The sequence below is a fragment of the Idiotropiscis lumnitzeri genome, chromosome 7 (genome assembly GCF_059441095.1).
Source record: "Idiotropiscis lumnitzeri isolate Australia: NSW breed Sydney's pygmy pipehorse chromosome 7, RoL_Ilum_1.0, whole genome shotgun sequence".
NCBI lineage: Eukaryota > Metazoa > Chordata > Actinopteri > Syngnathiformes > Syngnathidae > Idiotropiscis > Idiotropiscis lumnitzeri.
In genome coordinates this window covers 15,492-243,071 of record NC_142397.1, presented here as the reverse complement: position 1 = coordinate 243,071, position 227,580 = coordinate 15,492, and the positions used below count along the sequence as shown (strand labels likewise).

Below are 227,580 nucleotides of genomic sequence, written 5' to 3'. Positions count from 1 at the left end.
GAATCGAGCACAACCAGGAGGAGCCGCCGCGTGATTCTTCGGGGGAGAAAGACCAATGAGAGCGAGCTAAAGTTAACTGCAGGATCCACAGAGCCAATAGAATCAGGACAGGATGCCTTCGTCTTTGTGTCATTTGCATATTGTATAGTGTGAATCACTACTGGGCAACTCGGAAAAAGTTCTGTTCTGTTGGTGGGAAGAGAGGTGTCGAGTTGTATTGAGAGGGATCCGAGACCCAGGCGCACATGGAATCAATAATCTGTGTATTGGGAATAAATCCACTCGTGCGTGAAAATGTCGGCTTCCTGATACCTTTCGATTGCAGAACGAGCGCGCATATTGTCGGATGAGTGAGAGTTGGGTGAAGTCGCAAATTGGAGTCCGATTACTAATTTGCGTTTACATTGGTTTAAAATTAAATTCTAACATTGCTTACTTGCATCGGACACGTCGGTGGAAAAGAAGGAGACTCGTAAGCCAATTTGAATCGTAAATTAGCCGGCTAACGATGTTTAAATCGACCTCTGTCATTAGCATCGCTTTTGTGGCGGTCATGTCATTTTTTTTGGGGGGGGGTGGATTTTGCATGAAGAAGGCCAAAACCGTACCGAAATGTGAGCCGGAGGGCGGGGGGGACTGACTGGCAAAAAAGGGTCGAGTGCCCAGCTCTGCGACTGACGGAGCGGCAAACTAATGTTTGGGAAAGGAAGAGCGCAAGTCTCAACTCTTTGCACACGACTGCTCCTCCAATTTTTTTGCGGTTTTAGAGACACACTCAAAGTAACTGATTGAATTCAAGCAGCAACTCGCAGTGAAGCTCCTCAATGTGCTCAACATTTCGTCACAATCCGTTCAAGGTTCCGTATATTTTCAAAGACTTTTGCTAAGCTTGCCCCCCCCTTTTTTTTTAAGGATTCGATTGGAAATACGAAGAAGCCAGTTCGGAAAAGATGGCCTTTTATTGCTGGGCAAGAAAAGACCTTTTGTTGCTAAGCGACCAGAGGAAGCGGCGCCCCCTGCTGTTTGGTCGCTGCTTCTTCTTCTTCTTCACGGATGCACTTGCAAGAGTTTGAGCTCGTCCAGCAGCTGCTGCTCCTTCTGCATCTTCTCCAGCTGAAACGACAGCAGCGGAATGTCAACACAGCGCAACACCTTTCATACAGATAACACTTTGAATAGGACAACAATTGCGCAAATCTAACTCGGAGCAGAGCTGGACAATCCGTTCCTGAGCCAATTTTTTTTTCTAAAAAGGGTTCGATTAACAAGGCGGATTGTTTTTGAAGATTTCTCAACGCAGAAGGACGTCACCATTCTTCGTCAATTGACTTTGAGAGTTTCTGGTTTCAGGTTCAAGACAACCATTTTGTTTTACAAGATAATTAGCATCAATTTGAACCTGGCGGATCTGATTTGGACGGAGGCTGACCTGGTTCTTCTGCAGAACTGTTCCACACACTTGTTGCTCCTTCAGCTGCTCGATAGCTTTCAGCTTCTGCAAAAAACAACAAACCGGCGAAAACGCCTTCCAAACCAATTGGGTGACAAACATTCACTCGGGTGGAGCCGAGGTAAATGGATCCCCCCCCCCAAAAAAAAGGGGGTCCACTTGCCTCGGTTCTCCATAAGCACAACAATGACACGCAAGAGTAAGAAAAGCATTTGACGCTGTTAAGAAACAGGACTTGACTTGCTGTTGACCTTCTTGACAATCTTGATCTTCTTATCCGTCTCGGGGTCGCCGCAGGTCTCGGTCAATTGGCTGTGGGCGATGGGGGCGGGGTCAGAGGGCAGCTCGGCCTCAGGCTTGCTCTCCTGCGGGGGGGATGACAAAAAGTTGTGGCAAAGGTCAAGCTGGGCACTTGACCCTTTTTTGCCAGTTAGTCCACCCTCCGACCTTATTCATCAAAATTGTCGGTGCCAACCCCGTTACATTTGATGTGACCTGCTTGGCAGCTTTTCGAGCTTCTCGTTTCTTCTGATTCTTCAGTGCCGCTTTAGACAAATTCTTGTCGGAAGGACGCACACTCTGTGGCGCCTCCTCTTCATGCTGACAACACAAACGCGCACACACTCTTGTTTGCTCTTCTTTACATCTCAAACAGCCAGTTGCCAACAGCGCAACGTGCATGCCAGGCCACCAGGTGGCGATGTCACCTGACGTGTTTTGGTGACACGCAAGCCACTTTTTTCACACTCACCAGCTTGGATGTGGGCGCGGCCGGGAGGTGCCTGAGCGCGGGCGGCCTGTAGGCCTGCGCGGGCGCGGCCGGCGCGGCGCCCGGCTGACCGCTCGCCATCTGATGGCGGACGAGCCGCTCGGGGAAGGTTCCGTCCGGGAAGGGTTGCCAGCGGACTTCCCACAGCTCGCTCCCGGCAGGCGTCTCGTGCGCCTGCACCACGCCGCCCGTGTAGTGGCGCACCTGGAAGCCGTTACCCACGCGCAGCCGCGGCGAGCACGTGGCCGTGAGCACATGCTCGCCGTCCGGACACCAACTGAAGTGAGTGGCATCTGCAGCCTGACTTTTGGACACCTGAAGGCGTGCGCGCACACACACACACACACACACACACACAGCCTTTATGTGTGACTATGCACTGTGTGCGTTTGTGCATTTTTGACTGCTTCTTTGTGTGTGTTGTTCCTTTTGACTTTATTTTGCTTCGGTTCAGATTCACACTCAGGTAAATGTGACCCAGATTGTTTGTTTTTTTTTTTGCTCAAATGCCAACTGCATATCATTTTGTTTTTGACAGTCCAAACAGTTTAATTGTGATTTTTTTTTTTTCAAATGCGCCCCGGGTCACGCTCATATGTGGTCCTCAACTCAACTCATTCACTGCCATCGACGAGCATAGACGCCAAAAGGTCTTTTCATTTGACCGAAGCTGGCAGTCAACCCGATTCGCGTGTGATTTTTTTGGGCCAGGCGACCTCAGTCCGAACGGCCAGGTGGCATATAACGGACCTAGACGACATCTAAAGCACAGTGTCAGAGACCAGAACACAGAAACAGATGTCGTCATCCTGCGATTTTGACAAATATTTATCATCTCATCCATAATATTTGGAACCACAGAAAAGTGAGTTTTGAGATCCACGCAATAATCGGTCTGGTAATTCTATTTGTAAACAATGTAGCTTTGTTAAAGGACAATGATTTGACTTGGCTAGAACGGAGGGGAATGAATTTTCTCGTGGTGTGCTGCTCTTCACCTGTTTGTACTTCTTGGCGTCCCAAACTTCCATCTGACCTCGAAGATTGCCGAATCCTGCCAGGACCAGGACGTGACCCTGCGGACTGGACCCGCCCGTCGTTAGATTTTCATCAGGAAGAGGAAGAAGTGAGAGGCGTCAACTGCAATGGCACGGACTGACCTGTAGTAGGCGGCGTTGCGAGGGCCCGTCCCAAAGTCGAAGACGGCGTCACACTTGTGGTTAAAGATGGTGGCCTTGGCCGGCATGAAGCCGTAAACCACGCAGAACTCGCTCGAGTTTGGACTCCAGGCCACGTCGTAGATGGGGCCGTTCTTGGCTGACGGCACAAAAGAAGCACATGCCAAGTCACCGTCTCATCTCGAGCAACAAGTCCTCATCCGATGCGCCGCCCATGACGCAAACACTCGCAGCACGTAGGACCCGTGGTGGGCGGTCAAGACCATCGCTGCTGGCCAAACATAATCCAGAAATCGTGATCATTTTCTTCACCTTGATGTCGTTTTTTATCGAATCAGACTTCAGCTAGCTCGTGTTGCCAGGCAGATTTCTCAAGTAGCACGCGAGATTCGTCCTCGGCCTTCGGATCCAATCGTGCGGGCGTCTTTTCTGTGTGAGGGAACGGGCTCTTGCGCTCGCCAATCAGATGACGAGCTGGTGACAGGAAGGCCTCAGAAGGTGATCAACGCGTCTTGTGATTGGATACTCACTCGTGAGGAAAGTCGGAACTGGCGACTGTTGGAAAATCGAAAATATATTCGTACTTCTTTCACCCACAATGGCCGGAGGAGGAAAAAGTGTGGATTTGATCGCGAGGGCATTTGCAACACGGACGTCCGACACTCACTCAGTTGCGCTGAAGTGTGCGTCTGTATTTTATTTCTACAGCCGTGGTGGTTTTGCACGGCCCGCCGCTGCATACGACTCTATTCATGCCCTGGAGCGGCGTTTAAAAAAAAAAAGATCAATATTCCTTTTGATAGCCCAAAACCATAAATGGATATGAAAGCCGCATGAACAAATGGTTGGAAAAGCGGTTTATCATTCCTCATTCCATCACAAGATGGCGCTTTTCACCATTCCAGTCAAGGAGAGGCGTCCGGTCATCGGAAATCCGATAAACGAGTGGCGGCCGGCCGTGCATTTCACACGTGGGCCTTCTTGAATGAATAGCCGAGGTCACGCCGAGAGCGACGCCTACGCACGACGGACTGAGTGTTGGACCCCGTCGGCGAGCTTCTCTTGACAAAACCGCCTCGCCATCAAATCCACACGTTTCCGTCCTTCGGCCATTTTGGGTTTTTAGTTTTGCAAACGGTTGCCGGCCGAGGTTGTCACAAGCGTTTATCGAATCGCAAAAGGCGTCGGAGGAATGCGAGAAGGCCGCACTGGCATCGACTCGTCATGTGATTGGCAACTGTGAGCGCCCGTTCGCTCGCCTGCATGGAAGAATCCGCCAGACAACACGAGCTCGCCGAATTCTGATTGGACAAAAACTCTCAATTAAAAATGGCTCGGCTTGTGACTTTTGGGGTGCACTTGACGTTCAATCGTTTGTGTTCTTTGACAGCTATCAACTTCCACCGCTGCCATTAGCAAAGCTTTCTGTGCATCATCTTGAGAGGTTTGGCAGGCAGCTTTCTTGGACCTCCTCATCATCCGACACGCCGGCGACGCTCACGTAGCTGCACGTGCGCCGTCTCTCCGCCGACGTGGAGGTAGTGCAGCGTCTGCTCTCCGTAGTACGAAGCGCCGCTCTTGTCCACCTCGGTGCTCGCCGTCACCAGCACGGCCGACGCTGTCGCGAGAAATCGCACACGGCTCACAAATGGCGACTCAAGTGAGTCAAGACGTCCCGCCGGTCTGTCGGCTCCCGAGTCCAAAAGAGCGCCCCCTACCTTTTTTGTTCCACAGCATGTTGACACGGTCAGCCTTGAAGAAGCTTTTGGTGGCCAGGGCGGCGTCGGGTCCCGCCAACTTTGGGTACTGGAAGATGCGCACGAACGACGGCGCACCTTTGCTGCCGGGGACGTACACGCACACCTGACGTGCAAACGCAAACACGCACACACAATCAACCGCGAGGTCACGAAGGCGGCGGCGGGCCGTTTCATTGGTCACCTTGCCGGGATGACTTCCTGGTGAAAGCTCAAAGTTGGCGATTTTCTGCATGTGAAGCTTGTTGGTGATGACGTCTGCCCACAAAGATGCGCTAGCATTAGCATGAGCGGCTAAAGCAACGCTCAAAATAGAGGCCATTTTTTTTTGCACCTCATGAAAACCACAAAGAGCAAAATGAGAATCCCACATTTGGAAGTTTTCCCGACAACGAAAGCTTAGCCAGGCTGAGCCGGACGAACGCACGTTTTCGGTTGCCCGGGTGCCATCAAGGACATCTTGATGCAACTTAAGCTAGCGACCCAAGACAGTCATCATCGCCTCCATGGTGGCGACAAAGAGGCACTTCTGACAAGCAAGCATCCTATCGCCCTCAAATGCGCTCGAGAAATAAAGTTGGGTTGGATTTGGAATGTTTCATTGAAGCCTCGCTTCAGGTGCAAACAATTTCTCCTCAAAACGGGAACAGTTGCTTCTTTAACCAAGTCACAAAAAATATTTCAGTATTCAAACATGATGTCACACCAAAAAAGACAAAAAGGAAAAACAAGCAAAAAGCAGCAGCAGTTTTTGGCGTGTGCGGCTTGACAGGCGTTGGTGCACGTGTGTCGTTACTGAAATCGTTGTCGTCAAAGAAGTGCAGCTCGTTGCTGACGATTCGGACGGCCGTCTTCTCGTCCGCCGACCAGCTGGGACACCTGCGCGAGCGACATGTGCGTCAAGCCGGGCGGGCCGCGGCGCAACGCCGGAGTGGGCGTGGCCAAGCGGCCGCTCACCACGCGTCCGCCTTCTTCTGGAACAAGCCTTTGAGCAGGCGGGCTGTGGGCGTTGCCCAAAGCCTGAGGTTGGCGTCGCCCTGGGCCTCCTCGCCGCTCTCTGAAAACAAAAAGCGCATCTTGCTCAGAGCGCAAATGCGCTTTGGGAATTTGGCTTTTCATTCGTTCATACAAAGAATGCAAATCAAAAACAAGTTTTTGATCCGGGCTGCGGTTGACGACAATTTTTATGAACGAGAAAAGGGGTCAAGTGGCCAGCTGTGTTCGTAACGTCGAAAATCGGCGTTCAAGTTTGTTTCAGCGACTGCCGCAACTCGCTCACGTGGCATCGCTCGTCACGGATCGCCTGCTCAGGTGTGCCCCGCCTCAGAATTGCGACAAGTGGCCAGTACAGCAATGAGTCACGACTGCCCTCGCCAAGGGATTTTCTCAAAAACGTATCGCGAAACGTAAGCTCGGACTGCTCCGTCATCGGGCCATCCGACGTTCTGCTTCAGTTTTTTGCAAAAAAAAAATCATAAATAAAAATAAATAAATAAATAATCTGTCACAATTTATCCCAATCTGGGGGGATCAAACGTTTAGGGATGGTTTTCAATGTTGGCTATTGCAGCACATTTTGGTCTTGATTTTGAGGGCAACTTTCTTTCAACTCTGTATGGAGTGTCAAACCCCCCAAAAGCATTTTTTTTTTCAAAATATTTGCAGTCAAGAAATCGTATGACATCAACACATAAGCCAAAACGGCTATGCTGCATTTATTAACTGGGAATCTCCAGAAACGGAACAACGAATTACTGTGTTAAGTAAAACAAATAAATACAAATCCTGGTGAAAACCAAACCCTGATTAAGCGCAAGAATTATCTTACTGGTGTAGGGCTGCCAGGTGGCCAGGATGTTGGCAAGAGGCGAAAATCGCAGCATGGCCGTCTTGGGGAGCTCCAATGTGGCCACCGAAGATCCATCCAACGTCCGCACCACTGACACGCTGGCAGACAAGAAAGTTCTCTCAAGTACTCTCAAAGTGTCCCAAACTTAGGGGTGCACCCCAAGGTTCTGTGCTGGAACCTGTACATTTTACATTGATGCAAATGTCTTAACCTTCTGTGGTTATCAGAATTGGTTCCGTGGGCTTGTTTGTAACTTGAAACATTCATTAATCTAGCCCATAGTTGTCATTGAAATGAAGGGACTGCAATTAATCCATTCCAGCCCCTAAATGAAGTCAGATTGACCTTTAAAATAACAACAACAACTGATGTAGAGACGGTAAGGCAGAGGGAGTCGCCAGGCAAGCTCCGCCCCTCGCATTAGCGCACAGCATTGTCATTTTGGAGATTTTCGCTTTCTTAAAAGAGAATCAAATTGGATTGGAACAAGTTGATGGTGTTAAAATGTGTTGATTTTGTTAAGTGAAATGAAGCTACAAGAGTTGCCAAATCAAATGTTTTGCTTCTCATCTTATTTTGGAGCAATAAACATCAATTGCACTGATAGCACGTTCATCCGTTAGGAACGCATCATCCTTCGTAGTCTTTGCTATTGGGTGCCGATTTTTAACTAAAACGGACTAAAACCTTTTGGACTTTCTGTCGACTAAAACTCTCACAAATAGGAATGACTAAATGTGATGAAAACTAAAAAGCATTTTAATCCAAAAGATTAAGACTAAATCTAAAATCCCTGCGAAAAACAACACTGATCCCTACTACCCACGTGTCCATTAACCAACCCTGTCTTCTTTTTTTTTTTTTTTTTTTGCTGCCTTGACAGTGATGATGTAATCAAGTGATGGTCCTCTGCTTCAAGAAAGGCAATCGATTGGCTGGCTGGCTGGCTACTTGGTTGAATTCGAATCAGCGCCGGTGAAGCGGCCTATGAACATCACATACTCACACTTTTCCATTGCACCACGCCAATAGCGAGCCATCACGGCTGAATGTCAGGCAGCGGCTCACATGAGGATCCCTGGGTGTCGCACGCACACACATTCAGTCAGTCACATGCTGGGTGATGACATCACTAATGACGTCATTGATGAGACCACCTGGAGAAGGCGACATGCTCCCGGCAGGTAGGGGGACCGCAGCACAGCCACGTGGCGGCCGACTCCCTCACTGAAACAATATATTTACAAATTCAAACGCACAGCATCCATCCTCTATGCTACACATATCGCAATGTTCGGGGTGAAAGTAGAAAAATTAGGGGTGCATAGGAATCACAAATAAACTTGCAATGTAAATGTTTACATTTCCACTTATCATCACATTACTGAGAAATGGGTGGAAGTTTTGAGCAGAAGTTTGTCAGCAATAAAAAAAATACTTTTTTCGCCCGCAAACGACACCAAAAGCAGCATACACCTATATTCATAACGCTGCAGATGACAAAACGCTATCGTGGATAATGCAACTTATTTCGGTTCGAATCGAAAAGTCACCATCCCAACATTGACGTTGGAAAAGGTAAACGAATGCAAAGAAGACAATTAGGACAAAATAACGAACCAGCTAAAAGCGGCACTGGCGGCGCCATGTTATTCACGTGAAGGAAGTAAAACACGCGCAGACCGGAAGTGCGTCAAAGGAGGCTCGTCGCTCACTGCCACGTCAGCGTGGAGCTCAACTTTAGGTACACGTATTCTGTTTCAATTCTAACGTAGATTATGTGCTCCAGCTGATTTTTTTTTTTAAATAAACAAGTTAACATTTATTTAATTCTCCAGCGTTTTTGTGAGTTGGTTGATTGCATGAGGAGGTTAGTAAGACAATTATATTTCCTGACACTTCCTGTTTAAAAATAAAATCCGATGAGTCACTTGTTAAGCGTCAACAAATGACGCACGGAAAATATATTTGTATTAAGTTAAAACAAGAACGGTATTGTGAGGTTAAAATCAACATCAACTCGTATCTTTTCTCCAAATATACCAGGAACGACAGGCAAGAGATTTTATTTTGAAATTGTGTTTCGGAATTGAAGGTGAGCACGTCTGTCTTGCCAACACAAGTGCTGGCTTTTGGTCTTTTTGAGTACGTCGACAGGCTCGAGTCGCTCCCACTTTGGAGAGCGCCTGGGCGAAGAAATAAGCAAGAAAACTCGTCAAGCAGCAGCAAGACTTGAACAACAAGATGGTGGCGAAGCAGAGGATCAGAATGGCCAACGAGAAACACAGCAAGAACATCACACAGAGAGGAAACGTGGCCAAGTCCACGGTGAGTCCAAAATCACGCAACACGTCACGTCACAGTCAAACCACGATCACAAGCGCACAAAAGTAATGCTTTTACGATCAAAAGCTTTTAAAAAAATATCTACTTAATTATCCATTAAAATGTACATTATTTGCATCAACCTAAATTCCTGGTGGTTCAGTTCCTGGTTTGGTCTGCAACATCGGTCAGAAAAATCAGAAAGTTGCTGATCATTGTTCTCCAAAGTAGAAGCTGATGTTTTCAAATGTCTTATTTTGAATGATAATCACTCTAAAATGGTTAGATTTGCTCTTGTTAGACTGATCCGTCCATCCATCCACTATGTGATTGGCTTCTCCTCACGAGGGTCACCGGCCAGCTGGAGCCCATCCCAGCCGTTTTCGGGCAGTAGGCGGGGTCACACCCTGAACTGGTTGCCAGCCAATCGCTGGGCACACAAAGACAAACGACCAGTCACACTCACAACCACACCTTGGGACAATTTAGAGAATCAACCTACCATGCATGTTTTTTGGAATGTGGGAGGAAACCGGAGCACCCACAGAAAAGCCACGCTGGCAGGCACGGGGAAAACATGCAGTTGTCAGACTGAAATCAAGACAATTTGGACTAATTGAGTAGAGGAGCAACAACTAATCGGTTATCAAATTAATTGGCTATTTTGATGGTCGATTAACTTGAAGTCTTTTTATTTATTAAATAATTGCTAGCTGCAGCCCTAAATTGAAGTCATGAACAAGCCGTAAAGTATTGATCGAATAGCACCTGGGATAATGGATGGGTGATCATGGTTCTTCGTTGTTTATTGTGCTAAGTGATTAGCTGTGAAATAATTGATCAAAAGTTACATGCCAACATTTTCCCTCTGAAAAGCAACACATGAGAAATTGGCTCCTGATCAAATGCAGAAAAAAATCCACCTTAGTGGTATTTTGTTGTTTTGTTCCAGATAAGATGAAGAATGTTTTACTGGTGCTTTTTAGGCTGCCACATGTTTCCAAAACTAAATTTAAAGGGATGCTGTCAAAAGTAAGACAAAGACAGAAGCATGGAAACACAACTTTGGCGCCGTCGTTCTGAACTCTTTTTTGATTCCATTATTCCATTAACTAAATAACCTGCGTTAAAGTGTATTACCAAACCTTTTTTTCCATTACTACTTATTAAGCAAGTTTGTTTTTTCTTGCATTGTTTCATTATTTTACAAAACGACAAAAATCACCTGGGCGGGATTGATTTTATTTTATTTTTTTTTTCTCTCAACAATTGTTTTGACACTCAATCTATTTCCAGGTTGGATGGTACAAGCTGATTTTTGCAGATGTCATTCGCCAAAAGTTAATCAGTTGGTCTGTTTTCATGAACGACTACATAAAATCGGGAAATAATTACTATTGGTTGGCTGAAATCGGAGAATTTGGAATTGATTTGTAACAGCGCGGTTGTCGTGACGACACGGTTGTCGCCAACGCTCTTGTTTTTGTTTCCAGAGGAACCTGACGGATGACAAAGGCGTCGGACCGTGGCTGCTCGCGCTCTTTCTCTTCGTCGTCTGTGGATCAGGTAGCTTAGCTTCCCTTCCTTCAGACTTTGCTTTATCGGGACGACTTGCACTGCTAAGGTGGGGGTGGGGTGGGCATTGAGTCATGTTCGGTGGTCTTGTGTGTGGTGCGCTTGGATGAATTGGCAAGCGTCAAGCCACGTGGGATGGCCTTGGCTTCAAATTTGGACCTCAACCTGACCCCGAAAAGTCAACGCAATGCCTGAAAACCTTTTCAGACAAGATTACGATGTTTTTCAAAGCACTTTGGAAGATCTTGAAATGTTTTTCATTGTTTTTGTGCACGCAGCAATCTTCCAGATCATTCAGAGCATCAGAATGGGCATGTAGTGATGACATCATCACCACGTGGCCCACCATGTCATCTGTGGCCGCGACGCAAGCCAACCCGCCGCTGACCCCGCCGATACATTCCTGAACTTTGACCTGCAATCATTCCCGACCGGACCCGCCACGCACACGCATCGACACGTGCGCACCCGTTTGCTGAACGTGTTGCCGCGGACGACCTTCTCACCGTTGTTTACCTGTGTCTAAGCCCCGCCCCCTGCTGATGAGGCCTTATTGGACAGACGGGAGAGGAGGGGGGGATCAAAGTGCACCTGACCACCAACACGAAAAGGAGCGTGCATGCGAGTGTGTCTGAGAGGGAGAAAGAAAGAGAATAAAATTTGATATCCACACCAGCCTGTGCTACGTTTCAAAATCACAGTGAAGCTCCCCAAAAATAATAATAAAATGAAATGATCCCAAAATGATCAGAACCGTTCTGATGCTTCTTCAGAGCTTCCTGAGGAGCCGATCAATTGAATGATGGGGAGCGAGCCAGGAAAAAGGCAGGACACCGGGACTGCTGATGACTTCATCCATCACTCTTACTTCTCTTTGAGAAACAAGTTTCATATCGTGTCCCCGTCCTTTCACTTTCGCCCAATTCTTCTGAAAAGACGACAGTTTTGTCGCTTACAATCACAGAATGTTATTAAATGTCCACTTACAGCCAAAAGGAAAAAATAGAGCGCATCAGATGGAAGTTTCAAATTGAAACTTTTCAAATAGGTCAACATGAAGACGCTACCTGGCGAAGGAAGTCGTCTTCTGCTTTGTACCAGTAGAGGGCGCTAACAGCGTTCATTTAAAGCTTGTCTAGACCAATCGATAAGACTGGGATTAAAGATGTTCAAATAATGAGATCAAAGATTTATAAGAGAGACTCACTAGCAGAGCAACATGAAACTTACTTTTCACTGTTAATCAAGGCTCATATTATTGTATATATACATACACAGATTTTATATATTTATATATATATCTAAACATATATTAGGTGGGGCGGCACAGTGGCCTCACAGTGAGAGACGGCATCGGGCGTGGGTTCGATCCTGGCTCCGGCCATCCTGTGTGGAGTTTGCGTGGGTTTCCTCCGGGTTCTCCGGTTTCCTCCCACATTTCAAAAACATGCATGGCAGGTCGATTGAACACTCGAAATTGCCCCTCGGTATGAGTGTGAGCGCGGATGGTTGTTCGTCTTTGTGTGCCCTGCGATTGGCTAGCAACCAGTTCAGGGTGTTAGCCCCGCCTACTGTCCGAAACTAGCTCCAAATTCTTGGAATTAGCATTTACTTTTAGTTTGGAAAGCGGGATCAAGTGCAATTGGCTGTCGACCAGTTCAGATTGTATCATACGCTCGCGACCTTTGTGACGATAAGTGGTTCAAACGTTTTTTTTTGTAATTTATAGAACAAACCGGTAACTGAATCCAAATTTGGACTATGCGGAAGAATGTTCTGTTTCAGAAGAAAAATATGGAAATTAAAATCTATTTTAACACAATAATCCATTGTTTAGTTGCGGCTCTAATTCAGTGGCATTACGAATCCATTTTATATTCCACAGCTCAGTTATAGGGTATGATGCAATGAGTTTCTTGTTAAAAGTAGACACTTTAAAACTGGCAATAACTTGTCAGCACTGTAAATATGACATTTCCTTTTGAAGAAAGTAATTACAGACTAGAAAAAGCACATTTGAATTATTTTGTCACATTTATGAACATGTAACAGATCTCCAAAGGCCAAAATATTCACATTAATTCTATGCAATTTAACAATAGATCTGTGACGACTCAGATTGAGGCACAACCAGCTGTCCTTTGACTTCATCCTTGACTTGTTAGTGAAATGCTGTCGAGTCGGTCTGGCATAACGGGCCCTCATGTTTTTATCACGTGACGAAAGCACTATTCAACACAAGAGTATGGTCGTACATCGTTAATAATAAACCGGGTTATTACCGTTCCTCTTACTGAGTTGTGGGCGAGTTTCGATCAGAAGAAATCTTGTCGGTTTGCGTCTTTTTCTGTACGCGTGTTGGTGTTCGCCGTGTCTGATTGCTCGTGAAATTCTGCCTCCTCACCAAATGAGTGCGTCGATTCGTCGGCGCCGTTTTACAGTCTTTGCATATGGTGACACTTCTACTTCATTCTTTTTATAAAATTCGAATTTCTTCCATACTTTGCATTTTAAACCTGCCGGAGCGTTGTGAATCTCGTCCGAATCTGCCATGACTGCTCTCATTCAATCGCCAACTATCTGACGTCACATCGACAAGTCTCGCGTGACTTTTGAAAAAGGGATATGCAGTTGTCACAAGCAAGTTTATGAATATTTTCATTCATCCAAGTCATTTAATTGTCTTGGCATTTCACCGATTTAAACCGACGTATCACATTTTAAACGGGCCATTGGCCGGCTCAAGCTATTTTTAAACCGGTTCGTTTTTACTTCTTGGATTTGGATCTTGCAATTTGTTCAAATAACCTTTCTAATTAATATATGACTGTTCATCAATGAGTTTTATTTACGTGAAGACATTGGCCACTGGAGTCACAATCATTAGGAAGCAGATTGAAACTTTGTTTCGGCAAATCTTTGCCAGCGTTTCCATTTTCAAAAACTCACATGGACAACGTTCCGAGGAAATCACAATGTGGGCCTGACTGCGAAGCGACGATTGGAACAGGCCGGCGGGCTTCTCACGTGGTGTTCGGTGCCCATGTTAGTGAGCCCCGCTTTACACAAGGACACGGTTGACATTTTGTGCTTTATTGTAGCTCAAACGTTTGTCAACTCAAAGCGAGACTTAAAAAAAGGAAAAGAAAAAGCTAAGACAATGTAACTACCATGGACATTGGTGTGCACTTGTCATTCATTTCTAATGAAAGTTTCTCAGGCAGCCCAGTTGGTTTCCCAGGCAGCCGGACGTTTCCACGGCAACCAAATGTTTGCCACCTGAGTGCCAAGATAAGGATAGACGTCAAGAATCTGACATCAGCGTGATCAGCGTCACGTTCAGATGGCACCACGTTAGCGTAGCTTGCACGCTAGCAAGCCGTCCGGCACTTCTGTCTGTGCACGGCGCACGGCAAAAAGAGTTGAAATTCATTTGGCAAGTTCAAATCCAAGATGCTCGAGTACTTCAATTGATACTGACATGAAAAAGACGGAAAGGGAAACTTTCAGACCATCGAAACTTCTTGGCTAGCATGTTAGCTAGCAGCCTCCATTGTTGTCATTTGTAAATGAAAATCTTCAAACTTAAAAAAGCAAAACATTTGCGTTTATCCAAATACTCTGAGATGCTCTCAAACAATTCTTGCTTGTGACCAATTTCCACTTTTACATACTCAAATGCTCCTTAAAAAGTGACGTAATTACTCTCAAAAATACCGAAAGTAATCGGAATACTCCGATACGCCAGGATTTCTTCGCTCGTCCTCGTCCTCGTCACATGACGAAAGCGGCTCAGCCGTGGTGCCGGTCCGGGTTCCGGACTCGGATGCTCCAAGAGTCGGCGACCAGGTCGCGGCCGCGGCCGTGGAGGCGGCAGGTGTAGACGCCCTCGTTGAACTCGTTGGCCACGATGCGGAGGTCGCGACCTTTCAGCGCAATGTGTCCCGGGACGGATGCCGCGATGCGCTCGCCGTCTTTGTACCAGCTGAGGACATAAGCGCACGCGTACGTGTCGTCAACGCTAAGCTGGCGATCCACGTGCTGCCGCCGAGGGGGGCCAGATCACAGGTGTCCTTCAGGGGGCGCTATCGGTGCCATAATCTAGCGTGATGCCACGTGGAGACCGGTTACTGTGGTCGATTTCAATCGACGTGCTTTTTTTGAGCGCGTCTCGTTGCTTCCAGAGCATTTTTTTTAAAAGGCATCGATGAAGCAAGGATGGAGGTGGATTTTGGTCTGGTGCACACGTGGGATGTGGTCGCGGCCAAATAGGCAAACGACAAAAATTGCCTCTGAGCGCCACGACCAACTGTGCGTTCGCAGAGAAGAAGAAAGAAGAAGAGACGAAGAAGCCCAGAATAAGTAAGAGCAAGTAAATTGTCCAGCTAATGATTGTTCTAGAATTGAGGTATTGCCCCCCCACCACCCTTTTAATGGTATGCCGAGTAGCAGGCGGGAGGCGCGGTTACATCATGTCAACATAAGGAAATCGGGGCCCGCTTGAACGCACGCTGCGGCCTCACGTCCGCTGACACAAACAAACATCCATCTTCTGTAGCGCTTCTCCTCACGCGGGTCGCGGGGGGTGCTGGAGCCTATCCCAGCTATCTTCGGGCACACCCTGAACTGGTTGCCAGCCAATCGCAGGGCACACAGAGACGAGCAACCATCCGCGCTCACACTCATACCGAGGGGCAATTTCGAGTGTTCCATCGGCCTGCCATGCATATTTTTTTTGGAATGTGGGAGGAAAGCGGAGTACCCGGAGGAAACCCACACAAGCACGGGGAGAACATGCAAACTCCACACAGGATGGCCGGAGCCGGGATCGAACCCACGCCCGATGCCGTCTCTCACTGTGAGGCCATCGTGCCGCCCCTGATACAAACAATGATGCTTAAATAAAACTCTGCCGTTAGCATTTCTTCCGCGGTGGCCTCATGGACGAACGCTTTTTTTTGTGGGGGGGGGCGGGCGCAATTTTTATGAATAAGCCCGGAGGGTCAAGGCCGGAAGGGCGGGGGGACTGACTGGCAAAAAAGGGTCAAGTGCCCAGCTCTGGTTGCTTCAGTATGCCGTGCTCTGTGTTTGTTCTCGTCAACTCAAAGTGCGTTCAAGACTCCGCATGGAGTCGTTTCAAACGATCGAGCCCGACTTGGACACCTGTGAGCTTGATTGCTCCTCGACTGCAATTTTTATATTGTAGCCGAGATGATATCACAGTGATGAAAGGAAAGACATATTTGAATTGGGTACTGTGCGGGTCAGCTGACCTGACTTTGGGTGCCGATCTTGTTTTTGGGTTCTTGGTGCTGCAGCGGAAGCCCACCACCTTCCCACGCAAGACCACCTTCACCCTGACATCGGCAGGCGGAGTTGGAGTGGCGATGGCCTCTGGGGATTCTGAAGGAGTGTGGGAGGGGGGGGTGGCGTTGGTGCGTCGTGAGGACTGCAGGGTGACAGGAGAAGGGGGGGGGGGGGGGGGGACTTACCCGAGCACAAGCGACAGCGCCGCGGGCAGGTCTTCATCATCAGGCGCTTGCTGCGCTCGCACAGGCCCGAGCTCGCCCACCACTCGCACGCCCGCTTCTTGTCCACGCAGCCTGAGCGCACACACGCACGCACGCGTGGTGACTCACAAAACATGCTGGGACCACGTTCACAGACAAGTTCACGAAAAACATAAACGGGCACGCCACGGTATCCACGCTTGTGCGCACACACACGTCAAACATGAACACACACGCCGCAATCACGCACACACCCACACACTCATCAACACTCAAACACAGAGAAACCGCGCTCACACACACGCCACACTCAAAGCCTCTTCACATCAATCCAACGTCGGCCGTCGCGGCCTACTGTCGTGTCGGCCTCGCAGTGGGCACGTCGGACCGGAAAAAAGCCAAAGAACAAACCCCGAAACGACTCCGGACTCTCTGCGCATGCGTGACAAGTAGTACCCCTCCCTGCCATCGGCGTCGCTAGTGACGGTGACGTCGAATAACGGCCGTCGTTCGTGAATAAGAGGGATGACTTTGTTGTTATTTCATCTTTCGAATATGTTAGTTTAGCAAACTGTTCTCTACTTGTTCTTTGCTTGAATTAAAAAAAAAAAAGAGAGCAATGACTTCATCTTAGCGCTCTTCTGTCCAGCCAACCATTAAGACAATAGAGGAAATGTGAAAATGAGCAACATTCATTTAATGATATGCTTTCATTATACTCTTTATTTTAAAGAGTTATGTGTTTAATAATATGCAAACATGTCAATATTGTTATATTTGTCTTTTTTTTTTAATGTCATATGTCACATTTACTGCAATTATATGAATATTTTGTAACTGTCTTAAAGTGTCATTTGCGTGCGGACACTTTACGTTGGTTGTATTGCCCCTTAAGGGTAGAAATAAATGTGGATATCGATGCTGCAAGCGCAACATAAATTCATTTAGTTCTTGAGGGAAAAGTTCAAATTTGTCCGCAAGTTTGTCCGCTTTATTAATTTCCCCGTTCTTGTCCAAAGCAACGAATTCGCTCGCTGACAGCCAATCACAGTGCTCATTTAACCCGACAGCCCAATCCGATTGAACGTGTTGAATCGGACGAACGCGTCCCAACGACGATGTGGCGCGCGACACCGAACAGACGGCGTGTTCTAACTTTGCGACGGCCGATTGGTTTTGAGGCTCAAACAGTCGCGTCGCAGTCACTCACTCGTACAAAACATGCTCCCACCGTCCCGCACGTGCACGCGCGGCTCACGTGCACACAAGCATTGCAGGTCTGACCGTAAAGCCTCCGTATGGCCCAGACGTCATCGCGCCCGACGTCCCTCTGGCCCGTCGTGGTGGCGTTGGGGTGCATGAGGGCGCGCGGGTCGGCCGAGTGCCACAGGCCCAGGGCGTGGCCGATCTCGTGCGCCGCCACCTGGACCAGGTCGTTGAGCCACACACCTGCGCGCGCGTGCACACAAAGGCCAAAAGGTGGGCAAGGTGGCGAAGCGGCACGGCGAAGTTCAGCACGTCACGCTACCTCGTCTCCAGCTGAACCTGGACCTCCCGACGATCCACAACTCGTGCTTGTCGAAGTGGATCTCGCCGCGCGGCGGGAGGAACGCGTGGGCCAGCTCGCCGTTGATGCCGTCGAAACACGGATGGAGAGGCGACGAACCGCAATCCGAGTGATTCATCGCGTAGAAACCTGCCGCACGCGCACACAATTATCCACCCTATCGGCGGGGGGACCGTGCGAGAGCGTGCGTGCGTGATGGTAGGCTACCACACGTGCACGTTCCCGTTTATGGAGCACACGCTACACGTCCTGCCGACGCGCACACGCAAGACACGCGTGAACTTGGCTACACGGTACCGATGGTGATGTCTGCGTCGCGCTGGCGGACTTCGGTGAAGCTGAGCGGCGACACGTCGCTCCACTTGGAGAAGGCCAAACTGAGCGCCTCCCTGGTGGCGTCCGCGCTCAGCGTATCAGGAAACGACTCCAACCTGCTAACACACTCGCATGCACGTGCACGCGCACGCCATTTCACTGGCTATTTGCGGTCAGTATATCTATTATTACAATGTGTGTGTGCGTGTGCGTGCGATCCGGTAGCGGACAGGGGCAAACGGCCAAACGCTGCGATGTGAGGAATGATGCAAACAAAAAAACACATGAATGGACCCCCCCCCAAAAAAAGGAAAAGAAAAACACCGCGGGATGTAAAACACAAGAACTCAAAAACGACGGCAAGAAAGAAATTAAGTTCAGGCCACGACGAAACAGAAGTCTGCCAGTCCGCTCGGGGGAGCCGTAGGACCAGTCCTGTAAGAACAGATCCTCTGAGCGGGATTGCTTGATTAAAAGAAAATGACAACCTTATCTTTCAAAATTTTACAAGAGAGCAGTATAGTTACATGACTTGGGTCCCGTTTGCTTATAAACATTTGTATTATATCAAATTAACGCAAGACATACAGTAAATAAATTGACAGATAGATTTACGAAGGGCGGGGCTGACTCGAAGTTCGCGCAAGACCAGAAAATTGGGAGGATCTGCTCTCACAGTACTGATTCTGCGGTGCCACGTGGTGGCCTGACAGAATTGATTCCGGTTCGCTCCGTCATTGATTTCATTTCTTTTTCTTTTTGAATGTGTACGGTTTTCTTTTTAGGTTTGTAGCATGCGGTCGTTTGACACTGTCGGCCACAATCCGATGGGGAACGTTTGAGTGTGCCAGTATGTGTGCTTCGTGCGCGTGGCCGGCGTCACCTGTACGTTAGGTTCGTGTGCGTCCACTTGAGTCCGAGCGGGTTGATAGCGTAACGCTTGGTCACGTGGTGACGTGATGACGACGCGCTGGTTCCAAACAGCTGCAACATCGCCATCATTCATTATCACAACTTCCTCAGATGGCCGCTAGAGGCCGACATCAGTCATGTCAGTCGCCGAGCGCACCGGCTAACACGCGCACTAACCCACGCGCGCGCGCATTTACACACGCATTAATGTAAAGTCAAACACGTGCAAAGTCACGCGCTCACTTGTACATCCACAGACTCGCGCAACACAAATTCACCTACTCACAAACACTAATTCACTTGATCACACAGGCGCGCACGCAAGCTCACGCACACCCGCGCGCAGTGACAGACGCGTGGACGGCCCACGTTACGCCTCCGACGAAACTCCCGCAAAACACGGACTGACCTGTGAGGTCACCATCAGCGCCAGCAGGAACGGCGGCACCTCCATGACGTCACACAATCGGACACGTGGCGCGCAGCTGTCAGTCAGTCGGAGATTGGCTCATTTCCACGATTTTGAGTTTGAGAGAATCAAGGTTGGGAGGTTCATGCCGTGGGGAGTGTTAGTAACGCCCCCCCATCCCCAAACTTAACTCTTTCACTTCAACTCTTGTCAAATGAGGCCCAGGCTCATCAAGCAACACGCCAGCGTTTCTTACAATCCAACTTTATTTCTATTGCCATTTGACAACAGCCAGAGATGTAACAAAGAACTTTCCATAAGGTGCCAGAGAAATTAGCAGGACTCCTGTTTTGGTGGGAAATTAATCCATTATTTCGCCCGATATATTTATATTTTGAAGCAGACTTTCGCGATTTGTAGGCCGGCGACAAGGTGCATGAGCAATCCGAAAAAAAAAGTCTCACCGATGCGGGCTCCTGACAAACATTTAGCAATATTCGGTGGCTTTCATGTGTCTGAAAAAAAAGCCTTTGTGAGATTCATCTCCACAAATGCAAATACAGTGATCCCTCGCTATATCGCGCTTCACCTATCGTGGCTTTTTTTATAATTTTTTTTTTACAGTGAATCCTGATTGGCTCAGGGGTGTTACTGTTGTGTAGAAGTGAAAAAAGTTAGTTATTTGTAAAAAAAACGTAAATATTGCTATTTCTTAAACACATTTTGGGCCTGAAAAGAGGTTTTATTTTTTGTTTAATTCTGCAGTACAGTATTGCATTGTAAAAAAACGGGAAAAAATAAAGCTGACTGTAATGGTTTAATTGGTACAATGTTATGTTTGCATGTAGTTAGGTTGAGTTTAGCACCCTCGAGCGGTGAAATGTGTAATGTGCATCAGGTCGATTTTAGATGACGTCAGTGTTCAACGCCGAGGAATAACACACGCAGCCGTCTTGTCCCGCGTAAGGCTGTAAGTGACCATTCCTGATAAAATGCCTTAATTCTCCAATCTGAAGTGTTAACAAGCAAAGTTTCGTGTGTTTGAGAAGTCAGATGTTAAGTCCATGTTTAAGACGAGTCGTTTCTGACGTTAGCATGTGTTAGCATCGGATGCTAGCGGACTTTATTTAGCTAATTAGGCCAATTGTGTTAGCTTACCTATGTTGTATTATCTGTCCTAATTGAGAATGCATGTTTTACAAGGTAATATTCACGCTCTAAACAACTTTTGTTGTCATTATTTGTATTTTAGTCCTTACATTTTGACATGGATGTATGCAAGTGTAGCCAGAAAACAATGTTAGATATTTGATACGCTGTATTGATATATTGTATTTTTTTTATTGCAGTTTTACAAACAATATCATGAGATTAATAAAACGTCTCGTCTGTTAGCTGTTTGTCTAGCTGGATAGAGTCATCTCGTGAGGACAGAACACCGACCACTTTGCGGGTTATTTTTGGAACGTATCGCCAGTGATAAATGAGGGGTTACTGCATGTACAGTGACCAGAAACGACATTTGAAACACTTTCATAATGACAAAGTCTTATATAAAAATAACTAGCAGACAGGATCTTCGCATCAAGAAAAAAAAAAAAGCCTTTCCGAGGCCTCAAGATGAGGCGCTTGTCAAATTCTAAGCAGCACACGCTCAGGTGAGGTCCTGAGAGCGCCATCGGTGGACGAAGGTTTTTGCAGTCAATTGATGGAAGTTGTCTCGCCGCCCGCCAATGGGCACAATTGTGCTATCTTAGGCAGTTTATACGGCATGAAAATTGCAACCAATGAGAATATCTCCAACGGTAATTGCAAGTAGTCAAAACTTAGCTTGGAGATGACAGAAGGAGGAGAGCACCCCCCCCCCCTTCCGAGTGGCGTTTGGCTGGGAGTGACTTTCAGTCATCTGAAGGATGAACATTTAATGACCACACACACGCATGTGTGCGCGCGCCTGCATGAAAGGCAGCGTGCTGTGTTTTCGCAGGCGTTTGGTTGCCATGGAGACCAGGAGGCATTTGAAAGCGAGCTCATCGAGCAAGTCTGTGACTTTTCTCACCGGAGTGAGCGACCCGCTCCGACCTCCTCGCCCCCGGTTGACAAACACGGCAAAGTTTTGCTAACGGACGTTCAACGCCAACCTTTAAGAGACCACAAGATGTGCTCGCTCCACGGCACGCAAGCGATGCTGGGAGCCAACGGTTTGGTTGTCACCCCAAAGAAGAAGAAAAAGAGATAAAGACGACATCACCGTCTGCGCCGTTTTTTCTTTAGGTTTTGATTTTCTCATCCAGCTCACAAAAATCAAAACCTAAAAAAACCACAGAGCAGCAGCAGTAACCCGTCGCCGTGCAGAAGATGACATCGTCCTGGAAACAGAAAGGAACACAGACGGGTTACTTTGCACCGGACATTCGACACGGCGGCCCTGCTAGACAAAAAAAAAAGACAAAAATGCTCCATTACGGCTTCACCTGACACTGAGCCCGATCGGGGCGAGCTCAGAACGGCATCGCGTCGTGGAGCTTGCCAATCTCTTTCCAAACAAACAAATCGGCTTAGAAGCCATCAACATTTGCATCCACATTGTGACAAACCAAACCTGCAGATGAATCATCACTTTTTTTTTTTTTTTTTTTCTTTCATCTGATTGGCTGGCAAATGGAAAACCTGATCGGCGGCTGACTCAAATCTTTAAAAAAAAATTCTGTGTTGCTTCGGTAATATCTGCACAAGTGCCGTTTGAGATGGCTCCCATTTGATTTGCACTCATCCCACTTCCAGTTAAAGGTGTCGTCACTTGACATTTTTTTTATGATTATTTCTAGTTTTTTATTTGGGGGAATTTACACTTCTATGACGCCGACATGGTCCGCAACCTTCTCAATAATTTGTTCCGCAACGAATTTGGCTTTAAAGATGCAAAATGAGGAACGTGATCTCCAAGCCCGTCAGCGGACGATGACGACGGAACGCTGACGTTCACGTTCTCATTTGGATTGCAGAACGGGCTCAATCCCGCCGCGCATTTTAGCCAAAATGGATGAATGCGCTTTGAAAGCCACAAAGTCGCCACAGGTCATCGTGGCTTCACTTTGGCTTTGAACAATAACATCAACAAGGACCTTTGGATAAAAAATCAATTGGAATTCAAGTAAACGTGAACATTTGATTTGCCGATGTTTAGTCGTGCGGCTGCGCGCGTTCCGCTTACTAACTGAACGGCACATTTGAATTCCGTTCTGAGTTTCCCAACAGAACCTCGTGAAGCAAAAGTGCCATTCATTTATTAACGTGGACGAGACTGGCCAATTAGAACAAGGGAAGACGCCGGGACGATGTACAGCCAATCGGCTCACGGGATGAAGCCATTTGTACTCTCATTGGTCGATGTTGTTTTGTTTTGGTTCTGGTTGTGCCCGTGGCGAAGTACAAAGCCTCCGGGTAAACTCATCGGTCTTTCCACAATATGGTTGCCGATATGACTGTACAGTAATCCCTCGCTATAACGCGCTTCACCTATCGCGGCCTTTTTTTTATTTTTTTTGTGAATCCTGATTGGTTGTCTAGAAGTGAAACAAGTTAGTTATTTGTAAGAAAACGTTAATATTTATATTCATTAAACACATTTTGGGCCTGAAAAGGTTTTATTTTTTGTTTCATTCTGCAGTACAGTATTGCATGTAAAAAAAAAATAAAGCTGACTACCTCTCGGATTTCACCTATCACGGGTTATTTTTGGAACGTATCCCCCGCGATAAACGAGGGATTACTGTATATAATTTTTTTTTTTCGTTTTTATTCTTTGATGAATACTTCGGAAAACTCCACCAAGCACCGAAGCTGCAAAACGTGAAGCGCTAAGTGGCGAGGGAACACGAGATCTCAAACTGGAGTGAGCCAAGCTTGCATTTAGTTGCAGAAACACCTAATAATGACAAATGAGATCTTAGATGGGAAACCACGCCCCCCGCACACGCCCACTCGCGACCTTTTGGTCAATCTAGCCCATTCTGTCCCCCAAACGATTTGACGTCTTACATCACGGCTCAAAAAGTCAGTGAGGTTTACCTGTTAGGAAGCTTTTATCGATCACATGCTATGACGTAGTATGAACATTTTATCACGTTGGTGTCTTGATTCATTTGCTTCCATGCGTGCAGCCAGGTCGGCATTGCACACGGGGATCTCGCTTTCCAACAAGTCAATAAAACACGCCAACCTGTGACGTCACTTATCCGTCCAGCTCGTCACAATTCCGTTTCGGATGCGGTGAATGAAGACTGCAACTCGCCCTCAAACAGTCGCTTGACGTCGACAAGGTGAACTTGTCAAACGAGCTGCTAGCTAACCCGTCCACCATGACGTCATCGTCGCGGCAGCTTAGCTGCAGTCGAATGCGCGCGCGAGCGCGGAAGTTGGGGGCGGGAGGTTGTGCGAAGACAACGGGAGAAAAAAGTCGAAAATATTTGTTTTGTCCTTGCGCTGCGTGGTTTCTCCCCGCCAACCGTGACGAGGGGACGGTCTCCTCCTCCTTCTCTCTCACTCAAGATGGCGGCCGGCAGTTGAGCGCGGACTTCCGTTTAGAGCGAGCCGCTTGCGCCCTCTGCTGCACCGAAGGACAAACGCCTGCTTTGCCAGGAGAAAGCGAACAAAAAGCGCGCACAACAAAGTCGTCATCAATTGCAGAATTAATTGCAATTTTTTTTATCCACATATATTCGCCGCCCAAAGGTCAGCCCAACATGAAATATTATATACATCTACTGAAATAAAACTTTCATATCCGAAGCTTTGCAAATCCACTGAAATACTCCCTGAAAGTTGCATAGTCAGTAAATGAACTGATGAAGTCTCATTAGTTACAACATGAATAATGAATATTATATCAAGATTGATTCAAACTCCCCCTAAACCAGTGATTCTCAAATCGCGGTACAGATAATGGATGGATGGATGATTTTTGAAAAAAAAAAAAAAAAAAATCAAGTGATTGAACTGGTTCTGTCATCACAAACTGTTTGAAGTTGTGGCACTTGACCAAAAATAACAACAAAAAACAATAACAGCACAATCAGCGTTTAGTGGTGAACAAAACATTTGCAACATTTTATCAGGTGATGCAGTTGCACTTTTAGATCAGACTGGTCCAAATGTCCTTGTGCTCAAACTTCAAGACGGTTCCTTGCGGTCAGACTGGTCCCTTGGACCGACCGTCTCCGTGTCCGTCTGGTGGCCGAGGTTCTGGTCGTCTGCTGAAGACGTCGCCCAGTAGTGCAGCGCCCCAACCGCGTCACGGCGGCCCATGAGCGCCATTCCGGTGAGCTCTGTGAGAAAAGACGCATGTGAGCGTGCGGCGCCCTCGTGTGGCGGCGGCCGGAAGCGCCGATCAGTGGCGACTGACCTCCAACGATGTAGTACCGTTCGGGCGAGAATCGTTTGTGCGCGCGGGCGTTGACAGCGTGTCGGATGAAGCCGCGCTCCAGCAGCTCGGCGGCGTAACGACGAGCCTCGGCGCGCTTGGCCGCGCCCGCCACGTTGCGACGCAACCAGCCGACCGCGTCGCCACCTGAGCGACAAAGAGCAGCGAGCGCGTAGCGGTGGGGACGCGTGCGTGGTTGGCGCTGGCGCGTGTGGCATACCTGTGAAGGCGTCGGGGATGACCACCTTGAGCCACATCCTGTCGCGAACTGCTACGCCCGAATCGGCCCTCATCATGGCCTTGACGACGGTCGCCATGTCGCCGTCCACGCTCAGATGCTCGTCATCACCTGAACGTCATCGTCAAAACGTGGCCGTGACAACGCTTCGAGGGAATGATGTCATTTAGTACCGTAAGGTGGGAGGAGCTTCCCCGTCACAGCAGCTGTGTGGGACACCCAGGAGGCGGGGTCGATTGGTCGCACCGGCTCACCTGTAGGACGACGCGCGCATCAATCCAGGCGTGACTGGCCAACGATTCCTCCTTATCGATTCATTTATTTGTTTATTTGGGCGCGGGTTTGGTCACTGACCTCTTGGCAAGGTGAAAAAGCCGTTCGGCGCCGGCGCCGGCTCCCAAAACCGCAACAACGTCAGCGACAGCAGACTGCACACACGCACACAAGCGTGGGCGCGAAGATATGGAAGATGCTAACCTGCGATGCTAGGTGGCGCTCACGCTTACCCTGACCTCTGGACAGCGTCTCTGAGGACCTGCACGGCCAGCGAGCTGCTCGCCTTCTCCAGGCTCACCTCGTTGACCTGGCGATGACGTCATAGCCTTAGTCTCGCACCACGTGCCAGGTGAAGTAAGTGACGAGGTGGTACATGGCCCACCGTGTGACATCATCGCAGATGAGTTGTTTATGTGGAACAGGTGTGAGGTGTGCGTCACCCGTATCAAGACGTCTCCGCTGCGTACGCGTCCGTCGGCCGCCACGGCGCCGTCCTCCATGATGGATCCGATGTACACGCCGGCACCTTTGTCCTGGCTTTCACCGAGCACGCTGATGCCCAGGAAGTCACGCTTCTCTGTACACACGCGCACGCATGTCGGGAGGAAATGCAGTCATGTGGTACAATGCGCCAAAATCTGACTTCGCCTATGAACAGGGGTGTGCAGACTTTTTCGAGCTACAATATCACTGCAAATATGTATTAGTCGTATGGCGGAGTAGTTCGAGTGGTGTTGCAGTGACGGGAGGAGTGTTGTTCGACTCAGTAGCGCGATTCAATAACTGTGTGACTAATTCGACTGAGTAAGCCATGAGAGGTGCGACCCGCTGCCTGACGCGACTCACTGGCTCGTGTCATAAAAAAAAAAAAAAAAACTAACTCGTGTCATGCGACTCTCGGACTTGTGCGATTCGATGACTTCAGTCGGGTCACATGGCGGATGCGCTCACTCACCCAAGTCCAAAGTGACGCTCACCACGTTGATTGACATTGACGAGCCGCTCACGCTGCTGACCGACTCGCGCTGGTGCGCAAACACACACACGCGCACACGCACACGTCATGTCAGTTGCCACATGTGTCAATCAATACTTGAAGCACGACGCGTATACGTACAGTACGTGGCCTCTCCATTCCTTGTGGATGCCGATTTTGTTGCAGCGTCAACTTGTCCAAACACCGAAAAACACGAATTCACAGCAAAAGACATTCGTCTACGCTCACTGATCCTCGTAAAACACGCAAACGTACTCTCAAGAGTGACCAAGACACACGCGCGCACACTCGCAACGCACCTTCCCAAAAAAGATCCCCGCCGCCTTCTAATCGCTTCAACATCGGCAGCATCTTTTTTTCATACTCAATGTTGCGTGCGCTTGTGGACAATAGTGGCACGCTCACGTGACCGACAGCGCGGCCAATGGGAGCGCAGCGGCCGAGTTCGCGGTTAAGAGCTTTACTGGAGCAGAAGACGCGCGTGCTCGTTGCGCCTGGAGGCGCGTGACACGCACGACACGGCCAACTCGAGCGTTTGCAAACGTCGACCAGAATGAAAGGCCACAGCTCTCTCGCTTTTTTTTCTTTTTTGCACAAAGTGGCCGGCCACTTACGGATGCAAGCGAGCAGGAGGAAGGAGCAGCCGACGCTTCGCGAGCAAGTCGCCGGTATCGGTGTCGGTTGCCTGGGCACCTGCTGATGACGTCACACTTTAAACCACGTATTTTTCAAATAAATTCCTTTGCCTCTCTTTTATTTATCCCTGGCTGTTCTACTTGCATATAAACAAATCTAATTTGAAACTGCACTACCGTCACGTGGGCGCGGCCGCTCCTACGTCACTTCCGCCTATTCCGATCACGTTTCTCCTGTCGAACTTGCGAACAATGTCGAGGTTCCCGTCGCCTGCAAGATTGGTGTGATTTTATTTCATTTTCATGTTTTCCTTTTCTGATTGCCAAAGTAACGGAACATTGACGTGACGTCATCGACAGGCACGCAGAGGACACCGAATTAAAAAAAAAAATCCTTACGAAAAGTAGCAGTAAATGTACTTTATTATTATTATTTAGTAACTCCGAACATACAACCACAACAAACAGGATTACAAAAATATATTGTAAGGCTTGACGTCATCAGCAGGTGTGCAGGCTACCTAAAGACCCCGCCCACATCTACATGGACGTGAGGAACATTATGGGATAGCGGCGGCTCGACTCGCCGCTCAAAGTTGACCGTTGTCTCCTACCTTCAACGCATTCGCTGGCGACGGCGAGTGCTTGTTAAACAGGTGAACTCATCATCTTGTTTGCGCTTTCGTCAAGTCTACGCACAGCCGCCAGCTGGATGCCAGATCTGGGCCAACGCAAAATGGCGGCGGTGGCCTCACGCTGACACGTTGATGTCTCGCAATGAGACGGCGGCGGCGGCATCAGACGAGCGCGGGGGCGGCGCGAGGTGCGCGTTGCGTTGTCCCTGCGTGATGATTTGCTGCAGCGATCGTCGCAGGTTGGGGTGAAGACGGCGCCGGGTCTGCCGGAACACGTCCACGGCCACGCCGCGCATGGCGCCCGCCGACAGGTCCTCGTACAGCGGCACCGTGTACATGCGGGACGTCTGCACGCAAGCGCACACGACAACAAGTCAGCGAGACGCATGCGCGCGCTGTGAGAAGGCTTCACTGACGTGTTTTTGGAGGAAGGCGGTCACTCTGGGCAGGTCGGGCGAGAAAACACTCCTGACCACGAGCTGCAGCCAACGCATTGCGACCTCCGCGTTCAGGCCATCCAACAGCGACGCGTAGCGCGTGCGCATTTGCGACATCACCTCTGAAATGGAAACACAAACTCAGAAAAATGGCAACGCACACGTCACACATGCCCCCCACCCGGCTAGCATGTAGCATGTAGCATGTTGGCACACCGCCTGTCATGTCAAAAGCTAACCCGGCCAGAGGTGGGCAAAACATTTGAACTCGATTGCACAACTGTGAGCCACACCGCGAATTAGCGAATGTGACAGGAGAAGAATTTCTCGTGTAGAATCTAATTTTGGCCACTCGCCTGAGTTGTGTGCGGCCAGCGTGGGTTCAGTTCCCACTCGGTGACGGTGTCGTTGTCTGCTTTGTGACTGGCTGGCGACCAGTTCAGGGTGTAGTGCGCCTTTCGCCCGTCGTCGGCTGGGATCGGCGCCGTACAGGACAAGCGGGGTGGATAATGACAATTTTGGCGAGTCGGTTCATCACACGCACGAGGGCCGATCCGTGGGCCGGACTAAAAGCAACCTCCGGCCTTTGTTGATCAAATCCTTTTTTAAAATTTGTCACCCACCCACGCTCCCGCCCCAAAAATGTTCCACCCGGCTCTGCAGACGGCCATGTTTAGACGAGTGAAGGCACATTTGGGTCGACTTAAGAGTGTTAAGGTAAATACGTGAGCCCAGAATTTGCTGCTCGGCAATAAAATAGACGACATTGTCGGATGTTGGCAGTTGAGGTCAGCGAGTTTCCATAGTAGGTGTTACTCGAACATGGCGCCAATGCGCCGCGCCGCGCCAGCTTCAAAATCAAAGCCTACCAAGGCGCTGATGCGCGCGTGTTGTTTGGTTTGAAGTTGGCCTTTTGGCAGCGACGCCTTCCCAACGGCGCACACCGCGCAAACGTGCTCGAGCATTTTGCCGTTTTTGCGGCATAGCCTAGCCTAGCCTAGCGTACCGTGCGGCAGGGGCGCATGGTCCAGCATGCAGTCCAGAAACAGAACCACCTGGAGTGTGCTCCAATGGGCCACGTCCAAGATGGCGGCCGCCTCCCGCGTGTCACCGGCGCACCCGCCGGTCCACGCGCGGCACAGGTCTCGCACCGGCCCAGTCAAGGCGGCCCCCGCCGACAGGTCCGGCTGGTACGGGGGCGCCCCGCAGCCCGTCAGCCAGCGCTGGAAATCCGCACCTGACAGGGAGCCAAGGGGCGGGGCCGATCACTCGGAGGCATTGGGGGGGGGTCGTCATTTGCAAACGTACCTTCCTTCTGCGCCGCTTCAGGAAAGGTGGCCATGAACAAGTCCAGGAAATCCTGAGCCACCACGCTCTGGAACTTGAACTCACTGATGTAGTCCTGTTGGCGGGAAGGTCTTGGATTGGTGCGTTGGTGCGTTTGTGCGTGCGTGCGTGCGCGTGTGTGCGTGCACCAACCCGCAGGAATCCGTCAAAGCGTCCGACATCCCCGCACAGCGACGACAAGTAGGACACGAAGCAGAAACCTTTCTCGTACGTGAACAGATTCATCAACGTGCTCGGGTTCACGCCTGCTCCAACACAAACGCAGAAAGCACGTTGGCGCGCGTGTGCGTCTACATCATGGTTATCAAATTGCGAGTCTTGCTGCGCTTGTGCGCGTGCGCCACGGTTATTTTGGTCAACGAAAAACCAAAAAGAATTCCGCATTATTGTGAGCAAGTTGATTCCATTTTCAAATGTCATCTTTTGGAGATTTTAAGGAGCAAAACGTGTTCACTTCAAAAGAAAATCGCACTTGACAAATACACCACATTACAAAAAAGTCCAAACTAAAACTAATGAAAAATAACAAATCTCTTCTGAAAACTAATTCAAACGACCTGAATTGGAAAGAAAAAGTCAAAACCAAACAACAACGAAACTAAAAGGATAATAACCGTGGCGCGCGTTTGCCTGCGTAAGGCTCACACACATGCGTGCGTACCGGGTTCCAGTTTGACTTGCAGCCGAGTGACGGGGTTGTCGTCACCGAGCAGGCGCAGCTGCCGGTGCAGGGCGTCCAATCGTACGGCACTTTCCAGACAGGTGAAGGCGGCGCCTGCACAAGACAAGCGGGTCAAGACGGCCACCCCGTTTGCGGGGCGGCGCGGCGCGGCGCTCTACCGTAGGCCCGGGCGGTGATCCTGCGCTGCGCGTAGGTGGCCAGCCCTTCGCTGAGCCACATCCCCTCCCAGGTGGCGTTGGTGACGGCGTTGCCGAACCAGGCGTGAGCGATCTCGTGCACCACGTCGATCAGGAGGAACTCGCCGCTCTCCAGGATGGACGCCGCGATGAAGGTCAGGCACGGATTCTCCATGGCCACCATGGGGAAGGACGGCGGCAGGAAGACCAGGTCGCACCTGGCCGCAGCCCACAATCTGGTCAGAACGGGGAGGCGGGTCTCCGGTCGTGTTGCGGCGCGGCGTCAGGCGAACGAGCACTTGCCACGGTGTGGCTTTGCCCAAGAGGCGGCGCAACGAGCTGTCTGTCGTTTGAACCATTTTGGCGGGCGGAAAATGCGACATGCGTCTGTTTATCTTCCGCGTAGAGCAGGGGTCCTCGAGGGCCGGTGTCCTGCAGGTTTTCCATCTCTCCCTGCTGCAACGCAGCTGATTCAAACGATCAGCTAATCAGCAAGGTCTGCAGAAGCGAGATAACGATCGCTCAGGTGTGTTGCACCAGGGAGAGGTGGAAAACGGGCGGCACAGCGGCCCTCGAGGAACAGGATTGAAGACCCCTGGCGTAGAGCATCTAAATGAAGCTGAATCGAACCGGGCCTTGAGTGAATCGTTCCAAGCCATTCTCCAGGCCTCTTACTTGTTGGCAAGTTCAAAAGGAATTGCTTCAATTATGAGAAAAATCCTAAGCGCCATTATTTGGCTAATTTCCGCTTCTTCGAAAAATAATTGATTTTTGGGTGGAAAACAAGAAAATGACAAATCCAATTCTTTGAAACGCTATAATTGCTTACGTTCCTTTTGGACCAAACGCAAATTTTCAAGTTGGTTGGAATTATAAAAATAAAAAGCGTTGCTTGTTTCAACAAATTTGTGAAACATTTCAATAAACAATTTCCATCAATCTTTAAAGTGCAAATTTCAAACTCAAAACTCTCTCTAATATTTGACATTGGAACATGAATACTCATTTAACAATTGCTTAAATAATACGCACGTGTGTGTGCGTGCGTATATATTAGTGTTGTCATTTTTGAAGGAAACAATCAAAAAATTTCAATGATTGACTGCGATTGATCACATTTTTCAACTCCTATTTTTTGTGAAGCTCGTAACAGGAATTGACTTGAATAATATCTCGGAATTGATGCAAAATCACCAAATATGAAGTCTATTTAATTCTAAAAGCTTTCTTTGATCCTTGCATACGATCGAAAAGGCATTTTTCTTCGAAACGTTTGACAAAACTGCAAAACAAGCAGCGCACTCCAGCGGCGTTGCTTTGCAAGGCCCACCGCTAACTTGAGCACTTTTTACAATTACAATTTGCCAATTTTGAAATCGTGGAGTGTCATAATCGTAAATGAATTCCAATTCATATCTTCAGAGGACGAACTAACCGTCCATCCATCGACGGCGTCTTTTGGCTCGGATTTGACACCGCCAGGCGGCCACAACGGAACGGTGGCATCCATTTGAGATTCGAGTGTTCGGAGTAACCGACATCAATGCCGTTGCGCAAACCATTCCAGTTGGGCATTTTTCTTTCCTCTGCTGCCCGCAAGAATGCTTCTTTCACCGCTTAGTTGTTTGTTGAAAAGTTGCAAAGTGACCCCCGCCGGCAATGTTGAAGCACCAGGACGCAATGTGACCGGTTCTCCCCACCCTGCGTCACGGCGCCACTGACCTCCCCCACAGGTAGCGTCCAAAGAGTTCCTCCGCTGTGGTCAGCCAACGCTCAACGCCGCCCGCTAGCTTCTTGGCGGCGCACGACAGCAGACAAGGCTCGGCCCACACGCGGCTTCTGAAGGGGTGACGAGACGAGGATGACGCGTGACAAAGAGAGGACCAAACGACGGACGGACGGACGGACGGACGCGTACCTGGGGCCCACGTCGGCGTGTCGGAGGTTCCCGGCCACAAGTGCCACCAGGTAGGCGGGCACGGGCGCATCCATGGAGAAGTGAAACACACGATCGGCTTTGGAGTAGCAACTACGGGACGCGCTCATCAGAACGGTCACGTCGTCCGGAACCTGAAACACACAGCGACGCGTTTAACGGGAACGGAATTGTATTTAGTGGGCTTCGAAAGTTCCGGAGCGGCCCCCGCTAGTCGAGACGTTTGGTCCGCAGGACAGTCGTGGTCAGCAACTTTTTCAAACCTTATCAGGCTCCCTCCTTGGCTGCCGATGGAGGCCAAAATAATTGAATCATGTCATATCAGACTGGGCACGCCCCCGACTGCGGTCTGTGTCCCGTTCCGGCCTCGACCCTCCGGCCTTATTCATAAAAATTGTACATTAAGTTGCCTCAAAATAAAAGTGCTACGGGGCACATTTAGCCGTGACTTGTTTGACCAGAATTCAGCATCAGCAGAAGAAGAGCAGAGAAGCCGACAGGAAGAAAAGAGGAGGAAATGTTGCCAACTGTGACTGTGCTCTTTCGAGATCATCATTTGCTTCTCCTTGTTGATTATTCGATTTGGGGGTTCACTTGGAAGCACAGAGCGGCTCGTGTCGGGAGGGGGGTTCACTCACACGAATGGCCGCCGTGTATGTGCTCTTGACAGCCGGAGAGTCGAAGCACGGGAAGAAGGAACGATTGGACACGGAATGACCTTGAGTGAACACCAGAGGGCGATCTTGACCGCACGTCAGCTCCGAGTCCAACCACCACATCTGGAACACGCACACACACGCACAAGCGCAACTTCAAACGTTAATACGCGGCCGTGTGTGCGTGTGCATGCATATACAGTCCATGTATTTAATGCATAATGCACGTGTATACATGGTTCGTCTGCATATTTTACACGTGCGTTTGCAAGTATGCACGTGCACGTGCAGGCGAATGCGTTTCATGCGTGTTCTCACCGCAGGTCCGTCCGTGGCCGCGTACCTGATGGTGACTTGCATGCGCGCCCCAACCGCAACAAGTTCAGGAAGGTCGATTTTGAGGGCACAGCCAAAGTCCGCGAAAGGCTCCAGGCGGAAGGCGAGGCAGGCCGGCTCTCGAGCGGCGCTGTCGCCGCTTGTCTTACAGTCAACAGTGTGCACCACCAGGGACGAGTGCGCGTCCAGCACCAAGGTCCGGAGCCCTGCGACCAGAGGCAGCAGGTCCAGAACCAGCCAGCCGCTCATCTCCTTCAGTGCAAAGTTGATGCGCAGGTCCAAGTGGAAGTGACGCAGACAGAAGTCGGCAAAGTTGGACGCGGACGCCACGTCGGCGGGGGGCCGCCGCCCGGGGTCCCTCGCTGCGGACTCCCCCGGGCAGGTAGATGGAGACTTGCGGCAGCAGCACAGCGAGGCGGACGAGGATGCGGACGCAGACATGGCACATAAACGTCAGCAAACGTGTGGAAGCAAAAGGTCCAAACGCAAGACGATAGACTGAAAGCAGCTTAGCATCGGCATCATTCAAACCAATCAAGAAAGTGTCAAAGTCAAACGAACGCACTACTCGAGTCCACTTCACATGAAATCCAGAACCAGTACCGGAAGTCGACTTGGTCAACGGGCGCTTGTCGTCAGCAACTTGACAGACTTGAGGCTAAGTAGCCATAGCCTCATTAGCTCCGCCACGGGGGGCGCGGGGGTCCAAAGTCCAAATTCAAAGTCAAACAGAAGCAAAACCCGAAACGCACCACCAGAGTCCACTTTACAGCCGAACCTCGGACCAGAACCACAAGCGGAAGTCGATTTGGAGTCTGCAAGATGATTGACAGCATGCTAATTAGCAACATTAGCATGGTGAGCTGCCGATCGTCCGTTCGTCGGCTGCTTTTTTTCACCTCAGCCGGCTTCCACGCACTGCCCGCTGGCCCACATATGCGGTGCGGTCCGGTTCGCACGGCGTGTGTTGCAGTGCCGGTTTGGGGCTTTCGATTCTGCCCTCGGAAGCAAAACAGGAAGCAGAAAAGACACTCGACAAAGTTTGTCATGAACGCGAGGGGGCGCGCGAGAGTACGGCAGGGGGTCAAAGGGCGTCGTTTTGGTAACCCACAATGCGTTCTTTTTTTTTTAATTGCAGGAATTAATACAAATAACTCGGGCGCGATTTAACAATCCAAACTTTGAGAAATAAACATACAAAGAGCCACGGAGCAGTTTACAGAACCCCCCCATCAAAAAAACACTTCAGAGCTCAAATTTTAAAGCAAATTAAGACCCAATGAAAAAAGGTTCTTAGATTTTTTTCTTATTATTCCACAAACTTCCAAAGGCTATACCGTCGTAGGAAATGAATCAAAGTCTTGTTTTCAAATGTCCACACTTTCCTTTCCTGTTATATTCTTATTTTTGTCAGTTGCTTTGAGAAAAAAGATGAAAGCGTGATGTGCTTCAATTTGTTTCCGTTTATGTGCCGTGACTAGTTTTTGTGTTGTTGAGATGCATGTGCACATATTGCACATTGTGTAATTGTATATTTCTGTCAGTTTTTCACCCCAAAATATTCATTCAGCCATGGACGTGTGACGAATATCCATCCATCCATTATCTGCACCGCTTCTCCTCACGAGGGTCGCTGGAGCTTCTTCCAGCTGTCTTCAGGTAGTCGGCGGGTCACACCCTGAATTGGTTGCCAGCCAATCGCAGGGCACACAAAGACAAACAACCATCCGTGCTCGGGGCAATTTCGGGTGTCCAGTCAACCTACCACACATGTTTTTGGAATGTGGGAGGAAACCAGAATACCCGGAGGAAAACCACGCAGGTATGGGGAGAAGATGCAAACTCCACAAAGGAAGGCCGGAGCCCGAACCAAACCCACAAACTCAGCACTGTGAGGCCATCGTGCTAACCGGCCGTCCACCGTGTGGAGATTAATTCATTCTAATTATTATATTGTAAGAATTCTAATGTGTAAAGACATTCACACTTTGGCAACCATGACTGGCGGCCGGCAAACACGTGCGTGCGCCGCACCTCCATTAGGTCGTTTCAAGATGGCTGCCGCAGCTAAGCGTGCGATTGGTGGACGGGTGCAGATTGCCCAACAAACCCAAACAGGAGCATGTCCAGCGTATTGTCTTTTTTATTGTTTATTTACAAACAACAACAAGCTGCTGGGGGGCTGCGGCGTTGCTCACACCCGGGAAGGGTACAACATCTGAGGACATACAAAAAAAAGAAAACGAAAAATGGAAATTAGATGTCGCCAAGCTTGTAGGAAAAGCAGGCAAGCAAGCAGCCGTCTGATGACGCATTTTCTTTTCAGTTCCACCAATGTTTGGCGCGGGAAATTCATGCGAGTGCGGCGATGCGGTCATACCACTCGTATGCGATGTCCGATGGCTTTGGCGGGCAGGTTGCTGGTGAACTTGGCCCTCACCATCCCACTGTTGCCGTGGGCGCGCATCACCTTTCCCCAAATCACACGCGTCTTGTTAGGCTTGCCGCCGGGTGTCACCGTCTTCCTGAGAGAGAAAGAGAGCGAGTCACCCGTCAGTGCACTCCACACCACAAAACTTTTTTTTTTTTTTTGCTTGAAATTTCAGGGTGACTGACAAAGTCCTTCTTCCCATCGTTGGCCTTTCTGTGACTTGGCCACGCCTCCTCAGACATCCTGCAATTGGCCGCCACTTCCTGGCGACGCGGCACATGGCTGACAAGTGTCGCCCTAATTTCTTTGGAAGCCGCTCCAATCACATCCTATTGCACTCTGTTCTTTAGTTTTCGACGCGTGTGCGTGCTCTTATGTGAATGCCGCAACTTTCTATTCCCCGACGGGTCAATGGGTGAAGTCTATATGGCATTTGGCTCAAAAATTGACAATAAAATAAAATCTTTATGAGCCAGGCACTCTTGCAGCGTGTCATCAGCGGAAAGGGCAACTTTTGGGGAGTGGACAAGTAGCTAGGAGGCAAGGAAGGAAGCAAAGAGGGAAGGAGTCTGACTTCTTGGCCTTGTAGACGTAAGCGCATCGTTTGCCCAGGTAGAAGTCGACCTCGTTGCGGCTGTAACATCCTTCCAGCTTGAGCAGCGCCGTGTGCTCACGTTGGTTGCGCAGGCCGCGCTTGTAGCCGGTAAAGATGGCCTTGCTCCACAGCCTGCACGCAAACACACACACAGTCAAAGGCGAAACAAGCTGGGACTTTGTACCTGCCGCACCAGCAGCGCTTTGTCCTCTCTGGTCGCAAGGTGAGCAAACGAACGCCATGGCAACGGCAAGTGCTTGGATCGGTGGCCACGCTTCTATTGTCAACTGGGTTCTTCCACTTGCTGCTTTACTCATTCGCTGCCATTGACGGATATAGACGCCCAAAAGTACATTCATTTGACCTGGGCTGGCAGCGAATGATTAAAAGGGAAGTGGACTCAAAAGGTTTCTTGGCAGCATATACAAGGGTCAGCACGCGGAACAAAAACTACAAGCTAGGCCTCAGCAGTTGTTGGCGTCAGGCCTACTTGTTCTGTCTGAAACGATCACACATCAGAAGCGGTCGCTCTAAGTGAAGTCGGTTGAAGGAAAAGACAACAGGAAAACGCAAACTCCTCGCAACAACTTTCAAAATCAATGCGTTTGTGAGCAATCGCAACACAGCAAATGATATGATTGTCAAGACGAGTGCCTTCGCTTCGGGGGTCTTCGAATCGGATCTTTCAATGACTTTGTGGGAAGCACGTTGGTCAGAGCTTCGCCTAGTGACTTTGTCTTGTTATTGCTGGACAGTTTTTCTATCACTACTTTAACAGTATAAAACAACGTTCATTCAATCGTTTGTGTTTGGATAAAACTGGAACTGGCCTCAACGTCACTATTTAACACACAATCTTAACTTGCTGTTTGAGATATACACACACACACAAACAAACAACATGCCGCATGAATCAAACAAGTGTGTTAAATCTGACACATTCTCTCATTCAGGTAACAAACAAAGCAAAGTGTTGGTGACTATCACCCAAACAAGTTATTTCAATGCACACTCATTGCTTTTGACGGCTGCCATCACATCACCGCGTGTGTGCGGACGAGCTGGGCTGTGCCTAATTGAGGCAATTAATTCAATTTGGAAATAGCATTTACATTAGCATTTTTGAGAGGTTTCTTTTATATCTTACAATGTATTTAAAGTTGACCTCCGCTTTTCACAGGACAGCGCGCAAATAGCGCTAACTGGCATAATATTGACAGCGATTGGTTTTCATTATCGATCTTAAGTTGACAGGTTTGGTCCACTTGGTCATCGAATATCCTCCACGTGGCCCCAGTTTGACATGCCTGGTCCAAGCCAATCAGAGAAGAGATTCTCCAGGTACAAGACATTTTCTTTTGCCCATGGCTGCCAGGATGGCCGAGTGGTCTAAGGCGCCGCGTTCAGGACCCAGTCTCCCCAGGAGGCCTGGGTTCGAATCTCGAATTTCCCCATTGTGGGACTAATAAAGGCATTATTATTATTAAACAGGCCAAGCCCCAATTTCCAGAAAATACTTGCGCAAATACTTTGTGCGTTGTGCTCAAGTTCAAGCAGAGTCAGCATTTTGGACTTGAACCTTCAACCAACATTTTGATCCTAGCAAATCAAGCTCAACGACAAGAATCAACCTTACCTTCCTGGCATCTTCGCTTTTCTTAACAGGAGGGCTCACCTGTGCATGCAGACAAACAGCAAATGAGCAGTGAACTCATTGGACAATAATGACGTCAAACAATAAAACGGCACGTTTGTTGACGTTTCGTTTACTGGAAACTTGAACTTCCAAAAGATGCAAAAGGTTTGCATAGCAGCATTTCTTCCGATCTTTTTTAGTGTCCCGTGTTTCGACAATTAGCTGTGTCGGTTTGAAGCAACGTTCGCGGCTCCAAACTGTCACGAACACACTTGTGAAGAACAAATAAAAAACACAGAAGACGAGAGCTGCTAAACTAATATGCGAACGTTTCACGGACGCGCCGTCTGGCCAAAAAGGCACTTTTCCCCTCGGAACACAGCGAATAGCTCATCCGGGCAGGTAGCCGATGCTAGCACTTTAAAGGCACAATCCGAGCACAATCGGGGCCATCTCAAAGCCCACAAGGAGCAAAATACGCACACGAGGCCAAAATGAGACGACGACGAGGACCGCGCACAAATTGGTCGGATTTAACGAAGACTTTTCAACATTTTGCCAGACATGTTCGGGATTCTTACCTGCTCCGCTAACGCAAATATGGCGAGAAAGAGCGCGCGCAAAGAATGCTGGGGAATTATTGTCGACATTGGTGCCCGGCGGAGCGCCTGCTCAAAAAGAACCAAACGGCTTTTTTTTTTCTTTTTGTAATATATTTTACATCTTGGTTTTCGTCAGACAAAGTTTTGCTAAACACATGATAGATAGATAGATAGATAATAGAGTTCAAATACATGTGAAACATTTAAAGCTGCTTTTGTTGGCTTTGTTTTTTATGACGCTCCAAATTGAAAAAAAAAGTCATATGATAGTTAAAAGTGCTGGAGATGGGAAATTATGTTTGCCAACGTTTTATTTATGAAGCAATTTTCTTGCTGTGTGAAGGAACTAAATATGGATGGATGACAACGCAGTAAAATAAACTCTGCGGCTAATTTATTGATGACAGTTTTTTTTTTTTTTTAATTATTGTTACGTGATTTTTGTTCACAACATACATTGCACTGTAGCTAGAAGTCGAGTTTGCAGACACTGCGTTGGCGCCATATTTTGAGTACATTTTTATATGTAGTTTTGTATTATTCTGCTCTATTGTTTTTGTTGTGGTGTCAGTATGGACCAGTGTCTGCAATAAAGAATATTACTAATACTATAAATATATTTTGGTCCACCCCCGCCCCCCCCCCAAATTAAAAACGAATCAAAATGAATAAAACAATCTGCGCAGCCTTAATTTACACCCAATGTGCGGCCTTGTCACCGTTTTCCTTCGAATGACAACATTTCATGGTCAATTATTTGCTCGTTTTCGTGGCTTTAAAGAGAAATAAAGTCGAATGTTGGTTGTAAACAAACATGCAACCATTTATTTTCCGAGCGGCTTTGTGATAAACAGTCACCCACAATCAAACATATACAAGGATATTTCTTTTTATTTTTTTGACGGCAAGAGACAAGTAAAAATGTGTCAAACACTTTTGAAAAAAAAAGTGTAATTTTCAGACCGCTGCCGTGGTAACCAACGCTTCTTTGCATGTAGCCTGTAAGAATTACGCAACTAGTTTGCAACACGTTAAACGTCACCAAGGGGCGTGCTACACTCTCCATCTCTTTATATACACAACAACACACAATTCGTATTTACACGATAGAAATGTACAGACAGGCAGACGTGTCCCAGAATGCAACAGGGTCCCTGCGCGGTCACGTGACCGGCAAACGGAGCTGTGTGATCACGTGACGTGCGTCCTCAGGTAACTTTGCAAGCGAAAAAGAAAGACAACAAAGGTGCAAAAATGAGACGGGGGCAAAAAAAAAAAAAAGTAAGAATAAGACGACACATCTGCATCGTTACAATAGCATAGTTAGCATTGCACATGTTAGCTAGCGCGCTCTCATTTAGCCAGCAAATCGCACAGGTTTCATTCCACGTATTCACATTAGCTGAGGCGAACAATTTCGATTTTGGACAACACACCGCAAATATGACTACATATCAATTACGACATATTTAACATCCAAACGTCGCCAATTGCTAATATACGGAACAGGATTGCTGCTAAACACAAAGAAAAACGTTCAATATCAGTTTTAAATGTCACGTTGTAATGTGACGAACTTCATTCTACTTGCAGTCCATTTTTGTGTCTTACAAATAAGTAACTATGCCGCTCTTATTACTGCAGAAAAATGTAAACAAAAATAAATAAGCGCAAGTGTTTAAAAATAAATTAAAAAGACTCCACACTTGAACTTAGTTTTACCAAAGGTCAAACTCAAAACTTAAAACGTGGCAGCAAAACACTTCGGTGCTAAGAAGCAAATATGAAACATTAGTGCCGTTATTAGTTAGCAGAAACGAGGTCAAAGACATGACGTCAAACCGATGTTTTCACGCACGTTGTGTACTAGTCACGCACGCGGCGACTACACGCCGAGCGAGGCTCCAGACGTGGGTGACGTCATCGTGGCGGCGGTGACGCCGTGTCTGGGAGGGGCCAAGTGGAGAAGCGCGCTGACGGTGGCGGCCACCTGGGGGAGCCCTTGTTCCTCCAGGATGTGAAGCGGAAGGCACAAGTCACTCTGGACGCACACCCACCCACAAACACACCACATGAAGGAAGGCCAAACAGAAAAACGCAAAGATGGATCAACGCAAGTGAAATGAAGCCAACTGAAATAAAAAAAGAAAAATGGATAAGCAATGTTAACAGGAATGATGGAATCGACCACAATGTCACTCGTAGCGCAAAAGACGCGTTTCACACAGCCCGGCCCCTAATGTGTCGTTGTGGTCGACATCGGTTCGGTTCAGCCTAGATGGGAATAAGGTATGTTTGTTTAATGGCCACCCTTGGATTGACAAAGAAAGCAAGCGAGCATTTGAGACCGAGTGCGAGATGCGCGGCAGCGTGGACCTCTTTCATCCACTCAATACAACTTTATTTATATGGCGCATTTCACCTTTCATTTTTATCAAATAAACATTGTGCCCCCCCCAAAAAAACAGAACCAACTAAAATCAATAAAAATCTAAGCCAGCAATGATGTCAGAAAACAGTAAAACCATGGCTCGTGAGCTCGCCGTTGTCATCGACGTCCAAACGGGGGGAAACGCACACGCACACACACACACACCCGCCCGCTGCCTCAGGTCTGCGGACCGAATGTTGCTGGAGGTGCTAAGCGCCGCCTTTTCTGTTGCCGGTCCTTCCCTATGGAATGACCTCCCATTGAATGTGAAGCAAGCCCCGCCCCCTGCTTTTAAGACACATTTTTATTCTTTAGCTTTGGACTCAACATGAGACAGTCGCTCTTCTTCTGCTCTCTATTGTTTGTGTTTTAATTTGTGTTCTAATTTCGATGAAAAGCGCTTCTGGAAAGCACTTTGTTATAGCTCCAGCTCTTGTGAAATGCGCCATAGAAATAAGGTTGGATTGTGTGCAAGATTAGAAAAAAAAAACAGAACACACTACGTATTAAAAGAACAGGCCACCAACATTTAATCAATACACGCCTTCATAAGGAAAAAAGTCATGAAAGAAATCATTCAATGTCATGTTCGACCTGTTGCCCTCTGGCAGGCGCTACAGATGCATCAAATCAAGGACCAATAGACTGAGAAAGAGTTTCTTTCCGAGAGCCATCTCCATACTGAACTCTCACACACACACGAGACCACCCTAACCTTGCAAAACAGCATTGTGATGTGTTTCTATATGCCCTATTCAGTACTGAAGTCTTATTTATTCATCTAATTTATATATTTGTCTGTATTATTGTTGTATTGCACTGGAGAGGGGAGCCCTCTAATCTCGTTGCACACTTGAGTACAATGACAATAAAGGGATTTCTATTCTATTTCTATTTCTTCATGTTTGTCGCTACGTCGCTAAATTCGGAGTACACTTGCAATCATGGCTCGGCAGTGCTACAAATTCATGACATGCTGCAAAAAGTAAAACAATCCACATTACGATTCAAATATTTACTTTGGGCTCGTTTGCACACCCGTTGCTCAGCTGGCAAACAAGAATAACACCGCGTGCCACTGCCCTCGCGCCTCGCGGCGAGCTAACGGGTTAGCTTTGTCGGCTTCGGCACGGACGGGCGCTTCCAATGCTCGCGAGTGAGCGGTGATGTAGAACGCATTGTGTTGCAAAACGATCGCCTAGATGTACATTTGCTCCTTTTCAACCTGTTTGAGCAATTTTTCTTCATCTTTTTTAAATAGCCGTAACATTCAATATTCGGGACGTAACAAAATACAGTGGGCAGCTGTGTCGCTGCTAATGGGCAAAAAAATAAATCTGTAAACCAAAGAGAGGAAAGACGTTTGAAATTTTACAAACTGTAAATAATCCTTGACGGTGGCCAGCTAAATTGTAATTGTTTTGACAGCAAACTGTCATGGAAAGCCCCCGTCCCGTCTGAGACACCCAAACGAGCACCGACCCATTGTGAACAAAGTTAAACATTCCCTTGATGAAAATGTGGGCTGACACTTGGCAGCACACGGTAAATCCACGAGGCACATGACAGAAACGTGCAGTGCGGATCAGTCACAAGGTCAACAATCAAAATAATCATGCTCGCGGTGGGCCACGTTTTGTTACCTGAGCGACACCCATCCTGCGACACGCCTCCAAGAAGTTCTCCACATTCCTCCGACATTTGGCCATCGTCAGCTTTGGCTGAGGACACATGGGCATACGTGGGACGGTTGGCATGGCGACGGGCGGCGACGGCGGCGCACTCACCACCGCGGGGGAGGGGACATGTATACTGGGAACCGATCGCGGCCGCACGTGATTGGCCAGGTGACACAAGACCACGCCGTCCGTCAGCGCCGCCCCCAGCTCGCTCGGCAACGACACCTTCAGCCGGCCCTCGATGTTCTGACAAAAACAAACGACGCATGAATGATCAGCGACTGGCGTCCGGTCCAATGTTGGTCTCCCGGCGCAAGGCGCAGTCCAATCGTCTTCTTTTTTTTGGACATTTTGCATGACGAGCGCAGACACAATAGGGCGTTTTGCGCCGTTGTGGGATGAAACGCAGCCCGCTCCGGCCAATCAAAGTGACCCTCATTAAGGAATTTCAATTGAGCTGAGGCAGCGGTGTCCAAATCTGTCTGCTGCTGCCTGCATCAAATGCACCAAAATTGTGTGACGCCGCCTGCGCCAAAATCTGGACCTACTTTTATCCAGTCTCAAATGTGCTCCAAGGGCAGACCGTGTCCACAGGAAAGCCCAGCAAGGTGCAACAAGGTCCCAAACACGCTAGACTAAACTTGCTCTGCCACCAAAATGACGATGCGGCTGTCATGGAACGTTGAGCCCTTGAAGGGCAAACAGTCGACGATACCGATGCGAGCGACCAGTCCACTGTACTGTCGGTGTTACGCGGATAAACAAACATTGAGGCCACCTTCCGGAGCTGCTCCACCAGCTGGGTGTCGTGTCCAAATGCGGTGGGCGTCGCCGGCGCTTCCTGCAGGTGCTGAGTGGAGGCGTCGCCTAGAGGACCGGAGGGGGTGGGGGTGGGGCCAAGCACGCAAGTCAACTTCCCATCATTCGCTTGTGGCAGCCACAAACACGAAGCGGCGCTGGCTCACATCTCCTCTTTTCTTCGCGCTGGCTGAGGCGATACAGGAAGCTCTCCGGGCGCACGCCAACGCCGCGACAGGAAGCGGAGTCCCCCAGGCCAGGGTGACCAGGATTGGCTGGAGATGCAAAGTAGGCGGAGTCACGGCATGCCGACAAGCAATGACAACGGCTCCCCGGGGGGCGGTCCAATCTTACCGCTTGGCGAAAGGCCACCTCGCTCTTCGCCCTGCCGACACAACCGCGCACGTTAGCATTAGCATTAGCATTAGGAAACAGACGCGTTTTGCATCAGCCAAGCGTTGCCATTTGATAGCCTCACCCACCTGCAGACCATCACAATGTCGTCCTTGGCCACTCTCGTCTTGCACCATCACACACCACCTCACTTTAACTTGAACCTTGCGTCATCACTCAAACCGATTTTACGCTGCACGTTTGCGCCATGAGTCACGGACAAACAGAAAAGTCATCCGTGCTTTGCGTCTTGCATGGATATGCCCACTCAACAATAAAGTCCAGTTCCACAATGAGTGAACCGATTCATCGATTTACAATCAAAGTCAAGCGTAATTCTTTCTCAACATATACATCTCTTAAACTCTTTGCTTTAGTCTGCGACTCAGGGAAGGCTTTCTCTGACTGGCTGACAAATCTTGCTGGCAAATATCCAAAATTGGGACAAGTCCGTGCATCAATATGAACTTGACGTTGCCCTAAAAAGTCGGACGGAAATTGCACAATAGAACATCATTGGTGAGAAGGTCGAAGGTCAGCCATCAATTCTTTTTTTTTCTGATTTTCTTATGGAGAACTCAAGAGGCTTTTCAAGCGCTCACTGCATTTTTTTTTTTTAGGGGGTCGATTTCACTCAGATGGCAAGCACTTGTCACGTTGAAAATTCAATGAAGGCGTGGACACTTCTTACCATAAACAGGGCGGAGTCATCTGTGTGGGTGGAGCGTCTGAAAGGGTAGATGTTCTACACGCACATGGACGCACACATTTCAATTGCACGGCCAGATTGTGAACACTAGATGATAAGGAGGACGCGGGTGTGGGTGGGTGGAGCTACCTTGCCGTCTGGGTCAGGCTTGTTTGGACTCTACGGACAAAACAAAACGCACGCAAACGGCTCAACTTGCACATTTTGAAAACGACGCTGCAAAATTTCACAAAGCACCACAATAAACTTGAAACAAAAGAAATAGCATAGCGCCTGCAGGTACGAGTTTAACTTGTTTCGTGACCGCACTCCTAACTCAAATATTAAAAAAACAAACAAAAAATAACTATGACCTTTCGGTTTTTTATTATATTTGAGTCCAAGAATACATTTGTCAGCGTCATCGGCTGCCGCTACCTTGGCATCTCTGTGCAGGGGACGCGTCTTGTGTCTCTCCTCGTCGTACTTGAGGGCGGCCAGCTGAGCCTCTCGCCTCATCCTCTCCACGCCCGCGCCTCTCTGAGCGGCATACACGCACAAGGTCAGCTCGAGGTCAGGCGTAGGTCGCGCAGAGGTGGTGACCTCACCTGAAAGTGGCCGCTTGGGGACGCCGGGGCGCCGTCCGCCGCGCTCCTGACAGACGCACAGACACACCGATGACGTCATGTTAAGCACAACTAGCCCACATTCCGACGAGCAAGATGTTGGCATGCGTGTGCACGTGTACCTGTTCTGTCTCTGTCTGGAGTCGTCAGTTCTGGATAGGTTGGCTTTACCTGGAGAAGCCTGAACAAACAGACACATGGAAACTCATTTATTCATTGATTTAAAAAAGAGATAATATAAAATAAACAAAAAAATTGGGCTTTGAACTCATCTCAAATGACCACTTGTGCCACCTACTGGCCAAATTGTGTTAAAGCCAGCACGCAGGCTCATAAACAGGTGCGCAATTTTATGGTGAAACTTTGTCAACCGGGCCTGCATAATATATATTTTTTGGGTTGATGACAACAGTCTGTTTAGATTTGAAACTTCCACTACACGCAACACACACAGGCTACACAATCCACAATGACATGACATATTTAGATGCACACGAGGGCTGAACAATGGATCCGTTTGAGACCGAAATTGCAATCTCAGCCATTGTGATTTCGAGATTGTCAAAGCTGAGGTTTGTGCCCAACGTTAAAAAAAAAAAAGAAAAAAAAGTGTCGCGCTGTCGCCCGTAGTGTCGGAAGTCATTTCTTTCGCCACTGCTTTGAATGCTCGACGCCAAGCTAGCTTGCGCCGCCGCAGCAACGGGCCGCGTCATGCGGACCATCTCCTCCGCGGGGACAAACAAACGACGCCACTAACAAGTAGCGTTTTAAACGAGGAAGCGCTAAGCGTGCTAATTGCTAAGGTGAAATTCAGATTCGACCCAACATAAGTGTTTCGGTGTACAGTGGACTTTTCACACAAGTCTGACTCGAACCGCGTTAGGGCGGAGAGTCGGCAGCTACGAACACAAATCAATACGTATCGAGACAGAAAAGAAGACGTCGTCATCATGGCGGAGAGGTCAAACGTATATCAAATATTTATCATCTCATCAATAGTGTTTGCACCACAGAGTGTTGAGACGTACACAATAATCAGTCTCAAAATGATATTAGGAATCAATTTAGCGTTGCTACGGGACAATGATTTGATTGACCTCATCTGACATGCACAAAGAACATGAAAAATTCTCTTTCATAGACAAAATCTGCATAAATCCAAATATGTTTTTAAAAACTTGAGAAAGAATCACAAAACCTCTTTAGCTTTCATTGTTTTTAACGCTCTAAAGGCATTTTGTGTCATGTTTGGAAATGTCACGAGAAAATCCAAATGATAAAATCTGCCAGATTTTTTTCCTCAAATCGTTCAGCCCAAATGTGCATTCGCCTAAATTCGGCAAAGAAGGACCCGGGAAAGGAAGACTAAAGTCATCGAAAAGTGTGAGCGCGGACAGTTTGCAAGGATATGAAGGCGACGTTTTCAGTCTGTTTGCTTTTTCCGAATCGTTCTCTTGATGCTCCGAAAACAAAATAAGGAGCAGCAGACGCACCGTATTGCTGATGCGTCTCTCGATGTAGGCCATAAACTGCGAGCTGAGGCTGGCCCGCTCTCCCGCTCCTCGCTCGCCTCCCGCCGCGCTCCTCGCCTCCTGCTCCTCGGCGGCGGCGGCCACGTCGTCGATGAAGTCCATCTGCTCCAGCTCCTCATCTGCACACGCACGCAAGCAACGCGACCGTGTGACTTCCTGGCATCGCCTCCCTCCTTGAGACTCAAAGTATGATGGCCCACGCTCACGTGTCCCGTTGGCCAGCAGTGGCGAGCTGGCGACCGCTCGCTTTAACTCTTTTTGGACGCCCAGCACACGAGCGGGAACCTCTGGCAGCTCCTTGTTGAACACACACGCACACGCATCATGATGTCATATGTCTCACGATGGCGTCAATAATCCATCAAGGCCACCGATGGGGATGTCAGAAATCTATTACTCCTCCTGATGGTAACACCCAAAAACGATTAAGTCCACCGGGCCTAAGAAGCTCAACTGGTCGCCAGCCAATCGCAGGGCACACGAAGACAAACTCACAATTTGGTTAAATGAGCATGCCTGTTTTTGGAATGTGGGAGGAAATCGGAGCACCCGGCGAAAAGCCATACAGGCAGGCACGGGGGAAACATGCAAGTCCACACGGGAAGGCCGACGCTCGGATTCAAACCCTCCACCTCTGCGCCATCATTTGGAAGTACTTGTCGCTCAAATTTGATGTACTATTTATTGTGTATTAGTGTGGCGCGTCTAACCTCATTTGCTGACCACCTTTTGTCTCCGCTATCCACACTGTTGAAGCCGGAATCCAAAGCGCCATAGGGACGGCCCGGGTGCAACTCTTCGACGCTAACACACGCACGCACACAGCAGAAAATGAGAGTCGAAAAAAAGAAAGTCCAACGTGAGTGACTGAAAATTGTGTGCGTGTGTGTGATGAAATCAGACCAGGAGCCGACGGTCAAAGTTCGTCTGTCGCAGTCTGGGAGGTCAGGGGTCGTCTTGCTGGCCTCCATGTTGAGGAACTTGAAGATGTGAACTTTGCCCTTGATGCAAATCTACACAACACAAGATTATCGACGACCAATAATAATCAGGACAGCGGTAGGATGTAATCTGCCATATATTGCATTACATTCTTAAATACTATACGACCATATTAGACATGCCGAGTTTTTTTTCGTTTGTTTGTTTTTGAATGAGCATACATTTTTCTAAAACAAATTTGTTCTATTATTTTCTCTGCCATGATGTGAGGGATCCAGCATAAAAGGCAAAACCCTGTCGTGCTTGACAGGGTGGCATTTGAAATGAACGATGGACGGATGAAGAGAGTGTTCGACGGAAGCAAGAGCTCATTTTACCGCCGACGAGGCACTCTAAGCATGAGTAGAAACCTTATGAACATACTTCCAAGACGTTGCACTTTAAAATTCATTCACTGCCAGCCGAGTAAAAAAAACGTGGATCTTTGATGTCTTTAGCCGTAAATGAGTTAATGGGCATATTAGAGGATGGATGTCCCTCTCACAGCAAACTGCTGTGGCAGCCTTGCATGTCATTTACTTCCTTGCCAGCACCACCGAAGAACGTTTGTTTCCCAAAGAAACAAGCTTATTCTGCAAAACTCCAGACGTTATTTTGCGGAAGGCTCGTATAAGCCCGTCGATAGTTTGCGCTGCTAGCGACGAAGCTCTTGCAATTGCGGGCGGACTAACCTGCGCAGGCGGCGTGTGGAGCGGGTTGTTGTCCAGCATCATGGTGTGCAGCTGTGACAGGCGCGTGTAGCACAGCGGGATGGACGTCACCTTGTTGCACGAGAAGTCCAGACGCACCAGCGGCAGCTCGGCCAGCTCTAAAAACACACCGCACGGCCAGTTACGCTGTCACCATAAGCCACGAAAAAAAAAAGAATGCTCGCATTAACTGAAATGCAAATCAAAAGAAATAGAAGGAATCCAGAGTGCAGTTTCTCCTTGGACTGTTGGGGACGCCCGAACCCTAAGGCACAACTTTGGAGAGTCTTCAGACAGAAATAGTGAAGCTTTTGGGATGAGAGGTGAAACGCGCGTACTTGGATGCCGGACAACCGACGCAGACACCTTGACGGGACTTTTTCTTACGGCTCCATGTTGCGAGACTCCAAAATGCAAGATATCGCAAGAGCGCCAGTCTCGACCGACGCAATAGCGGCACAAAATGCATCTTGGGATATTTTCCCTGCCAGGCGACCATTTTGGTTCAAGTGAGCAGATGAGAACAACATGCCGCGATTCTGAGCATTCTTGCTTTCTTTGTCCTTGAAAATGCAGCAGGACTGACGACGCTCGATGAGATCACAAGGACGCACAAAACAACGCCAATTGAGAATGGCCACTTAATTATCGGCAGTGTTTTAAAGCAGGCATCGTGCGGAGCCTTTTCTGTTGCCAGGGTCGGTACGAGATGTGGTCGGGGTACTTTATTTTTAGTAATTCAGAACATACAAACACAACAAACAGGAGGCAACGAAATCAATTCAAAAATACATTCTAACGTGCGACGTCATCAGCAGACGCGAAGGCCACCGAAGGACCACATCGGGTACGAATGAGCTTCCATTAAATGTTCGTGACTGACTTCACGGCTTCCGCCATTTTGTTTTGATACGCTACTTTGGCGCGGTGACAAGATCGCGCCACAAAAATTTAAGGGGAAAAAGACATGATTAAAAGTATCGTTTTATACATCGATGTCGGACTATGAAAAGGAAAATCCATGGATTGACTTTTTTAAACCCAGTCCTAGTGTTAATATCATTCATTTGTATTTTAAATGACCGCTTACGCCGTCTTTGTCTTCCAGCTCTTGCAATTTTACGTCAAGCGCTTTGTTACAGGTGCCGCCGTTGGGAGATACGCTCGACAAATAAAGATGGATTGTATTGTGCAAAGCCCATGGTGGCATAGCCAAAATAAGGAAGCATTCTTCTGAAAAGACAAAAGCAGGCCTTATTTGGAAGGTTCCACAACGCGGCCAGACGTTTCTAGACACATCACAGGGGCGGAGGCTGAAGTGACGGGCGGTACAGTCAGCAAGGTAAATGATTTAAGGGAAAAAAAACAAAAAAAACTGAAACATTAACCATTAAAACTCATTCGCTTCCAGCCAAGTCTGAAAAAAAAATGGATCTTTGACGTCTTTAGGCATCATTGACAGTAAATGAGTTAAATTTGAGAACCAAAAATTCTAAACTTAATCAAACTATTCTAATGTATCTGTGTGAGTACCTGGAGGAAGGGCAACCAGGTGGTTCCTCCTGATGTTCAGGTCTCTTAGCGCCTCCAGCTGGCCAACCTGAGAAGGCAGCGTCCTGATCTCGTTGCAGCTGACATCCTGCAGGGAGGGCACCACTGATCAGCGGTTGGCATCAACACCTTGCTCGCTTGCTGCGGCGGCGGCTACCCACCAGCTCCGTCAGATGCCTCAGTCGGCCCACTTCTTGCGGTAGGGCCGCCAGCTTGTTGTTGCACGCGATCAGAACCTTCAGCGGGAGACTGCACAGCACCACCGGCAGCGCCGACAGCTGGTTGCGACTGATGCGGGCACACAGCGGCAACGAGTAAGAGACAGCGAGGGGCAAGCGTGCGTCTGAGCATTCGCACAAATAAGAGTGTGCGTGTGCGTTCTACCTGAGGTTCAAGTAAGTGAGGGCCTGCAGGTTCATCATGTGATCGGGCAGAGATCTCAAACAATTCTGGTAGACGTTCAAACTCTCCAGAGACACCAGCAGGCACACCTCCACCGGAAGATCCGACAGGCGGTTCCGAGACAAGTCTGAGTGTGCGCGCGCACAATACAAGCACATCAATGATATTATCTTCTTTATTTTACATCATCATGTTCGACTAACAAACTTTGTGGCTGTTTGTTAGAACAGTAAGAGAACGTGTGACTTTTTCTGAAAATAGCATTGCATTGTATGAGCCAACTTTTCGGATGTGCACGTTGACACAGTTGGTGGACAACTGCAGCGTCTTTGTGAAAAAGTCCCCCTTGTGTGATATGACTAGTGAACTTTAAGTTGTCAAAGATTTCCAGACGGACACACAGACTGACGTCCATTTCAGGTGATTTGCAAGTTGCATCGATCCTCTTTGATGTCCAGGTTACACTCGATTTAAATCTAACTTTCACATCGAAACAAAACAGTCATCAATAAATGTTGAATATGTACTTTGGCACCAAGTCAATGAGGAACATTTCGAATGGTTGTTATTGAGCCACTTGAGCTCACGTTTTGAAATGAATGCGGCCCCGGAAACTCGAAAGAGTTCGACAGCGCAGCAAGTTTAATGAGCAGGATGCTAATGCGTTAGCATCACCAAAGTTGGCAAAGTGTCCCCCAAAAGAGTCCCAAATTTGACAAAAAGTTCGCGTTGTCGCTTAAGCGAACGAACAAAGACGAAGACGACATCGACCGAACGAGCGTGTCCGACTTGTGAGCGTTGAATGCCGAATGCCGAAGCAACATGTTGTCGTCATGGCCAGCAGCTCCCAAAGTTCGCTCGCTCGCGCGCAAGCTTCAACCAAAAGTGTTCCGGGGACATTTGGACGACGGCGACGCCCCGGGGGGGGACTCACCTGCCCGGGTGGTATCGGTCAGGTCGTGGTTGGTGGCGCCGCGGGGGAACTCCTTGAGTTTCCTGCCGCTGAGATTCAGACAGCCGGTGGCCGACGCTTCGTCCAGAGCCCGCTCCAGAGAACGGTTCCACGGCACCGGGCCCGCCGCCGCCGGGCCGTTGTGACCGACCACGAGGACACTCCCCGAACCGGCACCGGTGCCGGCGCCTCCAACCGCGAAGCCGAGTCCGGTGTTGTCCGCCGCAGAGCCCAACAACACCGAGGCCGCCATTACACTTCGGTTGGCTGGTTCGTTACTTAGCTCTCTACGCTAATGCTAATGCTAATGCGAACATCCCACCCTAAAGTTTGGCGATGTGCGTGCGCATGCGCAAAAACGCAGGCCAACATAACCGCAGAATCTTTGAGCAAACTTTTGGATTGATTGATTTTCAATAAGAGAAAAAGAAGCTCTCTTGCCGGAAAATGAACAATGTTTGTTGTTAGAGAGCAGAGCTGGAAGTTAAGGTGACCTCCTCACGTTCTCAGTTCTGAAATTTAAAAAAAACAAACCAAAAACGTTTTATTTTCACTTCCTGCGAAATCTTAACAGGGTAGAACGTACAAATGTCAGCGAGCTTCTCTGGAAAGGTCCGTCTTGAAAAGTGTCTTGCAAGTATCACTGCAAATTTTTCCCTCCTTCGGACATTGTGGCTTAAAAAAAGCAAGAATAGATTTCTAATGGTCGCTGGCTAAGGATGTCTGGCGTGGCCCTGCACAATTGATTATCGAATCACAGAAAGCGTTCATGTTCATTGTCATCAACCCGTGATCTGATTGGCTATCGCAACTGTCTATCAAGGCTAAAAACCTCTGAAACAACATGAATACAGCACAAGGCTGCATTATGCCGTTGCTTTCTCAACAGGTGTTGTTGACATATTAAACTTTTAAAAGTTTGTTTGAACACAACTCATGTTTTCGCTCACCTGCATGAGAGTGTCGGACAGTCATGAATCAAGATGGTGACAGGAACTTGGAAGCAAAGCCACATTTGACTTCAGAAGAACGGACGACACCAAATTAAACGACTTTGACCCTTCACAGAGAGGATTTATTGTCACGCGTGTCTCACAAATTACACGCCTGTCAAGAAGTTTCTAATTTGAACTGAACATTCAACCAGTTATTCAAGTAAATTCGTCAATTTTTGTGATCGATTTATTTTTAAGTGTTGCCAACGTCGGAGTAATTTGGCTCCTCTGCTTTCTGCTAAGAAACAGGCCAGACGAGCAGAGTGGAACACCGCCCCCGTGAACGCTCAGCTTTCGTCAAGCAGCGCGTCCGCACTTCATGCCCCCCATAGCGGCCCGTGGCAAGGCCGTCACCGACTGAATCGAGACAACTTGGAGCAGGCACCACAAAACATTGTGCAGCTGAATTTGTCAGCTCCGGAACTCCGCCCCGCTCAAAAATGATGTATGTCGTCTAACGCATTCACTACCAGCCGAGTTTAAAAAAAAAAAAAAAAACACAACACCTTTAGCCGACAATGGCAGGCAGTAAATGAGTTAAACACTCCACAAAAACAATCATTACATTACATAATTAAAGCGGTTTTGATCTTGACCACCAGGGGGCAGTATCGGACGGGCAGCCATATATGCTGCCCATTATGGAGTTGCGGATGCCACCGTGTTAGAGGCAGTCCTTGCTTCTTTGGGGCAGCCAATCACAACAGCGGGGCGTGTTTGGTCTCCAACTCAAACGGGATCCTCGGCGGGGCTTGTTGAAATGCTTCTTTGGTGTCACCAGTCCTGGCAGCATCTCGCCTCGAACGTTGCAAAAAGCGGTCCTTCAGCCTCCTCGCAGCTCTCACTTTTAGGACGGCCATGTTGCGCATCACCGAAACGTGTCACTTCTTAGGAATTTGTTTTGCCAAGACAAGAACCTTATTTTCATCGGACGTGGAAAGAAAAGTGTCCCTGTGGAATTTGATGCTAGAACGTTCGGAACTTGCTAAACATGATTCAAAGCTCGTTTGGTGTCAGGAGCAGCGAGGCAAATCCAAAAAGTCCTTTGCATTCCATTTTCGGGAAGAAAACATTCCGATTGAAGGCCTTTAGCGCCCAGCCTGACTGAAAATGTATCAAAAGGCTTTTGGCCTTTTTCGGACAGTCCCGTTGAGCTCATGTGGAGCAACCCAATGCGCCGTCGTCCATCTTGTCCGGCCTGAGGGCGGGGCCTTGCGCCTTGGCGTCTCTTAGCACGGCCAGCGCGGCACCCGAGAAAGTCTTGAGCACGCCGAGCGACTCCCGCTGCAGCGTCAGCGACTCGTTGACAAACTCCTGCTGGCTCTCCACCAGCAGCTGCAGCGACTGCGCCAGCGTCTCCAGCGAGCGCGACACGGACGCCAGCAGTTGCCGACTGGCGCGCTGCTGCTGCACGCTGTGACACGCCAGCTGCGCCAAGCCCGGCGACGCCGGCAGCGGGTCAGGCGGGGCGTTGCCGGCCGCGCTGCAGGCGTCCGATTCCGGGGAGCGCTTGGGGCGGGTGTGGTGCTGATCGGACGAGGACGGTGCCGGCTGGGAGGAGTCATTGGCGGGGGGGAGGAGCGAAGGCGAGGATGAGGAGGTGACAGCGGGGAAGGTGGCGCTGAAGTGCGGCGGCGAAGTGGGAGATGAATCCGCGTCACCCTCTTTTGAGGTGGTGCTGACGGCGTTGCGGTTGTGTCGGGAGTACGTGTGGACCAGCTTGGGCGGAGCGAAGGCCGACTGCACGGAGAAGGTGGAGTTGTCGTCACAGTCGATGGAAGGTTCTGCAAAAGAGCAAGACCGGGTCACGCAAAATCCATCAATTATTGATTTTTATTCAATCAAATCGATGGGATTCCTATCCCTTCTTTGCATGAATTTGTAATGATTTCAAACTTTTTTTTGACATGTTACAGTCCAAACCAGTGACAGACTCTCATGTTTGGTCCTGTCATTGAATTGAAAAGGTTTCTTTTTTTCGCACGAGCACATAAGCAAACATTCCCCATGTGAGGCGAGGCGACCTCATCAAGATGGTTTTTTTTCTTTCCAATGGAAAGGCTCTCACCCGCATCGTCGTCTGACGAGTGGTCCCCTGCAAGAGCAAAAAAGAAACACAAGCGAGGGAGAGGGGGAAGGGGGCGGGGTCTCCATCAGGGAAGCGTTTCCAACATCCAAAGTGGACGAGTGGCGGCAGCGATGGCGCTTACCGCTCAGCTCCTTGTCGGGCGACGACAGAGGCGAAAAGTCCAAGGAAAGTCCTCCCGGAAGTGAGAGCGAGCTGTTGGTGGCGTCCAGGTTGGAGAAGTAGCCGCCGGCCTTCTTGCTTGCCGTAGCGTTTGACTTGGCGCCTTCGTCATTGTCGTCGTCGTCATCCACGTCGCTGAGAACGTCTGCGAGAATATCACGCGGCTGTTTCAGGACGGCAATCAAACGTCAACACGTCGCGGTTGCCGATCAAAACTATTTTGAAGATAAAAATGGACGGCTGACAGAATATAAAATAGAGAATTGGAATATTCTTCCACTTGTGTACTCGCCTATGAAAGCAGAGCGACATCGCGATCAGCTTTGGAAAACAACGATCAGCATTTTTTGGACAAATCAATGCAGAAACTGAATCAGAATCTTTTTTTTGTTGGCCATTTTCTGCACCGTCAATTTCAAATACAGCGCTTTCAATAAAGGGATGAAAAAAAAGGGGATTGATCAATTAATCAATCAATAAATAAATTGACTGGCTTATCATTTGTTGCAGCCCTCGTTCAGAATGAAGCAATCGCATCTAAACTCACGTCAACCCGCTGGCATCCCGAGAACCCCCCCACCCACTTTGAACTACTTTTTGCACGCACGTGGTGGTGACTCAGGGGCAAAGATGTTTTTTTGCTGCGTTTTCAGTACAGAAGCACTCAAACTTGACATTTATTTCCCCTAGTGCTGCTAACCGCAGCCAATTTTGTTGGACGGCATCTGACCTCCCGTGGGACTCATCAGCAGGATGCCGTGGACCATCTTCTCTACGGAGTCCAGAGACTTCCTCTTCTTCCTCCCCGCCGAGCCGTTGGGAGCACGCAGGAGAGCCATGCGACGCTTGCCATCGCATTTCAGGTCCGCCCATTTCTTCATGATTTGACGCACCTGAGACAGGCACAAAGCACGTTTGACGGATGAGGATGGTGTGGGGAGGGGTGCAGGTTCCTCATGCGGGTGCCACATGAGCGTCATGCTGCCACTTTGGCAGATACAATTTGGTATCGCGTCAAGCACACCCCCGGCCCCTCATCGCAGGTTCCCATTTGTTTTTTGATATTGTTGGTTTTGGGTGTAATTCCACTGCTTACCGCACAATATTTTGTTTTGTTGGCGGAATGCATTTGTCAAAAGTTAAAAACAAGCGAGAAATTAAAAAAATAAGACATGTTCTACAGCCGATTACAAAAGAAACGGAAAAAGGTCAAATACAAGTCCTGATTTTCAATTGGTAGATTTGATGCCATGCACAATATTCTTTGCAGGTCTTGAAAAGTAAGCGAATATGCTGACGAACGCCTCGGCACGTTTGTAACGTAGCTGCCGGTCAACGAGTTCAAAACCAAACGTGACGTGAACCTGTCTGATGATGATGACATCACCTCTCTGTGGTTCTGTCCCAGACCGTTGATCTGATCCGTGATCTCGGCCCACTTTTGTTTCTTGGCCTCTGCTGACACGCCGTGATTAAACTTCCCTGAGGGATGACACAAGGACAAAGAGCGCTCGTTAGTGAGGTGACATCTTTTTCCTCAGGAGCAAATATGCGACGCGCTTCACTGTTATTATTTAATGCCCCTTTCCTGCTTTTTTTGTAAGCTTGCTGTCCATAATTGTCATGTAACACATTCCGTCACATATTGGGGAGGGAAAAAAAAAAGCCGTTTTCATCAAAATTGATGTGGACATGCATAGAAAAATGATTACCATAGTTAGAAAATATTCCAAGAAAGTCACGTCAGGATGGGTATGAGTATTAATCAGGCAACCTCCCGACGTGACTATCATGCAAAATATTGCCAGTTTTCTTCTAATATTTTCGGCCGCACATCCATTTTAGTGACAAATCGCTCCTGTTTTACAGACTACATCGCCGGCCATTGCGCTGCTCATGTCTCTCTTTTTTCCCCAAGGAAGAACATTAAAGTTGCCGGCGGGAGTGACATCAAAATGATAACGCTTGACGACGCCACCCGACATTTTGACACACCAGTGTAGAGCACGCGTGACGTCACGGGGATCACGACGAGCGCTCCAATGTGGCGGCGTACAAAGCATGTCTTCTTTGGAGACTTCATCGGTCGGCTCCGACCTTTTTTCAGGAAATCACATGTCATTAATATTTGCACTTTTATTCCTGACTGATCGAATGCTGGAAAATGTATTTTAAACAGTCTTTTCCCTGAAGTTTGAAACTGTTGTACTACATTAGGACTTCAGGGGAAACTGTATTTTTTCTTTTTTATTTTAAGATGCATCACTCATACAGTTGCACTCGATGACTGGAAAAGGAGGCCGATGAATACAAACAAAAAGTACAGCGCTCAGAAATATTAAGTGCAGAATTTTTTTGAAAGCTCCGATCAACGCCAGCAAAACGGAGGTCTTGACGTACCAGATGGGACAATAAGTGCAAATCCCCGCGTGCGATGGGACTCACTGAGGAGGATGTATCGGTTCCTGCGGACTTCCTGCAGGAGCATCTTTATCTCTGAGAAGGAGAATCTGGGCCGGTTACCGAGACCCTTGGCCCCGCCCGCCTTCAACTCCTCGTCCTCTTCCTGCCAGGAGGTCGCCATGGCCAGCCCGCTCGTCTCCGCCACCGCTCCTTCTCCTTGCACGCACGTACGCCGGCGGCGACCTGTCGGCTTGGCGCTCCTCCGGCTCTTCCCGGTCCTGAGGCGGCACGGCCAGCTCAACGCCGCTGGACAATCAGGTGGCCAAACACGCCAAGTTTGACTCGGATGACGTCAAACATCTCAAGTGTAGACTGCATGTTTACCGGATAAATAAAATGACCCTCACTTCCTCAGCTAATGTGTCAGGTGTCCCCCAAAAATACTAAAAAAAACCAAAAAAAAAACAACATCACCGCATTTTCGACAAAGTCTCTCTATAGCGCAGATTTCACTTATTGCGGATGGCCGAGTTGTAAAACACGCCAAGGTCGGAGATACATTTTTTCAGAGAAAAATACATTCTTACGTCGTTGACACGTTAAAGAAGAAGACAAGATGAACGCTCTACCACGATACCAACGGAAACGCAGAAACGGCCACTTGACCCCATTTGGTCGGTCCATCTGTGAACTGGGCACCGGTTCGTCATAGTCCCCCAGTCCTTCTTCAAAAAAATAATCGTCCGGCGTCTCCGTTCGTATAAAGTACTTCCAGCCTAGCATTTCAACGGTCTGCCAGTTTGAGTTTTTGTCGCACTTTTCCATTGTGCTGCAGAAAGGCAAAAAGAGGGCAGTAAGAGCTAAACTGGTAACATTTATTGATTTTTTTTTTCGCACCAGGGACGCCAAACAATTTGAATTGATTTGCTTTGCTTTCCAAAAGTTCAGAAAGAAAATGGGGAGGACATTAAAAAAAGACCGCATTCTAGCAAATAAGATTCGAGGATTTTCACTCTGAGCAAATGTAACTGGTTAACATTTTTGTTTTCTGACTTAACTTTACCAGACAGTTGTACTGACTTCACGAACGTAAACGTTTTGTACTATTGTTACGATGTCCGGTCACGTTGTCCGTCTCGACCAATCATCAGCGTCCTTGCCGAGCCTTTGTAGGCTAGCAGCCGTACACTCAAACATTAAATCATTTTTGGTGACGCCGCCGTTTCCATGCAGACGTTAATATTTCAACGGTGACGCGCAGACGGAACGAACGTCGAAGCGTCACTATGGAGACGGCCAAATTGTTCGTCCAGGTCGCGTCGCAGGCGAACGCGAAGATGACTGCCATGCTATCCTAGCGGTACGCTAACTCAGTAGCCGCCGACTCAATAAGTGATTGTTTGTGTGTGAGTGAGTGTGAGTGCGTGCGTGCCTGCGAGCGTCAACTTGTAGTAAGGGTGAGTGAGCTGAAGAAACGTGACAAAAGGATGAATGAAAATGTCATGTTTACCGACAAAATGGCGACGTCCTCCGTCCTGCTCGCAAATTGGCCGTAGGACAGAAAGCGTCAACTGCGCATGCGCCGCAACAAGCGCGTTAAAAGCGCAAACGCAACAGTGGCAGCGAATGGCTGCAATCGAAATGCGCACTATATATATATATATATATATATATATATATATATATATATATATATATATATATATATATATATATATATATATACATACATACAAACAGACCAATTATATATAATAAATAAAAGCTACAATAGTAACGAGAATGACAGTTTTTACAAAACACACTGAACTAGTCTTTAAAGATTTCTGAACGTATATTAATTATTTAATTATTGATCCCCATTTTTATTTGTTATTAGATCAAGAGATTTAAAATAATTATCTACCTCAATCAAAAATAATTTAAATAAGGGTGTCTACTTCAGAAATTGATGGATTCATTATGGCATCGCGGTATGATGACGCAAAATCTGCAAGTTTCCGACCAATCAGCAGCTAACAGGTCAGGATTGTAGTGTTTGGGACGTAAGAACGAAAAAATGGCTGCTTCGCGTAGTGGAAAGAGCGGCCTCTTAGAGAAAGTAAGATGGTGTGCTCCTATGTCTTCAATTCATTTTGTTTTTCACGGCCGCCAGCGAAGTTAAATTCGCACTTGTGTCGTCCGGTGGATAGAAACGTCATCATCGTAAGCGAATGGCGACGAGGAAGAATTTACAGGCGGGCAGCTAAGCTAACATGCTAAAGCGGAATCTATTATGGCCATGACGGTTCTTTTCGATCAACTCAATCATTAGAATCGTTCGTTTAATCGATCAACCACCCACACGGCGCGGAGTGACTTAAAATAATAATATTTGTTGCAGTTATTATAATTGGAGTGTTTGTATCAAAAACGTTGCTGCCGTCACGTACGAACGAGAATGGCATTTTGGCCAGGTCGTTCAGTCCACATTTGTTTTCATCCCAAGAAGCAACTGATGGCAATTCAACATCACTTTAATTGTATTGATAAGACAGGCTTGTCAAACGTTTTTCTGGGCTGAAATCAAAGCAAAGAAGAATGCCATTGCCCTGCTGCAGCAGATCAAGGCTCCTCATCCTCATCAGGCCAGCGACTATCAAGTCTATCATTCGCTCTGATTTGGTTTTCCCAGTCTCGTTCGACTGTCTTAACATGACCCAGTGGGCATTTGGTGTCAATTTAACGACAATATGACTTGAGACATTTTGTATGTATTTATTTTTGAATGTATACAGGGACAGTGCATATTAATCAAACAGTTCCCCGTAAATATGCCAGATTATAGCCAATGGCTAATTTGCATCTGTTGTCCCTGTGGCGGGTTGATGTTAGATTCTACAAGAGAAAACATAACATAAATTTAAAATACTGTACAGTTTCAAAAAACACACTAATGGACAGCCATATAAATACCTTGAATGCAACTAAGTATGAGTTAAGTGCTGCAGTGTTCATACATCATACATCAGCTGCATAGTGGGCAGCCATTAGCTTGGAGAAACTAATGCCAGTGAAAGTTTGTCCACGTGGGCAAGAAAGGAGTGCGCGTTTTTTTTTTTTTTAAGTCATGGTCTTTTTTTTAAAGGAGTAATCCACTTGTTTGGAGCAGCAGCAACTTTGTTGGATGAAGATGAATGTTGCGCACATGTGCATGGCGCAGACGTGAGGCGACAAACTCAACGCAACTTGATTTCTGGAGCAATTTCAAAACCCCCATCGCTGCCTACAATTGCCGTACATGGACTAACATCCGCCGTTTGAAGACAGCAAAGCACGTGAATAACGTTAAAAAAGTAAAACATTGCAGAGTCCAAACAAATGTTGCGCTTTTCCAAATGGACATTCTAACGTTTGGTGGGAGGCCATTGCAAACAAGTTCACTTCTCCAACTCGTATGGAAGCTTTACTTAGGATGAATGCGCTTTTGCCAAACGAATCGTCGGCTCGGATAATCGAGTCATCCTCTCCAGTCATTGTTGAACCTGAAATTGATTTCAGCCACTTAACGGTGAATATTGTCTGCTTTTGTATTTTCTTCACAGTCAGTTTGAAGAATTTTTTTTTCTGCTTTGATTCATCAAAACAATTGACGGATGAATCCTTTTTCAAAATCTACAGTTACGTCAAGAGCTGAACAATTTCAGGAAAAGATTTAATTGTGATTTTTTTTCTGACATGTCTGATTTGATTCAATAAAAAAAAAGAAAAGAAAAATCAAGTTTTAGGGCACCATTCCTTGATGTGGTCGCGATGTTTGCTTTAGCAATGACGTCTCGGTTCTGCGTTTCAGTGGAGAATCGATGAGAAGCCGGTGAAGATCGACAAATGGGACGGCGCCGCGGTCAAGAACTCTCTGGATGATGCCGCCAAGCAGGTGCGTGGCCTGCCAATGGGCTACTTGGCACGTAGCGCCAGACGATATGCCGCAGCCATTTGACACTTGCGATATCTTACAGCACTCCACTAAACAAAAAAAGTTGCCATTTGTATTTACGACTTGTTTGCCGTACGAAGGGAGCAACTAGGGCTGAACGATGTATCGTTTTGGGACCGAAATTGCAATCTCGGCCATTGTGATTTCGAGATTGTCAAAGCTGAGGTTTGTGCCCAACGTTAAAAAAAAAAAGAAAAAAAAGTGTCGCGCTGTCGCCCGTAGTGTCGGAAGTCATTTCTTTCGCCACTGCTTTGAATGCTCGACGCCAAGCTAGCTTGCGCCGCCGCAGCAACGGGCCGCGTCATGCGGACCATCTCCTCCGCGGGGACAAACAAACGACGCCACTAACAAGTAGCGTTTTAAACGAGGAAGCGCTAAGCGTGCTAATTGCTAAGGTGAAATTCAGATTCGACCCAACATTAGTGTTTCGGTGTACAGTGGACTTTTCACACCAGTCTGACTCGAACCGCGTTAGGGCGGAGAGTCGGCAGCTACGAACACAAATCAATACGTATCGAGACAGAAAAGAAGACGTCGTCATCATGGCGGAGAGGTCAAACGTATATCAAATATTTATCATCTCATCAATAGTATTTGCACCACAGAGTGTTGAGACGTACACAATAATCAGTCTCAAAATGATATTAGGAATCAATTTAGCGTTGCTACGGGACAATGATTTGATTGACCTCATCTGACATGCACAAAGAATATGAACATTAGTAGCAAATGTCAAACATTTTGGAGTTTAAAAAATGCTTTCTCATATCCACAATTCCGCATGAATCCCAAATATTACTTATTAAAAGAAGTGATGTTTTGCAAAAAGTGGGAGGGGCTTGGTGGACACGGTTCTCAAAGGAAAGAAAAAAGCTGCGGGAGAAAACGAAGGGCAGGGCAGCAGGCCCAGCGGGAAAAAAGTGCAAGTCGTCGTCGGCGCTCTTTTGTCAAAGCGCTAAAATGTCAAGCAAGCGACGTCGCGGTGCGCCGATGGCTTTTTCCCACGACTTGAGTGTGAAATTGTGCCGTGAAGTTGTCACACGTCTTGCTTGAAGCGGACTGAAATTGTGCGACGCCTTTGCGCAGGTGCTGCTGGAGAAGTACGGCTACGAGGAGAACTTTGGTCTAGTGGACGGTCGTCTGCTCATCTGCACGGTGTCGTGCGTCTTCGCCATGGTGGCCCTGGTCTGGGACTACCTGCACCCCTTCCCCCAGTCCAAGCCCGTCCTGGCCTGTTGCGTGGTCTTATATCCTTTCCCGACGGACGCGAGTCGGTCCGTCTTGCGCTGAATCTTGCGCATCAAATTGTTCTCGTTTGTTCGGCCAAGCCAAAGACTTTATTTCTTGCGCCCTACTTCACAGCAAAGATATATGAACGACAGCCCGCAGGAGAGCGAAGGAAAAAAAACCTCTTGAATTTGTGTCGTAAACATCCAAAATACAAATTGTTGTAAGCGTTCGCAACGTTTGGTGGCGCAAGCAAAAAAAAAAAAAGTGGACGGATCATTTCAACATGGCCGACGTTTCACGTCACGTCAACGTGGAGTGCGCTTTGTAAACTGTAAATGTCGATGGATTGGTGTTGAAAACAAGCCCAATCTGTGTGTGTCGTGCACGCCACGCCCACGCCACGCCCACGCCAACGACCTCCGTCTGACTTCTTTGCAATTCAAACGAGCGATCTTCCCGTTAGGGTTTTATGACACCGATACGGATCACATGTGCAGATTATTTTCCGTTTATTTATGGCGGCTGCTCCCAGATAATTGCGTCCAAAAAAATAAGCCATTTTTACAAAAGTGTGAAAAACACACATGGACTTTTTTTGAGCTCAAAATAAAAGTCAAAGACTTGAAGTTCTTTAACAGATCCAAATGATCAAAAAGTCAAATAAAGTAAAAAATACAAATAAAAAATGGAAACTTGATTTCGTCTTTAGTGCATGTTGTGCATCCGTCAAGGAGAAAAAAGTGGGACTCCTCAAATAAGAAATGCGTTGCTCGGTAAATAATATTTGGCACCGAGATCGCGGCCGCAGGGCAAAAAAGGGACAAGTGCCCAGCTCTGATCATTTCTTCTTTTGGGGCTCATGTTTGAGCGCCAGTCTCAAGTCACGTGATGCACATGTGCTCCTTGACGGCGGCCCTCACCTACTTCATCATGATGGCCATCCTGACGCTGTACACGTCGTACAAGGAGAAGAACATCTTCCTGGTGGCGCTCCAGAAGGACCCGACCGGGATGGATCCGGACCACGTTTGGCACCTTTCGTCCTCACTCAAGCGGTAAGCGCCCGCCCGTTGGCCCGCACACGGCCGCCGGATGACAGACCGCTCGCTCGCCGGCAGGTTCGACGACCGGTACACGTTGCGGGTGGCCTTCGGAGGCGGCAAGCGCAAGACGTGGCTGGAGAGTCACATGACCTCGTCGGTGGCGGCGTTCTTTGATCACAACGGCACGCTGGCCATGGACCGGTTTGAGAAGTGCGTGTCGGCGCTTCACGACGCGCTCGCCACTGACAAGAAGAGCAAATAAAAGTGGCGCTTCCGCTTCCTTGACTGCTTTGTGCTCCTTTGTCCGAGCATCCTCGCTCGCTCGCTCGCATCAAACCGTTTGAAGGCGCGCGCTCGCGTTTATCATTGTTGAGAAGCAAAAAGCGCAGCAGCAAATGCTTCCCACCATTTCATTTGTTGTGCAATCTTTTCATGGTCGCCGTCGGAGGAAGCCAAGGCTCCGAGGGGATGCCGAGAGCCGTCTCTCCGGACTGAGCTCTCGCGAAACGGCGAGCTTTGCGACTCGTCTTCAAACACACGTTTGTTTGTTTTTTGTTGCCATTTTCGAGGTTTTGTCTACGAGCGGTCCCATCCGCGTTTTTGACACCCCGAAGTAGAAGGTGCGACGTCAAAGGGATGTGTTGGTGTGTTTGTTACCACGACGACGGGCATTCTGGCGACAGGACGTGACAGTGACGGACACGATGCACATCGGCTGCGGTGAATATTTTCTTTATCATCATCAAAACGACGACGGCATCGAATGAATTCCGATCGAAAGCGCATTTGTCCAACTCGGCCATCTTGAGTCCACCCAGGAAGTGAATAAGAGCGGAAGTGCCCAAGTGCGGTCCTCTCGAGTTTTCCATTTCTTCCGATTCCAAACGATCGGGATCCTTCTCGGAGCCCGCCAACGATCCCGATGGTTTGACTCGGGTGCGTTGGAGGAAGGAGACGCGTAAGGCAGGCCCGAGAGGCGTCTTGGGGATCGCACTCGGGCACCCCAGAGTTGGCGGAAGCGACGGCGTCGACATCCGCTGGTCTACCAGACCTCGCAGCGCCTGCCGGTGTTCATGGCGCTTCCAACGGGGCACCGGAAATGTCGGCTGAACTCGGCCGAGTTGCTGAGCGTGCCGATGACGCGGTAGCGAGGCGGACTGTGCGGGTCGGTCACCAAACCCTCGTGAGCACTTTCTGGTGTCCGGACGGAGCACCACACCTGGAACCCCAAAAAATGAAATCTTACAGAAATGGAACAGGAGCCGCGTCGCCTCGTCCGTCGCCTTGCATCTCACCTGCGCAAAACCAACGAAGAAGAGTTGCTCGTTGGTCAGGTTGACGGCAGGAAGCCTCTTCTCCTCACCGTTCTTGCCGACCCACATCTGGTACGCCTGAAGGCAACCAAAGAAAAGGAGTTCGGAGTGTCGACGCAAGCGAGATCGTCCCGGAGGAGGAAAAGCGTAGCGCCGTGTTGGGCTCGATTTGGCTCAGCTCGCGTTCGGACTCACGTCGTAGGCGGCCTTGAGGCCTCCGTTGTCGGCGATGTTCTCCCCGAGTGTCTGCTTGCCGTTGACGCGCTCCGAGTTGACGGCGTATCGGTCGTACTGCTCCACCATGCACTCGGTCCTCTGGCGGAAGGCTTCCACCGACGAGTTGCGCCACCACGGCTTCAAGTTGCCGTCCTTGTCGTACTCGCGCCCTGCGCGCAGGCGGGCGGCGAAGCGTTAACGCCGCCCGCCGGCTGAATTTGATTCCCGCTCACCTTGGTCGTCGAAGGCGTGCGTCAGCTCGTGGCCCATCACCACCCCGATGCCGCCAAAGTTCAGCGCCCTTTGGTACAAAGACACACGCCAATGTTGTATTTTCTCAAACGGTCGTTGAAGACGTCAAATCTTTCAAATCTCGAGTGGTTGTGCTATTTTTTATTTATTTTTTTTGTCACAAATGGCCGAGCGACTCTTCAAGGGCCTCCGTCACCGGCTTGGCCTGCGGTCACACGAGTCGCAGCGTTCCGGTCTTGGTGAACGGCCGGCCTCCTTCTGCCCCCCGACCTCGGGTTTCATAGCCATGTCCGCGGTGAGTGCCGAGCAAATCGTTGAGTTGGACAATTCACACGGTGAGAGCGATATTTTGCTCTCCCGCGTTTGAGATGGGCCCTTGCGTCTTCAGATTTTATGGTTACCATTTCGTGATCTGGCAGGACCATTGAGGTATGAAATTTTGTCCATCTTGTCCAGCCCGCCGTTATTTCCCGTCACACTGCAGTCAAATGCGAACCACTTTGGATTTTTTTTTTTTTTTGCGCGTATAGGATCTGCATCCGATTTAGGTTGTTTTTTTTTTTTGCTGGCGGCGTGAATGGCTCAATTCCAAATAAAGAATGAAATCGTGTCTTCAAACGAGTTTTTAAAAGTGGACCGAGATGGAACAGCCCGAATGAGCCCATTTTCCACCAGGCCGGTGAAAGATTGGTCGCGTTTGAGCAGCTGAGGAGGGCAAGTCCACATCGCACGTTCGAATTGTTGCAAATGCCGGATGAGTGACAAGCTCCTCACAGATACGAAATGCGTGCAACTGACTTGGGATGGTCGTGGGCGTAGAACGGCGCTTGAAGGATTCCAGCGGGGAAAACGATTCCGTTCTTGGTGGGCATGTAGTACGCGTTGACCGTGGGCGGAGTCATGCTCCACCTGCAACCACACAACACAAACCACACCAGCAGTGTGGCGTTTTTTCCCCCAACCCGACTCGAGAGCGATCAAAGTGCAGTCAACATCTGAGTTTCGTGCGCGATTATGATGTCGACGCGGCCCATATAACAAAGTGACGGCCCGTGCGCCAAAAGCGCTTCGCTGGGTCGGGTGAATTTCAACAAGGTCTTTTCCTCAGCTCGCTTGCATTCGATGTCGACTCGACGGGAGAGACGGCAAGAAATGAAGCCAAACATTTACGAGCGAGCGGCTCGTGCTTTTTGCGGTCAGGATGAGTTCTGAAAGAGAATTCATCGCAACCCCGACAAATGTGTCAAACTTGCTTTGTACGCTGTCAAAGTGTGCGCAAAATGCGATGCGGTGCGAGACCGGTGTGGTGTGCTGTGGTGTCTTCTGACTGGTCTTTGTTGGGGCTTTTTCTGAGTTGGTCGGCCATGACTCTTGAAGAGAAGTTGTAGAAGTTCAACATGTTCTGGAAGAAACTTTCTTCGGAAACGTCGTACTGAAACACACGCACATGAAGCACTTGTTCAAGCGTGGCTCCGCCCACCCGTTTTCCAACAACCAACCGTCTCACATTCTCAGACCATGGAGTGGTCACGTGACGAACGCGCCGCAATCCTATCGTGTTGTGGCATCGTTGACGTTGCGTGTCCGTCGAGTGGAACCACTTTTGCGGCTCCTCACGCGTGTCCTGGCGCGTTTGGGGCAGTTTTGTACAAGCGCTAACATCGTCCGTGTTATTTTGATGATATTTTCATGAATACAAATTTGACCGAGTCGTTGAAAGGCTGGATAATGAGAAAATGCGCACCGTGAAGATGCGACGACCAGAAAGAGAGACGGCTGGCGACCACTCCATGCCCGGCGTGACGGACAAACTCACCCCGTCATAAACGTCATCCAGTTCCTTGTCGTCCATGATGAAGTCGGGGAAACCGATCATGTCGTAGATGGAATCTGCCTAACAACACCGTTGACAGCACACACATCAGCATGCTGGCTGAGCGCGCTCATGCGAGCGTGCGCGCGCGTGTGCGCGCGTGCGACCTTTTCTTTAGCGGCTTGTTTGGTGTCGTCGTCCATCCATTTGAGTCGGTCCAAAGCTCGTTTGAAGGCAGCTCGGATCTCGTTGATCATCTCCTCAGCCTGCGACACACGTGCACATATCAACATGCTTGGGGTCGGGGGGGGGGGGGGGGGGGGTTCCATTTCCAACCCTTCTCTATTTTCTAGCGGCCATGGAAAATCCCCCCCAACCCAAAAAGTCACTCATTATTTCTTCTCTCTCTCTCTCTCTCTATATATATCTATATATATATCTATATATATATTATGATGAGAGAGGGAGGCGTGTGCGAGGGAATATGCTATTTTCGAAATCACCTCGTTTAACGTGAAAGGATTCAATTGATCAACTGTAAATTGTAAATTTCAGAAAGCCGGCTGATTGTCTTTGTTGTTTTTCATAAAAAACGTTTGCAATCCAAACAACAATCGACATGCCAAAGCGGAAGCAAATCTTGTGTGTTTTCTGCGCTCGCTTCGAAGTCAAAGAGTGCAAACGAAGACTTGATTTTCCGATTGCGATCCGTCGATGGAATATGCTCGCCAAAGAATGAGTGACTTTCGGGTGCGAGGCGCGTGCGGTGCCGACTCACGATGTCTTTGCTGTGTTTGTCGAAAGTGGCCTTGACGAAGAGCGCCCCCAGAGCGAAGCCCAGCGTGTCGTCCGTATTGCCGATGCACATCTGCCAGCGCGGCGTGCACGACTGCTTGGCACAAAGCACACAAAAGGTCGAGAGGTCACAAGCGCTCAGGATGGTGGATGCTTTCAAAAAGTGATGCTTCGCATGCCACGACTGCAGTCGATCCAGTCGTTATTTGTCGACTTCAAGTTACGAGAAGTTGAAGATGAACGAGCTCAAGTGCAGAGCTGGGCAGTCCGTTTCGGAGGCGGAACGGACGGCCATTTTTGGGGCGCGGCCATGGCTAACACACAACTAAACAAGGCTGGAGGTGGATTTCAGTGCGGCCCTCGTGCGTGCGACGCGACCGCGAGGCGCTCAAAAATTCTTCTCAACTCCGAACGCGGCAAAAGTACAAAAGTGCGTCCGTACTTGCATTGGGCACGTTCGTGGAGAAGAAGAAGGAGACCAAGAAGACCATAACAAGGTGAGCGCATTTGAATCGTAAATTAGCTCGTTAACGATCTTGAAATAAACGTTAGCATCTCATCGGCGGCGACATCTGCACGCATGCTTTTTTTTAAAAATCTTTTTTCAGGGACCGACAATTTTTGGTCGAGGCCGGACGGGTACCGAGATTGCGGACGGAGGGCGGTGGACTCAAGTGCCCAGCTCCGCTAAAGGGGTTCAAGTTAGCTTGTTTGCTAGTTGCGCGGCGGTTTACCTTCTTGGTGCCGTAGAGACTTTCCAGCAGTTTATCCTGCGCGTTCTCAAAACGTTGATCGAGACCCGACACGCTCTTCTGAACCAACGTCCACATCATATAGTTGTTCAACACACTACACGTGCACACACAGAACATGTGAAAATCTGCTTCAGGTCAGAGGTCAGCAAGCGTTTCCAAAGCAACCAGTTTCATACGCACTGCTGAAACAACACACTGAGTGAATATTCATCGCGGAGTTGACGGCGTCACATCCACCTCGTGCGTGCGTGCGTGTGATGTGTGTTTGCAAGTGCTTCACCTGTGCTCCGTCCTGTTGATGAGTTGGGAGACTTGTTGGAGATATTCCCGCGCGTAAACCACAACAGGTTCGCTGTCGTTGAGTTCCAGCGGCGACAAACACGACGACAGCAAGTCGAGCCAGTCCACGGCCGGAGCCAGCGTCTGCACTCGCACACGCACACGCACACATGGGCGGCGCTTTGATTTGGACAATCCACGTTCTCGTGACTTACTCTGCCGCTGCGTGAACGCTAGTTGGTGGCGCCACCCGCGGGCGGCTTGGGCGACACGCCCGCATCATCATCATCATCGTCACAAACGTTATCATCGTCTTCTTCATCCTCCTCCTCATCACCTTCAGCCCTCATCATTTGTGCGTGCGGTCCCGTAGCAACGGTTGCCGCGGTGACTGGCGAGTTCCCAGCCGCCGCCGCACGAAAAGATGCCAATCCGACGTCACGGCAAACGTTTGAAGGTCGTACCCGCCGGACGCCGCCGAGAGCTCCATAGCGGTCCGACCGCTCTCGTCTTCCCGCTTACGTGGCCAAAATTTCCGATGGAGCTCACCTGAAGCTCGGCGATGGTGACCTTGTGGTAGATCTTCTCCTCGTCTCGCCGCTGGTCCTGCGGAACGGTGATGTTGGCCAGCTGCGTCTCAAAGTCCACAATCTGCCGCATCTGCTCCAGCGCCGACGCCCGCGAGCCCCCCAGCAGGGTGCCCAACTCCACCATGTAGTCCAAGTACGCCTGAAGCACCTGCGGCGGACACGAGCGCAGCTCACCAAAGGCCCCGAAACGCGCGTGCTCTCGTTCTCACTCTCGCTCTCGCGCTCACCTTGCCGTTGGCCGTCTTGTTGAGATAATAGTCCCGGGACGGCAGGAAGAGCCCCGATTGGTCCACCTGCGGGCAAAGAATGAGACCGCAGCCGCGACGCCACAACTCCGCAACACAAGCCCCTTCTTTGGAAGGGGTCCAACCCATCATTTAGACCACGGGTGTCAAACTCCAGGCCCGCGGGCCAGATCTGGGCCACAACCTCATTTTATGTGGCCCGCAAAGACACATTTTCTTCACTTTTCACAACATTCCGATTTGTGACCAATCCCCCCTTTTTCAAATAAACCAAACAATTACGTACCGACTTCTCATTTCCAAACCGTCTTCTAATCTATTTGTCGAGCGTATGCGATCGTACATTTAGATGGGTTCGCCCTCTGACGGAAACCAGAACTACAATGTGGCGACCGTCCACAAAAATGAGTTGGACGTGCCCGATTTAGACAAAGAAGGGACTGATCACCTTCCAAAGTGCCAGATGAATCACCATTGGCAAGGAAGCGTGAGAAGCGGCGGCGGCGGCGGCGGCAACGCACCTGGATGACGTTGCTGTTGGAGTTCTTGGGGTCGGTGCTGACGCCCACACTAAAGAAGGGCTGCGCCCGGTACGGTCCCGACACCACCTTCAGCACCTCCATGAAGTTGTCCTTGTCCCACGCTCCCGTCAGGTTCCACCCCCCCACCTGCACGAAAGCATTGAAAGCGCCGCGTCCGCTCGAACACGCGACGCCGCCGATGCCGGGGGCCGGCGGTTACCCGGACGATGAGGTCCACGAGCGGCTGGGCGCCCAAATCTTGGATCTTCTGCGTGTTGAGGCAGGACAGGTAGTAGGACTGCGTCTTCTTCTCGGCTTCGCTGCTGTCGTTGAAGGTTCCGTTCTCTGAAAGTCAAAAGCGGCCACGCGCTCGCGTGGCGTCAACGCAAATTCGGCCAACTGGACGTGGTGGCGTTTCAAAGACGTTTCAACTTGGATCCAAAAGGCTCGCTTGTTTCCAAATCTCAACTGTGGACTTCCCCTGAGGGGGCGGCAGGCACCGGATTTGTTGCTCATTCTGCCCAAATTGTTTGACGGAGGCGTGGACGAAGCCAATTAACTCAAACGACAACCAACCGACTCGGCGCCCAACAACCCAATCAATCGAACCATCATTGCCATGGCGTCCATCTTGTCTTCTTTTTTTAAAAGCGGTTTGCAAGGCTCAAGATCACTTTTTTCTTTGAGGGCCAATTTTGCTCATCAATGACTTCTTTTTTTTTTCCACTGTTGATCTCAGAGCATGAGAAACTGTCCAGCACAGCTGGCCAATCCGTCCCCGGACGCCCAACAAATTTGAAAAATCAAAGGCCAAAGGTTGATTTTAGTCCGGCCCACAAATCGGCCCTCGTGCGTGTGACGAACCAAAATGTCCTCCGAACGCGTCTTGAGCGCCACTACCACTACTTTTGTGTATGAAGAGACGTGACACAGCAGCGTTCAGGCTAGTATTTCCTTATTGTGACGTCACGTCAAGGGGGGGGGGGCAATACCACAGAAAGAGAGAACAGCGAGGAAGTCAAAGCGTTAACCCACTTTGGTTTGACAAAACACTTCCTACCAAAATAAGCTCAACGGATTTGAATAGAAAATTAGCCAGCTCATGATTGTTTTGGGATTGCGGGATGGATGATTTCTTTCAGCGACATTCATTGGAGCTAACGAGCTGTCTGTTAGCATCCGCCGTAACGTCGTAACGCCAAATTGCCAAATTGCTTTTGCAACCCGGCAACGCCTGTCGAGCTTCGTCGGGCAAATCCACAGTTGAGGTTTTGACGTGAAGCCGTCTTTTGGCTGAAAGGTGAGCCGTCTTGGACGTTGGGCGCCGGGCCTCACCCAGCAGGTGTTTGAGGAGCGCCTGGTTCTGCTCCCAGATGCTGTTGAAGGTGGACCAGCGCGAGCGGCCATCCGGCAGCGGGTTCTTGCGCATCCAGCCGCCGCAGGCGAACTGGTAGAAGTCGCGGCAGGGGTCGACGCTGCGGTCCATGGCCTCCACCATCTGGCTGGCCACTTTCACGCACGCCTCCGTCAGACACAGACCGCCGCCGCCGCCGCCGCTGCCGCCGGTGACTGGACGCCGACACGAGAGGCCGCAGATCAGAGGGAGAGCCGGATGTCGTGCGGAAAGACCGGCCCGGCCCGAGTGGGACGCTCTTTGCCCTCGCCATTCATACAATTCAAAACTGTTTGTAGCAAAGGCCTTTTGGCTTACGAGTACGCAATGAAATGATTCTGCCGCACGAGTAACACAACTTGGCCCAGTGGAAGGCAGTCGTGGGTAAGAAACACTTGTTCTCCAAGCAATGTCGTCACAATTCAGGAGAGGGACGGGCCCTGCCCCCCCTCGCCCGTCGCCCCTCCCTCCGACCCAGAAAAAACAATACTTGAAATCAAACTCGGGAAAAGTCTGACGTGGACTGCTTGAGTCTGAGTCCAGCAAAAGAAGGGGGGAGATTTTCCCCGACAGAAATCAGCAAACGCTGAACCCTGAACACGTAGGAGGCGGCGGGGACAGGTGCCGGGCTGGTCTTTGGTCGCTCGTGCGGTCGCTCACCTGGACCGAAGGCCAGTCCGAGGGCCAGCAGGCAAGCCATCAGGGCCAGCAGGCTGAGAAGCAGCAGGACGCCGAGCAGAAGCTCCATGCCGGTTCTTCTGCCCAGAAAGTCCGTGCTGGGCTTAGTGAAGCCCACCTGATGGGGGACACGCAAAAACCGCGTCAGAACGCCGGCAGCGGCGCACGGCGTCGCGTTCGCTGACCTCCAGTCTGTCGGGAGACGAGGACGCCTCGGCCGCGGCGTCCGATGCGTCGTCCTCTTCCAACGTGGCTCGCTTGTAGTTGGACATCTGCACGGCGACAGAAACGCAATCAGAACGCAACAGAAACGTCCCAAGTTGCCGTACGGACGGCGACGAGCTGCTCCTTCTGTTGTGCCCGTCTTGGCCACCGGGGGCAGCTGCTGGCGTGAGTTGTTCCTTGGAGAGGATCAAGAATGTATGACCGAGTGCTGTTATGTGTCGCAGCATTCTTGAAATATCCATCGCTTAAAGACAACTAGTGCCGCAACAAAGATCTTATTTCGTTCTAGCGTTAGCCTTAGCGTTAGCATTAAGCGAGCAGGCTGAAGGCTTGTTTGAAATACGCAAGGTGTCATCGTCTTCATTTGCGTCGAGTTGCACATTTGCCAAACTGCCGCCAATTTGTGGACGCAAGCCAACAGAGGGCGTTTGGAGCTCAAGTGTGACCTATGACCCCTCACTCAGGTTATCGTGGGATAGTTTGGAAAGTTCGCAATTGTCATTTTTTTCCTGTTTTGATCTGCAATTCAAATTTGCCACGGCAGCAAAACGCCGCTGCCAAAACGCTTGACAAATCAATCCTAAAAAAATGCAAATGACGCCGGCAAATATGGATGAAACGCTTTTTATATTTGCTGCTGCTGATGATGAAGATGATGAAGATGGCGGTGGGGCGGGCGCATCTTGTTTTGTTTTCGGGGAAGTTGGGTGGGCATCCAACGACAGGAAGTTGAGAGCTGCAGACAGGAAACTCAAAAGGGCTGACCCCCCCACACGCGCGCGCACGCACGCCTTACTAAACTAAACAAACACACCCACCTGACGAAATTAACAAAGCAAATAAACTGTCATGAGTGACAGCTGCAGGGTGTGCCCCTCCCACCACACTGACACAGATTTGACTAAACAAACAAAGCAAATAAACGACGTTTGACAACTGCAGGGCGTGCCCCCATTTCCACCCTAGACACACGCACACACGCACTTGGTTGGTCACTCGTCACAATTCCAAAGACAAACGAAAAAAAAACACACCAAAAAACGTTCGGCTGCCAAAAGTCAACGGCTGGTGCTATGACGTCATCACAGAGCTCACAACCCGCGCCCGGAGCGCGCGTTGCTATGGTGACGGTTCGTTGACGTCACCTTCCAGCACTGGTTTTCGCAGGCGCCGCGCGTGACGTCACGCGGCGTCGTGATGAATGACAGCTTGCCTGCTGCTCGGCGGTGGGGGGGCGCCGGGGGTTGGGGGGGGGGGGAGGTGTACTCACAGTGTTGCGGAGGTCCTGCAGGGCGACGCTCATCGTGGAACCGAACCGAGCCGAGCCGGCCGAACACAGAACGTTACCGACGGCAGCTCCGCCGGCCCATCCTCCGCGTGCGTGCGTGCGTGCGTGCGTGCGTGCGTGCGTGCTCGCTCCTCCTCCCGCTCCTCTTGCTCCTCTTCTTCTCTTTGGCTTCTTGTCTTTTGTGTGACGACGGCCACGCCCACCGCGAGCCAGCCTCCTCTTCCTCTCGCAAAATAAAACACACCCCGGCCGGCTGACGTCATGCTGAACGTCACCGCACAGGCCACGCCCACCCGACATCGCTAACACTTCTCCACGCAAATGGCGTTCATAATTTGTTTTGCTTGTCAAGCTGATTTGGACCAAGAGGGGAGCGACACTTTGGATTGGTCGCTGGCCATGATGGAGGACCGGTCGCCTTTTTTTTACCTTTCCTGGTAACGAGTAATTGAACACATGACTATTTCCAGACGAAAAATCGTATGCTGGACTTGTTTCTTTAAAGTCCTTCAATGCAGGGGCGGAGCTACGTGGCCGACCCCCCTCGCCACTCCCCCCCCATGGCCACGCCCTAATCTCAGGGAAAAAATTGAGATTTGTGATTCTTCTGGATGCGGCGTTCTTCGTTTTGCGGCATCATTTACATGTCGACTATATTTTTCGGTTTTGGGTCAAATTGTCGTTTTGGCAAACATTCGGAAGAACCCGTTGACACGAAGGAGTCGACGAACCCGATCTTGAGTGGCGATGCACGGACGTCTTAATTTTTGGATTTGGAATTGTTGCGACCTTTCTCGGCCACCGTAGCGCAACTTTTTAGTACCCGAATTTGGGTTTCAACTGCGTCGAAAAGTTGCAAAAAAAAATCCACGTTTCGAAAATGATTTGAAACTGGGGTAGGAGCAGCCAACCATTTATTTATTTTATTTTATTTTTATTTTTTACAGAGCTTCTGTATCCAAACTGAATGTCGCCAGGAATGACTTCTGATGATTGAAATGTGGCTGCAATTCATCTTTGCTCGTTTGCGTTCAGCTTGTTGCTTGTGTGTCGTTTTCAGGATCAGAGATTTCGCCAGTTAGATTCCCCAAAGTCCAAATTGATGAGCACCCATTTGTCTTTTTGTCATTAGGCCGAATTTGCCGAGCGTCGGCCGACCGCAACGCGCTCGTCCTGAATGACGAGCCTGCAGAAGAACAATCGAGAATGGCAAAAGCGCTTTGCTGCACAAAGCTCGCTCAGCTGGAAGCACTCTGAAGAAGAAAACATTTTCTAGGATTCATCGGCTACTCTCGGCTAAATGGCACATTCAGAAATGTCGGAATGTTTATATTATGGCCGATAAAAATGCAATAAATTGCCGACACGGCACATCCAACTTTGTTTTTGGGCGCTTTTTTTCTTTGCCACCTCTTGGCTGTTGTGTTTCCGTGTTTCGAGTTCCTAAAGAAAGTTCCCCAAATAAATACACGAAAACACCACCTTTGCTCAGGGGCCGTCTCCATGGAAACAGGCCGGATTTAAAGGTCAGCGTGAATTTGGCCACACACGCCAAAGCGGACATTTTGGGTCCAGGTGAGCGCAAGGTGGCGGTTGGTTGATGAATGGAAGCTTGTTGCCATGGAGACGCTATCAACAGGCTGCAGGCTTTCCCCACATGTGACCTCTGCTTTTTATTTTTCTTCATCCGTTATCAGTTCACTCAACCGCCGCGTGTGCGTGTGCGCACGTGCGTGTGCGTGTGCGTAGACAGCTTATTTTAGTTCACGGCAAATATTTTTGTTCAGGGAATAAAATGTTTGTCAAAACATGGCAACGAGCTCATCTTGGAATTCAAAGTCTGTGGACTGGATCAGGAAAATGTCTTTTGTTGAATTTTCAAATCTTGCACACAAGATGAAAAGTCGCACGAAAACTAAACGGCGACCAAAAGTTTGATGAAAAAAACATCAAACCGCCTTGAAAATTAAAAAACAGAATTAGAATTCAAATGGCAAAACTATGTGTGATGGAGGCTGCTGAGTGGCTGCGCTCAATGAGGGGGCGGAGCATCTGTCCAGAAGACGAGAACAAGCTCAAATGTCGTCCAAATGTTTTTATTGCAAGTTAGCATGAAAAAGATGAAAAAGGAAAAAAGGATGAGTCGTCGTCTCAGCAGGACGTGAACGTTTTCCAGAAGAAGTTCTTGCATCCTGCTTTGCGCTCACGAGGGCCCATCGGCGCCGGCGCGGCAAAGCCGACGGACCGCTGCAGCGGCGCCGCGCGCTCCTCGGATCCTTCCGCGGCATTCCGCCACTCGTCCTCCTCCGTCGCCTCGTTCGCCATCTGGAAGAGGTCCCAAAGGAACGCCTCCGCCGCGGAGGGCGGGCCCAGCAGGTCCTGAAAGGGAGGCCGCATCGCCGTCATCAACACCGTTTTTTATTCGTGCATTAGAATGGTTTAGAGGCCTAGGTTGCTCTGAGTCCCGCTCTGCCGCTTTGTCGTACGCCGTACGGTGTCCCACAAGGTTCCGTTTTGGGCCCCTCGCTGTTTTCGTTACACTTGCTGTCCCTCGGTTCAGATCGATGTCCCGCTGAGCAAAAAAGACGCTTTCTCCTTGAGACCACTTTTGTCCCGTCTAGAGGAAATCAAAATTAATTTCCTTCAAGTGACGATGTTCCGTCCCCGTGGCCCTTCTACCCGCTGGCATCTGAGCTAAAGCCAACAGTTGCGAACTTGCGCTTCAAACTGGACAGCCATTTCAAATGAGATGGGCAAATCAGCGCTGTCGTTCGTTGCGGCTTCTTTCGTCTGAGGCAGCGGGCGAAAGTGGAGGAAGGCCTTTCTTTCGAAACCGGAATCCACACCTCGGTTCCATCTCGGCCAGATTACTGTCATGCGCTTGACTTTGAAGTCAGCTCGTCCTCCCTCAAGCGTCTCCAGGTGGTCTAAAATGCTGCCGCTCGCAAGACGGATCACTTCACCCCGATCTTGACCTCCCAGTGCACTTTTGAGTTTGCTTCTTTGGGTCTTGAACTCTTTTCATGGCCTCGTCCAAGCGTACCTCGCCAAGCTCCCCCCCCCCCCCCTTCGCACCCGCCCGCTGCCTCAGGTCTGAGGACCGAATGCTGCTGGAGGCGCCGAGGACTAAGCGCAGCCTATTCTGTTGCCGGTCCTTCCCTATGGAATGACCTTTGACCTCCCATTAAATGTGAGGCAAGCCCCACCCCCTTTCCGTCCACTTTTAAAACCCGTTTGAAGACACATTTTTATTTTTTAGCTTCCGACTCAACGGGACTTTCGCTGTTCTGCTGGTATCTATTGTTGATGTCTTTTCATTTGGGTTCTCATTTCGATGAGGCCATCTAAAAAGCGCTTTGAAATTGTGAAATTGTGAAATTGTGAAATTGGCAAAAGAAATCAAGTTAGATTGTTTTGTTTTGTGATTGTTGTGTTTTGCTGCTGGAACACTGCAAATTTCCTCATTGTGGGACTATTAAAGGACATCTTTATCTTTATCGTTATCTTGGTATCATCTTCATCATCGTCATCATCACTCAGAAGTAATTCAGTGTGCAGGATGTGTGTGACACACACCAACAGCCACTCTTGTGCACACACACATTATCACAAATAGAGAGACACGCACACAATACACAAACAACTCTCACTCGAGTAAATATACACACACATGCACACTCGCACAAGATTTTTAGTCATGTTGTTGTTGTTGACCAAGAAGGCTTCCTGAAAAGTGTGTGCGTGCGCGCGCGTGTGTGTAGCGTGTCCAACCTGTTTGTAGGAGCCAAGTCTTGCGCCGCGTCTGGTGTTGGTGCGCGTGAGCATGGCTGAGGAGGCGCACGCGGTGAGTACGAGCATCAGGAGGCACCAACACGTCTTCATCCTCAGTACGCGAGCGTGTGCGCGTGCGTGTGTGCGCGTGGAAAAGTCACAGTTAGTGTGCAAGGGGTCCATCCCACCACAGCCGCTCTTATAGGGCCATGCTGATGTCACGCACACACGCGCGCGCGCACACACGCACGCACACGCGCACACACTGATGATGCTTCCGCCCCCTGCAAACACTTTAGTTAAATGACCCATCTTCATGCACTTTGCTTTCTTTCCCGCCAGGATGCTCTCTCTCACGCGCACACACGCAAACGCACACATTTCATGAGCTGGCATGCACAAGTGATTCACACACGCACTCAGTGACAAGCGTACACATAAAGACGGAAGCACAGAGCGCTCATACACTCACGCGCACACGCACACGCACACTTTCTGACACGCATCAGATGTATGATATTTAGTTTTGTTTTTTTTTTACTTCGTTTTTATTGATTTATTTATTTGGATATTCAGTTGTGAGTTGTTCTTGTGTTTTTTCCTCCAATGCTTGTTTGCGTTGCGTTTTGATGAGCTGTAGTTTTTTTTTTTTTTACTTGAGCATTTGTCAAGCAAAAGATGAACCAGGCAAAAAAAAGTTTTTCAAGTTTTTGTCTGAATTGATTTGCGGGAATATTTTGAGCCTCACCCTCGATACAAATCAACTTGTCAACAAGTTGCATTATCGCCACGCGACATTTTTTACACCAAGAAATGTTCTGAATTGAGAAAGAGAAATCAATGTTAACATGTGCACCAATGGCTGACATTACAAAAAAGTTAAAAAAAAAAATAATAAAAAATTAAGTTTTCGTTATCCCGCAACCAGACAAGCGCTAGGGTACACTAGGCCACCCCAGGTATCCAACCAAAGTAATTTAATCTAAATCTGATGTGGCATTTCAAAATAAAACGCAGAAGAAATCGCAACTTTTGACCAATGTGGCCGATTTTGAAAAATCGTTAAAAATTAAGTTTTTGATATCCCGCAACCAGACCAGCGCTGGGGCACAATAGGCCACTTGAGGTATCCAACCAAGGTACTTTCGTCCAAATCTGATGTGGCATTTCAAAATAAAAGGCATGAGAAATATGAAAATGTGTCAGTTACACCCGAAAGTTGAGATTTCTTCTGCATTTTATTTTGAAATGCCACATCAGATTTCATTCAAAGTACTTTGGTTGGATACCTGGGGTGGCCTAGTGTACCCTTGCGCTTGTCTGCTTGTGGGATAACGAAAACTTAATTTTTAATGAATTTTCGAAATCGGGTGTAGAGGTCAAATTTTGATATTATTTGGCCTTTTATTTTGAAATACCACATCAAATTACTTTGGTTGGATACCCGGGGCGACCTAATGTGCCCCAGCACTGGTCTGGTTGCGGGATAACGAAATCTTAATTTTGAATTGTTTTTTTTTTAATTTGTTGTAATGTCAGCCATTGGTGCACAGTTTACATTGATTTCTCTTTCTATCTCAATTCAGAACATTTCTTGGTGCAGTTCTGAGTCAGTTTGCATTCCCCCTGGGTGAAAAGACAAGTTTAATAACATTATTTTAAATCCAAACCACTGACGTGCATACTTGACTTTCATAACTTTTATTTTGAAGGTGGCCATCAACGAGCGCTTTCGGCGCGTTACCGTAATGCACCGTGTTGCACAGTATTGAAAATAAGAGTGGCGGCTGGCCTGACTGCAGTCTTTTTTTGTGGGTCGGTCACGTCAACAAATCATCAAAGCAGACAAAAAGAAGACGCAAAATGGCCCACGATCTCTTGCGTCCTCCTTCCTTGTGTCCTTGTCCTCTTTTGTGTGCACGTCACAGACTCAACTTCCTCTGCGTGTTTCCCAGAATGCTGCCGCGTCTTTTGGGGGGGGGGGGTTCAGTTAGTCTGGCTTCATTGTGCGCACGCACGCACCGCGCACGCCGCCCGCTGCGTGTCTGTGCTGCTTTATTAGCTTTGGCCGATGGACACATTCACCTCCAGCGAGGCGTTTGATTGGTCGCTGTGTGACGCTTGCGCAATGACCAATCAGCTCGCATGCTTCGAGTTCTTCAGTTTTTCTCGTGGTTTTGGATTCAATACCTGCGTCAGGTCCTCCAAAAAAGCCCAAACCTGCGAGAGTGGGCATGTGGCGTCACCTTTCCTTTTCATTGTCAACATTTGGGTAGTGAGGACACTTTTTTTTGGGGGGGGGGTCTTCGTCTCCCGTTGTTGTTTCAATAGTTGCTGCACAACTTGGGCTGCTCAGCACTTGTTGTCGTATTTTGCTCTTGGAAAAGCACCAGCCACACCTTCCCGATGGGCGGCAGGTGTGGACTGCTGGCGGGCAGAATGTGGCCTTGCCGACGATGTCCGTTGACAAACAATGTTGGCAATTTGCTCCCAAAAAAAAAAAAAAAAAAGGTCAACATTGCCCACAAGGCTTTCGGCGCAGGAGGCGGTTTCCAAGTTTCCTCTTTCACCATTGCTCAATTTAGCCGAGTGGCGTCCTTTGAAAATGACTGACGAATAAATCCAAAAATAAAAAACGCTGCCCATCAGTTTGAACATCAAACATATTTTTTGCGTCAATTTGCAAAGCATCCGACCTGTTTTTTAGGCTTGCTTTTACACAACATCACAACTTCTTTGGAATTGCCACTGGTCACCACACACACACACACACACACACGCCTACCCGTTCACACACACAAAGTAACGAGTCAACATTTGCACTCTTTAATGTCCATTAAGACTCATTAGAAAAGCACACACACGCTTGTGTCAACATTTGTGCTTCCTCACCGCCATGCAAGACTCATTAGGAAAAACACGCACACACACACCCAAATGCAGCAAAACAGAAAGACCGACAATTTTCTTTCAGGCCCCGCGACAGACGATTGCGTGTGCCAAAGATTGGTCTCTTTATTGGTGTCAGGACAAGAAGACAAAAGACGAGCCGTGACGTGACGTGACGTGACGTGACGTGACGTGACGTGACGTGACGGCTCGCTAACAGGAAGTGAAGCCCTTCCAGTAGAAATTCTTGCATCCGGCCTTGCGCTCGCGGGGGGGCAGCTTGTTGGGCGGCTCCACTCCAACCGAGCGCTCCGCCGTCATCCTGGCCGAGAGGAGATGGGTCGCCCGGCGGGCCGGCCACATCCTCGCCAGCAGCTCCGCCTCCGCCGCGCGCTTGCTCCAATCCTCAAATGACTAAAAAAAACAAAAAAACCCCCAAAAAAACATCCTTACTTAGCGGCCAAATGCTACAAATGTCGTGTGCGAGTGTCCGAGGATTTGAGGCTTTTTTTTTTTAGGAGCAAAAATGTATCATTAGAAGTGATTGATTGTGATTTTTGTCATTGTGGTTTTGAAAATGAACTCATTCGCTGCCATTGATGGATATAGATGTGAAAAAGTCCATTTCATTGACCTGGCCTGATGATTTTTGGAAAGAAAGAAGAAATGTTGGCAGCACTGCGCGTCAGCATTGCTTGGAAATCACAATGTCTGTCAATGAGCTCTTTTCGCAACTTTGGCGAGCCCGTATTACGCCGAGCGAGGGCCGACGTCGACTTGGCGAACAAAATAAGCAACACGGAGCGGGTGGCTTTCGTTTGTCTTGCTTTTGCTTTTTTTTTGTTTTTTTTTTGTACCTGCGAGCGGTCAGCGGTGTCCTGAGCCGCTTGTTGCGGCATCTGGGGGTGGCGCAGCTCCAGATCCAGATCCAGATCCAGGTCCGGGTCCGGGTCCGAGTCCGTGTCCGTGTCAGGCTGCGAAGAAACGGTCAAGCCGCACACCAGCAACCACATGACAAACTGCAGCAGGGAACGGTCGCCTCGGCGCATGGCTGCGCAACACGACAAACAAAAAAGGAAAAGGAATGTGACGTGAAGATTTCCACATTTTTCAAAGTTGCCAACTGCGACCGTGTTTGGACATTTCACTTTTCTCTCCAGTTGTCATTCGGCATTTTCCACCGTTTTGGAATTTAGCAAGGCGAAAAACTGTTCTGGAGGTGAAAAAGTCCGTCATCATCTCGCGTTCGGAATTTGGCTCTTGGCTTTTATTTCTTCTCTTCAGTTCCACCGTTAGTTTGGAATGTTGCCGTCAAACGACGCCCACATTTCTCGTAACGTCAACCTATTAAAAAAAACAAAAAACCCAAAAACTTTCCCGCCGTTGCAAAAAATGGCAGTGAGACGTTCAAGAAAAAAAAGTTTGCCGTTTGAAATTCAACCGTCAGATTTTCAACATGCCAAAAATCACAATTGCATTCCAACTTTTTTCGTTCGACTTCCTCCCCATCTCTCCAACTTTTACGTCTCTCGTTCTTTCTACGTCTCATTTTTGTATTCGCACGCAATTCTCCGGTTACCGTTTGACATTTTTCACCGAAAACGCGCCACCGTCAACAATTCGCTCATGACTTCCAAATGGACAAATTGCATCGGCCAACAAAACGACATCGCCGTAGAAGAAGGAAAAAAGAGAAAGAGCGAAACAAGAATAAAGGACAAGCAACAGGTCAAACGCTCTTGTGCAATGCGCAACTTTGCCAGCAGGGGGGGCACGTGCAGAAGGATGAGAAAGAATGTCAACAGAAGAAGAAGATGAGAATCTGAAAAAAGAAGAAGGGCGAAAAAGAGAACGAGCAAAAGATGAGTCTCGCGTACTCTCTTGTTGCGCTTTTCCACGGCAGCGGTGGTGACGACGGTCCGGTTTGGAGGCTCCGATGCGGACGTCGGGCTTTTTGAAGGCTGAGGCCCCGCCCCCTCAGGTGGCCCGACGTTCCGTCCCATCGACGAGCGGGCGCACGGAGATGCGGGAATGTTCCATTAGAACTGATTGGCCCTGAAAGGCTTGGCAAGCATAAAACAATTAAAGCGCCGCTAACGCATTAGCGCACTTCATTAGCACATTTCCATTAAGGAAGTGCGGCGCTCGCTCACGCCACATTTCAAACGTGACGACGCCTCCGCACTTTCACTTCTGCTCCTTGCTTACCGAGGATTTCAGCGATGATGCCAGACGGAGATCCCTGAAAAGTTGACTGAAGCACAGTAACTAAGTACTTGTACAAGTTTTGATTTCTGGTCTAAGCGTGATTTAAAACACGGCTTTGAAACCCCGAGCCAAGTTTGAAAAGCGAATTTGAAACTCGAACGCTTCTATTCTGAAGCACCCGTCACAGATGCGTCGCGGGACGCCTTCAACGCGTCCACAAAACATTTTGTGGCCTGTTCGGGGTAACTCGCATGCACCACCAAAGTTGGCCACTAGGGCCTTTGTTTGCCGGTCAGTCCTTCGGGCGCGAACTTGGTACCATTCTAACCCTAAAAATTGTCGGGTTCCAACCCCGTAACGCCCCCCCCCCCCTTCTTAAAAAACACGTCGCAAACAGCAGAGGTTTATTTCAAGATCAGAAGAAGATTCGCTTCGTCTGCTCCATCGTCTCCTTCTTTGTCGCCTTCTTCTTCGTCATCTTTTTCTTCTTTCTTCTTGTCCGATGCAAGTAAGTCGTGGCGCTTTTGACACTTTCAGAGACGAGTTTTTGAGATGTACTTTTGACCGCCTCGCGAACACATCACACGTGTACACGAGGGCCGATTCGTGGGCCGGACTAAAAATCAACCCAAATCCTTTTTTTTTTCTTTTTTGGCAAAAGCAATTTTGAGAGCCAAAATAAGCAACCTCAGTTGCGTTGGCTGAATTTGAGTTCAACAAATACGGCGACCCGGTCCGAGCTTAGACGTGAATGAGGTGAATACCAACGTGAGACGACGCTCAGTCTTCCAGTCTTCCGTTCCAACTCGGGCCACAGTGGGACCATCCTTTCCCAGGGACAAAGGACGGATTCCCCAGTGCGGGGACGGGCGACGGCCTGGTCCGCCCTTCCTTCCGTCTTATTGGCCTCACCATCACCATCGTTCGTGACGGTGAGATGAAGCTTCTCGAAGTATTGAAGGCTTTCCACGCAATTGCTTTGAGTCATGTGCGGAAGCCTCAAATGTGGTTCAATCCCTCTCTGGCACCACCAAGTGGACAGAAATGACATGAGCATGCATTTTCTTTTGCAAAGTTTTCGCGACGACGTGAACTTGCCATGCAAAAATGCAGTCGTTGAGTTTGTTCTTGTTTTGGCCAAATCTCAACAGCCCTCTCTCTGTCTTGCGGAAGTCGTCCGTCCCCCAACATTTGAAACATGCTGCGGTGCAATCCCTGCTCAAGAAACCTGGCCTTCGTCAAGATGTGCTGTCCAATTTCCAGGTTGCCTTTCATTTCTAAAATTGTGGAAAAGGTGGCGCAAACGCAGTTACGTTCTTTCATGGAAGTTGTCCAGACAGGTTTCAAGAAAACGCAGAGCAGAGTCCGACTTTTGAATGATATCTTCCTGGCAAACTAATATTTCTATTTCTATCACTATTTATTTGAAAGGGGGATCAAAGCAAAAGCATATTCACAAACATTTTGCGACAGGACGAAAGCCAGAAGCGCTGCAAAAAAACAAAAGGCCGTCTCTTCATATGAAACGGAGACTTTTATTTTATTTGGACTTTTTTTTAATAAAACGGAGACTTGTTCTGACAAGTGTGCCAAGGTGACGTCACAGCCCGAAAGACGTGAACGCCGCCAAACGCTCGCCAATGCGCGTCCATGTCGCCAATGTGGTTAATGTTTGATTGATTGATCCTTTCATAACATCCCCGCTCACTCGCTGCGCACTAATGAACAGTAAAGTAAAGTGTTGACGGTGGCCGGTTGTCACGGCGACCAATTAGCACGCCGTCGTCGCTAAGCAGCCGCTCGCGCAGCGCCGGGCATGATTGGTCGCTGATGACGTCACACTGCGACGGCAAGCTTTTTCCACATTCGGAGAACTCGGCACTCCGCGAACGTGAGGCTGAATGTCGACTTTTGCTTAACGACTTCCAGTCAACACAAGTCAATCACGTATGAATGCCTCCCTCGAGGTCCGACTTTTGCCAGACACAAGCTGGATATTTTTTTGAGGCGACTGGTAAAAAGTGGTCATTTTCGCGCTTGGGGAATAGACGGAAGTGACGTAAGGCTGCCGCGCCAACGTGACAGTAATGCACTTTTTTCTTTTATTATTTAGCGAATCAAAATATGTAAAAACAACAGCCGGGGGTAAAAAATACAATGGCAAAGAAATATATTGGGAAATTACGTGCCTTAAGCGAGACGTCATAAGCAGGCGCGCACGCCACCGATGACATCTCGTACCGACGCCGGTCACCCGCAGTCCGATGCCAACAGCGGGCGGTTTTGTCGTTATACAATACAATATAAAAAGTAAGACTTGTTTACAATCGCAAAAGCCTGAATGACTGGCGATCACCTTCAAGAATCCGCCCTCCCCCATTATTGGCAGTGAAGAAGTCATAAACGTTAACATTCCATGTTATATTTCATGTTTATTATTTTTTTTTCCAATGCATTTTTTTGCTAGTGCTGGGTTTGAGTGTGGAGTAAATGAATTGTTTCAAACGATATGTGGTGCCATCTTCTGATTGAATCAATTTGTTTTTTTGCCAAACTTGCTGAAAGTCTACTTCATGCTAACATAAAATGGGAAATACACTTGACATGCTAACAGTTAGCTTCACAACTCCATTCGTGCATTCAAGTGCCAACTTGATTTGGATACGTTTGTTTCTTGGAATTTGGGTGGCCGCTTGCAATTATTACTCGAACGATTTCCAGAGCAGCGGACCAAAACCCCCCAAAAACTAAGGACCAGGACCGGTGGACTCCATTTTTTGAGCAAAGAACTTCAAAATCTTCCCCTCCAAATGGTCCGTTTCTTTATTTTTCCCGAAGCCACCAGCCCATTTTCCACAGATTTGATGTGTTGAACTCAGGTTCGAGACCGTCTGCCATTTTTGTCACAATTCTAATTGTAGAGTTGGGCGAGTGGAGAGAGACGAACGATTGCCAAGGCAGTTGCTGCATTCGCAATAATTCTCTTGTTTTGAGTGAAGTCAGCAAGGTCAAGTGGCCATTCCAATCAGATGTACCATTTTGGCACTTTGCTGTATTTGGGGCCATCGGATTTGAGATAGGAGTGTTTTGAGTTACGAGTGTGACCGTATTCAACTCATATCTCAAGGCACCACCCCAAATCAGCCGTGTTGTTGTTTTGCGGAAATTGACGGTGTGGTGGCTATTTGATGGTCTCGCTGATGACGGACGCCGTCGCTGGTCTCCATGATGTCGTTTGCGTCACGTGACGTCATCCGCATCCGTGCTGTTGTCTTCGTTAGCCCGAGCGCCACGTCGGCTTCACAGACGCTTGGAGCAAACTCTACAACGACTGATCAAATTTTCTGGCAGGTCCCCGGCTTCGGTTCGAGGCCTGGGTTTGCTGGAAAAAAAGTAGCCGGGTTTCAGGGCAGAGTTTGCATGCGTGTTAGCGTGCGACTGCGCGAGCACCTGAACATGTGACCCGAGTCTAGCGCGGCCAGCCAGTACGAGTACGAGTCGGTGTAGAAATTGCACGTCCCTCTGCCGTGACACTCGATGAAGGGAATCTTGCGGAAGTTCTCCAGACATGATCCGGGCGACGAAAGGGGTTGACCCGAACCCTCCGCCCCGACTCCCGTTTCCTGAACGCCAAGCAAAAATTGGCTCGTCAACGCCTTCTGTGGGTCACCTTCACGCACTCAAGACAATTGCCCCTTCTTGACCAAAGATGTCAAACGCCCGACGGCCATCTGCGCTCTCAGATTGTCCAAGAAGAAGATTTTGCGAGCTGAGGTGGATTTGTCCTGCCAATTACGTCCGAAGCGGGTCAGGTCAACAATCTTAGATCTGAAAGCAACAGTATTTCCGAGCAGAAATCTTGATGCATGCATGTGCGCGTGGAGAAGGATGACGGGTTTGTGGACTGCGACAAGAACGGAATGAAGCCAATCAGAGAAGCGACCTCACTGACCAACGCGAAAGCAGTCGGGAATCAAATCAACGTTTTTGTCGAAACGTGGATTCCGCAGATGGCAGCAAGTATTTTTCAAAGATCAACACTGCGGCCTGCAATTTCCTCGGAAACACTCGGTCATCGTTGGCGCAGCAGACAGACACGGGGAGTGTCTGGACTTCCTGGTTTTTGGTCTTTCTTTCTGCCTTGGAGTACTTTGTTTCCAGATGGCTGATGGAAGCGAACCCTAACGTGTGTGGCGGGCCAACGAATAGCGAAGACGGTGAAAAACTGAAGAGCTAACAGTGGGCGACAGCCTGCGATGTGAATGAGGAGGCGTTCCTAATCAAGCGTCCAGAGAAAACTCACCATGACGAAGGAGAATCCCGACCACAGAGGCTCCCAACCTCGAGGACACTCAGGAAGCAAACGTGTCTGACTGTGGACCGTCATCACGTTGGCTGGCGACTCGCACACTGTGCACCTGAAACACACACACACACACGCACACCCCCACACACACACACACACGCACACGCCTTATAGTGTACGTCACACACATTCTGTATATAAAGCACACAAGCCTTATATGCATTCTGACCGGCTGATGTAATTTTTCAGGAGCGGTCCCGAGATGAAGGGTATGGTGCTGAGCCCTGATTGGTCAGTGGACAGCCAATAGGAGTAATCGTTGCGTGCGGCGTAGCGGCAGGTGCTGTCCGTGTTACAGAAGAGGAACGGCATGGTGGTGAAACGAGGAAGGCAGCTACCCAAAGCTCCTGAACACATGTAGATGAAGGATTGGCTGGGAAAAGTCCAAATGTCGCTTCTGACACATCATTAAATCACGTCCGTTTTGATCCGTCGCAGCAAAAGCATGTTTATGGCAGGGGACCTGATATGAAAATTAGAGAAGCCAGAAAAACTGAAAGTCCCGACAAGGAAATGCTTGAACACACCATAGAATTTTCCCCCCCTTTACATACCGACTTGTAAGTGTGAGGCGGCCACAGAAGCGTGTGGTGTGTTTGCGCAGGGCATCACGTACCCAAATCCTGCCCGTGAGCTCGGTTGTTCCCATTGATGAAGAGCAAAGAGAAGCCGCTGTACACCTTGACGGATCCGGACGGGCATTCCGGCACCAGAACGTTCTGACTGTGTCGGCTGAATAAGAAGCCGTCTTTCTCTGGGCCGTCTACACCCAAACCCGGGGGACCCCGGACCCCCTTTGCACCTGTGGGACCTGGTGGACCCGTCACACCTGCAACATGACATTACATAAAGGCCAGACAGTTCTGATGTGGTCCTGTACCAGCGCAGTTCTTATCATTTCAATTTGTATGACATTGATGTGGTTTTGATATGATTCTGGTGCGGTTCTCTTGTGGGTCGAGTAGTTTTCTAGTGATTTCTGATGTCATTCTGGTGTTGTTCCAATGTGGTTCTAGTCAAGTTGTGCTGTGGTTCTCACTGTTGGAGATCAAGCTCTCAAGAGTTCTTCCATGATTTTCCTTTTGACTGAAACAGATGAACCACAGGAAGACCATTTACTTTTTCTCACCTTGTATTCCAGGATCTCCTCTGTCGCCAGTGTCGCCTTTGAGGCCGGTAAAACCGGGCCCCCCCGTCCATCCAGCGCCCCCTCGATCACCTTTTGGACCTTCAAGTGTCAGAAAGAATCCCAAGTTGCCTTTTTAGGACATCCTGAAGGGGTTCTTTGTCAAAATGCTGAAATAACTCACCTGGATTGCCAGTTCTCCCTGGCGCTCCTGGGGTCCCTGTTTGTCCTGGCAGACCCTGATCTCCAGGAAAACCTTGGTCTCCTGCTAAGACCACCACTTCCATGGACACGTCCTTGCCCCTCTGCCCTGTTGGAGTGGTATTCATCAATATTGTCACAAGTACAAAAATATGACACGGGCAGAATAAGATGTCACACAGTGGTCCTACCTCGTCTCCCTATAGGTCCTGATGGTCCAGTAGTTCCTTTGATGCCTGCGGGCCCATCGTCACCCTTAATGCCTGAAGAAAATAACAAAACCACCAAACGGCACTGCTATCTCACACTCGATGTTCTGAACTAAGCCAGCAAAACATCGTGCTGGTCTTACCGACGGGTCCGGTAACCCCGGTTTCCCCCATAAAGCCTTTGCGTCCTGGTGCTCCCAGTGCTCCATCTCGACCCTGAACACATTCCCGTTCGGATCTTTTAAACACAAACACAAGTGCGTCTGAATTTGAGTTTCTGAGGAGATTGAAAAAAAAATACTGACCGTCATGCCTGACGGGCCAGGATCACCTTGGCAACCAGGGCTTCCTGCGTTACCCGTTGCTCCTTTCAAGCCCTTCTCTCCTTTAAGACCAAAACCCGGGGACCCGGGGGGTCCTCGACACCCTGGTAGGCCTACAAACAAAGTGGAAAATCACAATCATGCAAAAATGATCAATCTACTAACGATTGAATCACCTCTTGGCCCCTGTTCTCCTGGCAGGCCTTTTACGCCTTTCTCTCCTTCAGTGCAGGGTCCCTGGCTGCCACGAAAACCAGGAGGTCCAGGGGACCCAGCTGGACCAGGACAACCTGGATTTCCTTCAGGACCAGAAGGCCCTGGATGACCACAAGGACCAGGAGGTCCCTTTTCTCCAACATATCCTAGAGACAAACAGAATTTATTTTTTTGAAATGAATAAAAAATATATTCCAAACTCACCTGGTGGACCTTGTGTCCCCTCTGCTCCTCTGGTTCCGATTCCAGTTTCTGGAGAAAGAAGACACCTTATGTCGAGTCTGACAGAGACAAATGATCCCCTAAGACAAGGATTGATCTGAGTCCTTTCACCTCCCATGGCTCCTTTCTCTCCAGAAGGTCCTGGAATGCCATCTTGTCCCTGGTTTCCTCTGGGACCAGATGAACCGGGATTTCCAGGAGCCCCCTTGTTACCTGAAATGGAGACACAGTTGTCATGTTTTGTCCATGTCATTGGTTTGATGTTTATACAAAAGCAAACATCCCACTAAAACTGAAGCACCTGTCAGGCCACTAGGTCCTAAAGATCCGCTGACTCCTGGAGGCCCATCACAAGCTTTCTCACCAGGGGAACCTGGAGGACCTGAGACAGAGACAATATTTTCACACGGACTATTCAAGGCGAACCAGAAAAAAAACAACATGATGACTGAATCAAAAGTGAGACCTCTGCATCCAGGTGGTCCAGCATTTCCTTTAGGGCCACAGGGACCAAGATTTCCTGGCGGACCAAAGTCTCCTCTGTCTCCTGGCACCCCCTTTGGACCTGTAGGACCTGCACAAGCTGACTGTCCCTGGTAAAAGGAATAGAAAAGACTGAAGACTTTGTGCCAGAGCCGACACCATGACAATCTTCAGCTCACGAACATTCACTGATAAATATTCATGCTTTTGAGGATGAAATATGTATTTGACTGACAATTTCATTTTGACAATGAAATGAAAAAGTTCACATTTTGTATCCTTTTCCAACTGCTTTATTTGGAAGTCAATTGTATCTCTAAAATGATTGCCTCTTAGCAAAGTAAAATGCTAAACCTTTTCTCCAGGATATCCTTTGGGTCCAGGTCCAGGTAAACTGGGTTCCCCTTTTGCCCCTTTGAGTCCCTCCAGTCCTTCAATTCCATCCAAACCAGGTTCTCCACAGAGCCCCGCAGAGCCTTTTTCACCTTTGCAACCTGGACACAAGATGCAGCCATCCAAAGTCTGTAAAATTCCAGATTGATGATCATGTTGGTCATGAAGTCAGAAAATGACTGACCTGGTTTTCCAAGGTTCCCTGGGTCCCCAACGAGACCGCAAGAACCAGGACGACCAGTCTCTCCATCTCTTCCTGGTTCTCCATGGAGTCCTGACACACAAACACATTTACTGCATTTCTTGAGTCAAATGATCAACTGTGATCATTATCGATGTATTTCATGGCTCATTCAATGATTGTTAGCTGTCTTTGAGCTTGAAGTGTTCACATCCCATCGAGCATGAAACGAAAAAAAAAAAGACTGAACATTCCAAAAAACAAAAAAAAAAAACACCTTGAGGCCCAACTCTTCCTTGTGTGCCACTGGTGCCGTCGAGACCCGGAGGCCCCGGGCTACCTTGATCGCCGTTAGCACCAGTCAGGCCTATAAGTCCTGAGGACAAAGAGACTTGTGAGAAAATACAGATCTGCTCGCACTGCAGCTTGTCAGAACATCACAAGAATATCAAAGAGCATCACAACATGGCTAGCTGCTTGAGAATGTGTGTCAACAGTCTGTGTGGCGATCGTTCCGGATGGCAGGAAGCAACTGATTCACGCCCATCTCACAGCGACAGACAAGATGATCTGAAACTATAACATATAGCCCAAAATGTTCTCTGCGGCTTGTTTTTCTTTTCATCAGTTATCTTCAGTATCAGGGCTAGCGTGGTACTGCAAATCACCGGATTAACAGCCCGAACAGCTAAATTGAGGAAGCACGAATGGCTGCGGGTCTTCAACTTATGTGGTATAATACTTGCGTTGGCTTTTATCTTAAGACAGGTGCAGATGAGGCATTTTTGTTTGCATGCTAACTCTATGCTAACTCATGCGAGCTCACCTGCTCTTGTGAATACGAGACTTCTGGATAAAAAAACAAACAAAAAAAAAAACATCTTTCCTCAGCTTTGTCAATGGTCAGATGACATCCAAGTTTGTTTATGAGTGGTGCCATTCGAGAACACTTTTTTTTTTTTTGCCACCCGGAAGAACCATGGGGAATAGAATAGAATACCAGGCGGTCCTGGATCTCCAGGCTCTCCATACATCTGCACATTGGTCTGTGTTCCTTTTGGTCCCATTTCCCCTCTGCCCCCCTGAGGCCCAGGTGGCCCCTGGGAGCCCGTTGCACCATTCGCACCCTCCTCACCTGAATTAAGAGTCACATGGAAGTGATTTGAAGAAGAACGGACAAAATTATTTTTGATGACTCTATGTCACCTTTTGGTCCAGGAATTCCAGGTTCTCCTCGTTTCCCGAGGTCCCCGGGACTCCCACTGGGTCCTTGGGCACCAGAGTCTCCCCGGTTACCTGACACACAAAAGCAAATATTACTCTGTATTGGAATGGAAAATTGTTGTATCTTATTTCTGTGTGTTCCTGTGGCTTCAATAGGGAATGTTAACCTAAACCAAAACCTTTGCAAAGACAATGACTCAGTCTTTTTCCGATTTATTTAAGCTATTTTCTGTCAGAACGAACCCCGCCCCCCCATAATGGGTTACAGTACGACTTAGTGGGCAAGAATGAGACTCTCCTTCCTACCTGGACTTCCTGGCTGACCAGTAGTCCCGGTCGGCCCCTTTATACCGATGCTTCCCTGCAGACCTGGAGTTCCATCAAACCCCGGGACACCAAATGGTCCTTGCAGCCCAATAGCTCCCATGCCTGGCAGCCCAGGATCGCCTTTCTCACCCTTGAGACCCCGGCCTCCTGCAGAGCAAAACATGCCTCGCACTCAAGAGTTCTCCAAAATCATCTTCTTGATGGATTTTATACCCGAGAAACCAATGACTCCTGTTGGTCCCTGCTGTCCCGCAGGTCCAGGTGCTCCCAGAAGGCAAGGTCCAACGGGGCCAGGTGGTCCGGTAAGCCCATCCAAACCCCTAGAACCTGAACGACATCAAAAATGCATGTGGCCCTCAGTCCACTGAGAGAACAATGGAAGTGTCACAGCATGAAAAAGGCAAACGGCATAGAAGTGAGAAATTACTGTCGCTAGCTAGCTCGTTAGTTGGATTGTTTGTTTACGGTGAGCACCCGTGTTTCGTGGGCTATACGTTCCAAAACTGGTGAAAATCTGTAACGTAGTATGTAAACAAACAAAAAAAAAACATTTAGGAGGGGTTCACTGTAGAGATAGACCAGTCGTTTTTCTCAGGGCCAATAACGATTATTGGTTGTCAATGAGGCTGATAGCCGCTATTTAGAGCCAATATTTGTTTTCAGTAGAAGGGAAAATATTGGCCTCAAAATAAAACAAAAATCAAATCAAACAAACACAAACTTGTCATTTTTATTGAAAAACAACCACTCAGTTTTACAAAATGAGATTTTAACTGACATTTGAAATGAATACTTCTCTGAAGTGAACACGGTTTTAAATTTTGCATTTCTGATTGCTTTTTAATGGATTTAAATTGATGACATAATCGACCGTCATTGATTGTTTAAAAAGGCCCAATATGGGCGTGGCCAATTATCCATCTATCTTTGGTCGACTGTACTACTCTGTCGTCGAAAGCTGAAGATGTCACTTTCTTGCATTTACTCAGAAGCAATGTGAAATTTGTCAACAGACTCACGAATATGGCCTCAGCTCAACGAAGGGCAAGCAAAGAGTCGAGAGTGAAAAAAAGACTTGAAGCATTTGGGCAAAGAAAGCAGATCATCTCAGCTTCAATCTACCTTTGGGACCTGGTGCTCCATCTTGTCCTGCGGAGCCTGGAAGTCCAACAGATCCTTGGGGCCCTTGAGAGCCCGGTGCTCCAACAGAGCCTTCCTCTCCTTGGGGACCCAATTGGCCCTGCTGGCCCGGAAAACCAAAGCCCTCATTGCCCTGTTACGACAAGATCCACACATGATGAGTTGAGAGATCGGGCCTGGAAGTTCTTCCACCCAGTGACTTCAAGTCACCTTGGAGCCGGGTCTTCCCGGTGGCCCCGATGGTCCTGAGCGCCCCTTACTTCCATAACTTGGAACACCTGGAGTGCCTGCCAGCCCCTTGAGACCTGAGACAAGACTTGGATAGGTCACACTTGAGTCCAATCAGGAACCATCACCCTTTCAAAGCACACCTTTGACTCCTGGAAAGCCGAGAGGACCCTGGAAAGTAAATCCTTCTTGTCCTCTTTCTCCCTTCAGACCGACGGATCCATGAGTTCCAGGAGGTCCCATCACACCTGAGCAGCACAACAAGAACACGTTGACTTGATTGGAAATGCGGATGTTCTTTAACAATTATGTTGACGTCGTCTGGGTCCATTTTTAAGTTACCAAATCAAATCTCAGCTTCACCTTCTGATCCAGGATTTCCTGACGATCCCTTCAGTCCTTTCTGGCCGGCATCTCCCGGGCTTCTTGTGATTTTGCCAGGAGAACCTTTTTCTCCTGAAACACACGGTTTTGACTTTTAGATTCAGCCTTTGGTCCTCCAATCACACGTGGCCAGTCGTACCTGGTGGACCAGGATCTCCCGGCTGGCCCAAAACGCCCACGTTCCCTGGTTGTCCTGGGGAGCCAGGAGCACCGACGCCCGGAGGACCCGGTGGCCCCATTTGTCCTGGTGGCCCTCTGGAACCCGTCAAGCCAACAGGACCGCTGAAACCTTTGCTTCCTTGTCTCTGCAGACAAACAATGACATCATGTGATGTGGAGTCCTCACCAGAATCACTTTTAAATCGTCCTTTTAGCACATTTATTCTTCTCGCGCACATTCACAATACACGGTTCATGGATTCACTATTTGCTGATCTTGTTCCCTTTTTTTTTTAAAAACTAATCCTCTTTTATTGACTGGGGCATTCAGGCACCATCTTGGTGCCAAGGTATGATGTTGAAGTGAGTTCAGGAGCTTTGTTTAAATGGAATGTATTTCAAGTGGAAATGAAGCGCCACAACTCGCTTTGTCTCTATTTTAGACAAAGGTAACGCTTTGCCACCACCTTGTGGCATTTATAGACAATTCTAAAAGTAGTGCATTTTCACTTTCAACAATCAAATCCACTCAAGAAGAGGCCTTGCAGATCTTAAAGGGACAGAGGATTGGCCTGAACATTCGGACAAATGCGAAATTGGTGTCAGGGAAACGGCTGCTTAGGGCGCATCATTTTCTGACATGCGGTGACGGCTGCACCATCTGCACAGATGGACTTGGAAAAAAGAGGAAGTCACGCTCACCCTTATGGATTAAAATTGATGAAAGAACAACCGACAAACAATTGAGCTCACGAAAGGCCTCTCTGAACACATTGTGTTCCAATCTTGGCGGGGTCTTATCAAATAAAACTGATCCAGGTTGAGAGAAACTGCATTTCAGCTGCTCATTTGCTCATTCTTTCAGTGAGCCATGGAGAGGCTAATCATTGTGATCTCAAAAACGGTATTCATAACAAAGCCGGTTTTCTTGCAGCCAGATACTCACAGGGTTTCCCTTCAGACCCGGACGTCCTTTCGGTCCTGCACTTCCAGGAAGTCCATCTGTACCCTCAAAGCCCAGCGCTCCGAGGTCTCCTGGATCCCCCAGTTCACCCTTCTGCCCAAACCTCCTCATGATGCCGCGATCCCCCGTTAGACCAGGACGTCCTGGCGGTCCTGGGATGCCAATGAGGCCCTGCAGAGCCAGAGTGGAAGACAAACCTTTTGTCGGCTGCGTAACATTCGGTGGTTCCAAGGATCTAAAAACTTCAAGAGGATTTGGTTCCAATCCAGAAGGAGGCTGAACGGAACTCACCTGTGGGCCAGGTGCTCCAGCAAAACCTTTCGGACCTCTTTCGCCTTTGGACCCGGGAGCGCCAAGTGCACCTGGGCCACCGAGGAACACAACCAAATGTCTTCAATGTGCTCATTAGTCTTTAGAGTAGTACCCTGACTTACGAGGACCTTGCGACTGGCTGGAGACCAGTTCAGGATCTACCCTGCCTCTTGCCCAGCTGTCGGGTTTAAATGCCCCGACGCCTTGTTTAGACTGAAATACCTTTACTGATCTCACCAGGAAAAAAGCAGGCATTGTTGTTCATCCTTACCGGCCGACCGGAAGTGAGAGAGAGAGCCATCTTGCTCCCTTCAGCTCTGAGCACCCTCTCTCTGCTCTCTTCCGCTCCACCTCCTCTTTTATTAGCGCGTGAAGGAGAGTCATAACGAAACTGAAACTAGTACATCATGGCTTACAATGAAAGCAAGGAAATAGAAACTTATTAGACAACAGAAGCAAAAGTGTGTGCGTGCGTGTGCTAAAGCATAAATGTCAGAGTGTGTGTCTGTGTGTGCAAACATTAATGAGTGTATAAAAACATGATTAGAAATACACAAACTGATTACATATCCTCAGCCCATCTTACACCAGCGTCTGCTGGGAAGGGCCGGAATTTTTAAGAAGAGGTTCAAGTGGAATAGGGGCACAATAGTGGTGTCAAATTATCTTCACATTCTGGCCCCAACTTCTATATGACTTTGAACTTACATTCTTTCATTTTGGGATTTCGGCTCTCATGCGCTGAGTCACCGGCGCTTCCGGCACAGACAGCTCCTTGGTATGGTCTTTCGTCAACCGGATGCCGTGTGATGAGCCTGAGGTTTCATCGGTCCTCTGTTTTATTCACTTAACCTGTTTGCATGTGTGGCTATTATCTTCGGGGGCGAGTATTGGGTTGGGCAGGTTAGGGGTTCTTGTTTCTTTGGGTTGCATATTTTTTGCATGAAAAACTGCAGTATAAAAAAAAGTTGGACTGATTTATCTTAGACGTGCAATTACCGAACTTGAGCTTTTTAGGAAGAGGGAAATGATCCCAACCTTTGGAGATTGTGCCTTCTCGACACCCTTCCCTTGTTATTGCTAAGCGAGTCACCAGGAACAGTCCAGGCGGAAGGACACATTGAGACGACTGCGTCATGATATATGAAAACAGTTCCAAACTTGCTCACGGAACAAGTTCAACTCTTAAGTCAAGATATCACTGTATTTTGTGACAATGATGATGAGGATTTTTGGTTTGATTTTTTTTACATTTATTTTAATTTTTTTACCTTTGAGCCCATCTGCACCGGGTTCCCCCGGTTGACCCGGTGTTCCGGGGGGACAGATCAAGCACGGCTCCCCCTTCTGACCTGCCAAGCAAACAATATCCACCTAATGTTGAGTTCTTTCTTTTTAGTTGTCACGTGCGCTCACCTTCCGACCCTTCCCGTCCTCTGGTCCCGGGAGGTCCGCCCAGGCCTTTGCGACCTCGGGCGCCAGGCGGTCCGACAGCACCTTGCAGGAAGTCTGGTCGTGCAAGTTAGAGCGTTTGCATCTTATTTCTACGTCTGTGAAAATTGCTCGGCTAGCTAGCATCTGAGTTGGACCAATTGTTGAAATGCAGTAAACACCGGTACCTCGATTTTCATTCATTCCACGACCGAGCTTGTAACAAATTTCGCGCATATGTTTATTCCATTTCCTCCACTGAAATGCCATTCAAGCAACACGCCGCTGAACAATCATTTTCCTTCATTTGATCCGCCACTCTGCATCGACATGAGCAGTGCAAATATCAATTTGCATTTGATGCCCAGTCTCATAATGATGACATCATAACCTTGTGCCACGCCATTCGGCTCATTTATGAGCACTTGATGTAATCCCCAGAACTGGGCAGTCCGTCCCGGGGGCAGAACGGTAAGGCCCGCAGGATGCGCATTTTTGGGGCGGGTGGTGTTAAACAATGACCAATTTTAAAAAAGGGTTCGAGGCTAGAGGTGGATTTTAGTCCGGCCCTCATGCGTGTGACGTGGTCATCTCAACTTCTACTACTCTGCCAAATGGACAAACGACAAAAATTGCCTCCGAACGTGTCAAAAGCGCCACGACCAACTGTACATACTTACTTGCGTTGGGCACATTCGTGGAGAAGAAAGAAGAAGGAGACAAAACACCGTAATAAGGCATTCAAGTTGCCGCAAATGCTTGTGGGAGTGAGGCCACAGCTTGACATAAATGCAACATTTTATTTTATTTTTTTTAACCAGCTCGGCGCCAGCATTTGTGTTCGACTGACTGACTGATTGTCCCTGCTCTCCTTGACCACCTGAGAGGGCGTCAAAGCACCTTCATCGGCACTTTCCTTTTCTCTACAAATAAATAGAAACTGCAAAAACTGCTCAGATGGGGTACACCAAACACAAAGAGCACCTGGTATTCCTGGTTCTCCTGGTTCTCCCACAGGTCCAGGACCTCCAGGGACCCCGGTACGTCCTGGAGGCCCAATGATGATGGGCCCGGTTTCCCCCGGTTCTCCTTTAGGTCCTGCAAAGCCTGGTGGCCCCTGAGGGCCTGGCTGACCCGTCGGACCCTCCCCTGAAGAGAAGAGTATCGTGAGGATTAACGCTAATGACACATCTTCTGATTGGTTCGCCGCAGGATACCTCGTTCGCCCTGCAGTCCGGGAAAGCCCACAAGTCCTGAAAGGGTCACAGGAGGTGAAGATGATTGGACACACCACCTGGACAAGTCCAAGATTCAACAGATAGCAGCATGAAGGTACCTGGCTCTCCGGGAACTCCTGGAAATCCAGGGGACCCGGGAGTCCCGGCTTGGCCTTTCATCAACGCGTGCTTCCAGAATATCTGGGGAAGAAAAAGCGTCTCAACAGAAATAGCCATGCACCTTTCAGCTACACTCGAAATCCCGACCCGTTCTCCAGGATGGTCCACAAAACCTCACCTCGCCCGGAAGACCAGGGGGACCAGAGTCGCCTTTCTCGCCCTCAACACAAAACAAAATGATGGTGATGAGAAGCTTTCATAACTGCAAATGATCGAAATCCACGAGTGATTGACGCTCATTGATTAAATAACGAGGAGAAGTTCCCATCCCAAAAATTTGGACGAATGAATGAATTTTGATGAATAAATGAATGCTGAAATGCTGAAGGCGATGTGTCATTTTGTACTTACCTGTACTCCATCGATGCCCGGAGGGCCCACAAAGCCACGGGGCCCCGGGTCTCCCTGCACATACAACCAAATGTGTCATTTTGTAATCCGGCACGGCAAACAGTGGCTTGAGTTCCGGTCCTCACCGGTTGGCCCACTTCTCCAGGGATGCCGTCCTTTCCAGCTTTTCCCTGCAAATGACAAGTGAGACGTGGCATACACTACGCGACGCGACGCTATGGCGATACCCTGGCACATCACCATAGCGACAGGAACGCCCAGAGTGGCGGTGGTTGGCTTACCGGAGAGCCGGGCTCCCCTCGCTGGCCCGGCTCGCCTTTTCTTCCCGATCTTCCTGCCGGACCCTGACGAGCATAAACCTCACACAGATAAAAAAAAAAAGACAAGAAAGGAGATGAAAAAGTGAAGAATAGTTGAAAGACTTACAGGGCGTCCAGCGCAACCTTTGTCTCCAACATCACCTGGTTCACCCTGAAACCATCCGAGCAGGTGGACGGACCAACGAATGAGTGAATGAATGGATACATGCATGAAGAGAAGATAATAATAATAATAATAATAATAATAATAATAATCCCATCCCAATAGAAGATCAGACACATAAATGTTTGCAAGAATTCTTGAATGGATGAAGAGATGACAGGATGAATGAACAGCTCTGATGAATGCATAAATAATGACTGGATGAATGCTTGAATGGATGATGAATAAAAGGCGGGCTGGCTCGGTGTTGAATGATTCTGTAATAAATGAATTCATGTGCAGATGGATGAATGACTATGGATAATGGAAGAATTGACCCACAAATGAATGAAGAATGGGTTGCTTAGATCAACAATAATTGAAAGAATGAATACATGAGGATGAGTGGGTGAATTAATGATTATATGGATGAATGAATGGACAAATCAACAAATGAAGAAACAGCTGAATAAATGAATCGCAAAAAGGATGAAATGAAGATTGGACAAAATAATGGATGGATGAAGGGATGAATGCGGAGACGACGACCACGGCAGACCTTGAGTTCTTTGGGCCCCTCTGCGTACAATTTGATTCCTTTTTGTCCCGGGATCCCGACAGGTCCGCGATCTCCCTTGAAGCAGAACCTCCATGACAATCCCGACAACGTAAATTTTGGAAACCCTGACACGGGACGGACCTTGCGGATCCACCCACCTTCAAGCCTTGTGGACCCGGACTGAGTGGACTGGGACCCTCTTGACCCTGACACACAACACACCACACGCATGCTCAGTGTCGCTTTCAAACGTGTGCCTAGCATAGTGATAGCGGCTTGCGCTGCCATTTTCACGACCATAAGGCGCACTTCAAAGTCTTCCATTTTCTACGCAAATGAACAAGGCTCTACTCTACATGCGCTAATGCTAATCGCATGCTAATGTTAACTGTATGTTCCAGTTCATGTTCGTAGTCGTAACTGAGACTGCGGCTTTTTGATTTGGTGCGCCTTCGGGTGGTAAAAATCCGGTATTTTGGATGACGGCCCACCTTCTCTCCCGGCAACCCCGCCAACCCTGGACGTCCCTGTTCAGTAAAAACAACAAAACATTAGCCGACGTCTGATCGGACACCAGAGCCGTTTGGTAGGAGGTTGAGAACAATTGGAAGCGTACGGGAAGTCCAGCAGGTCCTGAAGGTCCCGGGAAGCCCGGAGGACCAGGATCTCCACCCGAGCCCTGCGCCACAAATGACAAGTCGTGTTTTGCTTCTATTCAATGGTCATTGTGCCGCACCTTGTGGTGTGTGTGTGTGCTTCGACCCCTGCGGACGGTGTAATATCGACAAGCGCAAATACTGCAGGCAACTCGTTCCTCAGTAAGCCGCATTAACGGGAGTCGTTCTTCGCAGTGGATAAAGCACATTTGCCTGTGAGTATTGTTATACTGCCCGAATGCAACGTTTCAGGGTCACATGACGTCCACATCGATTCTATTTGTTAGCCCGTGTGCCTATCAAGTCGACCGACTCGGTTGTGTCGGCCACAAAAATTGGTGGAAACCAAAATGCATGCCTCGAAACTTGTTGGTGTTTGCGCATGGCAAGCTTACAGCCGCAAAGTTGCGATAACAATTTGTCATCTCTCACAAGGCGGAACGATACGATTTGACGTCACGCTGTATCACGGCGGCGTCGGGACAACGTGAGCCGCCATGTGACGACAAAGGTGCTCGAGGTAACGCCAACGCAGGTTTCAATTTGTGTATTGAAGTAAATTAACACAGAACAAAACGTATATTTGTCACGACTTGACGTCTTCCGATGAATTGATGTGTGCATGTGAAAGCTAACTTAGCTTCGCATAGCTTCATGCCTGCGAGTGAACGCCGACGTGACGGTGGTGGGAAATGTGAACGAAAAATAAAGAGCAGGCCAGCATTTCACTCTTTCATTTTATTCTAACGAATTGGCTCGTGTGTGTGTGTGTGTGTGGGGGGGGGTGATAATCGATTCGTAAAAGGTTCATTTGTGCTCGCATGAGATAGTGGAGGCTAAGCCGTTGTTGTCAATACACAAAGTGTAATTCTCTTTGGTTTTATTGACTTTGACTCAAACCTTGAACCATCTTTCGGCATATTTTGACTGTTGCGCGATATGAAACCGATTCATGATTATTGTTGACTACCAAAGCACTGCCGAAGGCAAGCGACTTGATTGGTTGTCATCACACAGTGCTCGTATCTCAAGTTTGCACTCGCACGTCAAAGTGAAAAGAACGTCCGACAAACGGCTCGTATCTCGATAAACGCGTCGATTGCCTCACACGGGACGGGGCACCAATGGATCGCGATTGGCAATGATGAATGAATGAATCTACTTTTGGAATCGTTCAAAATTTATTTCTCCCCAGTCACGAGAGACACATTTTTATAACGTGGTTTATTTTCTTTCTGAGTAGATCTGAAACAATTCTTGAAATATTTTCAATCATTATATTGGCAGTAAAAAAAAAACAGTACTTGGACACCGTTAATACCTTCATTGCTGTTGCATAATTACAACATTAAACGTCACAAATAAATGATGTATAATTTCAAATTTAAGACTTGACAAAACCAATCCAAACATGCTCCTTTCTATCCATCTGTGAGTTCCTCTACTTAAAAACTAAATATTTTCACCTCATCTTGGAAAAATATTGTTTTTCCCCGCATCACCTTGTCTCCATCTGGTCCTCGTGATCCTCGTGCGCCTTTGATGCTGGAGGAATCTGGAAAGACGGGCGAGACTCCCTGGAAGGAAGCAAATAATTCCAACGGGAATGCGGAATCATCAGGAAGTCTCGAGTCCAAGCGGAACCTCAAACCTTTTCTCCTCGTGGTCCGGGGGGACCCTGAGAAGACATCACGGACGTTAGCGCGGCGACTTAGCAACGTTAGTCTGCAACACCTTTGGGCAGAAAAACTCACGTGCTGACCGAGCGGTCCTGGAATTCCGGGGAAGCCGGTGAAGCCGGCCGGACCCTGCAAGGACAAGAGATGACGTCACAAGTAGGCGGGCTATTTTTAGAGGGAATTTCCATGGAAATTTTGGCTGTAGAATTTAAACATTGCAAATGTTCAATGACAACTAAAAAAAGAAAAGAAAGATGAGCGCTGACACGGTGGCGAAATTGACGGGATTTCCCAAATAGAAATTGGGAGACGTTTCATGGGAACTGCAAAAATAGAAACACTTTGTTTTGCCTCCAGGTGCAACAATTAATCATGAGGATCAAAAGAAGCGGCGAGGTGACCTTGGTGCCGTTGCATCCTGGGAGTCCCGCTTGGCCCGCCAAGCCTTCGCCGCCCGGAAGTCCCTGAAAAAGCACCAGATGGCAAAACCACAAAGTCACGTCCGTCTCGTCACGTTTCAAGTTCATGTTGGAAAAGTCGCTCGGGTGCTGAATTTACCGGCAGGCCAGGAGGGCCGGGAAAGCCGGAAGGGCCTGGAACACCCTGAACACACACACACACAATGATCACAAGAAGAAGAGAATGTGTGTGCGTGGCTGTACCTGCACGTGTGTTTTGTGTTTTGCGCATTTCTACACGCGTGAGCGTGTGCCATGTTGTGTGCGTGTTGCAGTCACGGGAACACAAGCGCGTGTTGCCCTCCAATGGAAACATCATCATCGTCATCATCATCATCATCATCATCATCATCATCATCATCATCATCATCATCATCATCATCATCATCATCATCATCGTCATCATCATCATCATCATCATCATGGCGATCTTCCTACCCGAGAGCCTTTGAGTCCCACACGTCCCACAAAGCCCTGCTGGCCCTGCGACCACAAGATCCATCATTACCGTATTCATCGTTCGGATTATGATCTGATTTTTTATTACATTAAACACACACACACACACACACACACGCACGCACTGACCTTGAGTCCGTCCAGTCCTTGGCTGCCCTCGTTCCCAGGGTAACCGATGAGTCCAGGCAGCCCGTCGTATCCTCTGTCACCGACCTCCCCCTTGAGCACGGGCGGGTGATGACGCAATATCAGGTCATGTGATTACACGAAACGTCACCACCGGGAAGCCAAAACATCTCTTTCAAGAAAATATTCAGCAACACGCATGACGAGGAGAAAAAGCAACGGTTTAATAGGAAGAGGACAAGATGAATTTTTGTCCGTTTGGCTGACTCGGACGGGGCGACCGAAATACTGACGAGAGCTCACCGACGGAGCCGAGAGTCGCCGGGGGCCTCCCGCCCGTGGGACGTGCCCCAAAATGTTTTGGGTCCGATGCAAAACACAACATGCAACTTTGACATGCATGACATTGCCAGGATGGCCGAGTGGTCTAAGGCTCCGCGTTCAGGACCCGGTCTCCCCAGGAGGCCTGGGTTCGAATCTCGAATTTCCCCATTGTGGGACTAATAAAGGGCAAATTATAATTATTATTATTGCTCGAAATCCGCTCTGAGCGCACGCAGTTTGCAGTTTGCAGTTTGCAGTTTGCAGACACACACTTCAAGCGCTCCAAAAATTCTCCTGTGTCACGTCTTTCGCATAGTTGCTGGTCTAGCTCAAACTGCCGGAGTGTCTTTTGACACACTTGGCTCATAGAGATGATTCCGATTCTGAAACATTTGAAAACAAACTAAAATGATGTCCATACAAAAAAAAAATCATTCAAAAGAAGCAAGGGTGAGAAGACAAAAAACAAAAAAAGCAACATGACTTAAATGCCAGCGTCTAAAAGTGAGTTTGAGGAAGTTGGACTTGAAAGACGCCGTCTCAGCTCCACAGGCAGTCGAGGCGCTCTGACAGAAAATGTTTGAAGGAACGGGCAAAGAAAAAAAAAAAGTAACCAGCATCAATTTGAAATCACTTCAAACACCGACTGAGGTGATGCTAAAATCGGGCTGATGTGGCGCCACCGGGTGGAACTTGTGAGAAGCCGAGCCGCCGCATTCGGAAGCGGCCGGTGACGAGAGAGAACGGGTTCGAACGCGTAGCGGGTGAGTTGCAAAAATCAAAGCTGGACAAAATGAGGCCATGAATCACTGGCAGTCAAAAGGACTGCGCTCGAGGGGAAGCATAGCAACGAGAAATCAAATTGGGCCTAAAAGCAAACCTTGCGGTACACCACAGGTGAGGGGAGAAGTGGCTGAAGAAAGACCGCAAATGTTGGCTCCACATTTCACCGATCCCCAGCCGGCGTTTGCTACGATCACGCCGGCTTCGAGCCCTCCCGGTTTTCAGCCGGCATTCGAGGGTTCCCGTTTAAAAGTTGTCCTTTTCGAAAACTTTTGAAAGTTTTGAAATTGCTCTCAAGTTCTCCAGGTTCGCTTTCTTTCAAACGGGCTGAGTGGACGACGCCACCCAGTGGCGAGCTTTTGCTAAAACGGATTATTGGAAACTTTGGTGGGGACCGAGCCCACCTGGCAACAGCTCCGATAAACACGGAAGCGTCACGGACTTGTAAGGGTTCAAATGGAAATGAACGTCCCTGGCCGGGGTTTTTTTGTTTTTTTTTTGTGGTGAGTGGGCGGGCCGCTCCTGGTCGTGAACTTTAGACGTCAAAGTTTAAAAAACACAAAACGATGAAAATAGAAAAGCAAAAAAAAAAAAAAGAGGAAGCCATTTGAAGTTGCACCACGGCACGCCTGCCTTGGAAGTGAGGAGATGACTCACCTTCTGACCTTTGACCCCGTCGCAATGACACGGCCACTTCCTGCTGCACTCGCACGCCTGCACAAACGACAAACGGCAACAACACATCAGCAACATGTCCGCCGGTCTTGGGCTCGGGTCTCGTATTTGTCTGGATCGCCTCGCTTGTTTTTCTTCTTTTTTTATCTGTGCAAGACATTTCCAAGTCAAGCGGAACCCAAACAAAATGTTTGCGTGCACCGTTTGTTGCTCTGACGCGGTCTTATCTGGGACCCGGTGTGGCGTGTTGCGGTCCCGTCTCAACTTGTGTCCCCATCTAGGCGTCACGTCGTCGCGCTAACACGCGTTTGCGCACATTTGTCTTTCATGTCTTCTCAGTCTCGCCGCCGCCGCCTCGGCGTGTGCGTGCGACAACACACAAAGCCGCCAACGCAACCGTCAAACGTCAACGCAGCCAGAAACATTTGTTCGGGGTCCACTGCGCGCACACGCGAGGTCGGAGAGTTTGAGCTGGACAGGGCCCCGGTGTGCCAAATTCTGATCGCCCCCACCCAAAAAAATAAAGATGCGTGCTGACAATGATTTGGGGTCTTGTCTCCAGCCCAAGCGGTTAAGATGGTCGCCTGCGTGTGCGTGTGCGCGCGCACACACACACACACACGCACACACGCAACCCGTGCTTTGTTAGTGGCATGACAACAAACAGCCCAAGACACATGTTGCAGCCTGCAGACTTACGTTTTTTGTTGTGTCTGACACAGAACTGCTTGGCGTGCGTACGTACGTTTGGGCGTAGCGCAAAGGTCGGCGTGTATTTGTTGAACAGCAGTCCGCAATCAGATTTTGTGAAAGGATTGGAAATGGAAATTGGAAACGGTGGAAGAACTAGGGCCTATTGAAACAAACAAAAAATGGCTGGGCCATGTCGGCCTAAAATGGACCTGCCGTTTAAGAGTCGTCGCGGATTTCCCAATTGCCACCTGCCACCAATTACGCTGCAAACAAGCCACTTACAGGACGCCAAGTGTTTAATTTTGTCAACCCTGCAAATTTCAATGAGCGAAAAAAAAGTCCGAATGTCAAGGTGCTGACTTTGTTTATTGAATGCAATCCATTTGTCTTTTTGCTGTGGCTCGTCTCTGAAATGACTGTCCGCGGCTTTTGTCTACAAGTCACAAGTGACACGCTTTGCTTTCATCAAATTCAAATGGCAACTTAACTTCTTCAATTCATTTCACGTGGGGGAAAAAAGCTCAATTCTTGTGAGGAAACAGAAAGACAGACAGACAGAGAGAGATAGACAACCAAAAGAAGTGGATCGTAAAGTTGTTCGTGGACGTTCGGAGCCCGCACGTGAATGACCTTTTTTTTCTTCCCGATGAAGCAAGCACAAAAAGTGAGCTCAAAAGTCAGGCGTCGAGCGTTGTCTCACCGTGCCTGCGTCTCCCAAAGCTCCGCGGAACATCATCATCATCGTCGGCAGCATCAGCAGCAACGGCGGCGGCGAGAGAGCGCGCGCCCGCGAGACCGATGGAACAAGCATGGAAGCGGTTTCGCTTCGGTTCGCTTCGGTTCGCTTCGGTTGGGTTGGGATCCTCTCCTGGCCCGACTCAGTCCGGCTTGTGAAGGGTCGCAACGACGAGCTGCCGCTGCTGACAGTGGGAGTATGCAGACCCCCCCACCCGCACCCCCCACATCACACGCACACACACACGCACACGCACACAGACGCCATCCCCAACATCCACAGTCGCACTTGTCTCTTCGCACTTCCAAATTCAAAGCTAAACTCAATCACGCTTGATTGTTTTGTTTTATTTTTTTTTTTTATAGATTTTTTTTTGCAAATAAGCAACTTGAAGCGATGATCTTACTTCCGGGCTGTCAAACGAAAACTGGCGCGACGCTTTAAACGAGTCAAAGCGAGTCTTATTTTGAAAGGAAGGAGCGCGCCTACACGCGCGCGCGTGCGCTCCCGCCAGCCGAACCGCGCGCCGAGTCGCCGGAGCCTCTTTTGGACATGACGACAAACGAGTGACGAGCAGCAGCAGCCGCAGCAGCAGTCGTCAAGGTAAGGCCGTCGGATGACATCTGTCACTCATTCTCGTCATGCCTGGTAGATCCCCCCCCCCCTCCCCGTGACGTCATTCGTCGGCTTTGCGCTTGCTCGGTAAAGTGGATTTGCTCTCAAAGGTTTCTTCCCAATTTGATGGACTTTGATTGATTGATTGTCATTCCGCGAAGGTTCTCAGGTGTCAATAGGACTTCAGAACAAGTATCCGACACACTCAAGGAGGATGTTGGGCCACGATTTTGGTCCATGGATTACCAATTTCTAGATAAATATGGATTCATCGTTTTGCACCATTGCTGATTTGAACTTAACCGAACGAACAAAATTAGGTCCGCTTTTGGTGCGGAGCCAACAAGCGGGCCTCACGACTTTTCTGGTGTGACTTCACGCTTAGTTTTTATCCACTAAAACTGGACGTAAGCTCTTCCACGAATGAAGACGGGACTAAAACGAAGATGGCTCCCAGATAAAAAAACAAAACAAAAAAAACCCCAACGCGGCTTGTGTCAGGTGCCTCGTTATACGTGTTGTGCGACACGCGTCATGTGATGTGTGACGCGTGACATGATGTAAAAAAGAAATAAAAAAAAAAAGGACGACAAAAACAAACTGAGCGGTCCCGCGATGGCGCCCTCGCTCGCACTGATGGATATATTACGCGTGTGCAGCATCGCAGGCTCCTCATTGGCTGCTGGAGGACGAGTGGGCGGGGCTTCTCAGGAGCAGCTGACCACGCTCTGCTTGACCTGCGGAAGCAATATGAGACTCAGGTACACAAACGCACAATTACATGCGCTAATGCACAACGTCAGCCTCCGCGTGTTCGGGAGCGGCGGAAACAACGCGTGCGCTCTATTTGCCGTGGTCGACAAACTCGCCAATCAAAGAAATCAAATGGCATCAGAAGTCCTCTCAACAGATACATGCGATTAATTTACGTCACACTTTTCGCTCCTCCGGCCATTGTGGGTGAAAAAAGTACAAATATATTTTCTATTTCCCAACGGTCGCCAGTTCCGACTTTCGGGTGCAGCGCCGCCCCCTCACGAGTGAGTATCCAATCACAAGACGCGTTGATCACCTTCAAGGTGAGGCCTTCCTGTCACCAGCTCGTCATCTGATTGGCGAATGCGCAAGAGCCCGTTCCCTCACACAGAAAAGACGCCCGCACGATTGGATCCGAAGGCCGAGGACGAATCTCGCGTGCTACTTGAGAAATCTGCCTGGCAACACGAGCTAGCTGAAGTCTGATTAGATAAAAACTTACCATGTCATAAAACGACATTAATGTGAAGAAAATGATCGTGATTTCTGGATTATGTTTGGCCAGCAGAGAAGGTCTTGACCGCCCAACACTTTGAATTTGATAAGAGATTTGGTTCAGCAGCTGAAAGCATCCACAAGCTGTCTTGATTCGTCAATACCTCAAATGAGACTTTTTCAAAACTATCACGATATCTGTTCGAGGCGGGTTACGGCTTTTTTTGGTTTCCTAAACCCTGAACGTAGCTGCCGTCGAAAAAATGTCAACGCTGGATGTGTCCTTGAGGCCTCTCAAAGCTTCCCTTCCCTATGCATGATTGTTGGGAAAGTTGTTTTTTTTAATCGACTCAGCGAATTCGCAAACTTTTGAAATCGTTAGGAGGACCTTAATCAAAGGTTTGAAGGAAAAAAAAAAAAAGTTTGGAACTTGGATTGAAAGCATTTCCACTCGGGGCTGACTTGACTTCTGTTGGTAATTTATTCCAGTTTTGTGCAGCATAACGGCTAAATGCTGCTTCGCCGTGTTTACTTTGAGCTCTGGGCTCCACAAACTGACCTGATTCTGCAGACCTCAGAGCCCGACTGGCTTCATATTCAATTTGTATTTCTTCACACAATCGATCAGAACATCATGTTGAAGCGTTTGGAAACTTGGGTGGAACTAAATGGAACAGTCCTAAAATAGTTTCGGTCTTACTTAGAGGAAAGGCGTTCCATTGGAAGTTTTGAATCAGATTGAATGGCCATGACGTGCGGGGTCCCTCAAGGGTCGGTCCTTGGACCGCTTCCGTTCAATCCAAAGAACTGGATGAAGCAAAATTTCCTCAAAACAAGACTGAGGTCACTATTTTTTGGCTATAGAAAAAGAGGGCCGCTGTGAGTAAACACTTGGAGTCACTGTCTTTAAAAAACAAAGTCCAAGTCTGAAATCTTGGCGTGCCGATAGATTCAAACCCAACTTTCGGCACTCACATCAAATCAATCAGTAAAAAAGCCTTTTACCATCTGAAAAACACCCAGACTCCAAGCTGACCACGAGAATTCTCCCCATGCTTTTATCTCCAGTAGACTTGATTATTGCAATGGTCTTCTTACGGTACTCCCTCTAAGCAACCAACATAAAAAGAGAACAGAACACATGACTCCAGCCCTAAAAAGGCTTTCCACCCGAAGTGCTTTGAGTACCGAAGGTCGAAAAGCGCCCGACAAGTGCCAGCCCATTGACCATGAATGTGTAAAGGAAATGCTAATTGAATAGAAATCCAGTAAGGCTCCGAGGAAGCAAAAAAGGTGCGGCGGCCTTTAGCTGCGATGCTGCACACAAATGGAAAAAGTTGCCATCAGAAGTGAAGCCAGCCCCAAGTAGAGATGCTTTTAAAAACATTTAACCTGACTGTGTCCTCAGGTGCTTCCTGATGATCCTGATCTGCACCGCCGTTCTTGGGGTGAGTAGGACGTCTGCGTCCCTCTCCGTGAACACACTCCAAAAAAAAAAACTACCTATCGAGTTGGTTAAGCTCATATTGGTTCCATTAGCCAATAGATTGGTCAGAATTTCAGAATCCAAATCAGAATCAGAATTCCCATTATTGTCATTGTACTCGTTGTACAACAAGATTGGAGAGCTCCCTTCTCCGGTGCAATATAACAAATCATTTAATGAAATAAATCAATTAAATTAATTAAATATTAAATCATTAAAAAATAAATGAAAGTACCTAAATAGAACTCATTATGTTGCAGTTCTACAAGGCAAAGATAGTTGCGAGCGAGAGTTCAGTATGGAGATGGTGCTCGGGAAGAAACTGTTTTTCAGTCTGTTAGTTTTTGTTTTGATGCACCTATTGCGCCTGCCACAGGGCAACGGGTCGAATAGGTGTGAGCTCGGGTGAGTATTGTCTTTGATGGTCTCGTGATCTCAGGTGAGACACAGGGTGGTGTAAATGTCCCGACAGGGAGGGGAGAGGACAGCCGATAATCCTCTGCGCTGTTTTGACCGTCCTCTGGAGCCTCCCTCGGTCTGCCTCAGTGCAGCTGCCGTACCCGGTGGAGACGCAGTAAGTCAGGAGGCTCTCGATGGACAAGTGCTAGAAGGCCAGCAGCAGCTTCTTGTCCATGTTGAATTTCCTGATGACCCTCTTTTGTATGGTTATGTGACTACCCATTTTATTGGTTTAGTCAAACAACCAATAACATTGGCTGCCAAGAGTAGATGAGCTGTATTTGCGTGCAGTGTGTCGTAGAGACATGAAAAAGATGTATATCCATTTAAATGGACATTTAATTGTCCTGAAATTAAATTTGAGGATGAGATGCTTGAATCGTGGATGGATGGATTCATTTATTTGCCGGCAATTTTAATTCATACATTTCATTTAATTAACCAATGAACCTTTGAGGCTAACTAGTGAAGGTGAAACTTGGCAATGTAGTTTTATTGGATTGTGAAGACAAACAGAAGTATCTTAAATTGAACTCTAAAGAGCTCTGGGAGCCAGTAAAGTGTGGCCAAGATTGCAGCATTTTGGAGCAACTGGAGACGCTTGAGAGAGGACAGGCTTGGCTGAGTGGTCTAAGGCGCCGCGTTCAGGACCCAGTCTCCCCAGGAGGCCTGGGTTCGAATCTCCAATTTCCCCATTGTGGGACTAATAAAGGGAATATTATTATTATTATTATTATTATTACTCCAAAGTCAATGCAAAAATGGTTGCCCCTGATGCTATGTCATCAGTCGGCAGATGTGACTGCAAGGTGCAGTGCCGTCGGAGGTGCAAAGGCGCGATACAACCTGACCACTTAGCAAGGAGTACGGCGGACACGCGTGAACCACATCTCGGCTCCATGTGAGCGGACATACTGCACGCATCTCCTTTCGGACACCTGTACCTGCAGCAGCGCACAGAGCAGTGTCTGACTTCCTGATATATGCAGCGCGTCTCGTGAAAGTGACAGCGAGCGGCGGCGGTGATGTTCACATTCCTGCCAATAGAAACGCTTGACTGCAAACTTAGTTGACACAAGGCGGCAGGAATGCAGCCTGCAACACAAACACCGACGCTTGATGGCAATCTGGGACGCTGATAATCTGACAATCTGTCTGCCGGGAGTCGCGCTCTGCTTGCCTTGAACCCGACACGCTACCTTTTGTGTCATGCGTGTCACGCACACATCCACGTCGCCACCGTCATGTCGTCCCTAGGCAACGCATTCACCATCACGCCACCGTCGGCGTGAGGTTGACGTGTCACCTTGTTTTCACGACGCATACGTGTCGTATTGACCAGTGGCGGGCCGTGCATGCCACACGTCGGCCTTCTGTGAAGTCCGACTTGAATAAATGTCCCTCGTAAAACCACCACGGCTGGAGAAAAAAAATACAGACACACACTTTGGCATGACTGAGTGAGTGTTGGACGTCCGTCTTGCAAATGCCCCCGCAATCAAATCCACACTTTTCCCTCCTCCGGCCATTGTGGGTGAAAGAAGTACGAATATATTTTCGATTTTCCAACGGTCGCCAGTTCCGACTTTCGGGTGCAGCGCCGCCCCCTCACGAGTGAGTATCCAATCACAAGACGCGTTGATCACCTTCAAGGTGAGGCCTTCCTGTCACCAGCTCGTCATCTGATTGGCGAATGCGCAAGAGCCCGTTCCCTCACACAGAACAGACGCCCGCACAATTGGATCCGAAGGCCGAGGACGAATCGCGCGTGCTACTTGTGAAATCTGCCTGGCAACACGAGCTAGCTGAATTCTGATTCGATAAAAACTCTCACCACATCATAAAATGACATCAATGCGAAGAATATGATCATGATTTCTTGATTATGTGAGACCAGCAGCAGAGGTCTTGACCGCCCACCACTGCTATTGACCTTGAAGCCATACATGATGTGATATTTCCTGTGATGCCGCCATGATAGGACTCACATCACATCATATTCTCATACTGACAACGATGTCATACAGAATACCGTTATTGACCAAAGACGGACATTCCCGCAGACTGATGTCTGTCAGTCCTTTTGGTGACGATTGACAAATGACGGAACAAACTGCTCAAAATTCATTTTCAGCATTAGATGAGTCAGCGTATAGAAGCAATCAAAACATTATGAATATTAACCCATGACTGACGAACCAACTGACAGACCGACGAACTTTACTGACCAAGTGACGATTACAGTTTGGTTCGGCTTGGCAAAATGACGGCCAGGTCGCCAGGCCGCTGACCGGATGGCAAATGACGGCAACGATGTCATATGAATGATGATGTCATACGTGATGTCATCTTACTGCCACTGATGCGACTTGTCTCCAGGGCGACGACGTGGAGCCGTGCGCTGGGCGAGACTGTTCTGCCTGTCGATGCTTTCCGGCGCAGGGGGCCAGGGTGAGACTCCGCCTCCAATCAAAAACAACCAACCACGGCACATCGTAACAAGAATGAAAGAAGTTAGCCACAATTTCCACATCTTAAGCTATTGACTTCTTTGTTGTCCAGAAGTTAGCCACCCAAGTTCAGAGGTTATCCGGTGATGTCCAGAACTGAAGACAGTGCGTGATTTCAAAACAATCATTTTGCTGAAAATATGGGGGCGGGGCTTCGACCATGAAACATTTTGATGGTTTCGGTCAGAACGGCCCACGGAGGGAAACCGTCACGACAATGCGGCCTGCGACAAACATGACTTGGACACCTTGGACCCTGATTTAAGGTCCAGCTTGAGGCCAAAGAAAGCTGCCTCATATGTGTGTGTGTTTGTTCTCGCACACGCACACACACAGGCACATATACTTGCAATTTTCACATCACCTTATTGTGAGCTGTTTGTGCAGCTGGGGGGGCGCAGACAGACCAAAAACATTACAGCAAAGCGTCTGTCTCACTGATTTCACACATCGATAATTGCAGAGAAAGGTGGAGAGAGCAAAAACTAACAGAGATCAGACCTGTCACATCTCATCACACGCACACGCAGTTTCTGCTGTCACGGGGACCTCCGTCTGTCCTCTTGTGGTCCCATTGGTGCACGTCGTCACATGAATTCTTTTTATGACTGCCATTGTTGCCAATGTTGTGCGTGTGAAGAGGACTTGTCCAACTTTTTGGCTCCGGAGGGAGGGGAGGTGGGGTAGTGGGATGTTCCCTTCTTAATCCTAACACAAATTTAACAACTACCATGAGAACCCCTAAAAATGAAAATGCTTCTGTTTTGAAGACGTCGAAATGTTATACAATACAACACAACTTTATTTATATCGCGCATTTGACAACAGCGGGAGATGTAACAAAGCGCTTTCCAGATGCAGTAATCGAAATTAGCAGGAAATTAGAACACAAATTAAAACACAAAAAATAGATGGGAGAGCGACAGTCTCATGTTGAGTCGAAAGCTAAAGAATAAAAATATGTCTTCAAAGGAGTTTTAAAACTGGACACAGAGGGGGTGGGGCTTGCCTAACTTTTAATGGGAGGTCAAAGGTCATTCCATAGAGAAGGACGGGCAACAGAAAAGGCTGCGCTTAGTCCTCAGCACCTTCAGAAGCATTCGGTCCACAGACCTGACGCAGCGGGCAGGCGAGGGGGGATATACCGGGGCGAGGCCATGAAAAGATTTGAAGACGAACAGAAGTATCTTAAAGTGAAGTCTAAAGTGCACAGGGAGCCGGTTAAGAGTGGCCAAGATAGGACAAGATTGATCCGTCTTCCGAGCTCCAGTTAAAAGATGAGCAGCAGCATTTTGGAGCAACTGGAGACACTTGAGGGAGGACTGGCTGACTCCAAAGTCAAGTGCATGACAGTAATCTAGCCGAGATGGAACCAAGGCATGGATTACTATTTCGAAAGAAAGGGCTTCACTTTATCCAACTTCCGAAGACGAAAGAAGCTGGATAGAACAACAGCACAATCACTGTCCAGTTTAAAAGCCAAGTTTGATACTGTTGGGTTTTGATAAGATGCCAGGGGGCCGAGGTCAACAGGGTTGAAAGTAGAAGTCCCACTAGGGCCGAACACCATCACTTCAGTCTTGTTTTCGGTGAAATTCAAGAAATTAAGTGACATGACATCCAGATTTGGTTTAATGAAGAAAACGTCAGGACTTGCAGCAACGTCAACTTGAACGTGAACGCAAAGAAAAAGCTGTAGTTGAGTCCTCCAAGAGCAGTTCCTCGCTCCGTTTTGTTAATCAGTAACTGCACATTTTGCCTAAAGGGGAACGGTTCCAGTCTCCTGTCCCGCTCGCTTTGGTCCCTCTCCATATCACAAACTCTGGGATGCAGCCTTGGCCGAGGAGGTAGTTCCTCCAGGTAGTACGTGGAAGAAAAAAGTTCAATTGCGCAGATAAAATAGCAAAGTGGGAACAAGTTCTACAAAGGGGAACGAAGCAAAGAAAAGAGAAAGTGAGCCGTTGGTGCTGCTTTAGGTGGCCTGACTCTCGGCAACCTGAGGTGACTCTCAAGGACAAGAAAAGGTTCCAACATTTATATATTCAGGTTGCAAAATTGTATGTCATTTAAAAAATGTGTCCTCCCAACTTTGTCCTCACAAAATACTCATTTGGAGACCACCTGCAGTTTGAAAAGCTGTGCACTTGCACAACTTTGACTCTTTGCTTGGTTTTCTCAGGGATCTCCTGGGTCTCTTGGGCGTCAGGGTCCTCCGGGACCGCCAGGCTTCCCAGGCCCGCAGGGTCCTCCGGGAGAGAAAGGCAGGCGAGGGGCTGAAGGCCCACCAGGACCTCCGGGACCAAAGGGTGACATGGTGAATAAACATAGGGGACACCATCCTGATCCGTCCACAGTAGTTGAAGAGTCATGATGAACAGAAACACCACTTTAACCCCGCCCACACACTTCAATCATTTTTATTCCGCTTAGTAAAACACACATAGTCAAGTATTCCTAAGGGAGCTGTTCTCGCCATTACGAAATAGGAGACTCTCATATCACACATCACTTTGAGGAAACAAACGGAAGGAAACACTGTCAAAGAAAAAGCTTCAGACGTGATCTCACTTTGCTGTTTTGTTCTTTTTTTTCAGGGAGCTGTTGGTGTTCCCGGGTTTCCTGGTTTGGAGGGTGTCCCGGTAGGAAGCGCCATTCCCCCAGGATGTTCATCTTTCCTGGACAATACAACAATCTTTCCCGAATGACCAGTTTTGTTTTGTTTTTCCTTTTGTGTAATCAGGGTCACCCGGGCCCAGTCGGCGGTCCTGGTTTTCCAGGTGTGGACGGATGTAACGGAACAAGAGGAAGACAAGGAGATCCTGGACTACCTGGAGAACAAGGGCCTCGCGGTGAAGCGGTCAGAACTCCAGACTGGTCTACATCACAAACTTCACACATGAACGAGAGTATAACACCTCAACTAGACCACAAGAAACATAAAATCAACCTCTTTGGTAGACATAGAAAAAATATCACCTGATAGAAACCACAACATCCGACTAACACCGCAGCACCTGCAATAGACCATATGAGCAAACCTCGACGACTTCAGCTGATACACAACAGACCGCACCGCAACACCTGACGTAGACTACATGATTAGACGTTGGCCACTCGAGGCCTTGCTTGCGGTTCTTCTTCGGAAGCACAGCTGGCTTTGGTAGTTTCCGTAAGAAAGCCGCAAACATTTTCATTTGCCGCCACCGAGTCATGCGCAGGTCAAGATATGAGGATTTGCTTGATTGGTTGCACGACTGATTGGTTGACTGGCCGGCTGTCTTGCGTCGCAGGGTTTTCAAGGACCAAAGGGATACCCGGGAGAGCCGGTGTTCTTATTTCTCCAGTACCCAGGAGCCCCTGTGAGTGTTCTCCACGTCACACCTCATATATTGAGCATGACCTCATAGTCTTATGTGCTTTCATGGTCCTGGACGCGTAGTTTTTAAAAAAAAATGGAGCTCAATAATCCTGTCTGTAACCTTTTTGCAATCTTTATGTCTGTCAGGGTGACGTGGGCCTCAGGGGATCTCCTGGTTTGCCGGTAAGCTCACCATTTGTGTGTCTGACTTCCTGACTGTCCTTGTGATTTCTTGCTTATCAGACTTCCTGTCCAACACTCTTCTTGTCTGTCTTACCTCCTCTCTGTGTGCAGGGTACACTGGGTCCCAGAGGTTTAACTGGATTCATGGGTCCTGGGGGTCCCGATGGATTAAATGTGAGAAGATTTTCAGAACAAACAATTTCAGTATCCTCATACCAATGAACAATGACAGAGTGTGCGTGTATGTGTGTGTGTGCAAATGTGTACAGGGTCTCCCTGGCCAGCAAGGCTCCAGAGGTCTACCTGTAAGCATTCCCTCTGATGACTTTTGTTTGCACATCTCTTTTTGTTGGGACACACGAGAAAGAGAAGTGTGGAGGAAATAATAAATTATGTGGATGTGCGTTTGTATTTTTGTGTCAGGGCGAACGAGGTCGATCAGTGCTGGGACCGAAAGGAGACGAGGTACAAAGTAGTAACTCACAATTTTCTTTTTTTTTTTGTGTGTGACATGACAGCAAGCGTTAACTGGTGTCATCCTCAGGGGGAACAAGGCTTACAGGGGCCTCCGGGGCCATTTGAGTATGTCGACCCCCCAGAGGACTTTTACATCAAAGGGGAGCAGGTGACTGCGCTTTGGCCTATCACGTGATAGCAGTCATCTTTTCAACCGCTGGATCTTATTGTTGTGTGTTTGGGTCTTTGGTAGGGTCAAGCGGGGCCTAAGGGGGAGTGTGGAGTTCAGGGTCTGCCAGTATGTCCACTCCAGGGTTTTTAATTGCGTCTTTTGACTGAGCTTCATGAGATCTAACTTTAATGGTCTGGAATTTCAGGGTCTGGATGCCTTTCCTGGCATCATGGGAGAGAAGGGGATTGTGGGACTTCCTGGACCAAGGGTGAGGCATCCTTCTTTAGCGATCCTGCTGACTGTGTAGGAGGGAACTTAAGTGTTGGGATGGTGGTTGGATTTTGGTCTGATTTACCACATAGCACGCAATGCGGCTCAACCTGAATTGGACTGGACCATCACCAGAAATGAGAGTTGCGGCTTCACACCCGCACATTGAGCCATTCCATCTATGGAAATGCCGCAGATTAAATTGGCGACCTTAGCATGGTGGTCAACTGGGTCTCGCTGACTTGACACCCTGAATAGTATTTTTTACGCATGTGAATGCTCGTGCATTTTGATTGGCTGCACATTGTGACGCCGTGCAACGGCCATTCAGCATTTCCAACGTTTTCAACAAAACCAGTGGCCGAGGGTTGGCCACTCACGGAACAATTTGCCAAACGTTCCGGTTGGTTTCAGTGGCACTGCCCGGTGTTTGGGTTGGAGGGGGGCCTTAAAGGTTTGCATGTGCAAAATTTGGCGGAAACGTTGAATGGCAAAAACGCTAAATCTCAGCGCAGTTCATTTGGAGCGTTGTGGGAGAGACGGATGCCAATCCAGGAATTAGTCAGTCTCGCTCTTTCTCTCTCTCCTTCTTTTTCTCTCTCTTTTTCTTTCTCTCGTTCTCTCCCTCTCGCAGTATAATTAATAATTGTGTTATACATCAAATATATAATAGCCCGAATATATTTATATACTGCAAAGCAATACATATTCGTCAGATAAGAAAAACAGGCTTTTGGTGTTGCCAAAGAGCGTTCATATCAGCGTCAGCCACAACAGCGGACAACAAAGAGAAATCAAAGCAATTGTGACGTAATCGGCGGGCCGCACACAAGAAGGAGTCATGCATGTCAGTTTGGACAAAGCTCCACTGCGGTTCTTTGCGTGTAGCCAGCTTTGTGTTTTTTTTTGGAGGTTTTTTTTTCATCAGTTTGGAAGGCGGTATTGTACAGGTCGGGCTGATACAGCCAATTGCCGCGGTCTCAGGAGCTGCTCATTCAAACAAAACGAGGCTTTTACATGCTTGCCGGCCGGCTTCTCCAAAGCGATCGGTGGGAAATATCATTTTGGGATGTTCATTTGCCTCTTCCACTGACAACCGACCGAGATAAAACATCTTTAAAAAAGACATTCTGCACCACTTTTAAACATGTTGCCAACAAGGTCTCAATCTGGTCTTCATCTGTAAAATGACGTGAGCACTCGATATTGCACAATCCACTCTTGTTGACCAGAGCAAATCAGGTCCTTTTGTGTCTGTGGTCTTCAGGGACTTCCAGGACACTCCGGTCTACGTGGTTACAATGGAACAAAGGTGAGTAGAACGTGCCCTCTCAATGAATGATGTCGTTTGCATACATTGAGCTAGCAATCGCTTGCTTGATGAAATGACTTGCGCCAACATTTTGTCACTTTCACAGCTTTGCCTCTTATTTGGGGAACTGTGCGAGCCGCAAAGTCTTCTCTTCTTTTCTTCAAAGTGATCTTATGTGATCGTGTTTCATTTCTTTGATTTGACAAGGCGCAATGTGCTTCACATCGTTAAGAATACATTTTAGAAGCAAAAGAATTGAAGACATTTTGAAGCAAAGTTAAGAAATGAAAAGTAGTTCTCAAAAATGACAAAGGATGTACAGCTCAAGAACAAGATTTTGGAAAAAATGATGAAAGACTGTAAAGGGGCCCTGACATGAAAGTGTTTGTAAGTTAGCGTTAGCAAACTCTCTTTCACATCCTCTAAATGAGAGAAATGAGATGTTCCTTTGCAAAACGTATTTCTTGATCACATGTCGCTATTGGCGTTGTGGTGCAAAGTCATTCATAGCGGCTTTTCTTTTGCGTACAAGTTCGTGTGGAACGGGCGAGCCTTGGCCACGCACAACACAATCCGTTGCTTTAATGCTCGGCTAACAGTTGACCTTCCTAGTGGAGATTCGAACTCTAAAAAAGAGAAATTTTGCAAAAAAAAAAAAAAAAAAAGGGTTTTAAGGGCGTTCGTTATTGTTTGATTGAAGTGATCAATTATGGTGAAGGGGACACTCAGGAGTTCCGAAAACTTGTGATTGTATTTCAGGGTGCTGCAGGAAGTTCTGGTCTTCCAGGTCTGATCGGACAAGAGGGTCCAAAGGTTGGTTGGTGATAGGTTCAAACACCCTGTGGTTGCCATGGAGATGAGTCACGCGTGGGGCATATGATAGACATTGTTGCTCTTCCCAGGGCATGATGGGAGACGCTGGTCTCAAAGGACTCCCTCAGGAAATCATCATCACACTTTGGGGTAGACGTCCACACACAAAAATGCACCCATCTATTTTCTTCACATGCGACTCGTTGCACGCAGATACTCATTTGTCTTCAAGGTGACATTGGAGATCCAGGGACTCCAGGATTGATGGGGCCTCCGGGTGATCATGGGTTCATGGGAACGCAAGGGCCCCGAGGACCCCCTGGTAGATCCTCACCAGGTCAGAGCACAGCAGCGCCATCATCACATGACTTTTCATGATAACACGAACCTTACTTGACCGACAAGGTTTTCTGAACTCTGATCAGGCCCAGCAGGTGTGGTGGGAGCAAGAGGGACTCCAGGGACCAGAGGTGACAAAGGAGATCCAGGTCAGGTTTTCACAGATCAAGCATTACCTGGGGAAACTGGAAGACCTGGAAACCCAGGACCCAGAGGAGCAAAAGGACAACCAGGGAGGCCAGGTAAGCTGCTGTCGGTTTGGGACAGAACACTTCCTCTTTCCACTATGCAGGCATTTCATTTCTTCGCTACAGGCTCTTACTGTCTTCCTGGAGTGCCAGGAGAATCTGGAGAACCTGGTGAACAAGGGCCCTCTGGGGCCTCAGGTGATCGCGGATTCAAAGGTCAGTGTTTAGGCTCCAGTGATTGCAGTCATTTGTGTAGAATGTGAGTAAGATGCAACAGAATGTGTTTTGGGGCAGGGCGACAAGGCGAATGCTCCTGCAGTCCTCCATTTTTGCTGAGGGGAACCCCAGGCCCAGTGGGGAAGGCTGGGGTCGTGGGGTATCAAGGGCCCACCGGAGTTCAAGGGGCAAGAGGGGAGAACGGCTGCATGGGAGACACAGGAGTGGCTGGACAACGGGTAAGGAAACGTGGCTCAAACACAGTTTGGTACATGCGTTGGAGCAAGCAGGGTCTTAAATATTATAAAGAAGACTCTCTTTGCCAGGCTTGTTGAACTCCAAGAAACATTCAATATCTGCTATTGATTGACTGAGTGATTGTTTGATTGGTTGACTGGATTGCAGGGCCTCGGTGGTTTACGTGGTGTCAAAGGGTTCAAAGGTCAAAAGGGAGACTTCATTGTGGTGGAAATCAAAGGCAAGTTGACTGACTTTGACGTCCAGGTTGACATAAATCTTGCTATTGAGTCAGGTGAAATTGTTGTTGTTTGTGTGGATGCTGAAGATTGTGAGAAAACGTCTGGGGTAAAGCAAAGTGATTTAACCATGTCTGAGTGTTTCAATGATCAAACCTTTGTTCCCAGGTGAGAAGGGCGAAAGAGGTGAGTCAGGTCTTGGAGGTAGACAAGGTTTCCCTGGGAGAAGAGGACAGGATGGACTACCAGGCCTCCCTGGAAGCCCTGGACCTGAGGTCATTGGCTCTCACTGCTCCAATCACAGAAACATCAAATATTTCCATAAAATGCTATGAACATGTTGAGTCCACAGACCACAGGAATGAAAAGTCTCTCATAGCGTGCTGAGTTTTCGCACTTACGGTTTGTTTTCAGGGAGAAAGTTACTCCGGTTCTCCAGGGGACAGAGGCCTTCCAGGTCTCCCTGGCCCCAGAGGACAAACTGGACCAACTGGCCCCAGGGGAACAGGTGTGGTTGGAGCAATAGGAAAGCTGGGGGATCCAGGACACCCAGGACTTCCGGGTTTCTCTGGCTTCCCTGGCCTGAAAGGTGTTCAAGGTAAAGCTCAATTTGATTGCAAAAATTGTTGGGGAATAGAAAGGCAATACAGCTGATGACTCACCTTTTCATAGGCGAAACACTTCTTTGTATAGCCAGAAACCCTGGAGCCCCAGGGCAGAAAGGGGAGGCTGGAGATACAGGTGAACTCAATCATGATGGTCTACCATCTAGTTTTTTTTGTTCACCTCTATATCTGACTTCCTGTTCAACTGCCCAGGCCTCAGAGGACTTCCTGGTCCTCCTGGTTTCAATGGATTCACAGGACCTGATGGACCTAAAGGGGAAAAAGGACAGACCGGACTTCCTGGACCACCTGGACTCGCAGGTACCACTGCATTTGAACCACACTTTTGTCCAGTATGTATATTAACTGACATCCTGTCTTCCTTTGCAAGGACCGCAAGGTTTTATTGGAGATACTGGAGTGGAAGGACCTGAAGGGTTCAGTTTTGCTGGAGAACCAGGTACAGTCCTGTCTAAAATGGGTGATTTCATAGAAGGCAGAATATTTATTGGATTGAAAGGCTCATGCGTAATATTGATCCCCAATCAGTAAATGGAGATTAAGGAACACATACCCAAACAGACAGACAGGAATCCCTGTTGGATGTCTCCAACCCTCTTCACACATGCAAACTCAAATTTGGAATTCACCACTATGCTCCTTCAGCACTTGTGCATGTTTTTCTCTGTGAACCAGGCTCTCCAGGTGCACAAGGCACTCCTGGACTCAGAGGACCAGCTGGAGAGTCTTATGTGGGAACTTCGGGATCCATTGGCTTTCCGGGGCTAGTGGGCTTTCGGGGACCTAAAGGAGTCCCAGGCCAAGGTGGCAACCAGGGTTTCCAAGGTGAGGGAAGAATCTGACATCCAAATGCAGGCTCTATGGTTTTAGCACATATTCCAGACGTTGCCCACCATAAAGCCACACAAATGCCGTGACCTGAACCAGCCCCTCTGCATGATCATCACAATATCTGACGGTGCTGTCTAGATTTATGGGTACGCACATGAAACACACGTTAGTATTGTTGGAATTTTCTAACTTTAAATGTACCAAAAGTTTACCAAAATAGTTTGAATTAATTATCTGACTCCATTAATGGTTAACCAAACACGACCTTCATTCATCCAACAATTATGCGCGCTCGTTTTTGAGAGAAAGATGACCAGGAAGCCGGCAACTTCACACGGGAGCGGATTTATTCCTAACACGAGATCTAATACAAAGCCTGGGGCTCGGTTCCTACCATTACAGCTCTGCGCGTCCCTGTACCCAACAGAGGACGACCCCCCCCCCCCCCGAGTTGCCCAGGATCAATTATACATTTCAGCAAACAAAACAAAGATAACCTACTATTCTACTATTGGCTATGTGTCATCTGCAGTTAAATTTAGCTTTCTCTTAGTGGACGTCTTCTGCCCGCAGGATGACGTGTCGGCTCGTCCAATCTCACACAGCAGCGCCTTGATGGCGGGAGGCCTGCGTCAGTACCCCCGTTATCAGAAGTGCGGCTCGTCCTGTACAAAAAATATCTGCCACCTACGCATTACACACAGCCTGCCCTGACCTTCCACTGCACATCGAATCAAAGCACAATCAGCAAATATCTTTATTGCATTAAACGGAATACATGTAACTTGTAGTCAATCGTATTAAATCCTTTATAGTCAAATGTATAAAATCCTTTAGTATCCTTTTCCCATGTTCTTGTTGTTTTCAGGGGTGGCAGGTGAGCCCGGTGTTCCAGGGTCAAAGGGCCAGAGAGGACAGGATGGGGCACCGGGCAACAATGGTCCCCCCGGCCCTATCTCTGATCTGTGCGAAGGAGGAAAACCTGGTCCCACAGGCCCTCCCGGTCCACAAGGAGCTACTGGCGCCCTGGGTAAAGTGTGATCTGAAGCAACTTCCTGATGTCATGGCTCTTATTTTTACAGGAGACCCTGCGACGGAAGTCAGGCACAACTGACCAAAATCCTTCCTTTTGCCTTCATGGTTTTGTTAAGGATGTTTTGGGGAGAAAGGTGACGCGGGAGAAGCAGGTTCACCAGGTTATGGTCCCCGTGGCCCTGTAGGCAAACCAGGGTCTCCTGGTTTTCCTGGGTATCCAGGACTTCCAGGCCCTCCTGGTCCCGGTGGAGACTCTGGATTTGCAGGGTGGGACGGAAGGAAAGGTGAGCACCCTCCTGGCAGCATCAACTTTTTCATCAGTAAACTGTTTTTTGCTTTATGATGCAAGAGCCCTTCAAGGAATCTGCATGAGGGGCAACTCAAAGATGTTTCGCACCCATCTAAATTCATATAGCACCAAATGACGTACGTCCTCTCACAATCAGGTTTGAAGGGACCGCTTGGTAAGAACGGTGTCCAAGGGCTGCAAGGATTGATTGGGTTCCCAGGATACCCAGGAAGGACAGGAGAGAGAGGACCTAATGGACAAGATGGCAGGCCAGGATGTCAAGGTCCCAAAGGAGAGAAGGGTACAAACACTTTTACTATTACGCACAAGAAAGCAATCACATTGTTATCAGGGCGTGCAGTGCCCCAAAGTTCATTGATTAGGTGTTTGAATCTGGTTGTTCTCCCTGTCCAGATTTTATCCGAATGCACCGGTTTCCACATCGCAAAATCATTCATTGAAGACTCTAAATTTTGTGAAAAGGAATTTGAATAGTTGATGCCTATATGTGCCCTGACATTGGCTGATGACCAGTCCAGGGTGTACCCTGAAGTCAGCTGGGATAAGCGTTAGCTCATCTGTGAACCAGATGACGAGAAGCAAATTCAGGAAAGGGATGTGTGGATAGACGCATCACACAAAATATTCCTCAATCTGTCCCGTTTTTTTGTTGTGGTCCTGCAGGCTGTAAAGGGTACCCAGGACCGACTGGGGATACGCTGGGTGTCCCCATCAAAGGTGCGAGAGGAAAACCTGGTCCCCCAAGTGTCAACGGTTTCCCTGGTGCACGAGGTCAGACTGAAGTGAAGCATTTAGGCGTAATGGGAATGTTTTGCTACAGCCGAATGGAGGGTTTCCAACGGAGGACTTAGGTTTGTTTAGATTTTTTTTCTCTTTACCGTTTTCTTACCAGGAAAGAAGGGTGCACGAGGCCTTGTGGGCAAGCCTGGGTACCCAGGCACCAATATGCCCCCGGGCATCAGCGGGCCCCCAGGTTCACCAGGGTATTTGGGCAAACCGGGGCTTTCTGGAGGACCTGGGCCTCCTGGACCTTCTGGTTTCCTCGGCTTTCCTGGAGAAACAGGAGACCCAGTAAGATGGGATGAGAACATGTTTATTAAGTAGGAAATCTGGAACACACTCTCCCACCATTGTTGGAATCAAATGTAGGCTGGGGGGCTGGCTTCGGGGTGGGGGTGGGGTTTGGGGTATGGGGGTTGTATGGCTTGCCGACGTCTTGCGCTGAAATACTATGGTGGACTGGCTGTCCTGCATCAAAACGTGGTTGGCGGCCCTTGTGGGCTTGGTGGTTGGGAGACGGGATGCTGGTGACCGTGATGACCGTCATCATTATATCCGTCCCTCCATCGTTGTTATTTTAACCACACTTCTACCGACATGGCTGAATTACAGTTTCTCACCGCTAATTTTGGACCATCGGTAAAAAATGATCCGGCAAGAGAGCGCGAGAGATGTCCATGTGCGGGATTCGTGTCCATCTGAGGAAGAATTGCATTTGTGCGGTCGGCGTATTTAGATGCATGTAGAAGCGTTTCTAAGGGTATCTGTAGTGCATATTTGGAACTGTAACTTGTGCATTTATGTATGTGTGTCTGTATTTTGATTTGCACTTCTTGGTGGCCAATTATGATTGTTTATGGTGAAGGGTTAGGATTCAATTAAGTTTCGACTACTTCCTACTCCTTTTCAGACCGGCAGACGCTGGGTTTCAGTATGGACTATTTCACCTTTACAGTTTTCATTACATTTCTTTTTTTTTTTTTTTCTTTTTGTACTGCATGTTCGAAATGGAGAGTTCAATCAATTATTTAAGTCTGATGAAAACTAGGATTTGATGCACAGGGCTACAAAATACTGATGTTGTCAAACAGGGTGACCAAGGATCCACTGGAGGGCCCGGTGAACATGGTCCACGAGGACGTCCTGGGTCCAAAGGTGGGCTACATCTTCCTGCCACCATGACACAGCTGAGTCAGAGACAGTTGTAAAAATTCTGCTTTTGTGTATCAGGTGATCAAGGTGCATCTCATAGTGGACCTGGTTTTCCTGGGGACAAGGGGCCTCCTGGAGACACTGGACCTCAAGGTGAAGAACACTGAAATCATTTTGATCAACTTGAATCAAAAAACTACAAATCAGACGACTAATTCAATTCTTCACCACCAGGTGCTCCTGGAGCTCAAGGTGATCCTGGAGCATTGGGTTTCATTGGAGAGCCAGGCCAGAGAGGCTCCAAAGGAGATCGGGGACAACCTGGGGACCAAGGATCACCAGGTACAAGGGCCTAGCTTTCAATTCTTCATGTGCTGCTCAGGCTACTCATCACAACCACACGGAGGTCATGCTGCTGTTTCTAAAACGCTTTTCTGTAAACGCAATTCTGTATTCCTGGAAAACAGCAAAACTCAAAACTTGCTCGTCTTTTCATCAGGTGTAATTGGGCCCCCAGGCCCCAGAGGTCGCCCAGGGGTTCCAGGTCTTCCCGGTAACGCGGGTGCTGACGGCCCCCCCGGACCGCACGGCGTCTCGGGTCTCCAAGGTGGGGATTACTATTATTGTTTTTCTTTTGACAGCTGTGTAAATACGCGTTCATACTCAACCCTTGGAATAGGTCCTCCGGGACCACTGGGACTTCATGGGCTGGATGGACTAAAGGGTGTGAAAGGAGACATTGGCACCAGAGGTATGTGGAGCAACGGGACAACCGATGCACCAAAGTCCCTTCATATACAACACATTGAGTATAATGACAATAAAGCGATTTCTGATTCTGACTATGTTCACGTTCTTTCTTACATTTCTTCAGCAACATTTGTCAACTTTTCTTTTCTGCCTCTTCAGGTCTCAGTATTCCAGGTTCCCAAGGTTCTCAAGGTCTTCCGGGAGATAAAGGCCCTCCTGGTCCTCCAGGTCTCCCAGGTTCATCACAACCAGGGCCTCCAGGACCCAAAGGCCCTCCAGGATCTAGAGGTTGGTGATCCAGGTCTCTACTTTTCCAGAACTCTAAGGGCTGATAAAGATGTTGCTTATTTGTGTTCGGGTACTCACTCACTTTTCATTTTCTTGTCTAGGGACACAAGGACAAGTTGGACCTTCGGGTGAATCTGGACCAGACTGTAAAAATCCCCCCTCAGGGATTTCAGGAAATCGTGGTGACCCTGGAACAGATGGAGAGCCAGGTCAGACCAGAAGTGACATTAGTGAAAAGTTAACAGTTGATCTGTGACCTGACATACTCCCTTTCAGGTTATCCCGGCCCCATTGGGCATTCGGGTCCTAACCCTCCTGTACCTGGCGATGATGGGGACAACGGTGACAACGGATGCCCTGGCCCAAAGGGAGACAAAGGACTTCCAGGGCCCAAAGGGCAAGCAGGCATAGGTGGAATTCCAGGGTTTAAAGGTGACTGAGTGTTCATAGTTTTGGGCACAAGCTGCTTTATTCCAGACCTGCCTGAAGCCGTGAGAATCTTATTTTGAAAATCTGTGCAAACAGGTGAGCGAGGTTCTCCCGGTCTGATGGGGATACCTGGGAATCCGGGCCCTCGAGGTTTCCCCGGACCAGCTGGACCTCTGGGGTCTCAGGGCTGTACTGGTCAGGCGGGTCCAAAAGGGGAGATGGGCAGAGTTTTTCCTTGCCCCTCTTACGCTACACCCCCACAGGGCGCTCCAGGCCCCCCTGGGCTACCTGGTGTACCTGGGAGTGCTGGCTATCGGGGAGACAGTGGCCTTGAGGGTCTCAAAGGTAAGGGTCTCTGCTATAACAAGACTGCCGTATAACAGGGTCAGTGTTGGCGTAATGATAACAGTCAATGTGCTACAGGTAAGAAGGGGGAAGCCGGGTGCGTAGGGCACCAAGGCCTTCAGGGGCCACCGGGTCCTGCTGGGGAGCCAGGTCGACGAGGCCAGGAAGGGGAGAGCGGTGAGGTGGGAGCTAAAGGTGAGACTGAAAGTTTACATGTTCACATAAGACTCAGATGAAGGCCGGCCAACCAGCAAGCATCAAGGCTGGACTGTGCACGTGGTTGTACACCTGTTTTCATGAACTAGTCATGCTGCCTTTCCTAATTTGAGTGGCAGTTGAATGGTGTTGCAATGTCACAGATCTAGTGACTTATCAAAAATGACCTTCCGAAACAAAAACAACGATAAAAGACATTTTTAGGTCCAAAGCCACATCCAGTCATACTGATACAGTAGATACGCTATCTCAAAATGTTGTTTGCTGATCGGAACACCCGAGGTCGCAGTTTCTCGCCAGATGTGCGAGAGTCAGTTGGCGACTGGAATTTCCTAGCACTGAACCTATTCAGTCACGTTAGTGGGTGGACGCTGAAAGGTTTTGCTCAGAGAAAGATGCTTGTGACTGATCTGACTTTTTGTGGTCTGTGCGCAGGTGATACTGGTTTGACTGGAGACCGTGGACCTCCTGGACCGTCCAGACCCTTGAAGGCAGGCTTCCTAATGGTCATGCATAGCCAGTCCAAAGTGCCTCCATTGTGTCCAGAGGGGATGCAAACTCTGTGGGTTGGATACAGTCTGTTGTACCTGGAAGGCCAGGAGAAGGCGCACACTCAGGACCTCGGTACTCGTCCAGTCACCCTAGTTTTAGTTCAAGTTTAGCCCATGTGTTCCTTAGCATCTGCACTCACGCTCTCACTCACACAGTTCCCCAAATAAGAGGCATCAAATGTGCTTGCTTCAAGCAGTTTATTTGGCACTCCCAGTCAAATGTTCACCTTAACAAACCACATCATATTGTAGAGCTAAAGTCCATGCGCAAGGGAAAGAGTGACAGATGGGCTAGCTCTTAACTTTTAGCTATAAATAAATAATAAGAGACTCGGGCAACGGCACAGCCAAAAGATGTGGGCCACAAAACTTTGATGTTAGGTAGACGGCCGCAAAATATCATCCTGCGGCTGCAAATGGCCCCCGGGCCGTGAGTCTGAAGCCATTGGCCAAATCTATCATCCAATTTGGAAATCTTGGGACGTTTTATCCCCAACGTCCACGACAATGGATTTGGAATGGACGCTAGCAGATGTGCTTTCAATTCAACTTTGAGGCTTTTTTTTCAATCCGAATGAGTTGAGCTCCTGTTGGCATCCAGCGGCCTCCCACTTTTGGAGGGAGCCAAAGTCTGGAGACAAGAGGCCACTTGGCTGTTCCGTGGCCTTTGGCTTCCAATTTGTATTCCTCCACAAGTAGCAAGTGAATACAATACATCCTATGCGATGACGCCCAAGACTCCGCTTAGTCCTCTGCATTTCCAGCAGCATTTGGAGAGCTGAGGCAGCGGGCGGGTGCATAGGGATGGAGGAGCTCGTAGAGGTATCTTAAAATGAACTCTAAAGTGCACTGGGAGCCAGTGAAGAGAGGCCAAGAATTGGGCGAGGTGATCCGTCTTCTGAGCTCCGGTTAAAAGAAAAGCAGCAGCATTTTGGAGCAACTGGAGACGCTTGATGGAGGACTGGCCGACTCCAAAGTCAAGCGCATGACTGCTAGCTGAGATGGAACGAAGGTGTGGATTACTGTTTTGAAAGAAAGAGCTTCCTTGACTTTTGCCCGCTGCCTAAGATGGAAGAAGCTGGATCAAACAAGAGCACGGATTGGACGATCTCATTTCAAATCATTGTCCAGTTTAGTGGCCAAGTTTGAGACTGTTGGCTTTCGATAAGATGCCAGAGGGAAAAGTTCAACCTAGTTGAGAGTAGAAGGGCCAACGGGACCGAACACCATCACTTCAGTCTTCTTTTCGTTAAAATGTAAGAAATGAAGTGACATCCAGATTTGGAAGTGGCCTCAAGGAGAAAGCGTCTTTTTTGCCCAGCGGGACATCGACTGTCATCCGCATCGCAATGGAAGTAAATTCAGCAGGGACAAAATCTGGCCTCTCTTGTGATTGCTCGACTGTCTTGTGACTTTTGCCACCTCCCAAAGTGGGACGGGCGCGTCCAAACATGTGGCAACCAGTGCCACCATCAACTCATTCGGACGGAAGTCGTCTGCAGTGAAAGCACATGTGGCTCCTTTCACTTGAAGTCGGTGGCGTGGGCCTTTGGAGGAAAAGAGAGGACAATCGCATCCGTGCCGCTGATCATTGTGGCCATGCGCGTGCGTCGTGGACGACGGGACGCTCTGTTTCTTTGCCATGCTGTGTAAGCGTGCTTATTATGTTGCAGGTCAGGCGGGTTCGTGCATGCGCGTCTTCTCCACCATGCCCTTCACCTCGTGCAATATGGGAACGTGCTCCTACGCCGGCCGCAACGACAAATCCTATTGGCTGTCAGCCACAGCCGCCGTGCCCGCCTTGCCCGTGGGCGGAGCCTCCATCGAAGAGCACATCAGCCGCTGCGCTGTTTGTGAGGCGCCCTCCGCTCCCGTGGCCCTGCACAGCCAGACGTCCATCCAGCCGCCCTGCCCCCCCGACTGGACCAGCCTGTGGACTGGCTATTCTTTTCTCATGGTGGGTGACTTTTTGCCTTTTTGCCAAAAAGATGCGTTCATCCGGTAGGAAACAAGATGAAGCGTCCAAATATCAGCGACATCTGATTTCCTGAAAAAAAGTTGAAGTACGAAAATATTGACATTCCCTGCGCGGCGGCACCACCTTGAGCTCTTTATGAAATCAAGTTGAGTGTGCTGTAACACAGCACTGCTCATTTCGGACTAAAACTAAAATCCACCTCCGGCTTTTTTTTTTTTTTTAATTTGTGACCCAGCCAACCCCCCGACCCCAAAAATGGGCGTCCGGAAGGCCGGACCGTTCCACCCCCAGGACGGAGTGCCCAGCTCTGCAAATAGCGTTCAAGGATTGGCATCATTTTGAGTGCAGATTTCATGCTCTTCTTTCGAGAAAGGGATGTGATGGCGGTGAACAAACAAGAGGCTGCAAAAGAAAACAGCCGTATACAAAAAGTATTTGAGTGAACTATCTACATTTGTTTAGAAAAATGAATAAATATATAAAATACTTGCAGATTCAATCTTGAGGTGACGTGTGGCTCCTTCCCTTCAGCTCATCTGAAAAGAACAAAAGCAAAAAGAAAATGAGGCCAGTAGTTTGCATTTTGTTTGTGCACTTTGAGTTTTCTGTCGAACAAAACCAAGACATTATCGGAGCCAACACGAGCTAACGAGCACAGATTCAATATCAAAATCATTTCATCACAAGTACAATTAATCAATGCAACTCATTTGAGAAGCATTTGGAGACCTTGTTGGACTTGAAATTTCACAAAACGTTCTCCAATTTCTGTTCTCAAACATCAAAGCCTTTGTCGGGGGTATTTTTCTTTATTCCTCTTATGATAATGTAAGCATTTTTGGTATCTGGTCCTGATGCCTCAATAAATTTAAAAAGTCGTCTTTAAATTCACTACCAGCCGAGTAAATAAAATGGGATGTTTGGTGTCTTTAGCCGTCAATGGCAGTAAATGAGTTCATTAAAAAAAAGCCTCATTACACATGGTCGTCTTTAATTTAAAAAAAAGCCTGATGGTCGTCTTTCAAAAAGAGAAAAACAACTTTATTTTTCAAAAGAACAAGCCACCGCTTCATTGTTTGTTAAAAGAATGTGTTGTTGTCGTCGGGAGTGAAGGTGTGCACTTTTTGCCGTTTGCTGACTTAGTTGTTTGACATTGTTGCCGATTACAGCACACGGGCGCCGGCGACGAGGGCGGTGGTCAGTCGCTGACGTCATCAGGCAGTTGCCTGCAGGACTTCCGGCCGCAGCCCTTCGTCGAGTGCCAGGGGCCCCGCGGCACGTGCCACTACTTCGCCAACATCTACAGCTTCTGGCTGACGGCGCCCGACGCCGACGCCCGCGGGCACGCCGCCAACGTGGGACGTTGCAACGTCTGCGTCAAGGTGGCCCCGCCCACAACCCGGAAACACCAAACGCATTCGGACCTTTTCAACGAATAAAATAATAATAATCCTCTCGAGTGCTCTCTTTTTCCAATCTGCCAAGTCAGTGTGGTGACGTTGAGCGCTGAGTTTGATTTCTTCTTTTGATTTGAGCAGGAAAATGCGCACATCTCTCCAAACGCAAACAATGAGAATAGAAATACAAAGTTGGCAAGAGCACGTCATCGCATCGCGTGCAGCAACACATGTAGACCGATAACCAAACAATTCATACGATTCACACACACACACAAACTGCTTCTTGACGCTCTCACTCTATATTTTTACAAATGACAATTTTATCAAGTGTTGCTATCACTTGTTACCAAGCGCATGTTTTGTTTTTTTGCTTTGTTGGAGCTGGAACAGACACATGGCATTCCCACTGATGAGATACTTGTTTTGAGTTACGAGTGTGGTCACAAAACTAATTGGACTCGTATCCCAAGTGGTTGCTCGCCCTTTTGAACCGTTGCAGGTGCCTCATTGCGCAAAGAGCTTGTGAGCCACATTTCGGCAACAGGGAGTTGCTTATTTGATGTTGTAAGTTTGTTCTCTTGGAGATCACATTTTGTGCCACATAGAAGGTTGACGCAACAATAAAATTCTTTGAATTCCTAAAATTGAAATCCAAGTTAAAAGATGAAGAAAAGAATCGAATCATAGCAATAGGAAAACAATCCAACGGTGTTGATGCAGATTTTTTTTTTCCCATTGCACTTTGGATGCGTTTCGTGACCTCACATGGCAGGGGTGGGGCAAGCCTTTTGATTGGTGGGCCACAATGGGTTCTAAAATTTGACAGAGGGGCCGGCTAGACCAGGAGCAGATGGATGGCATCAGTATTTTGGTAACCTCGCCTCACCTCACCGGAGACAAAAAAAAAATACAAATTGTAAAAAGAGAAAACATGTTTGCATCAGGGCGGCTGGGTCAAAAAGTGGAAACGTTCATTAAGAAGCTCCACCCCAACAGATTCAATCAATCTAGAGGGCGCCTCCTAGTGGGGACATCAGAATTACAGGGGAAATAAAACCTTAACAAGGTTTATTCATTTTTTCATGTTCGGCAGGCCGGATTGAAACTTAACGAGCCGCATGTGGCCCCCGGGCCGTAGTTTGGGTTAGGGTGTTCCTGTTTCTTTTTTTCAAACCACATCCAAAACTCCTCAAGGACCCAAAGATACACCCAGGAAACAATTGCAATACCCAATACAAAATACCGGGCACTTGACCCATTCTAATTTGCCGGTCAATCTCCTCTCAACCCTCCGGACTTATCCAGAAACATTGCCCCACCCCGCCCCAACCGAAAAAAAAAAAGGCACCGTGCATGACGCCGACGGTAGAGGTGGATTTAAACCAGTGTTGTTTTTGGCAGGCATTTTAGATTTAGTTGTAGTCTTAGTCATTTAGACAAAAATGCTAATTAGCTTCCGCACATTTAGTCTGAGTTTTAGTTGACGGAAACACAAAAAAAAAGTTTTAGTTTTTGTAAATTTATTCAACCAAAAACTCCAAAATAAATATTTTCGTCATTGTTGACGAAAACAACACTGATTTAAACAACATTTGGCCATTTTGCTCTGCAAATGCGCTTACCTTATTACGGTCTCTTATTTGTCTCCTTCTTCGTCGTCTCGTTCTTCTTCCTACGACTCCACAAATGCAGTCGCTAGTTGGGGCTAAGACACGTTCGGAGGCAATTTTGGAGATGAACTTTTGGCTGCCACGCGAACACATCACACGCTCTAAAATCAATCAAGACCTTTTTTTAAAGTTGTCGCCAGGACGTACTCACTTCGGGGAGGCAGAAAGAAAGAAGATAAAAGTGACTGCGAGGAGACAGCAAGAAGACACCACAGTACGCCATCAGCGTTGAAACTGCAAAAGAGAAAATGAATCGCGGAGCGCCGTTGAGATCGTGAAGCGGCATGCTCTCGAAAACCTGGAGGGGTCGCCTTCATCCGACATCAGCTGATAAAAGATGAGTCACTAGACGGCATCATGTGACACTCCAAAGAAGGCCGAAGACCGCCGCTTCAACCGAGGCGTCACCAGACACAACGTGGGCAAAATCATCGCCCACGGATAAAATGAACGCCAATCGGAGCTCACAGCGCAGCTTTGCTTACCTCTCAGTTTTGACGACGACGACCGCGGGGACGCCGCATAACCGGCAAACGTGGACGTTGGCAGCCATCGGCCGACTTCCGCTGACCAGCTATGGCGCAATCATCTCGCTCAGAAAGGCATTGACTGCCTTCACTTTGGGAATCACAATGCTCAATTGCTTTCTTTTTACCAGCACCAACCCTTTCTTGTGGAAAAGGAGCCCATCGCAACAGCAAAACACCCAACAGATCATCATCATCATCACTTGCTTTGCCCTTCTCTCATGCTCCGGCATTTTCAGCACCATCAACTGGAAAGAATTTGCCAAGGATGGGATTGTTTGTTTTTTTCCCAATCAGATTCAACAATTGAACGGCAAAAAAACAACATGGAAATTCAAACGTTTATCGACGTGACATCGTAAAAAAAATGATAAGGAATCGTTTTGCATCCGATTCAAGGGTACAATGTATGAATCCCCCCCAAAAAACAAAAAAAAATAATTGTTTGTCACGTTTGCCAATGAAGCAAAACAATGTTGACAAGCAAAAAGGAACCAGGCCAACTTCATCATTTTGCAACACAAAATCACAAATCGGACAAAAAAAAAGCAGAAGGGAACAAACAGTGGAGTCGGGACGACTTATTGATGGCAACGAAAAAAAAACAAAACTCGCTCAATGATGCCCACATGCCAATAAAAAATAGTCAAGCTCTGAAAAATGTGAATTTCTTTTTGAACCATTTCATCAATTCAAAGTTAGTGGAAATAAATTGATCAGTCACACAAAAAGAAAAAAAAAAAAAAGAAAAAAATCAATGACATGATTTTGCCATGCCGCGCCACGCAGCGTCATGCATCGCGTTGCGCCGCGTCACACCGTGCCACGTCAGCACGCAAGATCAAGTGACCCATCAGCATGAGACTCCTCCCATGCTTGAGACTGTCTGAGACGAGTATTTCTCCTCTTTGGAAGAAAAAGGCGAGTCCATGGCGGCATCACGTTTGCACGGGCGAGTCCTCATACCAAACGTTGACGCGTTTTGCTCAAATGTTCCACATTCAAACGGATCTGCTTGATGCCCTCCGGACCGGAGACAACGTTTATCTGAAGGCGCGATGCAGAGCGCACGAGATGTGCCGAGGCGGGCCCGCGGCTGACCCACCTATCGAGTCCACGTTGGGATCTGGAAAGGCTGCCGCGAAGTCCCGCCCCCCGAGGAAGTCCAACTCTGATGCCATTTTGGAGTGGTCGGGAAGACTGTCTTTGCCCAAACGGTACTTGGCTCCTACGATGCGGCCCACCTGAAAGCCCGTCGGAACCTGGCTCCCGCCCCATGGCGAATTCAGGCAGTCGCCGTCGGCATAAGGCCCAGAGAGGCCAAGGGGCAATGGCGGTCCGGGTGGGTCAGCCCGGGCGGACTTGCAGAGGTAGCCGAGGGTCCGGACAGGGGAGGGGCTCTCCGCCGTCCGATCCAAGCGGAGATTCTTGCAGGGGCGGACGGCCTCGGGGGGCGGGCGGTGTTGGGTCCAGACACACTGCCGGTGGACCTGGACGGCATCCGCAGGGAAATTGGCTACTGCGTTATCGACGGACGGGCCGAGCTGAGATCGGATAGCGGCGCCGGGGGGCAGAGGCGGGAGTATGTCGGCGGGTCCCAGCGCCGACACCCTGGAGCTGGCGTTGATGAGCAGGTTCCGACTGATGGGGCTGGGGTTGGCGATCTGCCCCTCGCACACCGAGGTGGTGCCCGCCCCGGCACGGGCCTGACACAATTGGTTGATTCGGTGCACGATGCTGCTCAGGTCGCCGCCCTGGTGGTGCAAGCTGGCGGCCATGGACAGCGGGATGGTGCAGGTCGATACCGTTACGTTGGGAGGTGCGTCCGAGTCTGGGAGCTTGCATGGTCCGTAAGCCCCCGGGGGGGCCTGCTGGAGGCCACTGGACAGGACCTCCGGAGTCTGGAGACCGCTGGGCACGGCGCCGGGTGGCTGGAGACTGCCAGACAAGCTTCGCCGAGGATGGAGACCAACTGGTACGGCTCCCAGAGTTTGGCAGTGGGGTGGCTGGATTGCGCTGGACACGGCACCCGGGCTTTGGGAGAGGGTCGGCGGGCAGGCGACGCCCTGACCACACATTTGCCGCGCCGCTTCCGACACGTGGCACAGGTCTGCGGGGGAGGCGGCCACTAAGCCGTGAGATGCGGGCGATGTCTGATGCTTGAGCACGGGCGTGCACGCGGCACCCGTGAGCGGTGCCCCGCGATGCTGTGGCGGAGGCGGGTCATGGATGAGCCTTCGGGTTGGCAAAGGCAGCCCGTGATTCTGGCGTGAGAAGGCAGGCCGAGTCTGGTCATGCGGGTGAAAAGGCGGCTCCTTGTGGGTAGCATATGGGTTCATGGCGGCTCTGTGGACTTGGTGGTCTCGGCTGCCTGCAAGCGTCTTAGTGCAAGTTCCCAAGCAATCCGGGGCACGTGTTGACACCGCGGCCGCAGGAAACTTGCGGACGGACAAGGCGCTCACATTTCTCCAGTCGGGCGATCATCAGACGTTTGGAGAGGGGTGCAGTCGCCGGTCTCTGCGCGGCTCCTCGCCTGCAAGTGGACAGCATGGGCGTCAGCAACACTGGAGCCCGATTGGAGGGGAGAAGATGATGTCAGCGTGCAGTCAACATCTTTGGCTTGCAAATTTCTTTCAATGCCCTTGTTGGCTGTATGCCTTTTTTCCGCCAGAATGCCAAAGGCACATATCCGATTATGGGGAGGTCTAATACCCAATGGACATAATAAAACCATAAAAATGACTAATAATCTTTACTTAATTTTGAAACGTATTACTACGGTTCGGGTGAGGTTGGGTTCCGTATGCTTTGGCAAAAAAAAAAAAAAATGCATTTTTTTTCTATTTACCAACACAAAGGTGAAGACAATGTGGCGCTATGAGAATATTTTTGATATACAAATACATTCGAACGGATTTGCAAATTCATTTGAACAAGTTTGCGAGTCAAAAATGTTTTGTGCAAAATGGCTCTTTTTCTCATTTTACAAGTTCCAACGCAAGTTGCTGTCTACAGTGCCGACTAGCAAGCTCCAGGCAAAGAGTGACAGGTGCTAAAGGCAAAGTAATACCTTGAGGTGGACATTCCATGAGACTGACAGAATGGGACGGACCCCCGTAAGAAACAGACTAAAACCTTTTTGAGTCAACCAATTTTAACTGGAAAAACTTTGCGTTTCTGTTGACTAAAACTATCACGAAGAGGAATGACTAAATGTGACAAAAAATAAGATTAATTTCCATCCAAAATACTAAGACTAAATCTGAAATGCCTGCTAAAAACAACAGTGGGGCCCACGTCCGCCCGCCCTCGAACATGGAAGCCTTTGCACACGGAGACCAAACATGACGTCATGGTCTAACGCACACTGGGGACACTTATTCTGACGATGAAGACGCAGAATGTAGCAACAAGCTAACACAAATGTCGGCAAAACGCGGACTTAAGGCGCGTTCGATGAGGCGGAGCCCGCTCCTTTCTCATTCAATTCCAAACTCGGACTAGCGTGCCGCAGTGCGCTTGGGCACCGTGACCGGTACCGTGTCCCCAGTAGGAACGCCGAGAGCGCGCTCCGGCACTCCTTTATTGGGACACAAAAGTTCCGGGACAGTCGAGGTGAAACCGTGCGCACTCGGAGCTTATTCCAGAACACACTCTTTGTCTTCGCTATTTGTGCTGGGCTACGTATGGCTCCAGCTGCGCTAGTGCAAGCCACTAGCTCACGAGAGTGCCACACGGCGTCCAGAGAGTCGAGTACTTACGCTCCTCACCTCCAGTAACGTGTAAAGTCCGGGGAGATATGACGACGACGACGACGAAAACGGGGTAGCCTGGCAGCCCGCAAACAGTGCTGCTCACTTGCTGTGTGGTACTCACTGCGCATGCGCACTTGCTCTGTGGTACTCACTGCGCATGCGCACTTGCTCTGTGGCACTCACTGCGCATGCTCGCCAGGAAATCCACCTCCCTGCTCCGCCAACAGTCAGCCAGACGTCAGCGGAGAATGCCTGAGCAATTATCACCCTCCCCACGAACGCCCCGAGAGCTAAATGTGACAATGACCTTAATCTAGCTCAGCAACATTACGACCACCGGCACAATTTTATGATAGCAAGCAATCATTTCATTATTTAAAAAGCGGTCCCTTCATGAATGGTAAATGGCGACCCGATACGCCAGCGCAATGTAGCGGGCCAGCACACCGACGTGCCTACGTGGCGGCCATGTTAGCAAGGGCAATCAGGCAATCAAGGATGTGGCCGCCACGTAAGTTCAGTGAGGGGTTCCGTTCCAACTGCCCGTTGAATCTTTTTCAAAGTGACCCAGCCTTGACATCCGCCCGCGGACGTCGTCAGAATTTTTCAAGCGTCGCCGCGTCACTTGTGTTGTTGCCGGTTGGCTTGCCCTGACCAAGATGGCGGCGGGCGCTGTTGCCTGTTGGCTTGCCCTGACCAACATGGCGGCGGGCGATGTTGGCGTTGCCCAATGAACACAAATTCAAAACGGTGCTGATACCGTATTATTTTTGGTTTAACTTTTTATAAAGTAGATTTAATCATTCACGTGCGTGTTGGTATAAAATGTCACAGTTTGATTTGGCACTCCAAACTCTCTGCTACATCAAGCCAAACTTTATAAAATGTGCATTATCATGACAATCAACAACATAATTATCTCTCTCTAGTAGAAAATACATTAAAGCTGGCACGTATCAAGAAAAGAAGCCCTTCAGTGGAGGAGACCATCTCATTAGAACAAACGCAGTAAATAGAACATATTTATATCAATAATAACGAAAGTTGTTCACACTGAAATAAAATGGAAACATTTAAGTTGACATCCATCACACCTCATATTTGAGCTTTGAAAAAAAAGAAAAGAAAGCACAACATGAAAATGTTCACTTGATGTGCACGAATGCGACTCGACACTGTCGTCTCATGTTCGTTCATCACAGTTGGTGGCTTGCGGCACCGCTGCAAAAATGCGCGCCAATAGATTTGAAAACTCCAAATTGTGCGAGTTAACGCGGAGAAGCGGACGCGTCAAATGATTGTAACATTAAATCTTTCTTTGAGAAAACTCGAAAATGAGCTTGTTCCAATGTGAAGCCCAAATTTGGACTGAACATTGAAAGGATTATTTGCATCAAGTAATAAAGTGAAAAATGATTGGTTTGCTTCCATTAGTTGACATCAAGTTCAAAATGTTGCTGATGCTTCCACTAAATGTATTGACACGAGTCAAAGCTCCAATATTTGCTGCGCTAGATTATTTCCATTTTTTTTTACATTTCTTCCACAGGTGGAAAAGTAAAAGCATAGATTGTATGAGACCGAAATCATCGCCGGACCAGAGTGCGGCCTCTCCGCCCCCCGCTGACCCCGTCCATATTTCATTGCATTCCCCAATGACGATGACCATTTTTGGTGGAGTCAGTTAGCGCTGCTTGTTGATACGGCAAGAGCGTCGCAAGCCGCGCCTCCTGCAGCTGTGATTGGTCATCCAGGAGCGCAGGAAATACTTGTCGGGGCTGGCGGGACGGGGGGCGCTCTCGCGGTCAAACTGCCTCTGCAGCTTGAGGGCGAGCGCTCGGTCTTTGCTCTCCTGGCGGACAGTGTCACAAACTTGGTGGTTGTCGGCGGCTTGGTGTTTAGTCTTCCTACTCCGCTTGCAGGCGCTCGTTTCCTTCAATGAGTCCTTTGGCGCCAGCTTGCACGACTGGAAGCTGGACTTGTGGCCGTAAGGGGAGAAGGAATGTCTGCGTCCGAATAGGGCCCCTGCACTGGCTCCGGACTCGAATTCGGAGGACCTGCGGAACGCCAAGTCGCCGCCGTAGCGAACAGCGGGCACGCGGATCTTGAGGGACTGGCCATCTGTGGCGGGAGGATCGAAGAGCAGCTTTCTCTTGTTGGAGGGTGGCTCCTGCATCTCCTTGATGGGGCTGGTCAGCGTCCCCTTGGAGTCCACCTTAAAGCTCTGCCGGTCCAGCTCGATCTGGCGCCAGCGCTGCAGCACAGCAGGGCTGGCCTCGTAACTGGTGGGCTTGTGCAGGCGCCACGTGAGGTTGCGCGGCGTGGACTTGACCACGGCGGGCTCCAGCAGGCGGCCGTCCGCCAGGCGTTTGGGCGGCGTGCAGGGGGAGCACACGATGGGCTTAAAATGGTTGAGCTCCTCCGAGATGCTGTCGTTGCTCTCAGGACTGACCGAGCGCTCGGGCGGCGCGGTCGACGTCGGCCGGGACGGACGGCGCTCGCGGCCGCTGACGGGCGCCGAGGCCGGGCGACTGTTCTCCGACGACAGGAGGATTCCGGCTGCGTAGCTGTGAACCGCCCCCGCCTGCAACGACAGCCGAGTTACACGGAAGGAACCGCCGCATGATGTGGCGCGTCACGTGGCACAAGTCACATGGCGGCTGACATGTGGAGCATCACCACATGTTATGTCACATAACACCTGGAATGACATCCGCACGGGACACGCGGCACAACACCGAACATCAAACGTGTCACATGGAAGTAACGTGGAGGCGAGTGCCGTACCGTGTCGCCGACGGCGGGCGTGGTGTGACCCTTGATTTTCTCTGGCGCATTGTCACCGGCCTCCGTACAGCTGCGGCTCCTCTGCACGCCACTGAGGAAGACGAGCACAGGTCAATGGTCATGGCGAGTGTCGTTTTTTTTTTTTTTGGAGCGCGGGAGCAAGCACCTGCTGACGCCAGACAACGTCCGGCTCCTTCTCACGAATGCCGAGAACCTTCTGATGCGTCTCGACACGGGCTCCTCGTTCTCAGAGTCGGACAGGATGCCCTACGACGCGACAGGACAACTTCATTCCCGTCTTAACGCCGCCTTCACGCTCATGTAAAAGTCACAAGTTCAGATTGGGCTTCACAATAAAGCAACATTCAAAACTTGCCAAAACGTCATTCCTGTACACTTGGTTACCATTTTCCCGTCCGTCACGACGCCACGTCACGTTTGTCCGACAGTCGCAACTTCATACCCGTTTGGGCGACATTCACAACAAAACGGCCGCCCGAGCAGTGTAAAGTCATCATTGTTGTCCGAGGGGAAGATGCCTACTTACCGAATCTTCCTGGCGTTGGAGCCAGCCACTCTCGTCTTTGCGGAGGCTCCTCCCCCTCGCGTCCTCTCGCTCCTCGTATGCCGACAGCTTGATCAAAAAGAAAACATTCAGACGAAAGAAATTAAGAAAGAAAAAAAAGAAAGAAAGCTCACTTGTCTCGCTGAACTCACCTTGTGCTTCATGCTGGCTCCTGATGATGAGCCCTCCGTCGACTTGTGGACCGCACTTGGACACACAAAAACGTCTGATCGCACGCACGCGCACACACGCACACATGCACTTTTTCTTTAGGTGAGCAAGTTCTAAAATTGAAAATTTCCCCATTGTGGGACTATTAAAGGACATCTTTATCTTTAAAAGGTGACGTGCTGATGTTCGGTATTCGCCCAACATTCAGCCTTACACACTTAGAGGCTGCATCATAACAAGCGCACTTGTGCGACCATATCGCACGTCGGACAATTTTGGAAAGTATCGTGTCAAAACATGGCGGCTCAAAATCTTTTTTTGCTCTCAAAATGTGATGTGTTATTTTGGAATAATGGGAGACAGAAATATTAACTGTACACGTCAAATATTACTGAAGAATATCATCATACGATGTTTTGCAGTAGATGTATGAAGCAATTTCAAATCGAAACTAATTGTTTTGTGAAGCAAGAATATTTTTGGAACAATATCGTCAATCATCGCAAGAGTTTTTTTTTTTTTTTTTAGCTCATATCCCCCACCCCTATTTGGATGTATTCAAACCACATTTGAAGTGCTTGTTCATTCTCAACTGTTAGTTTGCTTCTTCCTTAGTGTGTTTGAGTGCCAAATCAAAGTACAAATCACTTGACTGCCATCTGCAAACGCTTGACGATTATTTTCTTTCGTGAAACATGGGCCGCTGGCTTTCCATTTACCTCAATTCATCATTATTTTATGCTGCGTGTGTGTGCGCGCGCGCGCTGTTGTGTGAGAGTTGTAATGGAAGCAAACTTTTGAGAAAAAATGGACAAAGATTACGACAGTTAGGAAAATTCAAAACTCGCATTTAAGCCAAAAATCTTCCAAAAATTCGAATAGCTGCATTTTTACTTTCTTCATATTTGTCGCAGGGAATTGTTGATCATATCACTGGAATGTGTCTGACTGCGCTGCACTCGCGTCAACCAATTCATCTTGAAACATTTCCCGCACGGACGTCCAACTTGTCAATAGAGTTTGAATGAAGAGGAAAGAACTAGTCCTCCCGAGGCAGTTTGGGTCCAAAACAAGCCCCAACAAGTGTGAACATGGCGGAAGAGCAAGCGAATCAAGTTGCCGGTGTCTCAAGTGGACTCAACCGGCGTCCAACGCTCACCTGAAAGGCGAGTGCGGGGTTCCGTCGCGTCCCTGCCCCCCGCCGCCCCGCCGCCGTCGCCTCTCCTCTCGGCCTCCGCGCTTCGGCAGCGCCGCAGTGCCGAGCAGGAGCGGCCACCTGCCAACGGGCGCGCAGGTTCGCGGCCGTCGAGCGCCAACGCGGTTCCGAGTGCCGGAGACGAGCGGGTGGCTGGGTCGTCCGCGTCCGCCGCCTTCCCGGGGCGTCGGCCAGTCGCCGCGGCCGCCATTTTCCCCGCTGCTGCAGCGTTCGCCTTCAAAACAAAACCCGCCCCCCACTTAAAAAAAAAAAAAAATAAATAAATAATAAAATTTAAAAAAACCCTCTATCGCCACCTTCAACTCGCAAAATGAAAAAAGGCAGCGATACAAACGCTTCTTTGATAATCGCCATGTCATGCTTTGATTTAAAATATAAAATCACCCGGGTCCTCTTTTGCTTGAATGACTACATCATGTCTTTTGTTTTCTTTTACAACTTAGTTTTTCAATAAAGATTTTTAAAAAAAGGGGAAAACCTCGCTCGCAACCAGGCGGCACCTTCACAATTAAAGGATACGCTTCCTGTTTACGCAACCTCCCCCCCAGAAGGATTCTACTACTTTAAAATTCTACTAATGGACATTGCCCAAAAGGATGATGAAGCACAGTTTCAGGAGAGTTAGAACAGAATCTGCAGTCTACGTCAATGACTTTCTTGAACCTTTTTTTTCCCAATTTAGGCTTCAATTGGATCAATCCGATGAACAATTTTAAATGAAAACTTTTTAATCTTATTTGTAATTAAGTAACAATTAGGTAAGAAAAAGCTTCTAATTTGGTTTTTACCAAATGATTTGGAGAAACATTCTTTACTCACGACATAATCGAGTTAACAAGGACACTCTGAGTATCAAGCCTGGGTTGGAATTTAAAAATACATACTCCTGAAGGTATAGCACCAAAAACCTTTGCATATTCTGCAGGTGTGGCAGGAATGCCAAATTTCCAAGAAAAAAGGATCCCACGAAAAAAGAGAACCATCCTTTAAGAACTGATCCACTCATATAATATAATTCAACCAAGTTTCCATGCAAATAGTTTTGTTTATAGAGAATGTCCTTGTTGTTCCATAAATAGAAATTATGGGGAGGAAGTCAAGCATGTCGAGCGAGTGAGCGAGAGTTCAACAGACTTGGAATCCATCCACAAAGTATCACAAATGAGCCCTTTAGAACGAGCGCGTTACACAACCAAGAAGATGAAGATGCAAACGTGCAAAATGATCTTTGTGTTATCTTGGGACAGAAAAGGAATGTGAGAGTGTTGCAGCCTGATTGATCGGAGGGAACCACTTTTTGGGGGTTATTATTTGAGGGGAGAAAAAAATAAAATAAATAAATATATATATATATATATATATATATATATATATATATATATATATATATATATATATATATGCTGGAGCAGGGACATGGGTGATACACACTCTTGTACAGCAGGTGGCGGCATGCAACTGTAAGTTACGACCAATGCGCCAGTAAATCGAAGGAAGAAGAAAAAGGACACGAAAAGAAAGAAATGCCTCCGGTCGTCAAGTCATCCAACAAATCTCGTTTGGCCAGTTAGAGGTAAGAACGCTCCAATAAAACGCTTCCATTCCAAACGTGACGTTTATGATACGATACAGTTCAACTTTAGGCCGTTTAAGTCAACGGGGTATGCGCGGAGTGCGGCGACCTCGACGTTCGCGGGGAAACTCGATGAGCGGAAGTACTTGTTGGCAGCTTTTAGTTTTCAAATTAAGTGTTTTCAGCGGCCCTCAGCATCGTCAGATATACAAACAGTTCCATGTATGCGTTTAAAGTAGAATTAGCTACAGTCACCATTTTAATGGCAGCCAATCTTACAAAGTAACCTGATTTAACTCTATCTATCTATATATATATATACACACACTTTTCGAAGATAGGTAAGTAGACATGCAAACGATCGTGCATTAAGGTCCAATAAAATTCATAGTGTTTTTCTTACGCTGCATCATCTCTAAACTTACAATATGTCAGTTGCTTGTGATTTGTGCAGAAGAAAGTGACTATATCTCAAGCATTCATCTTTTTTTCTTCAATGTTTTGGCCTGGATTGGTGGCTTCTGTAAGTCAGAACAGTGGACTTTGTATTGACAAACATGAAAAACATTCATATAAAACACTTTCACTTTCATGCCGTAAGACTGACCCGTATATAGAGTGGGCGTTTGGGAAAATAAGCACCCAATTTCCCGAAATTCCGGATCAAACCAGTAACCGAATCGCGATCCATTTTCTGCAAACTATCCTCCAAATTGATTGTTCGAACTGTGTGCTTTTGCATCAGCAATGCGGACGCAAGGGCCGCGCCCGCTGGTGGAGGTGGTCCGCCTGGGCCTGCTGCCCTACCGGGAAGCTTTGAGCATCCAGGAGGCGTTTGTCAAGCGGTGCCAGGCGGGCGCCGGTGCCGTCCACGCGCTGCTGCTGTGCCAGCACCCGCCCGTCTACACCACCGGCATCCGGCAGAAGGGGCGTCCGCCCGCCGAGCTGGAGCACCTGCAACTGCTGGGGGCCCAGGTCTACAACGCCGACCGAGGAGGCCTCATCACCTTCCATGGGCCCGGACAGCTGCTTTGCTACCCGGTCCTGCATCTGGCCGCTTTCAAGAAGGTCCGTCCGTCTGTCCGCTCGCTCCATCGCCGCACATGCTTTGGCGGCGGCGCCGCAGTTTTTTTGTTTTGCTTTGGCTCAAGACCACAAACTTGAGATTTGAGCCTTTTCTGGTGGCCTCCCAATAAGCAGTAATTGTTCCCAATGAGGCTTCAAGTAGCGACATGACACAAAATGTCAGCTTGGGTCGGCCACTTCAATTAGTGGACCTCAATAGTTCTGAAAATGTTCATGATTGCTGACCCCAAAGGTTAAAAAACGTTTGATTCTCGGCGGGAGAGTTGGCAGGTGGAAGTCATCGCCGTCTCCTTCTTCTTCTTCCTCTTCTTGTGCAGAGCGTCCGCTGGTACGTGTCGCAGCTGGAGCAGACGGCCATTTCGGTGTGCGCAAGCTTGGGCGTCAAGGCGTCCACGTCCCCTCACACCGGCGTTTGGGTCGGCGACAACAAGATCTGCGCCATCGGTGCGTCCACCTGAGAGCCTCCGGAACCATCGGCCCGCTTTTGTTGACTTGCCGTTTGGCGTTTTAGGCATCCGCTGCTCTCGCTATGCGACGTCGCACGGCCTGGCCCTCAACTGCGACACCGACTTGGCGTGGTTCCGTCACATCGTCCCGTGCGGCCTGGAGGGCAAAGGTGTGACCTCGCTGAGCGCCGAGCTGCGGCGCCGCGTTGCCGTGGACGAGGCCATCCCGCACGTGTTGCGTGCCTTTGCCAGCCACTTCCGCTGCCAGCTGCTGGACGACGGTCGCTCGGCACCCCAGGATGCCATGTCAAAGGCTGGAAAAGGGGCGGGGCCACAGGTCGCGTGACGGCTTGTCCCCGTCAAATGGTGCTAGCAGAGCGTTGAAGAAGGGGGGCCCTTTTCTTGAGCGTTTATCCTCACTCGGAGTGTTGTTTTCGGCAACCATGACAGTGACGAAAATATTTTGAATGATCACGTATACTGTACCAAGAAAAAAAGTGATATTGACAAATGGGCATTTACCCCCAAATTCAGCTTTTTACCTGTAGTGTCAAATTTGAGCCTAAAGTTTCTGCATGCTATTACTATATAATAAAGTGCAAAAAATCATTATTGCTCGCCTTGACAGATTAAGTTCTTGTTCACAAATGTCAGAAAAAAATTGAAGAAAATCACACATTAAAAGCTTCAAAATTACAATACTGTTTACCTTGATTCAGCGAGTTGGGAATTAGTTGAAGCAGGCCATCTTAGATTGTCCCTTGTACTGTGTTCTAATTATTATAATTATTGTTGTATTGCACTGGAGAGGGGAGCCCTCTAATCTCGTTGCACACTTGAGTACAATGACAATAAAGGGATTTCTATTCTATTCTATTCTAATTGTTGTAGTGAAAAAAACAGAGCGTAAAAGACAAGTATTAGATTGTACGCAAGAAGGTTTTAGGAAAGCTTTTACCATATGGTGATGCAATAAGTATTAATAAGGAAATTCTTGTTTCAAATTTGATGCGTTTGTCAATATAGGGTTAACATTCACTTCAACAGTTTGGTTATTCATTTCTACAGTGACAAAATAGTATGGTTATATATATATATATATTTTTTTTTTTAATGAAGTTTTTTGGTAGACAACATTATTTCACTCACCTCAAGTTGGTTTTGAATGTCCAACGTTTCCTTGGTACAAATGACTTTTGCTCCTAATTTACTTCCACACTCAGTCACCAGGGGGCGCTCTCTCCCTCCTCCCCCGGTCCGGGTGGTCTGCTGCAGGCAGGCCCAGGAAGGCAGGCAGGACCCTCCAGAAGTGAGGGGGGGGACGAGGAGGGTGACCCAGGATGGCGGCGGACTTTTTTAGCGCTCGCTGCCCGGACGAGTCGTCGGACAGCGAACCGGAGCAGGAACCGGGCACCCCGCAAAAACTCATCCGGAAAGTGTCCACTTCCGGTCAGATCCGCAGCAAGGTGAGCGCCGCTCGACGATGAACGGAAGCTCGGTGCGGAGAACGTCAACATTTGCCAGCAGGTCGTCTTGGCTTGCAATTGTATTTGCAGCAACACCGCGCAGGCACGCACACTTGCTGAAAAAAAATAAATACAAAGAGAAAAGCCTTCTTGCAATTGTCGATCTAATTTGGCGTGATGACCAGTGACGCGTTTGGCGTTTTGTTGCCCTTCGCTGGGACGACAACTTGCATTTTTTTGGAGCTTCCGACGTGTGCGTGCCAACTTGCGACATTTCAACTCGACTTAAGCGAGTTAGCGGCTAAGGTGTTAGCACAATTCAGCAAGCGACATGATTGGCATTGCAGTTGTGTTCGAGCGGCGACGCAAAAGCCACAAAACTGCGTCAGAGCGGCCGCGTTTGCCAGCCGGAGGCCCGAAGCACAGCCTCGTCCTTTCCTGGCGCGTGATGGCGCCTGGAGGGGATGCTCGCTGCTAGCATCGTTGCTAGCGTCGCTGCTACTTAGCCGCGCAACGATAAACGCAATTGGACTCTGATTGTTCGATGGTGGCAACATGTCGTCCAAAGTGTGCACTGAGCACGTTTGCTGTAAAAGCAAAATATCCGCCTCCCATTCTTCAAAACAAAAAAAATAATCAAAGAACAAATGGAGATAACGTTCAACTGCAGTGAACTATTTTTTGTTGGGCACCTGCGGATTATTTCCTCCAATCTGCATATCTGAATATTTCTCTCTTTTTTGGGGGCGGGATCCCGATTTTTCGAGGGAAACATTTATTGGTGGTCTCACTGACATTTGCTATTCACCATTCCCATATGAATGATGTCGTTCACTCGATAGCAAGAGTTTGCACTTAACACTCACGCAAGGAGTCGAGTCTTCACTCATGATACAATCCAACTTTATTTCACGAGCTGCCTCAGGTCTGCGGACCGAATGTTGCTGGAGGTGCAACTGTTGTTACTTACAATGTTTAAATTGGTCTCTCGGCGAGAATTGTCCAAGAAAAAAAATGTAGTTTTCAATATCTAAAAAGAAAATTGTAAGAAACAGTTAAGGAATGCAGTTGATGAATAAAAACTTGATTTCAAGAGATGAGTCTACCTGCACGATTCTTCACATGACAGTTCAAACGAGCGATGTTCCTGTCAGGGTTTTATGACACCGATACGGATCACATGGATTATTTGCAGATTATTTTCCGTTTATTTATGGTGGCTGCCACCAGATAATTGCGTCCAAAAAAATATAAATTTTTACAAAAGTGTGAAAAACAAACGTTGACTTTTTTTCTGGCACGATACAACAACGATTGAGCTAAAAAGAAGTCAAAGACTTGAAGTTCTTTAACAGAGCCGAATCATCAAAAAGTCAAATAAAAAAAAACATGGCTACAAAGTAAAAAATACAAATAAAAAATTTAAACTTGATTTCGTCTTTAGCGCAGAGACCGACTATCTTGTGCATCCGTCAAGGAGAAAAAAGTGGGACTCCTCAAATAATAAATGTGTTTCTTCTGAAGAACGACTCAAATAATATTTGGCAACATGAACATTGTCTGACAGAAAAAAACAACGCTCGCTCATCAAACGTTGAAAATGTTCCATGGCGCCAATATCGGCCAATTGTGATCGGTGGCCGATCGATCGGCGCATCCTTGCTTCAAACCAAATCGGTCACTTGAAAGGGTGGGTCAGGTGACGACCTTTCAAATTTAATCACCTTCATATGATATGACGGGAAGAAAGATTCGCTAAAAATACTTTTTACTTTTACTCACGAAATGCACTTTTTTTTTTTTAATTTTGACTTGACTAATTACTTGAATGAATACTTTTACCGGTCATTTTTTACACATCTAATTGTACTTTTACTTCAGTACTTTTCTCGTCCTAATTGCACCGAATTGTTGTTGAAAAAGTTGCATTTCAAGATCATTTGAACTCAACGTTGTTTCCGCGCCAATGACGCCATTTCACGTCTTTTCCCCCAATTTGAATGTGCCCCCTCAGACCGTGTTGAAGGAAGGCGACTTGATGAAGCAGACCAGTTCGTTCCAGCGTTGGAAGAGAAGATATTTCAAATTGAGGGGAAGAACACTTTACTACGCGCAGAACGCCAAGGTAAGCACTCGCTCGCTCGTCTGCGCCCTCCGTTTGCCGTTTGTCCCTCGGTCACCTCCTCATGGGCTTGTTGTGTCGCAGTCCATCATCTTTGACGAAGTGGACTTGACGGATGCCAGCGTGGCCGAATCCAGCACCAAGAATGTTAACAACAGCTTCACGGTCAGTCCCGGCAGACCTCGCGCACAATCTTTGCTTTTGCTTTTTGGTGTTTGTCTTTTGGTTTTTCTTCTTTTTGGTCGGTTTTGTTTTTTTGGAGAATGGATCCATCCGTAAAACATCCAAAGAATGAAGAGTCGCTTGCAGCAGATTTAGCCAAAAGCTCCTTTCCGTCTGTCATCCTCAACATCAAATAAAACAAGAATGCGATCTGTCAGCCAGCCTAAAAGCGTCGTCAACGTATATTCTGAGAGTTTAACATATCAGTGACGTTATTTCTTGGGGACCCTGAAATGACTTCAAACCAAATAAAACAGGCCCAGTTTGTTCTGAATGTTGCATTGAAAAGCGTCACCGACACGTCGCATCTCGATTAGCGGACTTGATTCTTTTTCCTATTTGCTGAATTTGCCTGGACGAGAAATGCAAATTTCTTTCTTTTTTCTTTTTTTAATGGCCACGGCCACTCATCTGGAAGTGGCCAACCCAAAAACACAAACTTCCCATCGAGAGACAACGGCTGCCGTGGATAAAGATAAAGATGTCCTTTATTAGTCCCACAATGGGGAAATTTGAATTGTTTTCTGCCGAGTGGCGAGAGTCGGAGGAGGACATTTAGCGTTTCCAGAAGCCGTCGTCGCGTCACATGTGTTAGTTGGACGTGTGTGTGTGTGTGTGTGTGCACAGGTGATCACACCGTGCCGGCGTCTGATCCTGTGCGCAGACAACCGGAAGGAGATGGAGGAATGGATCTCGGCTTTGCGGAGCGTCCAGAACCGACAAAACTACCAGGTCAGCGAATGACCGTCCTCGGAATACGTTGCCGATCGAGTCCTTTTGAGAACCGCACTTTGGCACTTCTGATTTACGAGAAGACTCCGATCATGTTCGCGGTTTGGCTCAACGTGCTTCTCGTGCTTGCGTTTTCAAACAGCATTCCTAGGAAATAACAATGCGCCGTCATGTGGTCCCGTTGTAGTGAGATGCGTCTTTTGCCGCTCGCACATTCGGCAAAGAAATTGTGAAGGCCGCTCATTGAAATGGCTTTGCGCCGTGCTCGTTACAGTCGACCCGCTACAGCATGGAGCACTTCAGCGGAATGCACAACTGGTACGCGTGCTCACACGCGCGGCCCACCTACTGCAACGTGTGCAGAGAAGCGTTGTCAGGAGTCACGTCACGCGGACTCTCCTGTGAAGGTAGGAAACACAAAGGCGGCGGCGCCGCTCCGAAATCTTGGCGCATGGACACCATCGTCCTCTTTTTGTCTCCAACGACCACGACGGGAGCGAGCGGACGTGCTTTCAACCCAACTCAACTTTTTTTCTTTTTCCCCGTCCGAATGAGTTGAGCCAACGCCGCCACTGTTGGCTCCTCCCACTTTTGGAGGGAGCCAAAGTGCGGAGACGAGAGGCCGCTCGGACGCCAATTTGGATTGCAAGTGAAGGCGCTCGCAATCGGCCGGGACCAGTTGGACTCGCGGTTGCTCGACCGTCTCGCGACTTTTGCAGCACATCCAAACACGTGGCACCCGGCGGCGCCATCAACTCATTCGTACGGACACGCCTTCAAGCCGGAGCCAAATGTCGACATCTTGCACTTTTTACGGACGCCCGCATTCAGCCGAGGCTCGGCCCGCTCGTGGTGACGTTGGCAGCCAAAATAGGACAAGCGTGTCCACGGTCCAAGATTTTGAGACAATCCGTCCCTTTCGATGCGGTGAACAATTGTCGTCTTCTTCGGCCTCCGTGCTGACGGCGTGCGTGCGTGCGCAGTTTGCAAATTTAAGGCTCACAAGCGTTGTGCGGTCCGAGCCACCAACAACTGCAAGTGGACAACGCTGGCGTCCATCGGGAGGGACATCATCGAAGACGAGGACGGGGTGAGCCTCATGCGGCGCGCGTGTCACGCAACGCCAGTGAACGAGCCAAACAATAGCGTGCGTCCGCCAGGTGTGGATGCCCCACCAGTGGCTGGAGGGCAACCTGCCGGTGTCGGCCAAGTGCGGCGTGTGCGACAAGACCTGCGGCAGCGTCTTACGGCTGCAAGACCGCCGCTGTCTCTGGTGCAAGGCCATGGTGAGAAGGTCACGACCCGCCGCCGAGGTTGGCCTGGCGTTAACGTGGCGGCCATCTTTGTTCAGGTGCACTCAGGCTGCCGGGAGCATCTGTCAATCAAGTGTCCGCTGGGCCAGTGCAAAGTCTCCATCATCCCGCCCACGGCGCTCAACAGCATCGACTCTGACGGTGAGCGCCGTCGTGCCGAACGGCATTGCGTCGGTTTTTTTCCGTCATCATTGGGCGCCAGATGTGGCGTCAAGCTCTGGCTTGCATCTGCCACACGTGTCATCTGTCCTCAATTTGGACATTCTTTTTTTTAGTTCCACTTGCCTCCTTTTTTTTTTCTTCTCGACTGATGCAGAAAGTGATTATGAATCAAAATTTCTTTCATCAGTTCCGTTCAGTAACATTTGAGCGATGGACAAGACGTCCTCTAACGTTTCGGTTACAAACGAGAGGACTTTTTCGTGCTTGTTCCGTGAACTTGTCTGTTTGCTGAAGCAGAAGACTTTGATGCTCCATCAGTCGTCTCAGCAAAGGTGTATTGGATTCAATGGAGTCAGAGTTCCCACTAGTGGACAAAATGCACAACGTTTTACTCAGCACTTGCTCTTGCATGCAAAAAATGAAGAAAACGATAAAATTGGCAATCAAAGAATCGGTCGGGCCCGAAACGAGATTGCTCTCACGTGACCTTGCCGCCATTGAGCGCACGCGTTGTGTCCGTGTCCCCACCGCGCCGTCCCGGCTGGCCGCAGGCTTTTGGAAAGCGTCGTGTCCTCCATCCTGCACCAGTCCGCTCCTGGTCTTCGTCAACTCCAAGAGCGGCGACAACCAGGGCGTCAAGTTCCTGCGTCGCTTCAAGCAGCTGCTCAACCCGGCGCAGGTTTTCGATCTGATGAACGGAGGACCGCACTTGGGGTGAGGCGCCGAGCCGCTTGGCCTCAGCGACACGTCGGCATCCGGACAAACGAACGTCTCGGTGCTTCTCGCCAGGTTGCGTCTCTTCCAGAAGTTTGACACCTTCCGGATCCTGGTGTGCGGAGGAGACGGCAGCGTGGGCTGGGTTCTGTCCGAGATCGACGCGCTCACGCTGCACAAACAGGTGAGCTAACCTCTTGGCCGCGTCCTCGGCTTTGGCGTCCTCATGCCGCCGTCTCCGTCGTGTCCAAGTGCCAGCTGGGCGTTCTGCCTCTGGGAACCGGCAACGATCTGGCCCGGGTTCTGGGTTGGGGCTCCGCGTGCGACGACGATGCCCAACTACCTCAAATCCTGGAGAAACTGGAGCGGGCCAGCACCAAGATGCTGGACAGGTGCGGCCTTCGAGGACCAAGAACCAGGTCTCGCTGTCGCTCTGCTCACGTTGTTTTGCTTGCAGGTGGAGCGTCATGGTGTATGAGAGCAAGTTTCCACGGCAACGCTGCTCCTCCAGCATGGCCGAGGACTGCACCGACGACTCGGAGGTGACGCGCCGCCGCCGCGCACACGTCTTTACCGGTCGCATTTTTGGCAATGTCGTCTTCGGCGTGGAAAAATCACTTGAAACGGCTCGAGAACCCTCCGCAAGAAATCCATTTTTGACAACGTTTGAAATGCCGCGGTTGTCCGACACGTCGTCTTCTCAAATTGTCGCCACATTTTCAACGGAAAGCTGTCAACCAATGTGGGAAGCGCTTCTCTGCGCAGCCGCTAAATTGGCGCAAGAGGCCGATCCGTCCCCAGAAGCCATTTTGGATGTTTTCCAAGGACGTCCGCTGGTACGCTTCGCCGTTGCGCCGTCGTGATGGGAAACGTCCCGGAGGCGATCGGAAGAAGAGCCGCCGGAAGGCGTACCAGCGGACGTCCTTGACAAGTTCACCAATTGTGTCCTTTGACCTTTCGCTCACGCAAAAGTGACTTCTGAGATGAGCCGAAGCAAACGGCGCCACCCTTTGGTGTGTCCAGGTGCAGCAGATTCTGACTTACGAAGACTCCGTCGCCGTTCACCTTTCCAAGATTCTGACGTCAGACCAGCACTCCGTTGTCATTTCCTCTGCCAAGTACGCCATCTTGCTCTTTGTTTCCTTTGCGCTTTGGCCTTGGTCTTGACACGTGCGCGCGTGCGCGTGCACGCAGGGTGCTGTGTGAGACGGTGAAGGACTTTGTGGCGCGGGTGGGCAAGGCCTACGAGAAGAACACGGAGCGTTCGCAGGAGTCGGAAGTCCTGGCCAAGAAGGTACGCGAGCGGGCGACTTGATGCGGGACTCGCTGTTGACGTGCCGCCCGTTTGCAGTGCGGCCTCCTGAAGGAAAAGTTGGACCTCCTCCTGCGGACTCTGACGCAGGAGTCCGAGGCATCCCGTCGGGCCAACGATGAAGACGGGAGCCCCCTGGCCTTGGTGTTGCCCCTCCTATGCGCGTCACCCGACTGCGGCACAGACTCCACTCCCTGCCCCTCGCGCTCGCCGACGGTGGCGGCGGCCATCTTTAAGCCTCGCGAGCAGCTGATGCTTCGAGCCAACAGCCTGAAGAAGGTCATCCGGCAGATCATTGAACACGCTGAGAAAGGTCAGCAGCCGCACGGACGCTCCTCACCTCGACTTTTTGTTTCAGCTTCCAAACAGCAAAACGCTCACGCTATCAAAAAAAAAAACCAAAACAAAACAATCAAAATGCTCCGAAATGCTCGGATTGCGCAGTAGTTAACTTGCATCAGATTCAAGAAAATTCAATTCAGAAAAAAAACAATTACCTCAACTCGATGGAAGAATTGTAAAGGTAATGGCGAGCCGCAGCCTGAAACCTTTTCCAAAGATTTCCAAATGAAATCGCTACGGCTTCCGTACCGCTTCGTTGCGCTGCGCAAAAAGCCAAGAGGCAAAATTAGGTGCAGCTTCTTGATGACAGGAAATTTATTATTATTTTTTTTTGCAGCTGTGGACGAGCAGAATGCGCAGACGGCGTCCCTGTTGGCCGCGGGGGCGGCGAAGGCGGGCGGCGGCCCGACTGAGGATGAAGAGGACGATGACAAGATGGCGGCTGATGGCGCCAAATGCCGGGCGGCTGGCCCAGGTGCGAACATCTTTCTGCATGTCGATTCTTGACCCCTTCCAAGCCCTCCGACGCCATTTGGAGGGCGAAAAAAAACATCGGACGACACCTCAGCAAATCGTTGCGATTCGTTCCATTCCTTCGTGCATTGTGTCACGCCTCAATTACTAGAAAAACGTTTTGTATGCGTGTGCATGTGTTTGCGTGCTCGCAGCCGGCAAGACGCCATGCGAGAGGCCGTTGAGTAAAGGCAACCTGTTGCCGGGCAGCTCCGCATCACTTCCTAGTCGGGACAACATTCCAATTCTCAACACTAAGATCCTTTATCCCGGTGAGAAGCTCGCTCGCTTTTTTCTTGAACACTGAGCTCTCTCTCACTGCCTGTGTGTGCGTGTGTGTAGGTTTGCGGGCAAGCATGTCGTCCTCCCTGTCTCACAGTTCCGTCATCAGTCGACTGCTGCTCAACCCCGAGTCGCTTGCGTCATCTGACCCCGACGACATGTAAGACGCCTTTCTATGCTGTGCAAGAAGGCCCAAAATTGCAAAAAGCAAAGCCATTCCAGTGTCCCTGAGCTCAACGTGTGAGTGAGTCCAGATTTTCCAGATGCCGCTCCGCAGCACCACTCGAGATGGTCGACATTGGTGCCGAAAAAGTAGCCGACCGAGCACCGACAGAAAGGATTGCTGTCCCGGCACCGCCAAAATAAGCAACGTTGAAGTGCGAAAGTGCAGCAGCCTCGCTGTAATTTCGGATCAAAAACGCACAGCTGTTGCACAAATTTGCTCGTCGGAATATTGCGAGAAAAAGTTGTGATGTCATGGGAAAAACCTGCATCCCAATTTTGCATTATAAAGTTGAAAAAAAAAAAAAAGACAAAACACTCCAAGAAAAGGCCTCACAAAAGAAGAAGAGGGAGGGAAAAAAAGACAAAATAAATCAAGACGCAAAGCAAATGACAAACGGCATTTGCATGAATTTCCTTGGCAAGAAGGATTTGAGTTAAGAGTGAGGTGACGGAACAGATGGGTCTCGTATCTCAAGGCAGTGCTGCGCGTGCGTGTGTGTGTGTGCGTGCGCGCTTGCAGGAAGTGCTACACTGAGAAGTGCGTGATGAACAATTACTTCGGCATCGGTCTGGACGCCAAAATTTCGCTGGACTTCAACAACAAGAGAGACGAGCATCCTGAGAAGTGCAGGTGAGAAATGAAAGCGAGCGGCACCACTGCGTGTGACACGCGTGTGACACGTGTGTGACATGCGTGTACAGGAGTCGCACCAAGAACATGATGTGGTACGGCGTTCTGGGAACCAAAGAGCTGCTGCACAGAACCTACAAGAACCTGGAGCAGAGAGTTCTGCTGGAGGTGAGAGCCGAGCCGAGCCGAGCCGAGCGCGTGACCGAGCGAGCGCGAGCGCTGTCCTGTCCTGTCCTGTCCGCGTGTGCGCAGTGCGATGGACGAGCCATCTCCCTCCCCAGCCTGCAGGGAATCGCCGTCCTGAACATTCCCAGTTACGCCGGCGGCACCAACTTCTGGGGAGGAACCAAAGAAGACGATGTGAGGAGACCAACCTGTCTCTCCTCTTTCCCCCGTCTGTCTCTCATCTCGTGCGCGTTCCGTCACAGACCTTCACCGCCCCGTCTTTTGATGACAAGATTCTGGAGGTGGTGGCCGTGTTTGGCAGCATGCAGATGGCCGTCTCCAGGGTCATCAACCTGCAACACCACCGCATCGCGCAGGTAGGCGACCTGCGACCCGCGTGGCGGTCTCGTCACTTGGGGGGCGATGACGATCCGAGCGCCGTGTGTGGCGACCCGAATGAACCGGCGAATCGGCCGTTACGAACGAACGCCTTTTACACCGTCCGAGCAAGCCAGACCAAAGACTTGATTTAGCGCTCGTTTGCAACTAAGACAGAATACTGATGGCCGTTGGCCAGTACATGTCGAGGTTCAAGTGATTTGAAAGTCAAAGTCAAGATCCCTCTTCCATGATGATCAGATTTTTTTGACATCATACTGCATACAGGTTGGTTATCGAGTTGGCTGCAGGTGATCCATTTTTTGTGATTGGCACTCACTAGCATAACCGATCAGCGACTTTTCCAGGGTTACGTTTTTGAGACTGATGGATCGGAGCGCCACGGGTACCGGGCCTTCCTTACGTACGACTTTTGTTGCCGGTCCGATTTGTGTGTCCCATGAAACATTCTTGTTTCCTCACACGCGTGCATGTCAGTGTCGCACGGTGAAGATCGCCATCCTGGGCGACGAGGGCGTTCCGGTGCAGGTGGACGGCGAAGCGTGGATCCAACCTCCGGGCTACATCAAGATTCTCCACAAGAACCGCAGCCAGACCCTGACCAGGGACCGCGTGAGTCCCGGACTCGGGCGGGGGGTGGGGGCGGACAGTCCGTTCCCGGGTCACGTTCTGACACTCCTCCGTCGTAGGCCTTCGAGAGCACGTTGAAGTCGTGGGAGGACAAACAAAAGTGTGAATTTCCTCGGGACCCGGCTTGCTCGCCGGCGGTCACCGCCCACCTCGGCAGCCATCCCGAGATCCTCTCCGAGGAAGAAGCGGTGCTCGTACGAGACTTGGCTCAGGCGGCCGGCGTCCTCATCAGCAGGTGAATGACTTCCCTTCCTTTTGTCCATTCACACACGCCCGTTTGTCCCCGCATGCGCTTACTGAAGTCTTTTGTGTATCAGCATCTGTCAGCTGGCGCAGAGTCACCACAGTCTGGAACAAGAACTGGCTCACGCCGTCAACGCCAGCTCCAAGTCCATGGACCGCGTGTACACGCAGTCCGGCGCCATCGGAGTACGAAAGACCGCTCGTCTGCGCCCGATATGACAAACAAATAGTTTGTTGTGATCACCGGTGTTATTGGGATCAATATTGTCGACGTTGTTATTAACCACCATGAACATCTCCATTTTTTTCACGAAATGACAAAGCCTTTTTCAAAATGGTTGTAGACGAATCAATTTTCACAAAGATGGATGTTGATCTTTCTGAGGCGCTCACTCGTTTTTGCTCGACTTTCTTAGTGGACATGAAAAGACCCGCCCAGAAACCCCCCCAGCGCTCAGCCGATCGATTGAAATGTGATCATTTGCTGCAAGCCGACGTGTCTCTTGCGTGTCTCTAGGCGGCGAGCTGCGGTGCCGTGGTTGCCATGGCGAAGGACGTGAAAGCGTTGCTCAGCGAGACGGAGCTGCTCCTGGCAGGAAAGATGTCCATGGTAACGAAAAAGGCTCACCTGGACGCCAAGTCCAAGTCCGTCAATACACAAAGCGCGCACGTGTGTGTGTGTGTTTGTAGGCGTTGGACATGGCCCAACAGGAGCAGTTGAACGGCGCGCTCAGTTGCGTGTGTCAGCGTCTGGGCGGCCTCGCGGACGTTCCCTGGCTCAACCTCGCTCTTGACCCGCTGGACCAACAGGTACCAAATTTAAAAGCTTGCGGTGGACCCTCGTGACCTCAAGGTGACGGCGCGCTTGTGTGACCAGGATCCGCTGGCCGACCCCACCAAGCCGGGTCGCGGCGGCAAGTTCCGACTGGTCCCCAAGTTTAAAAAGGACAAAAACAACAAAGTCAAAGAGACGCGCGGCTCCCTTGGCCTGCCAGGTAAGCCCGAGCTGCGCCGAGCCGAGCCGAGCCGTTGCCTCACAGTCCCGTTTGTCTCAGTTGACCAGTGGGGCACGGAGGAGGTCGGGGCCTGGCTGGACTTCCTGTGTCTGCCCGAGTACAAGGACATTTTCGGCCGGCATGACGTGCGAGGCAGCGAACTGCTGCACTTGGAGAGACGAGACCTCAAGGTAGCACACGCTAACACGCGGACACCTCTCGTGTCGTCACGTCACGTGATCTCCGGCATGCGGACGTGTGACGTGTGCGCAGGACCTGGGCGTGAGCAAGGTGGGCCACATGAAGCGAATCCTTCAGGGCATCCGAGAGCTGAATCGCAACAGCAGCGCCAGCGAGGCCTGAGCTCTGTAGGCTCCGCCCACCCCGGTGACCTTTTGGATGGCAATATGCAAATGAGCGCTCAAGTTTGTTAGTCATCAACGAGCAACCGTGATGTCACTCGAGTGCCTTGTCGTTCGACCAATCAGCATCAGCTAGATATCTCTTTTTGTTTTTTTTTAATATTTACATTCACACAACACGATGATTATTTATATTTTATCTATCCTGTTTTCTTTTCAATGCCAACTTGGTGCAAGTTGAGATGATGAAAAAACAAATACAATTTCATGACCAGAGATGAATTGGACTAAAAAATAAAATGTGTATATTGATCAAGAAACATTTTGTGCTTGTGTTATTAAAAGTGATTCCACACACTTGGATTTTGTTTCTCACTAATATTTTCTTTCGTTCTGAACTCCTTTTTTTTTCCACTTCAGGATGAGATGGCCTTAGAAAATTGCTCTTGAGCATATCCACATATTATTTGGGAGCAAAAACTGAAAAATAAGAAACGGGTTTTTATTGCAGAGTTGTCGATTTTCACGAGCATCGCAAAGTCGTCGTTTTGCAGGCTGAAGCCAAGTTGGGAAAAAACTAAAAAAAACACCTCAAAGCACACAAAAAGCTTTGCATGTCGAGTAGGGCGACATTGTCCGGCGTGTAAACTCGATTGAGCCGTCGCCATGGTTACCACATGGATCCTCCAAAATAAGAGCGTGTGCGGTACCGGCATCAGGATCTGAAGACGTGGACGGCTTTGATGACAAACTGGCGGCAGATGGGACACTCGCTCATCCGCTTGCCGCACTTGGTGCACGTGATCATGTGGCCGCACTCCAGCAGCACGCAGTCGATGGCGGCGTCCATGCAGATGCGACACAGGTTTTGATCGCAGCCTGTCGGACCGCCGTCCTCTGGAGGGAGACATCGGGATGTCCTTACATGACAATTTGCAGTTGCGCCACCACAGTGCAGTACCGCTTTGTGCCTCAACATGCCTGGCAGCACTGAGCTGCGGTCCAATTTGGGCTCTTTGGTGTCGCTACGTCCCCTACCACCCCAACAATACGTGAAGCCATGATACACAAAGAGTCCCTTTGGCATGTTTTCAAACAATTACGTCGCTTCCAGTTCTGGGAAAGCGCTCCAAAAACATGACAAACATACGAGCGAGCGAGAAAGAGCGCTGCAATCAGACTTTGGACAACGTGACAGCTTAGCGGACGCCAAATGTACCAAATGCAAGAATAGCGTCTCTTTTGAGCAATAAAAATCTAATCTTTTTCCACAGTGTCATCCGTCATCAGCAGTGGAACAAAATGAAAGCGTCGAGCAAATTGTCCATTTTCAATTTTGCATCTTGACTTGATTTGCCTTCAATTAAACGCCTATTTCTTTTTCTTTTTATCATGTTGGAGCGTGAATTGATGTCACCGGAATGTTTGGAATAAATGGCGCCTGTTGTTGTTACTTTGAACATTTCATACTAAAAGAAAGAAATAAAAGCCTCGTGAGGAGAAGCGCAAAAGAGAAATCATCCTGGCTGATTTCGTATCGGAAGTGAAAAAGTTGTATCGGGACAAAAAGAATAAATAAATTAGGAAATCAATTCCAGAAAATGCAGCAAGCCTCCAAGATGGCTGCCGGCGCTCACCGCAGTTGCCGTTGTGGTCCCGGTAGAGGCGAGCGACTCTCTCCATCAGCTCCCATTTCTCGCAGCAGCCTTTGAAGTTGACAAAGTTCCTGGCGAGAATTTCCTTCAGCTGCCGAACACTCAGCGCTTCCACGTCGTCCTCACTCACCAAGTCCGACAGCGACGCCCTGCGGCCCGCCGCCTCCCGAACGTCCTCGCCCTCCCATTCCTGAACGAGAGCACACAATCGTAAGCGCCCTAAAAAAATTAAAAATGCCACTCAAATCCGCTGGCATCCTCGCATACTGATGACGACGTCATTCAAAGCATTTTTGGCCTTTTTTTTTTTCCTTCCAGAATTCCAGAATTTGCTTTTTCAAATTCCATCTCAAAATGCGGAGTCATCGATGCCTCGTCAAATACAATTTGAGCCCTTTTTCAAAAAGCGTAATCATTTGTTTATTGCGGTCCAGGTTGACTTTTTGGATTATTTTTTCTCATTTTTCTTCTATGACACTGTTGCGCCCCACCCAACATGGTTCGCAAAATGATCAATTCAACAAATTTGGCTTTAAAGATACAAAATGACGAGAGGAACGTGATCTCCAAGCCCATCAGCGGACGATGACGACGGAACGCTGACGTTCACGTTCTCGTTTGGATTGCAGAACGGGCTCAATCCCGCCACGCATTTTAGGCAAAAATGGATGAATGCGCTTTGAAAGCCACAAAGTCGCCAGAGGTCATCGTGCCTTCACTTTGGCTTTGAACAATAACATCAACGAGGACCTTTCTATTTCAGCAGCACTTGGAAACAGTCATCCATGCCTTTGTCAGATCTCGGTGAGATTACTGTCATGCACTTGACTTTGGAGTCAGCCAGTCCTCCCTCAAGCGCCTCCAGTTGCTCCAAAATGTTGCTGCTTGGAAGACGGATCACATCGCCCCAATCTCGGCCTCTCTTCACTGGCTCCCAGTGCATTTTAGAGTTTGTTTTCATTTAAATCTTGTCATGGCCTCGCCCCAGCGTACATCTCCGAGCTCCTCCCCCCCTACGCACCCGCCCGCTGCCTCGGGTCTGTGGACCGAATGCTGCTGGAGGTGCGCCGCTTTTTCTGTTGCCGGTCCCTCACCTATGGAATGACCTCCCAATGAATGTTAGGCAAGCCCCGCCCCCTCTCTGTTCACTTTTAAGACTCGTTTAAAGACACATTTTTAGTCTTTGGCTTTCGACTCAACAGGAGACTTTCGGTGTTTTGCTGGTATCTATTGTTGAGGTCTTTTAGTTTGTGTTCTAATTTAGAAACAAAGTTGGATTGTCTTGAATTGTAAAAGTGCCGGTGACTTCTTAACATGGACAAGACTGGCCAATTAGAACAAAGGAAGGTGCGCAGCCAATCGCCTCACGGCATAAGGCCGTTTGTGCTGTCATTGGTTGAAGTTGTGCCAGGAAGCAATCCTTTTTAATTGGTTGGCCAATTAATTGGTGATTGAATTATTTATTTTTTTTGCCAAAAATCGGAACTGGCATCAGCTTAGAACTGGACGATATGACCTCAAATGAATATCACGATAAATTGAGCAATTCTACCTCGATAACGATTAATGCGCAATAAATTCCCCCGCGAACCGAAATCAAAATCAATGCAGGAAATGCATATTAACTGCTTTTTTTATTGACCAACTGGTACACATTACCGTCAATGAAAAATAAAAGCATAAAACGTCATTTGTATAAACATTCCAAATAGCTTGCTTTGCATGACTTGAACGATGTCACAAAGAACAGGAGAAAGAGGGTTACCTCTGGCAAAACCTTTTTCTGCAAATAGATTGCGCCAAGATTAGAATTAGAAATCCCTTTATTGTCATTGTACTCAAGAGTGCAACGAGATTAGAGAGCCCCCCTCTCCAGTGCAATACAACAATAATACAGACAAATATATCAATTAGATAAATAAGAGAGTGCAATGGAAAAGAAGATGCTGTCATGTTGTGGGCAAAGGCCTCGATTTGTGTAAAGGTCTCTTGTAAACAATATTAGTTATACCATGTGCAAAGGAGCTTGTGTGGCCTGTAAACAAAATGCTAAATAAAATGGAAAAACTGTCAATGCAAGCCAAATAAACGCATGTGCATCATCAGGAAAATGTACCGTCTCGAGTACTGTGTGCAAGTGCGCAGTCGCCACTTGTCGTCTATGTCATGCACAATCAGGCTCAAACGGGGATCCGTGTTGCGACTCGACCACAAGTCGGATGTGGGTGCAAAATGCTTGATGTCTGAGCTCCCGTCCCGATGTCGTCCATATTGGGAAGTACGGTTTGAGACAAATATTTTTTGTACGTCGGCTACTTTTGTCGCGTTTCAATCCCGTGCGCTCCACTGTAGCTAGAGGGGCTCTATCTTTACAATTAGAATTAGAAATCCCTTTATTGTCATTGTACTCAAGTGTGCAACGAGATTAGAGAAAAGTTGATGCCAATAAGAGCAAGCAAACACTAATAAAAAGTAATAAGGAGCACTGGGAGGGAGAGCTGTTAGCCGCTGCGTCTATGCGCGCCGCCATCTTGTGTATATATGTGTTGAGAGCTATGTGCTCGGCTATCGCGTCCACCTCTGAGACGTTCTCTCGTATGGTGTCGCCACCGTTAATGGGCTGTTGTCACTTGTCCAAACTTGCTTCTCACTTTGTGCGTTTAGCTCAAGTTCCAAGTCAACAGCATGGTTGTGTTGGAGGTGGTGAAAAAGAAAAGGTTGGACGTGCTGTTATGGGTGCTTACGACACACGCTGGAGTTCGTGTTCTTTTGCTCAAACATCGACTTTATGGAAGCCAAACACAAAACGACATTTCTTTTCAGGACAAGCGCAACGGAAACAATTTCAACTAACGTTACTTCATCTTCAGTCATGTCAGCCGCTTCTAGATTTGAATTGCCCGCTACGATCGCGTTGTCACTTTTCTTTCTAGTTCAGATGGGTGGAGTCACGCGACTACACGCTCTGAAGCCGTCTTAATGGGGCATGAACATAGCCGCAGACAGAAAAGACTTCCTTCCTTTTTTGAAACACCGAATTTACCGACATGGGCAAAATGATGTCGGTTATTGTAATAAATTCCGGTAACGGTACATTTTCGGTTTATCGCCCAGCCCTACATCAGCTTCAAAAGAATCCAAAGCGGTTGGCGAGTCCAGGCAAATAAAGCCAGTTCATCAAAGTGATGAATTAGAAAGGCGAAAGAACAAACAATCCATAATGTCCTACCTGGTCCTGGTCCTGGTCCTGGTCCAAGGCATCGGCATCGGTGGGGGCGCTGGCAGGAGTGTCGGCAACCGGGCTCCGGTCAATGAGGTCAACACCGGGCGTCTGAGCGGACACACGGCTGTCAAAGGTCGGCAAGGCGGGGTCGACGGCAGGGTCGCAATCGGGGGCTTCGTACGGAGAAAGCTGCTGATTCAGGATCAGTTCCACCAGCTCCTCCTGCACACGAGCGCCCCCCGTTGGCCAGTGGTGAGACAACCATATCCAAACACTGTCCGTTTTTCAACACTCTCAACTTTTTTTGACTTTGTACATTGGAAAACAACAAAAAATCGAATTGGATTTTTACTTTTTTGAACCTTCACAGATGACAACACAAAATCAAATACTTGCAAACAAAAAGGTAAAAAAAGACCTCAACCACACGTGAGATCTTCATTGCCTGATTGATACCAATCTTGACATCTTTAAAAAAGAAAAAAAAAACTAAGGTGGGGGATTGGAGTTCTTGAGCACTAAACAGGATCCGGAGAAGCAAGCTATTCCCCAACCATACCTGCTGTCTCCTTTTTCACAAACGGATCCTCATGGTTGTGTTTATCTCAAATGTTAATGGCCAAGATTGAGATCGATGGTGCACTTCCTTTTTCCTTTTCCACTTGGATTTGATTGCGCAACAACAGGCCACTTGGGAGCAGGATTTGTTGGTGTGACTTTTAAATGTTATTCAATTGAATTTGTTTCCTTTTGTCTTCAGAGAGAGCTTGTTAGCTAGCTTTCTATTTAGTTCGATGTTTATTCGTTTTTTCTTTTTCTTTTTTGACGAGAATGCATTTCTTGTGTGAAATATGTAAAAACGTCACCGTAAGTAGAAAGTCAAATATGATTGAAAAAACAAACTCAAGTTGCGTCAAAGAGTTGGACAACGAATGCTAACGTTCAAGCTAGCTTGCTTGCCAACTTCCTTTTCAATTTTTTGGGGAATCGAGTTTGACGTTTCGCTGTCAGTCAGAGTCAAATGGACGATGTATCGAGATGTTTGCGCTTTATTTGGCTTTTTTTTTTTTCATAAGCAGTTCAGAGGCTGTCTGGCAGGATTGGCCGCAAAAAGGTGACCACTGGTTGGTGCCAAAAGGAAGTGACGACGCTTTTTGATTGGCTGGCTCCAGGTGACGCATGTCAAATCCCGTTTGACGTGTTACTCATTTCGGGACAAATCCGTCCTGAATGTTGGTGAGCAGCCCAAACTATTAGCGAGGCGACTTCGACAAAATGACTCTTGCATTTTGGAGTGACAAAATTGCTTTCAAGGGCCATCAACACGTGCTGTGCTCATTCAACAAAAGTTTGCAAATGGAATGGGCGTGGCTTATACGGCGGCGCGCGTACCTTCTCTCGACAGAGGTGCGTGGCGACGTGGTGCAGGTGCAGGTAGTCTCGCAGCTCTTTGACTTTGAGCTTCATCAGCTCGGCGCGTTGCAGCAGGTTGCCGTGGAAACGGCGGCAGGTGTGACACAGGCGGGGGCGGGGCTCCGACTCCACTGAGCAGCGGCCACAGTAGTTCTCTTTGCAGTCGGCGCACACGTGCTGGCGGGCAGAGCATACGTGTGCGCCGTTAGCGGCGCGGACGATATATGTATCGTCGTCGCTATATCGTCGTCAACGTTGCAATTTGACATGACCGAGTATCAAAACGGGAAGACAAACGAGTCCGTCGGTGGCCACAAACTAGGAGGAAGCGATCAACTTTCATTCTGCGAATCAGCGGGCACGAGGCAGTCACGTGACTCCGTGATCACAGCGTCGCAAACGTTTCAAATCAGGACGAGTGTCCCGTCTCAGCGGGGAAATTAATTCCGAAATAGATTACAAAAATATATTTTAACGCACGATGTCATCAGCTGGTGCGAAGACCACCGAAGGACCCCGACCACATCGAGTACCGACATGGGCATTGTGTCGTTTTATCCAAATCTCGTCTCGTTGAGGTGGTTACCTTCGTGGTGGGCGTGTCCAGGCGGTGCCCGCAAGCTTTACAGGCGTGTTGTTGCTGTTCAGGGGCCAGAGTCGGCTGGCCAATGAAGGCGGAGTTCGTGTAGGAGCGAGGGTGTGGCTCAGCCCCGCCCACCTCGGTATCCGCCGAATCCAAGCACAGCCAATGGCAACATGATGCCCACATATCTGGCACCGAACAAACAAAAACATGTCACCCACATTTGCGGCATCGCCAGCATTTGTGAACTTTTGCAACGTCAAAGCTTTCTGGCAACTTGTTTTACATTTTTCCTCCTTTTTTAGATCTTTGGTCAGCATCCAGTCATGAAGACGACAGGAAATGCGTGTCGGTGTTCACCCCGATGTTGTTTGCCAACTTTTTGTTGTTGTTGTTTTCAAAACATCAGCTGGGTAGCGACTGTTTTGCATGAGAGGTGAACTTTCTCCCAAATTTCCTCGTCGAAGTTTGCGGTCCAACTTTGACGTTGGAGGCAACTTTTTCTTTTTTCAAATGCAAGTTGCACGTTGACTTCCGCCACATTGGCTTGACGTCATCGCGAGGCAACTTTCGAACTTTCCCCTTGGGACGTCACGGACAACTTTCCTCCTCACTTTGGACACTTTGCTCGCACTTTCAACGAGTTTGTGCACTGAGTGTGCTAAGCTAACCGAGCTAGCGGCGACTTCATCGCAAGACAAGCCAGAAAGTTGCAAAAAGTTCAACGACAAATTCGGCAAGCCAACAAAAACGAAAACAATAACTAGAGACGCAAAGAAAAAAGACAAAGTGTTCTCACCTGTCGCCACTTTGGTGACGGCTAGCGACGGCTAACGACGGCTAACAGCTTGCGAGCCAAACAGGAACAAGGTGCCCGGTGACGTCATCAGGTAGTCGCCATACGTCATCAGGTCGCGTGCAGGTGATAACGGCCACGAAACACAGATTGCCGAATACGTCATATGAAGGCGCAACTGCTTTGAATACAAGCGCACTCTATTATTATTATTATTAATATTATGAAACACATAAATCAATCAAGAAAAAATGGTGCCGTTTTAATCTTGGAAATGTAGTTCTTTAACAAAGATTGTGTAGTGAAAAAGAAATGTTTACTTTAGAAAGGTTTCAAGGTGTTTTATTGTCATGCCAACGGATGGAAGCTGAAGAAAAATTAAAATGGAACAGAATAAGATCCAACAAATATGATATTAATTCAAGATGCAAATGCGGCAAAATTGTGAAAGAAAAGGTTTGAATTGCAAAAAGCTCATTTGTGCTCAATCGAGTGTTGAAGAACGAACGCGCCTGATCTTCCTGGAGGCAAGTCAATTAAGTCACATTATTTATTTAGGCGGGCCCATAATCACAAGGAAGTCTCAAAAACTGTTGACAAATATTAACGACATCCTCTGGTCTTGAAAAAAAAACTCAAAGCGGCCACCTTCTTAGTCTCCGTCACATTAAATGCAAATTTGGTCAACATTTCTCATGTTCGATCTGCAAACTTCACCATATGGCAGCCATAGAATTAATGTGGAATATTTTTGAATTCTTTGGGAAATGAGTGGATCGAAAACATTTGTCAAGCTTCGACGATTGTGAAGGCAAAAAGATGGAAAAGTTGCACCAGCAAAGGAAACCGACGTCACAGCACAGTCAAAATGTTGCAAAATGGCAGCCAACATGAGCTTGAGCCTTTTCGGGTCACTTTTTTTTTACGTTTCTAGTGGGCATCTGATGACAATTCACTTGTTATTGTCAACAATACGACATCCAATTCATTGAAATGATGCCCACCGGATTCGGTCCTTTGCGCGCTTCTTCACACCACACCGTGACGTCATACGGCTCCCGATGACGCAGCATCAGCAGCAACTTGGAGTTCAAACCCCCCAACCTCTGGGCTGCGAGACTTCCACGCCGCCCGGCAGGTTGTGCAGTCAAAATTCTGGAGCCTATCCCAGCTGACTACAGGCGTCACATGGTAGACATCGAAACCGCAAGTGAGTGGGAACCGATCTCACGCTTTCCGCACACAAGTCAGGCGGATGTGCCACGACACCATCGGCGAAGCGCTTGTCAATTGCGTCCAATCGGGGCCAAGGTGGCGCTTGATTGACAGTTCACGTTCTCAGGCACGCCTCCAACACACGTCAGGAGAAATGAAATTGCTCAGAGGCCTAATCACACGGTTTGAGGATTCCATTTATTGCCGTCATTGTCACCAAGAAAAAGGGGGAGGAAAAAAAACATTTAAAACAGCCATTTTATTTCTTTTGTACAGTAAGAAAGTGTCCGCGACATCCAGAACACACGAGACAAGAATCCGAACAATGACACACCCCGACCCGGTCCACAAGAGCACATAGATACAGGACCCGGTCCGGAACCGAGTCCAGACCGGGCCTAGAAGCCGAGCCTGGATCGGACCGGACCGGAGGGAGCAGGTGTGGACCAGGAGTAGAAAGCGACAAGTTGCGAGGCGGAAGAAGTAAAACAAGATGGTGGATTGTGATGCTTGCTTGCTTGCTTGGGCAGCAATTTTGGATTTTGCTCTTTCTTCTGGTGGTCCACACGGACACAACGAAACCTTTTTTTTTCTGCTTTTCTTTTTTTCTGCTCTTCCGGCGTCCGTCCGCCCGCTCGCTCGCTCGCCCGGCCGGCTGCCGCAAACGCGTCACTGCTGGAATGGAAGACACACGAGCAGATCAACAACAAACAAACGCAGAGCTGGGACTTTTGGGTGACAAATTTTTAAAAAAGCGTTCAATTAACAAAGGCCAGAGGTTGAATTTAGTCCAGTCCACGAATTGGCCCTCGTGTGCGTGATGAACCAAGATGCCCTCCAAACGCATCTTTAGCGCCACAACCAACTGTTTGTGTATGACGAGACGTGAGACAGCAGCGTACGTTCAAGCGGGCCTCAAGTTCCTTTTTGTGACATCACGTAAGCCGCGCCTCCCACCGGCTACGGGGGAATACCATTACAAGAAGGCGGGGGGGCAATACCAAAATCCCTAGAACACGCACCGTAACGGAGTCGGGGGGCCAACAATTTTTATGAGTAAGGCTGGAAGGTCGAGGCCGCAACGGTACCCAGGTGGTACCCGACGGGCAGGGGGAGCGAGCGGCAGCTCAGCTTAACAGAAAAAGTGACGAAATCTGATGGGTCCAAAATAAACCCATTTTGACTTTGAAAGTTGCGTCACTCCAACGAGCCTCTTAACTTGTTGAGAGTGACGATGGCTGGCGATCTCTTGAAACGAAGTGGATACAAACAAGCGCGACGCTACAAAGTCGAAGGAGCAGAAAAATCAAATGACTTGAACAAGTCAGGAAAGTCACTTGGATCCACTTAAAAGCAGCTGAGAACTACTGGAAAAAGTGCATGATGCTGTTTTGTCACTGCCATGACCAGGTTGAAAATGAAGGCCATCACCAGCTGCAAAGAGAAAATTGGCCAGCGAAAAGCACCAAAAAGTGGATGGAGGCAAAATGAGAAGCTGGGTCGTCGTCAAAAGCGAGAAGGCAGCCCGGGCTCCAAAAGAAAAATGGCGAACACGCCACATGCACGCTAGCGCTAGCATTAGCGTTACGCGGTGGCGCTGCTTTCTACACAATAAACGGGATCATGAAAACAGGGGATTGTTTGCCTTCAAATTCTTCAAGACGCATCAAAAGCGGCCAACTCAAGCTTTTTGGTGCTCGGAAAGCAAAACAAACTCGACTCAACTGTCAAGCACAAGTGGAGATGGCAAATATTAGCATTAGCATTAGCATTGCTCCATGGATATTTTGGAGCCAGCAGATTTGGTCCCTTTTTCTGTCAAGCCTTAAAAAAAAAAAAGTCATCGCGAACGACAATACCGACACGATCGGTTCCATTCACAAGAGTTGCGACAATAAAGAAGTGCAAACGGGGGAGTCGTGACATTTTGTTCTCTCCAACTTTGGATCGCAATTGAAAACAAGAAAGGTCCATTTCTTTTGGAAACTTTGGTTTGATGAAATTCATTTTGAAATTGTTCCACTCTTGGTGAACGCTCCGATTCATTTTGCTCGCCAGCCAAGGGCAAAATTCTTCGTCCACAAACACAGTTCTAAATTGTTCATTTAGTTGGTGATGGCACACACGATGGACAATTTGGACTTTTTATGACGCCAGTCATTTCATTTGAACATGGCCTGAAGAAACCCGTCAATTATTTCCTAACATGACGTGATCTAGCATCAATCATTTTCACGCCAAAGTTGTCAACCAATCACGTCACGGAAAGTCAATCGAGTGGAGCGGCAAACCGGCTCGGTGTGTGTGACAATTGCCACGGCGACAAAGTGACCCGCCAAGCAGATGGTGTTTCGCTGCCAGAGTGCAGGGAAAGTGGGCGTGGCCAGCTATGACATCACAATAAGATAAAGTGAGGGGGCGGGGCCCACAAAGCCAAACATGCGCCGACAAGTCCGTGTGAATGCTGAACACATTTCTTCCAAAAAATAGCCTGAGCCGACCTGAGAGCAAACCGAAAATGACCTTTCACCTTTACAGGTCATCTCGTGTCAACTTCTCAACACTTGCGTCTCCGCAACGGCGCCGCTCCTCTCTGCATCGGCCGCAACATTAGCGCTTCCCTGACCGACCGATCGCTCGCTCCGAATAGCAACGAAACAGTCAACGCACAAGCCTTCGCGACGGGTACATTCAACCTCGCTTTGATTTTCACGCTAACACAAGCCGACTGATTGCTAAAAGTGATCAAGTGCAATCTCGTGCACACGCACGTGCAGCCTCAAAAGGCTCGCTGCTTAACGCCGTCAAAGTGCATCTCCTGATCGTTGGCTTTTGTGTGTAGTCCTTCACCGATTGGCTGACAAGCAGCGCTTCCAAATTGCATCCAAATGAGCTCAAGTGCGTCAAGTCAGTCCTCAATTGCTGCATTCATATTTTGATCTGTTGTCATGACAACGCCACAACGAAAGTGGCCACTTGTCACTTTGGTCACGTTAACTCGAGTCGGGTGCATTTTAGACTCATCCTGGAATTCTAGGTTCTCGCCCTTTTCTCATCTGCAACCAAGTTCATTCTTGACGATGACTCAACTTTGCCCAATAAAACTTTTTTTTTTTTTGCCTTCCCTAAATTTCGACTTTTGCAATGATTTCGCATTTAGCATGAGACGGGACGCGTCGCTCTGTAACTCCATTATTGCCAAAACAAAGCGACCGACATATTTCCATTTGAGCGCGTGTCGCATTCCACATTTCAACATTTTCAGCTTCAGCATTCACATGCAATTTGGGGAAAAATTGCGTCATCGACATCGGCTTCATATTGTAGCTAAGAATGAAGATCTGCGCTGATTGAAAAGACAAAGACGACGCTGAGGAGGGTGGCACCCGCTTGCCATCTGCTTGTAAGGAAATGTAACAGCGCCGTTTGCGTCTCCGAGCACACCGGAACAGCCCTCCCTCCCCTCCCCGACGCCCCCCCCCCCTTCAGTCTTGAGCTTTTCCCCGGGAAATCACCTCCTCTCGCGGCTTGGCGCCCCCAAAGATGGCGGAGTTGGGGTTGGCCACCTGGTTGAGAGGCTCCGACACCGTCCGAGGCTTCAGCTGGAGGCGCGGCCTTTGGGCGCGCTCCTCTGAGATGGAGGAGAAGAGGGGGCCAGGGGTCACACACACGCAATTCAATCTCAGGCAAACAGTTAATAAGCCAAGTGAACAAATAACACTCAAATGTAATCTGATGAAATCAACATTTTTTGGGACTGACTTTAGAGAGTGCATTCAGCTTCAAATTGGTCCAAAATTTCACCCTCCCAAAAAATTGTGTGATATCTCCCAGTAACTGACTAGAAGGTCGGGCTGGGCGATAAACCGAAAATTTACCGTAACCGAAATTTATTACAATGACCGAAATCATTTTGCCCATGTCGGTAAATTGGGTGTTTAAAAAAAAAAAAAAAAAACCTTTTCTGTCTGCGGCAATGTTCATGCCCCTTTAAGACCGCTACAGCGCCTCTAGTGACGTGACTCCACCCGTCTGATCGAGAACGAAAACAGACGTCGCTGTCGTAGCTGGCGATTCTAATCCAGAAGCTTTTTCACCACCCACAACACAACCATGCTGTGCTGAAAGTTCAAAGTCAGAAGCAAGGTTGGACAAGTGACAACAGCCCATTAACGGAGACGCCACCATACGAGAGACGCGATAGCCTAGCACATAGCTAAAGATAAAGCTCCTCTAGTTCCAGTGGCGCGCACACGATTTAAACGCTTCATGAAAGCCGTATTTCCCGATATGGACTACATCGGGCCGGGAGCTTAGACATGTCAAGCATTTTGCATCTACATCCGACTTGTGGTCGGGTCGCAACATGGATCCCTGATTGATCCTGACTGTGCATTACATAGACGACAAGTGGCGACTGCGCACTTGCACACAGTACTCGAGACGGCACATTTTCCCCGATGATGCACACTTGTTTATTTGGCTTGCATTGACATTTTCTTTCATTTTATTTAGCATTTTTTTATTTGCCATTATTTACATCATGAGAGCATCTTGGCGCAATCTATTTGCAGAAAAAGATTTTGCAAGAGGTACCCTTTTTCTTTGTGACATTGTTCAAGTCATGCAAAGCAAGCTATTTGGAATGTTTATACAAATTAATTTTGTACTTTTATTTTTCATTGAAAGTAACGTGTACCAGTTGGTCAATACAAAAACAGTCAATATGCATTTCCTGCATTTATTTTGATTTTAGTCCATTGGGGGGGGGGAATTTAATTGTGCATTTATCGTTATCGAGGTAAAATTGCTCAATTCCTCGTGATATTTATTTGATACATATCGCCAAGCCCTACTAGAAGGACTACAAGTGAAGCCACGCAATGACAACATCGCCGCCTCTCGTGTCATATCGCGCAATTGCAATTTCATCGTTAAACGACAATTGGTTGATAAAAAAAAAAAAAAGAAAAAGAAAAAAAAGCTTTCAGTCGAATGTTTGTCCAATTATTTGTGGAAGCGATGGCGCAAGAATTTTGCTCGCCGTCAATCCCGACGTACCGTCAGAAGGTTCCCTGAAGTCCGACATGCCTCCGCGAGGCGGCCCATCCCGGAAGCGGCCCATCCCGCCGCCGCCTCGCCTGTCAGCACCGCGGCCACCTCCCCGACTCCGCCCACCCGAGTAGTCGTCGTCTCTGAAACCTGAAGAGCAGAAGCCGAGGACGCCACTGAGCACAGCAGCCACTCGACAACGGACGTGAGCAAAAAGAGGGAAAATCGTTGACTCCCTTCCTATCCTCCGATCACGACGTCAGTGCGGCCTGACCGATTCATCGGTAAATCTTTTGCCTAATAAATGTCGACATATTCGCATTTTCTGATCAAACGGTAAATACGGTCCCTGTCAGGGACGAAGGACCTTGCGCGTTTGGCCACGAGATGGCGCTCTAACTGAACTCCATTCAATACAAGTGTTTCCCCAGACAATCACAATGATGATCGTTAACGTGAGCAAAATCGTGTTCAATACGCCACCGAGAACATTTGGCCAAAGTTCCCACATTGGTGGAGCTGGAGGAACGCAACCACCCCCCCATGCAAAAATTCCTTGCTCGTGATTCGGGAGTCGGAAACGAGAGTACGATTCATCATCATCGTCATCAATCACGTGACATGAACATGCGAATGAGTGAATGTGCAGCTGTGAATACAATTTGCCAGTCACGTGAATTTGTCCTGCCATCTGATTGGTCGCACCTCCACCGGGCTGATCCATGAAGTCGTCCCGTCCTCCTCGAGGTCCGCCTCCTCGCTGACCTCCTTGGCCTGCAGACGATACGCCCGTTAACACCGCCTGGCTCGCGTGGCAGCCAATCAGACTTTAGGACTCGTCTGCCAATCAGACGCTAGGACACGGCGGTTGCAGGCACGGCATTCCCGTGATGAGCGTGGGATGAACATGATCAACGGAAGCGCACACGCACGCGCACCGTGTCCAGCGTACCTCGAGAGTCGTCTTTGGGAAAGCCAAAGCCGGTCCCCCCTCGCGTTTGTCTCCTCCCCTCTGCGATGTCCACCCGAAGTGACCTGGAGCCTAAATCCTGCGGGGGTGGAAGGTCACAAAGATGGTGAGTATGTGGCCCCAAAGACGACGGACGGCGGGCGATGGACTCACGGCGCCGTCGTACGCCAAGGCCTCCTTCAGAGATTCCAGATCGTCAAACTCCACATAACAGAAACCTGAACGAGGAACACAACAGAACACAGAGCCAAAAGGTCAAAGTGCATGCAGGATGTCAACAGGGACACTGAGGTTGGAACCTGCAACATTCAAGGCGTGGCCTGAGGGCGAGTCCGATCGGAACTGTGAGCTCAGATTCAGTACACCTTCGCTGCTCCTTTCCCAGATTAAGTAATTCATTTTGTCCATTGGAGGGCGCACCAATGACCACTTCAAGGCCGTTGTTAAAGATTTGTTGGCGGAGAGTTGGCTTTGTTTTTTGTTTTGAAAAAAAAAAAAGACAACAAAAAGTTCAAGTAGCCAAGGAGGCCATTTCACTGAGAGAGAAATGCGACCAGCCTGTCTTGCGTGTGTTTCCGCCAAAAGAGCAAAATGGGGGGGGGGGGGGTAAATAAATAAAAAATAAAGAAATCAACATTCAAATGATCTTTCCGTGACTCCATTTCCACGAGTGTCAGCTGACTTTTTCACTTGCAACTTCCACGAGAGTTTTTTGTGGGCTAGCGGTGCACTAACCTTTGAACTTGTCAGTCTCTTTGTCGCGCACGAGTCGGACGCTGCGTATGCTGAGACCCTTGAAGATGTCGTCCAAGTCTCCCTGGACGGTGTTTGGCGGCAGGTTGCCCACATAGGCGGTGAAGGGCGGCTCCGAGGGAAGTTCCTTCATACGCCGACCTCCAGGGGGGCCGCCGCCGCCGCCGCCGCTGCGGGGCCTGAGGAGGAGGAGGGAGCCAACGTAAGAACTTGGACACACAACAGGACTTGGCAAACGAGTCATGCTGAGCGGCGAAGGCTTGCGAGCGTCTGCCGATGTTGGCTTTCCATCAGCGTTTGTCGCAAAGGCTCAATTGTCATTTTTTTGGAGCCCTGATGTGGGATTGTTGCAACTGGTGATGGACCGATATGCCCCCCCCCCACCCCAGGGCTGAAGCCGAGACCAATTCTGAGTAGTAATGGATTTGAAGCCGATATTCATTTGTTGAAAAAAGGGGTCAAATTGTGTCAAAATTTAGAAAAGTTGAATTAGTTTAAATGCCTTTATGCACATGTTAAAGCTTTTTTTTTTTTTAGAGCTTAGGGAATAGACAACTTAGTTTTAAATGTCAGACAATAAGTGCACGGAGCTCCCAGGCTCAGCTGCATGTCTTCTAGTTCTTTAAAAAAATCAAACATCACTTCAAAGTTTACTACGGCAAACTTGATTCAAATTGGGAAAAGCCCGTTTCCTCTCGTAGTGCGTGTGACTTGAGGAGAAAAAGCAAACAGGCAGCTAACTGCTGATTGGCTGCTACAAGGAATCAATCAGATAGTGCTGTGGGCGGGACAATCTGCTTCTGCAGGTAAAGCCACGAGCACAGAAGAGAGAGAGAGAAATGTGCATTTTTAGATCAACAGGTTAGATTTCATATTTTGCTTTCTGGAGAATTTCCATCGATTTGGATTTTGGTCCAAGAAGCAAAGTGACGTGAGAAGACAACAAACGTGATCGCTCGCTCGTAACGTCATCACAACGGCAGCCAATCTGAAAGTGGACGTGTGCGATCGATTCTCATTTCAGGACAACGTTGCGCACTTGTCATAAGTAGCAAAAGTTTGTAACGGCAAAAAAACAAAACAAAAACAATGCGTCAAGTCCACCGGGAACAACGTCAAAAGAAAATAAATGGAATTTTTCAGAGGCACGTGAACATCGTCCACGTGTCAAACTGCCGCTGAGGAGGGCATACTCAATATCGCTGGCCAAATCGGCAGTCTCGTACCTTCTAATACGGCCATGTCGGGACCGGTCACGTGTCAACACAGCCGTGGAACGTGACGCAACGTGTCGCGTTCATATTTTCTTTTTCCATTTCACCACCAATCCAAAACAAAGCCAAAGACGTTCACCAACAGATCGAAGAGTTGCAAGCATTTTCTCACTGCTCAGATAAACGTACTCAAACACAAAAGTAGCAAAACTTGACACGTCAATTCCCAAAGACAAAAAAAATGCTTGCGACCGTTGGCGAACATCTTTGTGATCGTTGGCGAAAAAGTGTGGAAACACTCACAAAGCTTTAGCATCCGTTTCGGTATATTGTCTCAAAGAAATTGCGCGCCGGCAAAAGCGTCAAAAACTTGTCGCCGAGCCAAAGTCAAATTTGTTGCGCTGGTCCTGTCAACGGCGATTTTGGACGCTAACGACGCCAATTTCCACTTGACAACTTGTTGCGGCTGATTCAAAGTCGCACACGACGGCGCCACCTCGTGAGCAAAAAACAACAACAAAAGAAAGATTTCAAGCCATCATGACGAGATCAAAGGTTTATTGACGGCAACATTACGCTGCCGTCTATCTTTGCGGCTGCAAATTGTGCGCCGATCTTCTTCATCTTTATGAGACGGGCGTCCGTTGCGTCAAAAGTTTTTGTTAAACATGGCACAGTTGCACAATTTCGATGTTGCGTTGACGAAAGTGCAAGATTACCGGACGAACATCATCCCGACGGCCACGGCTGCAATCGCTTGAAGCGGAACACACGGCGGTGACGAATGCCGGTTCGGCACGTGCGTGCGTCATATACGGAACGAGAGTTGCGTAAAGTCGTGCAAATAAACGAGCAGTCGACTCGGTACGATACGACACTCACGAACCCGATCGATCAAACGCCTCCGGATGGAGACGTGCACGGTGTGCAAGTACACAAGTTGCCTGTTGCCATGTGCCAACGCCGGCGTTAGCTGCGTCCCACGCTCGCTATGCCCAAGTAAGGCAGGAAATGCCGAATCAGAATGCCCTTTATGGTCATTGTACAACGACAAATAGAAATGGACGCGGCGGCTAAAAAGACGCTAAGGCATGCGCCGCAAGAGACAACACATTGTGAACATCGATTGAATGCCGATGTAGTAAGAAATTTGTTTTGGCCAAATAAGCATTCCCGCATCGGTGGAGTTTGTCTTTTTGATTGTTGTGTTGACTTCTTTAAGTCCTGATTAGTTTGATATCGTTGCTGTCCTGTGAAAAACATGCAAGTCCTATTTTGCCTTTTCTTTTTTTTCGTTCATGGGATATCTGCAACGCGGAAACATTAACATACAAAATAAAAAAAACAATTGGAAAAAATGGACATGTGTTTTTCACAGGACAGTGAAAATATAAAACAAAATGACATAAATTTAACATTTTTGTTCAACTGTTTAAAAAAATAAATAAAAATAAATCAATATATACTGATATCGACCAATATCAAATACTTATTTGGCAATAACGTTTTCAGCCATATGACCCAGTGGCTCCTATTATTTTTAATACACTCTTTTCTCACTGGCTCATCTCTCACACTCTCGATTCGAAATACGAGTCACCCGAGTTGCGAGCCTGGTGACGGAATGAATTCAAGTGTTCAATGAAGGCAGCCGTGTACACAAAGTTGCCATCATGATCATGCCGGAACGACGAAATAACACGAGCAGCTCCGATGTCTCATTTCGAGCACAACAATCGACAACGATTGGAATCATTTGGGGAAAAACGTGCCTGTGCGTGCGCGTGCATCGAGGCGGGCAGGCAGCTTCTACCACACTGCGCAGAGGCCACCCGACGCAGTTTCACCGCAAATGTCGGAGGCAACGTCAAGCAGCTTGCGTGTTGCGAGTCGCGAGTCGCGGGTTGGAATGTCAACTGGTTAGCACGTTAGCTCGCCCAGCGAGCGAGCGAGCCATCGCGGTTTCCCTGCCGCCTGGCCGGCCTCGCCTGCCCCCGAGCGGGCCTGCGCACAAGCCGCAGGACGGAAGCGGCGCCGCGGCGAGACGGCGGGAGGACGACGGCGCAAGCAGCGCAGGCGCGGAGATTCAGGCCGACTCACCCTCTGTTGCCGCCGAAGCTGCTGTAGGCCCGGTCCCGATCATCGTAGTCGTAGTCCGCCATTACTGCTGCCGTGTGGGGGTGGGCCGTGGTGGAGGCGGGGCCACAAGGAGGGCCTTGACGTCACTCCAAGAAAGCTTGTTGGGTGTCCGTGGCGCGCCTGACCGCGAAAGCAGCATTAGGCAGCCGCCTGATTGAAAAACAGAAAACAACTACTTCTTGTTCGCAACCTTTTTCAATCATCTACCTCCTGTGAATCGTACCCCCCCCCACACACACACACACCCACGCACACGCCCCCACACCCACACATATATATATATATATATATATATATATATATATATATATATATATATATATATATATATACGTATATATATATACGTATATATATATATATGTATATATATATACGTATATATAAATACATATATATATATATATATATATGTATATATGTATATATATATACGTATATATAAATACATATATATATATATATATATATGTATATATATATATATATATATACGTATATATATATATACATTTATTTATTTATTTATTTTTTTACTTTTGTAACGCATTTTTGCATGAATAGAAAAATACTTAAAATGGAGGGCTGTGCCATCAGTGTCTGATTTATTACACTTTGTAACTCCATTTGTAGTTATCTATTGAGGACTAAAAATTAGCTTTGTTGTAAGTAAATTTGTGCACATAAAAATAAGGATCATTGTGTCCTTGTCCTTTGGGATTATAGTATAGATCTGTACTAAAAAACAAATGATTGACCCATCCATCCATTATCTGTACCACTTGTCCTCACAAGGGGAGGGGGACGTGCTGGAGCCTATCCCAGCTGTTTTCAGGCAGCAGGCAGGGTACACCCTGAACTGGTTGCCAGCCAATCGTAGGGCACACGAAGACAAACAACCATCCTCACTCACATTCATACCTAGGGGCAATTTAGAGTGTTCAATCAGTCAGCATATATATTAGGCGGCACGGTGGTCGACTTGTTAGCACGATGGCCTCACAGTGAGAGACAGCATCGGTCGTGGGTTCAAGCCCGGTACAGGCCATCCTGTGTGGAGTTTGCATGTTCTCCCCGTGCCTGCGTGTGTTTCCTCCGGGTTCTCCGGTTTCCTCCCACATTCCAAAAACATGCATGGTAGGTCGATTGAACACTCTAAATTGCCCCTCGGTATGAGTGTGAGCGCGGATGGTTGCTCGTCTCTGTGTGCCCTGCAATTGGTTGGCAACCAATTCAGGGTGTCCTCCGCCTACTGCCCGAAGATAGCTGAGATAGGCTCCAGCACCCCCCGCGACCCGGTCTTGAAAATGGATGGATGGATATATATATATATATATATATATATATATATATACACATGAATGTTTGCTAATATTATTTACCGGCTACTTTTGGAAGTAAATAACGTAACTTACCGGCTGAGACTTTGGATTTTTATGTTGAAAAATAAATTGGGCTCCTGCTTCCGTTCATAGTGCTTTCACTCATCGAGGTAGCCGCAAGACGCGCACAACATTCTCAGGAAAAATAAATAAATAAATACAATGCAATTCAATACAACTTTATTTATTTAGCACATTTCACAAATGAATAAATACATAAAAAAAATCTGTAGCAGAGCAAACTTGCAATGTTTGCGAACAGCCAGCAGGAGGTGCAATTCACTAGTGGGTTTTCTCTGACAAGGCGGAGCCACTGCCAGGGCCAATCAGAAAATTGATACACAACTTACGGGTAACCCCCCCACCAACACACACACACACACACACACACACACGCACACACACGCACACAACAAACACGCTCACTCTCACACACACAGCTGGCTGTGGAAGTGCGAACATTTTGCTGCTGCTGACATCTCGGAACAGCAACGCATGAGTACGAGGACACTTCAGGAGCTGGTGAAAGTGAAGACACCAAGACTGAAGGACTGGCTCACAGGTGAGCTTTGGAGTAAAGCTCACGTGATGTTGATATGGTCGATAACGATGTAGTTTGTTGGTAAAGGAAGCACAATGATTTTCTCAGTTTGAAGTTTTCTGGAAGACGTTCAAACGGGGCCGCCCTTCAACTTTTTCGGCCCTCGTAAATCCTCGCTTTTTTGTCTTGATTCATTGAACACTCTACGCCAAGCCGACAATTTCCATGTTGACTTTTCAAATGAAATTGTATTTTTCATTTGAAATTGAAAAATGGGTAAATAGTCGCAGTGGTCAGGTCTGGTTTCTTTTCCCTTCGCTTCGCTTCAGGAGGCGGCGGCGGCCCACAAGAACACTTCAGCCAGCCAGTCCTCCCTCAAATTACTCTAGTTGTTCAAAATGCAGCGCTTAACTGGAACACGTTGGAGGGAGCACACAAGTTGAATTCCATGCTCCCTCTACTGGCCGCTTGATGAATTGCTTTTCAACTCTTCAAATGCTCTCACTCCACCTCCCTCCCTCCACCTGCCGCCACGGGCGGGCCATCGGGGCCCACTTGAGGCACGCAAGTCAAAAAACATCAGAGGCACTATTTTTCGTTGTTCAGCTCTTTCATGGCTCAGACATTCAAAATAGAAATCAAACAATGGCAAAATTTGCTTTCATTGACGGGAGTGTCAAATCTGCCACAAACTCTCACATGTTCGTTTGTTGACCCTTTTGAAGCCCTTAAACCGTCCCCGCCATAGCTTAGCTTAGCTTGTGCTAAGGCTAGAAGCTACATGGAGACGTGAACCTTCCACATATTCAGATCTAAAAAAAAACAAGACATCTCAAACAACGTGAGTTATTTTTATTTATTTTTTTTCCCCTCACCCTTAAATGGAACACTCAGGCCAGCCAATGTTATTTTGTTCTTTTAAACTTGCAAGGTGACCTTGAGTGACACGATAGGTGCCCCAAATGAGGAGGCACTCATTTAATCGGTCCCGTGTTCATCCATTCCAGTCCACAAAAAAAGGCAAAGACAGGTCGGACTACAGAGAGGATCGTCGTTTCCGCCTGACGCACCCTTGCGGACTGCAAGAACTTTGGGCGCATCCTGGTCACCCGCTCACCTTCTCCAGGTCCTTCCTCAGGTAGAAGCTCTCAAAGCATGCACCCTCATTCACTCATTCACTGCCATTGATGGATATAGACGCCAAAAAGTTCTTTCCTTTTACCTGGGCCGGCAGTGGAAGAACAGTTGACTTGAGTCCAAAGTACCCCAGAGGGCAGTTTTGCACATCTTGTGACGTCCTTATCGAATTTGTTGTTGTCGTGTGTTAACGACTGAAGATTCACTGCATCATTGTGTTTGCGTCGCCTTACCTTGCACCAAGTCGTTACTAGAGTGGCTCCAACTTCTTGGTGTATTTTGAACTCACGGCATTTGACCAGTGTTGCTACAGCAACCAAACATCGAATCGCAAATGGGAAGTTGTACTGGTCACTTCGATTCTTTCAGGAGGATGAAGATGCGAGGGGACCAAGAGTTGAACACTCTGATCACCATGGAAACAAAGCCAGACATCAGCTACGGGAGCATCGTCACGGTAACTTTTCAGAACCTTTTTTGGTCTTGTCACAAAGTCTTGACCCAGATAGCAAAAGAAGTTGAAGAGTGGGCGGAGTCAGACTAGAGTGCGTGACGTGAAGCAACCTGCGGAGGGCAGTGAGTGTCTTCTCAGCCGCAAATGGAACAGTAGAGGAAGAAGAAGCAGCGCAGGTGCTCGGATTTCAAGCCGTCTGCATGGTGCCAATTCTCCACACAGACAAACTGCGCGTTTCTCTCCGCCTCTGCCTGATATTTCTGTAAGTTTGTGCAAATGAAGGAAAGAATATTTCTTGGGTAGTGTGAACAAAATGATGCAGCGCTTATGTTTGATTGAACTTGCCCGACAAGAAACAAGCTGACTAAAAGCCACAAGTCCTTTGGCTGCTGCTCGACAGTTTGCTCCAACTGTGAAGCATTGGCGAGCTTTCACTCATGAGCGTGATGGCGAGGCGGAGTCCCGAGGCCGGCGCGGCATCCCGAGGCCGGCGCGGCATCCCGAGGCCGGCGCGGCATCCCGAGGCCGGCGCGGCATCCCGAGGCCGGCGCGGCATCCCGAGGCCGGCGCGGCATCCCGAGGCCGGCGCAGCATCCCGAGGCCGGCGCAGCATCCCGAGGCCGGCACGGCATGCCGCATGCAAGTGCATCGGTCGCAAGTCAAAGCGAGACTGCGATTGTTCTGGGTTGGATGCGTCGTTGTTCTCGCATTCAAAGAATAAAATGTTGGAGTGTTTTTCTTCCAGTCAGTCACATTAAATAGAGTCCATTTCTGGTACACGGTTGACTAAAATCGGACTAGACCACACTGACAAGTGATGGTTGAATCAACGTTGATTTTGGGCAATACGTGCTTGAAAAGCAAACGCCTGACGTAACATTTCATCAGCCTTGCGCTTGCCGTATCATTTTGACTTTAGGTCTCAACGTAGATTCAATCCTGAAATGTTTGGACATATTTTTGCTATCTGGGTAGCAATTAGCCGTGTGTCTCGTTGTTTCCACAGCTCGTCAGGAACAACGGCCGAAGTAAGAGCAGGAAGCCGATTGCCAAAGAAAAAAAAAAGTCCTGACTTCACTCTGTATGCTTCCCAGAATGCTGCGGTGCCGCCGCAGGACAAGAACACGTTTAGCGATGGATTGACTCGCGTCGGTGAGTCAAAGACACGTTAGCGTCAATATTAGCTTAGCAAACAGGCGTGTTTGACAAGACGCTCAGTCACCTGCAGCCGGGGGAAACGATGCAATCCAGAATCCGTAAACATCCATCCAGTCCCCATACACTAGACTTGTTCAAGCAGTGTTGTCAAACGGGTGGCTCGTGGGAACGTCAGGGGCTACAACCTGGCAAGTCGGCTTCTGTTCTTCACCAACATTTGGCTAAACAATCTTTTAAGCAAACGTGAGTGAACAGATCACATCCTGAAGTGCTTTGTTCTTTTCTCAACTTATGTGAGTTTAGCCACGCCCATGCCTTCAATCTTCAACCATCGAACGACCAATCGGCAGCCAGCATAAGATGCAGGAGGGGCTTTACGGAGCGTACTGCCACGCTATTGCCATCGCCTTTCCAGTTCAGTCGGCGAACGAAAGGAACCGACCACCGACACCCCTCTCCTTTTGTGCTTGCGGGCACAACTTTCGTTGGCATCCGTTTCTCCGAGCTAACGGTGAACGTTAAGCCGATCCAAGTACTGCGGGCAAGTGCATGAAAACAAACAAGAGCCAACGACAGCCGCTGAGCTGCGGCAGCGGCGCCGTGACGTCATCGTTGTTGTTGTTGGTGACAATAAAATTTAAGTAACATTTCAAGTTGGACTGCAAATATTCTGCGACGCTGTCATCAGAACGCCGGCTTGCCTTTAAATTGCGCTCGGCTTTCAAAACTTCATTCTTGCTTTTATATGTGTGCGACAAAACGTTTAACAAGCAAACACGGAGTCACCCGTTTTTAATTGATAAGACCGTACTTTGTAACACGAGAAAAAAAAATAGACACATGGCCTTCCAAAACCATTTCTTGATGTTGGCATACGGTCGACTGCAATTGGCATTGTTCAGTATTGTCACCATTATTATGATTTGGACATTCCATTGTGCGTTTACATCACATCTTGTTTTGATTTGTTTTTTAAAATTTTTTTTTGTGTCAGGCACGTTAGCACCAAACAGGAAAAAACGATTTGCCTGACGTGATTACAGTACGTTAAATGCAAACACTGAGACTTGACTCGAGCCTCGTGCGCCTGGATGAGGACGCGATCACAAACACCACAATGTTGAGTTTAAGATAGCATGCATGTTTTTGAGATGTGGCAAGAAACCGGAGGACCCGGAGGAAACCCACGCAGGCACGGCGAGAACATGCAGACTCCACATGGGAAGGCTGACACCGGAATCGAACCCTGCATTTCCAAACTGCGAGGCAGACGTGCTAACCAGTCAACCACCACGCCCCCTTGCGACAAGATAATAATCGATATTAGTCACAAATGTACTTCTAAGTACTTGCACCAAAGCAACAGGCGCAAATTAGGCAAGTGGTCCGGCCCACTTGAGATGCAACTGAGAGGATTGTGGCCCCTGAAATCGAACAGCGGTTAAAGTGAGAGGCCTCATCTGACTTTGGGGTGAAAAAGAGGCAATACGGTCCTTCCTCTAGCATTAGACTGTGGGTGTTCATGTTTGTGTATTGCACATCATGGCAGCCACAAGATACCTCCCGTAGTCTTTGGTTGCCGTTTGAGTTGAGGCAAGTCGAGTGCCAAGAAAGCCCTCCCTGTAAAAAAACAAACACGGCAGAGTGCTCATTTAGTGGATTGACTTGTTGTTACCACTGCGTAACATAACTGGTGGCCGATGTGTACCCATTGGGCAGATTTTGTTCTGGCATGGGAGGAGCCTCATAACCCGAACGTGGAGGACAACAAGGACAACATGAACTCTGTTCACAGCAAGTGGAGAGAAACTTTCCTAAACAAACTGAGATTCTCGGGACTCGTCATGGAGAAGGTGAACCCAAAGACGCCACTGAAATGCTGACGCCATTTGATTTGTCGTCTTGTCGTGTGCTTGTCTGCTGTCCAGAGGGATGTGGTCCAGGCCAAGACCCGGATCCACTTCGTCCTCTTGAGCGCCCCCTGGAGTGTCCTCTGCTACTACGCTGAGGAAATCAGTTTGCGCGTCCCCCTGCAGGTGCGTGCAGACACTGCGAGAGGCAGACAGACGTGGTCCTTGGTGACCTGTGACATGTCACGGTCCAACAGGTGGTCAACACTTCGTACGTCAACTGGTCGGCGAGTGTGCTTCAGTACCTAGCGCTGCCCAACCCGCTCAGGCAGGACGTCCCCAATCCACCGCCCGATTTCTACACCTGCCAGTTCAGGACGAACAAGCTCGAGAGGTTTGGATTCTTCACAAAACACTTCAGACGTCACAACTAGTGTCGGAACAGAACCCAGCGCAGGAGTCACAAGAGGAACCAGAACAAGAATCAGATCAAGTGATGAAACAAGAGTCAGAACTGGAGTCACATCTGAAGTCAGCATCGGTGTCAGAAGACGAGTCAGAATAATTGAGGACTCACGTAGATAGTTGAGTTTTCTCATACGCAAGATGCTGTTTCACTTGCTTGTGGGTGTGTGTGTGTGTGTATTTCAGGTTTCTTGGGAGTGAGAACAGAGAAACGTTCTTCAAGACAACTCAAAGACATCAAGTAGTGAGTGTTTGTCTTTTTGTACACGTGAGAAACATCCTGGTTGTGTGGCTGACCGACTGACTTCAGGATGTTTCAGTCAGCAGGCGGATGGGACTCCACCTACTCCACAAACACACACACACGTTACCAGGTTGAGACCTTTTTAGAATGTTCGTAAACGATTGGACTTCTTCTTCCCATCAGAATTGGAGTGACACTGACTGATAACCTGAAACAAAAACCACGTCCTCATGGTTGCACCTCCACAATTGCGTTCTTTCTTTTTTTTTTGTGCTCACACAAATAATTGTTTGACTTTTTAGAGTTCTGTCAAACAGTTTGGTCTGACGCTTCAGCCTTTGGCAGCGCTGTCACTACTTCTTGGTGTGACAAGCCAAAAAAACAGCAGGGACACCATTCGTGGCGGCGGGCAAGCAGAGAACAGACAAGCTCGGGTTTCTGGGTCTGATCGGCGGGTGTTTAGATACACGCATGCACACGCTATATAGACGCATACTTGCACAAACGTGCGCAGACACGCAGGTACACGCACACAGACATGTGTACGCTTGTGCGCACACGAGTGGGGTTACGAGTGTGCTTGTGTTTGTTCATGCTGTGTGTGACAAGTAGAAGACCAGACCTCACAGCTTTCTTCTAGAATCGGTGTTTTCGGTGCCCAATTGTTCTCACGAGACTTTAGCGGGTCCTCTTCTGGCCATGACTCTCTCACACACAAACACACACACCCCCACACACACACACACACACGCATGCACACACGTTAGCATTAGATTAGCTTAGCACTAATGAGTATGTGTGTGTCTCCTGCAGCTGTACGAGATCCTGGCTCGAACTCCTTACGGCTCGGTGTCCAAAGGCGAGGTGGGAATCGATCGACTGCTGAACGAGCAGGTCTTCACATCGGCGTACCCGCTCCATGAGGTCCACTTCCACCAGAAGTAGTCGAAACCCTGTGAGGCCCGCTCCGAAATGTTTCCCCCTAAAAGGTGTATTTCCTTTAGGGTGAATTCCAGCTGCCCAAAAGCCCACTGCCCGTTGAGTCTCTCGGTCTCAGGCAAATCCTGCATGGGTACTGGGCTCAGTGGTCCTGCTGGGCTCGGTATCAACCTCTGGACCACATCCGAGAGTACTTTGGAGAGAAGATAGCGCTTTACTTTGCTTGGCTTGGTAATTACAAAAACGAGTACACCGGACAACAAAGTTTTTTCGTATGTTTCCACGATCATTGAGGATATGTCTTCATGGTTATCGAGCCGATGTTTCCATGATGACCGACTGTGTGTTTCCATGGCAATGGTCTTCAGGGTTCTACACGGGTTGGTTGGTGCCAGCATCGCTTGTTGGGACGTTGGTCTTCCTGACTGGTTTTTGGCTGATGACCACGGATGTTCCAGCGTGCGTAGACGGCGCACTGCTAGGACAACATGGTTCCTGTCACACACGCCACTCTACACAATCTACTCACTTGGGTGTGGGGGTGTGCGTGCGTGTGTGTGTGTGTGTGTGTGTGTGTGTGTGTACTTGTAGCAAGGAGTTGTGCAACAGTGGCGGCAGCTTCGTGATGTGTCCAATCTGTAATATTTGCTCCTTCTGGAACTACTCCAGCATTTGCGTCACATTCAAGGTTCTGCCCGTTCGATCACCTGCCTGTGTATCCGTCAAAGCGTGTGACTGATCACCTGACTGAGATTCTATCTTTCTGATGGTCTGCTTGTAGGCGGGGATTCTTTTTGACAATGGAGGAACGGTCTTTCTCAGCCTCTTCATGTCCTTGTGGGCAATCACATTTTTGGAGTACTGGAAGAGAACATGTTCATCTCTGTCCCACCGCTGGGACTGCACCGATTTCCAGGACATCGAGGTGCCTGCTGCACACCTGCACCATATATAAACCACACCCGCATCACACGCCGTTTCCATTAGCTTAAGTATCAGCATTAATGCAATACGATTCACCTGTCCAAAGCAGAAAATAGTTTGGCGGCGATAACAACGGCTTGATGCCGCAATGCTCTGAACCCAAACGTGCTAGAATGTTTTTGTTATTGCTGGCATCTTCCAACAAAAGTCAAATATGTGTACATGATTTCTTTAGATACACACAGTACTATCCAGGATCACCGTCAGTCAAAGATGACCATGGCCTTGATCTGCTAGAACAGAACAGAGTGGGTGGCGGTCTCTGTCACACACGTTACACCTGCGAATTCTCGGCATATTGCAAATATTGCAGTGCTCTTTTCTTTGGCTTTGGTGTGTCTTGTGCTGCGTTGATTATTTTCCCCTCTCCTGACATCGGTTGTTGAGTTTTTTTCCACCCAGAACGGTCAGCCACAAGATTCCTCCCCGTAGTCACTGTTGATCGCAAGCCTTCAAGTCCCTCTTGCACATGTCTCGGTAGCCTAACTGATGGCGGCCGATGTTTCTTTTGCTGTTTGTAATTTCTCAGCACAGAATGTCTTTGGAATCTTTGCATATGACAAATAATGACCCAATCATCGGCGCAAAACAGAACCTGAGGCTACTTTGTCCTTTCGCAATATGCCCCGGATGCCCCTCACGTGGAAATTAGTCAGTCTCTTCTCTTGCTCGGCACATGTGCTCTATGACTCGCTCCCGTGGACAAATGAATGACGCAAGCATTGTCGGGCGCCATCTTTGGCATAAACCGAACGATGCAATGTATGTGTACACAAGCAAAGCCCAAACATGATTTCGGGTCCTCTTTAGTAGCTCTTGAAGTCATCTGGTGCCAAATATTTCTCCAAGTGCATTGTCACACACTGCTGCAGGAGCACTCCACCAATCACCCAACCGGATGAAGTGCTCGGTTTTGTTTTGAACCAAGGTGGAGGTGGCTCACGCAAAACCCCGATTGTCCGTAACCCCTCCGTGATCTTTGGCAGGAGCGACCGCGACCCGAGTTCACGGCCATGGCCCCCATGACAATGCGGAACCCACTGACGGGTGAGGAGGAACCGTACTTCCCAGAGAAGAAGCGCTTCAACCGAGTTCTGACGGGCTGCCTGATCATCGTCACCATGGTGAGGCGTCTGGGATCGTTGGAAAGCAAAACGGGCTCAGCCGCTGAACTTTGCTCCTTGCAGGTGGTGGTGGTCCTGATGTTCCTCATCGCCATCATCCTGTATCGCTCCATCCTGAGTATCATCATCTCCAAGTCCAACCTGAGCTTCTTCGTTTTCTCTGTGAGAGTCAATGCACTAAACGAGTGCAAAGTGACAAAGTTGTTGCCCAACCAATCCGGAGAGCACATTCAGAGCCGGAGATGCCTCAACCATAAATGCCAGCTCAACTGTTTGGTAGAATGGGCTTTTAATGCAATGGTTTCAACTTTTTTTTTTCATTGAAGAACTTGAAAAAAGATGTGCTGCTGCACCCTCCTCAGACCGTTGTTCCAACTTTTTTGTATTTGTTTAAAACGTAGAGGATTCAGGACGGTTCCCAGCGGGACTCGGTCCTTGTCGACTGCTCCTTTGACTCGCCTTCTGCTTTCAGGCCGCCAGGATTGCGAGCCTGACGGGCTCTGTGTTGAACCTGCTGGTCATCCTGATCTTGTCTCGCGTTTACATCTCCCTCGCGCACATCCTCACCAGATGGGGTCAGTCATTTGCACCTTGCCCACAAGTGCAATTTGGCCAACTTGTTGCATGTTGAAGATGTGACGTGTGTGTGCGTGTGTGTGTGTGCGTGGGGGGGTGTGCGCGTGTGTGTGTGTGCGTGTGTCTGCGTGTGTGTCAGAGATGCATCGTACTCAGACCAAATATGAGGACATGTTCATCCTCAAAGTTTTCGTCTTCCAGTTTGTCAATTTCTATTCGTCTCCAGTCTACATCGCCTTCTTCAAAGGCAGGTAAGCAACAAACGTCTTCCAGTGGCTTTCTGGCCTTTTTTGGCTCACTTTTTGCTTGTGAGCAGGTAGTCTATTCTACTACTAGTTTCTCGGCGGATTTTGTGGTTCTCATCAGCTGCGAGTACGCAGAAAAGTCCAACTTGTTTTCTCGACGGGCCACGTGGTAGTTCTGGTAGTCCTTGTACCGCTCATAGCAGCCAAACCGCCTCAGAGTTGTCCCCTGACTTTGGTTTTGTGGCTTGTGTGTAGGTTCATCGGCTACCCAGGAAAGTACATCACGCTGTTTGGAGTGCACAATGAAGATGTGAGTGGCATGCACCGTCGGTCAAGTTTTTTGGCGCTAAAACAAACAGTCTGACTTTTTGTGGTGACGACAGTGCGGCGCGGGTGGCTGCCTCATCGAGTTGGCCCAGGAGCTGCTTGTCATCATGGTGGGAAAGCAGCTCATCAACAACATCCAGGAGTTTGTCTGCCCGTAAGCTGACACGCTAAGCTAACACAGTACAACATCTACATTCACCGACACCGGGGTCGACCGCTCCACTAAAGCCGACTCTTCCCATTCAGTTCTGTAACCTCACTCGCACACAGCAGACCTGAACTGAGATCCCGCTGAAATGCAAAGTGTGAATATGAACAATCACAAGCCACCGTTTGTCCGTCTGTATCGAACATTTACTCTTGACAAGTCAAGCGTTTTTCTAGATGTGGGCTGTGACAGGCTTCCGACCAGTCGCCTCTCGTCCAGAGTCAGCTGGGACAGAGCCCGGCTCGTTGTTGACCCAAATGAAGAGAAGCGCCTTAAACCATAGAGGGATATTTTGAAGGCTTTTATTCCCGTAGCTGGATTGTTTCCTGTTTGACTGCTTTGTCGTGGGCTTGGCAGGAAGTTGAGGACGTGGTGGCAGAAGAGGAACAGAAGTGGGAATGCCAAGGAGCTGGAAGAGCAGGAAGGAGCGGAGCAGGAGATCTGTCCCTGGGAGGTGGACTATCAGCTCCTGCTATGTGAGGGACTCTTCAGCGAGTACCTGGAGATGGGTGAGTAGACCATTCCAGTCCAGCAGGGCTCGCCACAGTAAGTCCAGGTTCTGACACTGAGTTAGCCGCTGTACCAAAAACATTCCCGTCTCTCGGAGAGTCCAATTCACTGATTGTGTGGATTCCTGACAAGTATTGATCAAAAGGCACAAAAACGTGGACCTGTAAAAAGTCACGTTTTGGGGAAAAAAAGTACTCATTACGCTTTGTCAGCTATATAAAGCATCTTCTGCAATAGAAGATGAGCCTTGACTTTTTCATCGTCACCTCCGGAAATCTTAGCTTGAAACGGCAAAATGAGCAGTCCCTTGAGCATCGAGCTCGGTGGACTTTGCGTTTCCATGACAACACGCTGGCGTTAGTGACCGCAATCCCGCCGATATTTCATGTTAAGTGTCCTTCAACTCGGGCACAAGATTAGTTTCCACTTGTTCAATTCGTCCCTCGTCCACTGCTTCACTTCACTTCACGACGGAGGCCGTACGGTGTCATGGAAGTACGCTCAACAAACTTTGCGTTGGCAGATAAGGCAAAGTTTTTTTTGGTGTTTTTTTTTTGGCCATGTATTTACTTCCGGCTCATTTTGGCAGTGCAAGAATCATGGAGGAGTACTTGGAACGCTTCTTCCTTTTTGTTTAGCACTCGCTTCAGATGTCTTTGACTTATTTGGTAAGCATGCTTAATATTAAAAAATGATTTGATGTCTTTGTACGAAAGCCCCCAAAAACTTTGCAAGGGGACGGCATTTTGTTGTTGTTGTTTCACTTTCATGTCACCTTCGAGGCGACGTAATGATTCACAACTCGCCGGGGAAGGAACCACTCACCAACAGCACTCCTTTCGTGCTGGCGGCGTTTCCTAAAGCTAACGTTAAGGTTATTGTTAAGTCGCTCCAAGTTGCATGCGCCTGAAAACAAGTAAGAGCCAACGACAAACGGACAGGACAGAACGAATTAGTTTGTCCCGCTATGCATGGACGGCGTGCAGTCGCGGCAAGGACGTCCAGAGAGCGTGACGCGACGTATGCGGCTGAAGGCGGACACAGAGCTTCTTGGCTCTTGGATCCCTGCGACGCCAATCGCCGTGTCTGTTCAAACTCCATCCATCCGTGCATTTTCTCGAAGCTGTCACTTAGGAGCGAGTTCACGACGCCAAACTGAATTTCTGGCAGCACAGAAATCGCGTGGGCCCCGCTTCGGCTGGGGCGCCGTACTGCCTGTGCGCTTCGACCGGCTGGCTGAGCGGCGGCGGCGTGTGGCCTCCCCCTACTGGACGGCATAAGCACGGCGGGCATCCGAGACACGCTGGCCAAATATGTGGACGGTAAGAAGCTGATGGTGTTCTGCCAACCGCGTCGGCTTCGCTATCGGAAGCTAATTCTGCTTCAACAAGCCACGAGAGCTTGCGGGAGCTCGCAGCCGTGGCTGCATGCCGTGTATGGATATAAAAGAACATTTTCGCGTCGCTGTCCCCCGTCACCGCCAAAATTCCGATGCACCTGAAGCTCGTGGAGGCGACCGTGGCTTTTCCCATTTATTTACTTGGATTTTTGGGATTGCGCAATCTCGTTGCACACTGAGTCGAATGTCAAGAAGGGGCGTTCTGATTCGGATTCAAAAATAGAAACGTGCATCTGAATTTTGGTGGCAATCGATCACCGTTTCAGACGTTCGACGCGACAAAGCAACACGTCACCTGAGATGGAAAAACAATTTCTGATGAATCCCCCAAAAACCTCCCGTTTCGTTCCCACTTGTGCTTTTCAGTCATTCAGTTTGGTTTCATCACCATCTTCGTGGCAGCGTGCCCTTTGGCTCCTCTCTTCGCTCTCATCAACAACTGGGTGGAAATCCGTTTGGACGCGCAGAAGTTTGTCACCGAATATCGGCGACCGGTGGTGGAGCGGGCGCAAGACATTGGCATTTGGTTGGACATCCTGCAGTTCATCGTATACACGGCCGTTCTCGGAAACGTATGAGCGCAGGATCCTACTGATCCACTTTTGTGAGCCGCCGGTGAACTCTGGACTTTGGCTTTCCAGGCTTTCCTGATCGCTTTCACGTCATCCTTCCTGCCTCGACTTTACTACCGCTACACCCGAGACGCCGACCTCAACGGCTTTATCAACTTCACCCTGGCCACGTCTCCGCACGACCACAGTCTGGAACACACGTCCGCCTGTCGGTAAGGAACGTTCACAGTTGATGAGCAATTTGGAGGAAAGCAAAAGAACGCGCAATCACGATCGCATGCAGGTCCACGAAGAAATTCTCAACTCAACACAACTATATTTATCGAGCACTTTTAAACATACAAAATGATTGTTAGCAATCATCATGTGAACATGGAAGGAGTTGAAGCAAAAGCTTCCAAGTTGTCCATCTCACTTTTCGTTTAGCAGTGTTAATGCAAGTGGCCAACGGTCGGTGAGATCTCGGGTGCGACTTTGCTGTTTCCATAGATGGGCATTTCGAGGACGACAAATTGTAAAAAAAACAGACGCGCTAAGCAAGGCCGGAAGTGGCTTTTGGTCCGTTCCTTTGAATGCAAGGATGGAGGGCGATTATTTTCGTGACTAAGGACAAAAATGGAAGGGCGCCCAGTTTGCCGACGGAGGACGTGGGACGGACCGGCAAAAAAGTGGCCATAGAGGGCAATTGTTTGAACCAGTATTGCTTTGATTGTTTTAAAGTGGCCTTTTGACTTGATGATTCCGGATTCTAGTCCGGCTCATCCTGGCATTTCCGGCTCAAATGAATCTCAATTGCGATTCTTTGAGGTGGCAGGCTGGCGTTTTGCAAGCGACTTTTGCTTCCTGCCGTGCAACTTTGCACGCACACACATTGCTCATTTTTTTTAACCCAATTTGTCGATGGGAATGCCCATCCTGGTTCCAAATAATTCTCCATCCACGATGCCCAATCGTAATCGTGGCCACAGTGGGCCAAATAGAACCTATTTTTTTCATTCCTGGATTGACTCATATAAAAACAAAACAAAAAAAAAGCATTTTTTGTACGTTCCGTACCACATGAAATAATTCAAGCGTGCTTTGTTTCCGGTTCCCATTTTGATTTGTACACGTGGCAATTATTGCCAATTCCATTTGAAATCCAAACCGAAATCTCATTTGCAAGCTTGTTTTGTTTGGATCGCGTCTCCCAGTCTGCACGTGACAGCTTGGAAGGCTTGAGTCGCTCGCTTTGCTTGCTGCCAGCATGTTGGCCTTTCTGACGCTGAGCTCATCTTCAGGTATCGCGGCTTCAGGGACCAAAACGGTGAATATCTGCCCGAATATTTTCACCTGCTGGCCATACGACTCAGCTTCGTCATCGTCTTTGAGGTCAGTGTCTTTTGACTCCGCAAGTCTCGTTGACATGTTTGTGAGTTAAGCTCAGCGAGCAGCGTTGGCACCACGTTTGTTTTCACGCCGCCGCAAGTCGGCTTGACGTGAGCCCAGAGCGATTGGTCGCAGCCTTGCTCGTTTCCCCAGCATGTGGTTTTCGTCATCGGCCGCCTCATCGACATGATGGTTCCCGACATCCCCGAGGAGGTGGAGCTCAAGATGAAGAGGGAGCACTACATGGCCAAGGAGGCTTTGGCTGAGAACCAGGTCAGACGCGAGCTCGGACAAGGGCGGAAGGTGGATTTGAAGCCGACGTCCCCGACATGCTGTTTGCTTTGCGCGCAGGCTCTGGGGAGGACGATGATTCCCACGCAAACGAGCGATTGGTCGGGCGAACCTCGGCAGCGCAAATCTCGCCCCTCGCCGCCGCCGGACACCGTGATGAAGATCTCGGGAGAAGCGGACGAGCCGCCGGGGAGCTGCTGAAGACCTTTCCCAGGACGTCATCGCGAGATCATCGTGACGATTGGTCCTCCGTCGCTGTTCCTCCCGCCAGACAATTGAGATTGAAAGTCTCTCAACGACTTTGGATCCAATCTTGGTTGTTGACGCATGCGTGCGTGGATGTCAGCCTTTTGCTAGCGAAGGCGAAAATGTACAAACAACGTGATTCTTTTTTGTCCGTGAAATTTTTCCATCCATTCATTTTCAACAAACAAAATTCATTTCCTGAATTTGACTCAAATGATTTCACTCCTTTCAAAAAGTATTTCTTTTTCGATTTCCTGATCGTTTCAAAGTATTCGTGCATCGTTTCTGCTTTCTGCATGACGTATTGAAACATAAAATAAGACGGCGGCTACGTTAGCAATTTAGCAGACGCTCTCAGACCGGAACACGGAAACGGATGGCGTCATCACAACAAAGAGGTTAGATGTCAAACATGGTAAATATTTATCATCTGATCAATATTTGCCTCACAGAGTACTGAGTTTTCGAGATCTATACAGTAATAGGTCTCAATTTTATATTTACCAATTTAGCTTTTCTCAGGGACATTTTATTGACAATCTATTTACAAAGCGAATGTACATTACTACGTCATGTAAAAAAAGGGGGTTTAAAAATGCATTTTCATATAAAAAAAATTAAGTTGACAAAAACAAATTTTTAAGAACTTGGAAAAAAAACTGTCCCGCTTCACAAAACCTCTCAAGTGTCCTTGCATTATTACAACTGTTGTGAATTGCGTAAACAAAAAATTATTGAAAAGCACTGGCTCAGAATCAGAAGGCACTATATTGTCAATTTACTCAGTGTACAACAAGATTGGGAAACATAAGGTAGCATGCATGCATGCTAAAACATACGCTAGCATGTTTTTAAAAAGACAGTGGGAGCAAAACTTAGTTCGGTTGTAATTTATTGAAGTATTTAACGCGCCAGGTTCCCTCTCGTCATTGTCCTTATACATTGACTGGTTAGCGGTCTGGCCTGTAGCCTGCCTCTGGCCCAAAGTCAGTAGGTCCAGACCAGCCTCCTCATGAGGACCAGGATGCATGATTTGAGCCCAGGTGTCTCAGTCTTTCAGTTATGGCTTTGAGGGCGTGATCCTGTCCATCTACAGTCCTCACCAAGAGGACCTCCACTGTGATCGTGAGGAGGCTTGTCACTTCCAGAAGTCAAACACCATTCTGAAGGAGTTGGACATGATGGACGCCAAGCTCTACCTGGACTTTGTAGTACTTGCTGTCTTCTTCTTCGCACTGCTATCTATATATATATCTATCTATCTATATCTATATATATATATATATATATATAAATAAAAGAGTGTACAAACGGCGTGTTATTGGTCTCCACAGAAGACATCATATCCGCTCTCCGCGCCCGCCACTTTGTCTCGCTCGCCGGTGGACGGACTCCCGAGGCTGAACAGTCACTGGATGGCGACATGTTTGTTCCACCGCCGTTCCCCGAAGAAGAAGCTTGAACAACATCATGACCCGGGAGACCAATCAGACCCGGGAGACCAATCAGGTTAATGACCGCTCCTTGGACCGCTTCCCGTAGATGAGCTCGTGAGTTGCTTCAAGTTGAGCCTGCTTTGCCCAAAATTCAAGGTTTCAACACACGCGCGAGCAAGACAGGGTCAGCTTCTAGTTCGAGTTTAACGCAAACGTTAGGCTTGCAATCTAGGTTTTGGCCTCAAGTTACGGTTTTAAGAGTTAGGGTTTCAGTGGCGAAGGGAGCCAGCAAAAGTGTTTTTAAATTTAATGTTTGGGTTTCAAATTAGCATTTCAAGACAGGTTTGGGATTTAAAAGCAGGGCTGTTTCAAGGCAGGATTAGGGCTTCAAGACAGTTAGGATTTAAGTTACAGTTAAGAGTTTAAAAGTTTGGTTTCAAGACGGGCTTCTAGTTTCAAATTGGAATTGGAAGGCCAGGTTTGGGATTCAAGACTTGGTCCAGCTTTCAAAGTAGGGATTCAAGTTCAATTGAGGTTGCAAGTCAGCGTTAGGATTTTAGGAGATGGTTTCATGTCAGGGTTCGGTTTTTAAAGAATGCTTTGGATTTCACATCAACTTTTGAATGCTGTTTTGCTTGAACGTTAAGGTTTCCGACCTGAGTATGGTTTGTAAATGGCTTTAAGTCCCACATTCTGAGTCTTTTGAAACTAGCAGCGATCGGGATGAGCCTCAACGCTTTCAACCTGTTTGGGTAATTTGACCCATGATGTTGGGAAAAAAATGTCCAGAGCGTAGTACATGTTCCGGCCGTAACAAGTCGTTGACGGCATTTCAACTGTTTGCCATGATGCCGAACAAACTCAGCGTCACTAATGGTAACAGCAAAAGGCCACCAAGACATCGGAACCTCAGGGATCGCTATTTGGTCTACTTCAAAACATGCGGTTGTCATTCATCATCCATCCAACCATTGAGGGCAACTCAAGCCAAGATGTCAAAACTTTGAAATTTGATCTGGGGCTTTTTACTTAAATTTACCAAGTGTTTTTCGGAACAATTGTTGTAAATCTTGCATCTACTTGCACACAGTTAATTGTTTTCAGTCTCGTGAGAGTGCAAAATAGTGAGAATGTGATGTGTCAGCTTTTCCTTTCCAAGCACCCACTCATCACACGTCGAAATGTTGGCTTGCAACAGTAACCCGGCTAAAAACTCCAATCCAGGTTTCCTGCCGAATTGAAAACGCTACTTTAAAAAGATAGCGCTGGCGACATGGCCGACCACTTATTCTTCTGAGCTGTAAAAGTTGGTTCGAAACCTAAAGCCTGGCTTGAAACTTCAACCATTGATGAAACCATCGGACCAGGCTTCGCTTGATGAAGCGGCACGCGGTTCTTTCAAGTTCTAGATTGGTCACTCACGTCTTCTCTGCTAGCTTGTTATTTTAGCATAACGCAATTAGCACAGCTTGAAGGAAAAGTCTGAGCAGACCATTTGCGGTACAGGACATGTCTTCACAGGAAGACGCCCTCTGAGCTAATTAGCTTCTTTGAGGCTAATTAGCTTCTTTGAGCTAATTAGCTTGAGCTAACAGCCAAGCGCTATGTTGCACTCAAGTTTCCCATGACGAAGATTTCCATCCTGGCGTTTACGCAACAAGACCCTGGAGTTTAATTTGGCTCCTCGGTCCAACCAACGGCAACAAATCAAAGCTCTGTCGCATTCACGACCCGCCCGTCCCCACGGGATCTTTCACGTTGGCCTATAAGGCCAAATCCGGAGCCAAGACTCCATCCCGTTGGAGACATCTTATGTGGACAGGTATGGCTCGCATGCTCCCGTGTTTACCACAGCGCTTGTGAAACTGGCGTTCGGGTTATCCATGAGCCCAAATCTTGTCAGAATTTTTTCTTCCATGTCTTGGACTAATTGTGATGTTGTCTGCAGCAGGATGTCAGCTGAGAACTCGTCATATAGCACCTTTGTGTTCCGAGGGTTCCCCGTGCTGGACAAACGGCGTTGGGTACTGGCGCCGCCGCTAGCCGCCACCTCCGTGTTGGCGCTGCTGGGCAACGCACTTTTGGTTTACGTCATCGTCAGCGTAGAGCGTCTCCACAGCCCCATGTACCCGAAACCTGTGTAACATATAGCCATAAACGTACAGTGAACCCCCACTCAATCCCATTTGCAGGTTGGCAGCTCGCTTGCTCTTTTTTTGAGAGAGAGAGAGGGGGGGGGGCCTGCACTTACATGGAAATCGACAGTTTTTTAAGTGTTTCGCAATTTTAAAATATGTTAGAATACATACAAGCCCCAATTCCAATGACATTAGGACACAGAGGTGGGCATTCCGCCAGACTGATGGACGCCCATTTTGCTGATGTTAGACGACAGACAGGAACATTTTAAAAAAATGTAAAAACATTGCCTAAGCACAGACGGAAGTGGGTTTTCTTCCATCAATGTAATCGTCTCTTAACGGGTCAAGTACCAAAGAAGAACCTCACAGACCTTCACTGACAGACGCCCTTTTTGCTGATGATGCAATGACAAAATATGTACAGCAGGGCCGGGATGCCCCAAAGACAGAATCTCGAGTTCATCAGGCTGGGAAATCAGCAACAAAGGATCAAGTCACTTTGAATACAGAGACAGTTTTACAAAGACGTTTTTGTGAGTTTTTCTACTTTTATTCTTGAGAAAGAGTAGGGTTCTGTGGTTGTGAGACAGTATTTTGCAGCCCCATACTCGGTAATGCACCAAAAGTTGTTTTCACTGACATTCAATGTTGCTTTTCAGCATTGCTGTTTACATGCAGAGATTTCTCTGAATCTTTGGATGGTATTAGGAAGCATAGATGATGCAATCCACTTTACATTCCTTGTCATTGTACATTGAGAAATGTTATTCTTAATCTCTTGGATGATGTGCTCATGCAGTTGTTCAAGTGATTAAGCTTGCTTGTGAAGAAGTGAGCCTTAGGGGATGCTCCTTTTAGATGCAATCACGACACTCACCTGTTTCCAAGTAAGCTGTCACCTGCGGAAGTCTTTTGGAACTTTCCTAATTTTCCCCAGTCTTTTGTTGCGCCTGTCGCAGCCTTTTAGCAACCTCTTACAGGCACTACATTTGAAACAGGACAATAGTTCGGACTTTATAATCGGGCACTCTGACATAATCAAATTCTCGGACAATCTTCGTTGACAAAAAGCGGCCGCTTGTCTTTGCGTGTGTATTGGGCCGAATTAGTTTTGAATCCCTACGATGGCCGCCAAACGTTGTGCATCTTGGAAAGCTTCTGGAGGAATTGTGAGCATTCAGAAAAAGATCAAACTTTGAAGATATGCTTGGGCAGGACCTACCTCGGCTAACATTGAATGAGAAGGCGTTAGCGTACCTTCTTCGTTCAGGCGTGTGCTGAAGGGCCAAATGACTGCAGTTCGTTTACTGCAATGTGGTAAAAATCGAACGAGGAGGCGTCAAAAGCTATCTTTTTTTTTAATATATATAGTTCTCTCAGCCCTTGAAACGAAACCGCACCATACACCTGTTCCGTTCTTGCGGTTGCCTCCTTTCCGGGTTCTCCTCCCGCCCCTCGTGTACACGTCATATAGCTCATACGTCACAGAGAGAGCTGTCTCTGGCTATGCCTGTAAAACCTTGACGATAAAAGTCTGTCTGTGGTCCATCTCTCCGTTCTCCAAGTTGTGCCTTTGGCATTGCTGCCATCTAGCGGCATTCAAAGCACACAGCACTTTGATAATGCACAGTCCATACTTTCTATATTTCGATTATTACATGCTGTCTGCTTCCTCATTTTGTGGTGTTCGAATTAATGAAAAATGCATCTGAAAAGTGTCATCTTTCGACATCCAAGTGGGTATGGCAACAAAAAATGGGTTCACTGTACTCGTACCATATCCAGCTGGACCTTGACTTACGATTCAGATTTGTCTAAACTCGAAACTCACTTGACTCGCATTGCCAAGAGCTGAAAGGAGTGACATGAACCCTCGGCCACAATTGTTTTGTATCAAAATGCTAACACAGTATTGTAAAAGAGAAAATACAATGTTCTTCAGAATATTCTTTGACATTCCCCACAATCTTCCAAGCAATAACCTTTTTATTCGAACGTGATGATTTGCAAGGACAAGAGAAATACAATTTAATCAGGTATAGTAGTGAAATGGCACAATGTTCACTCACGGTGCACGCAACTCAACTCATAGTTGTCGAAGGAGGTGGATGAAAAACACAATAGTGTACTTTCGTTACTCAAGCCACTCAATTAATAACTGCGCAACATTCCGGCTGCTTGCTCAACCTTTGCAAAACTCGGTCGGCTTTGTTATGTTTCATATTTGCAGACACGACACAGCGAGCGTTGCGATTGCTCTTGGTTTTGGTTCTATCGATCCTTTGGATAATTTGTCATAGGCTAAACATTCTACTGTCCCAGTGGTGACACTTGCACCACTGTTCAACATGGACTCAAACGGCGGCCGATCTCAAGATCACTTGTTAGCAAAAAATTGAGAAAGCGAAAGCTCGACGCGGCGCTCGTAAGTCAAGGCACCGCAGGAGCATGCCCAAATGTGCTGCATGTCGCATGTACCCAGGTACCTGCTGATCTGCACCCTGTGCCTGGTGGACCTGCTAGCCATCAGCGCCATCGTCCCAAGCACATTCGTGGGTCTGCTGGTGGACCAGAACCAGAACCGCGTGTCCCTGGCCGGCTGCTTGGCGCAGATGTTTACCACCCACTTCCTGTCGTCCGTGGAGTCGACCCTGCTCCTGGCAATGGCGCTGGACCGCTACGTGGCCGTGTGCCGACCGTTGCGCTACAAGCAGTTGGTGGGCCGGCGAGCGCTGGTCACGCTGACGCTCTTCACGTTGGCCCGGAGTGGCGCCATCATGGCCACCCTGGTGGGCCTGGCGGGCTCGTTGCGCTTTTGTGCTTCCGACGTGATCCGCCACTGCTACTGCGACCACATGGCACTGGTCAGCCTGGCGTGTGGCGACACCGGGCGCAGCGCCGCCGCCGGCGTGGCCGTGATCGCCTGCTTTGTGGGTGTGGACATCCCGCTCATCATCTTCTCCTACTTGAAGGTTTCAATGCACACTCATGTCCCGTTTGAGAATCATACTTCCGGATGGCACAACGCACTGCTGAAGTTTGCTCACAACATCTTTTGGCCACCCTAAAACAACCAACATAGAGAAGAGGGCGAAGCTCATCATTTAAGCCATTTTCCTCTTTTGACATGGAAGGTGTTTTTTCTTTTTATTACCAGCGGTGTCATCCGAGACGGCTTGGACCTTTGCCAACCGGAAGTATGCGCGGCATTCTGGTTAAACGGGTCTATCTCACTGGCCTACAGACTTGAGGAGACCTCACAGTCTCGTCGACTTCCTCAAGATGTCGCGGCACCTTCTGGATGAATTGTTGCCCCAGCAATGCTTTGGTCTCCTGAGTCGTCATGGCAACGTCTGTACCAGTGAGATAGGCCCAGTAGCGATAACGCATAACTCTCCGTTGGTTGCCGTCAGATTCTGGGCGCCGTGATGCGGGCGGCGGCCTCCAGGGACGAGCGTCGGAAAGCCTTCCACACATGCGGCACCCACCTCATGGTGATGATGGTGTTCTACCTGGTCGGCAGCATCACCTTCCTGTCACACAACCTCGGCCTCGCCATCCCGACCGACGCCAACAGCGCCATGGGGCTCCTGTACATCCTGACCCCGGCAGCCGCCAACCCCGTCATCTATGGCGTCCGCACCGCAGAGATCCGCAACGGCTTCCGCCGACTCGTTGGCCTCGGGGGCGCCGCCAAATCCAAGGTGTCGCCCACCAACGCCGCCGTCTCAACGTGAAGTATGCGAGCATCGTATGACAAAATGACTCGGCCGTGCTCATCATCACCTCCGACCGCTTTTCCAATAAAAATACTTTATTGATTTTGTCTTTACAAATCCCACATTTGTCTTTCAATGAAAGCAAAACATGTGACTTTGTTTGTGTTGACTATCAAAGCAACCAACAAGTCTTTCCAACACGATTGGCTTCTTGTTTTTGAGTTTGTGTTCTTCACAGAGTCCTCTCAACTCCAAACTTGGCTTCTTGTGCAACTTTTAGGAACCATTTCAAATGCTGGAGCGTGACGTCGAATAAAAAGTGCTGGAAAGTGACACTTGACACTCCCGCATGGATGTTTTTCACAGAAGCCTCCTCCAGAATGTTCGTTACTGAGCGTTTTCAAAGGACGTTCTTCACGCAACACTCCTTATTGGCTGCTCTTTACAGAACACTGCTTGTGGAAGGTTCGTCAAGGAATGTTCTTGAAGGAATATTCTTTCTGGGACGTTGCTCCCACTTCAGGGCACAAGTACTTTGGCCGCGCCGATGCCGGTGAAGGAGCCGAGCGTCGTGGGGTGTCTAAAAATTGCAAAGAAGTCTTCCTTGGTTCCAGAACATCTGGTGCAGACCCCCTTTGCTTCTGGGCGGGCTTCATGTTGATCATGTGACCAGGAAGGCACCTGCAGAGACGAAACGCCTGCCTTAAGATCACCGACCAAGGCGTGCATCTACTTATCATTTAACATCCCTCCATTCATCTGAGCCGCTTCTCCTCGCGAGGGTTGTGGCCGTGCTGGAGCCCACCCCAGCCGTCTTAGGCGGGCCTAACACACTGAACTGGTTGCCAGCCAATCGCAGGGCACACAAAGGCAAACAACCATCCGTGCTCACAATCACACCGTGGGCCAATTTCGAGTGTCCAATCAAGCTGCCATGTGTGTTTTTGGATTGCGGGAGGAAACCGGAGTACCCGGAGAAAAGCCACACAGGCACGGGAAGAACATGCAAAGTCCACACAGGAAGGCCAAAACCCTCGACCTTTGCACTGAGAGGCCATCGTGCTAACCAGTTGGTCACCGTTCATCGTCATCATTATGTGCTTGTAGTTGAGCCTCCACAGCTGCAGAGGGCAGTGTTGCCGCATTGCCACATCAGTTGAATTGTGAGCGCGGATGTTTGCTTGTTCGTCTTTGTGTGCCCTGCGATTGGCTGGCAACCAGTTTGGCTGAACGACGCCTATTGTCCGATGACGGCTGTGTTTTCGGCTTTGGCACGCGGGCGACCATCAGGAGAAGCGGAACTCAAAATGGATGGAGCCCATGTTTAGCAATACATTTGGAATCTAATGCACAAATAATCTAATTTTAACACAGGATATTTTAAAAAGTATTAATATTAAAACTGATTTTATGCCTTTTAGTGATTGTATCGCAATAACTGATATGAAATCAACTCATTTAGAAGTGAAGATTTTCCAAATATTTCTCCCAAATTGTAATAATAAAAATATGACACTTTCAATATGTTGTGTAATATTGACTTCGACTGACAGTTGGCTCCCGTCGTTATTGCGAGGCGTCGTCTGCGTCGGCGCGGGCGGCGCTAAAATCCACAACGGTCGTTCCTCGGAGGCTGGCGGCGCAGGAGGTGGGCGGCGGCCCGTCTGCAGACATCTGGCGGCCTTTGTGAGTACCTGTCGGATGACAAGTACACCGCTGATGACTTGTTTATAGTGCCTTTGACCTTTGCGGTCACTTTACATTTGCTACATTTGTTGCTAGGCGCTGTTGTTGCAGTTGCTAAAAAAGATTGAAAAGTTGCCAAATCTAGCACCAAAAGTGCCAAGTGGGGCCATCCTCATCACCTTGTCCTATGGGGGGCGGTGGAACGTTGGCTCCGCCCCCTCCACCACCATTGGTTTGCGAGCAGACGTGGGCGTGTCGGGCATTAGCGTGGTTGTGCTTGTGGTGGTGGTTGCTGTGCAGCTTGTACTTCATCAGAAGGATGAAGATGAAGACCAGAACGGACGCTACAATGATGCCGCCCAGGATCAGGATCATGGTGCCACCCAAAAACTGAAGCACAAGCAAAACACAGGCAGTGGTCAACATCTTAACACACGCCGTGCGCGCGCGCGCATGTGTGCGTGAGAGGTGAAGAGCGTCCCCTGCCTGGTCTCGTATGGAGTGACACCGTCCGTACTCTGGTTCGGTGGCAAAGGCGACGCATCCCACCATCTTGGTTCCCGTCAAGGCGGTAACGCCGTCGTCGTAGATGGCGAGAACGCACAGGTCGTAGTCGCGGGAGGACGCCAGGTCGCTCAGCAGGAAGTACTTATGATTAGCCGGGATCATCCTGGAGTGGGAGGAATTGCCAAGCGTTAATCAAGAAATCATTTTTGTTGGTTGATGAGATCGGATCACGTGACTCACTGAACTGGCCCCGTGGAATACAGAAGACATTAATTGCAATTTTCATTTTGTCCATGGGAGGGCGCAGTCACAACCACTCAAACGTTTGACATTTGACATTACTCAGGATTTGACGCCTCATATTGTTGATGCAAAGGGAAGCAGCAAAGACTTCACAGGAAGTGGAGAAAAATAAATACCACTGCAATGTCGAAATGTTTTAAGAGACTATTTTGCAAAATGGCGAGTCAAAAGAGGCTTCTTTCCTGTTGCCGCACCTCGTGTGCTTTTTGGGGACCACTGCAGCCTCTCGAGGAAAAGTGGCCTCTCAACAAAGCAAGCTTGTTCAGTTCAGGCAACAAGGCTCGCTTAGGCCTACACCGGCCTGGTGCAATCCATTCGGTGCCCGGAGAACGACTGAGAGGAATTCCCATTTTTAGATTATCGATCTGGCATGTCAGTGAGGATGTGTCAGCAGCACACGGCATTGTGGGGTGCCTGGCGCTGTCTAAGACACGGAGAAACATCAAGTCCAACCAGGACAGGCCGGCGTGGGTGACATCACCTGTAGATGAGGATGTCGTCGGCAGAGCTGTTGTACTGGATCTGGTAGGTGCGCACGCCGGGAATATGGTTCTGCGTGGGCCACGTGATGAGTGCCGAGCTGGCCGTCAGTTCGGACACGCTCACCCGCTGCTGCGCGACGCGCACCTGACCCCCACTGGCGTTGGACTTGATGGACGTGGGCACATCTGAGGGCCCGGGATCGACCTCCGGCCTCGACTCCAAGTGCGGCGAGGGGTTGACCACCAGCTCCACCGGCGTTGTGGCCTCGCCGGCCGCGTTGGATGCGATGCACGTGAACTTTCCCGAATCCTGCGGGGAGGCGATCACATGAGCGAGGAAGGAGGGCGGCGTCGCAAGAGAAAGGGCGGCCCGGGTTCCGCCCGACTCACCTTGACGGAGGCTTTGAGAATGTCGAGCGAGCCGTTGTCGTAGCAAACGGTGCGCGACGTGTTGCCCATCAGCTTCCCGTCCGGACTCACCCAGTGGGTCGAGGGTTCCGGGTCGCCCATGGACTTGCAGCGCAGGCTCACCTCCTGGCCCTCCATCACAAACATCTTGGACGTGTGGCGCGTGATCATTGGGGGTTCGCACACAAACTCTTCCTGTAGGGGGCGCACAAAAGATGTGCTGAATATCCACAATGTGCTTCACTATTAAAGCGAGATGACGTGGTTCGTATGCAAAGGAGCTATCCGTTTTGAAAGTTAATTAGGTGGTTAATAAATAGCCACGAAGTTCATATTCACTTTTCAAGATGTCGATATATTCAACTGAGTTGTTAATAAAATTTGAAATAAATTGAAATGCATGCTCAGTCAATCGCTATTTAAACGGTTTGGCCAAACATGCTGACGTTCAAATGATGACGGTTGCTATTCGAACAAAGTGGTGACACGGCGCCAGCAGCCGACCTCTCTGATGGTCCAGAAGTACTTCCCGGCGAGGTCTCGGGGGGATGCGCAGGTCTCCAGGTCGTCCTCGCGGGTTAGCCGGCGTAACCAGACCAGCTCGCAGTTGCAGTGCAGCGGATTTCCGCCAAAGCTCAGAACCAAGGCCGTCAGCGGCGAGCCCTTCATTTTGGCGTATACCGGGATGCGCAGGAAGAGTGGGTCGGGTGGGATCTTCTTCAGCTTGTTGGATGTCATGTCCAGCCTGGACAAGACAGAATGCTAACAGAAATGTCGCGAGTGGCGATTCTTGGGAGGGCACGGCGTTTCGGTTCAGCTTTTGAGCGCACCTGGCCAGCTTGTGGAGATTGGAAAAGATTCCCTCGGGAACGCTCTCAATGAGGTTGTGGTCCAGACTGAGGGTGTTGACGCTCACCAGCATGGAGATCGTCTCCCACGGGACGTCCACGAGGTTGTTGTAGCTCAGGTCCAAGTCCTCCAGGGTCTCCAGGAAGTCCTGCAGGGACAGGACAGCGCCGAGTGAGCAATTCTGGTCAAGTCTGCCACAATTCACTCCAAAAGTCGCACGCCAAAATGGCGGCATGAGGACAGGTCGTGTCCGGGAGTCCTGATGGATACGATTCATTGAAAAAACGGAAAATCCACTCGCTCAGCGGTTGACTTTGTTAAGAGCACCAAAGAAGCTAGCATGGCCGTAGAAGATACCAGCGTGGCTCATGTTCCTCAGCAGCTGAAACGAAGTCACGGCTAATTACACCAGCGTGACGGAGGAGAAGTTTGCACCATTTCGGAACTGTTGATGAAACACGGCGACACAATTGAGGGCCACGGGAAGCAACCGAACGAGGCAGAGCAGAGAATCGGGACAGTAGAGTAAGCAGTAAAAACAAAGGTGGAGAGCCGGAAGAAGACGCGCAGAAGATTTAGATAAGCGGGGGACAAAGGATGAATGTCCGTAAACCGAACCGACCCGAGGTTGCGGATTGCGAAAGGAACTAATGCGCCAACATACACTTTGGCAAATAGCGACTTGCTAGCAGAGCTCGGACTCATTTTAAAGTAATGCTTGAGCTTGGAGCCACTTTAATTAAAGTGTTCAAACAATTGCAAATAGACGAATGAACTCCATCTTGATAAATCATCATGACATCGATTTGTGCCAAACGGCGGATTTGATGAACAGGGCGGAGCATGTCAGACTGGAGAGCTTCATTCCCTCCCAATGATTTCAATCAGAATGAGAAAAAAAGTCCCCAAGTCAACCCGGCTGTCGACTGTGCGCTTCTTTGGGAGCAAACACTGTCCTCTGCTGGCCGCCGTATGCATTGCACCGTATTACACCATAATCCATTTTTCCCCATCATTGTTTTGTTTAGTGTTGAGTCAAAGTAGTTTTAATATCTTCTATGTTTGTTTCCCCTTCTATAGTTTGTGAAGCTGTTGAGGAACTCTCTGGCTTCTTTACGTTTGCAATACCGATGATTTTGAACTGGCAGTTTAGAAAGAATATGAAAAAAAATTGGGCTAAGGAAAAATATTTTTTTTCTATATTGCCCAGTCTTTATGGATGAAACTTTAAAATATACAGATAAATAACTTGGCGATCAACGAGGCATTCCTTTTGGCACCACTCTGAGATACGACGACTTTATTCTTCCTGGCTGCGATGGGGCGCCACTTGCAGGCTATTTAGGAAACAAAGTCATTTAAAAGAAGAAAAAGCCTGCAATAGACGAGTTTGCCTTTTTGAACTCAACCAGAAATGCCACCATATTCCACTTTTAGATGCTAAATTGGAACGTGCAAATATGAAAAAGGAGTGACCTGGAAGGCTCCCTGGGAGATGTGGTGCAGCTGGTTGTTGGCAAGGATCAGGTGGCGCAGGTTGACCAGGCCCTGGAAGTGGGCGTCGTCCAGGGTGGTCAAACGGTTGGCGTCCAAGTGGAGGGCGTGGAGGTCCTGGAGGTCGCTGAAGGCAAACGGCCGGATCTGGCTTATGGTGTTACGGCTCAGCGTCAGGTGGATCTGCCGCCGCCCCAAGAACAACAGCAAACAAACGTTTAGGTCGTTGACGATGCTAGCAGTGAGCAGCATTAATTCTCATCCAAATTGGCACCATATTACAGAACATCGTACTTCAGAATATGAAGCAGCATCAGGCCATTTACGGACACCAAAATGCAGACCCAAATTGTCGACGGCGGTCGAAAAATGATCTGCGATATTCCTGCTTATTCTTTCTCATCCTTGAAGTAAGAAGGACATCAAGTGCTTTTTGTACTCTATTCGTTTTGTAAAATATGCTCATCTCCAAAAATGTTATGTTATCAGAATCCATTTATCAGTTCAATAATAATTGTTGGGGTCATCCCACTGCTTTTGCAAGTCTAAAAAAAAAAAAAAAATTGACGACAGCAGTTGTCAGAGGAGTTCGTCACACGGAAATCGTCGATACTATCAAAGATGAATGGCAGCGACTCGCTCCATTTGCTGCGAGTTGAACTTTTTTTCAATGTCAAGTCAGACGGCTTTTAGTGGCTTCGTGCCTGGAAGCAGTCCCACCTGGTTTGCATTGGGGCGTGTCTCAATGCAGGAGGGGGTGTGTCCTGCCGAGAACACCGGTGGGCTTCATAATAATGTGTCAATGTCGCTCGCTGCGAGTAGCGTCAGAATGCTAATATAGCGAGGCGCCGTTAATGACGACGTAGATACCAGGCTGGACATGTTGGCGAAGTCTCGGTGCCTGAGCGTGGTGATGAAGTTGTCCATGAGGCGCAGCTCGGCCGTCTGTCGGTCGATGTTGGGCGGCACGAAGAGCAAACCCGTCTTGGCGCACAGAACCGTATAGGACGGCAGCAGGTTCTGACACGTGCAGCGCTTGGGACACAACATGGACGACGACGTGCCGTCCAGTGGGACGAGCCAGCATGCCGCCAGGAGGAGCGGCAGGGGCGGCGGCCACGGGCCTCCCATGCTCGTGCTCCTGCTGACATAGCGACAAAACACAAACAAGTTCAGACAAAGGGATCAACAAAATGACGACGCAAAGTCGCCCAGTGAGCAAACCCAATATAGCGCTGGACATTTCGGTACCAATACTTTTGACTACGGCATGCTCGCTTCCGTCCACTTGCGTACCATCAATCAATCCATTTTCATTATCGGCGGCAGTTTCCGAGCGAGTTTTCACATGGAAGCTATTGAGTGTCGCTCGCGTACGACAGTGAGGCTCACCCGTCCGACGCCGTGACGAATAATAAATGCATTCATGATGTCGCCTTTTTTGGGAACATTTTGGCTTTTCCTGTTCAAATCGTCGATGGGGAAAGTGACGTGGAGAAGTCCGGAGTTGTGCGCCTTGCGAGATGGGCGATTATGTTGCAGGTGACATGTCTAACATGCTAACGCACTTCAAACGGCATGTTGGACGAGGGACAAAAGCAGCTCGGCATTTAGCAAGTCATTTAAAGCAATGACGCGTTGGCATTGTGATAGCAACAGCCTTACCACCGTTCTCAGTTGGTGAAATATTTGCTTAAAATGTGTTTTGCATGAAGCAAAACACTTGTGTGTCCACCAATTACACGCACGCACACACAAATATGTGCATTCACACACAAGCGAAGACAGACGTTCTCCTCGTTGTGCCATCATCAGAGGGCGCGGCCAATTAGCATACGGGAGCACCTGAGCGGCAGGGGAGAGGGCGGTCCTCTTCACGTAGGACGTGGTTGTGGGGGCGGAGCTAAAGGTGACCCCAGACTGTCATTGCTTCGCCGGGTGTCAGTCCTTGGCCTGTGGGCGGGAGAGCACATTATTATGGGATGTCATTTCAGTCATCAGGTGACGGCGAGTTCATGTCGTTTTCCGCGACCTCGTTCGGGGAGTCATTGACAAACACACAGCCCTCGCACACTCGCACACACAATTTGTGACGTGCATTGTGCAATATTCAAATGCATCTTGAACAGCGACGCAACTCTGAAATATTTTACGTCCTGTCAAATATCACGACTCAGTCCTGATCTTTTGCAGCAAATATCACATTTTTTTTCTGCACTGCTTTCAAAATGTTCAAAGGCTTTCTCTTCAATTCACTTCAATGGCTCCCCGAACATCCTTTTCATTTTGTTTTCAAATCCTGAAATGATCTTGCCCCCACCTGAGTTCCGCCGACGGTAGCGAGAACCAAGCGAAGGCTCACAGGGGGAGGATCCTTTTCGGTTGCTCACATTTTTATTCTTTGGCTTTTGACTCAGCGTGAGACTCGATATAGCTTTCGTATTTTGTGCTGTTTGTTCATTTCTTGTTTTGAACATTGTTGCTCCATTGTCAGCACTTTGATTGCAGCGGTGGTTGTTTTAAAGTGTCCCATGAATAAAGTGGAGTTGAGTGCCATGTGACTGGCAGATGAGGATCCTGAGCCCCGTTCGAGTGACTACGGTGAAGCTTAGCGCAATCACATCCGAGTCAAGCGGAAAGCAGAGCGCTAGCTTGAAGCGCAAAATAGCGTCTCTTAGCAGCATAACCAGCACTTCTGATGAGCAGCACATACAGAAAAGTTACGCTGCATCCACCACATCGACAGATCTGCCATTTATTGACAAAGCGCAGTGAAATGCTGCCTTCGCCCATCTATTGTCTTCGTGAACTGGAAGAAGTCTGGCGGGAGTCCAAATGTGGTGGTCAGTGAGTAAGGCACCGACCGGTCGGTCGGTCGGTCCTGATGGCCTCTGGCAGACATGAGGATGAGGATGATCATGATGAAGAGGATGGTGATGACTGGTTGTCCCTCCAATTCATTAGTCGGAGTTTAAAAGTGTCACAGAGACGAGCGGCGCAAAGACGGAAGGGCTCCGGTTCCAATTGGACCGTCAAATGGTTTCCATGGTGACACCTCGCTGACCAATAGCAATCCAAATGCAACGTGACAACTCCACCATGGCCACGTTTCAGCAACACGTTGACACTCGCCATGGCTGGACATGACTGTGTGTGTTTATTTGCTTGGCTTCCTTCCATCTATGAATTCAAACAAACCAACGCACGGGTGGGAACGGAATAACGAATGCGAAAGCAAAGTCAAAAAGCGCAACACAGAATATGTCCAAAAGAGCACAACGTAGCACACAAATCACAATTATTCCAATCGTCAATTAATCCTGCCCCTTTCCCCTCCCTCTTTTCCAATTTTCATTTTCCGCATCACAGCTGTCACAATATTTGGCTTTCTTTTTTGAAACGATGCTCAGCCCCGGTAGCATTTCTAAATGTCTCGTGGTTGAACTAACAATTGAAAAAAGAGCCAAATTGCAGTCGGTGTATTCTTTAACTGATCGATGCGCTGGAGCCTGCGCGAGCGCCATCTTGTGTGCCTCACAAATAGCCTCCGAGTTGGGAAACTTTGCGCACTGAAAACGGCGTGCCAGCGTGTGCCTGAGTCGTTCTGGCGTGCGGCACGTCGCATTTGAAAATTAATGGCACGCCGCTGCTTGCCACAAAGCGCCAGAGGAGATTGCCAAATGCGGCCTCTTGAGAAAACGGAGTCTAGTTTCGAGTAATACTGATTAGAAAAGCAAACTTCGCATTTGTGTTAAAAACACAAACTGTACATTTAAAAAAAAAAAGAGATTTCAATGCGTTGCATTTTCCGACACCTCGGGATGCTGCATCACCAAAATTGTGTATAAGTCAACTGCTGAGTCAGCTTAAAAAAAAGGAACAAAGCAAAGTGTGGAGCAGCCAGATGCGGATTAGCGTATCATCACTTGAACATTGGGCCTGCTCTCATTGGCTGAAGCAGCAGCACATGCTTACAGGTTTCTTCTTGCCAGTCTTCCAAGACAAAAAAAAACAAAACAACACGCATACGTGTGAGCCTCAAGTTCTGCACAATTCCTTCCTGCTTCTCGCAGTAGGCGGGCCAAGCAACCTGCTGCTTGTCGACACACAAATTTAACGATAAAACGCAACCTGTATTATTCCTCGTGCCAGTTGAGACTAACACACACACGTACACCCCCGCACACCCCCGCACACACACACACACGCACCCCCACACACGTGCAAGCACACACATGCGCCCCCCCCACCCAAAATTACTTTTCAAAGGTTTGACGCAATTAATTCAATGAGGGACATGTTAACGGAATTGCAGCCCAGAATGTAATAACTGACCAATTGTATAAGAAACGCAGAAGAGAAAAACTTCTGACCAAAAACGTGATTACGTTATTGCTCTTGTGCAGCCACATGACCCACGTTTGACAAGCAGGATGGGGCACGCGGCTGACAGGAAGTGACCCGTGGTCATGTTCTCGCTGTCAATTAGCGGGCTAAACACTGCCGTTGGCTAGCTAACGAGCCGGCGCTAATGGAGTCGACGGCGCGTGACAACGCCTCGCGTCCGTTTTTAAATGGCCACATCCGTCACGTTAATTAGCCGCCAACACGCTAACTTGCTGTTAGCACTGAACACGCCAGTACGGGCTAACATGCTAAATGATGAGTGTCATTAGCGTCTTGACATTTACTAACGACCACCTGCCACTTTGCACTTCCGCTGATGTCACCGTGTGTGTGTTTGCGTCATGCGTGTGTGCATGTATGAGTGTGGGGGCACTGCAGCTAACATGCTAGCGCAAATGCTCACTGAACTGAAGTTATTCATCAGGATCTTTAAATGGCACTTTTTATGTTACATCAAGTTGCGTCAAGAAACAGGAGGCTGTGTCTGTGAGCCGCCACTGACATATGTCACTGTGCCACAGTGCGGTTGCACATGCGAGTGTGCGTGTGTGTGTCTCAGTCAGTCAGTCAGTGAAGTGTGCTTCAATCAGATTAAGGCTCAACATCAAGTCGCTGTGTTTCCAGCCTCGGGGCTCCTCAACGATTAGCCTGCAAACATACACACACACGCACGCGCGCAGACACACACACACGATATGTGAGACCACATAAGACCTTGGCTCGACATGCTTCCCATTTGAAAAAGAATCCACCAAAGAGTGACATGAGAGCACATAAAGGTGCTGAGTTGCAAGTCGTGTTGCCATGGCAACCTGATTGACACCCAGTGGGTCACTAAGTGACGGAGTGCATGTGTCTTAGTGTGAAATGAATGCTTTGATGTTGTCGTGAGCATGCCCAGCATTTATCCAATGAAACTAGAAGTACCGTGCACAATAATGACACAATTGCGTTTAGTGCGTTTATAGTATTCTCACGTGTTCTATTCATGTATGACTGAGTTCAAACGTGTTGAATTCCATCCGTCCACATTTGCAACGCGCACACACAGTCTGTCTGCATATCCAACTGATGACAAACAACACTTCATACTCAGCCAAAGACACAACCGCGGGAGTCACTTGCAAAGACACGACAATTTGGGATGTGAACACACAGACAAGATTGCAGGATGCTAAGCCTTGGGATAAATGAGAGAGGAAGAACGATTTCAAGCGACATGACCTATGACAAATTGAATCCTAAAAATGTGAGGGCTGCCATTTTGTCTGACTGCATTCAGAGTCTTTATTTCAACATTTTTCTTCTTGACTACAAGAACAAACACGCATTAAGTACATTGAGTTCATTAAGGAATAATTTACGACTAATTAGCATTTCATTGGTGACTAATTTCCAACAGAACCAAGGCGTAGCCAATCGTTAGCAAAGTGCCAAGAACCAGACGATCGCTCTCCTTTCGCCTGCGTCGTGATCATTTCAGTTAGTCATGTAGATGTAACTCGAATGTCTGGTCATCGGTTGTGAAATGATGACAAAGGACGTGTTCCAGCACACGGCAGTCAAATGAGCAGAAGCTAACGCTGATACTAATGCTAATGCTAACGTAGCGGATAACAGAGCAAGACCAGCGTGAGCCGCTTGCTTCGACGAGCACAAATCCGGAGAGGAGCAACTTGCAATTGGATCACAAACATTCTCCGAGATAATTGTCGATATCCGGCCGGATCATTCTCCCTCTCCGTCGTTGCCATAGTTGAGAAAAAGCACTCGTGGCGCTTGATAGGGCAGCAAAAAATATCCAAGATTGCACATGAATCTCAAGAGGTGCTTTTCATCAAAGTGAGATGTGAAAGGCTCGTTTCATGGCCGCCCTCCGTTGTTAGCCGTTGGCGCGCCGGTGCTGCAATCCTGCCAAACGTGGCCGCTGGAAACAAATAGTTGACGTGACATTTGGAGCTCGATAGGAGTCGGCATCCTGAGTTGGTGTGGAAAGTCGATTGTTTCCGCTCCCGGTTGGAGCATCAATAAAAGACAAATTCATGGCTCTCGCTTTTCTCTTAACTCCCAAAATAATTCTGCTGTGCAGTCACACCGACTTGCTTGTGGGAGTGTCATTTTCGCCATCGAGATTGAAAAGAACGCCAAAGCGCCGAAGCTTGATCCAGTCAACCTAATATGCATTTTTTTCCAGGCCCAACTTGTTGAACGACGACCATATCGAATGACAACTTTTTTGACGCTGCTGCGAGTGTCAAAGTTCAAAGAAGAATTGATTGACGTGAAAGCAGCGATATCAAAATGGTCTTTTAAAGATCTCAATCCAATTATCGTTTTCTTGTGGGGGGCAAAAAACAAAAATGAACATCCAACGTGCCAAGAAGTGCCAACCGAAAGACATTTCCTATCCTACATTTCATTGGAAAAGAATATTTTCCTTTGATTTAATGAAGCCTTCTTGGCATCAACACACATTCACACTCACGCTAGCTGCTCCGTGTCACGCGAGCGGTGAAGTGTCGGCGCAGAGCCGACGTGCTGCCGATGGCTCGTCATGTCCATTCTCGACATTGCAAGCCGGCAGCTGCCGTGAGCGCGTGCAGATGTTGGCAGGCAAGCAGCGCTAACGCAGATGTTAACGAGGGCCAACATCTGGATGAGATGCAACGCAGGTACAGCAAATGAAACCATCAAGAAGCGAGCGCACAACATGGTGACATCAACACCAAACGCGAAATGACTCGTTTGGAAATTGCCAATCGGGGGAATTAAGAGGAGAGTCGCCGAGTTCCACAAGTCAGGAATCATTGTGAATCAAGTGCGCCACTTTAGCACTACGGCATTCACGCTCTTCAAAAACAGTCAACTAAGAAGTACGGTGCTGGAGCTTACCCCAACTGACTCCGAGCCAACGTCGACGACACACTGAACTGCTCATCAGGCCTTCGCAGGGCACGTTTGAATCATTCGTATTTGGAGTAGCGACAAATTCAGGCTTCGTTACCATTATTAGAAATCGAATTTGGGTGGCTTGCATCCACTAATCGAGAAGCTTTGCTAACTGCACATTGTAGGACTCCTCTCACGCTCACGCACAAGCACACACACAGACACACTGCATTAGAAGGACACAAAGAGACAAAAGGAGGATTATTTTCTTCCCCCACTAAAGCGTGGATTAGTCATCTGCTCCTTTAATAGAAAACTGACCTCAATAATTCATATGTGTGCGTGCGACCATACCAGTATGCGTTTGAATGCGAGTGAGGATTTAGCAACTTTATAGGGCCAAAATATTATAAACGGTTTTCAGTAGAGACAATCGAACAAGCACAATGAAGAATATTGTTCGACTTGGGAGAGGATCTCCATTTGGCAAGAAGAGAGCGATACAATCGTTCCAAAAATCCAGCAGGAATCCTGAGACAGGGCAATCGCGAGGCGATGAATCTGCGACGTGAGGCTTTACAGTTTTCATCTCTTGGAAGAAGAGCGAGAGTGCTCGGTCTGAATAGACGTCGAGTTGTGCTTCCAGACAAAAGCGGCAATGAGCAACACTAGCGACATTGCTAGCGAAACAGCAGTGGAACTTTTGATGTGGAATTGTGGATGTTGTCCGAATAATGAAGAAACATCTTTCGTTGATTGGTTTGCTTTTATTTTCATATCAAGCTTGCGACTAGCTTCACACCGCGCAAAAAAATTCTTTTTTTGGGACCACTTTCATATGTGCTCCTTAATTGTTTTTTTTCGGCCAGGTTACAAATATTCGACATTGACATCATCTCAAAATACGACCCAATCGGCAAACGTGTTTTGAGTAACAGTTTTGATTCTAGATTTGATTGTAAAAGAATCCCACTTGAACGACGAAGCATAAAGTGGCCATTTGTGGTGATATTGGTCATTCAATTCGGCAATGACGTGACAAAATGAGATCAAAAGCCTCGACTCACTTTCGACTCGCTACCAAATTGCAGCACCGTAAAACGCTGGAGCACATTTACTTGAGGGAAAACGACGTCGTGGGCGACGTTGTCTCTTCCTGTGTGCATGCGCTTCACTTTGAGGTTGCATTGCCTGAGACAGCGATGTGACGTATGACATAGAAACAAAAAGATTCGCCTGTGCGGGAGAGAAAATAGAAACGAAGAAAGAAACACAATTGCTAAGCGACCTGATGCCTTTTTATTTCTGCTGACTACGCTGTCTGCAGTCGCTCCACCTTATTTTGGTTTGGAGCTCATATGAGCAGAAAACGTGAGACTTGCCCGGAATTTAAAAGGGGGAAGGATGTGAGACGCAAAAATTAAAAACGACTGGAAGTGGGCATTTTCGGCAGCCATTCTTGGAACGTTACACTTTTGCTACTGTGCCCCCTCAACAGAAACGCCGGCAAACTTGGACGTCTGCAACAATTGGCAGCTTAGCACTTGAGGGCACGTCTCATTTGTCCCAAATTCACACTGAGCCTCTCGCCCTATCACAGCCCAGCTTTTCTTATGCCAACAAATTGTTTGAAATATTTATTTTTGATGCTTCTATGTTTGAGTGGACTTGGCAATTGGTTTGTTTCATGTAACAATCTTGGGCTTTTTCTGCTTTCTGAGTTTACTTTGCAATATGTACATTTTTTTGGTATACTGATTTGCATATATAATTTGTAATAATTGACCAAATATTTTGTACAATTTGTTTGAATGAGTAATTATTTATTTTATTTTATTTAAGCCGCCATAAAATGAATTCTTCGTCCGGAAGCCAAACTCAATTAGACCCGGCGGACTCGTAAAAACACATAACCGACACGAATAAGCCAGAGCATTCGTGCTGCAATCACGGCCGCCGCCAACAACGTAGCTGCGCTCAGGTCCCGCTCGTATTAAGCGGCATCCGTATCGTTATCACGCTTCCCGTTTCGTGTGACACGTGATGAGTTGTTCGGACCGGTAGCGTGTTGTTATGCATCAGAGCCCTCATGAGATGATCAACGTATCGGCCATTTGTCAAGGCCGCTTTCGATTGCTCGTATTTAGTGAACACGACATCTTGTTGTGGATATTCTTCAACAAATCATGATGCACATTGCGCTCACTGTCACGTGTTCAAGACAAAAGGCCATGGGACCACAAGTCCCATCACATAATGAGAAAGCGTGTGAGGGGAAGTCATCAGATGGGAAGTCATGTGATCAGGTGCCAAGCACACACACACACACACGCCCCCACAAACGCACACACACACCCCCGCGCGCACCCCCACACGCACACACACACACACCTAAGATCATTTTCGAATAAACACAAACACGGCGCGCAGACATCTGTTCTCGCAGTTCACATGAAGGAAGCGGCCCTTCAGGAGAGTTGGGCCTCTTGTTTGTGCTCCGTCACGCTGCGCTGACATTTACCCGACAGCTGGCAGGGGGCGCCATTGGGTGCAAAGAGCAAATTTCTATGAATAGGCAGGAGGCGTCCAAAAATGGATGATGAGGAGTGCAACCACAAACACTCACACAATTCCAAACGTACTAGAGAGCTGTGGTGTCAAACGAACAGCCCACGTGCTAGAACCGGACCATCAGGGGCTCCAGTCTGGCCCAAGGGGGATGGAGAACACAATGACCGCAACGGACCCGATGCACGGAAACGAGCAAATGTGTTGTAACATTTTCCATGATGAAGCGACAGCACTTCCAGCCAGATCTGTGGCGAGCCGGCCGCCATCTTTGTCGACTCAACTCGGCTTTTGATTTGAATGGCAATTCGCTATGGCAAAGGAGACGGGTGGCTTGTACGTTCCACGGTCAATTTTATCATGTGACAGGTGACTGTTCACTCTCTCTCTGGAGCAATTCGAAAGCCAATATGTCGTTTACAGCAACGTGATGTCATTCTAGGGGACGGCGAGTGAGTGACGCTGTCATTCTCATCGCTACGTCACCTGCGTACCTCAAATGAGGAAATGGTGTGAAGAGAATCCACTTTTCCGTTGATGGGCTCACTTCAATGGCATTGCGCAATTGGCTGCTACACAAGCCTTCACACCTGACAGCGGTGCACCTGTCATGGCGAAAAGATGGCAGACTTCATCGAAGATGCTGCTGTGCTACTTGTGCATTGTAGGAAAATGAAGACAACCTCGCAGAAATATTTGCAAAATGTCCATCAACAGCTTCAGTTGATAGCGGTTTGTTTTTTGCCCCAACTTGCATGTCGACATGTATGCAACTGCACCCTCGTCGTGAAAAGTTCCCACTTGAGTTTGGATACTGGGATGAGTCACTTGAGCTTGTCAACATTTCCGAATGTCCTCTGTGCTTTTCAAAGACGTCTCGAGCACTGCAAACATCATACACGAATCGCTAAATTGAAAAAGAATCACAAAATTTGGAACAGCCATGCAAATAGAAATCAAAAGAATCAATTAATCATTCACATCACTCGCTCAACTTTTCTCACCTTTGTCCACGCATCATGTGACCCGTAAGCATTGTGTTTCTCGTGATGTCGGCAGTGTCGCCATGGAGACAGTGCCGAGGAGGAGGAGGAGGAGGGCGGCCAATGAGAGCGTAGTGGCGGCAAAGCGCGCAGATGGATGAGCCGACAAACAGAAAATTGACATTTGACGGATTAAAGGCGGGATTAGTGCGCAGACTTCCTGTCGCCGTGTGAATTGCTCACCAAAGATGTGTGGGCGTGGCCAAACACACCTCCCAATCAAAGTCACTAAAATGCACACATGATCAGCTTGGTGAGACACCACGAGATTCGCTCTGCGTTGCTAAATAGCAGATAGCTACCTCGCGAACTATCTAACTAACCTGCTAGTTAATGAGTCAACTTGCTACGGAAGTCGTGGGTTCGATTACAGCTCCGGCCTTCCTGCGTGGAGTTTGCATGTTCACCCCGTGTTCGTGTGGGTTTCCTCCCTCATTCCAAAAACACGCATGGCAGGTTGATTGGACACTCTAAATTGCCCCGAGGTATGAGTGTCAGCGCGGATGGTTGTTTGTCTTTGTGTGCCCTGCGATTGGCTGGCAACCAATTCAGGGTGTGACCCCGCCTACTGCCTGAAGACAGCTGGGAGAGGCTCCAGCAACCCCCCGCGACCCTCGTGAGGAGAAGTGGTGCAGATAATGGATGGATGGATGGATGGATGGATGGATGCGTTTGCTTTTCTTTAGCGTGCTTGTGGAGCAGAAAAAAATGTTTGACGGTGGAAGAGAATTGCTCTCCACGCTGATCATTTTGGCACATCAAAAAATGTCCGTCTCGTCAAACCCAAATCATTTCCAGACGAGGAACGTGGACTTGCGTCTTGCTATAAATATCTCCATTGAGACGGGACACTCGAAACGTTTGTGAGGCTGCGATCACATAGTCACGAGACTGCCTCGTCTTCCTCTTACTTTGCAGCCACCGACGGACTCATTTGTCTTCCCGTTTCGATACGCGATCAAGTCAAATTGCAACGTTGACGACGATATATATCGGCCACTCCTACAGAGGGAGAACATGCAAACTCCGTACAAGAGGCCCGGAGCCAGAATGGAACTCACAACCTCTGCTCTGTGAGAGGGACGTGCTAACCCGCCGACCACCATGCTCTATTTTTTAATAATAATATTTAGATTTTTGTTTTTTTGATGAAGCCGCAAAAAGTGGCAAGGGCGTACTACTGAATTGTCTATTGGCCATATTGTGGTCATGACAGAATTCACAAAGTGATGATTCCGGCGCCATTTTTCTTGTGGGAAATAATGATCACGTTTAATATTTAAGATTGTTGGCCCCGGCCCGTATTGGGATTTTTATCGGGACAATTCACGCTGGATGCACGTTAGACAGATCATCATAATCATTTTATCGGATTATCTCAGAAGGCATAAGATAGTCAGCTGTTTTGTCGTCTTTGATGAGGAAGGTGCAAAATGGAGACCAAAACAGACTCTGTTGTCTTTACGTGTGTGTCAGAGCCAAGTTGCAACCACAATCATTTAAATGAATGTGGTTGGAGGCAATAAGGAGGAAGGGAGGAAGGAAACATTAAGGAAGGAAGGAAGGAAGGAAGGAAAGAAGGAAGGGGAGCAGAAAGGAAGGACTGGGTTTTGTAATTGCAAATGGAAAAGCATTACGACTAGAAGCACACTTCCGTGTCCGTGATTGAGAACACGTGACCTGCACGGAGCTGTTCCACTGCCAAATCCCCCCCCCCACACACACACACACACATTCAGCCCCCTTTGCCCCCCCCCCCCCTTCCTCCTCCTCCCCTCGAGCTTCTCATAGTCACCCTGATGTATAATAGATGAGGTAGGACAGGCACGCGCATGCACGCACACGATCAAGTATCAGCGCACATTCCTGCACGATGAGAGGGGAGGCGGATTGAGGGGGTAGGGGAGCTGTGGTATCAGTGCATGTATCGCTACACACACGCACGCACGCGCAGAAGATAATGGCAGCGTGTAATCAGATTACGACGATGATTCACTTCCCGCCAAGTGAGCGAGAGATCAAAGGCAGCCGCCATGCACGAGCGAATCAACGCCAATCATTCGTCAATCAATCAATCACTGAAATGAAATTAAAACAATCTTACTGTCATCAATGACCCTCTTCGTTAGGACGTCGAAAGGATCCGGCTCAGACTTGGGAGGGTGGGGGGGGGTCGAAGGGAGGAGGCGCCGTCCCGTCAATCAAACATCCAAACACGACAATCCCATCGCAGATTGTGGAAATACTGCAGATCGCGCGCGTGCACGATCTGCCTCAATCCGGGCGGGGTCCTGGTCTCGTTTCGGATCAATAACACGTGACAACGAAAAATGAAAAAGAGACAGTCGTGAAATAATCACGTCCACTTTCTTCCGGCGCCTCCGCAGTGCGCGCGCCAAACCCTCAATGTGCGCGCGCTCGTCTCATCCCGCCAAAAGCCGCCTCCTCGGAGCAACTTCACAACCTTCCTTCCTTCCTTCCTTTCTTTTTTCCCGACAAGACGCAGCAACACAAAGTTGGAGCGGCCGCGCGCGCGCAGAGTGCACGAGCGAGGCGGGTGCGCGCAAGAATAGGAAAGGATAGGAGTGGATTGGAACAGTACGACAAGCCCCGCCCTGCCCCCCAACCCGCCGCCCATCTGTCAATCACGTCTTTGCGTCTGTCGCGTGGGCCCTCGAGGGACTCGTGCGCGCAATACACGCACTCGCACTCGCCAAGGAACAAGATGACAAAGTTTCCATTTCAATGGCAATAAGACCATTCAGCCAAATTGATGACCCGTCAATCAGGGCCATCCCAGGTCATATATGCGGGGGGGGCATATTTTTGTACCACTGTAATGTGCAGCCCACATGATGCAACACAGATTTCATGTCTGTTTCGATTTTTCATCAAATTTCTCATGACAACTGACTGAGATGGTGCCAAAGTTTGTTTTTTTTTAAGCTCGCAATCAAGTATCAAACTCGTATCAAACATGAAGGTGAAAACGATGCTTCAAAGTCAAAGCAAACTGTCATCAAATAGAATCTTAATTGAACAAATTCACGGTCCCAAAATGTCCCAGTGCAAAAGGGAGAATTTGTTTCCTCGCTTAGGGAAGCAAAGAACTGTTTAGCCTGTCGCATTACGTCACTGTACGGCAAGTGAGGAGGGACATATAACATTAGTGCCTGCAAAGAAAGAGCAATTTGAAAAGTTCCCAAAAAAATCCACGGGAGGCACAAAATCATTGGTTGGTTGTTTATTATTTTGTTTTTTCTTTTAGTTTTCCCAAACCCTCCTGGGGGGGATGCCGTTAATAATTGTGAAGCCCTTTGAGACTTTGCTGGGATGTTATACGTCAGTAGCAGGTGGGTGGCGGGGTTACGGGAGGTCACAATAAGGAAATCGAGGCACGCTCGAACGCACGGCTTTTCTACCGCTTCTCCTTCTTCGGGCAGTGGGCGCTTACACAAACAACAATCTTTAAATAAACCTCTGCCGTTCGCATCTCTCCCGCGGCGGCATCATGCACAGATGAGGGCGGGGGACTGACCGGCAAAAAAGGGTCAAGTGCCCAGCTCTGAATATTTCATTTCAAACCCTACCAGTTTGCCGAAACTAGATCACACAAGGACAATAACAAACAGGACAAAAGACAAAAACATGAAACAGCCGGCCACTTAACTGGCCCAATGGCCAAGACATTCTCCTCTGGCTCAAGGCTTAAGACGCTGGTCCATCCTGGTGTGGTACATTTTGTTGTTGATGTGTGGGTCTGGCTCAGCTTCCCTCGGACAGGTCACAGAGCATGGCAGAATTGGTGATGGAAAAAACTTCTCTGACACAGCCATTTTGGTTAGAAAGAGATTATATTCTCGTCACATGCTGATGTAAAAAAAAGTCTCCCCAAAAAGAAAAAGGGAAAGGTGTCCCCTCTCTCCGGCCTTCCCTTCTTATAGGGAATGGCCACACAGGATATGAATATCTAATTTTACCTTGTTGCATATGCATTCTGATTGTGCTAGTCTTCGATTTGGCCCCCGAAGCCCCCTACGGTGAGAGCAGATATAGTTGCTCTTTGAAGTGGCCTCCTGGTGCCATCCAGCCTGCTACTATCACCTCGATTGCTCCACACCTAAATACTAGTCAAGCCTTTTGTCCCCCTGGACTCTCGTTTACATTGGAATTTCAACACAAAGACTGGTCACACACTTGACGCAAAAAGACAAACTCATTGTCAAGGTAGGGAAATATCATCTTCAAACTAGTTTTAAAATGAACTAGAAGCAGTTTGGATAATGAATGAATGAAAAGTTGAGTTCTTAATTGCCAACTAAGTTGACACGCAGAATCAGAATCAGAATGGCCTTTATGGTCAATGTACTCAGCGCACAACAAGATCTTTTGTGCTGCGGGATGTCGTCCTCCGAATGGTGGCCGCCCTTTCGCCTTTTGTCGAGTGGACAGCTCCAACTTGCTGCTTGTTTGCTCTTTTTGCAAATGAGCAATTCAAGTGTGTGCCTGCGTGCATTCTGATATAAAAGATTCAAGTCTGATCCCGCCATAGAGACTCCTCTACCACCTTCTGCCTTTACTTTAACCATCTTGTGTTTGTTCCTTCATTCTTTCATTAGTTTAAGCTTGTTTTAGTCCTTCCTTCTAGCCACACACACACGCACACGCACACGCACAGCCGTTCCATCCATCCAATATTGAATCCATAGACTATACTTGAAGATACGCAAACAAATATTTGTAGCGTAGTGAGCAAAAGTCATACTGATGAAGTTTGACGTGAACGTGTCAGCTGCTCTGTTCAACTTTTCTCATGATGACTGACAGCCGCCAATCATCTGTCACTCATCATGATGCCGAGCAGTCTTCATCCCTTTCACCATGTTTTATTCATTTAGCCAGTCTTTTGATTTTCTCTCTTTCTGCAGTATTTCCTCAAAAGTCACCTCTGCTGTCACAGTGTGAACGGGTGTGCGTGTGTGCGTGGGGGTGTGTGCGGGGGGGGGGGTGCGTGTGTGTGTGTGTTTGTCTGCGTGTGCACCCGAGTGTGTGTTTGTGTGTGCGCGTGATTGAAAAAAGAGTACTTTGTCGACTTAACAATGTTAAAAGACGAGTGACAGCTCTAATACTCTCGCCACACACACAACTGTCAAGTATACACGTACACGCACGCACACACACACACGCACACACACCCCCACACGCACACACACACACACACACCCACGCATGCAGGCTTGGGAACAATCCTGAGCTGTCTCTTTGTATCAGGCGGTCTTTCTGGGAGCTCCAGAGTGTGTAGCAAGACGTGGTGTGTGTTATGTGTTTGCTGCTCAGCTGTTAAACTGCTATCTTAAAGGTGACCTCACACGCACGCACACACACGCACATGCACATGAATTTTCCAAACAGGAGATGACACACTTAAATCTAAAGAGCTACAAACACGTGAGGACAGAATCTAGTTTGTGCGTGTGTGTGTGTGTGCTTTGGTTTTAATCAAGTTGTTGACTTGACGACACATTTCATAAACAACCGGTTCAGTGAAGGGTGTCTGGGGTCCGACATCTCGACATTTTGACCCTCACACAGGTGTGACCCAGCTGGGGATGGTCAAGCCCGACCTATATTCCGGTTGCCCGCTACGCCACGCCCCCTCAAGCCGAGCCAACGAGAACCTTTTCAACAGCTTCCTTTCAATTTTGAACAGGTCTGGGCTTGCGGTAGACAATTATTAGCGTTGATATACGATATTTTGACTAATATCGGGATCAGCCTTTTTGAAAAATCTGAAAAAACATAGCGGTTTCTCGCTACTTTTGACCTGCAAAGTCCAGAGATCCCGACGGAGAGACCGGCCTGCAACCGCCGTGAAGCCACTTGACCGGGTTCAGAGAAGGCCTTCCGATCATTCCTCCAACACTCGGCCGGCCACCAGTCGAGCGTTTTCTGCCTTCTTCCATTCCCGACAGCCAATCAAAAAACGTGTCAGGCCACAGTTTGTTGCGACAATTATTTGTGGAAACCTCAGCTGTCTCCCAAGGTCAATTTACCACTCAACACACAGAATCAAAAATAACTATTAAATACATTATCCAGAATATTTTATAAAAGGGAAAAATCATTTTATTGATACATTGCAGTAATAGCGAATGGATTAAAGGAATATTTTGTCAATAACCGAGCGAAAGAAAGTCACACAATAAACACACGCAGCTGTGGGAGATTGTGCGTTTGCTTGTTGAGTACTCAGTCGCTGAGTCAACATTTACCCAGAATTCCTAGCGCCGGCGAGCTATCAACATGTGCCTTGGCCTGTAGACAATTTCGTTGTACGACAAGGCATGCATGCAGCTCATGTGACGACAGAGCAGCTCATGTGCCCAGCATGTTGCGGCAGCTTGATGATGGCATGTTCTGATGATGACATCATCAGAACAGCATGTGACAGCATCAAAAGAACATGTGAGACTCTTGAATGATTCCTGTCACGCAGTGTTGTTTTTGGCAGGCATTTTAGATTTAGTCTTAGTCATTTGGACGAAAATGCTTATTAGTTTTCGTTAGATTCAGTCATTCCTATTCGTGATAGTTTTAGTCTGGTTTTAGTCGACGAAAACTCAAAAAGGTTTTAGTCGCTTTCGACGACAGAAACGCAAAAAAAAAGTTTTAGTCTAGTTTTTGTAAATGTATTAAGCTCAAAACTCAAAAAGGTTTTAGTTCAAAATAGGAATACAAGGTTTCCACTCAATAACAAAGACTTTCTGATGGACTATTAAGGATGATGCATTACAAACAGATAACGTAACAGTGGAATCAATGCTCATTGCTCCAAAATAAGACGAGAACTAGGTTGCACTTCATTGCAATGTTTCAAAAGACAGAAGGGAAGGGATGTCATAAATTTTGAGCGTCTGACCAACCACATGCTAACAATTTCGTCCCGTCTCGTCTCGTCAACGAACATTTCACGTACGTCACGTCACATTTTCGTCATCAAATAGCCTCTTTAGCTCGTCATCGTCTCGTTATCGTCATGAAAAAAAGGGGCGTTAACAAAATATTTTCGTCATTGTCATCGTTGACGAACACAACACTGCTGTCACGCAACCAGTAAGAACTCGTGCTCACAAGTGTGTCGTTGCACGCTGGCTGTGAAGCGTGCCACATGCACACGTGCAAAAACACACAAGTAGAACACTTGAGGCGTCGGCCTTGGGCGCCATCAAGTCGTCATAGCAACCAGCACAAAAGAAAGAACAACTTTTCATTTCATCATTCCATTATCTTGTCGAGACAGCAGCTTCAGCAAGGAATTGCAGACCTCCCCCTCCCTAGCCAGCCACGTCTTCCTCTTCAGGCGATCGCAGGCCAGCCAGCTAGCGTGTCCTCGGTCGTCTGCAGGGTCTCCTGTCGGTGGGACATGCCCGGAACACCTCACTAGGGAGGCGTCCTAATCAGATGCCCGAGCCATTTCATCTGACTCCGCTCCATGTGGAGGAGCAGCAGAGGCTCGACCTTGAGGCCGTCTCGGTTGACCGAGCGTCTCACCTTATCTCAAAGGACACCCTGCAGAGGAAACCCATTTGTATCCGAGATCTCGTTCCCTTCTTCACCACGACCGACCGACCGACACGGCGTCCGCATCGCAGCAGATGCTGCACCCATTTCACACTCCATCCTCCCCTCACTCGTGAACAAGAGCCCAAGATACTTGAATTCCATCACTTGGGGGAGGATCTCGTCACCGATCCGAAGAGGGCACTCCACCCATTTCCGACTGAGTACCTGGGTCTCAGATCTGGAGCTGCTGGTTTTCATCCCAACCGCTCCAGTGAGAGTTGGAGATCACGGCTTAAAGAAGCCAACAGGACCACATCGTCTGCAAAAAAGCAGAGATGCAAAAGTGAGGCCACCAAAACTGCCTCAGCCGTAAACCTTGTGAACAGAATTGGCGACATAGGGCAACCCTCACAGGAAAAAGAATCCACACAATAGCTTGAGTCAAAATTTAGCGTTAATATGAACCACTTAGCGAGCATTGTGTGTGCGTTATTGAGTGTGTGCATTTGTGCATGTTGATATTTGGCAGGAAACTCGGCAACGAGTCATTTGTCATCTGGAATGTCTCTGAGGGCAGCTAATGGCTGGTGAGGTGCATAAACGCACACACTCACACACTCATACATAATTGGGGATCTTGTCTGCTTCTACTTCTTGTACTTCATTTTGGCGGCATGTTGTGGAGCCGGGCCGCGCCGCGCAAAGCAACAGGTCTGCCTCTCATCCAAAATGTGAACGAGACATGAGATGCTCCCGATTGTTGACTGGAAACGAGTTGTTCATAGCGATGACAGAAAGGATGGAATGATGACTGATGATCATGTGACTATTCTCCTCCGCATTTTCATCATGTCATGAATTCTTCGTACGCTCATTCCATTTCAAAGCACATTTACCCTACCCAAAAAGAGCCCTCCTCATTGTTATCGGTTCCCACGTTAGATAGAGCAATAGCGACATGATAGGATGTGGATGGCGTGCGTGACATGCTCATCACATGTTATCTATCCATTCGCATGATATCATGTTCTCATCTCCTGTCACCAACGCTGTCGCTGACGTCTTATCCGGTCAACCCGGTGGCACCTCGTTGCGAGGCGAACAAAAGACCAAACAAGAAGCACACAAAGGCAAAAAGACGCATGTGCACAAACACACACACATTCAACAAGGGGGATCGCTTCATTTTGTCCAGTCACGCATGCAGCAGGCGTGTGCTGTGGAGTTGTGCCGTGAGAATGGCGCTGAATCAAAGCTCACGGTGTGTGAGTGAGTCAAAAATTATGTTGTTGTGTTATTGTAGTAGCGTGTAGTTGTGTGTGGTGTTAAGACTTCTTAACTTGTTCATGTGGTCTTGCAGGGTCCCGCCCACTTCCTGCATCACATAGCCAATCAGAATCCAGGTCCAAATGCGACACACACATCCATAAAGGCACCTGTGTGTGGAGGTTATCTCCCAAACACATTCATGCACGGGGAGGTGATGATGTAAGTGAGGAGGAGGAAGGTGAAGAGGATGATTGTGGAGATGAAGGATGCCGAATGCAAATGTGTTTATACGGCATGGGGGTGTGCAACACACACCGTGTGTGCATGCGTGCGTGCCCATCTGGCATGTCGGCCTATGGAGGATTCCCGCGCACCGGGTCTCCACAGTGAATGTTAAACAGCGGTGTGGAAGAACAGGAAGTGCTTTTCTCCTTACGTAAGAGCCCAGCAGACACCCATTTTGACACCAGATGACATTGTGGCAGAATGTCGAGGCTGAGCTCCATGCCTCCTGCAAATAAATCCATCCAAATCCTTGTGATCCGCATCACAACTTTGAAGCGCCTCCTCACCTCGGACTTTGTTCTTGAAAAACAGACGAGAAACTGCAAATATGGCGAGCTTGGTTTCACTCTCACCCACGCACACGCGCACACACACCCCCACACACACGCACACACGCACACGCACACACCCACTTACACACCAGATAAAAGGCTCCAAAGTGAGTCTGTGTTGGATGGGATGAAGATGAGTGGGCGGGCACTGCTGCTAACATGACTCACCAAGGGAGACCATGATGATGAAGAGGAGGTGGAGGAAGATGATGATGATGATGATAAACAAGATGACCCGTGCAGAGCTCGGGTTGGCCTCAGCTGACCTCTCATTGGTTGACGTGGACACGCCCCCACCCACCATTTCGGTCTTTTTTGTTTGTTGTTTTGTTTCCACTTTGAAATGTGATAATTGATGCAAATGAGCTCTGAAAATAGACATCAAAGGCGTGGAGGAGGCCTGTTTGGCCAAGATAAAAGCGAAAAAACACCAGCAGTCGTCATGACGCAAGCCAGCAAAGTCACGGAAAGGCGCAAAGCATGAGGAATGCACTCGTGATCGGGAGCAGGAATGTGAGCTCACCTGTAAAATAGCTCGGTTGCCGCATCCGGAAAATGACGCCAATGTGGAATGTCAAGATGGGAACGAATGTACGGATGAATGCGTGTGGGGTTAGGGGTTAGGGTTAGGGTAAGGGTTCGGAGATCTCCAAAGAGAATGAATGGGGACAGGAACGCTTCCAATTTACATGCCAAAATACCCAAATCCAGTGCCGATATAGCAAAATGCCAATTTGTCAGGTGCCAGTTTAATGATCTCTTCAATAGAAGAAATGAAAATAATACATTTATTGGACAATGTGAGGCGTCAGAACCATTAATTGATGGTTTAAGTGTTTTAATTGAATATGTGATATTGTTTCATAATTTGTTAATTCAGTCAATAAAGTTTTTTTTTTAAAAAGAAAAAAAGTCATGTGACCATGTTCAAAATTTAAACGTCAACTTGTTTGTCTCACTTTTTTTCCTCTCATGTGCGCCCCTCCCCCCACTGCTGCCTGTAGGATTTTTTACAACTAACCCTATGCACGTGCAATTTTTTGAAGCAACTTAATTAGCATCAACTCTAAAATTTCCATTTTCCTCATTGCAATGTTACTCGTTCCTGTTAAGACTTTAAACGTGGAGAAAGGGTAATAAAAGTTCCATTTACATCTAAGATGCAGCAGAATTGCGTGCATGAAATTTGTCCCCCGGCGCTTCCCTTAGTTGAGGCGTGGCCTTCTGTAGCCGCTGGAGTTTCGTCCATTTTCCTCCGGACCTTCGAAAGGTAAGCACCTCTCCTCGCCTATTTGTATTGCGGTGGAATTGTTTTATGCTATTAATATGATGTGCGTTGCTGCTGGGTTTCATTTTAATGCTCGTTTTAACGGCTGATGCTTGAGCTAGGGTGTAGTTTCTTTTTTACCTCCATGTAATATTGTTGCTACTAGCGTTGTTGTCCACGGTTGGTTTTCTGTGCTTTGTGGCTTCATGGTGGCTGAGGTAAAACCGGATTTAATGGCACGCTGAGCGCGAGTAAATTGGTGGGACCTAGAAGTCACCGAGCTAACTGCTAAATCGGGGTTTAATGGCATGCTTTTTAATTTATATTTTATTTGCCTCCCGTGCAATATAGTTGTCTCTTGTGATGTCGTCCATGGTTGTTTTCTCTGCATTGTGGCTTCATGGTGGCTGGGCTAACTGCTAAAACCGGTTTTAATAGCGCGCTGAGTGTGTGTTAATTGCGGGCCCTTTTAGCAACTGAGTTAACGGCTAAGCTTGGAATTAATGGCGCGCTGAACGCAAGTAATTGGCGGGTGGGGCCTAAGTAGCTTCTGAGCTACTTGCTAACCTTGAGCAAATGGCACGCTGAGCGCAAGGAAAAGGCGGGAGCCTTGTATCCACTGTGATTGGTCCAGTTTGAAATATGGTGTTTGAGTCCTTGTGATTGGCCTAATTTGAAATGCATCATTGGGTGGGCTGTTCGAGCCCTG

General features: G+C 48.5%; 23 protein-coding genes across 50 annotated transcripts; 7 read left to right on the top strand and 16 right to left on the bottom strand.

Moving 5' to 3' along the window:
- Positions 1 to 940: 940 nt before the first annotated feature.
- On the bottom strand, positions 941 to 13,468 carry eif2a (eukaryotic translation initiation factor 2A). Of its 6 annotated transcripts, none has more exons than XM_088299964.1 (16): positions 13,186 to 13,468; positions 8,161 to 8,230; positions 8,010 to 8,081; positions 6,983 to 7,101; positions 6,112 to 6,211; positions 5,951 to 6,033; positions 5,339 to 5,412; positions 5,116 to 5,260; positions 4,899 to 5,015; positions 3,380 to 3,536; positions 3,218 to 3,302; positions 2,202 to 2,534; positions 1,898 to 2,050; positions 1,702 to 1,815; positions 1,430 to 1,495; positions 941 to 1,113 (listed from the first exon to the last, which is right to left on the bottom strand). In XM_088299964.1, the coding sequence occupies exons 4-16, from the start codon at positions 7,035 to 7,037 to the stop codon at positions 1,048 to 1,050; spliced, it is 1,548 nt and encodes a 515-aa protein (XP_088156090.1). In that variant the 5' UTR covers positions 7,038 to 7,101; positions 8,010 to 8,081; positions 8,161 to 8,230; positions 13,186 to 13,468; the 3' UTR covers positions 941 to 1,047. The 6 variants fall into 6 exon arrangements, with proteins under 6 accessions (XP_088156090.1, XP_088156086.1, XP_088156089.1 ...); XM_088299960.1 differs by lacking the exon at positions 13,186 to 13,468 and adding an exon at positions 8,624 to 8,755; XM_088299963.1 differs by lacking the exon at positions 13,186 to 13,468 and adding an exon at positions 8,624 to 8,755 and having other exon boundaries at positions 1,946 to 2,050.
- LOC148332961 (stress-associated endoplasmic reticulum protein 1) lies at positions 9,116 to 11,578 on the top strand. The gene is made up of 3 exons (XM_088299992.1): positions 9,116 to 9,331; positions 10,822 to 10,894; positions 11,182 to 11,578. The coding sequence occupies exons 1-3, from the start codon at positions 9,248 to 9,250 to the stop codon at positions 11,220 to 11,222; spliced, it is 198 nt and encodes a 65-aa protein (XP_088156118.1). The 5' UTR covers positions 9,116 to 9,247; the 3' UTR covers positions 11,223 to 11,578.
- A 512-nt stretch (positions 13,469 to 13,980) lies between the features above and the next one.
- Positions 13,981 to 22,029, bottom strand: mmp23bb (matrix metallopeptidase 23bb). The gene is made up of 8 exons (XM_088299994.1): positions 19,617 to 22,029; positions 19,179 to 19,279; positions 18,278 to 18,411; positions 17,942 to 18,109; positions 17,698 to 17,862; positions 16,396 to 16,506; positions 16,177 to 16,306; positions 13,981 to 14,888 (listed from the first exon to the last, which is right to left on the bottom strand). Exons 1-8 carry the CDS (start codon positions 19,659 to 19,661, stop codon positions 14,696 to 14,698), a joined length of 1,047 nt encoding a protein of 348 aa, XP_088156120.1. The 5' UTR covers positions 19,662 to 22,029; the 3' UTR covers positions 13,981 to 14,695.
- A 2,260-nt stretch (positions 22,030 to 24,289) lies between these two features.
- Positions 24,290 to 27,917, bottom strand: LOC148332958 (segment polarity protein dishevelled homolog DVL-3-like). 2 transcript variants are annotated; one of them, XM_088299981.1, is made up of 9 exons: positions 26,670 to 27,445; positions 26,508 to 26,577; positions 25,993 to 26,129; positions 25,783 to 25,859; positions 25,631 to 25,704; positions 25,450 to 25,530; positions 25,259 to 25,387; positions 25,021 to 25,185; positions 24,290 to 24,943 (listed from the first exon to the last, which is right to left on the bottom strand). In XM_088299981.1, exons 1-9 carry the CDS (start codon positions 26,685 to 26,687, stop codon positions 24,789 to 24,791), a joined length of 906 nt encoding a protein of 301 aa, XP_088156107.1. In that variant the 5' UTR covers positions 26,688 to 27,445; the 3' UTR covers positions 24,290 to 24,788. The 2 variants fall into 2 exon arrangements, with proteins under 2 accessions (XP_088156107.1, XP_088156109.1); XM_088299983.1 differs by lacking the exons at positions 26,508 to 26,577; positions 26,670 to 27,445 and adding an exon at positions 27,799 to 27,917.
- rnpepl1 (arginyl aminopeptidase like 1) lies at positions 27,590 to 34,080 on the bottom strand. 2 transcript variants are annotated; one of them, XM_088299952.1, is made up of 11 exons: positions 33,372 to 34,080; positions 33,036 to 33,176; positions 32,380 to 32,531; positions 32,184 to 32,300; positions 30,444 to 30,679; positions 30,265 to 30,378; positions 29,736 to 29,848; positions 29,565 to 29,658; positions 29,263 to 29,493; positions 28,236 to 28,378; positions 27,590 to 28,166 (listed from the first exon to the last, which is right to left on the bottom strand). In XM_088299952.1, exons 1-11 carry the CDS (start codon positions 33,828 to 33,830, stop codon positions 27,936 to 27,938), a joined length of 2,031 nt encoding a protein of 676 aa, XP_088156078.1. In that variant the 5' UTR covers positions 33,831 to 34,080; the 3' UTR covers positions 27,590 to 27,935. The 2 variants fall into 2 exon arrangements, with proteins under 2 accessions (XP_088156078.1, XP_088156079.1); XM_088299953.1 differs by lacking the exon at positions 33,036 to 33,176.
- A 1,436-nt stretch (positions 34,081 to 35,516) lies between these two features.
- rpl35a (ribosomal protein L35a) lies at positions 35,517 to 38,747 on the bottom strand. The gene is made up of 5 exons (XM_088299991.1): positions 38,633 to 38,747; positions 38,052 to 38,090; positions 36,395 to 36,547; positions 35,770 to 35,914; positions 35,517 to 35,607 (listed from the first exon to the last, which is right to left on the bottom strand). Exons 2-5 carry the CDS (start codon positions 38,060 to 38,062, stop codon positions 35,584 to 35,586), a joined length of 333 nt encoding a protein of 110 aa, XP_088156117.1. The 5' UTR covers positions 38,063 to 38,090; positions 38,633 to 38,747; the 3' UTR covers positions 35,517 to 35,583.
- Positions 38,748 to 39,526: 779 nt separating this feature from the next.
- On the bottom strand, positions 39,527 to 52,073 carry lrch3 (leucine-rich repeats and calponin homology (CH) domain containing 3). Of its 2 annotated transcripts, none has more exons than XM_088299951.1 (21): positions 51,379 to 51,843; positions 50,427 to 50,571; positions 50,204 to 50,330; positions 50,025 to 50,130; positions 48,474 to 48,610; positions 47,704 to 47,813; positions 47,511 to 47,604; positions 47,007 to 47,097; positions 46,762 to 46,919; positions 45,391 to 45,449; positions 45,251 to 45,296; positions 45,081 to 45,182; positions 44,793 to 44,822; positions 44,646 to 44,699; positions 43,916 to 43,946; positions 43,729 to 43,836; positions 43,542 to 43,630; positions 42,872 to 43,009; positions 42,728 to 42,805; positions 40,512 to 40,694; positions 39,527 to 39,869 (listed from the first exon to the last, which is right to left on the bottom strand). In XM_088299951.1, the coding sequence occupies exons 1-20, from the start codon at positions 51,647 to 51,649 to the stop codon at positions 40,539 to 40,541; spliced, it is 2,130 nt and encodes a 709-aa protein (XP_088156077.1). In that variant the 5' UTR covers positions 51,650 to 51,843; the 3' UTR covers positions 39,527 to 39,869; positions 40,512 to 40,538. The 2 variants fall into 2 exon arrangements, with proteins under 2 accessions (XP_088156077.1, XP_088156076.1); XM_088299950.1 differs by lacking the exon at positions 39,527 to 39,869 and adding an exon at positions 51,983 to 52,073 and having other exon boundaries at positions 39,927 to 40,694; positions 51,379 to 51,908.
- Positions 52,074 to 52,440: 367 nt separating this feature from the next.
- LOC148332954 (uncharacterized) lies at positions 52,441 to 58,670 on the bottom strand. Of its 3 annotated transcripts, none has more exons than XM_088299979.1 (7): positions 58,553 to 58,670; positions 57,085 to 57,348; positions 56,027 to 56,121; positions 55,370 to 55,532; positions 54,602 to 54,784; positions 54,460 to 54,486; positions 52,441 to 54,175 (listed from the first exon to the last, which is right to left on the bottom strand). In XM_088299979.1, the coding sequence occupies exons 2-7, from the start codon at positions 57,221 to 57,223 to the stop codon at positions 53,547 to 53,549; spliced, it is 1,236 nt and encodes a 411-aa protein (XP_088156105.1). In that variant the 5' UTR covers positions 57,224 to 57,348; positions 58,553 to 58,670; the 3' UTR covers positions 52,441 to 53,546. The 3 variants fall into 3 exon arrangements, with proteins under 3 accessions (XP_088156105.1, XP_088156104.1, XP_088156106.1); XM_088299978.1 differs by having other exon boundaries at positions 57,040 to 57,485; positions 58,553 to 58,657; XM_088299980.1 differs by lacking the exons at positions 57,085 to 57,348; positions 58,553 to 58,670 and having other exon boundaries at positions 56,004 to 56,121.
- Positions 58,671 to 59,011: 341 nt separating this feature from the next.
- spcs2 (signal peptidase complex subunit 2) lies at positions 59,012 to 63,576 on the top strand. Its single transcript, XM_088299987.1, has 5 exons — positions 59,012 to 59,143; positions 60,875 to 60,958; positions 62,105 to 62,265; positions 63,169 to 63,303; positions 63,367 to 63,576. Exons 1-5 carry the CDS (start codon positions 59,102 to 59,104, stop codon positions 63,551 to 63,553), a joined length of 609 nt encoding a protein of 202 aa, XP_088156113.1. The 5' UTR covers positions 59,012 to 59,101; the 3' UTR covers positions 63,554 to 63,576.
- ece2b (endothelin converting enzyme 2b) lies at positions 61,573 to 73,886 on the bottom strand. Its single transcript, XM_088299946.1, has 19 exons — positions 73,637 to 73,886; positions 72,327 to 72,413; positions 72,124 to 72,259; positions 71,406 to 71,639; positions 70,291 to 70,415; positions 70,071 to 70,217; positions 69,532 to 69,597; positions 69,264 to 69,452; positions 68,716 to 68,858; positions 68,415 to 68,529; positions 67,664 to 67,774; positions 67,053 to 67,151; positions 66,889 to 66,966; positions 66,401 to 66,504; positions 65,871 to 65,981; positions 65,054 to 65,121; positions 64,800 to 64,990; positions 64,587 to 64,682; positions 61,573 to 64,510 (listed from the first exon to the last, which is right to left on the bottom strand). Exons 1-19 carry the CDS (start codon positions 73,667 to 73,669, stop codon positions 64,334 to 64,336), a joined length of 2,310 nt encoding a protein of 769 aa, XP_088156072.1. The 5' UTR covers positions 73,670 to 73,886; the 3' UTR covers positions 61,573 to 64,333.
- A 1,919-nt stretch (positions 73,887 to 75,805) lies between these two features.
- LOC148332951 (somatostatin-1-like) lies at positions 75,806 to 77,576 on the bottom strand. The gene is made up of 2 exons (XM_088299990.1): positions 77,426 to 77,576; positions 75,806 to 76,033 (listed from the first exon to the last, which is right to left on the bottom strand). Exons 1-2 carry the CDS (start codon positions 77,534 to 77,536, stop codon positions 75,806 to 75,808), a joined length of 339 nt encoding a protein of 112 aa, XP_088156116.1. The 5' UTR covers positions 77,537 to 77,576.
- Positions 77,577 to 80,527: 2,951 nt separating this feature from the next.
- On the bottom strand, positions 80,528 to 82,346 carry LOC148332950 (uncharacterized). Its single transcript, XM_088299989.1, has 3 exons — positions 82,192 to 82,346; positions 81,172 to 81,365; positions 80,528 to 80,728 (listed from the first exon to the last, which is right to left on the bottom strand). The coding sequence occupies exons 2-3, from the start codon at positions 81,361 to 81,363 to the stop codon at positions 80,528 to 80,530; spliced, it is 393 nt and encodes a 130-aa protein (XP_088156115.1). The 5' UTR covers positions 81,364 to 81,365; positions 82,192 to 82,346.
- A 2,588-nt stretch (positions 82,347 to 84,934) lies between these two features.
- Positions 84,935 to 105,978, bottom strand: col4a3 (collagen, type IV, alpha 3). Its single transcript, XM_088299943.1, has 52 exons — positions 105,734 to 105,978; positions 104,323 to 104,379; positions 102,562 to 102,651; positions 102,412 to 102,456; positions 102,074 to 102,118; positions 101,917 to 101,979; positions 101,591 to 101,644; positions 101,488 to 101,514; positions 101,339 to 101,413; positions 99,797 to 99,859; positions 99,672 to 99,707; positions 99,339 to 99,386; positions 99,181 to 99,255; positions 98,586 to 98,630; positions 98,441 to 98,503; positions 98,285 to 98,329; positions 98,160 to 98,213; positions 97,927 to 97,968; positions 97,748 to 97,829; positions 97,629 to 97,664; positions 97,396 to 97,560; positions 96,397 to 96,489; positions 96,252 to 96,332; positions 94,960 to 95,030; positions 94,651 to 94,839; positions 93,685 to 93,850; positions 93,525 to 93,617; positions 93,305 to 93,409; positions 93,144 to 93,238; positions 92,916 to 93,066; positions 92,007 to 92,120; positions 91,773 to 91,940; positions 91,449 to 91,538; positions 91,243 to 91,377; positions 90,520 to 90,618; positions 90,246 to 90,335; positions 90,023 to 90,162; positions 89,652 to 89,778; positions 89,487 to 89,567; positions 89,297 to 89,398; positions 89,168 to 89,215; positions 88,924 to 89,109; positions 88,730 to 88,860; positions 88,568 to 88,640; positions 88,407 to 88,478; positions 88,199 to 88,324; positions 88,018 to 88,116; positions 87,505 to 87,717; positions 87,058 to 87,235; positions 86,826 to 86,940; positions 85,973 to 86,145; positions 84,935 to 85,904 (listed from the first exon to the last, which is right to left on the bottom strand). Exons 1-52 carry the CDS (start codon positions 105,842 to 105,844, stop codon positions 85,823 to 85,825), a joined length of 5,007 nt encoding a protein of 1,668 aa, XP_088156069.1. The 5' UTR covers positions 105,845 to 105,978; the 3' UTR covers positions 84,935 to 85,822.
- Positions 105,979 to 106,017: 39 nt separating this feature from the next.
- On the top strand, positions 106,018 to 130,620 carry col4a4 (collagen, type IV, alpha 4). The gene is made up of 47 exons (XM_088299993.1): positions 106,018 to 106,372; positions 107,044 to 107,145; positions 109,044 to 109,083; positions 111,960 to 112,031; positions 114,270 to 114,404; positions 114,685 to 114,729; positions 114,831 to 114,947; positions 115,381 to 115,449; positions 115,596 to 115,631; positions 115,743 to 115,805; positions 115,901 to 115,936; positions 116,055 to 116,096; positions 116,176 to 116,256; positions 116,341 to 116,385; positions 116,465 to 116,527; positions 117,797 to 117,841; positions 118,601 to 118,654; positions 118,744 to 118,804; positions 118,887 to 118,991; positions 119,080 to 119,235; positions 119,308 to 119,397; positions 119,476 to 119,636; positions 119,803 to 119,875; positions 120,042 to 120,148; positions 120,288 to 120,471; positions 120,546 to 120,614; positions 120,692 to 120,799; positions 120,870 to 120,938; positions 121,175 to 121,324; positions 122,199 to 122,360; positions 122,482 to 122,649; positions 122,812 to 122,955; positions 123,339 to 123,446; positions 123,568 to 123,746; positions 124,547 to 124,610; positions 124,686 to 124,760; positions 124,842 to 124,949; positions 125,107 to 125,214; positions 125,287 to 125,358; positions 125,517 to 125,645; positions 125,747 to 125,854; positions 125,922 to 126,077; positions 126,171 to 126,419; positions 126,498 to 126,614; positions 127,071 to 127,259; positions 128,860 to 129,143; positions 130,334 to 130,620. The coding sequence occupies exons 2-47, from the start codon at positions 107,135 to 107,137 to the stop codon at positions 130,601 to 130,603; spliced, it is 4,977 nt and encodes a 1,658-aa protein (XP_088156119.1). The 5' UTR covers positions 106,018 to 106,372; positions 107,044 to 107,134; the 3' UTR covers positions 130,604 to 130,620.
- Positions 130,621 to 133,090: 2,470 nt separating this feature from the next.
- Positions 133,091 to 136,740, bottom strand: LOC148332947 (protein FAM222B-like). 5 transcript variants are annotated; one of them, XM_088299975.1, is made up of 2 exons: positions 136,523 to 136,740; positions 133,091 to 135,325 (listed from the first exon to the last, which is right to left on the bottom strand). In XM_088299975.1, exon 2 carries the CDS (start codon positions 135,098 to 135,100, stop codon positions 133,805 to 133,807), a length of 1,296 nt encoding a protein of 431 aa, XP_088156101.1. In that variant the 5' UTR covers positions 135,101 to 135,325; positions 136,523 to 136,740; the 3' UTR covers positions 133,091 to 133,804. The 5 variants fall into 5 exon arrangements, with proteins under 5 accessions (XP_088156101.1, XP_088156099.1, XP_088156102.1 ...); XM_088299973.1 differs by having other exon boundaries at positions 133,091 to 135,294; XM_088299976.1 differs by having other exon boundaries at positions 136,532 to 136,740.
- Positions 136,741 to 137,370: 630 nt separating this feature from the next.
- rnf169 (ring finger protein 169) lies at positions 137,371 to 142,549 on the bottom strand. The gene is made up of 6 exons (XM_088299926.1): positions 141,199 to 142,549; positions 140,021 to 140,094; positions 139,851 to 139,937; positions 139,470 to 139,570; positions 139,304 to 139,394; positions 137,371 to 139,100 (listed from the first exon to the last, which is right to left on the bottom strand). Exons 1-6 carry the CDS (start codon positions 141,443 to 141,445, stop codon positions 138,201 to 138,203), a joined length of 1,500 nt encoding a protein of 499 aa, XP_088156052.1. The 5' UTR covers positions 141,446 to 142,549; the 3' UTR covers positions 137,371 to 138,200.
- Positions 142,550 to 142,680: 131 nt separating this feature from the next.
- On the top strand, positions 142,681 to 144,972 carry lipt2 (lipoyl(octanoyl) transferase 2). Of its 2 annotated transcripts, none has more exons than XM_088299934.1 (4): positions 142,681 to 142,828; positions 143,574 to 143,896; positions 144,232 to 144,358; positions 144,426 to 144,972. In XM_088299934.1, the coding sequence occupies exons 2-4, from the start codon at positions 143,576 to 143,578 to the stop codon at positions 144,704 to 144,706; spliced, it is 729 nt and encodes a 242-aa protein (XP_088156060.1). In that variant the 5' UTR covers positions 142,681 to 142,828; positions 143,574 to 143,575; the 3' UTR covers positions 144,707 to 144,972. The 2 variants fall into 2 exon arrangements, with proteins under 2 accessions (XP_088156060.1, XP_088156061.1); XM_088299935.1 differs by lacking the exon at positions 142,681 to 142,828 and adding an exon at positions 142,903 to 143,169.
- Positions 144,973 to 145,589: 617 nt separating this feature from the next.
- Positions 145,590 to 157,510, top strand: dgkd (diacylglycerol kinase delta). Of its 2 annotated transcripts, XM_088299915.1 has the most exons (30): positions 145,590 to 145,826; positions 147,841 to 147,951; positions 148,033 to 148,113; positions 148,798 to 148,902; positions 149,177 to 149,309; positions 149,886 to 149,992; positions 150,063 to 150,188; positions 150,254 to 150,356; positions 150,929 to 151,091; positions 151,167 to 151,275; positions 151,344 to 151,483; positions 151,549 to 151,633; positions 152,115 to 152,209; positions 152,286 to 152,385; positions 152,443 to 152,716; positions 153,083 to 153,220; positions 153,414 to 153,530; positions 153,601 to 153,700; positions 154,286 to 154,396; positions 154,468 to 154,564; positions 154,649 to 154,756; positions 154,825 to 154,938; positions 155,438 to 155,572; positions 155,650 to 155,825; positions 155,908 to 156,019; positions 156,351 to 156,443; positions 156,524 to 156,643; positions 156,711 to 156,828; positions 156,889 to 157,019; positions 157,102 to 157,510. In XM_088299915.1, exons 1-30 carry the CDS (start codon positions 145,701 to 145,703, stop codon positions 157,189 to 157,191), a joined length of 3,618 nt encoding a protein of 1,205 aa, XP_088156041.1. In that variant the 5' UTR covers positions 145,590 to 145,700; the 3' UTR covers positions 157,192 to 157,510. The 2 variants fall into 2 exon arrangements, with proteins under 2 accessions (XP_088156041.1, XP_088156042.1); XM_088299916.1 differs by lacking the exon at positions 145,590 to 145,826 and having other exon boundaries at positions 147,885 to 147,951; positions 148,835 to 148,902.
- A 161-nt stretch (positions 157,511 to 157,671) lies between these two features.
- Positions 157,672 to 165,027, bottom strand: rffl (ring finger and FYVE-like domain containing E3 ubiquitin protein ligase). 3 transcript variants are annotated; one of them, XM_088299927.1, is made up of 6 exons: positions 164,864 to 165,027; positions 164,068 to 164,252; positions 163,461 to 163,658; positions 162,075 to 162,290; positions 158,828 to 159,035; positions 157,672 to 158,087 (listed from the first exon to the last, which is right to left on the bottom strand). In XM_088299927.1, the coding sequence occupies exons 2-6, from the start codon at positions 164,248 to 164,250 to the stop codon at positions 157,906 to 157,908; spliced, it is 987 nt and encodes a 328-aa protein (XP_088156053.1). In that variant the 5' UTR covers positions 164,251 to 164,252; positions 164,864 to 165,027; the 3' UTR covers positions 157,672 to 157,905. The 3 variants fall into 3 exon arrangements, with proteins under 3 accessions (XP_088156053.1, XP_088156055.1, XP_088156056.1); XM_088299929.1 differs by having other exon boundaries at positions 158,828 to 159,038; positions 162,084 to 162,290; XM_088299930.1 differs by having other exon boundaries at positions 162,075 to 162,176.
- A 1,224-nt stretch (positions 165,028 to 166,251) lies between these two features.
- eif4h (eukaryotic translation initiation factor 4h) lies at positions 166,252 to 176,333 on the bottom strand. Of its 3 annotated transcripts, XM_088299932.1 has the most exons (8): positions 176,165 to 176,323; positions 172,833 to 173,029; positions 172,251 to 172,315; positions 172,080 to 172,176; positions 171,833 to 171,901; positions 171,137 to 171,277; positions 169,591 to 169,706; positions 166,252 to 166,750 (listed from the first exon to the last, which is right to left on the bottom strand). In XM_088299932.1, exons 1-8 carry the CDS (start codon positions 176,224 to 176,226, stop codon positions 166,745 to 166,747), a joined length of 753 nt encoding a protein of 250 aa, XP_088156058.1. In that variant the 5' UTR covers positions 176,227 to 176,323; the 3' UTR covers positions 166,252 to 166,744. The 3 variants fall into 3 exon arrangements, with proteins under 3 accessions (XP_088156058.1, XP_088156059.1, XP_088156057.1); XM_088299933.1 differs by lacking the exon at positions 171,833 to 171,901; XM_088299931.1 differs by lacking the exon at positions 166,252 to 166,750 and having other exon boundaries at positions 169,546 to 169,706; positions 176,165 to 176,333.
- Positions 176,334 to 178,001: 1,668 nt separating this feature from the next.
- Positions 178,002 to 192,364, top strand: ano7 (anoctamin 7). The gene is made up of 25 exons (XM_088299936.1): positions 178,002 to 178,147; positions 179,134 to 179,264; positions 179,633 to 179,720; positions 180,812 to 180,869; positions 182,595 to 182,728; positions 182,804 to 182,911; positions 182,983 to 183,119; positions 183,377 to 183,434; positions 184,248 to 184,358; positions 184,439 to 184,604; positions 184,742 to 184,832; positions 184,965 to 185,061; positions 185,155 to 185,298; positions 186,344 to 186,481; positions 186,545 to 186,643; positions 186,954 to 187,056; positions 187,197 to 187,308; positions 187,558 to 187,612; positions 187,686 to 187,783; positions 188,195 to 188,346; positions 190,113 to 190,318; positions 190,388 to 190,530; positions 191,599 to 191,689; positions 191,840 to 191,959; positions 192,038 to 192,364. The coding sequence occupies exons 3-25, from the start codon at positions 179,637 to 179,639 to the stop codon at positions 192,176 to 192,178; spliced, it is 2,646 nt and encodes an 881-aa protein (XP_088156062.1). The 5' UTR covers positions 178,002 to 178,147; positions 179,134 to 179,264; positions 179,633 to 179,636; the 3' UTR covers positions 192,179 to 192,364.
- Positions 192,365 to 194,840: 2,476 nt separating this feature from the next.
- On the top strand, positions 194,841 to 200,188 carry LOC148332940 (olfactory receptor 52D1-like). The gene is made up of 7 exons (XM_088301006.1): positions 194,841 to 194,883; positions 195,430 to 195,481; positions 195,608 to 195,784; positions 198,283 to 198,772; positions 199,214 to 199,533; positions 199,968 to 199,984; positions 200,043 to 200,188. Exons 1-7 carry the CDS (start codon positions 194,841 to 194,843, stop codon positions 200,186 to 200,188), a joined length of 1,245 nt encoding a protein of 414 aa, XP_088157132.1.
- LOC148332939 (leucine-rich repeat and fibronectin type III domain-containing protein 1-like protein) lies at positions 199,594 to 218,704 on the bottom strand. 8 transcript variants are annotated; one of them, XM_088299921.1, is made up of 14 exons: positions 218,260 to 218,704; positions 216,117 to 216,383; positions 215,607 to 215,996; positions 207,094 to 207,201; positions 206,119 to 206,392; positions 205,231 to 205,431; positions 203,736 to 203,902; positions 203,410 to 203,650; positions 202,888 to 203,100; positions 202,497 to 202,807; positions 201,692 to 201,875; positions 201,385 to 201,595; positions 201,071 to 201,213; positions 199,594 to 200,200 (listed from the first exon to the last, which is right to left on the bottom strand). In XM_088299921.1, exons 5-13 carry the CDS (start codon positions 206,377 to 206,379, stop codon positions 201,086 to 201,088), a joined length of 1,917 nt encoding a protein of 638 aa, XP_088156047.1. In that variant the 5' UTR covers positions 206,380 to 206,392; positions 207,094 to 207,201; positions 215,607 to 215,996; positions 216,117 to 216,383; positions 218,260 to 218,704; the 3' UTR covers positions 199,594 to 200,200; positions 201,071 to 201,085. The 8 variants fall into 8 exon arrangements, with proteins under 8 accessions (XP_088156047.1, XP_088156046.1, XP_088156045.1 ...); XM_088299920.1 differs by lacking the exon at positions 218,260 to 218,704 and having other exon boundaries at positions 215,607 to 215,717; positions 215,796 to 215,996; positions 216,117 to 217,864; XM_088299919.1 differs by lacking the exon at positions 218,260 to 218,704 and having other exon boundaries at positions 216,117 to 217,864.
- Positions 218,705 to 227,580: the final 8,876 nt, after the last annotated feature.

What these genes read in the sequence shown, in the direction of transcription:
- lipt2 (XM_088299934.1), top strand. Translation starts at nt 143,576, where the DNA reads ATGCGGACGCAAGGGCCGCGCCCGCTGGTGGAGGTGGTCCGCCTGGGC. An exon ending in ATCTGGCCGCTTTCAAGAAG is followed by an intron (nt 143,897 to 144,231) that starts GTCCGTCCGTCT and finishes CTTCTTGTGCAG; the next exon opens with AGCGTCCGCTGGTACGTGTC. An exon ending in CAACAAGATCTGCGCCATCG is followed by an intron (nt 144,359 to 144,425) that starts GTGCGTCCACCT and finishes TTGGCGTTTTAG; the next exon opens with GCATCCGCTGCTCTCGCTAT.
- LOC148332940 (XM_088301006.1), top strand. Translation starts at nt 194,841, where the DNA reads ATGTTGGCTTGCAACAGTAACCCGGCTAAAAACTCCAATCCAG. An exon ending in GAGACATCTTATGTGGACAG is followed by an intron (nt 195,482 to 195,607) that starts GTATGGCTCGCA and finishes TGTTGTCTGCAG; the next exon opens with CAGGATGTCAGCTGAGAACT. An exon ending in TCATCTTCTCCTACTTGAAG is followed by an intron (nt 198,773 to 199,213) that starts GTTTCAATGCAC and finishes GGTTGCCGTCAG; the next exon opens with ATTCTGGGCGCCGTGATGCG.
- LOC148332958 (XM_088299981.1), bottom strand. An exon ending in GAGCGTCACTTTGGACTTGG is followed by an intron (nt 26,130 to 26,507) that starts GTGAGTGAGCGC and finishes GCGTGTGTACAG; the next exon opens with AGAAGCGTGACTTCCTGGGC. An exon ending in CATCCCCGACGCCTTCACAG is followed by an intron (nt 25,186 to 25,258) that starts GTATGCCACACG and finishes TTTGTCGCTCAG; the next exon opens with GTGGCGACGCGGTCGGCTGG.
- mmp23bb (XM_088299994.1), bottom strand. Translation starts at nt 19,661, where the DNA reads ATGGAGGTGCCGCCGTTCCTGCTGGCGCTGATGGTGACCTCACAG. An exon ending in GGCCATACGGAGGCTTTACG is followed by an intron (nt 16,507 to 17,697) that starts GTCAGACCTGCA and finishes GTGTGCGCTCAG; the next exon opens with GCTGCGTGGACAAGAAGCGG. An exon ending in AGATCGGCACCCAAAGTCAG is followed by an intron (nt 14,889 to 16,176) that starts GTCAGCTGACCC and finishes TTATGTCCTCAG; the next exon opens with CTGGTACAAAGACGGCGAGC.
- LOC148332951 (XM_088299990.1), bottom strand. Translation starts at nt 77,536, where the DNA reads ATGAAGACGTGTTGGTGCCTCCTGATGCTCGTACTCACCGCGTGCGCC. An exon ending in GACTTGGCTCCTACAAACAG is followed by an intron (nt 76,034 to 77,425) that starts GTTGGACACGCT and finishes CCTCCCTTTCAG; the next exon opens with GACCTGCTGGGCCCGCCCTC.
- eif2a (XM_088299959.1), bottom strand. Translation starts at nt 8,475, where the DNA reads ATGCTGCTTTTGGTGTCGTTTGCGGGCGAAAAAA. An exon ending in GACGGCGCACGTGCAGCTAC is followed by an intron (nt 3,537 to 4,898) that starts GTGAGCGTCGCC and finishes TTGTGCCGTCAG; the next exon opens with CCAAGAACGGCCCCATCTAC. An exon ending in ACGCCAAGAAGTACAAACAG is followed by an intron (nt 2,535 to 3,217) that starts GTGAAGAGCAGC and finishes GCACGCCTTCAG; the next exon opens with GTGTCCAAAAGTCAGGCTGC.
- dgkd (XM_088299915.1), top strand. Translation starts at nt 145,701, where the DNA reads ATGGCGGCGGACTTTTTTAGCGCTCGCTGCCCGGACGAGTCGTCGGAC. An exon ending in ATGCCGGGCGGCTGGCCCAG is followed by an intron (nt 153,221 to 153,413) that starts GTGCGAACATCT and finishes GCGTGCTCGCAG; the next exon opens with CCGGCAAGACGCCATGCGAG. An exon ending in AGCAGAGAGTTCTGCTGGAG is followed by an intron (nt 154,565 to 154,648) that starts GTGAGAGCCGAG and finishes GCGTGTGCGCAG; the next exon opens with TGCGATGGACGAGCCATCTC.
- col4a4 (XM_088299993.1), top strand. An exon ending in CAGGAGTGGCTGGACAACGG is followed by an intron (nt 119,637 to 119,802) that starts GTAAGGAAACGT and finishes ACTGGATTGCAG; the next exon opens with GGCCTCGGTGGTTTACGTGG. An exon ending in CGGCGTCTCGGGTCTCCAAG is followed by an intron (nt 125,215 to 125,286) that starts GTGGGGATTACT and finishes CCCTTGGAATAG; the next exon opens with GTCCTCCGGGACCACTGGGA.
- ano7 (XM_088299936.1), top strand. Translation starts at nt 179,637, where the DNA reads ATGAAGATGCGAGGGGACCAAGAGTTGAACACTCTGATCACCATGGAA. An exon ending in GCATTTGCGTCACATTCAAG is followed by an intron (nt 185,062 to 185,154) that starts GTTCTGCCCGTT and finishes GTCTGCTTGTAG; the next exon opens with GCGGGGATTCTTTTTGACAA. An exon ending in TTGGAGTGCACAATGAAGAT is followed by an intron (nt 187,613 to 187,685) that starts GTGAGTGGCATG and finishes TGGTGACGACAG; the next exon opens with TGCGGCGCGGGTGGCTGCCT.
- rpl35a (XM_088299991.1), bottom strand. An exon ending in TACGTCTACAAGGCCAAGAA is followed by an intron (nt 35,915 to 36,394) that starts GTCAGACTCCTT and finishes TTTCTCTCTCAG; the next exon opens with GAAGACGGTGACACCCGGCG. An exon ending in TCGGACATCGCATACGAGTG is followed by an intron (nt 35,608 to 35,769) that starts GTATGACCGCAT and finishes GTATGTCCTCAG; the next exon opens with ATGTTGTACCCTTCCCGGGT.
- ece2b (XM_088299946.1), bottom strand. Translation starts at nt 73,669, where the DNA reads ATGAGCGTCGCCCTGCAGGACCTCCGCAACACT. An exon ending in TGCAGGACCTCCGCAACACT is followed by an intron (nt 72,414 to 73,636) that starts GTGAGTACACCT and finishes GTCGCCGTGCAG; the next exon opens with ATGTCCAACTACAAGCGAGC. An exon ending in ACAAACACAGCAAAGACATC is followed by an intron (nt 67,152 to 67,663) that starts GTGAGTCGGCAC and finishes CGTGTGTCGCAG; the next exon opens with GCTGAGGAGATGATCAACGA.
- spcs2 (XM_088299987.1), top strand. Translation starts at nt 59,102, where the DNA reads ATGGCTGCTTCGCGTAGTGGAAAGAGCGGCCTCTTAGAGAAA. An exon ending in TGGATGATGCCGCCAAGCAG is followed by an intron (nt 60,959 to 62,104) that starts GTGCGTGGCCTG and finishes GCCTTTGCGCAG; the next exon opens with GTGCTGCTGGAGAAGTACGG. An exon ending in CTTTCGTCCTCACTCAAGCG is followed by an intron (nt 63,304 to 63,366) that starts GTAAGCGCCCGC and finishes GCTCGCCGGCAG; the next exon opens with GTTCGACGACCGGTACACGT.
- LOC148332947 (XM_088299975.1), bottom strand. Translation starts at nt 135,100, where the DNA reads ATGAACCCATATGCTACCCACAAGGAGCCGCCTTTTCACCCGCATGAC.
- rnf169 (XM_088299926.1), bottom strand. Translation starts at nt 141,445, where the DNA reads ATGGCGGCCGCGGCGACTGGCCGACGCCCCGGGAAGGCGGCGGACGCG. An exon ending in ACCCCGCACTCGCCTTTCAG is followed by an intron (nt 140,095 to 141,198) that starts GTGAGCGTTGGA and finishes GCGTGCGATCAG; the next exon opens with ACGTTTTTGTGTGTCCAAGT. An exon ending in ACGTTGTCTGGCGTCAGCAG is followed by an intron (nt 139,395 to 139,469) that starts GTGCTTGCTCCC and finishes CGTCTTCCTCAG; the next exon opens with TGGCGTGCAGAGGAGCCGCA.
- LOC148332950 (XM_088299989.1), bottom strand. Translation starts at nt 81,363, where the DNA reads ATGCGCCGAGGCGACCGTTCCCTGCTGCAGTTTGTCATGTGGTTGCTG. An exon ending in ACACCGCTGACCGCTCGCAG is followed by an intron (nt 80,729 to 81,171) that starts GTACAAAAAAAA and finishes TGTTTTTTTTAG; the next exon opens with TCATTTGAGGATTGGAGCAA.
- LOC148332939 (XM_088299921.1), bottom strand. Translation starts at nt 206,379, where the DNA reads ATGGGAGGCCCGTGGCCGCCGCCCCTGCCGCTCCTCCTGGCGGCATGC. An exon ending in AATCTCCACAAGCTGGCCAG is followed by an intron (nt 203,651 to 203,735) that starts GTGCGCTCAAAA and finishes TGTCTTGTCCAG; the next exon opens with GCTGGACATGACATCCAACA. An exon ending in TTCTCAAAGCCTCCGTCAAG is followed by an intron (nt 202,808 to 202,887) that starts GTGAGTCGGGCG and finishes GCCTCCCCGCAG; the next exon opens with GATTCGGGAAAGTTCACGTG.
- eif4h (XM_088299931.1), bottom strand. Translation starts at nt 176,226, where the DNA reads ATGGCGGACTACGACTACGATGATCGGGACCGGGCCTACAGCAGCTTC. An exon ending in CATGGATCAGCCCGGTGGAG is followed by an intron (nt 171,278 to 171,832) that starts GTGCGACCAATC and finishes TCTGCTCTTCAG; the next exon opens with GTTTCAGAGACGACGACTAC. An exon ending in CTTCAGGGAACCTTCTGACG is followed by an intron (nt 169,707 to 171,136) that starts GTACGTCGGGAT and finishes CCTCCATCTCAG; the next exon opens with AGGAGCGCGCCCAAAGGCCG.
- rnpepl1 (XM_088299952.1), bottom strand. Translation starts at nt 33,830, where the DNA reads ATGTCTGCGTCCGCATCCTCGTCCGCCTCGCTGTGCTGCTGCCGCAAG. An exon ending in GCAAGTCAAACTGGAACCCG is followed by an intron (nt 29,849 to 30,264) that starts GTACGCACGCAT and finishes GTGTTGGAGCAG; the next exon opens with GCGTGAACCCGAGCACGTTG. An exon ending in CCGCCTTCCTCCAAAAACAC is followed by an intron (nt 28,167 to 28,235) that starts GTCAGTGAAGCC and finishes GCTTGCGTGCAG; the next exon opens with ACGTCCCGCATGTACACGGT.
- rffl (XM_088299927.1), bottom strand. Translation starts at nt 164,250, where the DNA reads ATGTGGGCATCATGTTGCCATTGGCTGTGCTTGGATTCGGCGGATACC. An exon ending in CGCACCTCTGTCGAGAGAAG is followed by an intron (nt 162,291 to 163,460) that starts GTACGCGCGCCG and finishes GCTCGTGTGCAG; the next exon opens with GAGGAGCTGGTGGAACTGAT. An exon ending in AGGACCAGGACCAGGACCAG is followed by an intron (nt 159,036 to 162,074) that starts GTAGGACATTAT and finishes GCTCTCGTTCAG; the next exon opens with GAATGGGAGGGCGAGGACGT.
- LOC148332961 (XM_088299992.1), top strand. Translation starts at nt 9,248, where the DNA reads ATGGTGGCGAAGCAGAGGATCAGAATGGCCAACGAGAAACACAGCAAG. An exon ending in GAAACGTGGCCAAGTCCACG is followed by an intron (nt 9,332 to 10,821) that starts GTGAGTCCAAAA and finishes TTTTGTTTCCAG; the next exon opens with AGGAACCTGACGGATGACAA. An exon ending in CTTCGTCGTCTGTGGATCAG is followed by an intron (nt 10,895 to 11,181) that starts GTAGCTTAGCTT and finishes TTGTGCACGCAG; the next exon opens with CAATCTTCCAGATCATTCAG.
- col4a3 (XM_088299943.1), bottom strand. Translation starts at nt 105,844, where the DNA reads ATGCTTGTTCCATCGGTCTCGCGGGCGCGCGCTCTCTCGCCGCCGCCG. An exon ending in CAGGACCGCTCGGTCAGCAC is followed by an intron (nt 101,515 to 101,590) that starts GTGAGTTTTTCT and finishes ATGTCTTCTCAG; the next exon opens with GGTCCCCCCGGACCACGAGG. An exon ending in AGGACCTAGTGGCCTGACAG is followed by an intron (nt 89,399 to 89,486) that starts GTGCTTCAGTTT and finishes TCTCCATTTCAG; the next exon opens with GTAACAAGGGGGCTCCTGGA.
- lrch3 (XM_088299950.1), bottom strand. Translation starts at nt 51,649, where the DNA reads ATGGCGGCCTCGGTGTTGTTGGGCTCTGCGGCGGACAACACCGGACTC. An exon ending in ACTTTGACCGTCGGCTCCTG is followed by an intron (nt 47,605 to 47,703) that starts GTCTGATTTCAT and finishes TGCGTGTGTTAG; the next exon opens with CGTCGAAGAGTTGCACCCGG. An exon ending in AGCCTGACCCAGACGGCAAG is followed by an intron (nt 44,700 to 44,792) that starts GTAGCTCCACCC and finishes ATGTGCGTGTAG; the next exon opens with AACATCTACCCTTTCAGACG.
- LOC148332954 (XM_088299978.1), bottom strand. Translation starts at nt 57,223, where the DNA reads ATGGCGACCTCCTGGCAGGAAGAGGACGAGGAGTTGAAGGCGGGCGGG. An exon ending in TGCACTTATTGTCCCATCTG is followed by an intron (nt 56,122 to 57,039) that starts GTACGTCAAGAC and finishes GTCATCCCTCAG; the next exon opens with GGAAGTTTAATCACGGCGTG. An exon ending in CTCGTCAGACGACGATGCGG is followed by an intron (nt 54,176 to 54,459) that starts GTGAGAGCCTTT and finishes GCTCTTTTGCAG; the next exon opens with AACCTTCCATCGACTGTGAC.